This window comes from Motacilla alba, chromosome 1A (genome assembly GCF_015832195.1).
Source record: "Motacilla alba alba isolate MOTALB_02 chromosome 1A, Motacilla_alba_V1.0_pri, whole genome shotgun sequence".
In the NCBI taxonomy this organism is placed as follows: Eukaryota; Metazoa; Chordata; class Aves; order Passeriformes; family Motacillidae; genus Motacilla; species Motacilla alba.
Window position 1 is genome coordinate 729,621 of NC_052031.1, and position 277,045 is coordinate 1,006,665.

Consider the following 277,045-nt stretch of genomic DNA (forward strand, 5'->3'; position numbering starts at 1 on the left):
GGTGCCCAGCTCGTCCCCAGCCCCGGGGGGCACTGACCGCTGTCCGGGGTGGCTCTCCAGCCCGCGATGTAGCAGGTTTTCAGCTCGGGCACCGCCAGGGAGCCGTCGGGCACGCAGCCCAGCTGGATGTAGTCGCTGCACGCCACGGGCTGGTCCAGCTCCAGCAGCGCGATGTTGTTGCTCTCTGAGCCGTTGTCGTAGTCCTGGTGCTTCAGAACCCTCTTGATGTGGCGCTGCTTGGCCTCGGGGCCCGGGTGGCTCAGGTCGGTGGCCCCGATCACCACCGCCCACGCGGAGGTGTCGCTGGGGAGCAGGAGGTGGAGGGAGAACTGATGGAGCAGAGCCGGGGGCTGCAGCAGCACAATGCCCTGCCTGCTCGGGGCACCTCCCTGCGCTGCCGGGACATCCCTGACGCTCCTGTGGGGACATCCCTGACTCTCCTGTGGGGACATCCCTGACCCTCCTGTGGGAACGTTCCTGTCTCTCCCGTGGGGACACCCCCGTCCCTCCTGTGGGGACACCCCCGTCCCTGCTCTGGGGACATTCCTGCCCCTCCTGTCGAACAGCACTGACCCTCCTGTGGGAACATCCCTGTCCCTGCTGGGGGGACATCCCTGTTCCTGCTGTAGGGACATTCCTGCCTCTCCTGTGGGGACACTCCGGACCCTCCTGTGGGGACATTCCTGCCCCTCCTGTGGGAGCACCCCCGTCCCTGCTGTGGGGACACCCCTGTCCCTGCTCTGGGGACATTCCGGACCCTCCTGTGGGAACAGCCCTGACGCTCCTGTGGGGACACCCACTTCGTGCTGTGGGGACATTCCTGCTTATCCTTTGGGGACACCGCTGTTCCTACTGTGGGGACACCTCTGCCCCTCCTTTGGGGACACCCCTGTCCCTGCCCCTCCTTACCCGGCCCTGGCGAAGCACTGGGCCACCGTGAGCACCCAGCGGGGGTGGATGAGTGCCCCCGAGCACATGTGCCACGTGCCGTTCTCCCAGGTGGCCTGCACACTGACGATGCCGGGCCAGGCCCCCAAGGGGACACCGGGGCTGTCCTTGTTGAGGGCAGTGCCATCGGAAGATGCCAAGGTTGTGTAGTCACCCTCTGTGGGGTCGTAGTCCCGAACCAGTGAGCTGTGGTCGAAGGCCAAGGGCCGGAGCCCGCAGGTGCCCCTGCAAGCACGAAGCCATCAGCGCCCTGCTCGGGGACAGCAGGGACAGGGACCCCGAGGGGCTCCCCGAGGAACCCCCCGAGCGTCCCCGAGCCCCCCGGGGCCACCGACCTGCAGGTGTCCCAGGTGCCCCCCACGGGCCCGGCCAGGGCCAGCAGCACGAGCAGCCACAGCAAAGCCATCGGTGCCAGCGCAGGTGGCAGGGCCGGAGCGCAGCTGTCACCTCTGGGGACACCCAGGGCCCTGGCGGTGCCCGCGGAGCCACCGGGCCGGGGTGATGTCACAGAGGGGCGGGTTCCATGCGCGGGGCACGGTGGCCTCGGGAGGGGGCAGGGGCAGCGCAGAGCTGTGACCCCGGGCATGGCTTGGGCTGAAGGGACCTTGGGGACCCCTCTGGAGCAGAGGGAATGTCCCAGATCCAGGGATCCCAGCTGGGACCGAGGGCACAGCGGGATGGGAGCCCAGAGACACCAGCTGGTGACAGAGGGGACACCCCTGGGTGGCAGCAGCAGCTCAGGGTGACCCTTCCAGCAGCTCCACAGGACCCCGAGATGGCAGCTCCAGCTGTCCCCATGGCTGTCCCTCTCAGGGATGTTCCTGGGGCTCTGGGATGGCAGCTCCAGCTGTCCCCATGGCTGTCCCTCTCAAGGACCTGTCCCAGCACTGGCACACCTGAGGCTCTGCTGGGGAGCCTGGGCTGCAGAAGTTTCTCCCTCTCCCCATCCTCCCCTCCCTGGCTCCCCCTCGTCCCCCCCAAACCAGGCCCAGCCCCGCCTTTCCCCCCGGTTTGTCCCACCCTTGTTTTCCCCGGGAGACTGAAGGACACGGTGGCTAGCTGGGAACTGGAAGGACTCTAATTGAAGCACAAGCTGGATCCAGCAGCGGGGCGGGCGCGGGGGTCAGCGTGGGCAGGGCACAGCAGCGCCGGGCACGGGGCTGGGCTGGCCCCGCAGCCACGGCCCCGGCTGGGGCTGCTGGAGCTCCTCTGCAGCCAGAACTGGACCTGCCGCCCCTCCTGATCAGCGCAGTTTTTCCTTTAGGAGCTCCAGGAACTTCTGCAGGCTCCCGAAGACGGACAGCAGGACGGTTTTTGGGAATGACACCGTTAGGAAGGTCTCCGATTCCGGCTGTGTGGGCGCCTCGATGACAGTCAGGGTCAGGGACGGGGTCGGGGACATCACCGGGGTCGGGGCTGGGCTCGGGGCTGGCTCTGTCGCTGTGGGGGTTGCGTCTGCTTGGGCCTTTCCCATCTGGACTTGGATCCACGCGCGGAAGTGCTGGGTGGCGGTGAACACCCCGGGGCGCTTCTCTCCAACACAGCCCTTGCCCCAGCTGGCCAGGCCCACCAGCCAGAAGTAGTCACCGACGCGGTCCTTGCAGACCAGGGGGCCCCCGATGTCCCCCTGCGACAGGAGAGAGGGGTCAGGGGCTGCGCCGGGGCCACAGCCACACCTCGGGGTTGTGGGGACAGTGGGGACACTGGGACAGGGACACACGGATGGGGAGTGGCAGCGCTGGGACACGGGACAGGGATCCATGGATGGGAAAGGGAACAGGAGCCCCTGGACAGGGACAGGGACAGGGACACGGGGATGGGGACAGGCAGGGAGCAGTGGCAGGGGTGGCACAGGGGGTGGCCCTGCCTGAGCCGGGCCTGAGGGGATGCAATGGTGGAAGGGATAGGGAAGGGCAGCACGGAGGCACAAGAGAGGGATCAGGGGATTGGGGAAGGGCAGGACAGCCCTGGGACATGGGACAGGACAGGGACACGGGGATGGGCGAGGGACAGCCGCCAGTGGTGGGGACACGGGGCTGGGAGGGCACCGGGCCAGGCCCAGGCGGTGCCAGGCCATGGCTGGGCTCAGGGTCCCTGTGCTGGCTCTGGGGGTCCCACGGGGCCGTGTTGGGGCTCAGGGTCCCTGTGCTGGCTCTGGGGGTCCCACGGGGCCCTGTTGGGGCTCAGGGTCCCTGTGCTGGCTCTGGGGGTCCCACGGGGCCCTGTTGGGGCTCAGGGTCCCTGTGCCCAGCCCCGGGCCCAGCCCCACCTGGCAGGTGTCGATGCCGCCCCGCGGGTACCCCGCGCACAGGTCCTGGGGGTGCACGGCCCCCCCGTACCAGCGGCTGCTGTTGCACAGCTGGACGTCGATGAGCCGCACCTTGGCCTCCTGCAGCACCAGGCGAGGGCTGGGGGCTGCGGGCACAGAGGGCACTGAGCACCCGGCACCTCCCCGGGCTCAGCCCCTGTCCCTCCGTGTCCCTGCCCGGGGCTCCGTGCGCGGCCCGGACCCGGCTCTGCCGCTTTGGCCTCTGCCCTGCGCCGGCCCGGCCGCGTCCCCGCGGTGCCCAGCTCGTCCCCAGCCCCGGGGGGCACTGACCGCTGTCCGGGGTGGCTCTCCAGCCCGCGATGTAGCAGGTTTTCAGCTCGGGCACCGCCAGGGAGCCGTCGGGCACGCAGCCCAGCTGGATGTAGTCGCTGCACGCCACGGGCTGGTCCAGCTCCAGCAGGGCGATGTTGTTCGTGGCCGTGGCGGCCACGTAGTTCTGGTGCTTCAGGAGCCTCCGGATGCGTCTCACGGCAGCCTCGGGGCCCGGCTGGGCCACGTCCGGGGTCCCCATGACCACCTTGTAAACGGACAGGTCCCTGGGGAGCAGGAGACGGACAGAGGGGTGACAGGGAGCAGGGCCATGGGATGTGGCAGCCCAACAGCTGACCCTGCTGTGGGGACATTCCTGCCCCTCCTTTGGGGACACCTCTGTCCCTGCTCGTCCTTACCCGGCCCTGGTGAAGCACTGGGCCACCGTGAGCACCCAGCGGGGGTGGATGAGTGCCCCCGAGCACATGTGCCACGTGCCGTTCTCCAGGGTGGCCTGGACGCTGGCGATGCCGGGCCAGGTCCCCGAGGGGACACCGGGGCTGTCCGTGTGGAGGGAGGTGACATCGGAAGAGCCCAAGGTTGCGTAGTCACCGTCGGAGTGGTCGTAGTTGTCAGACGCGGAGCTGTGGTCGAAGGCCAAGGGCCGGAGCCCGCAGGTGCCTCTGCAAGCACAAAGCCATCAGCGCCCTGCTCGGGGACAGCGGGGACAGGGACCCCGAGGGGCTCCCCGAGGAACCCCCCGAGCGTCCCCGAGCCCCCCTGACCTGCAGGTGTCCCAGGTGCCCCCCACGGGCCCGGCCAGGGCCAGCAGCACGAGCAGCCGCAGCAAAGCCATCGGTGCCAGCGCAGGTGGCAGGGCCGGAGCGCAGCTGTCACCTCTGGGGACACCGGGCCGGGGTGATGTCACAGAGCGGCGGAACCTTGGAAGGGTTGGGGTGGCGGGGGCCGTGACGACGGCGCGGTGGCACCCGTGCCAGGGGCAGGGCCACCGTGCCGGTGGCGCCTCAAGATGGAGCACAGAGATCGATGCAGCCGTAAATAATTGATCGTTAGGGCTCTTGGTGCTTCGTTAGGTGTCATTCATAATGACTAATGATATTCCAAATCTCTTTACCTTGGTGCTAGCCGCGCTGGAGCATCACGGTGTTAATTGGCACTAATATTGCTGCAAATCTTTATTGATACATAAAATAATGCTCATTTATAATGGTATTAATACGTATGGTTTGTCATCATTTGTGGTAATTATACAATGTAAACATTTTTCTGTGTATTGTTACATTGATGGTACATTAATACATTGTTATATATCAATACAGTAATACATCATTATACACATACATTAATTATATATTAAACATTAATATATTAACATATCATTACATTATTAGTGTGTATTTATGGAAACAAAGGCACTAATCCTTGTGGTATGTGGAACGAGATTTCATAGTGGTTTTTCTATTTTAACACCATATTACATTATATTATATTATATTATATAACATTATATTATATTATATTATATTATATTATATTATATTATATTATATTATATCATAAATTATAATATATATTATATTATATATCATATCATATAAGATATATTATATATTATATCTTATATATCTTATATCTTATATTATATTATATTGTATTATATATAACATATAATATTATATATCATATATTATGTATAATATATTATGTATAATATATTATGTATAATATATTATATATTATATATTATATATTATATATTATATATTATATATTATATATTATATATTGTATTATATATTATATAATATATATTATATATTATATAAGGTATATTATATATTATTATATTATATATTATTATATTATAGATTACATTATAGTACAATATATTAAATTATATTACATTACATTATATTATTATATCCTATCACAATCCTGTTCATATTATTTTATTCTTTATTATTATTATCTCATGTTAAGATCCATTTTCTACATCACATAAATAGCCTATAATACAAAACCTGTAATTTCTCCGTATCCTTTGTACAATATAAATTTATTTGCATGTACGATAAAATCCTGCAGGCGCTTTTAATCCATCAAAACCTAAACTTTCAAAAACTTAAATATAAAAAAACTTAATAAAAAGTTTAAAAACGTAGTGAATGGTGTGGATATCTTGTGTGGAACATATTATCAAAAATGGGATCAGACCTTCTGCTGTATTTCCCGCTCTGGGCTGGGATGGGCACAGCTGGGTGGGCAGGGGACACATCTGGATGGGGCACAGCCGGGCAGGACCCATCTGGGCTTGGCAGTGGCACAGCTGCAGGGGCACATCTGGACGAGCGGGGCACATCTGGATGACTGAGGCACATCTGGACGAGCGGGGCACATCGGGATGAGCGGGGCACATCGGGATGACTGGGGCACATCTGGATGAGCGGGGCACATCTGGATGACTGGGGCACATCGGGACGAGCGGGGCACATCTGGACGAGCGGGGCACATTGGGATGACTGGGGCACATCTGGATGAGCGGGGCACATCTGGACGAGCGGGGCACATCGGGATGAGCGGGGCACATCGGGACGAGCGGGGCACATCGGGATGAGCGGGGCACATCGGGATGAGCGGGGCACATCTGGATGACTGGGGCACATCTGGATGAGCGGGGCACATCGGGATGAGCGGGGCACATCAGGACGAGCGGGGCACATCTGGCGGGGCGGGGCACATCTGGCGGGGCGGGGCCGGGGCGGGGCCGGGCGGTGGCGCCGGGGCGGGGCCGGGGCTGAGCGCGGCTCGGGCGGGCGGCAGCGGAGCCACGGTGAGGGACCGGGGCCGGAACCGGGGCTGCCCCTCTCCCCGGGCGGGGCCGGGGCGGGCCGGGGGCGGCCGGGGCTCCGACCATCCCGGGGGCCGGGGGCTGCTGCCCACCGCGCTGCCCTACACCCACACCCACCTCCGCCCCCTGCCCAGCCCGCAGCCCCATAATCCCCTCGGCCATGCTCTGTGACCGCCCAGCCCCCAGACCCATAATCGCCTCGCCCCCCGCCCTACAACTGCCCAGCCCCCAGCCCCATAAACCCCCGCCCCCAGCCCCATAACCCCCCGCTCCCTGCCCTATAACTACCCAGCCCCCAGCCCCATAAACCCCCGCCCCCAGCCCCATAACCCCCCGCTCCCTGCCCTATAACTGCCCAGCCCCCAGCCCCATAACCCCCTTGTTCACAGCGGGTGGGGGGGGTTGGATACCCCCGGGGTCCCTCCCTCGCCATGGGGGGCGGTGTTTGGGGTGCCCCCAGGGTTTTGGGGTGCCCCGCTGTTGAGGCTGCCGTGCCCCCAGGAGCTGCCCGGGTCCGGATGCCGGCAGGATGGCGCTGGTCCCCGTCGTGGCGCTCTTGGCTCTGTGCCCCCTCCTCGCCCGGGCAGGTACCCACGGGCAGCGGGGTGGGGGGTCCGGGCAGAGCCCCCGCTCCCCGGGGACCCCCTTCCCACCCCCCCTTTCCTCTCCTGCGCGGAGACCGCGGCGGGGACCCCGAGGGGAGGGCGGGGGAGCCGTTCCCGGCAGGGCGGTGACTCACGGGGCGGCTGCTTGGCACCACCGAGCCCTGGATGCTGGCACCAGGACCTGGCACCACTGAGCCCTCGGTCCTGGCACCAGGTCCTGGCTCCACCGAGCCCCCGGTTCTGGCTCCCACGAGTCCTCGGTTCTGGCTCCACCAAGCCCCCGGTCCTGGTTCCACCGAGACCTGGATGCTGGCACCAGGACCTGGCTCCTCCGAGCCCTCGGTCCTGGCACCACGTCCTGGCACCACTGAGCCCCTCGGTCCTGACTCCACCGAGACACCGATCCTGGCTCCCCCGAGCCCTCGGTCCTGGCTCCACCGAGCCCTCGGTCCTGGCTCCCCCGAGCCCTCGGTGCAGGCACCAGGACCTGGCACCACTGAGCCCTCGGTCCTGGCTCCACCAAGCCCCAGGTCCTGGCTCATCCAAGCCCTCCGTTCTGGCTCCTCTGAGCCCTCGGTGCTGGCACCAGGACCTGGCACCACCAAGCCCTCGGTCCTGGGCTTCTCTGAGCCCTCGGTCCTGGCATCACCAAGCCCCTGGTCCTGGCTCTTCCGAGCCCCCGGTTCTGGCTCCTCCGAGCCCTCGGTCCTGGCTCCCCCGAGTCCTCGGTTCTGGCACCACCAAGCTCCCGGTTCTGGCTCCTCCGAGCCCCCGGTCCTGGCTCCCCCGAGTCCTCGGTTCTGGCACCACCAAGCCCCCGGCTGTGGCACCTGTGAGCCCTCGGCTCCACCGCCACCTCCGGCCGCGTCCCCACAGATGTCCCCTGTCCCCTTCAGAGCCCCCTTGTCCCGGAGTGGCCCCTCTCTCCCGCTGGACCCCGTCCCCGGTGTCACCGCGCGCTGACCCCGCTGCGTCCCCTCCCAGACCATCCTCCTGTCACCGTCACGGTGACAGCGGCCATCGGCGAGGACGCCTGCCTGCCCTGCGGCACGCAGCCCTGGGGTGACCTGCGCGGGGTCACCCTCAGCTGCACCCACCAGGCTGGCGGCCACCACGCCGTCCCCGTCCTGAGCCACCGCCTGGGCTGGCAGCCGCCGCCCCCCGAGCCGGGCTGGCAGCCGCCCGTGCAGCCCGACAGCCGCTTCAGGGGCAGGGTGGCCTTCTGCGCCGCGGGGACGGGCGACAGCGGCGTGTCCCTGCTGCTGAGGAACCTCAGCGACCCCGATTTCGGGAATTATTCCTGCTACGCCGCCCACGCCGCGGCCCCGCAGCTCCTCTGCTCGCTGGTGCTGCAGCCCGCGGTGGCAGGTGAGTGGCGCGGGGGTGGCACTGTCCCTTCTGGGGTCCCTCAGTTCCCTGCTGAGTCCAGCCCCGTCCCCATTTGGGTGGTGCCAGAATTTGGGGGTGTCCCCAGTCCGGTCCCCATCTAGGTGCTGCCAGAATTCGGGTGAGGCCCCATTCCCTGCTGTGTTTGCCACCTGCCTTGTCCCCTGGCCCATCCCTGTCCCCATCTGGGTGGTGCCCCACACTCTTCACCCCAATTTGAGGTCCCCCTGTTCCCTGACGCATCTGTCACTTCCTCCATCCCTGTCCCCATCTGGATGGTGCCAGAATTTGGCGGTGTCCCCAATTCCCTGGCGCACCTGTCACCTCCTCCAGCTCTGTCTCCATCTGGGGGATGCCAGCTGTCCCTGCCCTGTTCCCCTGCCCTGTTTGGGGTCCCCACAAGCCCTGACGTGTCCCTTGTCCCACCCGAGCTGTGCCAGGTGTCCCTGCCCTGTTCCCCTGCCCTGTTTGGGGTCCCCACAAGGTGTCTGTCCCTTGTCCCACCCGAGCAGTGCCAGGTGTCCCTGTCCTGTCCCCCTGCCCTGTTTGGGGTCCCCACCTGAGCAGTGCCAGGTGTCCCTGCCCTGTTCCCCTGCCCTGTTTGGGGTCCCCACATGCCCTGACGTGTCCCTTGTCCCCGGTGTGTCTGTCCCTTGTCCCCGGTGTGTCTGTCTGTCCCTGGCTGCTCCCCCGGGGCAGTTTGGGGTTCCCCCAGCCTGGCGCGGCACAGGGAGCAGCGGGTGGCCCGGCTGGTGTCCCCACGTGCCGGTGTCACCCCACAGAGGTCCCCAAGGCCGCAGAGCCGGACATGCTCATGGTGGTTTGTGTCCTCACGGCCGCCTTCACCGCGGTGGCCATCGGGGTGCTGGTGTGTGCCCGCTGCCAGGGCCACTGCTGGGGGCGCGCAGGTGGGCCTGGGGGCACACAGGGGGTGTGGGGGGCACACAGGGGGGTGCTGGGGGGCACAGGGGGTGTTTGGGGGTGCTGGGGGCACAGGAGAGGCTGGGGAGCACAGGGGGGAGCTGGGGGCACTGGGGGCACAGGGGAGTGCTGGGGGAGCTGGAGGCACAGGGGTGTTTGGGGGGTGCTGGGGAGTACAGGGGGATGTTGGGGGCACAGGGGGTGTTTGGGGGTGCTGGGGGGCACGGGGGGTGTTGGGGGTACAGGGGGTGGGGGCACTGGGGGGCACAGGGGGGGTGTTTTGGGGTGCTGGGGGCACGGGGGGTGTTTGGGGGTGCTGGGGGCACGGGGGGTGTTTGGGGGTGCTGGGGGGCACAGGGGGTATTTGGGGGGCACAGGGGGTGTTTGGGGGCACAGGGGGTGTTTGGGGGGCACGGAGGTGTTTGGGGGCGCTGGGGGGCACAGGGGGTGTTTGGGGGGCACAGGGGGTGTTTGGGGGTGCTGGGGGCATGGGGGGTGTTTGGGGGCGCTGGGGGGCACAGGGGTGTTTGGGGGGCACAAGGGGTGTTTGGGGGGCACAAGGGGTGTTTGGGGGTGTTTGGGGCACAGGGGGTGTTTGGGGGGCACAGGGGGTGTTTGGGGGCGCTGGGGGGCACAGGGGGTGTTTGGGGGCGCTGGGGGGCACACAGGGGGTGTTTGGGGGGCACAGGGGGTGTTTGGGGGTGCTGGGGGGCACAGGGGGGGTGTTGTGGGATGGGGGAAGTTGGAGACCCCCTGGTTCACTGGGGATGGGATTCTGTGTGGGGAGGGGATTTCCAGTTCCCGTGTGGTGATGGGACGGGATCCATGGGGTGGGATCCATGGGATGGGGTGGGATCCATGGGATGGGATGGGATGGGATCCAGGGGATGGGATGGGATGGGATGGGATCCATGGGATGAGACTGGATGGGATGGGATCCAGGGGATGGGATCCATGGGATGGAATGGCATGGGATGGGATCCATGGGATGAGACTGGATGGGATGGGATCCATGGGATGGGATGGGATCCATGGGATGGGATGGGATCCATGGGATGGGATGGGATCCATGGGATGGGATGGGATCCATGGGATGGGATGGGATCCATGGGATGGGGTGGGACAGGATCCATGGGATGGGACGGGATCCATGGGATGGGACGGGATCCATGGGATGGGACAGGATCCATGGGATCCATGGAATGGGATGGGATGGGATGGGATGGGATGGGATAGGATGAGATCCATGGGATGAGACTGGATGAGATGGGATCCATGGGATGGGACGAGATCCATGGGATGGGATGGAATGGGGTGGGATGGGATCCATGGGATGAGACTGGATGGAATGGGATCCAGGGGATGGGATGGGATCCATGGGGTGGGATGGGATGGAATGGGGTGGGATGGGATCCATGGGATGAGACTGGATGAGATGGCATCCATGGGGTGGGATCCAAGGGATGGGATGGGAAGGGGATGAGGATGGGATGGGGAAGGGGATGAGGGCGGGGATGAAGACAGGTCAGGGATGAGGACAAGGGTGCAGATGGTGACGGGACAGGGATGGGCACAGGGACAGCTCTGTGTGGGGCCGGCTTGTCCCGTGTCCCCACTCACTGTCCCCTCAGCGCGGGGCCCAGCCCAGGAGCCCGCAGCCGTGGCTGCAGGGGACGACGGAGAGGTGGCCTTGGGTGACCTCAAGAGCCCCAGCCCCTGAGGCCACCCCCAGCTGGACAGGTCCTCGTGTGACACCGGGGCAGGACACGGCCCCGACTGCCCCAAGGGGGGCACAGGGTGGGGTGATGCTCTGGGAGGGGTTCCGGATGGGTTTGGGGGGGCATGATGGTTTGGGGTGGGGGGCTCTGCCCGGGGGATGGGCAGGGGACAGCTCGGGGTCCCCCCACCCTCAAGGGGACACCCAAACTCCGGGGGGACAAAGCCTGAGACCCCAAATAAAGAGCGTTGCTCCAGAGTGGGGGTGACCCCTCCTTCCCACCCACGAGGGCTCGGGGGCTTGGGGGGGATGTGGGTATGGGGGGGCCTTTTAGGGCTGGGGCGTGGGGTCCCGGGGTGTCCCCATTTAGGGACAGGCTGTGGGGTGCCGGGGTGTCCCCATTTAGGGACAGGCTGTGGGGTCATGGGGTGTCCCCATTTAGGGACAGGCTGTGGGGTGCCGGGGTGTCCCCATTTAGGGACAGGCTGTGGTGTCCCGGGGTGGCCCCATTTAGGGACAGGCTGTGGGGTGCCGGGGTGTCCCCATTTAGGGACAGGCTGTGGGGTCACGGGGTGTCCCCATTTAGGGACAGGCTGTGGGGTGCTGGGGTGTCCCCATTTAGGGACAGGCTGTGGGGTCACGGGGTGTCCCCATTTAGGGACAGGCTGTGGGGTCCCGGGGTGTCCCCATTTAGGGACAGGCTGTGGGGTGCCGGGGTGTCCCCATTTAGGGACAGGCTGTGGGGTGCCGGGGTGTCCCCATTTAGGGACAGGCTGTGGGGTCACGGGGTGTCCCCATTTAGGGACAGGCTGTGGGGTTCCGGGGGTCCCCATTTAGGGACAGGCTGTGGGGTCCCGGGGTGTCCCCATTTAGGGACAGGCTGTGGGGTGCCGGGGTGTCCCCGTTCCGGGCTGGCTGTGGGGTCCCGGGGGTCCCCAAGCGCTCTCGTTCCCTCAACGGCCACGCCCCTTTGCCTACGGCCACGCCCATTTGTCCCGCCCCTGTTCCCGAAGGCGCCGAGAGGGAAATTTGGGATGTTTGGGATCCCGCAGCATCCCGGGGGCTCCGCGGGGCTCCTCGGGCTGCTGCTCCCCCTCCTCCTCTCCCTGTGGCCGCTGCTGCGGCTCAGGGGGCCACCAGAGCCTCCCTTCTCCTCCCCTGTGCCCTCCTCTTCATCCTGCCCCATCCCATGGATCCCATCGATCCCATCCCATGGATCCCATCCCATGGATCCCATGGATCCCATCCCATGGATCCCATCCCATGGATCCCATCGATCCCACCCCATAGATCCCATCCCACCCCATGGATCTGATCCCATCCCAGAGATTCCATCCCATCCCATGGATCCCATCCCATGGATCCTGTCCCATCGATCCCTGCCCTGTCCCGTCCCGTCCCCCCCAGTGTTTTGGGCACACGTGGATTTTTTGGGGACACACCGACCTGAGGGGTGCACACGTGGATTTTTTGGGGAACACGTGGATTTTTTGGGGACACACAGACGTGAGGGGTGCACACGTGGATTTTTTGGGGAACACGTGGATTTTTTGGGGGGACAACCAGCCTGAGGGGGGCACCCGTGGATTTTTTGGGGAACTCGTGGATTTTTTGGGGGGACACACAGACCTGGTGGGGGCACACATGGATTTTCTGGGGGACACGTGGATTTTTTGGGGACACACAGACCTGAGAGGGGCACACGTGGATTTTTTGGGGGGACACACAGACCTGAGAGGGGCACACGTGGATTTTTTTGGGGGACACACCAGCCTGAGGGGGGCACCCGTGGATTTTTTGGGGCACACGTGTGTTTTTTGGGGGCACACAGACCTGGTGGGGGCACACATGTGGATTTTTGGGGGACACACAGACCTGAGGGGGGCACACGTCAATTTTCTGGGGGACACGTGGATTTTTTTGGGGGACACACCAACCTGAGAGGGGCACACGTGGATTTTTGGGGGACACACCAACCTGAGGTCTCTCCCAGCAGCACCCCAAGGCAAGGGCTGTCCTGGGGGTGGGACAGGCTCCTCTGTGACCCCAAAAGCACAAAGGGGGTTTTTGGTTTTGCTTCCTCTGTCTGAAGCTCTCGTGTTCCTCCGGAAAGGGCAGTGCCGGCATCCGCTCCCGGGGGGTTTCCAGCCGGGGCGTAGGAGAGAAATGATGAAAAATAGAATTATAACAAATTAAATTGTAGCTGTGAGGCGGCGCTCCCTCCGAGAGAAGGGCGATGGGACAAGGCGACAGCTCTTCTCTCTGGGGGCACCCGCCAAGAAAACGGGAATGTGAGGCAACAGAAATGGGGCAAAATCCATCCCGAAAGTGGGGTTTGAGGGTTGGCTCCTGTTGGGGAAGGGACCCTTCGCTTCCTGCGTCCCGGGAGCCACCGGAGGGTCCCGGGTTTGGCAGCAGAGGGGAACGGATGCGCTTTGGGCTCCCTCCTGCCGGGGCTGGAGAGGTCACCGGGAGCACAGAGGGTTGATTTCAGGGAATTGGGGTCAGACACTCAGCCCGTCCTTCCAGGGCAACGCCGCATCCCCGCAGCTGGAGCTGGCCACGTTTCAGGCACGAGAGCTCCCGGTGTCCCCGTGTCCCCGGGGCAGAAATCAATGCCGAATTCGGGCCATAATTATAAAACTCATCGATCCCGCCGAGCCGCGGGGTTCTCCGGGGCACGGCTCGGGACGGCCCAGGCGGGATCCGGGCCCCGCTCGGGACGAGCGCCGGGTGCGCTGGCCCTTTAAATCACGGACAGGTGCGGGGGCGGGACCCGCGGGGCTGAGTGACGGGGGTGCTGTCCAATGGGAAGGCAGAGTGAGGAGGGTTCAGCCAATGAGCGGGCGGGAGCGGGGGCGGGGCTCAGTGGCGCTCGCCGCGCGGCGAAGCGAGCACCGGTCCGGTTCGGCTCCGCTCGGCTCCATTCGGCTCCGTTCGGCTCCGGTTCGGCTCCGCTCGGCTCCGCTCGGCCATGGCGAAGCGGGGACCGGTCCCCGCCGGGCCCCTCGGGGACGATTTCTCCTTCGTGAGCCCGGTGGCCAAGTACGTGCTCTTCTTCTTCAACCTGCTCTTCTGGGTGAGTGCGGGACACCGGGACACCCCGCTCCCGAAGGACGTCCGGACCCCGGGGCTGTCCCCGTCCCTGCGCCCCGCTGGGACACCGCCATCCCCGGCATCCCCGGGACCCCCGTGCCTGAGATCCCACCGGGACCCCCAGCCCCCGGGAATGTCTCCATCCCTGAACCCTTTTGGGATCCCCCATCCCCAGGGATCCCCAGCCCCTGGGAATATCTCCATCCCTGAACCCTTTTGGGATCCCCCATCCCACCGGGACCCCCAGCCCCCGGGAATGTCTCCATCCCTGAACCCTTTTGGGATCCCCCATCCCCAGGGACCCCCAGCCCCTGGGAATGTCTCCATCCCTGAACCCTTTTGGGATCCCCCATCCCAGAGATCCCATCGGGACTCCCAGCCCCTGGGAATGTCTCCGTCCCTGAACCCTTTTGGGATCCCCCATCCCAGAGATCCCATCGGGACTCCCAGCCCCTGGGAATGTCTCCGTCCCTGAACCCTTTTGGGATCCCCCATCCCAGAGATTCCATCAGGACCCCCAGCCCTTGGGATGTCTCCATCCCTGAACCCTTTTGGGATCCCCCATCTCCAGGGAATACCCCCATCCCCAGAGACCCCCAGCCCTTGGGAATATTTCCATCCCTGAACCCTTTTGGGATCCCCCATCTCCAGGGACCCCCAGCCCCTGGGAATGTCTCCATCCCTGAACCCTTTTGGGATCCCCCATTTCCAGGACCCCCAGCCCTTGGGAATGTCTCCATCCCTGAACCCTTTTGGGATCCCCCATCCCAGAGATCCCATCGGGACCCCCAGCCCTTGGGAATGTCTCCATCCCGGAACCCTTTTGGGATCCCCCATCCCCAGGGATCCCAGGCCCTTTCTCCAGCCCTGGACCTCTCTGGGACCCTGCATTCCCCCAGCCCACCTCCATCCCCAGGATCCCACCGGGAACCCCTTGGCTTTGGAGCTGTCCCCACCCCTGGTCCCCACTGGAATTTGCTCTCCTCGGGATCCCTGGAGCCCCCAACTCCAGTACCCCACCGTGTCCCCCCATTCCTGAGGGACTCCTGGCCCCTGGGAGTGTCCCCATCCCTGGACCCCACTGGGATCCCCCTTTCCAGAACCTACAGAAGGGGTTGCCCCATTCCCCGAGGGTTTTTGGGGTCCTTTGGGTCCCCACCAGGACCCTTCCTGGCCCCACACAGGTGACAACCCCCCAGAGAGGGGGACAGAGGCCCCTCTTGTCCCCAGCCCACCCCAGGGACATCTCCTGCAGGGAAGCCACAGTTTTCCATGTCTGAGGGCCTTTTTGATGATTTTTTTTTAATGTTTTGAGGGATTTTTATGTTTTGGGAAGTTTTATATTTTGAATTTTTTTTTATTTTCAGGGACTTTTTAAAAACGTTTTGGCGACTTTTGTACTGCTTGGAAAGTCTGGGGTTTTTTTATATTTGGAGATTTTTTACTGCTTTTGTGGGTTCGGGTTTTTTTTTTGGTGGGTTATTTCCGTGTTTGCAATCCTATTTTTGAGGAAGTTCTCACTTCCCATAAACCACATCCCTGTGTCCAGCCACCCGCAGAGGAACAGCATTGGCTGGCGAGTGACCTCCAGGGAGGTGGGGACAGGTGTGACCTCCCGGGAGGTGGGGACAGATGCGACCTCCCAGTAGGAGGGGACACGGCGGTCGCCGTGTGACGAGGGGAAACTGAGGCAGCGGCTGCAGCTCTGGTGCATCCCTGGCTTTGGGGGGGCTGCAGGCGGGGCGGTGGGTGTGGCACGGGGGTGGTGACACCCGCGGGGCCACCTGTGTCCCTCTGCAGATGATCTCCATGGTGATGGTGGCCGTGGGGGTGTACGCGCGGCTGCTGAAGCACGCAGGTGAGCTCGGGGGGGCTCCCCAGCCCTGCTGGTTCCGAGCCACCAGCACGCTGGGGGTGGCACGTGGGGGTGCTGGCAGCGTGGTGACAGCTCGCCCGTGGTGACAGAGGCGGCCATGGCGTGCCTGGCAGTGGACCCTGCCATCCTCCTGGTCGTGGTGGGCGTCCTCACCTTCCTCATCACCTTCTGCGGCTGCGTCGGCTCCCTGCGGGAGAACATCTGCCTGCTGCAGACGGTGAGTCCTGCCCCAGGGGCTGGGGACCCTGCTGGGGACCCTGGTGGCATCTCGGTGCTCCCCTCACCGTCACCTTCCTCTTCCCCTCACCGTCGCCTTCCTCTTCCCGCAGTTCTCCGTCTGCCTGACCATCATCTTCCTCCTGCAGCTGGCGGCCGGCGCGCTGGGCTTTGTGTTCTCTGATAAGGTACTGATAAGGGAGGGCGGCGGGGGTGCTGGGTGACCCCAGCCCTGTCCTGCTGGGTGACAGCCTGGCTGCCGTGGCCCCGTTTGTCCCCCAGGCCCGCGGGAAGGTCAGCGAGATCATCAACGGGGCCATCGTGCATTACCGGGATGACCTGGACCTGCAGAACCTCATCGATTTCGGGCAGAAGGAGGTGACCGGGGGGGCCTGCAGGGTCGGGGTGTCCCTCCAGCGGATGAGGACATGTCCCCATGTCCCTGTCAGGCTTACGTCTGTGGGGTAGCACGGGCTGGGGACGTTGGATGGCTCTTCCAAGATGTTCATGGTGATGTCCTGCCCGGGCAAGGGGAGGTTGGGGAGGGCTGGGGGCACAAAGAGCCCCGAGTGTCCTGTCCCCCTGCCGTGGGCTGGGGTCCCCTCCCCGCTGAGCCCCGTGCCCTGCCCGCAGTTCAGCTGCTGCGGGGGCGTCTCCTACAAGGACTGGTCCCAGAACATGTACTTCAACTGCACGGCCACCAACCCCAGCCGCGAGCGCTGCTCCGTGCCCTTCTCCTGCTGCCTGCACGACGCCGACCAGGTCTGTCCTGGGGTGGCCTCAGGGGACCCTGCCCCGTGCCTGTCCTCCCTTCCCCGGGGGCTGCGCTGGGCCTGGAGCCCTGCCCAAGGGGAGGGAAGACAAATGGACCCCATCCCCCCCTCTGGGTTTGTGTCCCCAGTTCCACACTCTGGGTTTGTGTCCCCAGTTCCATCCTCTGGGTTTGTGTCCCCAGTTCCACACTCTGGGTTTGTGTCCCCAGTTCCAAACTCTGGGTTTGTGTCCCCAGTTCCATCCTCTGGGTTTGTGTCCCCATCCCCCCCTCTGGGTTTGTGTCCCCAGTTCCACACTCTGGGTTTGTGTCCCCAGTTCCAAACTCTGGGTTTGTGTCCCCAGTTCCACCCTCTGGGTTTGTGTCCCCAGTTCCAAACTCTGGGTTTGTGTCCCCAGTTCCACACTCTGGGTTTGGGTCCCCAGTTCCAAACTCTGGGTTTGTGTCCCCAGTTCCAAACTCTGGGTTTGTGTCCCCATCCCACCCTCTGGGTTTGGGTTCCCCATCCCTCACTCTGGGTTTGTGTCCCCAGTTCCACCCTCTGGGTTTGGGTTCCCCATCCCTCACTCTGCGTTTGTGTCCCCAGTTCCACCTTCTGGGTTTGGGTTCCCCATCCCAGCCTCTGGGTTTGGGTTCCCCATCCCACTCTCTGGGTTTGTGTTCCCATCCCACCCTCTGGGTTTTTGTCCCCATCCCCACCCTCTGGGTTTGGGTCCCCAGTTCCACCCTCTGGGTTTGTGTTCCCCATCCCACACTCTGGGTTTGTGTTCCCATCCCACACTCTTGGTTTGTGTCCCCATTTCACCCTCTGGGTTTGTGTTCCCCATCCCCACCCTCTGGGTTTGTGTCCCCAGTTCCACCCTCTGGGTTTGGGTTCCCCATCCCACCCTCTGGGTTTGTGTTCCCCATCCCACCCTCTGGGTTTGTGTCCCCATCCCACACTCTGGGTTTGTGTTCCCCATCCCACACTCTGGGTTTGTGTCCCCAGTTCCACCCTCTGGGTTTGTGTCCCCATCCCACACTCTGGGTTTGTGTCCCCATCCCACCCTCTGGGTTTGGGTTCCCCATCCCACACTCTGGGTTTGTGTCCCCAGTTCCACCCTCTGGGTTTGTGTCCCCATCCCACACTCTGGGTTTGTGTCCCCATCCCACCCTCTGGGTTTGGGTTCCCCATCCCACACTCTGGGTTTGTGTCCCCAGTTCCAAACTCTGGGTTTGTGTCCCCATCCCACCCTCTGGGTTTGGGTTCCCCATCCCACCCTGTGGGTTTGTGTCCCCATTTCACCCTCTGGGTTTGTGTTCCCCATCCCACCCTCTGGGTTTGTGTCCCCATTTCACCCTCTGGGTTTGTGTTCCCCATCCCACCCTGTGGGTTTGGGTTCCCCCATCCCAGCCATTGGGTTTGGGACTCCTGTGTGGAAGTGCTGTGGTGAGGTGGGGAGGATTCTCCCTCTCCAGAGCTGGAATTGGCTCTTTGGGGGCAGGTGGCTCTGGAGGGCTGGCGTGGGCACACTGAGGAAGGGACACCCCGCCAAGGCAGGGGCCTGGTCACTGCACAGATGTCCCCCAAGAGCAGGGAGCCCAGTGTGTTCTGTCCCCAGCCCCTCTGTGCTCTGTCCCCTCTGGCAGGCTGTCATCAACACCATGTGTGGCCACGGGATGCAGGCCAGGGGCTACCTGGAGGCCAGCGCCTTCATCCACACCAACGGCTGCATCGACAAGCTGGTCAACTGGACCCACAGCAACCTCTTCCTGCTGGGGGGCATCACCCTGGGGCTGGCCCTGCCCCAGGTACGGGGCTGGGGCACCGCGGGGACAGAGCTCCGCTTTGTGGGGATTTTTTGGGAGCTGCCTTAATGGTGGCTGGTTGTGAGATGGTGGAGTCGGGACAGGATTTGGGGTGAGGGAGTGACACAAATGTCAGGCGCGGGGGGCATGGGGTGACACTGCCTGGTGTCACTCAGTACCTCCCTCTGCCCTTCCTCTTCTTCCCTCTCCCCCGTCCCTCTTGCTCTTTCTTTCTCTCGCTTTTCTCTCCTTCCTCTTCCTCTCCCACTTCCCTCTTTCCCTCTCCCCTCCCTTTCCCTCCCCACTTACTCTTCCCTTTCCCCTTCCTGTCATTTCCTTCCCTGTTCCCCTTCCTCTTCCTTTTCCCTCCTCCTCCTTCTTCCTCTTCCTCCTCCCTTCTCCTTCCCCATTGCCTTCCCTTTATCTCACTTCCCCTTTCCTCTCCCTCTCCTCCATCTCCCCCTTCCTCCTCTCCCCTCCCTCTCCTTATCTCTCCCCCTTTCCTCTCCCCATCCCTCTCCTTTTCCCACTCCCTCCCTCTCTCGTTTCCCTCCCGGTCCCTCTCCCCTCCAGCTGGTGGGCATCGTCCTGGCACGGCTCCTCATCAACCAGATCCGCGACCAGGTCAAGCTGCAGCTCTACAACCAGCAGCACCGGGCAGACCCCTGGTCCTGAGCCCGCACCCTCCCCGCGGCACGGCGGCGCTCCCGGGCCATTCCCGAGCCCCGGATCGGCGGGGACAGCCGCTGGAGGAGAGGGAATGCGGCTCCGCGGCGGCCGCGCAGGAGCCTCCGTGCCTTCGGCAGCCGCTGCTGGGCTCGGCCTGGAGGCGCTGAGCTGAAGCAGCGCCGGGGAGCCGCTGGCTGTCTGTCCGTCCGTCCTGCGGGCGCACAAAGCTTCGCGTTGGGATGTGCTTCCCCTCCCCGCGTGCGCTGGAGAAGGACGTTTTCCTGTCTGTCTGTCTGTCTGTGTGTCCGTGCACCGAGCTGCCTTCGCCCAGGCCGGGCTGTGGGGCCGGGGACATTCCCCCCCGTGGCCGGGTGTCCGTCTCGGTGTCGCTGGCCGCGGGGACAGCCGAGGGCACAGCAGGGCTGAGCCCGGGCCAGCCGAGCGGGCCGAGGCCGTGCCGGGCTGTGCCCGTTCCTTGGCTTTCCCGGACAATAAAGACACAAAACCGCTCCGAGCTCTGCCAGGCTGCGCGGGGCACACCGCGGTGGCCCTGGGGACACACGGAGGCCACCCCAGGCCCCGTGCTGCTGTGAGACCCCAAAACGAGGGGGGAAAGCGGCTGCAGGGCCTGGCCCGGCCCCTCGGCGCTGTGGGTGGAGTTTTTTGGGGCTGGGTTTATTTTTTTTTGTTTTAATTTTCCCTTCAGCTCGGGCTGGGTGGTCCCTGGCGCGGAGGGAGCCGGGATGCGGCCCAGCGCCCGGCTCTTTGTGTGCGGCCGGGAGGCTTCTCTCCCATTTAAAAAAAAAAAACAAACCTTTTTTTGGCTTTTTTCCCCCCTCAAAATCCGCCTCATCCCCCCGCCGAAATGTGATTTCTTCCCCCAAAGTGATTGCTTCTCCGAGCAATGGCGCCTCCCCGCAAAAAAAAAAGTGATTTTTTTCCCCCTCCAAAACTCTTTTTTTCCCCCAAAACTTCCCCTCCGAAGAGCTACTTCTCGCCCCAAAAAAGCAAGTTTACTCTGAGAAGTAGCTGCTCTCCAAAAAAATTACTTTTCCCCCTCAAAAATCCCGTCTTTTCTCCCCCCAAAGCAACTTTTCTTCCCCCAAGAGGGACTTGTCCCCAAAAAGCGAATTTTCTTTACCCAAAAGTGTCTTTTGTCCCCCCTAAACTGATTTTCCCCCTCCAAAAAAAGCAACTTACCCCTAGAAAAGGAACTTTCCTCCACAAAAATCAAGTTTTCTCCCTCAAAATTGATTTTTTCCCCCTAAAAGAGTACTCCCTCCTGGAAAAAGTAACTTTTTTTCCCTAGAAAAAAGTGTATTTTGTCCCACAAAAGTAACTTTTACTCCCCAAAAAGTAACTTTTCCCTTTAAAATTAACTTTTCTTCTGCCAAAAGTGGCTTCTTTCCCCCCAAAGGCAACTTTTCGCCTCCAAAAAGTAACTTTTTACTCACAAAGGCCTTTTCATCAGAAGGATATTTTATTTCACAGAAACAAAAAAAGGATCTTTTCCTCAGAAGAAGGAACTTTTCTCTCACAAAATCGATATTTTCCTCATATAAAGTGATGGTTTTGTCACAAAAGTGACTTTTTCATTCCAAAACTGGACCTTTTCTTCATAAGAATGAACTTTTCCCTCACTAATAGTGACTTTTTCCTCACAAAAAAGGGAACTTTTTCCTCCCAAAAGTGACTTTTTCCTCCCAAAAGAGACATTTGCTTCACAGAAAGCGACTTCTTCCTCACAGGAGTGACTTTTTCCTCCAAAGAAGGAACTTTTTCTTCAGAAAAGAGAAACTTTCCCTCACAAAAAGTTACTTTTTTCCTCATGCGGGAGTTTTTATGCACAAAAAGGAAGTTTTCCCCTCAGAAAAAGGAATATTTTCCCCACAAAATGTGACTTTTTCCTCACAAAGGCCTTTTGTGAGGGGGGACTTTTTCCTCCCCAAAAAAAGAGTTTTCCCCCACTTTTTAGTGACTTTTTCCCTCACAAAAAGCGACTTTTTCCTCAGAAAAATGAACTTTTCCTCAGAAAAAAAGAAACTTTTCCTGACAAAAAGTGACTCTTTCCTCACGAGAGGAACTTTTTCCTCACAAAGGGAGACTCTTTCCTCCCAAAAACATAATTTTCCTTCACTTTTTAGAGACTTTTCCCTCACAAAAAGGAACTTTTCCTCAGAAAAAGAGTACTTTTCCTCAGAAAAATGAACTTTCCCTCAGAAAAAGAGAAACTTTTCCTGACCAAAAGTGACTCTTTCCTCATGAGAGGAACTTTTTCCTCACAAAAGGAGACTCTTTCCTCTAAAAAAATTTATTTTCCCTCACTTTTTGGCGACTTTTTCCTCAGAAAAAGGAACTTTTCCTCAGAAAAAGGAACTTTCCCTCAGAAAAGGGGAACTTTTCCTCAGAAAAATGAACTTTTCCTCAGAAAAAAAGAAACTTTTCCTGACAAAAAGTGACTTTCCTCACGAGAGGAACTTTTTCCTCACAAAAGGAGACTCTTTCCTCCCCCCCCAAAAAATCATTTTCCTTCACTTTTTAGCGACTTTTTCCTCAGAAAAAGGAACTTTCCCTCAGAAAAAGGAAACTTTTCCTGACCAAAAGTGACTCTTTCCTCACGAGAGGAACTTTTTCCTTACAAAGGGAGACTCTTTCCTCCCAAAAAAAAAAATCATTTTCCTTCACTTTTTAGCGACTTTTTCCTCAGAAAAAGGAACTTTCCTTCAGAAAAAGGAACTTTTCCTCAGAAAAAGGGTACTTTTCCTCAGAAAAATGAACTTTCCCTCAGAAAAAGAGAAACTTTTCCTGACCAAAAGCACTCTTTCCTCACAAGAGGAACTTTTTCCTCACAAAAGGAGACTCCTTCCTCCCAAAAAAAAATCATTTTCCTTCACTTCTTAGCGACTTTTTCCTCAGAAAAAGGAATTTTTCCTCAGAAAAAGGAACTTTCCCTCAGAAAAAGGAACTTTCCCTCAGAAAAATGAACTTTCCCTCAGAAAAAGGAAACTTCCTCAGAAAAAGGAAACTTTTCCTGGCCGAAAGTGACTCCTCACGAGAGGAACTTTTTCCTCACAGAAGGGCACTCTTTCCTCCCCCCAAAAAGACACTTTCCCCTCAGTTTCCAGCGGCTTTTCCCCTCACAAATCGCGTTCTTACCCTCCGCAGCGCTTCCCCCGCGGTCCCTCCCTCAGCCCGCCCCGGCGGGGGGCGCGGGCCGGGCCGGGCCGCGGGCGGCGGCGGCGGCGGAGGAGGAGGAGCAGCAGCGGGGCCGCTCCGCTCGCTCCCGGCGAGCCCAACAAAGGCGGCGGGGCCATGGCGGGCCCCTCGCCCCGCTGCGAGCCGCCCTAAGCCCGCCGAGCACCGCCGCGATGTGGCCGGGCCGCGGCGGGCGGCGCTGGGCGCTGGCGCTGGCCCTGGCGCTGGCTCTGGGCGGCCGCTGCCCCGCCGCCCACAACGCCTCGGCCGGGCCCCCGCGCTGCCGCCGGCCCGCGCCCTGCGAGCGGCTCCGCTTCGGCGCCTGCCTGGGCTCCGCGCTGCCCTACGCCGCCACCTCCACGCTGCTGGCCACCGACTCCGCCTCGCAGGAGGAGGCGCACGGCAAGCTGCTGCTCTGGTCCGGTACGGACGGGACGGCACCGGGAGCGGGGAGAGTGCGGGAGAGGCCCGGGATGGGGCTGGAGGGGGATGGGGAGCGGGGGAGAGCGGTGAGGGGAGAGCTTGGAGGGGGGTTTGGGTGTGGTGTGGGGGGGCTGGGGGTGGGTAAAGTATGGAAAACTTTATAGAGGGGAGCTGGGGATGGGTAGAGTATAGAAAACTTCATAGAGGGGAGCTGGGGGGGGATACAGTATAAAAAGTTTATAGAGGAGCGCTGGAGATAGGTAGAGTATAGAAAACTTTATAGAGGGGGCTGGGGGTGGGTAGAGTATAGAAAACTTCATAGAGGAGGGCGGGAGACGGGTAGAGTATAGAAAACTTCATAGAGGGGGCTGGGGGTGGGTAGAGTATAGAAAACTTCATAGAGGGGGAATGGGGATGGGCACAGTATAGAAAACTTTATAGAGGAGGAATGGGGGTGGTTATAGTATAGAAAAGTGTATAGAGGGGGGCTGGGGATGGATACAGTATAGAAAAGTGTATAGAGGGAGAATTGGGATGGGTAGAGTATAGAAAACTTCATAGAGGAGGAGCTGGGGGTGGATACAGTATAGAAAACTTTATAGAGGAGGAATGGGGATGGGTAGAGTATAGAAAACTTTATAGAGGGGGCCAGAGGTGGGCAGAGTATAGATAAGTGCCTAGCAGGGGGCTGGGGATGGGTAGAGTATAGAAAAGTGTATAGAGGGAGAATTGGGATGGGTAGAGTATAGAAAACTTCATAGAGGGGGAATGGGGATGGGCACAGTATAGAAAACTTTCTAGAGGGGAGCTGGGGATGGGCACAGTATAGAAAACTTCATAGAGGAGGGCTGGAGATGGGTAGAGTATAGAAAACTTCATAGAGGGGGCTGGGGGTGGGTGGATTATAGAAAAGTGCCTAGCAGGGGGCTGGGGATGGGTAGAGTATAGAAACTTCATAGAGGGGTAGTGGGGATGGATGCAGTGTAGAAAAGTGTATAGAGGGGGGCTGGGGATGGGTACAGTATAGAAATCTTCACAGAGGGGGACTGGAGGTGGATACAGTATAGAAAACTTTATAGAGGAGGAATGGGGATGGTTATAGTATAGAAAAGTGTATAGGGGGGGGCTGGGGATGGGTAAAGTACAAAAAACTGTATAGCAAAGGGTTGGGGATGGGTAGAGTATAGAAAACTATTCATAGAGGGGGCTGGGGATGGGCACAGTATAGAGAACTTCATAGAGGGGGGATGGGGATGGGCACAGTGCAGAAAACTTTATAGAGGGGGGCTGGGGGTGGGTAGAGTATAGAAAAGTGCCCATCAGGGGACTGGAGATGGGTACAGTATAGAAAAGTGCCTAGCAGGGGACTGGGGATGGGTAGAGTACAGAAAACTTTATAGAGGGGGCTGGAGATGGGCACAGTACACAAAACTGCATCCAGAGGGCCTGGGGATGGGTACAGTCTAGAACAGTGTGTAACAAAACATTGTGGATGGGTGCAGTACAGAGGGCAGCAGCAGATTGGGGTACAGGGGGTGGATATGGGATAGCACAGGCCCAGGGGTGGGTGCAGTGTAGAAAACTCTACAGTGGGTGCAGGGGATGGGTGCAGCATACACAGGAGCTGGAGGCTGGGCCCAGATGGGCACAGTGCAGAAAACTGGTTAAAAAGGGACTGGAGAGGGGCACAGTGCAGAAAACTGGTTAAAAAGGGACTGGAGAGGGGCACAGTGCAGAAAACTGGTTAAAAAGGGACTGGAGAGGGGCACAGTGCAGAAAACTGGTTAAAAAGGGACTGGAGAGGGGCACAGTGAAGAAAACTGATTGAAAAGGGACTGGAGATGGGCACAGTGCAGAAAACTGGTTAAAAAGGGACTGGAGAGGGGCACAGTATAAAAAATGGATTAAAAAGGGACTGGAGATGGGCACAGTGCAGAAAACTGGTTAAAAAGGGACTGGAGATGGGCACAGTGCAGAAAACTGGTTTAAAATTGGACTGGAGATGGGCACAGTGTAGAAAACTGATTGAAATGGAACTGGAGATGGGCACAGTGCAGAAAACTGGTTTAAAATTGGACTGGAGATGGGCACAGTGTAGAAAACTGGTTAAAAAGGGACTGGAGATGGGCACAGTGCAGAAAACTGATTGAAAAGGGACTGGAGATGGGCACAGTGTAGAAAATTGGTTAAAAAGGGACTGGAGATGGGCACAGTGCAGAAAACTGATTGAAAAGGGACTGGAGATGGGCACAGTGTAGAAAACTGGTTAAAAAGGGACTGGAGATGGGCACAGTGCAGAAAACTGATTGAAAAGGGACTGGAGATGGGCACAGTGTAGAAAATTGGTTAAAAAGGGACTGGAGAGGGGCACAGTATAAAAAATGGATTACAAAGGGACTGGAGAGGGGCACAGTGTAGAAAACTGGTTAAAAATTGGACTGGAGAGGGGCACAGTGCAGAAAACTGATTGAAAAGGGACTGGAGAGGGGCACAGTGTGGAAAACTGGTTAAAAAGGGACTGGAGATGGGCACAGTGTGGAAAACTGGTTAAAAAGAGACTGGAGATGGGCACAGTATAAAAAAATGGATTAAAAAGGGACTGGAGATAGGAGCAGCGTGGAGGGGAGCAGTATAGTGGGCGTCTGGGGATGGGCACAGTGCAGAAAACTGTACAGCAGAGGAGTGGAGGTGATGTACTGTGGGGAGGAGCAGGAGATTGGGGTGCAGGGAGGGTGTAGGGGGGAACAGGAGAGGATGGGTACAGCAGGAGTCTGGGGATGGGTTCAGTACAGAAAATGGTTCATCAGGGGCTGGGCACAGTGTGGAGGGGCAGCCCTGGTGAAGGGCACAGTGCCCCAGAGGCCCCACAGAGGGGCCCCAGTGCTGTGGGGAGAGCAGGATGGCCCCACAGAGGGGTCCCAGTGCTGTGGGGACAGCAGGAGAGCCCCACAGAGGGGTACCAGTGCTGTGTGTGTGCTGTGGGGACAGCAGGAGAGCCCTGCAGGGGGGTCCCAGAGCTGTGTGGGTGCTGTGGGGACAGCAGGATGGCCCCACAGAAGGGTCCTGGTGCTGTGGGGACAGCAGGAGGCGGCCGTGCCGGGGGTGGTGACGGTGCCGTCCCCTCCTCGCAGGCCTGCGCAATGCCCCGCGCTGCTGGGATGTCATCCAGCCCCTGCTCTGCGCTGTCTACATGCCCAAGTGCGAGGACGGGCAGGTGGAGCTGCCCAGCCAGACCCTGTGCCAGGCCACCCGCGCGCCCTGCACCATCGTGGAGCGCGAGCGCGGCTGGCCCGACTTCCTCAAGTGCACCACGGACCGCTTCCCCGAGGGCTGCCCGGTACGGCGCGGGCACGGCGTGGGGAGGGAAAGGCACTCTGGAGGAGAGGAGGGTTGGTGTTGGTCAGCCTGGAGAAGGGGAGGATCCAGGGAGAGCTTCCAGCACATTGCAGGGCCTGCAGGGGCTCCAGGAGAGCTGCAGAGGGACTGGGGACAAGGCCTGCAGGGACAGCACACAGGCAATGGCTGCCAGTGCCAGAGGGCAGCCATGGATGGGATCTTGGCCATGAGGAATTCCTGGCTGGGCTGGAATTGCCAGAGCAGCTGGGGCTGCCCCTGCATCCCTGGCAGTGCCCCAGGCCAGGCTGGACACTGGGGCTGGAGCAGCCTGGGACACTGGCAGGTGGCCCTGCCATGGCAGGGTGGCACTGCAGGGACTCTGAGGTCCCTTCCCGCCCAACCATTCCATGATTCCATGGTGATCCTATGGAACCCAGCTGTCCCCTGCCCTCCACAGGGGACTGATGTCCATCTTGGCCAGGGGGGTGTCTCCTCCTCCTCCTCCTCCTCCTCCTCCTCCTCCTCCTCCTCCTCCTCCTCCTCCTCCTCCTCCTCCTCCTCCTCCTCACGGCCTGGTTTCCCGTCTGGCAGAACGAGGTGCAGAACATCAAGTTCAACAGCTCGGGGCAGTGCGAGGCGCCGCTGGTGAGGACGGACAACCCCAAGAGCTGGTACGAGGACGTGGAGGGCTGTGGCATCCAGTGCCAGAACCCGCTGTTCACCGAGAAGGAGCACCGCGAGATGCACGTCTACATCGCCGCCTTCAGCTCCGTCACCATCTTCTGCACCTTCTTCACCCTGGTGAGACGCGGGCTCCTTGTGGGGGAGCTGTCCCCAGAAGGGGACGGGCGCCGAGCTGTCGCTTTCTCCGCCCCCGCAGGCCACGTTTGTTGCTGACTGGAGGAACTCCAACCGCTACCCCGCCGTCATCCTGTTCTACGTCAATGCCTGCTTCTTCGTGGGCAGCATTGGCTGGCTGGCGCAGTTCATGGACGGCGCCCGCGACGAGATCGTGTGCCGGGCCGACGGCACCATGCGGCTGGGCGAGCCCACGTAGGTGTCACCTCCGTCCCCAGCCGCCGCCAGGGCTGTCCCCAGCACCGAGGAGGGCTCTGGGGTCCGCTGGCCTCTGGGAGCACGGAGGGCGAGACCCCCGTGTCCCCTCACGGGGGTGGGTGACGCTCTCGCCTCGCCTCTCCGCAGCTCCAACGAGACGCTGTCGTGCGTCATCATCTTCGTCATCGTGTACTACTCGCTGATGTCGGGCGTCATCTGGTTTGTCATGCTCACCTACGCCTGGCACACGTCCTTCAAGGCCCTGGGCACCACCTACCAGCCGCTGCTGGGCAAGACCTCCTACTTCCACCTCATCACCTGGTCCATCCCCTTCGTGCTCACCGTGGCCATCCTGGCCGTGGCGCAGGTAACGGGGCCACCGTCACGGGATGATGTGACAGTGACACCCGCAGCCAGCTGACCCTCCTGTCCCCGTCCCTGTCGCCGCCAGGTGGACGGTGACTCTGTCAGCGGCATCTGCTTCGTGGGCTACAAGAACTACCGCTACCGAGCCGGCTTCGTGCTGGCCCCCATCGGGCTCGTGCTCATCGTGGGGGGCTACTTCCTCATCCGGGGTAGGTGTGGCTCTGCTCTGGGAAGGGACGGGGTCACCGTGGGTGTCCCCACGCCCTGACCCCGTCGTCTCCCCGCAGGGGTCATGACGCTCTTCTCCATCAAGAGCAACCACCCCGGGCTGCTGAGCGAGAAGGCGGCCAGCAAGATCAACGAGACCATGCTGCGCCTGGGTGAGGCTTCAGCGGCACCGTTCCCCAGGGAATCCGGCTGGGAACGGGGACGTTCTGTCCCCTGGAGTCACACAGCCCCTTCGCGGGGTGGCAGCAGCCGGGGACAAAGCTCTGGTGGTGGTGGTGGCGCGGTCCCAATGCGGTGCCTTTGTCTCGGTGTCACCGGAGCTTGGCTGGATGTCCCTCTTCTCTTCCAGGCATTTTTGGCTTCTTGGCCTTCGGCTTCGTCTTCATCACCTTTGGCTGCCACTTCTATGACTTCTTCAACCAGGCCGAGTGGGAGCGCAGCTTCCGGGAATACGTCCTGTGAGTGGGACAGGGGCGGCGTGACGGGGACACGGTGGCACCGCGGTGGAGAGCCCCGTGTCCCCCACCAGCGGTGCCACCGCGTCTCCGCCCTGCAGGGCTGTGGGGGCCGTGGGCTGTCCCCGCTCCTTACGGCCCCTGTCCCCCGCGCGTCCCCGCAGGTGCGAGGCCAACGTGACCATCGCCACGCAGACCAACAAGCCCATCCCCGACTGCGAGATCAAGAACCGGCCGAGCCTGCTGGTGGAGAAGATCAACCTCTTCGCCATGTTCGGCACCGGCGTCTCCATGAGCACCTGGGTCTGGACCAAGGCCACCCTGCTCATCTGGAAGCGCACCTGGTGCAGGTGGGACCCCGAGGGTGTCGCCCCAGCTCCCTGGAGCCCCTCCTGCCCCATCCAGTGGGATGTTGGAGGACATTCCCAGATGTTTGTCCCTCACCTCGCAGCAGCTCAGGAACGGGGGGTGGCCTCTCCCATGTGGCATTTGCGGGACACCTCCAACCCCAAGGGACCCATTCCCCACTCTGCTGTCCCCACGTGCAGGAGGGGGAGCTGGGGAGGGTCCCTGTGTCCCCAGCTGTGACAGCTGTGCCCCCTGTCCCTCTGTGCCCTCCGTGTCCCCAGGCTGACGGGGCAGAGCGATGACCAGCCCAAGAGGATCAAGAAGAGCAAGATGATCGCCAAGGCCTTCTCCAAGCGCAAGGAGCTGCTGCGCGACCCGGGCCAGGAGCTGTCCTTCAGCATGCACACCGTGTCCCACGACGGCCCCGTGGGTACGTGCCCGGGGCAGGGGATGTCCCCAGCAGCCCCCTGGAGTCCCCAAAGTCCCCTCTTAACCAGATCCCCCGTCCCCACAGCCGGCTTGGCGTTCAACATCAACGAGCCGTCGGCCGACGTGTCCTCGGCGTGGGCCCAGCACGTCACCAAGATGGTGGCCAGGAGAGGGGCCATCCTGCCCCAGGACATCTCCGTGACACCCGTGGCGACACCTGGCAAGTCCTTGGGGACCTCGTGGGGAATGTCTGGGGGACGAGCCGGGCCGGGGGTGCGCGGGGAGGGTGTACTCAGGGAGATGGAATATTTGGGATGGATCCCCGTGGGATCAGGCGGGTGGCGGGGGCTGTTGGGAGGTGGCGGAGGGCACAGGTGGGACGTGGCCACTTACAGCCACCTCACCCCACGTCCCCCAGTGCCACCAGAGGAGAGGGCCAACCTGTGGGTGGTGGAGGCCGACGTGTCCCCGGAGCTGCAGAAGCGCAGCGGCCGCAAGAAGAAGCGGAGGAAGAAGAAGAAGGAGGTGACCCCGGACCCCGAGCGCTGCCCGGGGCTCTCCGCCGTCCCCAGCGCCGTCCCTCGCCTGCCCCGCCTGCCCCCCCAGCCCTGCCTGGTGGCCTTCGCCCCCGACGTCCTGCCCGATGCCACCTTCCCCGGGGGCCCGTGGGACGGGCGCGGCCGCAGGGCCAACGTCCTGCACGTCATCAGCAACCCCTTCTGCCCCGAGAGCGGCGCCGCCGAGCCCGAGAGCCCCGGTGCCGGGCACTGGCACCGCAACGGGGGCCCCCTGTGGCCCCCCCAGCCCGGCCCCCTGCCCCGGCCCGGGGCAAGCAGGACTCAGGGCTGCCGGGCAGCGCTGGCCCCCATCCACTCTCGGACCAACCTGGTGGACGCCGAGCTGCTGGAGCCCGACTCGGACTTCTGACCCCGGAGGGACGTGGGGAGGCCGTGGGGACACCGGAAGCCACCTGATGCCACAGGGATCCGTCCCGAACGTTCCATCCACCCGAGCGCATCCCGTTCCTCCCCTTGGAGGATTTGTCTCCGCGCACTTCCCGGCCTAGAGAGGTTTTGGGATTCCCTCCGGCGTCGCCGGGAGAAGGGAGCTGTCAGTGGGACAAGCCCCAGCTCCCACAGGGATTTAGGGACCAGGGGGACGCCTGGGGACAGCCTAGATCAGGGTAGATTGGGGGCAGCTCTGCCCCAGCCACAGCTAGAGGTACGTAGAGCTCACCCCCACTTGTGCCAATAGCGAATTTTTTTAAATTCCCGATTTTTTTAATGTTTGTATCGTGGTGCCTCTGCTCGGGGTGAGCCAGCAGCAGCAGCGGTAGCAGCACCCCTGGTGTGCACCCCTATTTTGGGTTCACCCCAATTCCTTCCGAGACCCCAAAGTGCCTTCCGGCTCCCCAGGGAGCTGAGCCAGACCCAAATCAGGATTAGTGGGGTGGCAGCACCAGGGAGAGGGGACAGGAAGCACCTCGGGCTGCCTGGGTGCTCCTGAGCAAAAACAAAAAACCCCAAAAACCTCGGGGTGCTCGAGGTGAATCAGGGTCAGCCACCCCCAGAGCAAAGCTTTTTTTTATTATTTTTTTAGGATTAAAAAAAAATGAAAATCAAGTCACAGCAAACCCAGTGGAGCCCTGAGGCAGGAGGGCTCCAGTCCCTGCTGGTGTTTGGATTTTCCCTGTTTTTATTAAGTCCTGGTAGGCTCCTGGCTTTTTTTTTTTTCTTTTTTTTTTTTTTCTTTTTTTTTTGCTATCCCAGTGACCTCCACGGGTTCATTTTTGCTGTGTAAAGGAAAAACCCTCCTGTATCAGTATTAAATTTACAGATTTTCAATCCCAGTGGCTGCTCTGGGCTCTTTTGGGGAGGGATCCGTGTGGGAAAACATTGTTTGTCCTTTCTCCTAAAAACCCTCTTCCTCTAAAAACTGCTTTCAAGTGTTTCAAACTGCTTTAAAGCACCTTAAAATCTGCTTTAAAGTGCTTTGAGCCCCCTGTTCCACCTGCAGGAGGGAGCTCTGAGGGGCTGGAAATGCCCTCGGGGGCTGTGGGGACACTTTTGGGGACAGCTGGGCAGCTTTGGGGACAGCTGGGGCCTTTGCCAGCAGGTGGCACCACGGGCTAAAATATCCCCCAAATTTTGGGGTGCTCCTGCGTAGGGTCCCACTGAAGCATCTGTGGTTTCCCACGGTGCTGGTGCTTTTTTTGGGGAAAAAAATGCTGCTTTTGGAAAAGATCCTTTTTTTATTGTGCCTGAGAGCCGTGCAGCTGCAGGCTTTGGTTATCCTGCAAACCAGACCCTGACATTTAGTTGGAATTGGTCAGTGAAAATTGCATTTTTCCAGGCTTTGGTATTTTTTTTTTTGGGCTGACTGTGCTACGGAGTCAAAGCTGGATTGTCAGGGATGAAACAAAATATTTCTCTTTATCTCCCTTTTTTAGGCTTTTTCTTTTTGTTTTTCTTTATATTATTTTGTGGCTTTCTCGTTAAAAAAACTCTGACAAAACTATTCCTAAAAGATTTGCCATTTTGAAACGAAAAAAACCCCAAAATATTTTCATTTTGGAAGCAGCAGGGGATGTGCTGACAACGTCACATCCCCTCCCAAAAAAACCCCGCCTTGATTTGGTGCAGGGGGAGAAAATTTGGAAGGAATGAAACACCCCCAGTTTGCCAAAATCCAGCAAATTCCCCTGAAATATCCCTAGGGAAAAGCTCCAATGGGAGGGGCAGGAGGGTGAAGCACAGAGGGTCAGACATCTCCCAACACCCCCAGGGGTTTCACTGGGGAAAAACGGGGAAATATCAGGAAATTTGGGGAATATTCCCCGTGGATTCACCGAACCACCGATCCCCGGGGAGAAACTGGAATTTTCCACCCACCTGGTGGAATTAAAAGGATGAAATCTCCGTTGGACCAGGAAACAACCTGGGGAAGTGCAGGTTTTTACTCCCGTTCTGCCTCAGTTCTCTTTGTGGGAAAACCCAAACTCTGCTGCGGATCTACACCCGGCCGCGCCTCGCACGGAGAGGAACTCTGCTTTTCCAAAGCTGTTTTCTCCCAAACTTCCAGGCAAAGCCATCCCAGGCTGGTGCCGGGGAGCGAGGGAAGGAGCCAGCCCCGAGCTTCCTGCTTCTCACAGAGCCCCAATTGTTGGAGCCTCCCTCCCCAGGAGCCTCTCCCTGCTCTGCTGGTGCCCGTTGTTTTCCCAGATAAATCACCAGGCACGGCCCGGATCCCTGGCACAGCCTCGCTGTGCTCTCCAGGCTGCCTCAGGTTTGGCTTTCCTGTGTTTCCCATTCTGTGCTGATCCAGCGTGTGGGGCTGGGTTCATATTATGGGATGGTGAGCTCTCTGCACAGAGCAGGGAGACAAAACAATTCCTGCTCCAGCTGGGACCAAGGACCAATGAGCCAAAGCTCAGCCAGGAGCACAAACAGCGTGGGCTGCAGAGAGACAAACAAGCAGGGTGGGAGTGCCTGGGCTAAAGCTGGAACGGGACAATGAACTGCAAGGTGCCAATGGAGCAGAGCTGAGCCAAGGCAGAGACCCCGGGAGCGCTCGTGCATTTTGGGACCATTTGGGTTCATCTTGGGTTCATTTTGGGACCATTCTGGTTCATTTTGGTTCCTCTGGGGTTCATTTTGGGACCATTTTGGTTCATTTTGTGTTCATTTTGGGACCATTTTGGTTCCTCTTGGCTGCAGCCCTGGCTGGGCTCTTGTGCTGCCCAAGGTGGATCCATGGAGGAGATCCTTGCAATAAATCCCCAATTTATTCTGGAACTCTGCCCAGCCTCTGCTCCAGCTCAGCCTTCACAGGGAAAACCAGGAGTTTTGGGGGTGCTGGCAGCAGCACAGGGTGTTTTTTCCAGGAAAACACCATCCCTGCCAGTCCCCTGATTTTGGGAATATCCTTTAAAAGGTGAGGAAGATCCCACGCTGAGCCAGGTGGGCTCAGGCTCAGGAATTTGCCCTGGTGAAGGATGTGCAAAGCAACCTGGGATCTTTTTGTGGGATCTGAGATGATGAATTCTGGAGATTTCTCCATCTCCAGGGCAGCACAAGCTCCTCTTAGCAGAAGAGGAGGATCAGGGTGATGATTTTGCCTTGGTCAAGGGCATGCAAAACAACCTGGTGGGTTTTTTTGTGGGATCTGTGGGATCTGAGATGATAAATTCTGGAGGATTTCTTTATTTCCAGATCAGCACAAGCTCCTCTCCTCAGCAGAGGAGGATCAGGATCGGGATTTAGAATTTGTCAGGGGTTTGCAAAACAGCCTGGTGGGTTTTTTGTGGGATCTGTGGTACCAGGAAATGATAAATTCTGGAGGGTTTCTGTATTTCCAGGGCAGCACAAGCTCCTCTTAGCAGAAGAGGATCAGGGTCAGAATTTTACCTTGGCCAATAAAACCTGGTGGGGTTTTTTGTGGGATCTGTGGCACCAGGAGATGATAAATTTTAAAGGATTTCTCCATCTCCAGGGCAGCACAAGCTCCTCTCCTCAGCAGAGGAGGATCAGGGTCGGGATTTTGAATTTGCCAGGGGTTTGCAAAACAGCCTGGTGGGTTTTTTGTGGGATCTGTGGTACCAGGAAATGATAAATTCTGGAGGGTTTCTGTATTTCCAGGGCAGCACAAGCTCCTCTTAGCAGAAGAGGATCAGGGTCAGAATTTTACCTTGGCCAATAAAACCTGGTGTTTTTTGGGGGTTTTTTGTGGGATCTGTGGCACCAGGAGATGATAAATTTTAAAGGATTTCTCCATCTCCAGGGCAGCACAAGCTCCTCTCCTCAAGAGAGGAGGATCAGGATCGGGATTTAGAATTTGTCAGGGGTTTGCAAAACAGCCTGGTGGGTTTTTTGTGGGATCTGTGGTACCAGGAAATGATAAATTCTGGAGGGTTCCTCTATTTCCAGGGCAGCACAAGCTCCTCTCCTCGGCAGAGGAGGATCAGGGTCGGGATTTTGCCTTGGCCCAGACACCCAGGTGGGTTTTTTTGTGGGATCTGAGATGATAAATCGCGGAGGATTTCCCCATCCCAGGTCAGCACCACCTCCCACCGCTGCGGCAGCCGCGACCTTTCCAGCTCTCCATGGAAGGGGAGGGATTTCCCTGCAGCTTCAAATCCCTCCCACGGCGGCTCCCAAGGATTCCGCGTTCCAAAGGGCGGCTCTGCGCTGGGATTTTGTGATCCCGGAGAGAGGCAGGGACGGGCTGCGGGCTCAGATCCCGCTGCTGGAAACAGCTTCAGCTTCTGAGATGGGGAATTGTGCTCAGCACGCAGGGATGCGCTGCTTCTCCTGTAACTCCCATCCCCTCTGGAATTCCTGCCCCTCTCCCATGCCTCTTCCCTGAAATCCTTCAGCCTCTCCGCTGCTTCCATCTCTGCCCTCCCTCCTGGTTTTTGGGGAGGTCTCTGTGGATTCCTTCTCTCTCTCCTCTCCTCCAGCTCATCCCAAACACCGAGCTCACCCGGGCTTTGAGAATTGGGCACTCGAGGATGGGAATTGACACTTGAGAATTGAGAATTGAGAATTAATTGAGCTCTCACCCACCAGCAGCTCCAAGTTCTTCTCTCGGGGCTGATCTCAATAAATAGCAATAATAAAAGGATGGGTTTGCAGTCCGGAAGAGGCACATTCCCAAAGAACCGGATTTAGAAAAGGTGGTAAAACTTAAATCATTAAATGTAAATCACGAATGTGGTGCTTTATTACTGATGTGTGCCTGTAGGCTGAGCTCTGTGCCTGGCAGCACAGCAAGTCCCAGGATCTGGATGGCACATTCCCCATTCCAGGACGTTGTGGCTCCTCATTCCCATGGGTTTTCCTGCTGTTGGTTGGGATTGATGGTCAGGAGGGCTTTTCCAACCCCTTTGGCTCTGAAATTCCACCGTTTTGACCCAATTTTCTCACTGGGACAGCTTTGGTGGGACATCCACCCTTGCTGGTGGCACTTGGGGACATGAATCAGTGGTGACCTTGCAATGGCTGGATTTCATTGTCTCTGAGGGCTTTTCCAACCCTTTTGGCTCCGAAATTCCATAATTTTGGTCCAGGCCTGGGGGGCTGCCTGGCCAGGCCATGGCACTGCAGGGACACCAAGGCCTGTGACAGATTGAGTCCAGACAGGGGACAAAGGAGCTGGGGAAGGGAATGGAGCCCCAGCAGGGCTGGGGGAGCTGGGCAGGGGCTGAGCCGGGAGCAGAGGAGGCTCAGGTGGACCTTGTGGCTCTGCACGAGTCCCTGCCAGGAGGGGACAGCCGGGGGGGTCTCAGGGAACAGGGACAGGAGGAGAGGGAGCGGCCTCAGGCTGGGCCAGGGGAGGGTCAGGGTGGAATCAGCAGCAATTTCCCCATGGAGAGGGGGTCAGGCCTTGGCAGGGGCTGCCCAGGGGGGTTTGGAGCCCCCATCCCTGGACATGTCCAAGGAATTCCTGGATGTGTCACTCAGAGCTCTGGGCTGGTAACGTAAAGTGAGGATCGGGCACACTTTGGTCTCGATGGTCTCGAAGGTCTTGTACAACCTCAGTCCTTCTACGATTCCGTGCCCGGCGGCCGAAACACCGAAAATTCACCAAAACGCGGAAAGAAGAACCAAATGCCCTCACGGGGGCGCGGACTACAACTCCCAGCAGCCCCCGCGCGGCCCCGCGAGCAGGCGGGGCGCGGTACGGCGCTGCAGGGCATGCCGGGAGCTGTAGTCGCGGCGGGGCGGAGCCGGGGCGGGAGGACTGCGTGTCCCGGCAGGCAGCGCGGCGGCGCGGCCGGCGGGGCGGGGCGAGGCGGGGCCGGCGGCCCTGAGGGAGCCGGAGCGCAGCCGGGGCGCAGCCGGAGCGGTCGCCGGCGATGTCGGTGCAGGTGGCGGTGGCCGCGCCCGCCGTGGAGCTGAAGGAGCTCGGCGGCCCCATGGACAAGGCGGCGGGGCCGCCGTGCGAGCCTGTGGGCGCTCACGCAGCGGGGCACGGCGTGGCGGCGGCGCCCGCCTGCCCCGTGCCGGGCGCCGAGCGTGAGGCGGCCCCGGCCCCCTCCGCCGAGCGGCCTCCGGGGGGCGGCTGCCCCGGGCTGTCCTCGGCCGCCGGCATGTCCTCGGCCGCCGGCGTGTCCTCGGCCGCCGCCAAGGCGCCGCAGGCTTCGGCCATGAAGAGGAGCGACCCGCACCACCCCCAGCACCGGCACCGCGACGGCAGCGACAGCAGCGGCGGCGCGGCCGAGGCGCTCGTGAGCCCCGACGGCACCGTCACCGAGGCGCCGCGCACCGTCAAGAAGGTAACGGGGGCGACAGCGGCACGGAGCCCTCCCGGCCGGGCCGTGCGGGCCAGCCCCCGGGCACAGCCCCGCAGCGGGGACCGGCACCGGTCCGGGGCTCGGTGACGCGGCGCTGCCTCGGCCACCGGGCAGGGTCCCCGGTGCTCGGCGGGTGTCGGTGACCCCGAGGGGCTGCCGTGGCCGCGGGGGCGCTCCAGGGCTGTGGCTGCGTTTAGGGACGTGTTCTGCCGTGCCTGGGGGGGTCTGTCTGTGCCTTGTCCCCCCCATGTCTGTGCAGGGGGAACATGTGGGGTGACACTGAGTGCATGTACACCCCGCTCCTGCACCCCCAGGTGACACTGAGTGCGTTTACACCCCGCTCCTGCACCCCCAGGTGACACTGAGTGCGTTTACACCCCACTCCTGCACCCCCAGGTGACACTGAGTGCGTTTACACCCCACTCCTGCACCCCCAGGTGACACTGAGTGCGTTTACACCCCCCTATTTCTGCACCCCCAAGTGACACTGGGTGCCTTTCCACCCTGTTCCTGCACCCCAAGGTGTCCCTGGGTGTCTTTACACCCCATTTTCACACCCCCAGGTGACACTGGGTGCCTTTACACCCCGTTTCTACACCCCCATGTGTCCCTTTCCACCCCCTCACCTGCACCCCGAGGTGTCCCTGGGTGCCTTTACACCCCTCACCTGCACCCCAAGGTGACACTGTGTGCCTTTACACCCAATTCTCACACCCTCAGGTGACACTGTGTGCCTTTACACCCCGTTTCTGCACCCCAGGTGTCCCTGGGTGCCTTTCCACCCCTCACCTCGCCCCAGGTGTGTGAGCTGCCGGGTGTGTGGGTTCACATCGGGTTCACGTTCCCAGCCTTATCTGGGGAATGTGGATAAGATAAAAACGTCCCCGCTGCCGCCGGTGACATTGCCACCTGGGGCAGGGCCGGGTGTGCCCGTAGCTGGCTGTGGGGTGTGGCAGGGGGGTTTTGGGGGTGCCCCTCTCCCCGGGGTGCTGTGAGCTGGCAGCTGCCCCCCAGGAGCGTGTGGAGCCGTGAATCCTGGTGGGTCCGTCCGTGTGTCTCCAGCTCCTGAGCAGGACACGGGTGCTCCCTGCAGCAGGGGCTGAGTGTGTCCTGCCGTGCGTGCAGGGAAACGCACGTTTTTTCCTTTTTTTGGCATCATTCCCGTTGGAAATCCCAGGAGAGGGAGTTGTCCCCTGTGAACCTTCTGGGGACGTAGGGAAACAAGTGTCCCTGTCCTAAGGGAGCCTCTCACCTCATCAGACTTTGGGGTGAAGACCTCACCTCCTCTGCTGAGGGACTTCCACCCTCTTTTGGGGCTGCTCTAAAATTTCCTGTCCCTTTGGAGGGCCCAGGGAGAGGGGGCTTGTCTCCATAACTGAGCTTTCCCCCTGGCTGGCTTCGCTCAAATTCCAGTTTCTCCTTGGAGGGAGCACATCCCTGCAGGGCAGGGTCTGGATCTTGGTTTCTTCCTCCCCTAAAATCCCTTTTTTTTTTGGGGTTAGGGGGCGTTCAGCTGCTCAGCAAAGGACGTTTTCCCTCTGAGATCCTGACTCCCGCCCCAGTGTTTGGAGTCCTTTCTGTTTGCCATCCTAATCCCATCTCTGTGTTTAGAGACCCTCAAACGTGCTTAAACTCTTCACCCACCCCTCTCCATTCGTTCCTGGTTTCTCCCTTTTTCCAGAGGGTGGCAGGGATCCTGAACCAGCCTCAGAGCTGCACCACCCCCTGGCTGCTCCTGATGCCAGGAGCAGAGCCCAGATCCAGGAGGAGCCTGCAATTCCAGCTGCCCCTGCCTCCCTCTGCTTGGGCTGTGCTGCTGGAGGGGACCTGGCACCACAAACTGTCCCTTCTCCTCCTTTTCTCAGCCAATTCAGCAGTTCCAGCCCCTCAAACCAGGCTTTCCATTCGTGCAGCTCCTCTCCTCCTCAGGAGGAGTTAGTGAAATAAATAATACTCAATATCCTGGTGTTATGGGAATAAAAGCAGATTTGGGAGCCATCCAATTGTCCCCAGGCCCGGGGCTGTACAATTGGGCACGTGGAGCTGAAGCATCTGCTGAAAGGAGGTTTAGAACAAAAATAAGATCATTTCTTTTTACTCAGACCCAGCAGAACTTTGCTGCTGTAGAGGTAAAAGTCTAATTAAAAGAGATGAAATTTGTAGTGGAGCTGTGATCCTTAGGAGTGATTGATAGAAACAAAACCTCAGTATTTTTTTCTTGGCTGCTTTATAGAAATGTGTTTTTCTGGGGTTTTTTTTTTCCTTTCCTTGGAATCCTAACACCCATCCTTGAGATATTGTGCCGCTAAATTGTGATTTTGCAATTGTGAGGCAAAAAGAGTTCCCAGAAAATGGCAGTGACTCTTTTCCTCTTTTCACTCTCATTTTAAATCTCTTCTGTCAGTTCAGCATTTTATTGATCTGCCTTCAGATGTTCAGATTTGTATTTTACCTTGATAGGGTGTAAAATAAGATGGAGTAGATGATATTTTATATATGTTTAGAAGCAGACATTATAGATGGTGCTGGGCTTTTCTCTGCCAGCTTTAGAGATCAAATCTTGGAGAAGATCCCTGGAATTGTTGTTCCCTTCGGGCTCTTGCTGGAAATGCTGGAATTCCTCATTCCTGAGGTGGAATTTTGCAGGTGAATGCCCATCCAGTTCTGACCCCTGCCACAAGAAAAGTTAAATTTAATCAGATTCAGGTCTTGATTGAATGGTTGTGAGGTGACAACTCCATGTACTTTTTTTTTCTTCATCTGGGAGAAGAATGCTGGAATCATGGGATGGGTTGGAAGGGACTTTAAAGCCCATCCAGTTCTGACCCTCAGCCACAAGAGAAGTTAACTTTAAGTAATTTCAGTCCTTGATTTAATGGTTATGAAGTGACAACTCCATGTACCTTTTTTCAGCTGGGAGAAGAATCACGAGGTGGGATGGGTTGGGTTGGAAGGGACCTCAAAGCCTGTCCAGTTCTGACCCTCAGCCACAAGAGAAGTTAACTTTAATGAGATTCAGGTGTTGATGAGTGGCTGTGAGCTGCTCGGGGCTCTGGAGTTCCTGCACCCCGCCCTGGGAAGGTGAGGGATGAAGGCTGCAGCCCCTCTCCTCACCCTGTCTCCGTGCCCTCCTCCCGTGGCTCCAGGCTGAGGATTGCTCCCCTTAGGCTGAGTGAATTTCCTGTGGGGTGAATCTCCCGAGTGTGGGGTCCTGGAGGAGCTGGGAATGGGGAGGGAGCTGGAAAAGCCCCTCGGGAGCAGCCCTGGCTGGGTGTGGGGTGGGTTTGGGGTCAGTTCGGCCCCGTCCCTGCTGTGGGGTGAGCCCAGGGGCTGGGGAACAGCTCCAGGTGTTCCCAGCTGTGAGTCAGGCCCTGAGTCACCTGCATTGGCTCCATTTGGGGTTTTAGTGCTGTTTTGGTGAAGAGGTGATTGCTCAGCAGCTTTAGAGGGTGGTGGCTGCTGCTTTGGGGGTTTTGGTGATGAGATGGTCGCTCAGCAGCTTTGGGGGGTGGTGGTGCTGCTTTGGGGTTTTTAGTGGTGTTTTAGTGATGAGATGGTCACTCATCAGCTTTGGGGGGTGGTGGCTGCTGCTTTGGGGGTTTTAGTGGTGTTTTGGTGATGAGATGGTCGCTCAGCAGCTTTGGGGGGTGGTGGTGCTGGTTGGGGGTTTTAGTGCTGTTTTGGTGATGAGATGGTCGCTCAGCAGCTTTAGGGTGTGCTGGTGCTGCTTTGGGGGTTTTAGTGGTGTTTGGTGATGAGATGGTCGCTCAGCAGCTTTAGGGTGTGCTGGTGCTGCTTTGGGGGTTTTAGTGGTGTTTGGTGATGAGATGGTCGCTCAGCAGCTTTAGGGTGTGCTGGTGCTGCTTTGGGGGTTTTAGTGGTGTTTTGGTGATGAGGTGATTGCTCAGCAGCTTTAGGGAGTGGTGGTGCTGCTTTGGGGTTTTAGTGGTGTTTTGGTGAACAGATAGTCACTCAGCAGCTTTAGGGGGTGCTGGCTGCTGCTTTGGGGTTTTTAGTGGTGTTTGGTGATGAGGTGATTGCTCAGCAGCTTTAGGGGGTGCTGGCTGCTGCTTTGGGGTATTAGTGGTGTTTTGGTGGTGAGATGGTCGCTCAGCAGCTCTGGCAGTGCTGGTGGCTGCTGGTGGTCTGTGAATCCTTAAAGCATTCCCCGATCCAAACAGCTGAGAGTCACAGAGCTTCGAGGAATCTTGTTATTAGTGAGGGAGGAGCCTTAATTAACACCCCCAAACTGATTAACTGGGCAGTCTCAGCCTTGTCATGACCCCTCCGTGCCCCGTTCTTCAGCTGGGGGAGGAATGGTGGAGTCATGGGATGGGTTGGGTTGGAAGGGACCTTAGAGCCCGTCCGGTTCTGACTCCTGCCACAAGAAAAAAATTAAATTTAATCAGATTCACATTGATTGAATGGTTGTGAAGTCACAACTCCATGTCCCTTTCTTCAGCTGGGAGAGGAATCATGGGGTGGGGTGGATTTGAAGGGACATTAAAGCCCATCCAGTTCTGACCCTCAGCCACATGAAAAACTTCAATTTAGTCAGATTCAGGTCTCGATTGAATGATTGTGAAGTGACAGCTCCATGTCCCTTTCTTCAGCTGAGAGAGGAATCACAGAGTGGGTTGCAAGGGACCTTAAAGCCCGTCCAGTTCTGACCCTCAGCCACAAGACAAGTGAAATTTAAACAGGTTCAGGCCTTGATTGAATGATTGTGAAGTGACAGCTCTGTGGAGAACGCTGGAATCAGGGGCTGGGTTGGAAGGGACCTCAAAGCCTGTCCAGTTCTGACCCTCAGCCACAAGAAAAACTTCAATTTAAGCAATTTCAGTCCTTGATTGAATGATTGTGAAGTGACAATTCTGTGCCCTTTTCCTCAGCTCGAGAAGAATGGTGGAATCAGGGGATGGGTTGGGTTGGAAGGGACCTTAGAGCCTGTCCAGTTCTGACCCCTACCAATTGAAGAAAAACTTCAATCTAATCAGATTCGTGTCTTGACTGAATGCTGGTGAGGCGCTCGGCGCCCGGGGCAGGTTGAACCGCAGCCAGGGGTGAGTTTTCCATTAAGCCCAGCTCCAGAGCAGAAGGGGATTGTTTTCCCTGTCCCTCGCTCCGCTGCCCGCTGGGGTTCCAGCCCCGCTGCCCGGCTCCAGGGCTGGTTCCAGCCGCGGCTTTGTGCTGCCGGGGATGGCTCCCCGGGGCTCTTGATTCATCCCGTGGGCTCCGTTCTCTCCGTGCCGCCGCCTCCGCAGCGCCGGGGGCTGCGGGGAGCGCTGCCTTTTGTCGCCGTGTCGCCGCGCTCCGCTGACGAGGCGCCACATCCTCGCGTCACGGCCCTGCTCGGGTGTCGCCCTCCTGGGAGCCCCGCTCCCGGCCGGAGGGAGTTCCGTCCCCAGAAATGCCTGCTGCTCACTGGGCTGGCACGTCGGCTCTGCTCCGGCTGCAAATGACTCTCATGTGGCTCCTCTGAACGATCTCTGACCTCGCTCCCCAGCAGATCTCGCTGGCAGCGAAGCCTGCCCGCTCCCATGGAAATTCCCACTTCTTCTGAGGCTCAGCAGTGAGGGGTTTCAGCTCCATTGGGGATTTCTTTTCCTCTTCTGTTTTCCCCTTCCGACCCCCAGGCATCGCTTGTGCCAGGTGCTAAATGCTGCTTCCCCCGGGGCTGGCTTCCTGGGAAGTGCAGGGAATGAGCGCCTGGGATGCTCCTCAGGAGAACCTTCCCTTAAATTTGGTGTGATGATCTGGAAGATTCCGGGTTCCTTGGAGCGGGTGCCTGCGTGCAGCCGAGTGCAAGGATCGATCCGTGGGGCTGAGGAGCCAGGGGCAAAAAAAAGAGGGAAATAACAACGGGATGAGGAGAGAACCTGGGAACCGGGAGTGGTCAAGCTGCCCTTTGCCAGGGGCTGGGGCACCGGGACAGGTCCTGTGCTGGGGCAGAATTCCAGAACCACTCCAAGATCTCAGTGCTGGAGTATCACCGTGTTTGGGGTCACCATTTATTGCCGTGGGTCTTCAGGGCAGGCAGGACTTGGTGAAGGGAAGGAGAGATCCTGACTCCATTTCAGAAGGCTGGTTTATTGTATCATGAGATATATTATATAAAAAAACCACACTATAACTGTACTGCAAAGAACAGAGAGAAAGATTCATCAGAAGGTGAGACAGGAATGGAAAGGAACGAATAACAAAGTTCTGTGAGTCCAGAGAGTCCGAAAAGGAACGAATAACAAAGTTCTGTGAGTCCAGAGAGTCCCAAAAGGAACGAATAACAAAGTTCTGTGAGTCCCAGAGTCCCAGAGCTGCTGCCCCCTGGATTGGCCACCAAGCAGAAACATCCCACACAGACCAATGGAGGAAGCACCTGCTGCATCCCACAGCAGCAGATCACAAATTGTTCACACTTGAAGCTGAGGCCCTTCAGCTTCTCAGGAGAAGAAAATCCTAGCAAAGGGATTTTCACAAAATATCACAACCACACTGGAGCTTTTCTTCTTGGCCGTTTTTACATCTTGGGGTACACTAAACGAAGCAGAAGCTTGTAAAAGTGTTGGCAAGTGCAGTGGTTTTGGTTTGTTAATTTAAGATTTTTTTTTGAATTTTAAGATTTTTTTGGTTAGTGCATTAAAGAGTGTGGTGGGTTTTGGTGTTGGTTAATTATTAATGTATTTCTTTTTTGTTGTGAGATCGGTAAAGTAGGTTTAAAATTTTAAAAGGGTATAAAGAAAATTTTATGAATAGTTTCCAGGTTTGTTTTCTCTTTTAACATGTGTTTTTCACAGAGGCATGTCCATTTTTTAAATGGTTGCAAGCTTTGTATCACTTCTTTGAATCTCTCATGTAAAACTGTGACAGCAAGTATGATTGATTGTTTGCCCTGTGAGTGCAGAACTCAAAACTGTGCTTGAAAAATTATCTACAGACACGTGAATATTTAAACATTTTCTAAAAGATGGGTATTTGGTGATATCTGTTGGCCATAGCTGTAAACTTTGCAACCCTCGAGGGCTGACAGCTCCTGTGGAAACAGGAGGTTGTACAAGCTGGCAGGGTGAGCAGCAATAATGGCTTTTGTGTGACCTGCACAGAATTCCCAGAATTCCCAGAATCACACAATCCCTGGGCTGGGAGAGACCTGCAAGGCCATCGAGTGCAGCCCAGCCAGACCCTGGCCCCCAGTGCCACACCCAGGCTTTGGTGACACAGCCAGGGATGGTGGCTGCAGCACCTCCCCGGGCAGCCATCCCAGAGCTTTCTCCCCTTTCTGGAAAAGCTTTTCCCTGCTCTCCAGCCTGAGTTTGCCTTGGCCCAGCTCGAGGCTGTGTGCTCTGGCTGTGTCAGTGCTGCCTGGAGCCAGAGCCCAGCCCAGCTGAGCACAGGCACCTTTCAGGAGCTGGGAGAGCGATGAGGGCAGCCCTGAGTCTCCTTTCTGCAGGCTGAGCACCCCCAGCTCCCTCAGGGCTCCTCTCAGGGTTTGTGTCCCAGCCCCTCTCCAGCCTCGCCGTCCCCTCTGGATGTGCTCGGTGTCCCGAGGTCCTTCCAGGCTGAGGGCCAGAGCTGGCACAGCCCTGGAGCCGTGCCCTCAGCAGTGCCCCGGGCAGGGCACGGTGCCCTCCCTGCTCCTGCTGGCCGCACCGTTCCTGGCACAGGCTGGGTGTCACCGGCCTTCCTGTCACCAGGGCACACTGCTGGCTGTGTCCAGCCTGCCTGGCCCTTCCTGCCCTGCTGCTCCTCCCTGAGCCTCCCCTGGCTGCTCCCTCTCCTCGTGTGGCTCGGAACTCCTGTAAAAACCACCTGAGAGAGCTTCAACATCCCAGCCGCCATCCCTTGAACATCCCAACCAACATCCCTTCAACATCCCAGCTGACATCCCTTGAACATCCCAACCAACATCCCTTTAACATCCCTTGCAAGCCGAGCCATTCCCTGATTTTATAATGGTTCCGTGATTCACGGAGGAATAACGGGGGAGAAATCCTTAAATGTCACAGCTGGGTGGAAGAATTTGTCATGCAAATTTTTAGGAAAACCTTGGGAGTATCAAAGCTCTTGCCGTGCTGCGGGGCATTTTTCAAACCCAAAGCTTATTTCCTAATTTAGTTTTAATTTAACCTGCTGTTTACGTGCATCTCGTGTTATTTTTGAGTGAAAAAATACCGGATTCTGTGCATTCAGCAGCTCTGTTTTTACCTGCTCGTTCTTCCTTGGTTTTTTTTGTCTGATTTTCCTGGCAGGTGAATTTTGAAATGTCCTTCCATGTGTGGAACAGCTGCTTTGCAGATGATTTTTAAACGGATCAATTGTTTTGGTCAACATCTAGAGAAAAAGAAAAAAAAAGGAGAAAAAAGGGAAGAGGGAAAAATAATTGGGGTGTTTTTTGTGTTTCTCTTGGAATTGCTGTTCCTGGGGGACACAGAGAATCCATAAGGACAGGGTAACCAAACCTCCACCCCTGGGAAAGGCTTCACACCCTTTATTTTGTAAATACCTTTCCCGCAGACTGGAGCCCAGAATGTTTAAGCTGAACCTGCTCCAAACTGATACCAAGTAGGAGGAAAAAGAAAATGAGAGAGAAAAAAATTAAAAATCAGAACTAGCTTCATGTCTGGCTTGAAATTCTGATGTTGAGCATCCACAGGAGGTAGAGGAGAGGTTCAGGGAAGGCATCTGGGAAGGGAAGGCTGTTCCCAGAGTGCTTTTGGGGTTGTGGGATGAGGAAGGGGTTTGGGATGGAGCCCTCAGCAGCGAGGATCTGGAACAGAGCACAGCCAGGGTGTCTTGTAGGTGGATGTGTTTGTTTTATACAGCCGGGGGATGGTTTGGGCTGGAGGGCACCTTAAAGATCTCTGATTCCAGCCCCTGCTGTCGCCAGGAGTGCCACCCGTGGTGCCAGGCCTTGTCACCGGGGTGCCACCCGTGGTGCCAGGCTTTGTCCCCGCTGTCAGTGCCGTGGTGCCAGCAGAGCTGAGTCTCAGGGGTTACAGCGGAGCAGAAATCTCCGTGCCGCCATTCCCAGCATTTCCCACGGCAGTGTGACACCCCGGTGGCCTCTGGCCAGCAAGTCCTGGCAGACAGGGTGAGCTGTGCCCGAGTGGCACCAGAGAGGGGCTGGGCAGCGCTGCCCTTGGAGCCGGGCACTGCAAGGAACAGGAGAAGGATGTGGAGAGGGCAGCACATCCCTCACTGCAGCAGCCAGTGAGGGCAGCCAAAAGGCTCCTGGGAAATGCAAACAGAGCCCGGAGCTTCCAGGAACTTCCAGGAGCTGCCAGAGCTTCCAGGAGCTTCCAGGGCTGAGTGTCCACTGCCGGCTTTGGGTGATGCCTTGAGAGGCTGCCTGGAGCAGAGGCTGGCCAGAGGTGGAGCAGTAAAATAGGGATTTATTGAAGGCCTCCATGGACACACCTGGTGCCTTGAGAGGCTGCCTGGAGCAGAGGCTGGCCAGAGGTGGGGCAGTAAAGTCGGGGTTCATTGAAGGCCTCCATGGACACACCTTGGGCAGTGCAGGAGCCCAGCCGTGGCTCCACCCCAGATGGACTCTGAGTCACGAGTGTTCACACTTTTAGGAGTGTTGCTCCAGTTCCATCTTGGGGTTCATTGTCCAGTTCCAGCTCCAGGTTGTGCAGTCCCATCCTCCCAGACTGCTCCCCTCAGTTCCCTGTTGTTTTGGGCCTGAGGCTGCCCAGAAGCCGAGGGGCTGGGGAAGGATTGCTGGGTCTGGCTGAGCCGTGAGGAGAGCTTGCTGACACTTTGTATGAAGCTCAGAGTTCCACACTAATGCTGCACAGAATCTGAAAATATGGAATATAAAACATCATGGGGAGCTGTGTGTGCTATGGGGTTTGGGGAGCCATGTGTGCTCTGGGTTTGGTGGAGCTGTGTCTGGGTTTGGGGAGCTGTGTCTGCTCTGGTTTTGGGGAGCTGTGTCTGGTTTTGGGGAGCTGTGTCTGTTCTGGTTTTGGGGAGCTGTGTCTGTTCTGGTTTTGGGGAGCTGTGTCTGGGGTTTGGGGAGCTGTGTCTGGGGTTTGGGGAGCTGTGTCTGTTCTGGGTTTGGTGGAGCTGTGTCTTCTCTGGTTTTGGGGAGCTGTGTCTGTTCTGGTTTTGCGGAGCTGTGTTTGCTCTGGCTTTGGGGAGCTGTGTCTGTTCTGGATTTTGGGGAGCTGTGTCTGCTCTGGTTTTGGGGAGCTGTGTCTGCTCTGGCTTTGGGGAGCTGTGTCTGTTCTGGTTTTGGGGAGCTGTGTCTGCTCTGGCTTTGGGGAGCTGTGTCTGGTTTTGGGGAGCTGTGTCTGTTCTGGTTTTGGGGAGCTGTGTCTGCTCTGGCTTTGGGGAGCTGTGTCTGGTTTTGGGGAGCTGTGTCTGTTCTGGTTTTGGGGAGCTGTGTCTGGTTTTGGGGAGCTGTGTCTGTTCTGGCTTTGGGGAGCTGTGTCTGGCTTTGGGGAGCTGTGTCTGGTTTTGGGGAGCTGTGTCTGTTCTGGTTTTGGGGAGCTGTGTCTGGGGTTTGGGGAGCTGTGTCTGCTCTGGTTTTGGGGAGCTGTGTCTGCTCTGGTTTTGGGGAGCTGTGTCTGGTTTTGGGGAGCTGTGTCTGCTCTGGTTTTGGGGAGCTGTGTCTGTTCTGGGTTTTGGGGAGCTGTGTCTGCTCTGGCTTTGGGGAGCTGTGTCTGGTTTTGGGGAGCTGTGTCTGCTCTGGCTTTGGGGAGCTGCTCCTGTGGGTGCAGCACAAACAGGAGCAGACAAAGGCAGGACACGGGAGGGAGCCCCGAGGCATTTTGGGGAGAAGGCCCGGCTGCAGATCGGGGCTTGCACGGGCACACGGCTGTGGAGAGCTGCAGGGGCTCCAGATGGGCAGATAGGGGAGCGCTGGGAGCTGCAGCTGGCTGCTGATCCCAGGAGAAGCAGCAAACCCGAGCCGGCTGATGCCTGTGCGAGGGGAGGTGTCTGGGATGGTTCCTTCTCCATCAGCAGCAGGCACAGAAGGGCTGCGTGTCAGTTCCTGACAGAAGGAGAAAAACGCTTCAGTTCCTGCTTCCCTGGCCCGTTCCCGGGCCTCAAGCAAGCGCTGAAGGGTTTTTGTTGCCGTGTGTTTGGTGGACTCGTGGCAAGCTGCAGCTGTTGTGGTCTGGGCTTCACCACGGACGGGCCAGCCCAAATCTCAGCCAAACAGCCGAGGGAACACCCGGGAAGCACCAACTCTGATGGTTCAGGAAGGGTCTCAGATCCACTCCTCAGCATGGAACCCTCCCACGGGCTGGGCTCCCGGAGGGTTCTGGGCTCTGGCAGTGCCCAGGCCAGGCTGATCGGGGCTGGAGCAGCCTGGGACAGTGGCAGGTGTCCCTGTCGTGGCAGGGGTGGCACTGCAGGGGCTCTGAGGTCCCTTCCAACGCAGGGATCCACTCATCTGTGGGGTGGAAGAGACGTTAGAAGCAGGGAAATGAGGAACAGAAGATCCTCCCGTGCCCGGTGTGGCTTTAGGGTGAGCTTGGGCAAATGCCCCAGCTCTGCCTGTGCCCTCCTCATTGCCAAGCGCAGGCAGTGCTTGCACTGTGCTGTTTGAAGATCACTGCAGTTCCAGGAGAGATGAAATCACCATCCACCCCATGTTCCAGGAGAGCTTTTTGTCTGGCATCTCCCTCCTCACTCCCGAAACGCTCCCTGCTGGATTAGCCCCTGCTCCAGATTTGTTTCCTGCCTGGTTTCTGTGCCTGGACACCCGCCAGCCATTCCCACACCCAAACTCCTGCAGCATCCCCTGGAAGGCGGCTCCGGTGCGAGCCCGGGGATTCGCTTCCGCACATCTGAAGGGGGATGGATGCTGAGAGGATGGGAAGGAGGCTTGGGTGTGGAGGGAGCTTGCTCCCAGCTGTGCTCACACCATTCCAGGATATCTTCTGAGCTTTTCCCAGGGAGCAGCCCCCAGATGAAAAAAGGGATTTTAGTTCATCCTAAACCAGTTATTTTTTTGTCTCAAAATCGGCGATGACTCAAACACCCATAAAAGTGTCTGGCAGAATTCTGCCGCTCTGAAGTTCCGCAGTGCTTTGCTTGTAAATGTCATTTTTCTGGGAGCCTCTTCAAGTGGAGTCGGGTTCTCTGAGACAGGGCAGAGCCTCTGAGATGCACTTTGCAGCACTGACTGAAGAACTATTTTGGGTGATTTCAGGAAAGGATTCTGCACGAGGCTTGAGTTATCTGCTCACCACAGCAGAGAAGCTGTTGGGTAACTCCCAGTGCCAAGAACTTTCTGTGCTTTGCTTTTCGTTCTTTTTTTTTTTTTAATTTTTAATATAAATAAGCTGATACATTTTCTGGTTTCTCTGCAGCAGAATGACCACAGATGAGTCACGGGGCTGCCTGAACATGTAAAGCATTTTCAGTGCTCCTTGTGAGACATTTTTGGGTGTCTCACCCGACTCTGATCTGCTGAGGCAGGGATTCCAGAGCGTGAGGAAACTGCTGCTTGGGTCAGGCCCCGTGAAAAGCCCGACCAGAAGCCGGTTTGGAGCTGGAGTTGGGATTGTGATGCTCTGCCAGATTCACGGAGTGATTTTGGGTGGGATTCTTACATTCCCTAGCTTGGGTTGCTTGAGGAAAACTGAGTAGGTGTGTGCAGAGACCTGCGGAGCTTCCTGGCCGAAACCCAGCCCAGACAAAGCTCTCCTTGTTCCTGGGGCCTCTGGGCTGCCTTTCCGGGTGTTTGTTTGTTCTCTGCGTCCTGCCCGCTGTTGTGTCTGTGCAGCAGCGGGGAATTCGTGCTGGGGCTGTGCTTAAAGGGACACTTCAGCCCCGGCGCTGGGCTGCGGCTCTGCCCCAGCCTCCGGCTGCTCCCCAGCGAGGTGGAAAATCCAGAACCTTTGGAAACACCGGGAATTTTGGCCTTTATCCAGCAGGTGGAAGGTGTTGGGGGTTGTGTCCACCACGGATCCTGGAATGGGTTGGGGTGGGAAGGGACCTCAGAGCCCCTCCAGTGCCACCCCTGCCGTGGCAGGGACACCTCCCACTGTCCCAGGCTGCTCCAGCCTGGCCTTGGGTATTCCAGGGATGCGGGGGCAGCCCCAGCTGCTCTAGCAATTCCAGCCCCACCCTCCCAGCCAGGAATTCCTCATTCCCAAAATCCCACCCGAATCTCCCCTTCCCTCCAGTCTGAAGCCCTTCCCTGTGTCCTGTCCCTCCATCCCTTACCCCAGCTCCCTCTGCTGGAATTATTCCGATTTGGCTTGGCTTTAATTGCACCTTAATTAAAAAATCTGCTCAACTTTTGGGTTTATTCAGAGCCTGTGGCATGGGATGAAGCCGTTGGATGGAGAATTCCTCTTTTTGTCTTGTCCCTGCTTGTTCCATCCACAATTCCCATTCTTTTATAGAGAAACACCAAGGAAAACGGGGATGGAATTTTGGGATCCTGGACTCCGGATCCTCCATTTCCCACCCTTAACAACAACAACAACAACTCCACATCAAAATCCTGGGAGCAATCTCATTCCTCGCTCAGTGATTCCTGTGTGGCTGGGTTGTTTTTTTTCCCTGTGTTTTTTTTTTTGATTCCTGGCCAATTTATGGCAAATATCAACCAAATCATTCTCCAGCAAATTAATCACCCTCGTCAAGCGCGTCCTCGTTTTCCCTCGCTGAGCACAGAGCAGCACAAGAGTCCCTCTTGCTTTTTAATTACTTTTTATTTCCTCTGCTTGGCCTCTTTCGTTTTGGCCTTGTCAGGGAGGGCCACAGAAGGGGAAGGTGGAAATTTGTGCTGGGAAATGGGATTTTGTCGTGGAGGATGGGGTTTTGTGGTGGGGAATGGGGTTTTGTCATGGAGGATGGGGTTTTGTGCTGGGAAATGGGGTTTTGTCGTGGAGGATGGGGTTTTGTGGTGGGAAATGGGATTTTGTCGTGGAGGATGGGGTTTTATGGTGGGAAATGGGATTTTTGTCGTGGAGGATGGGGTTTTGTGCTGGGAAATGGGATTTTGTCATGGAGGATGGGGTTTTGTGGTGGGAAATGGGATTTTGTCATGGAGGATGGGGTTTTGTGGTGGGGAATGGGATTTTGTGGTGGGAGAAGGAACTTTGCTGTGGAAGATGGGATTTTTGTGGTGGAGGATGTAGCTTTGTGGTGGAAGATGGAATTTCACAGTGGAAAGCGGAAATTTGCCGTGAGAAATGGAATTTTGTGGTGGAGGATGGAATTTTGCCGTGGAAGGTGGGACTTTGTCATGGGAAATGGGGTTTTGTGGTGGAAGATGGAATTTCATCGTGGAAAATGGAGTTTTGTTATGGGAGATGGAGTTTTGTCGTGAAGAATTGAATTTTGCCGTGGGATATGGAATTTTGCCGTGGAGGATGGAATTTCATCGTGGAAAAGGAAAATGGAAGTTTGTAGTGGGAAATGGAATTTTATGGTGGAGGATGGAATTTCATCATGGAAAATGAAAATGGAAGTTTGTAGGGAGAAATGGAGTTTTTTCATGGAAGGTGGAACTTTGTCACGGGAAATGGAATTTTGTGGTGGAAGATGGAATTTCATAATGGAAAATGAAAATGGAAATTTGTAGTGGGAAGTGGAATTTCGTGGTGGAGGACGGAATTTTGTCATGGAAAATGGAATTTTTTCATGGAAGGTGGAACTCCGTCATCAGAAATGGAATTTTGTGGTGGAAGATGGAATTTCATTGTGGAATTGGAGTTTTAGCATGGGAGATGGAGTTTTGTCATCAAGAATTGAATTTTTTGCCGTGGAAGATGGAATTTCGTGGTGGAAGATGGAGTTTCATCATGGAAAATGAAAATGGAAATTTGTAGCGGGAAGTGGAATTTTGTGGTGGAGGATGGAATTTTGTCGTGGAAAATGGAATTTTGTGGTGAAAGATGGAATTTCATAGTGGAAAATGGAAATTTGTCATGAGAAATGGAATTTTTTCATGGAAGGTGGGACTTTGTCATGGAAGGTGGGACTTTGTCACGGGAAATGGAATTTTGTGGTGGAAGATGGAATTCCATCGTGGAAAATGGAAATTTTTTGTGACAAACGGAATTTTGCGGTTGAAGACGGAAATTTGAGCTGGAAGACGGAATTTCATTGTGGAAGATGGAAATTCATCATGAGAAATGGAATTTATTCATGAAAAATGGAACTTTGCCGTGGGATATGGAATTTTGTGGTGAAAGATGGAATTTCATCGTGGAAAATGGAAATTTGTCATGAGAAATGGAATTTTTTCATGGAAGGTGGGACTTGGTCATGGAAGGTGGGACTTTGTCATGGGAATAGGAATTTTGTGGTGGAAGATGGAATTTCATTGTGGAAAACGGAGTTTTATCATGGGAGATGGAGTTCTGTCGAGGAGAATTGAATTTTTGTCGTGGAAGATGGAATTTTGTGATGGAAGATGGACTTTCATCGTGGAAAATGAAAATTTGTCATGAGAAATGGAATTTTTTCATGGAAGGTGGAACTTTGTCACGGGAAATGGAATTTTGTGGTGGAAGATGGAATTTCATTGTGGAAATGGAGTTTTATTGTGGGAGATGCAGTTTTGTCATGGAAAAATGGAGTTGTGTCATGGAAGATGGAATTGTGCCTGGGGAGGAGATGGAATTGTGCTCTGGGAGATGGAATTGTGCCTGGGGAGATGGAATTGTGCCTGGGGAGATGGAATTGTGCCTGGGGAGAGGGAATTGTGCTCTGGGAGATGGAATTGTGTCTGGGGAGATGGAATTGTGCCTCAGGAGGAGATGGAATTGTGCTCTGGGAGATGGAATTGTGCCTCGGGAGGAGATGGAATTGTGCCTGGGGAGATGGAATTGTGCTCTGGGAGATGGAATTGTGCCTCGGGAGGAGATGGAATTGTGCCTGGGGAGATGGAATTGTGCTCTGGGAGATGGAATTGTGCCTCGGGAGGAGATGGAATTGTGCCTCAGGAGGAGATGGAATTGTGCTCTGGGAGATGGAATTGTGCTCTGGGAGAGGGAATTGTGCTCGGGGAGATGGAATTGTGCTCTGGGAGATGGAATTGTGCTCTGGGAGATGGAATTGTGCCTGGGGAGATGGAATTGTGCCTCAGGAGGAGATGGAATTGTGCTCTGGGAGATGGAATTGTGCTCTGGGAGATGGAATTGTGCCTGGGGAGATGGAATTGTGCCTGGGGAGATGGAATTGTGCTCTGGGAGATGGAATTGTGCTCTGGGAGATGGAATTGTGCTTTGGGAGATGGAATTGTGCCTCGGGAGGAGATGGAATTGTGCTCTGGGAGATGGAATTGTGCCTGGGGAGATGGAATTGTGCTCTGGGAGATGGAATTGTGCTCGGGGAGAGGGAATTGTGCTCTGGGAGATGGAATTGTGCCTGGGGAGAGGGAATTGTGCCCCGGGAGGGGATGGAATTGTGCCTCGGGAGGAGATGGAATTGTGCTCTGGGAGATGGAATTGTGCTCTGGGAGATGGAATTGTGCCTGGGGAGATGGAATTGTGCTCTGGGAGATGGAATTGTGCCTCGGGGAGATGGAATTGTGCCTGGGGAGAGGGAATTGTGCCTCGGGAGGGGATGGAATTGTGCCTGGGGAGAGGGAATTGTGCCTCGGGAGGGGATGGAATTGTGCCCAGCTCCCTCATCCAGCGGCTCCCAGTGGGATTTGCCCCCGCTCTGGCCCAGCCCCTGCTCTGACCCTGCCTTTCCCCGTTTCCTGCCGTTCCCCCCTCATTGTCCCTCTCCTTTCCCTGCTCCATCCCTGCCCGGGTTTCCCGGCTCCTGCCGGGGTTCATTTGCCATTCCGGGTTCCTGCCATCCGTCAGTGCCGGATTGTGGCTGCGGGAGAGGCAGCAGTGGCTCTGCTTCCCCTCGCCGGGGCCCTAAATCATTTTCCAATTAGGGCCGGAGCCTGCCCGTGCATCCCACGGGATTTTCCAGGCCGAGGAGCGCTGCTGCCGCTCCGCGCTCGCGGATGATAACCCAGGAAAAACGCGGTTGCGGCAGGATTTTTGCCCAATTGGATCTTTTTAGGCTTAAAAAAAGTGCATCGAAAATGTGGTGTTGTGGTAACTGAAGCCGTCGAAACCTCCGGGGTAATTCAGATTTCATTAAAGCAACGAGGAGGAGCAAAGGGAATGTTTTATTCCGAAGGTCACACGGACTCCGCTCCCTCCTTTCTTTATTGTGTGTTTATCCCGGTTTGGAGTGGGGAATCCTGGAAATTCCAGGCTCTGGGAATACCCACATCGCCCCAGAAAAAAATCCAAAAAGCCAAAAAACCCACCTGAGGCCTGGTTTGTGCTGCTCGGGGAAGGGAAATGGGTTTTCCCCAGCTAAATTTGGGATAAAATCGTTGAGGGGATGGAGGGATGATGGCGTTGGAGGTGGCCCCTGAGAGGATGGGATTTGGGAAGGAATTCCTGGCTGGAATGGAGTTCCCGGAGCAGCTGGAACCCCTGGGAGTGTCCAAGGAAAAGCTGGGAAAGGTTTGGGGCAGCCTGGGATAGTGGGAGGTGTCCCTGGATGTGCTTTGAGGTCATTCCCACCCAAACCATTCCCAAAATTTCCCTCTTCAGGGAGCCCTCACACAGAAGTTGGGAACAGTCCCCTCAAACAGCCAAACCACCCCAAACCAGCCCATCCCGAGCTGGCAGTGAGGAAACCATGAAATCCCTGGAGAATTCCCTCCCAGCAGGCTGGATCCACCAGAAAAGCAGAATTTCCGAGGAATTGTTGAATTTTTAGGTGATAAAATCCAAGCAGAACAAAGCCTTGCCCTGGAGTTCAGATCTGTGAGCCTGGAGATTTCCTTTTCCTTTTTTCCTTTTTTCCTTTTTCCTTTTTTCCTTTTTCCCTTTTCCTTTTTCCTTTTTTCCTTTTCCCTTTTCCTTTTCCCTTTTCCTTTTCCTTTTTCCTTTTCCTTTTTCCTTTTCCTTTTCCCTTTCCCTTTTCCTTTTCCTTTTTCCTTTTCCTTTTCCCTTTTCCTTTTTCCTTTTCCCTTTTTCCTTTTCCTTTTCTCCTTTTTTCCTTTTTTCCTTTTCCCTTTTCCTTTTCCCTTTTCCCTTTTCCTTTTTCTTTTTCCTTTTTCCCTTTTCCTGTTTCCTTTTCCTCTTTTCCTTTTTCCTTTTCCTTTTCCTTTTCCTTTTCCTTTTCCTTTTCCTTTTCCTTTTCCTTTTCCTTTTCCTTTTCCTTTTCCTTTTCCTTTTCCTTTTCCTTTTCCTTTTCCTTTTCCTTTTCCTTTTCCTTTTCCTTTTCCTTTCCCTTTTCCCTTTTTCCTTTTCCCTTTTTCCTTTTTCCTTTTCCCTTTTTCCTTTTCCCTTTTTCCTTTTCCCTTTTTCCTTTTTCCTTTTCCCTTTTTCCTTTTTCTTTTTTCCTCTTCCTCTCCCTCTCCCTCTCCCTTTCCCTTTTCCCTTTCTCCTTTCCCACAACAAAGCTTTTTAAACAAATTTCCCCCTCCAGAACCAGCTGGGAAATGTGTTGTGGGCATCAGAAAGTTGCGCATGGAGCGTGTGGTTTGTGCTGGGCACCACGAGCAGAGTTAAAGACTGAAATTCATCCGAGGTGCAGCCCAAACCTCGGGTTAATTGGGCAGGAATCTGTGTTTTGATGGGATTTTGCCCTTTTCTTGTTCTTTTTTCCCTGAAAACATCGAAAGCCAAAATCCTTGGTCGTGCAGGGGAGTGAGGAGCCAGCGTGGGGTGAGACAGAAAGGTCAGGGAGGACTTTGGGTTGATTTTTGTTTTTACCCATCCTTTGAGGGACCGCTTCTCCCCAGGTCCATCTCGTGTGGAGCTCTGGGTGGTTTGCAGGTGTTCTTCTCCCTCCCCTGCATTCCCAGGAACCTTTTTGCCCAGGGGAGCTGTGGGTTCTCCATCCCTGGCAGTGCCCCAGGCCAGGTTGGAGCACCCTGGGGTAGGGGAAGATGTCCCTGCCTGTGACAGGAGTGGAAAAAAACCCAATTTTAAAGTCCCTTCCCACCCAAACCATTCCACGATTCTCTGATGCAACAAAAATTTTCTCTTGGAACGGGGAAAACACAGCAAAGGACAGAAATTTGTTGTTCTGTAGGGAGTTATTTGCCTACAGAGGAATGGCTGGACCCTGGAAGGACTCTGGGCTCTGCGAGGGAATTGAGGTGTCAGGGTCTTGCTGGAAGGGCTAAAAATGTCCAAGATTTGCTGGAAAAGCTCAGGAACGGGAGGATTGGCCTTCCACGGCAGGCAAATTTCAGCTGCAGAAATCAGGGGAGGAAAGGCTTAAGCTGTGTGAGAAAAGCTGGTGTTTGGAATCCCTTAAATAAACAGAATAATCCCTGAACACACACTGGCACCGTGGGCAGGGCTCAGCCTGCAGGAAATCCCCCCAGGACTCGGGGTCACCCTGAGCTGCGCCCCGGCGCTGTGCCTGCAGCAGGGGAGGGAAGAACCTTCAGGAGGAGCTTTGATTTTGATAAATTTGGGGCATTTTGAGATTTTTGGGTGTGTTTTAAAGGCTGTAATGTCGCTCATTGCGAGGCAGAGCTGCCGTGGGCAGGGGTGAGGGGCGAGGCCGCTGCAGGAGAGCAGGGAGAAGGTTTGGGAATGGTCTGGAGTTCCCAGAGTTCGGTGGGGGAAGAGATGACCTCAGGGAGGCTGGGAAAGGGCAAGGGATGGAGATCGAGAGATTGAGATTGTTATCCATCCTAACAGCAGCAGCATCTGGACATGGTGGAATTGTCGGGGTTGGAAAAGCCCTCGGAGCTCACAGTCCCACCATCCCCAGCTGCCAAGGCCACCACTGCCCGTGTCCCCAGGTGCCACATCCGGGTGACCCTGAGATGCCTCCAGGGGTGGGGACTCCAGCTCTGCAGCTGTGCCAGCCCTTTCCATGGAAAACCATCCCAAATCTGGGAGCTGGGCCTGCCCTGGCCCAGGCTGAGGCCGCTCCCTCTTATCCCAGGGTTCATTCCCTGGATAACCGAGATGTGCTGGGAATTCCCATGGGGGGTGTGAGCGCAGAATTCCCAGATTATTGAGGCTGGGAAAGAATTCCAAGGTCACCAATCCAAGCTGGGCCCGATCCCCACCAGAGCCCCGAGTGCCACCTCCAGGAATTCCTTGGATTCCTCCAGGGACGGCGACTCCAAAGCTCCCAGGGCAGCCCCTGCCAAGGCCTGAGCCCTTTCCATGGAAAACGATCCCAAATCTGGGAGCTGGGCCTGCCCTGGCCCAGGCTGAGGCCGCTGCCTCCTGTCCCGGGGCTCATTCCCTGGAGCAGATCCCGATCCCCGCTGGCTCCTGGCAGGAGCTGGGCAGAGCCAGAAGGACATTCCCGATCCCTGCCCCGATCCCAGCAGAGCTGCCCTGGCCCCAGCCCGGGGCACATCCCACTCTTCCCGGGCTCTCCCAAACGTGGCTGAATTATCCTGAATTCTCCAGGTGATGCCTCAAGGTTTGGCTTTTGTATTTTTCACATTCTGTGCTGCTTCAGCGTGTGGGGCTGGGTTCATATTATGGGATGCTGAGCTCTCTGCACAGAGCAGGGAGACAAAACAATTCCTGCTCCAGCTGGGACCAAGGACCAATGAGCCAAAGCTCAGCCAGGAGCACAAACAGCGTGGGCTGGAGAGAGACAAACAAGCAGGGTGGGAGTGCCTGGGCTAAAGCTGGAACGGGACAATGAACTGCAAGGGGCAAATGGAGCAGAGCTGAGCCAAGGCAGAGACCCCGGGAGCGCTCGTGCATTTTGGGACCATTTTGGTCCATCTTGGGTTCATTTTGGGACCATTCTGGTTCATTTTGGTTCATTTTGCATTCGTTTTGGGACCATTTTGGTTCCTCTTGGCTGCAGCCCTGGCTGGGCTCTTGTGCTGCCCAAGGTGGATCCATGGAGGAGATCCTTGCAATAAATCCCCAATTTATTCTGTGACTCTGCCCAGCCTCTGCTCCGGGGCAGATTCCCAAGGGATGCCCGCAGGGATGTGCTGCTGTGCGATCCTGGTGTCAGGAAATTGGGGACGCCCTTGTTGGGCTTTGTGCCGCCGTTCCAGCCCCGCTGCCGCACCCCACAATCCCAGAGCCGCTCTGGGAGCCTGCCCTGGTGCCAAAGGCAAAGTTCCTGTGCTTGGGAAGAGGATGGAGCCAGAGCTGGCATTCAGGGAAGCCCAGCCCTCGTTACCGGCACACCCCAAGCTCAGTTAATTAACGCTGAGCGATTCTGTGCGTTCTGAGGGCGTTAATTACCCACTGGAGGCCTCGGCTGCTCCGAGCCTGGCTCCAGGACATTCCCGAATTTGGGGAGAGCTGTGTTTGCTGCAGGGAATGGTGGCAGCGGCCCGTGGGGGTTTTCCTCTCACCAGGCATCACTGGAGAGGTTTTAGGGCTCGTCCCTGTGAGCCCCTGAGCAAATTCTGTGTTCCGTGGGATTGGCAGCTCCAGGGATTGCGTGGAAAGGTCCCAGGGCCATCAGTCCTTCCTCCTCCTGGGGGCTGGGCTGCCGTGGGTTGGACTGCAGCCTGGTTTTCCACTTCCTGCCCTGTATCCATCCACAACTTCACTCCCAGAACCCTTCATGGCCAGGCAGTCCAGGGAGAGCTCTGGGATGGAGAGAGAGCTTTGGGATGGACAGGGAGCTTTGGGATGGACAATGAGCTTTGGGATGCAGGGAGAGCTTTGGGATGGACAGGGAGATTTGGGATGGAGGGAGAGCTTTGGGATGCAGGGAGAGCTTTGGGATGCAGGGAGAGCTCTGGGATGCAGGGAGAGCTCTGGGATGCAGGGAGAGCTTTGGGATGGAGGGAGAGCTTTGGGATGCAGGGAGAGCTTTGGGATGCAGGGAGAGCTCTGGGATGGACAATGAGTTTTGGGATGCAGGGAGAGCTTTGGGATGCAGGGAGAGCTCTGGGATGGACAATGAGTTTTGGGATGCAGGGAGAGCTTTGGGATGCAGGGAGAGCTTTGGGATGCAGGGAGAGCTCTGGGATGGACAATGAGCTTTGGGATGCAGGGAGAGCTTTGGGATGCAGGGAGAGCTCTGGGATGGACAATGAGCTTTGGGATGCAGGGAGAGCTCTGGGATGGACAATGAGCTTTGGGATGCAGGGAGAGCTTTGGGATGCAGGGAGAGCTCTGGGATGGACAATGAGCTTTGGGATGCAGGGAGAGCTTTGGGATGCAGGGAGAGCTTTGGGATGCAGGGAGAGCTCTGGGATGGACAATGAGTTTTGGGATGCAGGGAGAGCTTTGGGATGCAGGGAGAGCTCTGGGATGGACAATGAGCTTTGGGATGCAGGGAGAGCTTTGGGATGCAGGGAGAGCTTTGGGATGCAGGGAGAGCTCTGGGATGCAGGGAGAGCTCTGGGATGCAGGGAGAGCTTTGGGATGCAGGGAGAGCTCTGGGATGCAAGGAGAGCTTTGGGATGCAGGGAGAGCTTTGGGATGCAGGGAGCTTTGGGATGCAGGGAGAGCTCTGGGATGCAGGGAGAGCTCTGGGATGCAGGGAGAGCTTTGGGATGCTTTCCCTCGTGGCATTCCCTGTTTTCTGTGTCCTGTTAAGAACATTTTGTTCAGTTCTCCTCAGTTCAGTACCTGCACAGCCCGTGTTTCACCAGTGCAGCCAATTTCTCTCTCTAAAAGCTGTTTGATTTTAGCTTTGCTGTTAATTTAATGAAATCCACGGCAGTGATTGGATTATTTCAGCTGCCCCAAACACGCGGGGCCCTTTCCAGATCTCACTCGGATTGAGGATGTTGGCAAAGGGGAGGAACAGGAATGAGTTGGGGCTGCTCTAATCTCATTAACTGAAATATTTTCTGACCTCCTAGTGACTCTCAGGGCATAAGGAAATCAAAAACCAAAGGCTCGGATGGCTGAGAATGAAAAAATTGCCATTAATGTGATTTTGTTGCTTTGACATTTCTCTCCCAGATTAATTTGGGAGCATGGATGCAAAGCCAACATCCTGCCTCTAAAGCAGGTTCCCACTTTTTGCCAGAAGGCTGAGGAATCTCCTTTTTCCTTGGCTCCCCCTCCTTTGTCTGAGGGTTTGTTGGAATTTCACATTTATTTATTTCAGTTGTGCATGGTGTAGGGATGCCTTGAAGGAAGTGCCCAGGGAAATAACCATAACTCTGTATACACTTCTGTAATTTAGATGCATTTAACAGCAAAAATTCTGCCTATAAAGGAGATTTTTATTGTTCCAAAAAAATTGCTTTTAGTCCCCAGAACCAAAACTGCCGGGGAATTTTGACCAAGCTCAGAATTCTCACTTTGCCCTTCTTGGCAGAGATCTCCCCGCTCCCGATGCTGCTGCCAGCGCGCAGCTGAGCCCCTGAGCGCATCGGGCTGGGGCGGGACGGGGGATCCCTGAGCCAGAACGAGGGATCCCTGAGCCAGAGCAGCTCCTGCTGGAGGGGAGCCACCTGCAGAGAGCCGCGAGTGCTGCTGAAATGACATTTCCTCCGGTACAAAACCTCAGCGTGTCCCTGGACGGGGCTTGGAGCAAGCTGGGGTGGTGGAGATTGTCCCCGTGTGTGGCACAGGGGTGGAGCTGGGTCCCTTTAGGGTCCTTTCCAACCCAAATTCCTGGCTGTGATTCCATAACAACTATAATTTCCTATTGTTTAATTATTTATTTACTATTTAAAATCCTTCACCCTCCGTTTGCACGTCGAGCCAGGCTGCAGGGCTTTGTGTCAGACGTGAGCATCCCTCAGGTGAACACACACCAGAGCTTTTCTGTTACAGACGTGCTTCATGGAAATCCTTTTGGTAGGATTTTCTTCTCCCGAGAAGCCGAGAGCCCTCAGGAACACAAAGTAAACAACAATTCTCTGCTGCTGTGGAATGTTAGAGGTGCTTCCTTGATTGGTCCACGTGAGGTGTTTTGACTTAATAACCAATCAAGGATGCAGCTGTTCGGGCTTTTTGGTTAGTTACAAGACTTTGTTATTAATTTTATTTTACTCTTGCTTCTCCTTTTGATTGTTTCTCTTTTTTTATATATATTTTTAAGTATAGTTTTACTTTAGCATTTTCTCGTCAGTGCCCTAAAAAGCCGCAGTTTTCCAGCTGCAAAGCTGTGCTGTGATCCCTCCTGGTTCAGCTTTTCCCTTGCTGCGCCTCCCTTCCCACGCCTCCCTCAGCCTGGCCTTTCCCCTTCCTTTGAAAGCCCCCACGCTTTGGATTTCTCAGCCTTTTGCTGCCATTATCTCCGTGGGTTCCCTCGAAACGCGAGGACGTTCTTCATTGAATCCGCCGCTCCTTACAAATCCGTGCCTCACAAATTGCTCCTTGCAGCCTTTCCTCCTGCCACACTCATTAAATCCCATTTTCCGAGCTCTGGGGAATGCTGCTGGGGACAGGCCCAGCTCTGGAGTGGAGCTGCAGCGCCTTTTGTCGAGGGCTCGGATGCTCCTGCAAATTCCAAAGGCTTTTGGCTTCCTTGGAAATGATTCTTTTATTGCCTCTGCGCGGGGAAGCCGGAATGAGGAGGAGAGGAGACCTGGAGGAGGCGATGCTGCCTGATGAGCCTCTGGGAGAAAGCAGTTAGGATTTCTGAGGAGAAAATCCACTCGAGTTGTTGAGAGGAGAGCTCTGAAAGCACCACAAACCCCGAATGAGAACGCGCTCGCGGCCGGGGAGGGGCGTCTGTGGAACCTGGCAGGATCAGCAGGGCCAGGGGAAAACAAATCCAGCCCCAGAGCCGGCTGGGATGGAGGGAGGGACGGGGAGAGCCCTGAGAGGCACCTGGAGCTGCTCCTCGGTTCCCAGGGAGCCAGCTGGGAGAGCTGGGAGTGTTCCCCTGGAGAGGAGGAGGATCCAGTGTCAGGCTGGGAGAGCTGGGAATGCTCCCCTGGAGAGGAGAAGGATCCATTGTCAGGGAGGTGGTGAGCTGGGAATGTTCCCCTGGAGAAGGGAAGGCTCCAGGGAGAGCTTCCAGCACATTGCAGGGCCTGCAGGGGCTCCAGGAGAGCTGCAGAGGGACTGGGGACAAGGCCTGCAGGGACAGCACACAGGGAATGGCTGCCAGTGCCAGAGGGCAGCCATGGGTGGGATCTTGGCAAGGAGGAATTCCTGGCTGGGCTGGAATTGCCAGAGCAGCTGGGGCTGCCCCTGCATCCCTGCAGTGCCCCAGGCCAGGCTGGGCACTGGGGCTGCAGCAGCCTGGGACAGTGGCAGGTGGCCCTACCCTGGCAGGGTGGCACTGAGGGGACTTTGAGGTCCCTTCCCACCCAGCCATTCCGAATCCCTCCCATCCCCGTTTATCCCCAGCAGAGCCTTTGAATTATTGTGCTGCTCCTGAGTCACCATTTAATGGATGACAAATCCCTGACTTCCAAAAAGCTGCAAATAAAGCAGGCTTGGGCCACGTGCGAGTCCAGAAAATCCTTTTATTTGTAGAGACAAGATCCCAGTCCAGAAAACCCTTTTCCTTTTAAAGCCAAGACCCCAGAGGATTCCCAGATAAAACAGCAGCTGGGATGGATTTTTCCATGATATTCCCTCTGTCAGCCCCTTCTCCAGCAGAATGTGACTAATGCTGTGTTAATTAATGCGTGTTAATTATCCGTGTTCATACGTGCCGTTCCCAACCCCTGCTTTTTATAACCCCTGCACATTCCAGCGGGGGCTGGCGTTGTCTCCCAGAACTCCTCAGGGATCTCGAGGCTCCTTCTGCCCCTGCTGGGACCTGCCTGGTCAGCGAGTAACGATTTCAGTTCATTTTGGCTGAATCAGATTGGGAGCACCCAAAAATTCTTCACTGGGCAGACTGGAGGAGCTGGGAATTTCCCCTGGAGGTGTCTGAGGTGCTGGCATCAGCACTTGGGGCTGTTTGCATCCCAAAATCTGCCCAAAAATGTCGATTTTAGCATCTTTTCCACAAATCCAAGGCAGTGATGGCAAGCTCAGCGTGTTGCAGTGCAGAAGTGCTGAATTTGGCTCTGAGCAGTGGTTTTTTGGTGGAGAGCTGAACGTGGAGCCCCTGCTTGGTTTCCAGAGCCATGTCCTTCCCTGGTTATTGCCGCACAAAGCGGGGAGGGGTGAGCGGAGCAGATGGGAGGGAAGCAGATTGGAGCGGGACCACGGGATCTGGGACAGCTGGAGAAGGACACCGAGTACTGCCGGGAACTCCGGGCGCGGAGTCGTTGGTGTTTATCCCTGCAATCCCTGCTCCGAAGCCGGGGACGCCTTCTGCCCCAAGGAATTCCGACATCATTCCAACAGAATTCCCAGGATCCGGCGCCTCCTTTGGCATCCTCAGTCCATGAAGAGCCAGTTTCACGTGTTCCACGCTCCTGTCACCCCCCTGGATCCCGTTCCCGGGCGTGGGAGGGAAGAGCTCAGCTTTTCCTTGGAGCTGTCAGAGCTTCCAGAGGGAGGCTCGTTAGTAATCCCTCATTAGTCTCATTTTCGGGCTCTCTCACGGATTTTAACGTCCTCCTTGATCTTTTAATACGCACGGAGAAGCCTTAATTGATTCACCTGCCTCTCTCATTCCTTTTGGGTTTATCGGGCTGCGTTTATTAATCCCTCCGGGATGGCTCCTGGATAATTCCAGGGATAATTCCGAGGAATTTGTCCTTTATCCTCGAGTTTCGGTTTGTCTCTGCCTGGCTTCGCTTAAAATCACTGTGGGTTGCTCCGTGTTTTCCCAACTCAGCAGGAGAGGGGGTCGGAATGGGAGCAAATCCCAGGCTTTGCTGCCCCAGGTGGGAAAGGGAACGAGGAAATGGGATGGAAAATCCCTATAAATCCCTGTAAATTTATGGGAATGTGCTGCAGGGTTCCTTTCCCAGACCAACGCAGCTGGCTCAAAAAGGAGAGGGGAATTGTGGATTTTCCATGCCTGGAAGTGCCCAGGGCCAGGCTGGAATGGGTTTGGAACAGCCTGGGATGGGGGAATTGTGGATTTTCCATGCCTGGAAGTGCCCAGGGTGTGGCTGGAGTGGCCTTGGAGCACCCTGGGATGGGGGAATTGTGGATTTTCCATGCCTGGAAGTGCCCAAGGCCAGGCTGGAATGGGTTTGGAGCACCCTGGGGTGGGGGAATTGTGGATTTGCCATCCCTGGAAGTGCCCAGGGCCAGGCTGGAGTGGGTTTGGAGCATCCTGGGATGGGGGAATTGTGGATTTGCCATGCCTGGAAGTGCCCAGGGTATGGCTGGAATGAACTTGGAGCACCCTGGGATGGGGGAATTGTGGATTTGCCATGCCTGGAAGTGCCCAGGGCCAGGCTGGAATGGGTTTGGAGCACCCTGGGATGGGGGAATTGTGGATTTGCCATCCCTGGAAGTGCCCAGGGCCTGGCTGGAGTGGGCTTGGAGCACCCTGGGATGGGGGAATTGTGGATTTGCCATCCCTGGAAGTGCCCAGGGCCTGGCTGGAGTGGGCTTGGAGCACCCTGGGGTGGGGGAATTTCCCCACCCATGGCAGGGGGGAGTGGGATGAGCTTTGGTCCCTTCCCACCCAAAGCATTTGGGGATTAAAATGGAAAATCCCTCCAAATCTGGGTGAAAGCTGGGGCAGATTTGTCTTCCAGAGCAATCTAGCTGTTTGACAATAAACCTGAATATTCAAATAATTCACTTTCCCCCAGAATGCTGTTTTGAGACAGTCAAGGAAACTCCGTTTTGGGCGGATTTGGGCATCACCAGGGCTCAGTGCCAGCACTTGGGATGGGGAGAGGAGGAAAGCAGGTGCACCATTCCTGACTTCGGGCATCCCTTGGAGCTCTGGAAAATGAACCTTCACAGCAGGGCCCAGCTTTCCATGGCTCTCCGTGCTCCCTGGAACCTTCTGGGCTCTCCCAGCTCCGGGGTCTGGCGCAGCCTCTGGGTGCTGAGTGATTAAACCCCAAATTAACGGCTCTTAATTGTGCTTGTCAGACTCCATTCCGCTCAGGAATTAACCTGGGGACAACACGGCATTTCCAGTAAATCCTCCCCTCCCTCTCTGTGCTGTGTTTTATTCCCCCTCAATAATTCCAAATTAATTACCAAGTTTATATTTCATATTTTTTTATCCCTGCTCCGTCCTTTTCCTCTTGGTGCAGGGGAAAGTCATGAGGATCTGTAAAATTCCATTATTCATTCCCAGGGCTGATTCCCAGGCTGGAATATTTTGTCCTTAAAGGCAGAAAGACATTCCCAGTGTAAAAAACGCCAGCCTAGGTGGGGTTTGAGCTTTGCCTCAGCACAGGAAGGGGCAGATAAATTGAATTATTTGTCATTTCTGCAAGCACCAAGTGGTTTGGATCTTAAAAACAGGGATTTGTGTAAGTCACAAGGAATGGGAAGGATCCAATCCTGATGTAAATTGGTTTAAGATACAAAAAGAAACTTTAAAACAGTGGAGACATTTCAGAGCAGTCCTGATTACAAGGCCTGCAGGGACAGGAGCCAGGGAATGGCTGCCAGTGCCAGAGGGCAGCCGTGGATGGGATCTTGGCCATGAGGAATTCCTGCCTGGGCTGGAATTGCCAGAGCAGCTGGGGCTGCCCCTGCATCCCTGCAGTGTCCAAGGAAGGACTGGAGCACCCTGGGACAGGGGAGGTGTCCCTGGAATGAGCTTTGAGGTCCCTTCCCACCCAAACTGCTCTGGGATTCTGGGATTTGGGACACTCAGAATCCATCCTGAGGGATTTTGATGGAAAATGGGGATGGAAAAGAGAGGAGAAGGGAAGGGAGACCCTTCATGGATTCCCGAGATTCCAAGTGAAGGCCCTGGGTCCAGGAATGTCTTGGAGAGGAGATGGATCCAATGTCAGGCTGGGAGAGCTGGGAATGTTCCCCTGGAGAAGGGAAGGCTCCAGGGAGAGCTTCCAGCACATTGCAGGGCCTGCAGGGGCTCCAGGGTCGCTGCAGAGGGACTGGGGACAAGGCCTGCAGGGACAGCACACAGGGAATGGCTGCCAGTGCCAGAGGGCAGCCACGGATGGGATCTTGGCCATGAGGAATTCCTGGCTGGGCTGGAATTGCCAGAGCAGCTGGGGCTGCCCCTGCATCCCTGCAGTGCCCCAGGCCAGGCTGGAGCAGTCTGGGATCATGGACTCCATGTCAGGGGTGAAACTTTTGAAATTTGGGGGTTAAAACCCAAAATAAGCCAGGGGATGACAGAACGGGGACTCACTGAGGATAAAAAGGGTTGAGCTTGTTCCAGTTTGGAGCTTTGACCTTGGGAAAGGAAAACCTCACATCCCTCAGCTGGCAGCATCCCTGGAAATCTCTGAGGGATTTGGGAACTCCTTGAAGGGTTGGGGAAGGAGCTGGGGTGGAATCTGTGAGGAATTTTTCCAGGATTTTCCTGGGAAAAGTGCTCTGAGAACTCCTGGATGCGCAGGGGCTGAACCCTTGGAATAAACTGGAGATGAACCCTTGGAATAAACTGGAGATGAACCCTTGGAATAAACTGGAGATGAACCCTTGGAATAAACTGGAGATGAACCCTTGGAATTTTGGGAGGGTTTGTTTTTATCCAGCACGCACTGGAATTAAACCTGGCTTAAGAAGGCCTGGCTTTGTGCAAATTCATGAGCAGTATTAATGAGAGAAGGGGTTTCTTCTCCTTTTCCAGCCGCTCTGATCCTTCCCTTGGATCTGCTCTGCTCCGGCCTTCCTGAATGGTGACAAACCCGAGGGCAAAGCTGGGTTTGTGTGCCCAGCCCTCAATCTGGGATTTGGAGGGTTTTTCCCCCCCTTAGAGACCCCATAACTTCATTCCCATGGGAAAGAGGCAGCTCAGGGAGCGCTGGGCTGTCATTCCCTGATCCAGGGGCTCCATCAAGCTCCGCTGATTACAGCTCCGCTCATTAACTCCATTTCCATTTAACTGGGAGCTGGAGCCACCCCCTGCCCTCTGGCTGTGGGGACAGTCCCCGGTGTCACCGAGCTGCTCGGGGAGAGCTTTGGTTTCCCGCAGTGACACCTGGAATCAGGAACTGGGAATTGATGGGATAGCTCCGAGCACGGGGTCTCAGGGAGGGTTTTCCATCCCAAACACCCGAATCCGGGTCGGTGGTGGAGCAGGGCAGGGTTTTCCCATCAGCTCTTGGGTTTCGCAGAGGTTCCCTGGGATGAGAGCTGTGGAGCCATGGAATGGTTTGGGTGGGAGGGGACCTTCAAGCCTGTCCCATTCCAGCTCCTGGTGACACCTTCCAGCTTCCAAACCCCGTCCTTGCCGTGGCAGGGGTGGCACTGGGTGGGCTTTGAGGTCCCTTCCCACTCGAACCATCCCAGGATTCCGTGGGCTTCCAGCAGAAATTCCACCTTCCAGCAGAAATTCCACCTCCCGCCAGGCCAGGCTGCTCAGCCACACTCGGTGAGCTCTGTGTGTCCATTGTTGTTTCCAAACGTGGAATTCACCATTTCTGGCCACAACCTCCTCCTCCTCCTCAGCCAGGGACACTTAACCCAAAAGTCTTGATTTATAATTGAATTTCATTTTTTACTTCTCTTCCTCTTCCCACCACACATCAAAGCCTGAAGAAAGCTCCCAGCTGTCTTCCAAACTTCCATATCTGGTTTTTGTCTCAGTGATCCAATTCCATGGCTCTCTCCAAAGTTCTCCAGACCCTTCTCCTGGTGCTCCAGCCCTGGCTCCATTCCCTGCCCTGGACACGCTCCAGCCCCTCCAGGTCTTGTGAAGGCTCCAGGATTTGAGATGGGGCCTCGCCAGTGCTGGATTTTCTGGAATTCCAAGGGAAGGGGAGAGCTGGAGAGCTCCCAGGTGAGCTGTGGCTGGAACCCTTGGTGGGGACGTGCAGCTCGGGAGCACCAGGACACCAAACAGTGACAGCCATGGATAAGCTCTGAATCCCTTCCCAATCTTCCATTCCCCAGCAGCCCATGGCATTTGCGGGTGGAAGAAATCCCTACAAATGCCCGATCATGGATTCTCCTCAAAGCCTCTCTGGTTTCCCTCCATCCTTGAAAAGGTTTGGATTGTCCTGCAGGCTCTTGCTCCCGATCCTGGCTGCTCCTCACAGCCTCTCTGGTTTCTGCTGTTTCCTCCATCCTTGAAAAGGTTGGGAATTTCCTGCAGGCTCTCGCTCCCATGGCTGCTCCTCACAGCCTCTCTGGTTTCCCTCCATCCTTGAAAAAGTTGGGAATTTCCTGCAGGCTCTCACTCTTGTGGCTGCTCCTCACAGCCTCTCTGGTTTCTGCCGTTTCCCTCCATCCTTGAAAAGGTTGGGATTTTCCCGCAGGCTCTCACTCCTGATCCTGGTTGCTCCTCACAGCCTCTCTGGTTTCTGCCATTTCCCTCCATCCATGCCAAGGTTGGGATTGTTCTGCAGGCTCTCACTCCTGATCCTGGTTGCTCCTCACAGCCTCTCTGGTTTCCCTCCATCCATGCAAACATTGGGATTGTCCCGCAGGCTCTCGCTCCCGTGGCTGCTCCTCACAGCCTCTCTGGTTTCCACCGTGTTCCTCCATCCATGCCAACGCTGGGATTTTCCCGCAGGCTCTCTCTCTGCTCCTCACAGCCTCTCTGGTTTCTGCTGTTTCCTCCATCCTTGAAAAGGTTGGGATTTTCCTGCAGGCTCTCGCTCCTGATCCTGGCTGCTCCTCACAGCCTCTCTGGTTTCTGCTGTTTCCTCCATCCTTGAAAAGGTTGGGATTGTTCTGCAGGCTCTCATTCCTGATCCTGGCTGCTCCTCACAGCCTCTCTGGTTTCCCTCCATCCATGCCAACGCTGGGATTTTCCCGCAGGCTCTCTCTCCCGTGGCTGCTCCTCACAGCCTCTCTGGTTTCCGCCGTGTTCCTCCATCCATGCCAACGTTGGGATTTTCCTGCAGGCTCTTGCTCCCAATCATGGATACTCCTCACAGCCTCTCTGGTTTCTGCCATTTCCCTCCATCCATGCCAACGCTGGGATTTTCCCGCAGGCTCTCTCTCTGCTCCTCACAGCCTCTCTGGTTTCTGTTCCTCCATCCATTCCAAGGTTGGGATTGTCCCGCAGGCTCTCGCTCCTGATCCTGGTTGCTCCTCGCAGCCTCTCTGGTTTCCGCCGTGTTCCTCCATCCATGCCAACGCTGGGATTTTCCCGCAGGCTCTCTCTCTGCTCCTCGCAGCCTCTCTGGTTTCCGCCGTGTTCCTCCATCCATGCCAACGCTGGGATTTTCCGCAGGCTCTCTCTCTGCTCCTCACAGCCTCTCTGGTTTCCGCCGTGTTCCTCCATCCATGCCAACGCTGGGATTTTCCCGCAGGCTCTCTCTCTGCTCCTCACAGCCTCTCTGGTTTCCGCCGTGTTCCTCCATCCATGCCAACGCTGGGATTTTCCGCAGGCTCTCGCTCCCCCTCGTGCCTGCGTGGAGCTCTTGCAGCCTCTGGGCTGGAATTCATCCCATCCCCTCCTTCCTCCAGCAGCCCGGCTGTGATCCATCCTTCTGTCCGGCTTTCAGCAGGGATAGCAATCCTTGTTCTTTTGAGCATTCGGGCAGGAATTCCTAATTCCTGTTCTCCTGTCAGGGCTTTAATCCCGTTCAGCCTCTGGATACTGGGAGTTTTATATTTACTGAGGTTTTGGATTGTTCTTTGCTCTGAAATTCAACTCTAAGTGATTTATTAATCAAAGCAGGGTAGAAAAACTTCTCCTAATTGTTCTCCCTCTTCCCGGAGCCGGGACTTGGAGCAGCTTTTCCGAGCAGATCCCTGCTGGTATTTCGTGAATTTTTGGATAATAAACCTTGGTTTGAGTCAGGGAGTTGGAAATCACCATCCACAGGGAGTTAAAGGTTGGGGAGCATCAGGGAGGTTTTGTTCCGGTGTTTTCAGGGATCATGGTAGGCAAGGAGGAAAATCCTGATTTCCTCATTCTGACCTAAAGCTGCATCTCATCTAAAACTCCAGAGGAGCTTTAATGCTCATCATCCACATTTTTTAGTTTGTTTTTTTTCCTAAAATAAGGTTGTAGGGCCCAGATGGGAAGCGATGGGAGCACGCCACTTGTGCTGAAATTCCTTTTCTGAGAGATTATCCCAAACTGGAAAGGTTTGCGGCGGAAAATGGAAACAACCTGGGGTTTATTGCATTGGAATGTTTTATTGGATCAAACTTCCCAGGAAGGTCTCAGGGGATCAAGTCCAGCAGGGCCACCTGGGGCAGGCTGGCCAGGCCCGGATTCCATCAGGTGTTGGATGGAGCCTCCACGGGGTGTCCCTGTGCCTGAGCAGTGTCACCCTCCCAGGAAAACCGGGAATTTCTTGTGTCCCTGTTTGTCCCTGCTGGCTCTGGGTCACCACTGAGGAGATCCTGGCTTTGTCCTCCCCTCTCCTCAGGTGTTGGAGGTCCTCGCTCCAGGCTGAGCGTTCCCAGCTTCTCCAGGGATGCTCCCCTCCCTTGGCCACCACCGTGGTCCTGCCCTGGGCTTGCTCCAGGCTCCTCTCCTGTCCTGGGGCGCCCGGCACTGGACGCAGAGATGGGGACGGGGACAGGGGACAGGGGTGGCTTCTGTGAGAAGCTTCCAGAAACTCCACGTTGGACCCACCACTGGCTGGGGCTGGATCCATCAGGGATGGTGGGAGCACCTCTGGGGTAAATTCAGGAGGGAAAAACGAGACCCTGGAGGTGGGACACCAGTGGGAGAGAGGATGAGAAGGATGTGAGAGGAGCAGCTCCCCAGGGGTGAAGGAGGGCAGGAGCTGCTCCAGGTGCTGGAGCTGAGATTCCCAGATTCCCAGCCCGTGGACAGGCAGCTGAGCCCTCCCCAGCAGCCCAGGGAGGTCCATGAGGAGCAGAGATCCCCCTGCAGCCCCGGGAGGAGCCCACACCGGAGCACGGGATGCCCGAGGAGGCTGTGTCCCATGGGAAGGCCCTGCTGGAGCAGGGGCCTGGCAGGAGCTGTGGATCCGTGGAGAGAGGAGCCCAGGCTGGAACAGATTCCTGGTGGGATTTGTGACCCCACAGGGACACCAGGCTGGAGCAGTGCCTGAAGGACTGAGCCCATGGATAAAGGGATCCAGGCTGGAGCAGATCCTGAAGGACTGAGCACATGGAAAAGGAGCAGTTCCTGAAGGACTGAGCCCATGGATAAAGGGAGCAGTTCCTGAAGGACTGAGCCCATGGAAAGGGAGCAGTTCCTGAAGGACTGAGCCCATGGATAAAGGGAGCAGTTCCTGAAGGACTGAGCCCATGGATAAAGGGAGCAGTTCCTGAGGGACTGAGCCCATGGATAAAGGGAGCAGTTCCTGAAGGACTGAGCACATGGATAAAAGGATCCAGGCTAGAGCAGTTCCTGAAGGACTGAGCCCATGGATAAAGGGAGCAGTTCCTGAAGGACTGAGCCCATGGAAAGGACACCGGAGAAGTTCCAGGGAAGGTTTAGGTTGGATATTGGGAAAATTCCTTCCTGGAAAGGGTTGTCCATCCCTGGCTCAGCTGCCCGGGGTGGGGCTGAGTCCCCATCCCTGCAGGAATTTCAAAGCCACCTGGATGTGGCACATCGGGACAGGGTCAGTGGTGGCCTTGGCAGTGCTGGGTTGGACTCTATGGTCTCCAAAGGCTTTTCCAACCTCAATGATTCCATGTTTTCCACGGAGGAAAGAATGCCCAGTGTGCAAGGACAGCGAGAGCTTTGGGAACCCTTTGGCTCCCTGGGAATATCCGTGCTGGGCAAATCCCACATTTCCTTTTTCCTGGCACAAGTTAAACTTGGTGTTCTTGGAGATGGGAATGGGACGGTCCCAAGGCAGCAGTGACCAGAAGCTTCTTCCCGTCTGGAAGAGGGAACTGCCAGCAGTGGGAAAATACCACCCCCAATATAACAAACTCCCAGACATTCCCAGCAGAGAACGGGAATTCCAAAGGAGAAAAAAAGGGGAAATGCTCCCTGCCCCACCTTCACCCTGGCACTGCCAACAATCCAGAGAGGGCTCAGAAAGCTTTCCCAGGGAAATGTGGAATTTTGAGTGAATTTCAGTTAAGCTGAAACCTCAACTCGAGCCTTCATCCCACAGAGGGGCAGGATTGCGTTTGTATCCGGGTCTGGATGTGGAATTTTGCCGGAGATCCCTTTCCAAATGTTCCTTCCTGTCCTGTCTGCTCAGCAGAGGGAGCTGCAGCCCTTCCAGCGGCTCCGTGTCCCTGTGCTTATCCTTTAAAAGCGTTCACCGTGGAATGTGGAGCTCATTCCGGACCGGATCCATCCTTTAGAAGAATTCCTCTTGGAATGTGGAGCTCATCCCGGACCGGATCGATCCTTTAGAAGAATTCCTCTTGGAATGTGGAGCTCATCCTGAACTGGATTGATCCTTTAGAAAAATTCCCCTTGGAATGTGGAGCTCATCCCGAACTGAATCCATCCTTTAGAAGAATTCCCCTTGGAATGTGGAGCTCATTCCGGACTGGATCGATCCTTTAGAAGAATTCCCCTTGGAATGCGGAGCTCATCCTGAACCGGATCAGTCCTTTAGAAGAATTCCTCTTGGAATGTGGATCTCATTCCAGACCGGATTGATCCTTTAGAAGAATTCCCCTTGGAATGTGGAGCTCATTCCGGACCGGATTGATCCTTTAGAAAAATTCCTCTTGGAAGGTGGAGCTCATCCTGAACTGGATCGGTCCTTTAGAAGAATTCCCCTTGGAATGTGGAGCTCATTCCAGACCAGATCGATCCTTTAGAAGAATTCCCCTTGGAATGTGGAGCTCATCCTGAACTGGATCGATCCTTTAGAAGAATTCCTCTTGGAATGTGGAGCTCATCCTGAACTGAATCCATCCTTTAGAAGAATTCCCCTTGGAATGTGGAGCTCATCCCGAACTGAATCCATCCTTTAGAGGAATTCCCCTTGGAATGTGGAGCTCATCCTGAACTGGATCGGTCCTTTAGAAGAATCCCCCTTGGAATGTGGAGCTCATCCCGGACCACATCCATCCTTTAGAGGAATCCCCCTTGGAATGTGGCGCTCATTCCCAACCGGTGGAGCTGGAGCTGAGCTCCGGTCAGGATTCCAGGCATCCCTGCTCTCTTTGGGTTGAGGCTGCAGGAATTTTGGTGGTGCCGAGTGAAATCCTCAGTGCTGGAAGGCTCCGGGTGTAAATCCCGGCGTGCCTGCGGGACATCGCCGGGGACACTGGAATTCTGGGGACGCCGGGCTGGGATGGTCAGCGGGTGATGGATGCACGCATCCTCCACGCCACAGCCAGGTTGTTACCGACTCAAGCGCTGAGCAGAGCCGGGGTCGGTGGGAAACGGGCTGGATCCGAGCCCTTCCAAATCCTTTGGGATTGGGAGCAGGAACGAGGAACCCATCGCTGCCCTGAGGGGACCTCTGGGGGACATCTGTCCCTGAGGGCCCTGTGAGCTGTGGGGCTGGGCTGGTGCATCCCAGTGCATCCCAGAGCATCCCAGAGCATCCCAGAGCATTCCCAGAGCATCCCAGAGCATCCCAGAGCATTCCCAGAGCATCCCAGAGCATCCCAGTGCATTCCAGTGCATCCCAGTGCATCTCAGAGCATTCCCAGAGCATCCCAGAGCATCTCAGTGCATCCCAGTGCATCCCAGTGCATCCCAGAGCATCCCAGAGCATCCCAGTGCATTCCCAGTGCATCCCAGTGCATCCCAGTGCATCCCAGTGCATTCCCAGATGTGAGCGTGGAGGGATTCGCCGTGGGAGATGTGGGACAGCGGCGGTGCCTTCCAGCTGCCCGAGTGGATGGTGAGTTACTGACCTGCTGCCTTTACCCAGCTGAATTCCCGGTGAGAACTTCAGGATATTTGTTTCCAGCGTTTAGCTGGAATGAGGCTCGTTAAGGTGGGAGATTAATGAGCATCGTTTGCATGAATGAATTGCCCTGGTCATCTCAAATCCGTTGTGTTCACGACCATTTTTTATAGGAATTTGGGACTGGTGGGGAGGAGGAGTGGGAGAACCCACAGCGTGTTCCAGGAGATTTGGAATTTCATCTCAGATCCACCTTTGCGGCTTCATTTTTACCAGAAATTTACATTCTGCTGTCGGAATAAAACCTCGGAAGCTCCCAGACGCCCTCCAGGGCATCAAGCACTCCTCCCCAAACCAGCATGGGTTTAGGAGGGGTAGGTCATGTTTAACCAACCTGGCACCTTTTCTGACCAGGTGACCCGCCTAGTGGATGCAGGGAAGGCTGCAGATGTTGTTTATTTGGATTTCAGCAGGGCCTTTGACACTGTGTCCCACAGCACACTCCTGGAGAGGCTGGCAGCCCCTGGCTGGGACAGCAGCACTGACACTGTGTCCCACAGCACACTGAGGAGCTGGGACAGCAGCACTGACACTGTGTCCCACAGCACACTGAGGAGCTGGCAGCCCCTGGCTGGGACAGCAGCACTGACACTGTGTCCCACAGCACACTGAGGAGCTGGGACAGCAGCACTGACACTGTGTCCCACAGCACACTGAGGAGCTGGCAGCCCGTGGCTGGGACAGCAGCACTGACACTGTGTCCCACAGCACACTGAGGAGCTGGCAGCCCGTGGCTGGGACAGGAGCTCTCTGTGCTGGGTTAGGAACTGGCTGCATGGCCGGGCCCAGAGTGCTGGTGAGCGGTGCTGCATCCAGCTGGGGACAGTCCCCAGTGGTGTCCTGGTGAGCGGTGCTGCATCCAGCTGGGGACAGTCCCCAGTGGTGTCCTGGTGAGCAGTGCTGCATCCAGCTGGGGACAGTCCCCAGTGGTGTCCCTCGGGGCTCAGTGCTGGGGCCAGTTGTGTTCAATGTTTTTATTGATGACGTGGATGAGGGTTTCGAGTCTGTCGTTAGTGAATTTGCAGGTGACACCAAGCTGGGAGCGTGTCCATCTGTCAGAGGGACGGGGGGCTCTGCAGAGGGACGTGGAGCGGTTGGATGGACGGGCAGCATCCAGTGGGATGGAGTTCAGGAACTCCAAGTGCCCAGTCCTGCACTTTGGCCACAATAACCCCTGCAGCGTCACAGCCTGGGGACGGGGTGGCTGGACAGTGCTCAGGTGGAAAGGGACCCGGGGGTGCTGGTGGCAGCCGGCTGAGCACGAGCCAGCAGCGTGCCCGGGTGGCCAGGAAGGCCAGTGGCATCCTGGCCAGGATCAGGAATGGTGTGGCCAGCAGGAGCAGGGAGGGCACTCTTCCTGGTGAGGCCACACCTCGAGTGCTGTGCCCAGCTCTGGCCCCTCAGTTCAGGAGGGACGTGGACAGGCTCGAGCGTGTCCACAGGAGAGCAGCGAGGCTGGAGAGGGGCTGGGAACACGAGCCGTGTGAGGAACGGCCGAGGGAGCTGGGGGTGCTCAGCCTGGAGAAAAGGAGACTCAGGGGTGACCTTGTCACTCTCTGCAGCTCCTGAAGGGGGGCTGTGCTCAGCTGGGGTCGCTCTCTTTCCCCGGGCAACCACAGACAGAACGAGAGGACGCGGTCTCCAGCTGTGCCAAGGGAGACCCAGGCTGGAATCGAGGAGGAAGTTTTTCACAGAAAGAGTGGGCAAACACTGGAATCATCTGCCCGGGGAGGTGGTGGAGTCACCATCCCTGGATGTGTTTAGAAAAAGCCTGGATGTGGCACTGGGTGCCATGATCTCGTTGAGGTGTTTGAACATGGGTTGGAGTCGATCTTAAAGGTCTCTTCCAACCTAGAAATTCTGATTCTGTGATTCATTTGAGTGCTTAAACAGTTTAGAATGGATCCCAAATATTAAATCTGCTTTTCCCTCCTTCTCCAGTGGAAAGAATTCCCAAAGCAGCTGAAAATAAAATCACATAGCTCCAAAAAACCGGCAGGGCTTGGAAGGCAGAATTCCCTGTCTGGGATTGGCTCTGTGCGTCCCCCGGGGTTTGTCAGTGTCCTGTGGCCCAAAAATGGACCAATATTTGTTATTTCTTCTTGTATTTCTGCTCACATCTCCAGTTTCTGCATTTGAAGTTGTCCTTCCTGGTAGTTCTTCTGCAAATACTTGGATCAATGTGATAAAAAGTGGGAATTCTGGTGCTCCTGCAAAGGAATTCGATTTTATTTACAAATATTGTCCATGCATTGGATTCAGACATCATTATTCCCCCCTATATCCAGCTTTATGTTCCCTGCTATCCCTTTTCTTAATTTTATGGATTTTATTGTAAAATTCCAGTTTATTCTGCCTCTCACTCATTTTTTTGCAGCACAGATCTTTCAGCCTTCCCCCAAATTGAACATACTTTTATCAACAACCGGGAAGGAATTTTGCATTTCAGGGTTGTCAGTGACAAACTTTACATCGTTCACAGCTTCATTTATAGTCTCAAATGTGGATTTTTCTTTGTAAAGATGTGGAGTTTTCCTTAAAAACAAAACCTCTCCCTGTGGCTTCTCCAATTTTTCCATTATGGATTCCTTGCTTCTGGCATCGGGGTCAGATGACAAAAACTTTATTTAAATTGACTTTTTTTCATTCCTATTGCTTTAATAATTCCCTTTTCCAGCGCGGTTTTATGATTTCATGGATGGTTTAAAGCTGCTGTGGCATCAAATCCATCTCCAAAGGGCTCCAAAGGGTCATGTCCTGCAGCGACGTTTTTAATCAGGACTTTAACTCGCCTCATTTGCATTTTATGTGGCTCCTCGGGTCAGCGTGGGAGGGAACAGCCACATCTCGAGCAATAATTAGCCCGAGCTCTAAATTGCTCATTATCTTTAAGGTCATTATTTCAAAGAGTCTTTTAGGTCTTAATGTTCTTGCTGAGTCCCTGTTTTTACGTCCACCTCTTATTATATTAACCAAATATTGGAGAATGGTATGAGTAGTGAATAACAGCAACATCAACAACAACAACAACAACAACAACAACAATAATATTAATAATAATAATAATAATAAATAATGATTCCTTTGGATTGCTTCTTGGGAAAGCAGCTTAAAATGTGGGTTCTCCCATATTTTGGGACTCTGATGGAATCACAGAATCCCTGAGGCTGGGAAATCCCTCTGAGCCCATGGAGTGCAGGCATTCCCAGCACTGCCAAGGCCACCACTGCCCCGTGTCCCCAAGTGCCACATCCACAGGGCTTTGAAATCCCCCAGGGGTGGGGACTCCAAGCCTCCCTGGGCAGCCTTTTCCATGCAGGAATTTTCCCCGGAATCCCAGCTGGGCCTCCTGAGCACCCTCAGCAGTCAGGGAAGGACTCTGTGAGTGGCTGTGGGAGGAGCTGTGGGATCCCAGGGATGTGGCTCGGGATGGGGTGTCCTGGCAGGCGGTGACTCCGCAGGGATTTTCCGGCTCTGGCTGCTGAGATCCCACATTTTCAAATTGCAAAACACCCAGGGCTGTTCATTGCGAGTTGGGGCGATGTGGAATTGCCAATTGCCTCTTTTTCCTGCCTTTTGTGGGATTGTGAGCTGGGGGTGGCTCAGGGGACCCATTGCACTGCTGAGGGAGGAGATGTCCCTCTTCCTTGTCCTTCCCCTTGTCCCCACTGGAAGTGCCTGCGTTAGGGGTTTGCTGTTTTCTCCTTTGAAGGATTTCTCCTCCCTGCTCCCACCAGTTCCAAGGGATTCTCTGTCAGAAGTCCTGGATCCCTGGAAGTGTCCAAGGCCAGGCTGGACATTGGAGTCCCCCGGGACACTGGGAGGTGTCCCTGCATTGGCAGAGGTGGCACTGGAGGGGCTTTGAGATCCCTTCCCAACCAGATTCCACCATTCCTTGATCCAGCACTGGGGTTGATGCCTGGTCAAGGCTGAGCTGGAGCAGAGGCTGGGCAGAGTTACAGAACAAATTGGGGATTTATTCCAAGGATCTCCCCCATGGATCCACCTTGGGCAGCACAAGAGCCCAGCCAGGGCTGCAGCCAAGAGGAACCCAAATGGTCCCAAAATGAACACAACATGAACCAGAATGAACCAGAATGGTCCCAAAATGAACCCAAGATGGACCAAAATGAATGCAAAATGAACCAAAATGAACCAGAATGGTCCCAAAATGAACCCAAGATGGACCAAAATGAATGCAAAATGAACCAAAATGAACCAGAATGGTCCCAAAATGACCCCAAGATGGCCCAAAATGGTCCCAAAATGCACGAGCGCTCCCGGGGTCTCTCCCTTGGCTCAGCTCTGCTCCATTTGCCCCTTGCAGTTCATTGTCCCGTTCCAGCTTTGGCCCAGGCACTCCCACCCTGCTTGTTTGTCTCTCTGCAGCCCACGCTGTTTGTGCTCCTGGCTGAGCTTTGGCTCATTGGTCCTTGGTCCCAGCTGGAGCAGGAATTGTTTTGTCTCCCTGCTCTGTGCAGAGAGCTCGCCATCCCATAATATGAACCCAGCCCCACACGCTAAAGCAGCACAGAATGTGAAAAATACAAAAGCTAAACCTTGAGGCATCACCTGGAGAATTCAGGAGAATTCAGCCACGTTTGGGAGAGCCCGGGAAGAGCGGGATGTGCCCCGGGCTGGGGCCAGGGCAGCTCTGCTGGGATCAGGGCAGGGATCGGGAATGTCCTTCTGGCTCTGCCCAGCTCCTGCCAGGAGCCAGCGGGGATCGGGATCTGCTCCAGGGAATGAGCCCCGGGACAGGAGGCAGCGGCCTCAGCCTGGGCCAGGGCAGGCCCAGCTCCCAGATTTGGGATCGTTTTCCGTGGAAAGGGCTCAGGCCTCACCATCCCCTCACACGAAGCTCAGCCCCACACGCTGGAGCAGCACAGAATGTGGAACACGGAAAAGCCAAACCTGAGGGATCAGGGCGATCCCTTCACGAATCAGTGGTTGGAATCCCCAGCGCCATGGAAAAGCGCTTTGGCCCAGGTGGGCGACTCCTCCTTCCCACCCTTTCTCAAACCCCCTGGCTCAAAGCAGCTCCAACCCCACGTTCCCTGCGTGCTTCCACTCCAGGGTTAAACCCGTGTGTGAGTCCTGGAGCCGGGCTCTGTGTGATGAGTCTGAGCACTTTGAGCTTCGCTGAAATGTTCGGCTCGGGGGGATCCCGCGTGGATTTAGGGGGTGCGGAACTCCGGAATGAGCGGGCTGAGACGAGCCCTCTCCAGGAATGACGCGATCCGGGCTCGGGAGGTGGGTGAGGAGAGGTGAGGCTGAGGGCTGGAGCTCATTCCCAGCATGGAGAGGGTTGGGAGCCAGGCTGCTGGTGACACCGGTGTCCCCAGCACTCTCAGGTGTCACCAGGAGCAGGAGGTGAAGGATCCACCCTGGAAGCTCCAGCACTGCTGGAAAACAACTTTTCCTTCAGGAACAGGGATGAGGTTTGGAGTGGCACATCAGGACAATCACCTTGGTCCCTCCCATGTCACAGCACAAAAAAATCATTTCTCACCCATCTTCACCCTCCTTTATTAAAAAAAAAAGTAAATTGATTTTATCTCTCTGCATCATCCATGGATGAGATGTTTTTCCACTGGGAAAAGACTTCCCAGGAACTTTGTCACCGAGCAGTGGCAGTTCTTCAAGGCCACCGCCTTGTCCTGCTGTTCCACCCATAAAATGATGGATTTTAACTCATTCCGTGCAGAAATTCAAATTCCCGAGTTCTTGGCAGGTGGGTTTGGAAGCTCCAGCGATGCTGAAGAGCTTGTGCTGCTTAATCCCTCAGAAAACTCTTGTTTTCTCCCTTTGTTCCCTAAAAAAAATAAATATCCACGGCCAAGAATCAATTAAAGACACTCAGAACAAAACAATTTACTGGGGTTGAGTGCAGCTCTCTCTGGTTTTATTTGACTGGCCCAGACTGACACAGAAATTACAGAAGATTCCTGAGCTCTGGGGTGGAGATGAAACAAAAGTTTTCATTTTGAGCATTTTTATTGAATATTGCTTCTTAATTTTCATGTGTTGGACTCAGCCTTCATTGAGGGGGAAAAAAAAGGGGCTGTTTTTGGATTTAAGTGACTTGGTGTGAAAACCTGCTGGAAAAGGAGTTTGTGCGTTGGTGTTACCATAAAATGAGTTTTTTACCCCCTTCAAAGGCTTGGGGTTGACTCACACTGAGCTGAAGTCATGTGTCCCTTGGGATTTTGCAGGAGAAGGTTCATGGATCATGTGGAAAATGAAAACTTTACCCGGAAAACACAACTTAGGCTGCAGGGTCAAGTGAGACAAACAGTGCTGATCCCAGGTTCTTATTCCCTGAGATATTTCCACACTGGAAATAATTCATATTTCCATTTTTCAGTCATTGTACAACTCAGGAATCCTGTGGGATTTTCCCTCCTTTTTTCCCCCATCCGTTCCTCCAGGAGCTGCATTCATATAGCTCAGGAGTTTTAGGAGTTTTTGCTCTTTGAGCGGCTTCCTTGAACTCTCCCCTGGAGATGGAAATGCCATGGGGGGAACATTCTGGGGAAGGAATTTTCCCTGGAAGCGTTTTCCATCCTTGGGACAACTGTTGAGGAGCAGGATCAGATCTGACTCGGGGTAAATCTGGTGTAAATCTGGTGTAAATCCGGTGTACAGAAAGAATCAGAGCTGGGGGAGCTTTTTGTTCCATGTTCAGTCAGAATTGGCGCTGAGGACCATCAGCGGTGCCCTGCTGCTTCCCAGATCCCTTTTCCTTGGGGTCACGGAATGGAACCACGGGATGGGTTGGGTTGGAGGAGACCTCAAAGCCCCACCAACCTCTGCCAGTGCCTCACCACCCTCGTTTTTCCCATTTTTTTCTTCCTTGGATCATCTCATCCCACCTAAAAGGCTGTGGAACGAGCAGACGCCGTGCCGGACGATAATTTTAATTCTCAGTTGGCAGCTGGCGTTGTCACCCAAGGAGTTTTATCCCTGATAATTTACTACCTGAGATGATTCCCATGAAAACCCCTCAACGTCCTGCCCAGAGAAGCTGTGGTGCTCCATCCCTGGAATTGTCCAAGGTTGGAGCAACCTGGGATGGTGGGAGATGTGGGGTGGAACCGGGTGGGATTTAAGGTCCCTTCCAACCCAAACCATTCCACGATTCCATCATTCCCAAAGGATTGGAACACAGGGATGGGTGTTGGAGTCTGGACCCTTCCAAGCACAAACTCTGCCCTGGTTGCCATGGGGGACGCAGCGAAGAGCGGGATAATTAAAATAATAATAATTAAAAACCACTTTGCCATCCAACAAACGCCCCCGTTGTTTTAGTTGCTCATTAGTTAATTTCCTTCTAACGAGGCTCCGTTAACGCAATCATCTGACATTGGGGGGAAAGAGAGAGAGCGGGGAGGGGAGGGCCCGAGTTAAAGGAGCTTAATTAGCGAGTTAATTATAGCGAGCAGGGAAATGTTCTGGTTACATAAATGAGGCATTGTTATGCACACACCAGCCGGGCCACGTTCAAAACTGCCGCGGAGCTCCACAGGTCAGGGAACGCTGTAATTCCACACTAAACACAGGCAGGAATTGTTTGTCGGGACGCCTCATTAAGTCCTGGGCTCTGCCAAAAAAAACAAAAACTAAAAAAAAATAAAAAGAGTCTGAAAATCCAACTGGTTCCCTTCGCTCCCGCCCTGGCTGCCTCCGCCTGCGGTGAAACCGGAGCGGGCAGGATCAGCGGGACGGGGATGGGCTGGAGGGTATAAATGGGGCATTCCCTGCTCCCGAGGGAGCCGCGCCCGGGGCAGCCCGCGAGGCCACCATGCCCAACAAGAAGAAATACAACGTCAACGGGGAGTCAACGGGCATGAAGGCCCAGGTGAGGGCATCTTCCGGACCATAATAATGGCTTTTCTACTCAAAAGAGCGATTGTTTCTGTTACCTCTCTCTTCTTCCTCCTCTCCTCGCTGTTTCCACCCAATCAATTATTCCTGGAGCTCCTCGGTTGGAGAGAATCCCACTCTCTGGAGAGCTTCCCTTAATTTTCTCTTGGGAGCGATGAAGACTCGAGGCAGACTTTGCTCCGGGGTCGTTCTTCTGTCTGGAGGAGTTGGTGGGGTCGGCACGGGGAAGTTTTCCAGGAAAACCTTGGATAAGGAGACCCTTTTTGCACGAAGGAGTAGCTCAAGGTGGCTTTTTGTGATGGAAACCCCAGGTCAGATGAGCAGTGGCTCGTTTGGAATGCAAAGGTGAAACCTCACCTGCATTAACCCCTTGTGCCCCTGCAGGTGAGGTTTTCCAGCGGGAATCGTTTGTTCCTGCTGGAAGTCCAAAGCAGCAGCTCTTGTGTCACTTCAGAGCAGCTTGGGCTCCTACATCCAAGGAACTGCAGCTCTCCAGGGCTCCACTGCTTCTCCTTGGAGCTGTTGCCTTCAGAGGTGTTTTGGTGGGAGCTGACCGAGCCAAATCTCTCTTCCCATCCCATCTGGAACGTTCCCGTCTTCCCAGCCCGGCTGGAACGCAGCTCTTGTGGGTTTGACAGGGCTTGGAGCAGCCTGGCACAGGGGAAGGTGTGCTGTGGCAGGGGTTGGAACTGGATGATCCTTTAGGTCCCTTCCAACCCAAACCATTCTGGGCGCCTGTGAAATTCCCTTTTTGCCCACTCTCTCTGTTCCCTAAAGGATTAAAGCCAAAGGACATTGCCGACGCAAGCCAAAAGCAGATCCGAGTCTTGACCTGGCCCCTTCCCAAATTCCCCTTTGCTGGTGCTTCTTTCCACCTCCTGGCTGTCCGAGCTAAAGCTGAACCCAGCTTGTGGCGGTGTTTCAGGGGTTTAAACCTTAAAGGGTTTATTTAAGTCTGGTTCTAATTCTGCTTGCGTCGGTTCAGGACTTCTTTTGCTTTGTCGTTTACTTGGGTTTGGATGTGTGAGGGTTCAGGGACCTCTGAATTACCAAGATCACAGCGTTGTGTGAAAAGTTGTGCTCGATGTCCTTGAAGAGGTGATGTGGGAAAGGAAAATGTGAATTTTACCCAAATTATTCCCCTTTTGTTAGAATCCCTGTGTGTCTCCAGCGCCACTTCACGCCAATAACCTCCTCCTGTGATGGAGCTGCTCAGCCGTGGAGGGATTTGTTCTAAATTAGGGGAAGAAAAAGGACAAAAAAAGGGAAGTTATTTCAGGCCAGCAGCTTCTTAGAGGAGGAATTAAACCCTGGTGTGTGTGCAAAGCCCCCGTCCCGCCGGGATCAGGGCGTTAATCCTGGCACAGCCCTGGCTGTAACTTGAGTTTGGTGAGGATTTTCCCTTCCCATGGGTGCTCCTGATCCGGTGTCGTTCTGTTGTGTACTAAAACTTGTGTTCTCCAGCCATCCGTGCTCCCAAAATTCAACAGCCTGGAGTGACATCTCTAACCTTGGCTGGAAGGACTGAAATTAAATGAAATGGGCAATTTACCATATCCAGTCCCCATTAAATAACAGGAATTGTGCTCTGGGCCATGACTGAGGTGGTGCCAGTGTCTGCTCAAGGCTTTGGGTTCTTGGGATTGATCTGCTGGGTTTTTCACAGAAAATCCCTGATTTCTCTCCACAGATCCAGTTTGCTGACCAAAAGCAGGAGTTCAACAAGCGCCCGACCAAGATCGGCCGCCGGTCGCTGTCGCGCTCCATCTCGCAGTCCTCGACAGACAGCTACAGCTCAGGTGTGTCCAGGCACCTCCCACGTCTGCTCTGGGCGCAGGGGGAAGCCATGGAAATAGGGTCTTGCTTCTTTCCTTGTCCTGTACAGCTGGATGGAAAATTCAATTATTCTGGTGCTCTTCTGCTCTCTCCTTATAACCCCAGTGTGCAGCTCCTGCTGCCCTTCCCGTCCGTTCCCTCCTCTCCTCCCTGTCCTGATCCTCCCAGGAAGACAGTGTTCGCACACGTTATTCCTGCTTGAGCATCATCTTCCCTCCTGTTCCCGAGCAAATCCACAGGGATCCCGCTGTAGGTTTGCTGCACATGAGGTCGGAGCCTTTGGGGACTTTGAAGGGCTCTTGGAAGGGGTTTCTCCTGCTGGAATCTTCCTGGATGGATTTTTGGGGTACTTGGCAGCTCATGGTGTACTTGGGGAGAATCTGGATGGTTTTAGGGACCTTAGAGCTCACCTCATTCCACCCCCTGCCGTGGTCAGGGATACCTTCCACTAATCCAGGTTGCTCCAAGCCTCATCCAGCCCAGCCTCAGAGGTTCAGAGCTCTGATTCAGCTCTGGCAAGTTTGGAAAACCTCAGGAAACTCCGGCTCCAGCTGCTCCTGATGGCCCATGGCTGGTGGCTGCACGCAGACCTGGGTGGTGGCCAGAAGTCCTCCTAGCCGGGAACTCTCCTTGGAGTTTCTGCACTCATTCCCACCGTGCCGAGGATGTCGGAACAGGGCTGGGCTGTGAGGAGCTCTTGGCATTCCTCAGCAGGTTTGGAAGAGCAGAGCTGGAAAAGCCGTGCATGTCTGGTCACTCAGCTCCTGGCAGAGGGGCTCCTCTCCGGAAGATGGAGGTTCTGATCTGATCCTGGACACCACAGTCCCACGGCTTCATCCTGGTTTTTGTGGGAAAGCTGGCTGTTCCTGGTCTCCTTTCCCAGCTCCTGGCTTGCTGCTTCCTTCGTGCTGCTTTGCAGGCTTGGAGCAACCTCCAAAGCCTCTTCCAGAGGTTGGGATGAACCTCCCAAAGGTTGGGCACCGCCTGGGTTACCCATCCTGGGGCCACTGACTGTGTTCCCGTGGAAAAGGGTGAAATTCAGGAATGCTCATGCCATGTTCTCTCCAGAGGCACCTCAGCCCAGGCTCTGTTTGGAATCCACAACTCCATCTGATTCCAGAGCACCTGGGAATGTTTTGGGACTATCTCTGCAGACTCTGAGCCTGCTTATCCTGGCTGATGTCACCGTGTTCGCTCCCCAGTCACAGCTGGAAGGACTTGGAGCAACTTTGGGAATTCTCCTCCTCTCCTTGCAATTAACATCAGAATTGCGGTTAATTATCTCACACAAATGTTCAATTTCCTGCTAATGAAGGGAGCAAGACTGGCATTCCTGGTGGAGGACTTCAGTTCCCGTGATGGCAGATGGATGGATGGATGATGGATGGATGGATGGATGGATGGATGATGGATGGATGGATGGATGGATGGATGGATGGATGGATGGATGGAGGGATGGATGGATGGATGGATGAATGGATGGGTGGATGGATGGATGGATGGATGGATGGATGGATGGATGGATGGATGGATGATGGATGGATGGATGGATGATGGATGGATGATGGATGGATGGATGATGGATGATGGATGGATGATGGATGATGGATGATGGATGGATGGATGGATGGATGAATGGATGGGTGGATGGATGGATGGATGGATGGATGGATGGATGGATGATGGATGGATGGATGATGGATGGATGATGGATGGATGATGGATGGATGGATGGATGGATGGATGGATGGATGGATGGATGGATGGATGGACACGCTCTGTGGGTGCTGGGGATTTCGGGAACGTTTCACCCCGTTCCTGACCCGCCCTGCTCCCCGCAGCTGCCTCCTACACGGACAGCTCCGACGACGAGACCTCCCCGAGGGACAAGCAGCAGAAGAACTCCAAGGGCAGCAGCGACTTCTGCGTGAAGAACATCAAACAGGCCGAGTTCGGGCGCCGCGAGATCGAGATCGCCGAGCAGGGTGAGGGGGCTCCTCCTTCCCCCGATCCCTCCTGGCGGGGCTCAGGGGCTGCTGCACCCCTGGGGCTTCCTGACCCCCTTCCTGGGGGATGGGGAAAATTCTGTGGGGTTTTGGGGCATGGGAAAGGCTCTGTGGGGTTTTGGGAGATGGGAAAGGCTCTGTGGGATTCTGGGGGATGGGAAAACATCTATGGGATTTTGGGGCATGGGAAAGCTTCTGTGGGGTTTTGGGGGATGGGAAAGGCTCTATGGGGTTTTAGGGCTTGGGAAAAGCTCTATGGGATTCTGGGATGGGAAAGGCTTTATGGGATTCTGGGATGGGAAAGGCTCTATGGGATTCTGGGATGGGAAAGGCTCTGTGGGATTCTGGGATGGGAAAGGCTCTATGGGATTCTGGGATGGGAAAGGTTCTATGGGATTTTGGGGCATGGGAAAACTTCTGTGGGGTTTTGGGGCATGGGAAAGTTTCTGTGAGATTCTGGGGGATGGGAAAGCTTCTGTGGGGTTTTGGGGCATGGGAAACGCTCTATGGGATTCTGGGGGATGGGAAAACCTCTATGGGATTCTGGGATGGGAAAGCTTCTGTGGGGTTTTGGGGGATGGGAAAGGCTCTATGGGATTCTGGGGGATGGGAAAGTTTCTGTGGGATTTTGGGGCATAGGAAAACTTCTGTGGGATTTTGGGGGATGGGAAAGCCTCTAAGGGATTCTGGGATGGGAAAGGCTCTGTGGGATTCTGGGGGATGGGAAAGCTTCTGTGGGGTTTTGGGGGATGGGAAAGCTTCTGTGGGATTCTGAGGGATGGGAAGGCTTCTGTGGGATTCTGAAGGATGGGAAGGCTTCTGTGGGGTTTTGGTTGATGGAAAAGCCTCTATGGGGTTTTGGGGGATGAGAAAGGCTCTGTGGGGTTTTGGGGGATGGGAAAGGAGTTACAGGGTTGTGCTGCGTGGTTCCAACCATTAAAGGACTGTTCTGTGGTTGAAGGTATTGTGTTGAATCAGTAGGAAAGATGAAACCCATCCCATAAACATCACAATTTGGGTTTAGCTTGTTTACCTCCAACAAATGAAAACAGCAAAGGCCAGGCAGGGTTTGGGTGTTGGAGGATATTGGAGACGTGGAGCTGCAGATCCCAAATCCTCAGCCCAAAGCAGATTTTCCTGCAGCCTCACCTGGGGGGAGAAATTTGAACATGACAGGGGAAACTCCAGAGGGATTTGGGATTTGATGTGTTTGGGATTTGGGATTTTGATGTGTTTGGAATTTGGGATTTTGGTGTGTTTGGGATTTGGGGATTTTGATGTGTTTGGGGTTTGGGATTTGGGATTTTGATGTGTTTGTTTGGGATTTGGGGATTTTGATGTGTTTGGGATTTGGGATTTAGATGTGTTTGGGATTTGGGATTTTGATGTGTTTGGGATTTGGGATTTAGATGTGTTTGGGATTTGGGATTTAGATGTGTTTGGGATTTGGGATTTTGATGTGTTTGCTCTGGAGGCTTTGGCTGGTTTGAAGCTGTGTGAGTTTATGGGAAGCCAGGTGGGGGGGGGCTGTTCCTCCTGAGCTCTTCCACCCCATTCCCATTTTCCTTTCCCCCTTTCCCTCGCAGAGATGCCGGCGCTGATGGCTCTGAGGAAGAGAGCTCAGGGGGAGAAGCCCCTGGCTGGGGCCAAGATCGTGGGGTGCACTCACATCACGGCACAGACAGCGGTGAGAGCTGGCCCCAAAGCCACACAGGGCATTCCCTCTGCTCATCCCCTAAACTGACCCCACACAGGGCATTCCCACTGCTCATCCCCTAAACTGACCCCACACAGGGCATTCCCACTGCTCATCCCCTAAACTGACCCCACACAGGGCATTCCCACTGCTCATCCCCTAAACTGACTCCAAACGGGGCACTCCCGGGGCTCATCCCCTAAACTGACCCCACACAGGGCATTCCCTCTGCTCATCCCCTAAACTGACCCCAATCTGGGCATTCCCACTGCTCATCCCCTAATCTGACCCCAATCTGGGCACTCCCACTGCTCATCCCCTAATCTGACCCCAATCTGGGCACTCCCACTGCTCATCCCCTAAACTGACCCCAAATGGGGCATTCCCTCTGCTCATCCCCTAAACTGACCCCACACAGGGCATTCCCACTGCTCATCCCCTAAACTGACCCCACACAGGGCATTCCCACTGCTCATCCCCTAAACTGACCCCACACAGGGCATTCCCACTGCTCATCCCCTAAACTGACCCCACACAGGGCATTCCCACTGCTCATCCCCTAATCTGACCCCACACAGGACATTCCCACTGCTCATCCCCTAATCTGACCCCACACAGGGCATTCCCTCTGCTCATCCCCTGAACTGACCCCACACAGGGCATTCCCTCTGCTCATCCCCTGAACTGACCCCAATCTGGGCATTCCCACTGCTCATCCCCTAAACTGACCCCACACAGGGCATTCCCACTGCTCATCCCCTAAACTGACCCCAAACAGGGCATTCCCACTGCTCATCCCCTAAACTGACCCCACACAGGGCATTCCCACTGCTCATCCCCTAAACTGACCCCACACAGGGCATTCCCACTGCTCATCCCCTAATCTGACCCCACACAGGACATTCCCACTGCTCATCCCCTAATCTGACCCCACACAGGGCATTCCCTCTGCTCATCCCCTGAACTGACCCCACACAGGGCATTCCCTCTGCTCATCCCCTGAACTGACCCCACACAGGGCATTCCCACTGCTCATCCCCTAAACTGACCCCACACGGGGCATTCCCACTGCTCATCCCCTAAACTGACCCCAAACAGGGAGAGGAGGGACTCCCTCAAACTGAGAGAGGAAGGATTCCCAAAAACTGACCCCAAAGACAGGAGAGATTCCCTAAACCCAACCCCACATAGAGAGAGGAGGGATTCCCTAAAATGGACCCCAGAGACAGGAGAGATTCCTTAAGCCAGACCCCAAACAAACAAAGAGAGGAGGGATTCCCTAAGCCAGACCCCAAAGAGGGAGAGGAGGGATTCCCTAAACCAGATCCCAGACAAACAGAGACTGGAGGGATTCCCTAAAACTGAGAGAGGAGGGATTCCCTAAACCAGATCCCAAACAAAGAAAGAGATGAGGGATTCCCTAAGCCAGACCCCAAACAAAAAGGGAGAGGAGGGATTCCCTAAGCCAGACCCCAAACAGAGACTGGAGAGATTCCCTAAAACTGACCCCAGAGAGGAACAGGAGGGATTCCCTAAGCCAGACCCCAAACAGGGACAGGAGGGATCCCCTAAGCCAGACCCCAAACAGGGAGAGGGGGGATTCCCTAAACCAGATCCCAGACAAACAGAGACAGGAGGGATTCCCTAAAACTGAGAGAGGAGGGATTCCCTAAACCAGACCCCAAACAAACAAAGAGATGAGGGATTCCCTAAGCCAGACCCCAAACAGGGAGAGGAGGGATTCCCTAAGCCAGACCCCAAACAGGGAGAGGAGGGATTCCCTAAGCCAGACCCCAAACAGGGAGAGGAGGTTTTCCCTAAGCCAGACCCCAAACAGGGACAGGAGGGATTCCCCAAGCCAGACCCCAAACAGGAGCAGGAGGGATTCCCCAAGCCAGACCCCCAACAGGGACAGGAGGGATTCCCCAAGCCAGACCCCCAACAGGGACAGGAGGGGCTGCCATTGTCCCCAAGCAGGACAGCAGTGATTGCTCCTGGATTTGGGACTTTCCCAAATGAACTCTTACCATATAAAAACAAACGTTGATTTCTGCATCCATTTCAAGGGTTTTCAAAGGGCTTTCATTTCAAAACGGTGCAGGTTTCTGGTGCTGCCTAAAACCAGATCCAGGCCCCCGGGAATCATCTGGCTCTGGGGTGGTTTGGGTTGGAAAAGTCCTTAAAAATTCCCAATTCCAGTGGGCAGGGCACCTTCCACTGCACCAGGTTACTGCAACGTGACCTTGAGGCTTAAACCAACACCAGAGACCCCACCAGGAGCTTAAACCCAACACCAGAGACCCCCCAGGAGCCTAAACCCAACACCAGAGACCCCCCAGGAGCTTAAACCCAACACCAGAGACCCCACCAGGAGCTTAAACCCAACACCAGAGACCCCCCAGGAGCTTAAACCCAACACCAGAGACCCCACCAGGAGCTTAAACCCAACACCAGAGACCCTTAAAAAACTTAAACTCAACACCAGAGACCCCCCAGGAGCTTAAACCCAACACCAGAGACCCACCAGGAGCTTAAACCCAACACCAGAGACCCCACCAGGAGCTTAAACCCAGCTTCAGAGACCCTTAAAGAACTTAAACCCAGCTTCAGAGACCCTTAAAAAACTTAAACCCAGCCTCAAAGACCCTTAAAGAACTTAAACTCAGCTTCAGAGACCCTTCAGAAACTGAAGCCCAACTTCAGACACCCTTCAGAAAGTTAAACACGACCTCAGAGACCCCTCCAGAGCCTCAAACCCGACTTAAGACACCCTTTCAGAAAGCTAAACCCAACTTCAGAGATCCCCCAGAAGCTTCAAACAACTTCAGAGACCCTTCAGAAAGTTAAACCCAGCTTAAGAGATCCCTTGAAAATCTTAAACCCAACGTCAGAGAGGAGCTGTCCCACAAACAGCAAATCAAACCCCCAATTTTGTGTCATTGAGCTGATTTTCCTGGTGATTTTACAAACAAACCCCTGATTTTGCTGATTTCCATGGTGTTTTTGCAGATAAAACCCCCAATTTGCTGATTTTCCCAATGTTTTTGCAAATAAAACCCTGATTTTGCTGATTTTTGTGGTGATTTTTGTGCTGATTTTTGATTTTTTGTAGATAAACCCCGACTGTGCTGATTTTCCTGATATTTTTGCAAACAAAACCCAAATTTTGCTGATTTTCCTGCTGTTTTTATAAATAAAATCCCAATTTTGCTGATTTTAATGGCATTTTTGGAGACAAAACCCCTGATTGTGCTGATTTCCTGGTGTTTCTGCAGATAAACCCCAATTTTCTGATTTCCTGGTGTTTCTATAAATAACCCCCAATTTTCTGATTTCCTCATCTTTCTATAAATTAACCCCAGTTTTCTGATTTCCGGGTGTTTTTTCAGATAAAATCCCAATTTCCTGATTTCCTGATGTTTCTGTAAATTAACCGAGTTTTCTGATTTCCTGGTGTTTCTGTAAATTAACCCAATTTTGCTGATTTCCTGGTGTTTTTTCAGATAAACCCCAATTTGCTGATTTCCTGGTGTTTCTGCAGATTAACCCATTGAGCTGATTTCCTGGTGTTTCTGTAAATTAACCCTTTTGCTGATTTCCTGGTGTTTCTATAAATAACCCCCAATTTTGCTGATTTCCTGGTGTTTCTGTAAATAAACCCCAATTTTCCGATTTTCTGGTATTTCTGTAAATTAACCCAATTTGCTGATTTCCTGGTGTTTCTGCAGATAATCCCCATTGTGCTGATTTCCCGGTGTTTCTATAAATTAACCCATTTTCTGATTTCCTGGTGTTTCTGTAAATTAACCCGTTTTTCTGATTTCCTGGTTTCTATAAATCACCCCATTTCTGATTCCCTGTGTTGGTGCAGGTGCTGATGGAGACGCTGGGCGCGCTGGGGGCTCAGTGCCGCTGGGCCGCCTGCAACATCTACTCCACGCTCAACGAGGTGGCTGCAGCCCTGGCCGAGAGCGGTAACGCCTGCCTGCCCTGATGGGGATCCCTCCGGGCTCTGTAGGGGATTCCTCCGGGTTCTATAGGGGATTCCTCCTGGGATCTATAGGGGATTCCCCCTGGGTTCTATAGGGGGTTCCTCCTGGGTTCTATAGGGGGTTCCTCCTGGGTTCTATAGGGGATTCCCTCTGGGTTCTATAGGGAATTCCTCCTGGGTTCTATAGGGAATTCCTCCTGGGTTTTCTAGGGGATTCCTCCTGGGATCTATAGGGAATTCCTCCTGGGTTTCATAGGGGATTCCTCCTGGGTTCTATAGGGGATTCCTCCTGGGTTCTATAGGGGATTCCCCCTGGGTTCTATAGGGGATTCCCTCTGGGTTCTATAGGGAATTCCTCCTGGGATCTATAGGGAATTCCCCCTGGGTTCTATAGGGGATTCCCCCTGGGTTCTATAGGGGATTCCTCCGGGTTCTATAGGGGATTCCTCCTGGGTTCTATAGGGGATTCCCCCTGGGTTCTATAGGGGATTCCTCCTGGGATCTATAGGGGATTCCTCCTGGGTTCTATAGGGGATTCCTCCTGGGTTCTATAGGGAATTCCTCCTGGGTTTTGTAGGGAATTCCTCCTGCTTTTATAGGGAATTGCTCCTGAGATTTATAGGTAATTCCTCCTCCATTTACAGGGAATTCCTCCTGGGTTTTATTGGGGAGTTCCTCCTGGGTTTTATGGGGAGTTCCTCCTGCTTTTATAGGGAATTGCTCCTGGGATTTATAGGGAGTTCCTCCTCCATTTACAGGGGATTCCTCCTGGGTTCTATAAGAAATTCCTCCTGGGTTTCATAGGGGATTCCTCCTGGGTTCTACAGGGGATTCCTCCTGGGTTTTATAGGGGATTCCTCCTGCGTTTTATAGGGAATTCCTCCTGCGTTTTATAGGGAATTCCTCCTCCATTTACAGGGAATTCCTCCTGAGTTTTATAGGGAATTCCTTCATTTTATAGGGAATTCCTCCTTGGTTTTACAGGGAATTCCTCCTGAGTTTTATAGGGAATTCCTCCTACATTTACAGGGAATTCCTCCTGGGTTTCATAGGGGATTCCTCCTGGGTTTTATGGGGAATTTTTCCTGCATTTACAGGGGATTCCTCCTGGGTTTTACAGGGAATTCCTCCTGGGTTTCATAGGGGATTCCTCCTGAGTTTCATAGGGGAATTTTTCCTGCATTTACAGGGGATTCCTCCTGGGTTTTACAGGGGATTCCTCCTGGGTTTTGTAGGGGATTCCTCCTGGGTTTTGTAGGGGATTCCTCCTGGGTTTTATAGGGAATTCCTCCTGGGTTTTATAGGGAATTCCTCCTGGGTTTTACAGGGGATTCCTTCATTTTATAGGGAATTCCTCCTGGATTTTATGGGGAATTTTTCCTGCATTTACAGGGAATTCCTCCTGGGTTTTATGGGACATTCCTCCTGGGGTTTATGGGGCATTCCTCCTGAGTTTATAGGGAATTTTTTTTCTGCATTTTATAAGGAATTCCTCCTGCACTTTATAGGAATTTTTGCTGCCCCATCATTTTTAGCTCATTAATCACTCCTTGGGGCTTTTTTCCTTGCATTCTCTTCAGTTTAGAATAAACCTGCAGCACAAAATCCCCCCTTTTCAAAGCTCTGGAACTCTTGGAATGTTGGTTTTTTTCCTACTTATCCGAGTAAAACCCCTGGACTTATCCAGGTAAAATCTTTGGTCTTGCCCAGGTAAAATCCTTGGTGAAAATGTCATTTATGAGCTGAAGCTGGAAGTTGTTTTGCTCAGAGAAACAAAACTAAATTGGGTTTAAATTCTATCATTTGGGGCACAACTCAGGTGACAGAGAGAACCTGGGGGGAATGTGACTCACGGAGCAGAAACCGAGCATGGGGGGTGACCTGGGAAGTCCTGGGTGTGTCCAGGGCCTTTTCCTGGCTAAACCCAATCCCCAAAACCAGGATCTTACCTGGGTGAGGCCAGGGATTTACCTGGATAAATCCAATCCCTAAAGCCAGGGATTTTACCTGGGTAAAGCCAGGGATTTTACATGAGAAAGACATGGGGTTTTACCTGGGTGAGGCCAGGGATTTTACCTGGGTAAATACATGGGTTTTACCTGGGTAATGCCAATAAATTTACCTGGATAAATCCAGGGGTTTTACCTGGATAAAGCCAGAGATTTTACCTGGGCAGGTCCAGGGGTTTTACCTGGGTAAATCCAGGGATTATACCTGGGTAAATCCAGGGATTTTATCTGGATAAATCCAGGGATTTTACCTGGGTAATGACAGTGGCTTTACCTGAGCAAAACCAGGGATTTTACATGGAAAAGACCAAGAGTTTCACCTGGATAAGACCAGGGGTTTTACCTGGGTAATGTCAATGATTTTACCTGGATAAATCCACGGATTTTACCTGGATAAATCCACGGATTATACCTGGATAAATCCAGGGGTTTTACCTGGGCAGGTCCAGGGATTTTACCTGGGTAAATCCAGGGGTTTTACCTGGATGAAACCAAAGATTTTACCTGGGTAAAGCCAAGGATTATACCTAGATGAGGCCAAGGATTTTACCTGGAAAAGACCAGGGATTTTACCTGAGTGAGACCAAGGATTTTACCTGGGTAAGTCCAGGGATTTCACGTGGGTGAATCGAGGAATTTTACCTGGGCAGGTCCAGGGGTTTTACCTGGATAAGTCCAAAGGTTTTACCTGGATAAGACCAAAGAATTTACCTGGATAAAGCCAAGGATTGTACCTGGATGAGGCCAAGGATTTTATCTGGGTAAGACCAAAGAATTTACCTGGATAATTCCAGGGATTTTACCTGGATAATTCCAGGGGTTTTACCTGGATAATTCCAGGGATTTTACCTGGATAATTCCAGGGGTTTTACCTGGATAAGTCCAGGGATTTTACCTGAGCTAGCCCAAGGATTTTACCTGGTTAAAGTCAGGGAATTCACCTGGCTGCAGCCACAGGTTTGGCCCCGAGCTCTGGGACACGCAGAAGAAGCCAAACCCACCGTGGGTCTCTCTGGCTGAAGCTGAGTAATAATTGAATCTATTCAAATAACACCTGAATGAATAAATCAGTGTCCCAGGGCTGATTCCCACGGGATTTTCCTGCCTTAACCCCCTCTCCCTCCCTGGCCAGGGTTCCCTGTGTTTGCCTGGAAGGGCGAATCCGAGGACGATTTCTGGTGGTGCATCGACCGCTGCGTCAACGTCGAGGGCTGGCAGCCCAACATGGTGAGTGGGGAAAGCCCTGGAAAACTCCCACCTGGAAAAATCCCACCTGGAGAGGGAAGGGAAAAAATCTCCTGGATCTCACCAGGCGAGGTTTGGTTTCGGTGCTTCCAAAATAAGCTGCGTTAGTGCAGTTTTTTGGGTGTTTTGTTTGATTTCAGAGCATCTTGCTGCAGTTTAAGCTGCTAGAAATGGCTCCAAGGCAGTATTTTTGAGAAGAGTTTTTCACCCTTTTCACCCTTAAATTCTCACCTTTGGCTGAGGTGATTTTTGGGAGCAAAGCCCAGATTTTTCCATTATTTCCACACTTCAAACCACGCAAACCTCAGGTACTCAACTCCCTTTTTATCCTGCCCTTGTTTCCAGGGAAAACAGGAACCTGGAATTGGGTGAGCAGCATAATTTTCAGCTGTCAGATGTGCTGTTTTCATCACATTTCCCCAAGGATTTTGAGCCCTGGAGCTCCTGATCTAAATATGAGAAGTGATCAAAGGTGGAAACGTGGATCTGCGTTGGGTTTTTGCCAATATTGGCTCGTTTGAGGTGGGATTTTTGTCCCTTCCAGTCGCTGTCACCTTTAAAAAGAACCAGGAATGTCAGAAAAATCCACCCCCGAGGTATCAGACTGAGTCTAGACCTGAGAGCAGCTTTGTTCTGCTCTCTGAGGAATCATTTCCCACCCAAAATGTCACTTTTGGAGCGAGTCAGTGTCCCAGAAAAGGCAGATTTTGCTTTCCCAGGATCTCTTCATTCTGGAACCGTTTTCAGACCTGCTCCCGGAGCATGGGAATGATGGAGGGAGCACCAGGATCTTGGAGCTGCTCCCAGAGATGTTGCTGGGCTTTGGAGATCCGGGGTTTTAGAGATAAGAAATGATTAGAAATGGTTTTAGAGATAAGAAATGATTAGAAATGGTTTTAGAGATAAGAAAGAGGACGCTGGGTGAGGAGCAGGGTGTGAGAAGGATCCTAAAGTCCTGGAATTATGGAATGGTTTGGGTTCCACAGGGACACCTCCCACCATCCCAGGCTGCTCCAAGCCCCATCCAGCCTGGCCCTGGGCATTCCAGGGATGCAGGGGCAGCCCCAGCTGCTCTGGGAATTCTGTGCCACCCTCACTTTTCCCATCCTTGCTCCCTGTTCCTTGGACACGGGGCCAGTTCGTGGCCAGCCCATTCTGGGACTCCTTCGTGGGAGGCTCTGGGAATTCTGACCTCCAGGGGAAGGCTCCTTCTGGACAGGAATGGTTCAGAAAAGGGTTTGTTTTTTTTTTTTCCTGGGAAATGTGGAATCTGCGAGGTTTCCTTCATGGAAGAGCCTCTCCAGGGATTTTCTGCGGGATGGAAGGCCTGAGGGAGGGAGCTGGAGAGAAGCTCCAGGGCTGCCAGGCTGCTTTTCTCCAGGAAAAACAATTTCCATCTCAAACAAAGTGGTTTTTCCCCCAAAAATAAACCAACCCAAACCTGCTTAGAAGAACAGGAACGAGGCCAAAGCTGCAGAAAGCTGGGAAAACTGCAGGAATGTGGGATGGGCTGGTGGATGTTGGGGTGCCACACCGAGGTCACCTCCCAGCCCCTCCAGGGATCTCCTCTGTGGGGTTTGCGTGCCCTGCTCTCCCGGGACAGGGGAACCTGCCGAGGGCTGGATTCCCTCTTGGAAGAGGATTAAACATTAAACAGGGATTAATGGGATGAAGAGTCCTGGGAGCCAGGGAATTCCAAATCCTGAATTCCACATTCCCCCCTGGCTGGCCCAGGAGAGCTCCCAGTTCCACTTAACCCTTCCCAGCCCGTGGACGGGACTCGGAGCCAGGGATGGATTCCCTGCAGACTCCTGGAGGACACGCTGTGCTTCCAGGAGCTCTGGAGGAGCAGCTGCTCCCCGGCGCGCGCGGTTCCGGCATTCCGGAGAAGAACGGAACGTGGTGCTCCCAAGGAGCTCTGTGTCCCTGGGTGGCGGCGTGGTGGCCCCACAAAGCCACCAGCAGAGCTGGGCAATGCCACCGCTGTGCCGGGAGAGTTCCTTTTTCCTGGAAGGCTCCAGAGGGTCCCTGCTGAGCTCCAGCTGAAGCCATTGGGCAGGGACGCTTCCCCCCAGGGCTGGGATTTTGGGACACCCAAAATTGGGACGCTTCCCCCCAGGGCTGGGATTTTGGGACACCCAAAATTCCCCAGATCCCTGCAGGCCACGTCCTTGAACTCCTGGCTGCTGTGGGATGGGAGATGCCTCAAGGCACGGCCCCTTTCCTGGCCTCAGGACAGAGCTGTGAGTGCAGGGAATCCCTGAACCCTCCCTGGCATCCCTTGGGAAGGGATCGAGCAGCCTCTGGCCAGGCATGATGAGGATGATGATGATGATGATGATGATGAGGAGGAGGATGATGATGAGGATGATGATGAGGATGAAATGAGAAATCTTGGAGGAGGAGAAGGAGGGTGAGGAGGACAATGATGCAGTGAGAAGTCTTTGACATCAGTGTATGGAATATGCAAGGATGAGGATGATGATGCAGTCAGAATTCCTTGCATTGGAGTAGGGAACATGCAAAGAAGAAGAGGAGGATGGTGATGATGATGATGGTGATGATGAAGTGAGAAGTCTTTGATCTCAGTATATGGAATATGGAAAGAGGAGGAGGAGGAGGAGGAGAAGGATGCAGTAAGAAATCTTTGACTTTGGTGTAGGGAATGTGCAAAGAGTGGGATGAGGATGATGATGATGATGATGCAGTGAAAAGTCTCTGACATCAGTGTGTGGGATATGCAAGGATGATGATGATGATGATGATGATGATGATGATGATGATGATGATGATGATGCAGTGAAAAGTCTGACATCAGTGTGTGGGATGTGCATGGATGAGGTGCCATTCCAGGCGTCCCCATGCACGTGAGGCTGGCCAAGCTCTTGGAGCTCTCTTTTCCCTGGAATTCTGAGGTTTCTGGGGCTGAGTTGTTTTTCTGCCTGCCCTTCCCAAGGCAGCTCTCCGGAGTTTTCCTCTCCTCGCTCACCTCCAAGGCTTTAATTCCAGCCGTGGCTCCCTGGCTTCCTGGCCAGCCCCAGGTGACTCCGTGGCTGTTTTTGTTCCAGATCCTGGATGATGGGGGCGATCTCACCCACTGGATCTACAAGAAATACCCCAACATGTTCAAGAAGATCAAGGGCATCGTGGAGGAGAGCGTCACCGGCGTCCACAGGTTTGGGACAAGCTCAGTCCCCACAGCTGAGCTCCGTGCTGAGCCTGCAGCAGCTGGGCCCTGCTTTTCCCTCCATGGAAGCTGCTTTAATCCCAGCAGGACACCTGGAACTCCCACCAGGAGCCCCTCCTGAGGGTGGGAGGGTGTCCGGGGTGGGCTGGGAGGAGAGGCTCTCACCTGGAGTGGAGATGGAACAGGAGGGCTGAGGAGCACAGCCCTGCCCTAAATCCGTGGGAAGAAGTGAGATTTGGGAAGAGGAACTGAGTTGTTTTTGGGGAAGGGAGAAGCTGAGGGATGAGGGAGTGAAATCCTCAATCCCTGGCAGGAGCAGAGCTGGGCTGGGAGCAGCTCTGGGGGTTGGGAGGTGTCACAGGAGCTGTTCCACGGAATTCGTGCTGTCGCAGGAGCCAGGGAGCAGGGGACGGAGGAGAGGGAAAAGCTTGGCTGCGGCTCCGAGCTGGATCACAGCTTGGCCAGAGGCTCAGGCAGCTCCCAAAGCAGGGAGATGGAATGTGTGACACAGGGAGGTGGCTCCAGCTCCGCGCCAGTGGGGTCAGGAGAAGGACTGGGGGTATTTTTAAGATCTGAAATCCCAGTGTGGGAAGAAGAGATTTCCCAAAGGCAGGTTCTCTTCCCAAGGCCGGGAGCAGGGATGGGATTTTCAGACTCTCTGGAAAGAAGAGCCACAGGGAGGTGTTTAATTCATATTTAGTGATTTTCCTGCTGTGGGGAGTTGAGTGTGCCCGGAGCTGAGAGCAGGGGGATGCTGGAGAAGGGAAGGCTCCAGGGAGAGCTTCCAGCACATTGCAGGGCCTGCAGGGGCTCCAGGGTCGCTGCAGAGGGACTGGGGACAAGGCCTGCAGGGACAGCACACAGGGAATGGCTGCCAGTGCCAGAGGGCAGCCATGGATGGGATCTTGGCCATGAGGAATTCCTGGCTGGGCTGGAATTGCCAGAGCAGCTGGGGCTGCCCCTGCATCCCTGCAGTGCCCCAGGCCAGGCTGGACGCTGGGGCAGTGCCCGGGGCCCCTGCCCTGCCAGGAGGATCTTTAAGGCCTTCCCGTCCCGAGCCCCCCGAGCGCAGGGGTGAGTTCCCGGGTAATCCCCGGCTCCGTGCCCGTGCCAGGCTGTACCAGCTCTCCAAGGCGGGGAAGCTCTGCGTGCCAGCCATGAACGTCAACGACTCGGTCACCAAGCAGAAGTTCGACAACCTCTACTGCTGCCGGGAGTCCATCCTGGACGGGTGAGGGGATCCCAGGGGAATGGGGAGGGATCCCCACGGGGAACGGGGAGGGATCCCCATGGGGAATGGGGAGGAATTCCTGTGCAGAACAGGGAAGAATTCCCACGGGGAACAGGGAGGAATTCCCACAGGGAACGGGGAGGAATCCCCACAGGGAACAGGAAGGAATTCCTGTGCAGAACAGGGAGGAATCCCCACGGGGAACGGGGAGGAATCCCCACAGGGAACGGGGAGGAATCCCCACAGGGAACAGGAAGGAATCCCCACAGGGAACAGGGAGGAATTCCTGTGCAGAACAGGGAAGAATTCCCACGGGGAACGGGAAGGAATCCCCACAGGGAACAGGGAGGAATTCCTGTGCAGAACAGGGAAGAATTCCCACGGGGAACGGGAAGGAATTCCCACGGGGAACGGGGAGGAATTCCCACAGGGCTCTGCTCTGCTGCCATTTGGATCGTCTCGGCTCAGTTTGTGTGTCAGAGGAGAATAAATTCCTTCCCTGCCTCTGGTGCACACCAGAATTCCTGTTGTGTCTCTCTCCCCTTTGGACAGACTCTGCCTGTGTCCCGTGTGTGTCCCTCTATCCCCTCTCCAGCTCTTTATTCCCTTTCTTTTCCTGGAATTGGGTCTCCGTGTCCCTCCCGCCCCAAATTCGGTCACAGCGCAGTGAGGCTGTGACAGGTTTTGTCCTTGTTGTGACGTCGTTTGTGGCACAATCCACGAGCAATCCCTGAATTGTTCCCAAGGAACAGGGAATGGGAATAACGAGGGGGTGAAATATGGGAACAGAATCCCAGAGCAGCTGGGGCTGCCCTGGATCCCTGGCAGTGCCCCAGGCCAGGCTGGACACTGGGGCTGGAGCAGCCTGGGATGGGATATGGGATATGGGATATGGGATATGGGATGGGATATGGGATAGGGGATATGGGATATGGGATAGGGGATATGGGATATGGGATGGGATATGGGATATGGGATGGGATGGGATATGGGATATGGGACGGGATATGGGATATGAGATACGGGATATGGGATGGGATATGGGATATGGGATGGGATATGGGATATGGGATGAGATGGGATGTGATATGGGATGTGGGATGGGATATGGGATATGGGATGGGATATGGGATGAGATGGGATGTGATATGGGATGTGGGATGGGATGGGATTTAAGGTCCTTTCCACCCCAAAAAGTCCTGGGATTCCATGCAAGCCCCCTGGGGGTGCATTGGGGTCGGGGTTCAGCCTGGCGCAGAACTGAAGACGGGCTCAGGGCAGATGAGAGCAGAGGTGCCTCAAAGCTGCTGGGGGTTTTAGCTGAATTTCCCTGGAATAGGGAGGGAATTTCACCTTCCCTGCACTGCTAACCTATTTACTCCAGAGCTAAAAATAGCCTGGAATGTAGGACACGCTCAGGGAGGGAGCAGAAGGAAACCAGAGGAAGGGGGAGCTTCATTTGGGAAAAGCTCTGGGATTCTGGCGAGGAGCTCCCACTGCCCTGCTGCTCCTGGGGCTCTTCCTTGGGGGCACTCGGGGTTGGCAGTAAAAACTCAGATTAAAGGATTTTTGGAGAGGATTTTCAATATTTTGGGAGTGTCAAAACAAAGGGCAAACGAATAAAAGTCAACACAAAAAGGGCTCCAAACCCAAATCCCATCCTCTTTGTTGGAAGAACAAAAGAACCCCCACCCTTCCCAAAGGAAAGGGGAATTTTCAGGTACTTTTGGGGTTTTCTCTTGCCCTGGAATTTCAGGGATGCAGGATCCGGCCGTGGCTCCATCCTTGGAGCAGCTCTTGGTGCTGGGCTGGAATTCTGACCTTTAATTGGTTTTTTTTCCCTTTTTCCTCAGCCTGAAGAGGACAACGGACATGATGTTTGGAGGGAAGCAGGTGGTGGTTTGTGGCTATGGGGAGGTAAGGGGCTCCCTTTTCCCAATTTTCCCCCTTTTCCCACTGGGAATTCCATGTGTACAATCAGCACAGCTTCCTCCACCCTCAGGTCTTTGCTCTGCACCTGCAGGACCCTCCAAACCTCAGGAGTTGGCCAAAACCAGAAAGTTTTCTTCGTTTCTTTATTATGAAAGAGATGCCAAAGCTGAATGGTTTTTTAAAAACCCATTAAATACTCTGAATATCTTTAATATCTGGATATTGGCATGCCCACATATTGGAACAACACATGTTTCTATCATTTTAATATTATATTTAATTTGATTTTACTAAAATCAGAGGTCCTGCAGATGTTCTGGGCATTCCAGCATGATCAGGAGAGAGTTGATTGTGATTTATCCCTTCACCCACCCTCTCTCCACATGGCAATATTCCTCTTTTCCCAGTTTTTCTCAGGACCAGTTCACACCAGTTGCAGTGGGTGCTCTACTGGAATTTTTTTAATGCCCAAGCAGCTGGAATGGGTCCATTTTTCCTGCTGTAATCACATTTTTTGGGAACATTTTAACCTGGATTCCCTGCACTGCCCGTGCTGGGCAAAGCTTAAAGCTCATTAACCCTCCAGGGTTAATTACCCCTAAAGCTTCCTGAGTGCAGCAAAGGCTGCAGGAGGCTCTGGAACCTCACTGGGATCCTGGAATCTCCAGACCTCGGGATGTTCTGGGGGAAGAGAATCCCTGGGAGCAGAACCAGGGGGGGTTTTGGTGCCTCTCTTGGAGGCTCGGGCTGCTCCAGGATGCCCAGGAGCAGTGTCCCTGAGCAGTGTCCCTTTGCAGGTGGGCAAGGGCTGCTGTGCTGCCCTCAAGGCCATGGGCTCCATCGTCTACGTCACCGAGATCGACCCCATCTGCGCCCTGCAGGCCTGGTAGGGCTGCACCCCACCTTCCCTGGGGTCCTTCCAGGGGGTTCCTGCAGCCCCCCCTCTGCCCTGGGGCCCTCCCTGAAGCAGCTCCTGGTTTATCCTGCCCTAAAACATCTCCCAGTTTATCCCATCCCATGAAACAGGCCCTGCCCTAAAACATCTCCAATTTATCCTGTCCCAGGAAAGCACCCTGCCCTAAAATATCTCCAGTTTATCCCATCCCAGGAAACAGCCCCTGCCCTAAAACATCTCCTGATTTGTCCCATCCCATGAAACAGGCCCTGCCCTAAAATATCTCCCACTTTATCCTGTCCCATGAAACAGCCCCTGCCCTAAAGCATCTCCTGGTTTATCCCATCTGCCCTAAAACATCCCCCAGTTTATCCTGTCCCAGGAAAAGGACCCTGCCCTGAAGGAGCTCCTGGTTTATCCCATCCCATGAAACAGCCCCTGCCCTAAAACATCTCCTGGTTTATCCCATCTGCCCTAAAGCAGCTCCTGGTTTATCCTGTCCCACTGAAGGGGCCCTGTCCTAAAACAGCTCCTGGTTTATCCCATCTGCCCTAAAGAAGCTCCAGTTTATCCTGTCCCAGGAAAAGGACCCTGCCCTAAAGCATCTCCTGATTTGTCCCATCCCATGAAACAGCCCCTGCTCTAAAACATCTCCATTTTATCCCATTTGCCCTAAAACAGTCCCTGGTTTATCCCATCCCAGGAAAGCACCCTGCTCTAAAACATCTCCTGATTTGTCCCATCCCAGGAAAAGGACCCTGCCCTAAAACATCTCCAGTTTATCCCATCCCATAAAACAGCCCCTGCCCTAAAACATCTCCAGTGTATCCCATCCCACAGCAGCCAGCAGTTTGGGATGTGGCTTGCAGGGATGTTGGGAATGAGCTGCTCCCAGCTCTCCAGGGCTGTGCCCACTCCTCACCCTGGGGGCGTTTGGGGTCCTGTGACCCCCCCCCAGCCCCTCCCCAGACACAGCTGGGTGTGGATCCTCCTCGTGGGACCCCAAAAACACCCAGAGCCCCCCTAAACCCTCAGCCTGCTCCTCACCAGCTTGTTGTGGCGAGGGGCCTAACGAGTTCTAATTAGCAGAGCTGATGAGCTTTCGGGCTGCTCTGTGACCTCCATCCATCCTCAGCGGGGGATTTCCAGCGATCCCTTCCCCGGCCCTGCCCCAGGCAGCAGCAGCAGCAGCTCATGGCCCCTCTCAGGAGGAGCCTGCAGTGGGGAAAAGCTCAGGAAATGGGGACATTGGGGACATGCAGCAGAAAAAAATTACTTTTTTTTTTTTTTAGTAACTACAATTTTGCAGCTTGTGAGTGGCACAGGAAGGAGCCCTGGGGAGGATTGTCAACAAATCCCAAAAAAAAACCCAGCCTGCCCTTGTTATCCCTGAGCTCACCTTGCTGGGGAGGGCGGGGCAGGCTGCCGCGGCTCGGCGCTCCGAGGGCTCTGCGGGTGCCTAAATAAGGATTTCGGGGGGTGAGAGGCACCCACAGCTTTGGGGTGTTTTTTAGGATGCTCTAAATCCATCCCAGCCTGGATTCGGAGCGGCTCCACAGCTCCTGGGTGTTCCCTGCAGGAGGAGCTGCTCTAAAAACCCCTCAGGGTCGAGAATTGAGGCTTGCAGATGAGAAGGCCTTGACAGGACATGGGAAAGCCCCCAAATCCCTTCTCACTTCTCCTCACAAATGTCCCCAGAGCCCCCAGGATGACCCCAGGAACTCCCAATGGCCCAGCAGGGGGTTAAAATTGGGGTCTGGGGTCACTTGGTCGCCCTTTTCCCTCTCAGCATGGACGGCTTCCGGCTGGTGAAGCTCAACGAAGTCATCAGACAGGTGGACATCGTCATCACCTGCACGGGTACGGGGCCAGCAGGGGGGACATGGGGGTTCCCACCCCAAAAGGGCCCAGCCTGGGCCTGAGGGAAAGCCCCAAAGCGGGGCGGGACCGGGGATTCATCCGGGCTCGTGCTGCTGGCAGGGAACAAGAACGTGGTGACCAGGGAACATCTGGACAGGATGAAGAACAGCTGCATCGTCTGCAACATGGGCCACTCCAACACCGAGATCGACGTGGTGAGCGCGGGCAGGGGCTGGGGCACGGCTGGGGACGGGGTTTGCAGGGACGGCGCCTGGGGGGACTGTCACACACTGCTGCTGGCTTGAGGTAATGGTGTGTGGGGTGGCGGTGCCTTGGGGTTACCCTGGTTTGGGATGGTGGTGCTTTTGGGCAGTGGTGCTTGGGGTGATGATGGATTGGGGTGGTGGTGCTTTTGGGGTGGTGGTGCTTTTGGGCGGTGGTGTTTGGGGTGGTGGTGCTTTTGGGCAGTGGTGTTTGGGGTAGTTGTGTTTGGGGTGATGGTGCTTTTGGGCAGTGGTGTTTGGGGTGATGATGTATTGGGGCGGTGGTGCTTTGGGGCAGTGGTGTTTGGGGTGGTTGTGTTTGGGGTGGTGGTGCTTTGAGTGACTGTTTTGGGGGGATGGTGGTTTACGGTGATGGTGTTTTGGGGTGACAGTGTTTGGGGTAATGGTATTTTAAGATAACGATGTTTTGGGCTGAACAGTGTTTGGGATGACTTTCAGGGTGATGGTGTTTGGGGTCATTGTGCTTTGGGGAAACTCAGGGTCAGAGTGCTTTGGGGTAATGGTGTTTTGGGCTGACAGTGCTTTAGGATAATGATCTTTTGAGGTGATGGTGCTTTAGGGCAATGGTGTTTGGGGTGGTTGTGCTTTGAGTGGCACTGTTTGGGGTGGTGGTGTTTTGGGGTGATGGAGTTTTGGGCTAACAGTGATTGCACTGGTGGTATTTTGGGGAGATGGTGTTTGGGGTGACTGTTTTGGGGTGATGGTGTTTTGGACTGATGGCATTTTGGGCTGCCGGTGTTCTGGGTGATGGTGCTTTGAGATCATGGTGTTTTAAGGTGATGGTGCTTTGGGGTTACAGTGTTTTAGGATGATGGTTCTGTGGGGCAATGGTGTTTGGGGTGGCTGTGCTTTGGGGCAGTGGTGTTTGGGGTGATGGTGGATGCTCCTCACCAGCTCTTGGACAATCATTGGTGGAGCTCTGATGTGCTGAGCTCACAAAAACAGTTCAGGCTGTGAATCACAGAGGTGTCGCTAGTCTGGGGTGGGATCCAAGGGGACGACAATCCCAGGACACTGGCAGGGGGTGCTGCCTCTTTCCCTCCATTTCTGAGGCTCTGGGGCTGCTCTGGCCCTGCTGTGACGTTTCTGAGGCTCTGGCCCTGCTCTGGCCCTGCTGTGATGTTTCTGAGGCTCTGGCCCTGCTCTGGCCCTGCTGTGATGTTTCTGAGGCTCTGGCCCTGCTCTGGCCCTGCCGTGACGTTTCCCCTTTTCCAGGCCAGCCTGCGCACGCCCGAGCTCACGTGGGAGCGCGTGAGGTCCCAGGTGGATCACGTCATCTGGCCCGACGGCAAGAGGATCGTGCTGCTGGCAGAGGTGAGGGACAGCAGTGGCAGCTGAGGGCCCTGTGGATCGTGGGATTTGGCTCGGGGAATTGTGATTGTGGAATCACAGAATCGTTTAGGTTGGAAAACACCTCTGAGTCCATCGAGTCCAACCATTCCCAGCGCTGCCAAGGCCACCACGTCCCCAAGTGCCACATCCACGGGGCTTTAAATCCCTCCAGGGTTGGGGACTGCACCCCGCCTTGGGCAGCTCATTCCAGTGCCTGACCACCCTTTCCATGGAGGAATTTTCCCAAAGTCCAATCCAAACCTCCCCTGGCCCAGCCTGAGGCCGTTCCCTCTCCTCCTGTCCCTGTTCCCTGGGCACAGCCCGACCCCCCCAGCTGTCCCCTCCTGGCAGGGACTCGTGCAGAGCCACAAGGTCACCCTGAGTTCCTGGGATGAGGAAAAGCTCCCCTGTTTTAATTCATCCCACTCCAGGGTATTCCCACAGGGAGATTTCCACTTCCTAAGGGCAGCCGCACCCTGGGGCTGGGTGCAGGTGACACAGCAGGGACACGTTGCTCCAGTGGTCCCTGTCCCTCCTGTGGGGTTACAGACTGGCTTGGGTGCCCTGTTAACAGCCGGGTTCTGCCTCCCAGGGCCGCCTGCTGAACCTGAGCTGCTCCACCGTGCCCACCTTCGTCCTGTCCATCACGGCCACCACCCAGGTGAGGGGGGCCTGGGCTGGGCCGGGAGCGGGCCCCGCTCGGAGGGACACGGCCCCTGACCCCGGTGTCCTCTCCGCAGGCCCTGGCTCTGATCGAGCTCTACAACGCTCCCGAGGGCCGCTACAAGCAGGACGTGTACTTGCTGCCTAAAAAAATGGGTAACACTGCTCCCACTGCCTTCTGCTCATGGCTGGAGCGGCTGGGAGGTGGCACTGGGCTGGGCACTGTCACAGCTGGGAAGTGGCCCTGGGCCAGGCTGGGCACTGTCACAGCTGGGAGGTGGCACTGGGCCAAGCTGGGCACTGTCACAGCTGGGAGGTGGCACTGGATCAGGCTGGGCACTGTCACAGCTGGGAGGTGGCACTGGGCCGGGCTGGGCACTGTCACAGCTGGGAGGTGGCACTGGGCCTGGCTCAGGAGCTTCCAGCAGCTCGTTCCCTCCAGCCCTGGGCTCTTGCTGCTCCTGTCCCACCTGTGGAGAGCAGGGGGTGCCTCCCAGTGCAGGGGGTGTCCCGTGGGGCCTCTGCAGGGATGGGGCTCACCCTGGCAGCAGCTCCCCCAGCAGTGTCCCCTCCTGAGCACACGGCCACCCCGGGCACACTTTGGGCAGAATAGCCTTTCGGGTGGGAATTGGGGTTTTTGAGGCAGGGCTGGCTTACCCTGACCGTGGGGTGGGGTGTCACCCAGCAGAGGTGCCGGGTGGGCTGTGCCTCAGCCCGGGGCACTCGCTGTGGCCTCCCCTCCCTGTCGTGACGAGGCCTGGCCTCCTTTCCCCTGCCCAGACGAGTACGTGGCCAGCCTGCACCTGCCCACCTTCGACGCGCACCTGACCGAGCTGACGGACGAGCAGGCCAAGTACCTGGGGCTCAACAAGAACGGACCCTTCAAACCCAACTACTACAGGTGCCCTCCAGCCCTGTCCCTTCCCGGTGCCCTCCAGCCCTGTCCCTTCCCGGTGCCCTCCGGGTGCCCTGCCAGCCCTGTCCCTTCCCGGTGCCCTCCCAGACCTGTCCCTTCTCAGTGCCCTCTGTGTGCCCTCCCAGTCCTCGGCTCCTCCCGGTGCTCTCCCAGGCCTGTCCCCTCCCTGTCCCCTCCCGGTGCCCTCCCAGCCTTGTCCCTCCCCAATCCCCTCCTGCTGTCCTCCAGCCCCGTCCCTTCCCGGTGCCCTCTGTGTGCCCTCCCAGTCCTCAGGTCCTCCCTGTCCCCTCCCGGCCCTGTCCCCTCCCGGCCCTGTCCCCTCCCAGCCCTCTGCTCCTCCCTATCCCCTCCCAGCCCTGACCCTTCCCAGTGCCCTCCCGGCCCTGTCCCCTCCCGGCCCTGACCCTTCCCAGTGCCCTCCCAGCCCTGTCCCCTCCCTGTCCCCTCCCAGCCCTCTGCTCCTGCCCGGTGTGGGGCAGCCTGTGGTGGCAGAGGGGACGGGGTTTATCCCCACCTGTCCCCTGAGGTGACTCCGAGGGCTCTCTGCTCAGTCCCGGTGCAGGCAGCAGGAAGGGGATGGGGCACTTGGAGCCGTGACGGGAGCTCTTGGCAGGACAGGAGCCCTTTGTGCGTGGCAGCAGCTGTCACCCAGACGTGGCAGATGCCAGCGCAATGCCACCGGCTCGGTGGCAGCTTTATTTTTAAAGTTTGACGGAGGATGAGGTGGCACAGAGCGGCCTCGGGCCCGGGGCTGCTCCCACGGGCTCAGCTCCACGGCTCCTTCCTGAGCATGGGCTGGGCACGTCCCCAGAATAATAACAATTTTCAGTAGGAGCCCTGGATCGCTTCCCTTTCCACATTTTTAGCCAGCACTGCCATGAATTTCCACTGTGAAAATGAAATGGCTTTGCACTAAAGTGGATCTGCTTGGGAGGGTGAAGCCCAGATCCTTTTCCTGCAGGAAGAGGGATTTTCTTGGCAGGCAGAGAGCACCAGAACACTCCCTGTTTGGGGAATTCTGGGTTTTCCCAGATCCTGAGCTTTTTTCCTTGCAAAATCCTGGTGCTTCCCTGTGGCTGTGGAGGAATTCCCTCTGGTTCAACTCTCTGTGCCTGGTTTTGGTGTCTGGCATGGCCTGGCCTTGTGGGGAGCGAGGTTTGTCCCTGGTTTTGGTGTCTGGCATGGCCTGGCCTTGTTGGGAGCGAGGTTTGTCCCTGGTTTTGGTGTCTGGCATGGCCTTGTTGAGATTGAGGTTTGTCCCTGGTTTTGGTGTCTGGCCCGGCCTTGCTGGGAGCGAGGTTTGTCCTGGAGAGGTTGGGATCCATTGAGGGTGTCGGGGAATTCCCTGCCCTGAGGGGGAGCCACGGCCCCTCCAGCTTCCCATGGGCACCTCGGAGGCAGCGAGGACCGAGTCCCTTCCTCAGCCCTTTCTGTCCTTGGCGTCTCCCCCTCCCGAACTCCACCGTGGTGATGCCGGGGCAGCTTCTCATCTCTTCCCCCCTCACCAAGCTCCATTTTTCCTTCTTTTCCCAGATACTGAGTTCCTGCCGCCGCGTCCGGGAGAATCGCGAGGAACCGCAACAACCACCCGAGTCTTTCTCAACTACTGTACAGGATGAAACCGCGCAAGCTTCCCACGCTAGAGCCGGGCTTGCTGCCATAGTCGACAGTGTGTTTTAGGTTATTTATTTATTAAATTAGAATACTGTTCACGTGGCCTCCGCCACTGGTGTTCGTCCTGCCGCGGGACTGGGAGACGCTGGATTTTCTTTCCGTTCCTTTCATTCTTCTCTTTGGGTTCGTTCTTTTTCGGGGCTGGGAGGACGGGGAAGGCGAGGAGGAAGCTGCTGGAATCGAGCCGTGGAATATTCCCTTATCCCTGCTCACGCCGCGCACGGCGGGACGCGGCCTGGGAGTCGCTTTTGCTTTCCTCCACGCCCCAGCGCTTCTCCGGCGGTTTGACAACAGAGCCGAGATCCTCCTCGGCTCCCGCGCTGCCACCCAGCCGGGAGCCGCCTCGGGAATCTGGCTGGAGAAGCCTCTCCGAGCGCCCTGGGAGTGCCCGGGGCCGTGCCCAGCCGGGGAACCTCGCCTTAGCACCGCCCGGAGCTGTGCCCGGGGGTCAGCGCCGGCCCGGGGAGAGCCCCGAGCGCGCGGAGGAGCCGGCGCCGCTCCCCTGGCCGCGGCCCCGCGGCGTTTTCCTGCTGCTGTCGTTCCGAGTGCCAACCTCTCTGGATCAACCAAAGTCGTGTTCCCGGCGGGGCCGAGGCAGCCCCGCCCGCCCGCACTGCTGGAAGGGCCTCGCCCGCCGATGCTGCTCACGCGCCCGGCGGCTCTCGCCGCGCCAAGCAGAGCTCGCCGGCCGCCCGGCTGGGAGGACCCAGGTCCTTCTCCAGCTGAGTTTCAGTCCTCATTGGAAACGTTCGGAGTTTTATTTTCTGGTCCCATTTGTATGAATCTGGAATTCCCCTTTGGAATGTATGAGACGTCCGCCGGAGCGACCCCCACGGATTCTGTGCGAGGGGAGAGTTGAGCATCACTAAAACCCTTCGGTCACCTCGACGTGTCGGAGCTGATGGAGAATAAATTTGCCAGAGTTCCCTGTTTTATCCCGGGATGTCCCACCTGAGCACGGGACAGCGTGACCCTTAGCAAGGTGACTTCCCAAGTGCCGATGTCTGAGCGGAGTCACCTCTGTCCCTCGCGTGGAGAACGTGATCCTTCTGAAATCAAACTGCCCAGCCCCATGAGCACAGAAGCCTCTGTCCTCCCCGTTGGCTCTCTCGTCGGCTGCAGATCCGTGTTTTGTCCTCCTGGGCTTCTTTGCCATCGTGGAGAACCTTTTTGTGGCAGCTCGTTCACGCACAAGGAAGGGGAAACGGAGGAATTACGGCCTCGAGTCCTTCCCACGGCTCTCGGGAGATTTGGAGGCAGGTCGGCCACAAGTCGCTCGTCTCCAGAGCAAACGTTCCCGTGTGCCGGCTCATTCCAGGTTTCTCTTTGAAATCTCTCAAAATCAGGAAGGAAAACCTTGAGAAGAGCTTGAAGAGACCTTGGGAAGGCGTCAGGGCTTTGCGAAGGCCTTGAGGAGACCGTCAGGCTTTGAGAAGCTTCCAGTAGGCTGATGGCTAACCACAGACTTGAAATGATCTCCGCTCGTTCATTTTACCCAGATCCTGAGATTTTTTGGGAAGAATCCCCTGAGCTGTTGGAAGCATCACACCCAGCTCTTTCTGCCCGAGCTGGATCCTGGTCAGCCCCTGCCGTTTCCTGGGAGCGCGGGAGCTGCTCCCGGCCCAGGTGAGACGCGGCCGTGGGGTCCCTGGGGCACAGCAGCTTTGGGAAGAACGGGAATCCCAACCCAAGCACAGCCACTTCCCCCTGGAAAAGCCCCTTTCATCCCGAATCCCGACCCCTCTCGTCCCCAGAGCCGCGTCCTGCCCCGTGCCTGCTCTGCACAGCCCCAGATCCCTTCGTGCCCAGTTTTAACCCCCTTTTATCTTCCAGGTAGATAGGAAGGGAAAAAAAAATATATATATTAATACTGAAATCCCAACTGGCTTTTCCCACCTCGATTTTTAAAGCTCTTCTCCATGTTCTGCTTCTCCTGTAAAAGCTTTTTGGCTCGCTTGGCTTTTTTCCTAATCAACCTGGAATCATATCCTATGATCATCTCTAAATTAAACGTGTAATGGGGTTTGGTTTCTTTCATCTTTTTTTTTTTTTTTAATGTAACACATTTTTCAAGACTTAGGAAAAAGGAGATTTTAGGTAACACCAGCAAAATCGCATTAAGGAATTAATTCTGTTCTGAACTTTAGAGATAATAATAAGACAAAACTCGTCAGCAGCAGCGAGGAAACGAAAACGTCGCAACCGTAACATTTCAGAAGGGTGTTTTAAATATTAATGTCTGAGTGATTGTATTAGATCAGCAATAAAGACTCTGTAATCTCAAAACACAAATAAAACATTGGAAAACTCAGCCCCTCCCGAGCATCCCTGGGGTCAGGCGGGGGCAGGCCGGGATTTTGGGATGGGGGGACAAGGCGGGATCGGGGATGGTGGTGGGATTGGGGGGGATCCCCAAAGCCGGAGCCTCGAGCTGCTGCTGCTTCCAGCCAGTTCCAGCTGGGGAAGCGGCCCCGGGGCCGCGTCCTTGGGGCAGCCGGAGCTGTTTGGGCTGCCGGGCTGGCGTGTCCTTGGGAAGCGGTGCAGGAGCGGTCCCGGCCCCGTTATCTCCCCCGGAACGATCCCGTTATCTGCTCCGCTCCCGCCCTGGCGGCCCCGCTGCAGAGCCGCGCACCCGCGGCAGCCAAGGAACTGCGACCCAAACCCTTGGGGTGTCCAGCCGTCCAGGGGCTCTGAAGGGATGTGGGACGTGAGGGACACCGAGGTCGGGCACCCAGTACCCCCCCGGCCACAAACCTGCACAGTCACCCCAAAAACAACCCACCCCCGTTACTGGGTGTGGGAATGGGAACCCTGCCCCAGGGCCCCGGGAGCTGCTGGGGCCGAAATGGGGACGCTGCGGTTTGACAGCCCGGCTGGCCGGCTGCTTCTGGGGCTGCCTCGGGCACGGGGACCTGCGGCGCTGCCCGTGCCGGGGCGGCTGCAGCCCCACAGGTGCCCCCCGGCCCCCCACGGCCACCTCTGACACCCCCGGCTCCCACCCTGCTGCCCCAGTTCATTGCTGCAGGGACACCCCATAACCCCCATGGCAGCATTCTGAACTCCCAGCACCCCAGGGACACCCCATAACCCCCATGGCAGCATTCTGTACCCCCAGCACCCCAGGGACACCCCATAACCCCCATGGCAGCATCCTGTACCCCCAGCACCCCAGGGACACCCCATAACCCCCATGGCAGCATTCTGTACTCCCAGCACCCCAGGGACACCCCATAACCCCCATGGCAGCATTCTGAACTCCCAGCACCCCAGGGACACCCCATAACCCCCATGGCAGCATTCTGTACTCCCAGCACCCCAGGGACACCCCATAACCCCCATGGCAGCATTCTGTACTCCCAGCACCCCAGGGACACCCCATAACCCCCATGGCAGCATTCTGTACTCCCAGCACCCCAGGGACCCCCATAACTCCCCAGCGTTCCCTGCTCCCAGCACCCCAGGTGCCCCCCGTAACTCCCCAGCATTCCCTGCTCCCAGCACCTCAGGGATCCCCATAACTCGCCAGCATTCCCTGCTCCCAGCACCTCAGAGACCCCCATAACTCCCCAGCATCCCCAGCACCTCAGGGACCCCCATAACTCCCCAGCACCCCAGGGAGCCCACATAACTCCCCAGCATTCCCAGCACCCCAGGAACACCCCTGTCCCCCCAAGCCCGTCCCCCCAGTGTCCCCAGCCCCCCACCCCGAGGGACCCCCGTGTCCCCCCGACTCCCTCCACCGTTACCCCGGGCCCCGCCCCATCCCGCTCCGGACCAATGGCGAGGCGGGGGTGTTCCCTGAGGCCACGCCCCCGGTCCCGGCGGACCAATGGGCGGGGCGGGGCGGGGCCCGTGCCGTCCCCCACGTGCTGGCGGCGGCCGCGGGATGGAGGCGGCCGGAGGCGGCGGAGCCCCGGGCCCGGGCAGGGCCCGCCCGGGACAGCCCCAGACACAGCCACAGCCACAGCCCCAGCCCCAGCCCCAGCCCCAGACACAGCCACAGCCGCAGCCCAAGGGCCGGGAGCTCTTCCGGAGCCAGCGCAAGGAGTCCGAGGTAAGAGCGCGGAGCTCGGTGCCGGCGCCCCCCGGGCTCCGCCGGGACCTGCTGCGGCTTGGGGGGGTCCCTGCTCCGGGACTGGGGCTCCTGCGGAAGGAGCCTTATCCAGGACTGGGGGAGCTCACGGCCTTGGGGGTGCTCCCTACCCCAAACCGGGCGCGTTAGGGGAGTTCTTCAGCGTGCTGCCCAGCCCGGAGCAGGAAGCCCCAGGGGCGCTCCGCAGCACTGCCGGACCCAGCTGCAGAGTTTTGGGGTGCTGCCTCAGCCCCAGCACTGGCACCTCCCAGCCCCACGCCCAGAGCCGGCAGCAGGGTTTTGGGGGCCCACCTGGGCCCTGGGCTCCCCCGCACTCTGCAGGCTCCCCTTTGCTCCTCACCAAGGTCCGGGTGCCGCTGTGCCCTCCGCCCCCTTCACCCCTCCTGCCCCGATGACCGCGGGGCGCGGGGGAAGCGCCAGACCCCGCTGGGCTGTTCTGCCCCAGCTGCGCCCGCGCGGCTTCGTGAGCGCCCGGCCGGGAGAGCAGGACCGGGATCGGGTCACCGGGATCCCGCTGGGATCTGATGTCCCCGGCCACCGTAAAGCCACCTTTGGGGCTCCCTAACCCCAAAAGCGTCCCTGGGAACGGTGTCCGGGTCGTGCCCCCCACTCTGAATTTGGGGTTTGCTTTGCTCCCCTGGCTCGGTCTCTCGAAGCGGATTAGGGCTGCACGCGCTTCGCCGAATTCCTGCCCGGCTTTAACGGCCCGAGCCGCCCCACGGCTGGGCTGCGGAAACGGGGCGAGAAAGCGGAGCCAGCCGCGCTCCCGAGCCAGCCGGGCTCGGCCGGGGCCGCGCATCCTCCCGGCTCATCAATATTAATCGCCGCGACGCGCATCAGTTCCAGCCCGGCTGCCGAGGAGGGATGGAGACTCGGCATGGGGAATTATGTTAATTTCGGTGATTACCCGTTCGTGTGTTCCCTTAGCCGGGGCAGGGCGGCGCGGTGCCGGCCTTGGGCCGTCTGGCTGCGGCTGCCCGCTCGCTGCCCCGCCGGAATCCTCCGGCGAAGTTTCATGCTCCAGTTCCTCATCCGCAGGGGAGGAGGGGGAGATGAGGAAGGCAAAGCGCGGCCCCGGGAGCTGAGGACCGAGCTCAGGGATCCGCAGCATCCTCCCGCGGGCTTTTGCTTTGAACCAGCCCCGGGGTTTGTATTTAGGGCTTGCAGGGCTCTGAAATGCATCGAACATTCCCCGGCATTTTGTGTCGCGCCTTTGCTTTCCCTGGGATTTGAGAAACGCTGTTTTTACGCGCGGCTTCCACATCTCCGCCGTGTTTTAAGCGGCCCCGCACGGACTCCCCGCTCCATCCCTGCGAGTCGCCGCTCCGGCGGCTGGAGCGGCTTTGGCGCAAAGGCTGCGAGCGCTGGCAGCCATCCCGCATCCCAAAATATCCCCAGGGATGTGCCGGCCCCCTCCTAACCCCATCCCGCTCTCCGCAGGGCTCCGTGGATTGTCCCAACCTGGAATTCGAGTACGGGGATGCCGACGGCCACGGCGCTGAGCTGGCAGGTGAAGCAGGTTTCGAGCGCTGCGTTGTTATTTACAGGTGCCCGGCAGGCAGGGAAAATGAAAATCCCGCCGGGATGGGGGATGGATGCCGAGTGGCGCAGTAACGGAGCCAGCGGGGTGTATTATTAGAGAGCCGCTCACTCCCTGGGGACGCAGAAGGGACGCGTGGGGACACGGGGATTACCGCACTCCCCATTACCAGGGCACAGCGCCGGGGGTGGCAGGAGAGCGGAGTGTCCGGCGACAGAGCCCAGGCGGGAGGTGTCACCCTTTATCGGGCGGGTCTGTCCTTGTCCCCTGTGTCCCTGCCGTGTGGCGGCTCCAGCTGCCTCTGCTCCGTAACCCCCGGTCCCGAGCGCGTCCGGAGAAATTGGGGATATTTTTAGCTCGGTGTATCTCAGCTGCACACGCTGGCCTGGCAAAAACACATTTCCTCCGCAAGGGATCCTTCCTCCTTCCCTGCAGGATCACTTCAGTCCTCCGTGGTGCTGCTCAGCCCCTCAGGACTGTAGGGATTCTGTGGGGACAGGCAGGAATTCTGTGGGAGCAGGCAGGAATTACAAAGAGCAGGTGCAACATCCAGTCCAAGTCCAGCCCCTATTTGCAGGACCCAAAATGTCCGAGCTGCTGGGTGGGGGATCAGTGCAGGTCCTGGCGGGGTGTTCCTGCATTCCCTTCATTCCCAAACTGCTTGAGACTCAGAATGTCCCCTCAAAAACCCCAATGAAACTGCAAGTGCAGCTGGAGCAGGAGCTGGGAACAGCCCAGCCAGGGCATGAAGGGGATGAGTTTGGGGGCATTGGGTGGCCACGAGGTGCCCTTGGAGCTGCAGGAGGGCTCAGGGACCGGTTTGGGTCTGTGTCCCATGTCTGCCTGGGTGCACAGGGATGCTTCCCAAGGAATCTGGGAATGAGGAGGAGGGTGAAGCCCCTCCATGGCCCTGCTGATCCCTGTCTCCATCAGAGCTGTACAGCTACACCGAGGAGCCTGAGCTGAGCCACAACAGGAGATGCTTCGAGGAGGATTTTCACACTCAAGGTACCAGCCCTGGGCTCAGCACCCCGGGCTTGGGGCGAGAGCAGCCCCTCAGAGAAGCAGCTGGCTGGACTCGTGTCCCTGTTCCAGTGCCGGACAGGAGGTGGCTGGAGCTGGACAGGGCTCAGCAGAAGGCCTACGTCATGCGCCTGCTGGATGGGCTGGAGGTGGTCAACAGGGACAAGAGGCTCAGGGTAGCACGGGCCATCCTGTACCTGGCACAGGGTAAGGACACGTCCCCCGTGGCCGGAGGTGGCCTCGGATCTGCTGCCGTGGGGTTTTGGGAGAAGCCTTCCTCAGGGCTGTGCCAGGCTGGCGCAGTGAAGCTCCTGCCTGGGGTGGTCCTGTGGACTCCAGGGGTTCAAAGGCAGATCCTCCCTCACCAGTGTTTCTCTCTGCGGCCTCTCCAGGTGTCTTTGGGGACTGTGATAATGAAGGGGATGTCCTGCACTGGTCTCGGCACAACAGCTTCCTCCTGTACCAGCTGGGAACCTTCTCTGCCTTCCTGGAGCTTCTCAACATGGAGATTGAGTGAGAGGACTGCGCTGCCCTCGCCCACCTCTCCCTCCTTGTCCTCTTCTTCACGTCATTCTTTCTTCTCACCCCTCTGCTTCTTGGACTTGATGATCCCAACCAAAATGATTCTGTGATTCTCTGATCTGCTTTCTCTCCTTTTCTTCCATTCAATTTACTCTCTTCGACTTCTTCCTCCCCATTTTCCTCACCTTCTTCTTCCATCCTCCTCTTTCTCTTCTACCTCCACTTTCTCCTCATCCTCTCACCTTCCTCCTTTTCATCTTCTTTCTCCTCATCTTTCTCACCCTTTTTCCTCTTCATTTTCTTTCTTCACATCTCCTGCTCCTCCTCTTCATCTTCCTCCTCATCCTTCTCACCTCCCTCCTTTTCATCTTCCTTCTCCCTATCTTCCTCACCCTTTTCTCCTCACTCTTCTCCTCTCCATCTTATTTCCCGCCATCCTCCTCACACTCTTCTCCAGTCCTCCTCACCCTCCTCTTCATCTTCTTTCTCCCCATCCCCATCCTCCTCCTGGGAGGTGCCCCAGCCGTGTCACATGCCCCGGTGTGGCATTCCCGGCGCTGCAGAGTTGGCTGGGTGGGGATGAGGGGGCTGGCACTGAGCTCGGCCCTGTCCTGCAGGAACAGCCAGGCCTGCAGCAGCGCCCTGCGGAAGCCGGCCATCTCCCTGGCCGACAGCACTGAGCTCAGGTACCCCTCGCTGCTGGGAGGGCTGTGGGACAGCCTCTGGGGACAGAGTGGCCTCACACCTGCCTGCTGTGCTGTCCTGGCAGGGTCCTGCTCAGTGTCATGTACCTGATGGTGGAGAACATCCGCGTGGAGCAGGAGACGGATCCCCCCGAGTGGAAAACCTGCCGGGAGACCTTCAGGACGGAGCTGAGTGAGCCCCAAAGTTCACTGTGCCCCGTGGAGATCCCTTCGTCGCGCTGGACCAGCGGAGAGAGCTCAGGGATGGGGGATCAGCTCTGACCCCAGTCCTGGTCCCTTCTCCACAGGTTTCCCTGTGCACACCGAGGAGCCGTTTGCTCTGCTGCTCTTCACCATGGTGACCAAGTTCTGCAGCGGCCACGCTCCACACTTCCCCATGAAGAAGGTGCTGCTGCTGCTCTGGAAGGTGCTCCTGGTGAGTGCAAACCCTTCCTTGCTGCAGGAACTTTTATTGTGGAACAGCGCTGCTGCAGCCCGGATGTTCCCCACCGTTCAACCCAACCATGACAGGGTTATTTAGGATGGCACCGGGAGCTGACACAAGGAATCTTCCTTCTGGGATCAGGGTGGGCTGAGGACGTGGGGTGGGGAAGGAAGGAGTGCCGTGGTGCCTTCCCCTCGGCTCTCCCCGCTGATGGCGCCCAGCTGGAGCTGCCCGGGAGGGCTGTGCGCTCCGTGGGTGCTCCGTGTGTGCTCCGTGCTCTCCCCTCTCTGTCCCCAGTTCACGCTGGGCGGGTTCGAGGCGCTGCAGGCCATGAAGGTGCGGCGGCGGGAGGAGCTGGGGCTGCCGCCCCTGCCCGAGGACAGCATCCAGGTGGTGCGGGGGATGCGTGCGGCCTCCCCGCCCACCTACACCATCGAGCTCGTGGAGCAGCAGCAGCAGCAGCAGCCGCAGAAGCGGGGCCACCGCGGCCGCAGGGTGAGAGCGGGAGCGTCCTCCCGGGCCGGGAGGGGTTTCCAGCAGGCACCGGCAGGAGGAGCCAGGAGTGCTCGTGGTTATGGTTCCCTTTTCCCCCCCCCGAGTGCTCCGGTGTTTTCCAGTTCTAGGCTCACGGAATTGTTTGGGTTGGAAGGGACCTTGAGGACCATCCCGTTCCACATGACATCTTCCATTAGATCAGGTTTCTCACAGCTCCAGCCAAGCTGGCCTTGGACGCTGCCAGGGATCCAGGGACGGCTACAGCTGCTCTGGGAATTCCAGCCCAGCCCCTCCCAGCCAGGAATTCCTCATTGCCAAGATCCCATCCATGGCTGCCCTCTGGCACTGGCAGCCATTCCCTGGGTGCTGTCCCTGCAGGCCTTGTTCCCAGTCCCTCTGCAGCTCTCCTGGAGCCCCTGCAGGCCCTGCCAGGGGCTCGGAGCTCTCCCTGGAGCATTTCCCTCTCCAGGTGAGCACCTCCAGCTCTCCCAGCCTGGATCCCTGGGAACTGAGGGGCTCCAGCCCTGGAGCAGCTCCGGAGCCTCCTCTGGGCTCCCTCCAGCTGCTCCAGGTCCTGCTGCTGTGTCCCCAGGGCTGGGGCAGCTCTGCAGGTGGGGTCTCACCTAGGCACAGGGGCAGAATCCCCCGTGCCCTGCTGCCCATGCTGGGGGACCAGCCCAGGGCTGGGGGGATTTTGGGCTCTCAGTACACGTGGTCGGAGCATGTTCAGTTTTTCATCCACCAGTTTCAACTGCAGCAAATCAGCCCCATGGGGTGTTTGGTCCAGAGGAAGCCAGAGGACATCCTGACCTTATGGCAGAGGGCTGATAAGCACCAGGGAGCAAAGTGCTCACAGCAAGTTCTTTTTTTAGCTCTGCTCTTGGAGTTGCTGTGTTGTGTTCTGAGGATGGAAATGCCTTTTGCTAAGGAAGAGATGTCAGATGGAAGCCCCAAAAGTTAAGGTGGAAAACAGGGTCGCACCTCCTAGAGCAGCAAGGTTAGAGGTACAGAAGGAATTATTCTTGTGCAGGCTTTGGTGGCAACAGCTAGGAGGGAAATCCTTACCTGAGGAACATCTGAGAGCGTGATCCTTTCAGGATGGAGAGATCTGGTGCCAGCACCTGAGAGGGAAATAAAATCCTTGAAGCGACTTGAATATTTCCTTCCCCTTGTGCTGCAGCCCCTGATGAAGCAGGACAGTTTGGATATCTACAACGAGAGAGATCCCTTCAAGAGCGACGAAGGAGGGGTTGATGAAGAGGAGAGCGACGACGTGGACAGCGGGATCGAGGGGGAGCTGGACCTGATGGAGCGGGACGCGATGGTGCCCGCCATGCCGGCTCAGCGCCTGCCCATCGAGAGGGTGTCCTTCCCCAAGGGGCTCCCCTGGGCTCCCAAAGTCAGGTAAAGCCACCTGGTGTCACCGCCCTCCTCCCCAGACCTACCTGTCCTGGAGTTCATTGCAGTTTTTTGGGAAGTTTTTTGGCCTCTGGCGGGTTGAACTGAAGTGACTCCACTCCTCTTTTTGTCAGGGTTGGTCCTTTCTGGGTTGGCCACTTGCCACGTTTGGTGTGTGAATTCTGGGGAAGAGCTCAGCTAAACCCAGCCCAGCCAATAAACGGGCAAACCAACTTACTGCCCGATAAATGGCAATCCAGCTTTGGATATCCCTGGCTGTACTGGGAAGGAGGCTGTGCTGGGGTGCTGTGGGAGCAGGGTCAGCTTTCCCAGCCAGGTCCCAGTGGATCTTGGTAGCACAAAGTCCTTGACTAATCATCCTGGGAGCGGGTCAATGGCACCTTGTTGGGTGAGTAGGGCCCCCCTGTGTTGCCCGGTGAAGCCTTTTTTAGTGACACAGAAAAACATCTAAGGATGAAGGTGCTTTTCCTTCTTAAGGCAGGTATCCACACATGAAATGAGGGAATGTTAGGAAAAGAGGGTGAAAACCTCTGCCCCTTTCCCTCTGATCCATGTGAGGGGTTTTTTGGCTGTTTATCCCAAGCCTGGATTTAATCCAGTATCTTTAAAACACAGGAGCAAATAGATATTTTTGAGATAGGAGCAGTGACAGGGTTGAGTCTGTCTGTCCAGAGCATTCCTAGCAGAAGCACAGCAGGAATTGGCTTCCCCACACGGATCTCCACGGTGGTGCTGTGGTGCTCCACGTCACTTAACACCGTCAGCTTTGAAATCCAATGGCTGCTGCTTTCCTTGGCTGCTGGCTGGAAATCCAGCTGGATTCCTTTCTGTCCAGGAGAGCCTTGGCTCACAGCTCGTGTCCTGCTTGTAGTGCAGAGCTGCCGAGCAGTTCCCATGAAAGATGCCCGAGGTGGACAAGATGTCAGCTTGCTGTCGGAGCAGCGTGTGCTCTGACAGACCGTGGAGACAACATTTGTTCTCTCAGAGCCAGCAGATGCTCCTTGGAGATGTGTGTGAGGAGCACAGGAGGTGGATACAAAGGTGCTGGTTGCAGAAAACTCCTCTCCATTTACTCGCGTGTTCCCATGGAGTTGCACAGCAAATACAAATGGTTTAGGTTTTCCCCAGCCAGCAAAGGTGACTTTTGCCCGCTGCTGTTGAGATCTCTAGAAATCAGTCTGAGGTTGTGATCTTGTACGTGGCTGTCTTCCAACCTTCTCCTTGTTTTTGTCTCTCCGCTGCTCCATCAGACAGAAAGACATCGAGCATTTCCTGGAAGCAAGCAGGAACAAATTCATCGGATTCACACTGGGGCAGTGAGTGTTCCATCCACAAAATCTGCCCTGCAGCCTCCATCAGTGGGGGTTAAGTGGTGGGAGGTGTGCACAAAGCTCAGGTTTTTTTCAGCTCAAGACCTGCTCAGGATGAGGCAGCGCTGGGTTCGCCAGAGCTGCAGCAATGAAAGCAGTGCTAGAAAAACACATTCCTAGAGACACTGCTCCCCAGGGACCTCTTTCTATTAAAAATCAGACCTAGCCCAGAATAACCAGACGCTGGCCCAAGGCAGGAACTGGTTTGATGTGGAAGGCAGCTGAGACAGTTTGGTATCCACAGCAAATTACTCAGTTTGTGAATAAATCAAGCTGTGGGTACGGGTCATCCTGGGACAGGCCCAGTGGGGCACACTCATTTTTAGGTGCAGTGCTGGGCTCAGACTGGCTCCACCCTATTTCTGATGTCATCTGATTTCACCCAAATTCTGATTCAATCTGATTTCACCCCAATTCTCCACCCCGATGTCTCTCCTGTCTTGTGCAGGCTTGATGGGGAGGAGGTGGGAGGGCAGCAGCTCAGGCCAACACCTCTCCCAGTTCCTGAGCCATCTGGGATGCATTCAGCAGACTCCAGGCTCCCTCTTTTACCTGTTATGACATGGAAATGTTTGAGCACGGATCTCCTTCCCAGTACTGACCTCCTTTCCTCTTCCCCAGGGACACCGAAACCCTGATAGGGCTCCCGCGGCCGATCCATGAAAGTGTGAAGACCCTGAAGCAGGTGAGATGGTGGCTCCATGCATGGCATGGGATATCCACCACGTGGATCCTCCTGGCCACCCTCCCTGAAACACTGTTACTGCCGGGAGTAAAAAGTTGGGTGCCACAGGAAAAGCTTTTGGAGCTTCTTGCAGGAATTGAGGCAAAAAATTAAAACCTGAGTCCTCAAGTAGCCTCTCCAGCATTTTTACTTTACTTTATCCAAGGTGTAGCACTCCTGTTTCCTGGTGAGTGCCTGCTGTGTGTTCTGAAGGTGACAGACTTTCGGAGCTGGGGTTGGACATACGTTCCCAAGCTGGTGCTGTTCCTAGGGGGAAGCACGGCCAGCCTCAGCTCCTGCAGTGCTCCATGGGGAATGAGACCCCTCCAGAGGCCACCTGACCCTATCCAAGGTCTGGGTTGTCTTTTGGGGGTGATTGTCCCTCTAATTCCTTACAGAGAGCTCCCAGAAGGAGCAGGTGGGAGTAACCAAAGGCAGGAGGTGTGAGGGGCTTCAGGGATGTCCCGCACAGGGATGAGCTGCCCGTGGCTGTGCTGTGACCTGCACGCCTCACTGGGGTACTGCTGTGACCGTCTTTGGCCGTGTTTCCTCCTTCAGCTGTGACACTGCTCTGCCTCTGTCTGTGTGTTTTGCCAGCACAAGTACGTTTCCATCTCGGACGTCCAGATCAAGAACGAGGAGGAGCTGGAGAAGTGCCCCATGTCTCTGGTAAGAAGGAAGTTGCTTCACCCCATCACCAGAGAAAAGATGGGAGGTTTCCAAGGTGTCAGTGTAAATCCATGGTTGTTTTTACTCCATTTTCCCTTGTTTTTGATGATTCTCTGCCCTAGGGGGAAGAGGAAGTGCAAGAAACCCCTTGTGAGGTGTTGTATCGAGCAATGTTGTACAATCTCCCCCAGTACATGGTAAGCCCCCTTCCTTAAAGGGAAGGAAGAGCTCTGGAGTAGGGAATGCTGCCAGTCTGGGAGCTGCAGAGCTCAGCACAGCAGCATGCTCAGGACCTGGACGGTGAGATTTTGGTGGGAATGCTGAGCAGAGCTGGGAGGAAAGTACAGTCCAAGAGGAGGGATTCAGAGGATTCTGAGATGCTGATTGGGTCATGTGGGCTCTGTAGGGAGAGACAGAGATTTAAGTGCATTTAACCTCCAGGTGTCCCTTGTGCTGTTTTACCCTCCCTACCAGAGCTCAGGCACATGTGATGCCTTAGGTTAAGGATAAAACAGAGCTGCTCAGCTCCCCACACTTGTCCTGTCTGTCAGAGGTTGAGTGTGGCCTGGTGAAACCCTGTAGAGTTGGCTTGGAGTTGTCCAGTTTTGGCAAGTGAAGGAGAAGGAAGGAACTCCCTTTCCTGGACCATGCCCCACACCTGCCCTCTCCTGCAGATCGCTTTGCTGAAGATCCTCCTGGCTGCTGCACCCACCTCCAAGGCCAAGACTGACTCCATCAACATCCTGGCAGACGTGTTGCCTGAAGAGATGCCGTAAGTCCCTCACCAGGGGGCCACCGGCCATCCCGGCCTTGCCACCAAGTCTTGGACCAAGCAGGAGAGCCAATAGGTTTGGGGGGCTCCAGATTTGGGGTGTCTGTTTGAGTAGGTGTGAATTACAGTTGGCACCAGGGCAGAGCTGTGAAAGCCAAGGAAGTGATGCTGCCATGATTCGAGTGCAGCCTCTCCAAGCTAAGTGGCACAAATGATAAAATCCTGCTAATTGACCCAAATCATAAAGATTTGTCAGCATATAGGAGGTGTCCTCCCTACTGCTCCACCAGCATTCCTGGTGGAGGACAATCCACATTTTTTTCCTCCTTTTTGAATGCATTTTGGCATCAGCAGGTGGGATGGGTGGAAATGGGAGTCCCGGGGGGAGGGAAGCTGCTTGGTTTCGTAGAGCTCATCCAGACGAAGGAGAGCTCCACAGTTCCTGGGGCTCCCTGCTGCCACAGCCACGGCGCTGTTTTCCCTCCACCCAGCATCACCGTCCTGCAGAGCATGAAGCTGGGCATCGACGTGAACAGACACAAGGAGATCATCGTGAAGAGCATCTCGGCGCTGCTGCTGCTGCTCCTCAAGCACTTCAAGCTGAACCACATCTACCAGGTGGGCCTAGAGGAAGGGATGGCCATTGCCCAGCTGGGCTTGAAGGTCCTGATAAACCCTGTCCTGGAAGACTTCCCATGAGGAGCTGTAATCACATTTCCATAGCTCCAGGATTTGAACAGGGTCGCTCTGGTTGGGATAACCCCGCTGTGCTTTGACAACACCTTTTCCACTCACGTGGCAGGAGCTTTTAGACTTCTGGGAATATCCATTCAGGTTAAATTTAGGAAATAGCACGAGCCTCCCTGGCAGGAGGGGGAAGAGGAAGGGGATTAGGCAAGACTCTCTTTTGCTCTGTCATCTCCAGTGCCCAGAAATAGTGCTGGGAAGGACCTCACGAGGTCACCTAATCTGGTTTTGGCAGGATCAGGTTCTTGGGGCTCCAGTTTCAACAGAGGAGGAGATCTGGGTCATCGTTGCAATCTGATTTTTGTTCCCAATGTCATTTTTGTTCCATCTGCATGGCACCAATCAAACTGCACCCACTCCAGGGCTTTCCTTGGTTAAAAAAACCCAAGGACTAATATGAGCTGTGGCCCAGTTCTCCACTCGTTCAGCAAGTCAAACAATTAATGTTTTCTAATTTTTTCTGTTAAAGCTTTCGGCACGCTACAAATCCCTCTGCGTTACAAAACCCACTGCTATTTAACTGAGGATAAATATAAATCCACGTACTGGATTGGGTAAAATGAAAACAACTCCCACATTTTTACAATCCTACATTTGTTCTGCTCCCCCCCGCCCCATCTCTTCATTAATTTTTCTCACTTCAAAGCAGCTCCTCTCCTTTCTTCCCCCCAGGCAGGAGGGCCATTGCAGCCTGCTGCTGAGCCTGGAGAAAGCTGCAGGGTTTCCTGAATCCCCCTGATTCTGCTTTTCTTTCTGTCTGTTCTGGGTGACTTTGTTCTTTCTGTGACAAAGGTGGTCTCAGGGAGCACCATGAGAACTCCAGCAGGTCTGAAATGAAGGAATCACTGAACCACGGAATGGTTTGGGTTGGAAGGGTCGATTACTCACCAGCACATCCCAGTGCTGTGTCATCTGTGGTGTTGTGTCATCTGTGGTGTGCCAATGCTGACAGCTGGCACCCGGCTGAGATGAGAACAAACTGTTCCTTCCCTCTCAAACTGGAGATCTGGATGGAGAGGCATGGGAAGGGCAGGATGGGATAGGACTGGGGTTTGCTGCAGTTTGTATCTTTAGAGGACAGGAGAGATTTGTTGTATTATTAAACTGTAGAGTGGTTTGGGTTGGAAGGGATCTTGAAGACCATTTAATGCTTTGAGGGAGAGAGGAATTAAAAGCAAGTAGGAAATTAGGGATATTATTTCAGTCAAAATTTCTGAGGGAACTGGGATTAGTGTGTGAGAGCAATAGGATTTATTGTATTTTCTCACGTAATAGCTACAACCCCTTCCCTCTTCCCTGCACACTGTTTTGCCAGATTTCATTTTGAAAAGCCATGAGGTGCAGCTATTCCCAAAGCACTGCCGTGAAGAGTGCGTGTCCTCTCCATGGCAAATGGAATTTTCCAGCTGCTGTGCATGACACAGACCTTACACAGCAAACTTCAGGGACAGAATGGTCTGTGAGGCGTCCGGGGCAAACCACGCCAAGTGCTTTGCTTTTGGCTGGGAAGAGGTTGCCATCCCCAGGTGATGCTCCCAGCTGTCCCAGCCAACACCGACCCATTTCCCTTCTCTCCCCAGTTTGAGTACGTGTCCCAACACCTGGTGTTTGCCAACTGCATCCCGCTGATCCTGAAATTCTTCAACCAGAACATCATGTCTTACATCACTGCCAAAAACAGGTACAGCCACTGGTGGGAGACAGACAGGTGCTGAGGCAGGAAAGCTTCGTGCCTGGGGAGCCCTGATGTCCTGGGGGACCCAGGTGACCTCACAAGGCTTTGGGGTGTCCTGTCCACTGCAGAAATATGTAGAGGGAGCGAATCCCTTTGGCGTGATGAGGATGACTGGATGCTGGGTTTCCAATCTCTGATTGGGCTGCTGAAATAGTACTAAAATAAAATAGGCTTCTTCTTTAAAATAAAGTAGTTTTCATCTTCACATGGGCTCCTGGGGAGCCATCCAGTGCTACCGGGCATCTCTGGGCCACAGCTTCATCAAGGCCAGACAGGGTAGGCTCTTCCAGGTCTTTCCCACTTTTTACAGCTGTAATTCAGCTTTCCTGACTCCTTCAGGTTTTCCATAGCTGTCACTGCCTTTTACTGCTGATCTGAGAGAGGCACCAGCCCTGTTTTGAGCACTGGCTGGACCACCACGGATCAGAGACCTGAGACAGCACAGATCTTCCACAGCTCACCAGGGCAGGATTTCTCTGCTTGGAGAGCAGCTCCCCAGGGATGTTGCAATGATAAAAAGATCCTTTTTCTTCCTTTTTGATGCTCTTTTTGTGGCTCTGCAGCTGCGTGTGTAGGCTGGTCTGTCTCCTGCATGGTATGGTTGTGTCTGTGCGAGGAGGCACGCATAGGAAAATAGGAAGTAATATGTTGATCCTCCTGCTGTAAATATTTCCACTTTTGGTCCTGTGTTTTAAGTGAGGAGGAAACGTATCCCAGGAGCACTCAGCCCCCTCCTCTGCTCTGGGATGGAGGTTTCACAGGCAGGATATGCACCTGCGAGTCAGGTGGGATGTGCAGCTGGATGCTCTGAGCCAGGGAGGTGTAAATTCCAGTTCTGGGTGTGTTTCATTGACTACTTTTACAAATTCCACAGGCCTGGAGGCCTTTGAAAAACGCGATACTCTAAATATTCACTCACCATCAATTTTCTTGCTGCCAACCAGATGCCTCCCTGTGAACCTCAGATCTATTTTGTTTACTTTTTTCTCCCTTTTTAAATATGCATATGAATAACTCATCTGTCCTGTCTTAATGGATCCAAATCCTTCGAGCCCTTACTAATGCACTCAGGATGGAGCTTTGGAGCCAGGAGGCATCGATGTGCTCCATTAAGCTGAGGGCCGAGGCAGTGCTGAGGCTGGGATCCCCTCTGGATGCTGTCTGTGCCAGAGGGAGGCCCATCAGCACGGCTGCTTGACGTGCTGGAGGTGGGATTGTTCCCCACCCAAAGCACTTGTTGCATTTCCAGGCACAGAGCAGGAAGAATGTTACAGATTCCTGGGCACGATCATACAGATCACCTTAAAAGTTTCTCTCGTGTTAATGGGTTGCTAACGAGCCCCTTCTTTCCTGTTTTCTGCAGCATCTCTGTCCTGGATTATCCGCATTGCACGGTCTGTGACTTGCCCGAGCTCACAGCAGAAAGTCTGGTAAGCAGCACAGAAAGGGTTTTTGTGGCCAGGACTGCTCTTTGTGACAGCGTGAGGAAGGATTTGGGTTTTCTGTTCTCGGTCTTCTTTTTCTGTAGCCCCCCAACCTTTCCAAAATTAGACTTATTTTTTTTTCCCCTCCAGGCTTGAAAATCCTCCCCATCACTATTCTGAGTCACTGTCAGCTGTGGGGAGGTGGGGAAGAGGCACTGCTGGTGCTGGGCACCCCATAGAAATAGCTGGGTTTAGGGTTTTCCCTTTGACAGAATAGAATCACTTTAATTCCATGATCGTTGTGGTTGGAAAAGACCTCCAAGATCATCAAGTCCAATCTTTGATCAAACACCACCTTGTCCCCAGCCCAGAGCCCTGAGTGCCACATCCAGGGATTCCTTGGACACCTCCAGGGATGGGAGCTCCAAACCTCCCTGCCAAGACCTGCCCACCCTTTCCCTAAGGAATTCTTCCTGATGTCCAACCTCAACTCCCCTGGCACAGTTTGAGGCTGTTTCCTCTTGTTCTGTCAGGACAAGACTCTTGTGCTTTGAAAGAGAATTTACCCAGAGGCTGTTGCCTCCCAGGTTTCAGTGCTCTGAGCACTCCTGTTCTATGAGATAGCAGTTTAAGGAATGAACCAAATTCCCCACGGAGAGGAGCCTTAAGTATTCCAGAGACTGGCCAGAGGATGGGCTGGGCAAATACACAGACTGCAGATGGGATAATAGTGCTGGCAGGTTCATAATTACAATAATTGAAGTGCAGAGGGGGTTGGACTTGGACAGCACAGGGGAAAGCTTTGGGGTTAACAGGGAATAATGGACAGGAAATGGAGAGCCTAAATCGTTGAGAAGGATCCTGAGCAAATCCAGCCCGGGCAGGGATGATCTCACGGTGCTGCTGCAATCTGAGGCCTGTGTTGCTTTCCTCAGGTGTGTAAAGGTCAAAATCATCCGAGAGAAGGATTTTCCCCAGGTCCACGGGCTGCTGAAGGCTGGGTGTCCCCATCCAGCCCTGCCAGGCTCCACCGTTTCCTGGACCGATGGGGACATCTAGTGACACTTCACTGAGGGTTTCATGGTCGTGCTAATGCTCACAATCAGCCTCAAGGCTGCAGGAGAAAATGGAACGTTTTTAGGGAAAATATTCCCCGTAGGGTCTGGGCAGTTTGAGAGCTGTCACATTCAAGGACAGCACCTCTCACTTTCCTCCAGCAGACACGGATGTTATCCTCAAGGGAGAGCAATTTAATTAGAAAATATGCAGAAACCAACTTGAATTTTACCATGAGGGTTCACCTTTGGGGGAATACCCATGGAAGTAAGGATTTAATAGGAATTAGACCCACCCTGCTACTCGAGGCACACATTTTTGCACATATTTATATTTCTTCAGCCAGCACTTCATGCGTTGTTTTAGCTTTTTTTTTTTTTTACCACTGATGAGTGATTTCAACATCCCAGTGCAACACATTTCTCAGAGGATGTCACAGATGACTCTGCTCTCAGTGGGTTGAGCACAGTGATGTGTGTTTGGTTATCCCAAGGAGAGCCAGGATGAGTCCAGCACTGCTGCCTCCCAAGGAGGGGCCTGTGGGGTAACTGCTGTCCCCACCCAGGGTAAATCAGGAGTGGCTGAGGTGCTGGGGATTCAAATCCTGGCCAGTCCCCATCTCCCCTCTCCCGTCACTCCACAGGGGTCAGCAAAGGGCTTAACCCACCCCTTAGAAGGGGTACTAAAGTCTGTGTAGCCTGTTCTCTCCTTCCACATATCTGATGGAAAGACCCTCCCTCCGTGAATCTGTAGAGACATCATCAGACTGGTGACAAACCCATCAGCCTAAGAAATGGATCCTGGCTTATTCCACTGGGATCTCTGGGAAAATTACTGGGTGCAGAGGGCACAAGTTAGGCCTGGGCACGATGTGACACTGCAGGGACACTGCAGTTTGGGACCCCCAAAGCACCAGACAGCATCCACGAGCGCCTCAGTGACATCCTGGTGACATTCCAGTGACATCCCACCTCTGGCTGCCTCTCGGGCATTGGCAGGGGCTGCCCAGAGAGGTTTGCAGTCCCCATCCCTGGAGGGGTCCAAGGAATCCCTGGATGTGGCACTCTGGGCTGGGGACAAGGTGGGAATCAGGCACAGCTGGGACTCGGTGGGCTGGGAGGTCTTTTCCGCCCTCAGCAATTCCTTGATTCTGTCTGGCACTTGCCTTTAAAAGCCAAGGGGTTGTGCTGGTGGGATTTTCTTGGGTAAATCTGCTTTCAAACCCCTCCCGAGGGTGCCCAGATCCTGGAACGAGTTTTTGCCCCAAGTTAAGAAGGCTGTAGCTGGCTGTGAGTGGTTTATAGATTCAGCAGCCCTTGTTTTGCACTAATCCCCAAACAGGATTTCTGTGGGACATTTCTCCTGTGCTTGGAGTTGTTCAAACATGGAGCAAGTTACTGCAGTGGTGGAATTAAATCTCAAAGTGCCACGGGCAGTATTTCCACAAGCTGGAGCTGGGGGTGTTTACAGTTACCTAATATTTAAAACAATGTCTCAGCAGCACTTAAGCTGGAGGGGGTTTTTGTTACAGAAAGGTCTCATGCTCTTGATACAAACGTTGCTATTTGTCATCCCGTGCTGATTTGTGATTTCCTTTTACTGGAAATGTGTGCCCTAAGCATGGATTAATTTATATAGTTACCAAAGGCAGTGGTGATCACCAGGCTGAAATTTGCTCTCTGGCTGTAAACAAAGAAGACAAATCTACCACAAAATATATTTCCCGTGACGGAATAATGTGATTTATCCCATTATTAGCTTCTACTCTAAATTAAAAGCAGATTAAAATTGGAGTGTTTCAAAATGGTTTTCCCCAGAATCTGCTGATGATAACCCAAGTGAGGAGGAAGCTCTGCTGCTTGTCCTCCCTCAGAAACAAGACTTGTGCAGACAATAAAAATAAAGATTTCTGCCTGAGGACACCTCTGTGGCGGTGCTGATGAACGCTGTGGTCAGCGTTGCACTTCTCCCCTTGCAGGAAGCTGGAGACAACAACCAGTTCTGCTGGAGGAATCTGTTCTCCTGCATTAACTTGCTGAGGATCCTCAACAAGCTGACCAAGTGGAAACACTCGAGGACAATGGTAAGGGTGTGTCCCCTCCCCCTGAGACCCTGCAGCGTTTCACCTGGAGCATCTCCCTGGCTCTACACAGCGTGATCAGCCCAGCCTTCTGCTCAGGGTTCCTTGTGGAAGTGCTGGGGCTTCTGCTCTTCATCATCTTCCCTTTTTTCTTTCACAGATTGAGCCTTAAATGCAGAAATACTTTTTCTCCTGCAAATAACATTGTTTCCATGACCCTCAAGCCCCGTGCAGAGAGTGCTGGTTGTGCTGACTGCTCCTGTTCTCCCTGCTGGGGGTTTGTGGTGGATGAGACCCAGGTGTTGGTGCCCAGACAGTGTTTGTTTGTGTGCCTCCCCAGCACTCTGCACTGATGGGTGTTGATTTCCTGGCAGATGCTGGTGGTGTTTAAATCAGCCCCGATCCTGAAGAGGGCTCTGAAGGTGAAGCAGGCCATGATGCAGCTCTACGTGCTCAAGCTGCTGAAAATCCAGACCAAGTACCTGGGGCGCCAGTGGAGGAAGAGCAACATGAAGACCATGTCTGCCATCTACCAGAAGGTGCGGCACCGCATGAACGATGACTGGGCCTACGGCAACGGTGAGTCCTGCCCGGCCTCGGCCCACTGCCCATGGCTCTGCAAGCTGCTCCCCCTGCTTTGGCCTCAGACCTCTAAACCTGCTGCCACTGCTGGGCATTTCTTCCAGAAGTTTGGCCCCAAACCTCTAAACCTGCTGTCACTGCTGGGCATTTCTTCCAGAAGTTTGGCCTCAAACCTCTAAAACTGCTGTCACTGCTGGGCATTTCTTCCAGAAGTTTCCTAGCACTGTTCTGCACCGTCAGATTTAGAGCTCGTGAAAATGCTGGGATTCTTTTCATATTGTAAGGTTATATAACATGACATAGTGTCATGGTTATTGCAGCTTTTCAATGTCATGTGGCTTTGCAATCTGCTTCACCTGCTTTGGCCTTAAACCTCTAAAATCGTTGTCACTGCTGGGCATTTCTTCTAGAAGTTTCCTAGCACCATTCTGCACTGTCAGATTTAGAGCTCGTGAAAGCCAGCTTTGAAAATACTGGGATTCTTTTCAAATTATAAGTTTATTTATATAAAATGACATAATGTCATGGTTATTGCAGCTTTTCAATATCATTCATAGCTACATTTGCCCAAATTTTGAAATATTTGTGCTCATAATAAGCTCACCAGGTTTTAAATGTTTTAAATCTTGATCCCTGCTTCAGTGGTCAGCGGAGGTTTTCAGTAAAAGTGGTGGGGTCTTTGTGAAAAAAGCAGGGCTGGGTAATTATAGAGAGTCCTTAATGCGTGGATAATTACATTTTTATGGGATATCTTAAATAGTCCTTAATGCAGGAGTAATTATATTTTTATGGGATACCTTAAACGAAAATGCACACATAATGGGATTTGGTCAGGAATAATAATAATTAGGAGTGACTCCGGTTAATTCGCGTGAAACCTTCAGCCTTTCTTTTGCTCAAACCTTGTCAGAGAGGTGTTTCCCACACTATTTGGGTGTTGTTCCTCCTGCCCTGCAGACATCGACGCCAGGCCGTGGGATTTCCAGGCTGAGGAATGCACGCTGAGGGCCAACATCGAAGCCTTCAACAGCCGCAGGTACGACAAGCCGCAGGACTCGGAGTTCGCCCCGGTGGACAACTGCCTGCAGAGCGTGCTGGGCCAGCGCCTGGAGCTGCCCGAGGACTTCCACTACTCCTACGAGCTCTGGCTGGAGCGGGAGGTGTTTTCGCAGCCCATTCGCTGGGAAGAGCTGCTGCACTGCCAGTGACAGCCGCGCCTCCGCCTGCCCCGCTCCCGCTGCCCTCGGGGCCGGGGTGGATCTGGGGGGTTTCGAGCGCAGCTGGGGGAAAAAACCAATTAAACTTTCCAAAGAGACCAGGTCTTTCTGTGCCCAGCAGACGCCTCTTTTTGGAGGTCATCCTGTGTCTTCTTGGAGACCATAAGGGGGCTCGGAGCCCAGGTGTGCCTCCGTGTAGGGATTCCCAGCTGGCAATTCCATCCCTCCCGCACGCTCCTCTGTTTGGGGCTGCTGGGTTCTGGCCGGCTGCTGATGTGCTCCTGCCCTGCCACCCCGGGGTGCCAGGAACACAGGGTGGCTTGGGATGGAGACAGCATTCCGTGTTGTGCCTGTCACTGCTGCTGCTGGGGTGACACAGCCCAGCTCAGAGTCCTGTGCCACCAGGGACAGCTCCTGCCTGTCCCCTGGTCACCCACCTTTGCTTTCCTCCACCTCCTCACCTTTATTGCACCACCCTTGTGCTGTGCAGTTTCCAGCTGTGCAGCTTGGAGATCCCTTTTCTCTCCTCCCGGAGTGTCACCGGGACCCCACATCCTCTTCAGCCCTGAGGGGACAACAAATCCCACCTTAAATAACCCGAGTTTTACACAGATTTTTGCTGGTTTGGGGGAATGTCTGTGCCGGGTCTCAGGGTGGGGAGGGAAGGTGCTTTGGTGAATAATTTATGAGGAAAAGAGAGGATTCTGTGGTCCATAACTTTCAGAACGAATAGGATATAGAGCTGTAAACTTTCTGTCCATTTCATAACTTAATACTTAAATTAAATAATGAACTCTACACTTGGGCAAAGCTGCGTTGCATGAGGGTGGCATTTGTCAAAGCATCGTGTGTTCATATAGGGCAGGGAAGCCCTAAATAAACAAGTGTTTGTTATGGCAGGATTTGTGCTAATTGCTCAAATAATTAATTCGCCTGGGAATGTTTCCTTCATGGGGTTTGTCCAAGGCCTTGTTCATGGAAACGGCATTAAGCCTTTTAAAGCCTTTTAAAATATGCTTTTGTTCAAAATAAACCAGCTTTTAAAGGACACCTCCTTATTTAAGCTTTTTCTTCCCATGTCTTAATTTAAATGCTTCTTTTTTAGTATTTTTTAAGGACAAAAACATCCCCCAAACTCAGCCCCCAGCCCTGCCCATCTCCACTCAAGGGGAAATTGAATGAATTACTAAAAAACTTAGGAAAACCCTTGGTATTTGGCTCAAATATTTTTTTTTCCCCAAAGTGTCTTTCTTCTGCATTTTTCTGTATTTTATATTTAAATTGTGCTTTTTCAGTGCCTGTTATTTTTACTGAGAGCGATCAGAAACACAAATTCTTACCTGAATGTCTGGGTGGTGGAGGATGGCACAAACTTATCCTGGATTACAATTTATTCACACCATCACCACCAAATTTCCTGCTTCCCAGAGAGAGATCTCCACAGAAAACCTGAACCTCTGCATAAAAAAAAAGTGACTTAGGGAGAGGCTCTGCCTTTATTTGAAATATTTCTGTCCCATCCTGGCAAGCAAGCAGCAGTTTCAATTTTTTTTTTTGCTTCACAATGAGGATTTCCTCCTGATTAAAAATTCTCAGAAGAGCTGGGGGCCTGCAATTAAGGAATAATCATTTTATTCCTTCAGCAAGGCAGTTTCAGAACGAAGTTTTGGGTGGTTTCTGCACAGCTGGAGGAACATCTGTTATCTCACCCCAGCAGGACTGTTGCTTCCAGGAACCTCCACTCTTCCCAGTTCCCGTTGTAATTGCAATAAAAAACTCTTTTTTTTTTGTTTTGTTTTTTACCTACAGGTGGCTGCTGAAAGTTTTGCTGTGGGTAAGACCTTTTCTTCAGCACCTCAGCACAGATTCTTCTGTTTTCTTATAGATCCTTGCTGTTTGCTGTTTCCTAGGGATGTAAAGCATACAGCATTGAGTTACTAATTTCTCAGTCCTCTCTAAGCGACTTTGGAGCTGTTTGAATTTAATGCAAATTTCAGTGAAGGATAGAAGGCTACAAACATACAAAGTTCCTTTCAGAGTGGAGAAAAGGAGATGGTAATAACAACAAAAAAAAAGGAGAGGGGATTTAGCCTTAAAAAAAAAAAAAATCCCTCCTTTTTCTGCTGTGAATATTTCCCTAAAAATAACAACACTGAGATGTCCTGGCTGCCTCTGTATTTCCTCTGTATTTATCCACTTGTAGCCACAGAAGTGACTGGATGAGGTCAGGCTCATTATACTCTGGAGTTTGAGAAGCTCCCCTCAATTATTTATCAAAGCCTTGCATGTGTAAACAGCAGCTTGTTCTGCAGCCAGGTCCAAGCTCTGCCACCAAACACCACATTTGACTGCACAGGATGATTTTTGTCTCCTTGATTGAACATTTCAGGGCTCTGTGCCTTCCTTTTTGTCTCAATAATTATAATGTGGCCTCCTGACGGTTGTCTGCGCTCAAATGAGATAATTAGTGTAATTATGATTGTTTCTTTTATGCTGTGTGGTTTGTTAATACAAATGACACAGAATTTCCCTGAATGGAGTGGAAATCAGTAATTTTTTCATTTTTTCTTTCATTATCCAAGGCTCGTTCAAGAGAATTTTACTCCCAAATCTGCAGATTTTTTCCCTGAGCTACGCTCCCAAGACGTTTTATTAGGCAAGAAGGAAGGAAACTTACTTATGCACCAGAGAGCATATTTAGAGAGGTTAATATTAAAGGTAAAAATAAATGATCTAGGCAGACTCGCTGATGTGTTTGTTGGAGTTTGGCAATACTGCAATTATGAGCTTTTTTTTTTTTCCTATAAGGGAATTCAGCCCCTACTGATATTTTTCACATGTGCCTATTTTTTTTAGTGCTTTCCAAGTGAAAATCTGGTGCTGAGGGATGCAGGAGAGACTCTTCTCTCCCGATTTTTTCCCCAAATTTAAAAATCACCTCACCTTTAGAAGCATTACTGCCCTCGGATAAAATTGTTGTGTCTAAAAAGGTGCGGAGAAGAAAATGAACCCTTCGTGCCCCTACCCCTCCCTCAGCCCCCTTCACCTCCATCGAATCCCCGTAACTCAGGCCTCAGTTTATGGGGATTTATTAGAAATATCCAACCTCAATTACACATCATTTTCAGGACTTGCTGTCTGGAGCTGTGGCTCTGCAAGAATGCAAAGCAGAGGTTGTTTTTTAAATATTTTTATGGTGAAGGAGGCTCAGCCAGGTATTTAAACAGAGACTCCCCCGTGTCACGCAGCAGTAACGTGAATATTCCACCAAACACCACTCTTTCCAAGACCTCTGGAAAGCACGACTCGCTCCTCTTCTCCTCTCAGGCCGGTGTGGTTGTGGTGGGGGTTTTCTTGTGACATTTGAGGCGTCCTTGTGACATTTCCGGGGTTTCGGCAGAGGGTGGGACAGGGGCAGGTGAGATGGCGGCGGCCGCCCCCCTCAGGCCCCTCATCCCCCTCACAGCTTTTCCCGCCCTTTTCCCCGGGACCACCGCAGTGGCGGGAAGCGCCCCCCGGCAGCTGATTGGGCGATGGGCGGGCACGTCAACAGCGGATTGGTCATGGGGCTGTCAATCAGCAGAAGACCCCGCCCCGGGGTCGCTATGGCAACGCGCCGCTGAGGGGAGGGCGGGGAGGCCATGGCGGCCGTGGGGGGAAGGGGGTCGGGGTCTCTGCAGGGCCGTGGTGATGCGGGGACAGCAAGGTGAGATTCTGCCTTTTCTACACGGGGCGGTGACGGAGGCAGGTGGGGCTGCGGCAGGGGGAGGAAAGGAGGTTCAGGAGGGAGCTGCTCGCTCGCTGCAACTCCCTGAGGGGAGGGCGCAGCCAAGTGGGGGTCGGGCTCTGCTCCCAGGAAACAGGGACAGGACAAGAGGAAACAGCCTCAGGTTGTGCCAGGGGTTTATACTGGCTATCCTGAAAATTCAGGGCTGGATGGAGTCCCCATCCCTGGAGGGGTGTCAAAGCCCCGTGGATGTGGCACTTGGGGACACCTGGGGACAGTGGTGGCCCTGGCAGCGCTGGGGATGGGCTGGGCTTGGTCTCGGAGGTCTTGTCATTGAAACCTCGAGGGCTTTGCTGAAAAGCTCCGAGTCCTGAATTTGACAATTAGCAGCTGATTTCACAGGTGAGTCTCAGCTTTTAGGGCTGCCCCTGGTTTTGCTTTTTCCCCCTTTTTCTCTTCAGAGTTTCGTGGGGACTGACACAGACGCAGGAGCTTTACACCGTGTAACTAACCGTGTAATTTTGTGTTGCAGGGTCCATCTCCAGGGATTGATGTGAAGTCCTGGCTGCTCAGTAAAAAGACTCAGCCATGGTAAAACACCTTTGATCCTTCAGAAGTGTTGATAACACCTCTTTAAAGAAAAGGGTTAATATCCAAAAGGCTCCTTCCCACAGCTGCAGGACAGAACTGACCTGCCCTAATTCACTTTGTGTGCAGGTGTAAACCTAATTCTGAGTTTTAGCTTTTCTTGTTCTTGGCTGCAGGCTGTAAAATTCTGTACATAGTATATATATAAAGCCTGTGAGTATCTTTTTTATCTGGAAAGATCAGCTACAGGCTGAATTCCCACCAGGAGCTGACAAGTGCTCACAAAATCCACCACAGACCCTGGGCAAACAAGGAATAGGACTCAGGTCCCTGGCTGGCTGCAGAATCGGGCACAAGCACGTCCCTGTGAAGGGGGCAGGCACATTCCAGCATGTGAACTACTCCACAAATTCTGTCCAGTTTCTGTCCTCTGTTAAGAGGCTTGTGCCACCTCAAACATATGTCTGAAAAAAAGTAGTTTCATTCTGCAAATTATCTGCCAACAGCTGCAGTTTACATTCTTATTTTCTCTCTTTTTTGCTTCAGTAATAGAGGGTCTGTGTGTTTTAGATGGAAGATTTGATTATTTTTAAAAACTTTTCTTTAGCTGTTCATATTCTTTCACTCTTGGTTCCAGCTGATTCTGAGGATTGTGCCCTTTGCTCTGTTCTACCCTGCAGAGCACAAATGTTTGTCTCTTTTGCACTGAGTAGTGCTGAGCTGTGAAAGGAGCTTTTGGAAATGACAATGTGGAAAATATGTTACCTTCGTGGGCTTGGATTTGTGTAACCAGCAGTGGTGGGAGAGCAGCTCCATCCCAGAGCCCTGGAAGCTGGAGGAGGGAGCACTGCTGTCCTGGGTTAAGATCCAAGCAGGCACACAGCAGTGGATCAACACAGGCCAAGTTCCCTCAGGACTGCACCCTCATGTAGTAATTAAAAAGCAATCAGTGGAAGAGAATGTTTGAGTTCCATTGGGCACAAACCCTTTTTAGCCATGGGAGCACAGGGGGACAGGGACCAGCTCAGTCTTTGATGGCTTTAGAGGTTCTCAGGGCCTGCAGAGCAAACGGGGACTGGGTGAAAGGTGTGGCAATGCTTGGAGTCCTCACATAAAACCACCACAAAGAACTGGGCTCTGGGTGAGGGGCTCTGCCAGGCAGGACTAAAAAGAACAAACCAGCTGCTCTGGGATGCCTTAGAATGGTTTGGGCTGGAAGGACCTTAAAGCTCATCTCATTCCAACCACCTGCCAGTGTCCCAGGCTGCTCCAGCCCCAGTGTCCAGCCTGGCCTGGGGCACTGCAGGGATGCAGGGGCAGCCCCAGCTGCTCTGGCAATTCCAGCCCAGCCAGGAATTCCTCATGGCCAAGATCCCATCCATGGCTGCCCTCTGGCACTGGCAGCCATTCCCTGTGTGCTGTCCCTGCAGACCTTGTCCCCAGTCCCTCTGCAGCTCTCCTGGAGCCCCTGCAGGCCCTGCAATGTGCTGGAAGCTCTCCCTGGAGCCTTCTCCAGGTGAGCACCTCCAGCTCTCTCAGTCTCTCAGCCTGGAGTCCTCTCCCCAAAAGTGAGACAGCCAAGACCCAGAACTGAGTGGGTCTGTGGTCGTTTTCTCTCTGCAGGCCCGCAAAGCTGCAAAACCCAAGGGTGGCAAAGGCAAAAGGTCCAAAAAGGGCACAAAGAAGGATGTGAAAGAAGTGGATCTCTTCAGCCCAGCTGCCATGCTCAACGCTTACTACATCTCTCACAACGCTGCTGCCTTCCTGGAATTCCGGGGCCATCCCTGGCCTGGCTCTCTCAAAAAGAAGGGGAAGAAAAAGAAGTGAGAACCAAACTCGCTGGTGAAGACTCTGCTGTGATTAAACCACCCTGCCCTCGGCAGTGCTCAGCTCAAATGCCAGTGTCCCCTGCCACTTTTCTCGGTCCCTGCTGTGTCTGTACAAAGACACTTTGATTGCAGCTCACGCACAGTGACAAGTGGCAGGGGACACTGTGCCATTGTCACTTCAGCCGTGGCCCTTCACCCTGCTGGTCTGCGTGGCGCGGAGCACTGTGCCTCCAGGGGCTGGGCTGTGCTGGGGCTGGATTCACCCACCCCGTGCCACTCCTTAGGGATGGGATGAGTCCCGAGACCTCCTTGAGCTCAGGAAGGACTGACAGAGCCAGTGGTGTGAGGAGAGGCTGAGGGAGCTGGGCAGGGGCTCAGCCTGGAGCAGAGGAGGCTCAGGGGGACCTTGTGGCTCTGCACAAGTCCCTGCCAGGAGGGGACTTGATGATAATTGTCCCCTGCAGCACAGCCGGGGGGGTCGGGCTGTGCCCCAGGGAACAGGGACAGGAGGAGAGGGAGCGGCCTCAGGCTGGGCCAGGGGAGCTCAGGGTGGAATCAGCAGGAATTTCCCCATGGAAAGGGGGTCAGGCCTTGGCTGGGGCTGCCCAGGGAGCTTTGGAGCTCTCATCCCTGGAGGTGTCTGAGGAACTCCTGCATGTGGCACTCAGAGCTCTGGGCTGGGGACAAGGTGGGCTCAGCCCCAGGTTGGACTGGATGATCCTGGAGGTGTTTTCCATCCCCAGTGATCCTGGGAATGTGACTTAGCCTTGTCAGGGATTCTGTTACACCCAGCAGAGGTGGTGATGGCCCCCCACCCCCAGGCAGTCACTCACTGTGACCATCCTCAGCCTGAACATCCTGGCTGGACACCACGAGCTCTGTGGCACATTCAGAGCCCTTGTGCTGCATCTCCTCCACGGGTGTTCACACAGCCCTGGGGAAAACATGAAGCACCACACTGAGAGGAGCTGTGCATCTCTGCCAGACCTTTCCACCCCTCTGATTCCAGGTAACAGTCAATTATCATCAACCCAAGCCAGTAAAGGCCTTGAAATCCTGCTGCTGTTTCTCCAGCCTGAAACATTCCCTCTCTGAGGAGGTTTTGACCAGGGAAAGTCATAATTGGTGGCACTGCTGCTCAGCCAGCTGCTGTCATTTGTGGCTTGCTGCCAACTCCACTGGGTTTCTGTCCTCTGTGTGGTACAACCCACCCTAGAAAGCCAAGGGTAAAACTGATGTTTGGGGAAAAAGAAAATATATATGTAGTGTTTAATAACTATATATGGAGGTAATATATGAAGGGTTTAATTTAGAGCAGTTTGGTTGCAGAGGAAAGCAGCCATGTAGCCATTTTGGCTGTTACTATCTACAGTAATATGACAATATGAAAACATAAAAATAACACTTAACAAAATGTGATATGAGGAAAGGGAGAGGGAAAGGATAACAGGAGGAAGATCTCACCACCCACAGGTCTCATGATGAGACTTGGTGGTGGAAATCTCAGTTTCTGTTGGTCCAGCTGGTGGTCACAGAGTGGATCCTCCGGGGGATGAGGGGAAATCTCGAATAAGTGGTGGGAGAAATGCACAGAACACAAAATCTGGGTTTGTGTTCACTCAGGCTCAGTGGGAACTCCCAGGTGCCTCCCCTGGAGTGGGGAGTTTCACCCTGGATGACAGAAAGCTGTGGGTCAGGGGACAGCTGGGGACTCTTTGACACCTTCAAAGATGCTGCAGCTGCCTTTGATTCCAGCACAGTTCAGTCCATTGTGAACACCTCGGGGCTGCCTGTGAGTGTCCCCATATTCCAGGGCAGGGGAGTTACCCCATGAGTTCCCTTGGGCAGGGACAAAGAGGCAGTGCCTGTTCAGAGCTGATAAAGGGTCCCTTATCAGCCTGTAGCCTGAGCTGGGCTGTGCTCCTCTGCACATGTAACTTGCCCCCTGAACGTGTGAGCTGGCAGCATCAGTGTCTCTGCCAATACCCCTGTGGATCCATCCTTCCTCCCAGACCTGGGATAACTGGACAAAAGTTCCACCTTCGGCTGATCCCAGATTCAAAACCCAACATTCCCGTAGGTGGAAGTGTTTGGGGAGGGGTGGCTCTGGTGGTCACAGATGGACAGCAGCTCCTTTGCAGTTTGCTACAGTGAGCAAAATGATTGATGATTGATTGATTGATTGATTGATGATTTTAGCAATGTCTAATCCACAAGCCACTTCAGTCTCTCACAACACCTCAAGAAAATAATCACAGGATGGAAAAGCTCCGAGCTGGAACAGATCACCAAGTCCAACCATCAACTCGTGTCCTCAGGAGGGACGGGCAGGCTGCTGCATTTCCTGTTTCTGCTCAGGAGCTGCAGCTGGCCTGCTCTGATGACGCAGGGATGTGGTTTGCAGCATCACTCTGTCCTGAGCTCTGCACCTACGTCTCCTCCTCAGCCTTCTCTGTGTTCTCCTTCCCCACCAGCCACCAGGAAGTCCCCGGTCACAGCAGCTCCTTCCTCCAGTCATCAGCCTGCTAAAGCCAGAGATCTCTTGCAACCTCTGTATTCAACATCTCCAGCTAAGAAATTAATTAAAACCCAAAATTATTAGATTTTTGTATGATATATTTACCACACAGGGCTTTTAGGGACAGATGTTTCTGAGCACTGAAGTAGGAACTGCTCAGCGTGCTTAAGGATGGTTGAAAGTGAGCAAGGCCATTTTTACATCTGTGGTAAACTGGAGCTACAGTGGTTTCAAAACTCCAAGTTCCAGTATCCAAAATTTACTGGAATATTTATTAAATAATAATTTTGTTCTCTCTTTAACAAAAAATTCTGATTTCAGCATGATGCCACTGAAGTGGGCAGATGGTGAGCAGTGAAGTGCAGAGGACAAAGACTCTGCTCTCCAGTGCATCTGAAAAGTTGCATTCACTTCTTTGACAGCAGATGAAAAAACCCTCCCAGCAACCCCAAACTGAGAAATGAAACACATTTATTTCCCCCCCTCCTTTTTCCTTTCACCTCTCAGTTGAATTTTGCATGTAATTCCATTTCCCTGGTGGTTAATAAAGACCAAATTACATCTCTAAAGAAAAGTTTGGACTTCAAATGGCTGGATTTGCTTCTCAGTGCTGCAGGCTGTGCCACGACTCCTGTGGATGTGACAGGGTGACAGCTGCAGCTATTCCTGCTCCATCCCAGCCTGTAAGAGTTTGGTTCCCAGATGGATTTTTCTGGGGTGCAGGATTTAAGCTGAGTTTAGGATGAATAAATTCTGCTCTGCCCAAACCCACACAGAGGTTTGTGAGGGGAATCTGCTGCCCTTTTTTACGGCACGGGGAACTTTGTGGTGTTCTGTGAGGCAGGCCTTGCAGGGAGTTCAGTTTTTGAAGTGTTGGGGTTTCCTGTGCTCTGCTGCCACTGTTTCCTGCAGGAAGTTGTGTACCAGAGCCCTGCTGGTAAAAACACAGGAGATCCTGGGGTGTGTGCTTGTGGGTGGGGAGAGTCACAGGGCTGCTCTGGGATGGGAGTGGTAGGCATAAATAAATACAAATATTAATATAAAAATTAATTTAAACATAAAGACAAATATAAATTATAACTATAATAAAAATAAATATAAATTACAACTATAAATAGAAATAAATTATAAATATAAATGATAACTATAAATATAATTTAATAAAATGTATTATTCACCACATTTGGACTGAGGGTGTTTCAAGCTGTGTGTGAGCAGCTTCCTCTCCTTTCCCTTCCCTCCAGCCAGCATTTCTGGGTTGCCAGGTTTCTCCTTCCACATTATTTCACCTGAGGAAAAGCACGGTGGATTTTTGGATGCGTAAGAAAGGCTTGAGAAGGGGCAGGGATCCTTTTGTCCCCGTTCTCATTTGACGAGCTGCCCTGGCTGTTTCTTCCCAGCTCCAGGGGAGGATGGAGAGCTGAGGACTCTTTTCCTCATGAAAGGTATCTCCATAATAAAGAGGCTCCCGTGGAGAATTTTTAAAGAAAAACTTCCTCGCAAGAGGCTTTTTCAATGCTGGCACTAAATAGTGTCAGCAGAGGGAAAGAAAATAAAGTTTTCAGTGGGTTAACTCCTTTCTCCTTTTATCTTTCACTGTCCTTGCCTGGTGCCATTTCAAGAACAAAAAGCTGAATTTTAGTCTTTTTATAAGGCTCTGTTTTGCAAACTCTCTGTATATTTATTTTTAAAATTACATAAGCTGTTTTTTCTCTCTTTTGGTCTTGTAGCTGTCGTACAAAGGAGAAAAGGAATGGAATTTGAGAGCTCACAGGAATGGTTGTTGGCAGGTACCAGGACACCTGCAGGGACCAACGCCTCCCAGGGGGAGCACTGGGATGGGTTGGTTACATCCCGGGGTGTTATCCACTGTAATCATGTGCTTTTCTGGGGGTGTTCAGGGAATTCAGGAGTCCTGCTCCTTTTGGTGTCCCCTCAGAGGAACCTTTTAGGGCCTTCCCACCTTAACAGCCTCAGACCATAAAAGGATCCTGGGGAGAAAACACCTTGTTCCTTTTTTTTTTTTCCCTCTCTTTTTTTGGTTTGTTTATTTAGGCTCCACAAAATTTAGTTTAAAAATATTTAATTACTTTAAAATAAAATAGAGGCTTCTAAAATTGCTGTGTTCCTTTTAGGTTATTGCCACGTGATTTCAGGAGAAACAATCAAAAGGAATTTTTTCATTTAAAGACTGATGCATTCACAACTAAGCTAAAGGAAACCAAGTGTGAAATCTTCTTTATGCAAAAAAAGTGTCAGCATTTGTCCTCCTTATTGAGCTGTAAGTGGCACTAAAAGAGAGAAATGTGTAAGAAAAATGAGGGAAATATTTAATGGAACCCATGGCTGCAGCAGAATCCTGTGCCATGAAAGGAACAATTTTCTCTTTGGTGGAAATTCTTGACGTTAATGTCCAAAAGTTCACCTGCATTTACTGCTGAATGTTGGAGTGTTTTTAATAGTGAAGATACAAGGATAGGCCAATGCTCCCACAGTCCTACAGGAAATGCCAGCAGGGAGACAGCAGCACACGGATAATGGAAGAAAACAAAAATGCTTAAAGCTGTTTAGTACAAGCCAAAAATTGTATTTAACTTCAGAATTTATACTCTTGTCTCAGGATGATTCAAGTCGGTCATGCCAATCTTGGGGGCACTTTTCCCACATCATTTAAGAGGAAGGTGCCTGCTCTGTGAAGGATGGAGATAATCAGCCTGGAATAAGAGTTTTCTGTGCAGGCTGAGATGTTAAATCAGAAGTTGCACCACCCATGTTTGAGTTAAAGTTGTATCAGCGATGCAATTAAATCACAATAATTATTGCCCTTGGGGTTTCCTGGAGTTTTCTCAGTGCACCTGAAAGGGGCTTTAAACGTGGGTTATCTCACAGCTGTGGGTGCTGAGCTGGTCATGCTGGGATCTCCCTAGGGATAAAAAGGAAATGGGAAACAGACACGTGAATTATGGCCACTTCCAAAAACCTCTGCTGTCCCTTTGTCACAATTGTGGCAAAATGCTCATTCCTTAAATTATGTCATTCCTGAAATGAGTTAATTTGTTTTTTAAGACTTTTTTTGGATTTCTTTTAGTCTGAAGAAGCAGGTTTGCAGAATAAATCTGCCCTCATGTGCTCAGCTGGATTGCTCCCGCAGTGCAGGACATGGCACTCCGTGTGCTGAAGGCACAGTGACAACAGTGACAGCGGCTTGGATCGCCCAGGGGACAGCAGGAATGATCTGGCTCCTTTGGTATTTACACAAAACCTGCTCCAGGACACTTCCTACACCTTTCTTAGGGCAGTTCAAAATGTTACAGAGCCAGACAGACCTTGTGGAGCTGTGACATTTCTGTCTGGAGGGAATTCCTGCTCTGTGATGTTTCCCAAACTGGGTTTGAGGTATCTCTAACATTTCTGTCTGGAGGGAATTCCTCCTCTGTAACATTTCCTTGTGGCGGCTCTGTGAGTTTCCCAAACTGGGTTTGAGGTATCTGTAACATTTCTGTCTGAGGGAATTCCTGCTCTGTGAGTTTCCCATCCTGGGTTTGAGGTATCCCTCACTAGGGATGCTTGGGGAGGAGCAACCAGGAGCATTTTGCTTGAATAAAATGGAATTCTTCTCGGCAGAGAAGGGCAGAGCCTGCTGAGGATGATGATTTCCTGTCTGTGGGGTTTGATTGGGTTCCCAGCTGATTTTCTCAAGCCACTAAGGCAGGGAACACCCAGGGAAACAGGTGTTTTCTGCTGGGTTGTACTGGAGCTTTCCAAGCTCTCGGTCTCACTCCAGTTGTAACCATTGAGTTTGGCATGGGGTCCAACCCCTCTCAAACGACACGGCCTGAGCTGGGTCCTTGAAAGCTTCTGTCACCTGTTGTTTTGGCTCCTGAGATAGTTCATCAGGAAGAACTTCCTGAAATCAGGTACAATATTGGAAGGAGTACCTCATAATTATAGCTTGTCCTTTGGGAACTGGCCCAGGAGAGGTTTCAGTTTTTCTGTAAGGCTGTTTTGCAAATTTCTGTATGTGCTGAGTCTCTGTATATATATGACAGTTTTCTTCTTAGAAATCTGCACACTTTTATCAACTCCTCATCCTTTTCCACTGCCTTCCTCACGTGCTTTGCACAGTTTCTGTTCCCACCACCAGAAAAGCCGACAGCAGAGCAGGAAACACTTCCAGCTCTTCCACTGGCAGCTGACCTTTTGCTTTTCTCCCCTAGAACCACAGCTGGGGTCTCAGAATGCTTCAGCAGGTCTTAAAAGTTCTCTTCTAGAAGCTTCTTCAGGGGAGAAGATGGAAGGAGGTGTCTGGTGGCCTCCTGGGAGTGCCTCTGGTGGTGTCCCTTGGCATGTCCCAGGCTCCTCCAGCTCTCAGGTGGCTCCCAGACTGCTCCGATTCCCGTGGAATTCATGTGGCAGAGCTCTGCTAATCCTCAGCTCCCCTGAACCCACTGATCTTCCGTGGAGTGAGTGTTGCTAAATCCCTGTTCCCTTAAACCCCCTCCTTTCATCTCTTCAGGGGAACAAAGCACCCTGCTGCCACCCTTTAATATTGTACCACGTTTCAAACCTGTCATTCTTGTTGCTTTCCTCCCTTCCCCACGCTCTGCCCTTTCATCAGCACAAGGTGACAATTATCACCTCCAACCCGCAGCTCTCCTTCCACACGCTGCCAAACCAGGACTCCCGGGACTGATCTCCCACTGTGAGATGCAAAGCTGTGTTTGGTGTCAGGTACATGCAGGCAGTGTGTGTGCCTGTGATTGGGATATGTGTGCAAACTGATCATGGGACAATTAAAGGATGAATTCTAATCAATAACTGAGGGAGTAAAGCATGGAAAGAAGGCCTTTGAACTTGTCCTTTGTTTGCAATTAACCTTTACAGCATCCTAATTAAAGCTTTAAGGATGCTGCTGCTGGACAGGAACTTTCTGCACATAGCTGAGCATTGAACAGCTTTGCAATAATGACCTTTTGAAGTATAATTTTAGAATATTGCTTGTAGGAAGGAGCTTTGAAAATATAAGTTTAGAATATATGTAAAGGAAACATGCTTATCTCAACACCTTAGCAAAACAGTAAAAAGCAGCTTGAGAAAGGAAGATGAACATCAACCCAAGGATTGATGGCTTTGACCAAGGGAAGCTGGACATCACTGCTATGAGATTTACAGTCTTTGATATTAAAAAGATGGGCCCACATCTGGAGTCTGGGCTGCACCAGCTGGAAGACCTCTTTCTTCTTTCGGAAGTCGGACCCCACCATCTGGGAATACTCCTTTCTGGGGTACATCCTGAGAACAACTAACTCACAATAGGGTATAGAATTGTGACGTGAAAATTTGGAATAGAAACTGCTGAGAAAAGCTTATGAGCACCCCTATAAATATCTGTACGCCCCAACAATCGGCATGCAGCTGGAGGGAAACCTTCCCCCACTGTACCCAGCGCTGCTTTGCTCATGCTTTACCACATTAATTAATAAATTGATTGCTGCTTGAACATTGGCCTAGTCAAGCTGGGACTGGTTGTCTTGATGAACACAGGAGAGCAGCTCGGGATGGATTCCTCTGATGAAACGTGTGCAGGGCCTTAGAGCAGCCCTGGCTGTCCTGTTTAGGTACAAGAACATTATAAATCTCCCATTTACAAGATTTTGCTGAGAAAGCAAACCGAAATGTAGCGTGGCTGCAGAAATGTGAGTTCCTCACAGGGGAAATCAGCACGGCCACGGCTTAGCCCTCAGGAATTTGGGATAAAGGCCACAGAAAGGGGTGAGAGAGAACTGGAAAAACTCTGTGACGGGGTAAATCTGTAAAATATTCTCAGTGAGAAGGAAAACCAGCCACCCTGGGCCTTTGGGGCACCTCAGAGGACAACCCCGCGGTGGCTGCGAGGGGCACAGCTGGCGATTCTCGGGGTTTATCTCTCCTGCCCAGGGGAGCTCACCCCGCCGCTCCCGCCGACAAACACCGGGGCAGGGCCGAGCAAGGAGCCGCCCAGCGGCGGGGACACCGCCACACCCAGCAGAACCAGGCAACAGCAGCCCGGACATCCCGCTCGGGGTGCCAGGGAATGATCTCCCCAAGGAAAGCGCTCTGGAGTGAGGCTGGATAATTTTTTTAAAAAAAATTTAAATTATTTTTTAAAAATCAGTTTTCTTTTTTTTTTTTTGGCATATTTTTGGCGACAAGATCCAGCTGAAAATGTAAATTCCTGGAAAATGCCTTTTTAAATAGAAATTTTGAAACATCTGTTTAAAATAGTTTTGGTGGTGGGTTTTTTTTTGCTATTTTTTTGTGAAAAAAATCATATTTAAAACGGATTTTTTCTTTCCTTGTTTTGGCGGGAAAATCCATTTTAAATAGAAATGGTGGGGGAAAGCCAGTTCAAAATGGAAATGTTTATCTTATTTTTTGGTGGAAAAAATACAGTTTAAAACATAATTTTTTAAAAAAAAAATAAAAATTAAAATTAAAAAATAAATTTAAATTTTGAAAATCTTTTTAAATTCCTAAATTTTTAAAAATTGAAATACAATAAAAAAGGAACATTATCAGGTGCTCCAGCAGCCATCAGCAGGGAAAGGAGTCAGGCAATGCTTGTTTTAAAAACCAATGGAAAAAAGGTGTGTGAACAAGTTTCCACCTCGTTTCTTGTTTCTTCGGTCTGATCTTTGTCTCCTCACTGATTGTACATGAGATGCTTTGAGTTCCCTTCCCACCCAAACCATTCTGTGGTGAACTTGACCAAAGTTTATCCACGTTTATATATATATATCTGAAAATAAGAAGTGAAAAGAAGCTGAAAATATCTGAGTGCCTGCAAAAGGGGAGAATTTAAGGATCTGAATTGGAGAGAGGGAAGATTCAGATGAAAGAGCAGAAATGTGCATTTGCAGAGCCCTGCCAGGGGCTGGGAGATGCTGCAGGAGCCCAAAATCCCCCCAGCAGCAGCTCCCCAGAACAATTCCAGATTTTGGGGAGCACAATCCCAGCGCAGGAACCATGCCCACGATCAGCCTTGGTTTTGGTTGGCTCCAGAGGAGCCGTGCAAGGCAGAGCCCGGCCGAGGCTGGGCTTAAACTTAAACCAAACCCACTGCAGCACCAAACTTCTCCCTGGGTGTCGGGAAAACCATCCTGGCTCTTGATGAGCCGTGCAAAGACAGCGCAGAGCGCGTTCCTGAGCGATCCCTGCTGCAAGGACGGACACCGAGGAAAGCACAGGATGCCATTTTCTTTTCAGGCTGGAAAAGAGGGAGAGAAGAAGAAGGCCAAGGAGCTGCGGCTGTGTTCTCTCCCCTCCCATCTGCATCGTGGATGTTTGAAAAATGCTCTTTGTGGCTCTCAGTGGTGTTTTCACTTTTTTCAGGTTGTCCCAGAGGTTGTGGACTCCGCATCCCTGGCAGCGTCCAAGGCCAGGCTGAGGAATCTGGGATGATGGGAAGTGTCTCTGCCCACGGCAGGGCATGGAGCTGGATGATCCCTGAATTCCCTTCCAAGCCCCTTCCATAATTCTGTGATTTTCCTGTGAGTTTTCCCTTCCCAGACCCAGGAATGGGGACATTCAAACCCTTCCCATCCTCCCAGGAATCTGGGATTATGGAAAATGTCTCTGCCCATGGCAGGGCGTGGAGCTGGATGATCCCTGAATTCCCTTCCAAGCCCCTTCCATAATTCTGTGATTTTCCTGTGGTTTTTCCCTTCCCAGACCTAGGAATGGGGACATTCAAACCCTTCCCCAAGGTTGTTCCTCCCCAGGCTTTCCCTGAGCACTGAATTTGGCATTTCCTGAGCAGCCTCCAGGATTCCCATGGCTCCCTTCCTTCTGCTGCCACATCTGCATTCCCAGCGAAGTTTTTTCCCAGCTTTTTCACGTGGGGTTATGGCCCAGCACAGCCTGGATTTCCAGGAGAACCCAGGGAGGTGTGTGCTGGTGCTCAGATTTCCAAAGAGAAAGGGTTGGTTTGTTCCCACTGGGAAATGACGCCTCTCTGGATCATCCATGAACATCCATGCTCTTCCTTTGCTCTTCACAGAGGTAGGAAACAAATAGAGGAAATTTCCCTTTTGTAATGTATCTTACCAAAAAAAAAATATTTTTTTTAAATTCTGGTTTAAACTGTATTTTTTTCCACCAAAAAATAATAAGGGAAACATTTCCATTTTGCACTGGCCTTTTCTCACAATTTCCACTTTAAAATGGATTTTTCCATCAAAACAAGGAAATAAAAATCCAAAGTAAATATGTTGGGCTTTTTTTTTGTTTGTTTGTTTTTGTTGTTTTGGTTTTGGTTGTTTTTTGTTTGTCTGTTTGGGTTTTTGTTTGTGTTTTGCTTTTTTGTTTGTTTTGGGGTTTTTTCCCCCAGAAAAAAGAGACCACACGTGCCAGCACTCAGCAGGCACAGACCCAGGGATTTTGGGCACTTTCACAATCCCCTGCCTGGACAAGCCCATTGCAGAGGCATCAGCAACACCCTGGAAATGTGCACCTGGACGGGACAGCCCCAGCCAGCCCTGCCCGAGGCGGCAGCAGCTGCACCTGCAGCATTCCCGAGCCTGCTCCCAAACATCAACCCGGCTGCGCGGTCACATCCTGCCCCTGGGGGCTCCCTGCTGCCTCACCCAAATCCACATTTCTCCAGGAGTTTCCTCATGCAGGGATCCCAGAATCCACAGAATCTCTATCTATATATCCACCCATAGATATATAAATACATAAGTAGATATATATTTTGTATATTATATTAGTTATTAGATTATATATTAGTTATTAGATTATATATAACTATATATATATAGGGTGATTAATTTAAATCCCAAGGAATTTATATATATATATATATATATAAATTATATATTTAAATTACCATTATATATATTTAATTATAAATGAATTATAATTATAAATCAATATAATTATTAATATTGTATATTATATATATATTTATATATATTTATATATATATATAAATTCCTTGGGATTTCAATTAATCACCATATATATTTTTATATACATATATATATATGTATATATATATATATGTATATACATATATATGTATACCTATATATGTACATATATGTATATACATATATATTATATACATATATACATATTTTATATCTATAATATATTTATATATAATATAATTCATATAATTTTAAAAATATATATCTCCTTATATATCTATGTATATCTACTTATATATACTTATTTATACTTTTTATATACTTATTTATATATCTATATATCTACTTATATATTTTTATATATAATTTTTATATATATCTATATATAACTATATATATAACTATATATACATATAACTATATATATAACTGTATATATATAACTACATATATGTATAAATATATATCAATATTTATATAAAACAATCTATATATGGGGGAGTGATTAATTTAAATCCCAAGGAATTTTTTGACCCCACAGACCTTGAGCAGAGAGCATGGAATAAACACAGATTCTCTCTTAATAAAGGGACATCTTTGAAAATATTTTGCTTTCCAGGCTGCTCTAAACAACTTCTGGGGGCTCTTCCTGCGCCTGTCCCCGTTGTGTTTTCCATGTCATTCCTAAGGACAAAAAAAATCAGTCAGCTTCAGAAAATCAGATATCAACTTCCACCTCAAGAGTCAAAAGCCCATGGATTTACACCCATTTTTATTATTTCCCTCAGCTCCTTCCCCCCCTGTTTCAAATCCTTATTTATTTTTCAGCTCGCTAAAGCAGGGAGTTGTTTACACTGGTCTTTAATATTATTAAGTCCCACTGAAAGTCCAGGTGAATTGTGAGTTCCATAGAAAATGGAAACAATTTGCATTTTTAACTGGGTTTTTCCACAGAAAATGGGGGGAAATAAATTTTAAAATGGATTTCTCCACAAAAATGGGAAAATTGGAGATTTAAAACATGGTTCTTCCACAAAAAAGGGGAAAATTCCTTTTTGTACTGTATTTTAAATAAAAATAAAAATATAAATAAATGGTTTTCAACTGTATTTTTTTTCCACCAAAAAAAAGTAAGGGAAGCATTTCCATTTTGAACTACCTTTTTTCCACAATTTCCATTTTAAAATGGATTTTCCCACCAAAACAATGAAAGAAAAATCCATTCTAAAGATGACTCTTTTTTTCACCAAAAAATAGCAAAAAAAACCCAAAACCAAAAAAACCCACCAAATTATTTTAGATAGATTTTTTTTCAAAATGTCTACTTTAAAAGGCATTTTCCAGGAATTTACATTTTAAACTAGATTTTCTCACCAAAAAAAAAAAAAAAAAAAGGGGGGAAAAAATCTATTTTCAATTTTCAACTGGTTTTTCCTCAGCTTCCATTTTAAACTGGATTTTTCCACCAAAAATATGACCAAAAAAAATCTATTTTAAACTGATTTTTTGTAACTTCCATTTTAAACTGGATTTGTCCACAAAAAAACATGCAAAAAATTATTTTAAACTGATTTTTCCACAATGGCCATTTTAATCTGATTTTCCACTCAATATATGGCCAAGAATAAAAATTTTATTGTAAACTGTTTTTCCCGACTTCTATTTTAAACTGGATTTTTCTACCAAAAATATGGGATGGAAAAATTCAATTTTGATCTGATTTTTCCCACCAAAAATATGGCAAAGAAAAAAAAAATCTATTTTAAACTGATTTTTCCGCAACTTCCATTTGAAACTGGATTTGTCCACCATAAACATGCCAAAAATTTTTTTATTTTAAATTGGTTTTTCCACAACTCCCATTTTAAACTGGACTTTCCCTCAAAAAGATGTCCCGAATAAATGGATTTCAGCCCGCCTTCCCCTGGCTTTGCCAAACCCGGTGACTGCGGCGCTCCCGCTCCGCCGAGGCCCCGCGCCCCTCAGCGCCCCTCAGGCGGGAACGGCCGCGACCTTCCCAAGATGGCGCCGGCCCCTCACGGCCTCAGCGCGGCCCCCGCGCCCTCCCCAACATGGCGCCGACCTCCCGCCTATGGCCGCCCCCGCCGCCCTCGCCCTCCCCAAGATGGCGGCGGCGCGGCGCTATGACGCCATACGTCCCGCTCCCCCCCCTCTCGCTGTCCCCGGCCTCCTCCGCCGCCGCCGCCGCCGCCGGTCCCCGCCTCCCGCGCTCGCCACCGCGGCGGCCGAGGGCGACTCGCGCCGCCGCCCCGCTCGCCCGCCGCCCGCCCTCCGCTCGCCCGCCGCGGCCCCGCGGCGCGGGCCCGCCGCAGCGCAGCCGCTCTGAGGTGAGCGTCCTACCGCGCAATCTCCTCCAGCCCCGGCGCAGCCGCACCAACGCGGGGCCCCCGCCGCCCGCACCCGCTCCCCCGGCGGCCGCGACCGCCCGGCCGCGCCGGGCCCGCGGGGCCGCCCCGGGGCCGGGGCAGCGCGGGGGCGCCGGGACGGGCGGCGCGGGGAGCGGCCAGGGCGGCGAGGGCCGGGGGGCGGCGGGTGCGGGGCGGCCTCGGAGCCCCGGCCCGGGCTGAGCCGGGCCCGGCCGGGCGGGGAAGTTGGGCCGCGGCCGCAGACATTGGCGGGGCTTTTGCTTCGCCCTTTTTCCTGCTATTCTCGGAGCCCCTTCTTTCCTGCTTTTGGCCCTCACCACCTATTTTTTTTTCCCCATTATCCCTCCTTTTTATCTCCCCTTCACCCTCCCCCTTTTTTTTCTTAACCCTCCCTTTTTTGCCTTCACCCACTTTTTTTGCCTTCACCCCCACTTTTTTGCTTTCACCACTATTTTTTACTCTTCACACCCCCCTTTTTTTTCCTTTACCCCCTCTTTTTTTTCCCTTCACCCTCCCATTTTTTTCCCATTTTCCCCTTCACCCCCATTTTTTTTCCCTTCATCTTCCCTTTCCCCCCATAATTAATTAGTTTGCAAAAGGCCTCAGAGCTTAATGAGTCCAACATGAAGTTCCTTTTCATGCCCCCCCTTTCCCCCCCCTTCACCTCTTGTTTTTTTGCCCCAGAATCACAGAACCAATTAGGTTGGAAAAGACCCCTGAGCTCATTGATGAAGTTCCCCTTCCTTCTCCCTTTTCCCCCCCTTTTTTTTTTCATGTCATCCTTTTTTTTTTTTTTCCCCTTTTATCCCCCTTCCTCCCTCTCCTTTATTTTTCTTTACATTTTGCACATGTAATAATTTTCCTCCCTCTGTACAGGAGGTTGAAATGTGTTAATCACTCACCTCCCCTCCATTTAATATACCCAAAAAAGGGCTGTAAATTGCCTATAAAAAGGGGTGTAACTGCCTATGGATTAAAATACCCCAAAAAGGGCTCTGAAACATCTAGCTGGGGACAGACCTGGCTGTGACTGAGGTGTGCTCAGGCCCTTTTTAGTGTAAATAATAATTAAGGGACAGAAATAATTCAGCTCAAGACTCTTCCTACATTTGAGGTTACCAAGTCTAAGCTTGCTTTCAGCTGCAGATGATTTTTGTTGCGTGGGGAGATGTTTTCTCTGTTTGAGTTTGGGAACTCTGCTTTATGTTTTTATTATTTTTTTCTCCTTCACTGGACTGTTATTTCCAGAATTTGGGATTTTTAATCCCTTAGGCAGGGCCTGGCTGTTGTGCTTTTGTTTCTAAGCCTCGCTGGTCTCTGAGCACAGTTTTAGCCCCTCTTCCCACATCCTGAGAGGATTCCCAGTGTGAGCTCATCCCTTCTTCTCCTTCCTCCACATCACAGTTGCTCCTTTCCAAACCCTCTCACAGTGAACTTTCAATTCCCAAATATTGAGGAAATAGGTGAGAGAGTTGTTCATATTTTTAATCGAAATTTCCGTGCTGGTGGTAAAACTGGGAGCAATGATTTATTTTTTCTCTGTCGAGGGGGAAAGAGGAAGTGCGTGATGATGATGATGATGATGATGGTACTTGTGGAAAGCTGAGGATTGTAACAACTGAATTTTTCAGGGTTTTAACCTTGCCCATCCATCCCTGGAAATGTCCAAGGCCAGGTTGGATGGGGCTTGGAGCAGCCTGGGATGGTGGGAAAATGGGCTGGGATTTAAGATCCTTTCCAACCCAAACCATTCCATGATTCCACCAAGTGTCTCAGTGCAGTGTTCGTTTCAATCCCCTCGCCTTCCTCTCCAGTTTCTGGATGTGTTGGTGTTTTGCAGAGCGTCTCAGCTGGTTTTTATGGAGTTTTGTTGCATCCTGGTTGTTTTCCGTGAGCCTCGCATCATTTTTGTGAGGTTCTGTGATGACCACAGCGAGCTGGGAGCCCTCAGCCTCATCCCCTGCGGGTTTTGTGCAGCTCTTGGGATATTTTAGGATTTAGGAAATGTGTGGTCTGACAGAGGTGACTCGGCCAGGACAGCGAACGCCCCATTGCAGAAGTTAAATTAAACCATCCTGGAAAAGCCAGCCCTGCCAGTGAGAGTCCTTGGTGTGGATGGGAGGTTGCACCTCTGTGCTGCTCCATCAGGAAAATGGCCAATTTGGGGGACTGAGCTCAGGGAAGTGGCGGAATCCCCATCCCTGGAATTGCTCGGTTTGGCACCTGAGGCTGTGGATTGGTGGTGAACGTGGCGGGGTTGAGTTGATGGTTGAATTGATGCTCTCAGAGGCCTTTCCTGACTTCACCAACTCCACGATTCCGTGAGCAAAGGCCGCTTTGCTGCCGAGGGAGCTTGGCCACCGCGGGGTTTCTCCTGCCATTAATTGTCTGGAATTCCCTGGACGGAAGCCCCGAGCCTGGTCAGCTGCTCCGATGTCCACCTGCGGCCCACGGGTGTCTTGGCGTGGGGAATTCTTCACGTGCTGGGATTCCATCACTTTTTTCAGCCTTAAACCAGGCAATGGAACTTCTGGCGAGCTCAGGCCTGGAATATTTCAGCCCTGAAAGGGGAAACCAAGGAACCCCAGGGGAGTGGAGGAGCCCAGACTGAGAGCACTGGGACCACTCTTGGTGTCCATCCCCCTTCTAGGCTGGTCGTGTCCAACTTCTGCCGTGTGCATGCCCAAGCTCTGGGAATATTTCCATTGCTTTTCCAGAGGAGGGAGGTTTCCACGCAGTTTCTCTCTCCTGAAGGATTTGGGAATTATTCTTTTTTATGCATTACCTTTCTCTGATCTGGGAAATTGTCTTCCAGGAAGGCAGCAGGGCACAGTGAACTCTGCTGTGCTCCTGAATCCCTTTTACCAAGAAAATTTAATCCACTCTTTTCCACATAAGAGCATTTTGTGCTGTCAGTAGGAGTGGTGGGGTTGTGTTGATGATTTTCAGTGCAGGGAGTTCTGTGAAATTCAGCCTTGGACTTTATCTTCCTTTGGCTGCTTCTGAAGTTGATCTGTGGGAAAAGAACACACAGTTCAGATATTCTGTGTTACCCGTTACCCAGTGCCCAAGATATTTAATAAAATCATTCTGAACCACTTTTTTGGGGGGTTTAAAATAACTTCTGCTGCGCAGTGGGGATTTTACTGGTCCTGTTGAATGCCCCACTACCCTCTGGGGGGAGAAGCTTTTCCAAAATCTGCCCTAAACCCCCTGACACAGCTCCAGCCGTTCCCTTGGATGAAGTGGAACCCTGTCCCTGTGCGTGTTTAGAGGGAATCCATTCCCTTAGGGTTTGGAGTTCAGCTTTTTGTTAGGTCATTTGAGTGCTTTCCCACTGTTGGGTGCAGATCCACAGCCCTGCCCTGATCCATTTCTCACTTATTTTAGTGATGAAATGCGTGTGTCTGCTCTCATGAATCTCTTCATCAGCTCATTGTGCCTGTGAATCCAAACCAGGTGAATAAATCCTGGCAAAACCCCTCTGGTTTCCAAATGCTGCAAATGATGGAACTGGGAACATCACTGGTGTCTTTTATCTCTTCAAACTAAAGCTCCCACCAGAAGCCCTCACCACTTCCCAGCCTAAAGGCTGCAGTGGAGCGTGAGAAAAGTTTTAAGGTCCAGAATTGTGCGGGGCTTTGTGCCAGGGATGAGGAGCCTCTCACCTGTCCAGGTAAACCTGGAGCGTGCAGGACCTTCCAGCTTTGGGGAAATTCAGATTTGTTCTGTGCCCGCTGCAGCAATTGCACTGGGGGTTCAATATTTGTGACTTCCCCAGTTCTGGTCCCTCTACTTCTGCTTTTTTTCCCCAAAACTGGTGGGGCTGGTCCAGTTGCCAGGTGGACAGTCCCACTGGGAGGGCTGGCTGGGGTTTGTCCAGTTTCTGGGAAACCTCAGAGCCCCTTATCCTTTGGGAATATCACAGCTACAGCCTGGAGCTGTCCCGGTGTTTCACCAGAGTATGAGAGGTGTTCCCCAGGTTTTTGGAGCTCAGGCTGCTCCAGTTTTTTGGGAAGGACTCTGAGGCTGCTCTGGGTTTGTTGTGGATGAGTTGCTTGCCAGACTCCGAGAAGGAATCCAAGAAGAAGTCCAAGAGGGAATCCCTTGCGCTGCCAGATGGAACCGGGGAGCTGCAGGCTGGGTGTGGTGGAGCTCGCAGCTTGTCCTGATCCACGCTGACATTTTGATGTCAATGAAATTCCATCTTGGCTTTTCCCTGCTGGAAAAAAAGATGTCGCTGCACAAAAACCCTTAGGATGCTGTGGATGGCAGGTGGATTCCATCTGAGTAGGATTGGGAATTCCAGTCTCCCCTTCCTGTTTTCCACCCTTTCTCGGGGGCCGTGCTGCTTTTGCCGGGGAGTGGAGCCTGGTTTTGTGCTGGAGGATGGAAGCAGGAGTCTCCTTGGTTTAGAGCAATTATTTTTGTTGTTATTTTTGTTTGGCAGGTGTGTGAATTGTTTGTGTGGTGCCTATAAATAATAAATGGGTTGCTCACATCCTGCAGCGACTCGGAGGGAAACTCAACTTTTTCAGTCCTACGAAATTCACCTGACCTCAAACACAGAAGGGAAAACCCATGAAAGTGTATTTTCACTCAGAGACCACGTTTGCTTGTGATCAGTGTGACCAAGGAAGCCAACCCAGAAGGAACTGAGTCCCTCCCACTGCTCATTACATAACCATCTAATTAAAGGAATCAAACAGGGATGACTTGGAAAACTTCATACTCTGGGTCAAAAATACTTGCAGAACCACAGCCCAGAGTGCCCATGTTTTATTTATGCTGAGGAATGCTGTGTAAATGAAGAAGTTTATTCCTGGTGTCAGCCTTTAGAGGCTCTTGCTGCTTCTGCAGCCGCTTCCTTGGGCACCAGGAAAATCCTTTAACTCCTGATTTCCCTTTGGAAGGAGAAAGGACTTCGTAGTGCTGCTCCCTTCCTCCCTAGAAGGAGCTGGTGGTTGGGTTGAAAGTTGTGTTATTTTCAGGCTTGTGAATTCTGCATCACGAGCATTCCCGTGGATTTAGGGGTAAATCGGTGAATTTGGTCCCTTGCTCCAGAAGGAAACGGTGAATTTCCCTGGGAATGGTTGGAATATTTCAGCCCTGATAATCAGAAGCATATGTAGATGGAGGTGGTGGTGGAGAGACGTGAAAGACATCCGAGGAACAAAATGCGGCAGCAAATAAAAATCCATGGTCCGTTTTCAGCAGATGGAACGCGGGGTTGTGGCAGGAGCTGTGGAAGCCTGGAATTCCCTCAGGATTTGCACGCCGTGTGCTCAAAGCGGGAAAAGCAGAGAGTGAGGGTGGCTCAGGGCTGGAATTCCGGGGTGGCTCAGTTCTGGGTGCTCTCCGTGGGGCTGCAGAGTCCCCTCTGCCCGTGTGGGAGGCAGCCGGGGACCGAGGGGACGCGGGGAGCGCAACGCCCGGCCTGTTCAACAGGCTGTGTCAGTGTGGAGAGGCAAATGTGGGATCAGCATTTAAACCCAGCTTGGAGGTGCTTTAGACCTGAAAGACTGGCAGGCAGATCTCTCTGGTGGAGTTGGGCTGGAAATGCAATTTTTTTCCCTCCAGAAAACACAAATGTTGGTGGTGCAGAACGTGAGGCTGCGAGCGTGACGCGGGATTTTCTCACGTACCCGCTGTGTTTGCACAGGGTCAGTTTCCCTTTCTGGGGTTGTGGAGTCATCTTGGAATTGTGGAATGGTTTGGGCTGGAAGGACCTTAAAGCTCTTCTCGTGCCACGGCAGGGCCACCTGCCAGTATCCCAGGCTGCTGCAGTTCCAGGGTCCAGCCTGGCCTGGGGCACTGCAGGGATGCAGGGGCAGCCCCAGCTGCTCTGGCAATTCCAGCCCAGCCAGGAATTCCTCCTTGCCAAGATCCCATCCATGGCTGCCCTCTGGCACTGGCAGCCATTCCCTGTGTGCTGTCCCTGCAGGCCTTGTCCCCAGTCCCTCTGCAGCGACCCTGGAGCCCCTGCAGGCCCTGCAATGTGCTGGAAGCTCTCCCTGCAGCCTTCCCTTCTCCAGGTGAGCAGCCCCAGCTCTCCCAGCCTGTATCCCTGGGAACTGAGGGGCTCCTGCCCTGGAGCAGCTCCGGGGCCTCCTGTGGATTTGCTCCAGCAGCTCCAGGTCCTTATGTTCATTAGTTCCCAGTGAGTTTTCTGGGGAGTTTTTCCTCCTCAAGTGCATATGTTGCAGGGCAGCCAAGCAGACGCGTTCTTGAACCACTTGAACTTCAAGAAGGGGTGGCCAGGCTGCCATGGTGGAAGTTTGATAATTAAACGTGGTTAGGACTGTCCTGTCTGTCCTCACCATGTGCTGATCGTGAGTTAATGCCACGTGAGGACCGAGTCCTCAAGATGATCCATCCTAATTTTGGGCCCCACCATAGATAAAAGGTACAAAGGTATTAAAGTGCCCAAAGGAGGGCACAGGGATGAGGAAGGGGCTGGAGGAGCAGCTGAGGGGACTTGGATTGTCCAGCCTGGAGGAGAGGAGGCTGAGGGAGACTCACTGGGGGCTGCAGCTTCCTCAGGAGGGGCAGCTCTGATCTCTGCTCTGTGTGACCAGGGACAGGATCTGAGGAAATGGCATTAAACTGTGTCGGGGAAGGGTCAGGTTGGATATCAGGTTGGATATCAGGGAAAGGTTCTTTCCCAGAGGTGCTGGCACTGCCCAGGCTCCCCAGGGAATGGGCACAGCCCCGAGGCTGCCAGAGCTCCAGGAGCATTCGGGCAGCTCTGCCAGGGACAGAGCGGGATTGTTGGGGTGTCTGTGCAGGATCAGGAGTTGGATTGATGATCCTGTGGATCCTTTCCAGCTGAGGATATTCCCAGATGGAGCCAAGGCTGGACAGAGCTCGTCCATGCTGGACACGAGGTGATGCTTCCCACCCCGGAGCCTCGACAAGGCTGTGGCATTTCTGTCCCCACCCTCCTGCTCCAACCTTTCTGTGTCACCCACTGCCATTCTCCTTTCCTGTGGTAGTCCAGCATAACCACTAATCCTCTCTCTCCATAAAAGAGGATTAAAACTGGGAACATTTGCACCTTTCAGCAGCCAGCCAGGGCCGTGCTCTGTCTTTTCCAGCACTAATCCCAAGGGCTGCACCTCTGCGTCCAGCCAGGAGTGCTTCAGCCAGCACCGAACAGCAGCCTGTGCTTGGGTTAGCAGTTCTTAAAAGACCACTTCTGCCTGTTAATTAAAAAAGCTGAATTGACTAAAGATGAGTAACTCACGCTGCTAGAACGACTCCTGGGTTCTGCAGCTCTGAGGAAAATAGGTTAAAATTGGGATCTCTGTGTGGCTCTTTGAATAAAATGCAAGAGCAACAAAGTATTACCTCAGAGAATGGCATTTATCGTGTCCTGGTTCCTAAACCTGTGGCACACCGCACATCCTGCAAAAAGATTTTAGGGAAAAAGGTGCTGCTGGTGGATACTGGTGAGGGGGAGTCACCCCAAATGCTGCCTGTGAAACCTGCAGAGCCTGGGGCAGGCACGGGAATGCTAAATGAGAATTCCATCCTGTGGGTCACAGCTCTGGGTGCAGTTTCACTGCCAGTTTTGGGTTACACTCGGCTGCCCAGGCTGGGATGTGGTGGTGCCCTTCCTATGGGTTTCCAAATGGGAAATATGCTCTTTTCTTTCTTGGGGTCTTCCTTGAAGTCTTCCCTTCCCTCTTGGCGAGGGCTGATTCCGCTGGGATTTTATTTCTTCGTGCCAGAGCTCGAGAAGAATCTTCAAGAGGAATCCACCTCATCCTTGTGTTTACCTGTGGCTTCCTGCTGGTGTTTGGTGCTAAATATATGAAATTTAGCTGCGAAAAGGACCCACTGCAAGTCGCGTTGTCCCTGATGTGTCCTATCCCATCACCCAATGGCAGCTCTCAGCAGCAAGTAGGAGGAATTGTCCTAATAAATACCTGTGAAATCCTGCTTGTTCCTTTCCCAGACCTGACGTTTTTCCTGCAGGGGGATTTCTTTGCTCTTTGATGTGAGATTGTGACAAAGAGAGCGCGTTAACAGAAGGAATTTTGGCTTTGCTTGCTAGAATCCGTTTGATTTCAGGGCTTTTCACGCTGAAACCAGGAGCATTGGGATTTTTTTGCACCCCACGCTAATTAAAAGGATCATTTTACTAATGTTATGCCACAGGAGGACGCTGTGGAACGAGAGCTGGTTCCTGTTGTTGCTCGAGTCACCGTATCTGTGCCAAGCACGTAAATGAGATGTTCACTTCAGTCTTGATAGGAAGGGAATAAACTGGAGTGTCTTATCTTGCTTTGTGCCTGGTATCAGCTGCGCTGCTGCCAGGAGTCAGTGTCTCCAGTCCTGGAAAGTCGTTCCCATCCAAAACCTTGAGCAGCTTCTGGAGGGGCAAGTGCTCCCCTGGAAAAAAAACAAAAAAACCCACCTGTTTTTTATCAGGTTGTGGTGTTGGCTTCAAAGTTCTCCTCATGAGCAAGGGAGCTTTTTTTTTTTTTTTCTTTCGGTGGAAAATGGGATTTTGATATTTAAATGTGCATTTTCAATGAATTGTGGTAATTAGTGAGATATGAATCAAGCTTATCCTGGCGAATGGTGCTGTTTGCTTATCAGGCCCTCGGGGGGTGATTCCCTCTAGGCACAGCTTTATACAGGGCTGGCGTCAAATTCACCCTAAACAGGAATTACTGAACGATATTCACCCAGTGAGAGATGCCAGTGCAGTGTGGAAAGCACAGGAGGAGCTGCATCTCTGTGACTGGGAGTCTGGGATCACCTGCTGGGGACACCTGGGCATCCTCTTCCTCCTGTCCCCGTGGAGAAAAGAGCAGGAGAAGGTCTGGGACTGCTGAGTGAAGGGACTGGGGGCTGTTCCTGGGCTTTCCCAGAAGCTGGTGCTGTTGGAATTGGCTGGCACAGAGCTCCTGGCAGCTCTGATTTCTCCTGGCAGTGCTTTCTTAACCGGCGTGCTCAGGAAATGCCGCGAGGGAGCTCCGCGCCCCGGCTGGGAGGTGCATGAGATGCCAGGTTGGCCCAGATGGAGGAGAAACAGAGCCAGGACAACACCAGGAGTGGCCATTCCTCCTTTTTAAAGGTTGCCCTCTAATCCTCCCCTCAGCTGGAGCAGCTCCTCTGACCCAGACCATCCCAGGAGCCACCAAAACCAGCTCGTTTCTGGCCATTCTCATGGAGGGAAGACATAAATCCCTCAAGACTAACGAGGCTGACCACTGATTTCAGTCTCAGCTCCTGGTGAAAATCATGGAATACATCCCTGGATTTGTGTTTGTTCCCAGAGGGAGTTGGCTCTCCGTGGTTGTGACCATCCAAATGTGATGTATCAGAAATCTGCAGGTGACAAACCAGGATGTACCCACTCTCCTGAAAAACTGCATAGAGGGTCTTGTGCCACAACAGGAACAGCAGGACTGGACAATTTCAAAGGTCTAATTCCACTCAAACAGGATTTGATTTTATTAGTAAATGGCCGGTGATTGATTTCTTGCTAAGATCAGTTTTCACTTAGGAATCATCCCAGGCTGCCTCTGCAGGGAAATTGGAGTTTATGGAGACACGCAGCCAGAAGGCTGGAGCAGCTTTTTAAAGAACGCATTCCTGAGCACTAAGTGCAGAGGAAGTGCTTTTCAATCTGATTGAATCCACCAAGTGTGACCCAGTTGAAAAATCTCCTTCACATCAGCAGCCCAGATCATCAAAGGTGCTTTTGATCCCTCCCCATCACGAGCTGCCAGCGGTGCCTGTGGCAGGGAGGAGGAGGAGGAGGAGCTGGCAGATCTTGAAATAAATGGAAGTGAGATCTTCCTTACCCTCCTGGGAGTGAGGAAGCAGCTCAGCAGGAGTGGGTGGGAAGTCCTGGGTGCCACCAGCAGCATTTGGAAAGATGGAAACTGCTCCAGCCTTGCTCTGTGGCTCACGGAGATGAAGCAGCACTTAGTGAGGAATCTCCCTCCCAGCGAGGGGAAGAGGAGCAGCAAACAGTGGCCAGAACCTGATTGAGAGGATGATTTCCTACAGAGAAGGAAAGGGTGACCTTCCCCAAGGTCCCTTTCATGGCTGGATCCTAGGAGGGATCCTCTCATGAGCGTGCGTGAGAGGACAGAGCCAGCAGGTCTCTCAAAATTTCCATGGAATTCCTATTTTGCTTCCTTTCCAAAGAAGCGAGATCCAGCGATTCTTTTTATTTATTGCTGATCTGTGCAGGGTTTCAAATTAATGAGGTGTGGGCTGAGTTGGTAAAAATGGCACCATGATTGAACATTGCAGAGGATAAATGCTCATCTCCGGGTTCAGTCTGTCTCAGTCGTGCCTCCTGCAGCATCTGAAGCAAAACCTCTTCAGTGGGATAAAGGTTTAAAATGATTCCAGGCCCTGCCTGTGTAAGGGAGTTTTTCCATCGTGCTGCTGTTCCTCGTGATTTTTTCCAGTGTGGAATTTTTATTTTGGACTCAGTTTTAAGCACCCTTTAAGCTGGATGGTGATGGTGGAGGATGTGGGGTGTGTCTGTGGGGTTTTTATGGGCTGAGTTGTGACTTGTTACAGTCACACCACAGAGACCTCCATTTCAATCCACGTGGGTTTAAATTTGGTGTAGGATTTATGGGGTTTGCAACCAGTTCCTGGTGTTTTCTGGTGGCTTGAGTGCTGCAGCTCTGCTGTCTCCTCCTGCTTCTGGTGTCAACAGCCACTGGTCAGGGCTGACAGGACATCAAGGGAACCTCTGACACCTCATGAAGCAGCTGCACTGTGTGATGAGAGGGACTTCATCCTCATATTTTTTATTAGCATTTCAAATGACTTTAAAACTACTCCTGGCTGTCATCCAAACCTTCTGGACTGAGCCACGGCCACCAGGAAATGTCCTTGCAGTCCCCACTGTGTCATTAGGCTTTCCCTCCTCCTGAACCTGCTCTGGTTTTGGGAGAAAACCAGGGATCAGTGTTCCTTTCTGGAGTGGGGAATGCTCCTCTCTGAAGGATGAAGGGAACAGCTTTCCTTTCATCCCTGTGCCCAGATCCCTGCTCAAATCCAAGCCCCACCCTTTGGATGTGTCACAGGGATGCTTGGCTGGCCCAGCTTGGTGACACCTTCACCTGCCAGTCAAGGTGCTGGCCCACAAAGCCTGGCTCGTGTCAGGAATCCTTTGGGAATAATTTGAGTGTGGGAATGGCTTCCCAAGGTTTCGGTGTTGGTGGCATTAGGTGTAGGTTGCCTTTGAGTGCAAGGTTTGCTTCCAGGGGTTTCATCCACTGTCTTGGGGTCTTGTCTCCTGACTTTAAAGTCACTGTGCTCTAGCAATCATATTCTGATCACGTTTTCCCATGGGTTTTTTAAATTTTAATAGTAAGAAAATAGCAAAGTCCCCTTTCAGGAAAAGCTCGGTGTCTTGGGAAATCTGTTCAGCTGGTCCATAAGGATTTACTCGAAAGATTTTTTTCTGTGGTGACGGCAGCGTGAGTTTCGTGGAAGGAGGTTTGGGCTGATTGTTTCTCCCCCAGAAGTTTTCAGTTTGTCTCAGTTTGTACCTCAGCGTCTCAGTCCCTTCCTCCCTGGCACTGTTTGAACCCCTGCTATTTTTGGAGGGTTCTAATATTACAGCCCAAGTTGTAAACAGGGTTGGACAACAGCAACATCAGACTCCAGCAGCTTTTTTGGGAGGATTGGGAGTCTGAAGCTGGTTTGGCTTTAGCTGTAGCCTCAGTAGGTTTGTGACAGTCTCACAACAACAATTCTGCTGTCCCTCAGGCTGGAATATTCCAACCCTTCCCCAGCACTGCCAATCCCACCACTAACCATGTCCCCAGGGTCTGTTAAATCCCTTCAGGGATGGGGGCTCCAGCACTTCCCTGTCCCACTGACAACCCCTTTGGAGAAGAAATGTTCCCTAAAATCCCACCTAAACCTCCCCAGCACAACTTGAACCCATTTCCTCTTGTCCTGTGGCTTGGGAGAAGAGACCAACCCCACCTGGCTGCAACCTCCTTTTTGTTTGGTCAAAATAACCCTCTAGACAAAATGGTTTGGGTTCCTGTGCCTCACTGACCCCCATGGCATTCTGTGATGTAATTCCATGACTGCACTTGCCTGGTCAGAACCTTTTTTTGTTTCTTTTCTTGTTCCCTGCAGCTGGTCACATCTTTCTGCTCTTTGCCCTGAGCAGGGACAGATTCCCTTTGGGGAACCTGTTTTTGAGGGTTGAGGTTCTAATTCTCCTGTTGGAAAGTCTCTTAGGGATGTGCCTTTTCTTTTCCACAAACGTACAGCAGGCACAGACGGAAAATATCCCTGCACCTCCCATCCTGTCCCTCCTGCACAGACCTGGGCTCCCAGTGTGTGGTCCAGGGCCCTGCTGACTCTGTGAGCTGCTGCTCTGCTCAGTGCTTTACCACTGCTGTAATAAATCAGCTTTCTGTGGTTTTTGTGCTTGGGTTGTGATGGCTTCGCCTCTTTCTGGACTCTGACTCCGGGTCTGGGTCCCTCCTGAGCAGAAAGATCTGGAGGGGCTGGAGTGTGTCCAGGGAATGGAGCTGGGAAGGGGCTGGAGAGCCAGGAGAGGCTGAGGGAGCTGGGCAGGGGCTGAGCCTGGAGCAGAGGAGGCTCAGGGGGACCTTGTGGCTCTGCACGAGTCCCTGCCAGGAGGGGACAGCTGGTGGGGTCAGGGACAGGAGGAGAGGGAACGGCCTCAGGCTGGGCCAGGGGAGGGGCAGGGTGGGCACCAGCAGGAATTTCCCCATGGAAAGGGGGTCAGGCCTTGGCAGGGGCTGCCCAAGGGGGTGGTGGACTCACTGTCCCTGAGGGTGTCCAAGGAATTCCTGGATGCGGCACTCGGTGCTCTGCTCTGGGGAGGGGGCATAGGTTGGACTCGATGGTCTCAGAGGTCTTTTCCATCCTCAGTGCTCCTGGGATTCTGTACTGGCATCCTCGTTTGTGTCCCGAGCTACTGAGGTCAGAGGAGACTGTGTCACCCTCAGGCCTCTTCCCTGAAAGCTGAACTTGATGTGGCAAAGCCCAGTCCCAGCTTTGACCCTTCAACGTGAGCGTGAGGGACAATCTCAGGGCTGCAGGGTCCTTGGGGACCTTGCCTCCAGCAGAGATAACGATGTCTGGGTGCTGTGCTTGGTTTGGAAGTGTGGATTTTTCCAAACTCTTTAACCTCAAGTTCCTCTCCCAGCAGAGTAATTTCCCTCTTGTAGACATCCACTGTCCCTGAGGGAGGTGATCTCTGTCCCTCATGCTCACAGCCCGTCAGCTCTGTGTCCCAGCTCTGTGTCCCAGCTCCGTGTCACAGCTCTGTGTCCCCTCTGGCAGTGACTCTTGATGGAAGAACACGGAGTGACGCAGGCAGAGCACATGGCTACCATCGAGGCGCACGCCGTGGCCCAGCAGGTGCAGCAGGTGCACGTGGCCACCTACACGGAGCACAGCATGCTGAGCGCCGACGAGGACTCGCCCTCCTCGCCCGAGGACACCTCCTACGACGACTCCGACATCCTCAACTCCACCGCTGCCGACGAGGTCACCGCTCACCTGGCGGCTGCAGGTAAGGCCCGGGGGCCGCTCCTTCATCATCATCATCATCATCATCATCATCATCTGCAGGAGGGCTGAGCCACCGTGCAATGGCACTGCTGCCACCACCCTGAGCCACAGGGCTCAGCTCCTGCTCTCACTCTGGCAGGGGTTTGGTTTGTGTTGCTGCATTGTTTATTTTATTTTTTATTTTCTTCCCTAGTACAGAACTGTTATTCCCATTCCCATATCTTTGCCTCAGAGCCTCTTAATTGCAAATTCATAACAATTCAGAGGGAGGGGGTTTGCATTTTCCATTTCAGGGGAGGCTCCTGCCTGCCTTAGCAGACACCTGGCTTTCCAAACCAAGACACAGGGCATAAGGCAGTCAGGTGTCCTTGAGTTTCAGCCCTAGAGAGGAATTGTTTTATCTGAATAAAATGGGAGAACAGCAGCTGACGGGCTAAGGAGTTTTAGAGTTATGCACTAAAGCAGTACAGGATCTGAAAAATAGAAAAGCTAAATCTTAAGGCATCACTATTCCATCCCACCCACAGGAATATTGCACAGGAAATTCTCCCTGCTGGCCACTTGAATCCCACATCATTTCTGTGTGCATCACAGACCTGCTGGGAATTGCTGCTCTATACAAAGGTCCCTGCTAAAATGCTGCCTCAAGTAACCGAATTAAAATTCCGAATATGTCAAAGAGCAAAGATTGCTTCAGGCCCCACATAAACAACAGCAAAAAATAACCCAGGAGCTCAGCCTTGCTGAGTCAGGGAGCTCACCTGTCAGGCCTCTCCCAGGGAGATCCTGACACATCTGGCTGGGAAAGTGCTTCAGAATCACACATTCCTCCCAGTGAGCCAAATGTCCTCCAGACTGGCCCTGCAGTGGGTCTGCACTGGCAGAAAAATGGGGTGATAATTAAGCACTGAGTCTGTCCTGACTCTGTGTCAGACTTGAGACCAATCCTGTGAGCTTCCACCACCCCCTGAGCACCCCGTGCCTCTTGCTTAGGAACTTTCCAGCCTTCCATCCTGCAGGAATTTTTCTTTCCCCTTCCCCTTGAGCACACAGGGTTTTTAGGCCTGGGTGGTCTTCAGAACACTCCAGTAGGGCACTGCTGGAAACTGGATTTTACATTTCATTCCCTGGTAGGGCACTGCTGGGAACTCTGGATTTTACAGTTCTGTCCCTGGTAGGACACTGGTGAGAACTCTGGATTTTGCATTTATTTCCCTGGTAGGGCACTGCTGGGAGCTCTGGATTTTGCTGCTGAGAACTCTGGATTTTGCATTTATTTCCCTGGTAGGACACTGGTGAGAACTCTGGATTTTACATTTCTTTCCCTGGTAGGACACTGCTGAGAACTCTGGATTTTACATTTCTTTCCCTGGTAGGACACTGGTGAGAACTCTGGATTTTGCATTTCTTTCCCTGGTAGGACACTGCTGGGAACTCTGGATTTTACATTTCTTTCCCTTGGAACAGGTCCTTAATCCCTCAGGAAAGCCTCAGACTCCTGACGCTGTAGTTGAGGTGTCCAAGCAGGACTTGTGGAGCTGTACCTGGTTTCCTCTTCCCGGCCACCAGGATCTCCTCAGTTATTCAAATCTTGGGGGTTTTTCAATGTGTTTGGAAGATGAAACACAGGATTCTGGGAGTGTAAGGAGAACTTCAGGCTGAAATAAGTGACTTCCACCCAGGACTGAGCTGGGATCTGCCAGCCTGGGGGACGGAGCTTTCACTGCAGCGCTGCAGAGCAGAGCTCAGGGGGGGATTTGTGTCACTTGGCTCTGCTGGGGACACCCTGGGCACCCATTCCTGGCTGGGGGGCACGGTGACAACGTCCCTGCTGAGCTGCTGGAGCTGACTGACCCCTCTGTGATTTGCAGGCCCTGTGGGGATGGCAGCAGCTGCTGCTGTGGCAACGGGGAAGAAACGGAAGCGGCCTCACGTCTTTGAGTCCAACCCCTCCATCCGGAAGAGGCAGCAGACACGTTTGCTCAGGTGAGCACTCGCCTGTCCCTGCCACCTCAGTGTCCTCCAGCCAGCTCTGGTGGCCTGTGTGGTCACACCAAGTGCTGCCCAGAAGTCACCCAGCTCGGGGATTTTTTGGGAGCGTCTTTCTGCAAGCCAGGAGTTGTGTTTTAGTTTGCATTTAAAGGGTTAATGAGGCTCATCTCTGATTTTATGATCACCAGGACTGACACTCTGGTGGATCCATTGTTGTGTTTTAAGCCCAACTGGTCACCAGTTACCTGTCACAGTGACATTGCAGGATGTCCACAGTGGCTTTAGCAGAAGTTTAAGCTCCATCCATACCCCAGCTCTGCACGGGATTTATCTGCTGACAGAAAAAGTAATTTCTGCTTGATCAAACCATTCTGGGGATAAATTCAGTGTGCGTATGTCCAAATCTCCTTTGCCATTGGACAAACCCCACAGTGAAAACTGCGGGGTTTAGAGCACAGTTAGAAAGAATAATCCAGGGGAGATTCCTGCCTGAGTTGAAACACTTTTATTGGCTTTAGAAACTTCCTGTGGAGACAGCAGAGCTCCAGAGCCCTCCAGGTGTTGCATTCCAGGTGCTCTGAGGCTGTTTGCCCAGCTGATGGCCCCCGAGCCACACCAGAGCCGATGGGACTGCACAGCCCTCAGACACCACCTGAAGTTCCATGCTCTGGAAACACTTGTGGACATTGGCTGCTACTGTTCCCTGGCTTTTGCAGCAAAGCAATTCTTGCTTTTTCTGCTGTTTGGGATCTCACTGGGCGGTTAATGTTAAATTATTGGGCAGAGTTACTGCTAAATATTAATCCTTGGGAGTGAGCTCCCTGCCTTTTACAGCTCCATTCTGGTTTGCCCTCCTTCCCCCAGCTCAGCTGTTTATTGCAGTGTTTCTGTGTTTATTGCAGTGTTTCTGAAGAACAAATCCTTTTCTTCCTTGAAATATGAACAATATATTTTTAAAGAGACTGCTCAGTGAAGGAATTATTTCTTCTCCTTTCACGCAGCTACTTCATTTTACTACGTTGAGATAATGACAAAACATCCTTGTTTTTCTACTCTGACCAGCTGAACACATGTTTGTGCTTGATTTTCACCCCACTGGGAATCAGGTGGTGATTTCAAACCCCTGACTGTGGGATCTGTGTGTAGCTGGTGGTGCTTTTTGGCAACATCAGGTTCTGAAATGACCAGGACAGGGGCTGAGCTGTCACCTCACGGAGTGCTCAGGTTTTCTGGGGAAAAAACTACTTCTCTCTTGCTTTTGGAGTTTCTGCCATCATTTCTGACTCTTGCACTGCTTAAAAGGGAATAAGAGGCAGAAAATATCCAGTGGAACGTTTTAATTCCAAAGGGAGTTGCTGATGGGGCAGGTGTTGGGACACCTGGGTTTCCTGTGCTGAGCTGTTGCAATATTTCCAGTTCTTGCCTATCCTGGAGCTTGAATTCCTACAGATCTGGTTTGAGCAGGACTCTGGTGCTGGAGAATTGCACTGCTATGATCTGGATGTAAAACAGCCTCTGTCTGCAGGACTCTTTTGATGAATCATTCAGGTGCTTCAACAAAACACGAGTTTTGTGTTGCTAAGACAGAGTGGAAGTGCGGCCTCTCGCTGCCCCAGCTTTGCTGCTCTGGTGATTTCTCTTTTTACATCGATGAGAAAAGGAGAGAGGGGAGAATAATTGACATTTGAGCTGCTGGGTGACTGCAGGGAGCACAGCAGGCCTGTGGAACACAGGAATAAACTCAATATGTGGCCAAGCTGAGCAGCTGGGGCTCCGTTTCTCACCTGCCTTGTGAAAGGGAGCTGCAGTCAGAGGGGTTGTGTTTCTGCAGGGCTTTCAGCTGATGCCCATTCTCTGGTTTTGCCCTGTTTCAGGAAGCTCCGGGCCACGCTGGATGAGTACACCACCAGAGTGGGGCAGCAGGCCATCGTGCTGTGCATCTCACCCTCCAAACCCAACCCTGTCTTCAAAGTATTCGGTGCTGCACCCCTGGAGAATGTGGTAGGTGTCCCTAGGAAAGTGAGGGAAGAAATTCCTCACCTTCTCTGCAGATTTCATTCTGCTCAGGGCGGCCTTGGAAGCCTGGTATGGATCTGAAGGTCATGTTAAAAACCCTGGAAAACAGAGTTTAGGTTTTATGGAATGCAGTGCTGGACCTGGTTGAGTCAGTGATTTCAGAGATCTTTTCCAGCTTTAATGTTCCTGTGATTCCCTGGCATGATGGCAGCACTGAGGTCCTCTCCTCTCTGCAAGAATGGCTGCCTGGCACATCTCACCAGGGGGGAATATCCTGGATTAAAAATCAGAGGGAACAGGTCACGATCAAAGAATCCCAGAACCCCTGAGGCTGGAAAAGATCTCCAGCATCATTGAGTCCAAGCTGTGACACATCCTCACCTTGTCCCCAGCCCAGAGCTCTGAGTGCCACATGCAGGAGTTCCTCAGACACCTCCAGGGATGGGAGCTCCAAAGCTCCCTGGGCAGCCCCTGCCAAGGCCTGACCCCTTTCCATGGGGAAATTCCTGCTGATTCCACCCTGAGCTCCCCTGGCCCAGCCTGAGGCCATTCCCTCTCCTCCTGTCCCTGTTCCCTGGGCACAGCCCGACCCCCCCGGCTGTGCTGCAGGGGACAATTATCATCAAGTCCCCTCCTGGCAGGGATTTGTGCAGAGCCACAAGGTCCCCCTGAGCCTCTTCTCCAGACTAAACCCTAAAAAATGACATGTTTAAGCTCAGCTCTGCTGTCTGCACCTTATTGCAGACCATGCCCAGGACAAGTTCTACCTTCAGAACTTTTCCTTTCATCCCCCAAATTCTCCCCTTGCCAGTGTTACTGCAAGTTTCATCAGCAGCTCTTCCGGAGTCTCGGGGGGCTGCTGGCTGTTTCCTGCCAGCTGTGCCACTGTTTGCTCCTCCTGCTCTGCAGCACCTTGGGGAAGCTGCCTGGGCCTGCACCCTGCTCCTCTCCTGGTGCTGCTCACCTTGTTTACCTGAGCCTAACAACTCCCCGCAGGTACGCAAGTACAAGAGCACAATCCTGGAAGACCTGGAGTCGGCGCTGGCCGAGCACGCCCCGGCCCCTCAGGAGGTCAACTCGGAGCTGCCACCCCTCACCATCGATGGCATCCCCGTCTCCGTGGACAAGATGACCCAGGTGAGTGGACAAATGGCCCAGGTGAGTGGACAGATGACCCAGGTGAGTGGACAGATGACCCAGGTGAGCAGCCAGCCATGGCAGAGGCAGGGGAACAGAGGGATGTTTGGCATCTTGCAGTCACATCCTGTTGTTTTGTGTGGCTGCCTCTCCAGGGGATGCTGAGATCTCTGATCTCCTTGTTCCCCTGGGGCTGTAACAGCTCAGGTCGTGGTTGGATGTGGAGCTTTGTTAGTGGTGCTGATTCTCTCTGTGACAAAATCTTCTAGGGAGAGCTCAGGCTGCTGGGAGCAATCCCTTTGGAGCTGTTTTGGCACCTCAGAAAGTGGGAACAGGGAAATTTCCCCTGTTTGTTCCCTGTTCCATGTTTGTTCCATTCTTTGCCACAATCTTTAGGCACCAAGATTGGGAAAGTGATTGTGGACACCTTTCTGTGTCCTGTAATTCATTCCCTCCTCTGTTTCTTGCTGTGGCTTGGAGCAGAGGGGAGTTTAACCCCAGATCAGACCCTGAGGGAGATACTTTTGTTGGAGCTTTGTTAGTGTGGCTGGTTTTCTCTGTGAAAAAAAAAAAATGGTGGGGAGAGCTCAGGCTGCTGGGAGCACTCTCTTTGGAGCTGGTTTTGGCACCTCAGAAAGTGGGAACAGAGAAAATTTCTCTGTTCCATGTTTGTTCCATTCTTTGCCACAATCTTTAGGCACCAAGGTTGGGAAGGTCACTTGTGGACACCTTTCTGTGTCCTGTAGCTCGTTCTCTCCTCCATTTCTTGCTGTGGCTTGGAGCAGAGGGGAGTTTAACCCCACATCAGACCATGAGGGGGATATTTTTGTTGGAGACAGGGAATTATCTGCCCTGGGCATGTGGGAGATTCCCTTTCTCTCCAGGTCCAGCCTGACCTCCCTGCCGGAAGAAAGTGGAGGGGACTCCTCAGGGAAGCTTCACCTGGAGGGAAATCTCCTTCCCAGGGATGCAGGACCTGAATTTGGGCAGCTGTGTCCTGCAGGAGGCTCTGGGTACACCCAGTCTGAGGCACCACATCAAGTTTTAAATGCTGAAAAGCCGTTTTTTCCCAAGGGAGTAGCAAGATGGAAAGGGCAGCACACAAAGAGGTCAGAGCAGGGCAAAGATGTGCAGATTTTTCTGTGCTCTGCAGAGGTCACACCCTGCTCAAAACACCATTTCCATTTCTTAGTGGAGTCAGACAAGCTCACACTCATCATAAAATTATATCAAGCTTACTGTGCTTTGGCTGGTACAGATCATTTCCCCAGTCCCTGACAAACAAGACAGAAATAATTTGTTGGATTTTTGAACTCCTGTGAAATTTGGCCCTGCAGGAGCTGCTCATGGCAGCTTTTGTTGTGTACCAGGAGCAGTTCCCCATGGAAATGTTTTTCTCCTCCTGGTCCTGCGGGGCCTTTGCTCAGCCAGCCCAAAGTGCTGATGTGGAACCTCTTCTTTCACATCCCCTCCTGCTGCTCTGTGGTAGGAAAACAAGGATCTTTTTAGGAATGGCCCTCATTGTTCCAGCACAGTGAGGCAGCTCAGGAGAGCTTTGTGGAAAGGTTTCTCCTGAGCTGGGCACACAGGTGCCTTCATTTATTGTGGGAATCTTGATTCCCAGAGCTTCCAGTATAATTATTTGTATTTTCAGGTAAAAAAACAGCTTTTTTTTTTTTTTCAGCTAAGTTGCACAGAACCCTATGGAAAACTGGAACAAAAATAAATATAAATGTAATTAGGGTGGCAGGGAGTGGAAAAATGAGGCCTCTGCTTTCAGCAGGTGCCAGCAGGCAGGTGTAGAGGTGTCATCAGTGAGGAGGTGAAAATAATTCTCCTTTTAATTGCTCTGCTTCCCCAGTGGTCTGGAGGGAAATAAAGCCTTTATTTGCCTGGGCAAAGATGTTTCTCCAGCCTTGGGAATGGAGAGTATCACCCTCCTGGGCTGGGCAGGAAAACCTGTGTTGCACTGGGATTTTCAGCTTTCACAGAGGGGGATCTTGGTGCTTTCTGGACTTTGGTGACAGCTGAGTTTGCCCCTCAGCTTGTTCTCAGCTGCTCGTTGATGTGATTGAGGAGTAAAATTGGGTAATCTGAGCTTAACCAAGCTGAGCTCAGTGCTTCAGTCAGCTCTCACTGTTTTATGAGCAGGTGATTTGTCCTTTAAGCTGACTCTTTTTTTAAGCCCCTGCGATTTATAACCTGCTTGTAGGAGGCAGTAAAAGCTTTTCTGGCTCCTACGAGCCAGACAAAACTTTTAAAATTCTGTCAAAATCATCGTGGTGCCCGTTCACCTCCCGAGAGCTGCATTGCTGCTCTCCCAGCTGGTCCCTGGCAGGGGCAGAATCCTTGCTGGAATCAGCTCCATGCAGCTGAGCAATAGCCTGGATGGTTTTATGATTTCCCAGCTCTAGGAGGTGCAGCAGGGATGGATTCAGGGATGAGTGTTCCCTTCCAGCTCTGGGGCAGTTGCTGTTTTTCCCTCTCCCACTTCCAGGTCCTGCATGGACTTTGCTTTTCCCGCAGATCCCGAGGCTGAGCTGTGGGGATGTGTAGGAAATTGCCAGCCACAGGTTTTGCTCTGCTCTAGAAACACTTCCCTTGTTGCTTGCAGCTCTGGAGAGCGTTGGAATACAGCTGGCCGTGCTTTGGGCTGTTGCATTTGGGATTGGGATAGCTCAGTACCATTAATTCTTGGATTTAACGTTAAAAGTGAAAACACTGAGCCTGTGTGAAAGGGTGGCAAAGAAACACTTCCCGCAGTTTCTCCCAGACCCTCCATCCTGGGGCTTACCTGAGCCCTGTCCAAGGGCACAAAGTGGATTTTTCTCAGCAGAGGTTTGGTTTTCGGGTGTTTCCTGGATGGTGTCAGCAGAACCGTGGCTCCTGCAGGTGGATGTTCCCCCTGTGCCCCGAGGGCTTGGGGGACATTACCTGTGGCAGAGCCTGGCCTCGTTAGGGCACTAATTAGCCAAGTCCTCTCTGCTGCCAGAGCTGCTGATTGTCTCCCCGTGGATTAAAGACAAACCCTCCTTAACAAGTGCCTGGAGTAGCTCGAGCCCTGCACTGCCATGGAGCAGTAATTGATGGAGCTGGACACCAGGAGCCCTGCTCAGGGCAGGGCAGGGCAGCAGCTTGGAACCCTGAATGCTGAAAATGCCAAACCTTCTGTACTAAAAACCTCTAACCCCCAAAAGAACCCTACATTTAACCTAAAGCCATAAACTGAATTTTTAATGAGACTAAAATTACAAGTGTTAGTAGTTAACAAGTGAGTTACTTGATCACTACAAGTGTTAGTAAGTTTGTAGTCCCCCTACAAGTGTGTAGTTAATTAAAAGTGTGTAATGTCACAAAGTAAAAAAATTTAAGTTTAGAGTTTTAAAATATAATATATGCTATTTAAAATATATGTTATTTAAAATATATATTATATAAAATATAATCTACATATTCTGTAAAATATAATCTATATATAGATTATATATAATTTAAATATATATTATATATAATATATAATTATTATATATTAGTATATAATATATAATTAATATATAATATATAATTTTAAATATAATCTATATATTATTTAAAATATAATATACATATAATTTTAAATATAATCTATACATTATTTAAAATACAATATATAAAAAACAAAATAGAAGTTTTAAAACAAAAACTAATCCTTCTTCTTCCTTGTTCTCCATAAGTTTAAATAGTATTTTATAATTAAACAAAAAAACCGCCACATTGCAAAGTTCAAATAATTAATTATGGAGTTAAAAATAAAATTTTAAGTATAATTTCTTAATGTGTTTAACCTTAAAAAACCTTATACAAAAAATAGTTAACTGTTTTGTAACTTATTAATAGAATACTATAAATATAAATATATAAAAATAGATAATAAATATTAGAAAAATATATTATAAATAAATAAATAAATAAATATATATATATGTATATGTATAAAATTACAAGCATCTAAACCTAAACACAAAATCCCATCTTTAACACTTCAATCCCAACCTTAACAAAACCAAAAAAAAAAGCCCCAAAAATCAACAGCAACACCAGAATACCCTGCTGCTCCCAGGTTTATTTGACTAAATCATTGGGCAGAATTACTGCTAAATATTAATCCTTGGGAGTGAACTCTGTGCCTTTTACAGCTCCGTTCTGGTTTCCCCAGCTCTGCTCACTCTGCCCTGTTTGTTGCAGTGTTGGACAAATTCTTTTCTCTCTTGGGCTGTGAACGATGTATTTTAAAGAAACTGCTCAGTGAGGGAATTATTTCTTCTCCCCTGGCCAGGCTTCATCCAGGGGGCCTGGAGCATGTCAGGGCGGGTGTTGGCCCTGCAGTGGAAGGTGGGTCATGGACAGGCTGGGAAAAAGGTGCTTTAGGGCATGTGGGAGGTGGAAAAGGCAGCTGGAAATGAGTTCATGGACAGCCTGGAGCCAGTGGATGCAACATCCAGACAGGGGAACGGAGCTGGAGCACAAGGAGAAGGGTCTGGAGAGCTTCTGAGGGAGCTGGGCAGGGGCTGAGCCTGGAGCAGAGGAGGCTCGGGGGGACCTTGTGGCTCTGCACGAGTCCCTGCCAGGAGGGGACAGCCGGGGGGGTCGGGCTGTGCTGCAGGGAACAGGGACAGGAGGAGAGGGAGCGGCCTCAGGGGGGATTTGGGGAAATTCCTCCTGGAAAGGGCTGTCCAGCCCTGGCACAGCTGCCCAGGGGGGTTTGGAGTCCCCATCCCTGGAGGGATTTCAAAGCTGTGTGGATGTGGCCCCTTTCAAAGCCCAAGTGCCTCTGGATGTGGCACTTGGGGACATGGGACAGTGGTGGCCTTGGCAGTGCTGGGAAACTTAAAAGTCTCCTCCAACCAAAATGACTCCATGGCTCTATGAAATAATTTACTCTAAAAGCTCTGAATGATGCAGGGAGCTGCTCCTAAATGCAGTTTTTAAGCTCTGAATGTGGTTTCCTCTGACATAAGCAGAGCTCTCCCCTTCCTGCTCTGCTCTGCAGCCGAGCCAGCCTTTTCCTGGTGCTCCAAGGAGTCCCTGGTGCAAAACCAATCTCGTCACAAAACCCCGTGTGAGTTTTTCATTCATTTTGGCAGGACAGGGCTGGAGAAGTGTGAGATCCTGGTTTCCACATTTCAGCAGTCACTGAAGCTCCATCCCCTCGCAGCATCTCTGTAAATGATACATCAGCTCATGCCTGAGCTCCCACCACTGTAGGGACACTGAGTGTGGGGTTTTTAATAGGTTATTGTGATTTTTTTTTTGTTTTTTCTTCCATTTCAGGTTGGCTCGTTCTCTTCCTGGTAGTGTTTGATTTGTGAAGTGTCAATACCATGGCTGGGCCTTGGTGTTGTCATTTTGTTTGGGCTGATTGAATTTTGTTTCTTCTCTTCCACTCGCTGCCAAGCTGAGTCTTGGGAGAAGATGGCAAAATACTCTCCACCTTCCTTGGGCTTTGAGGCCTCTTCCAGTTGATGGCTCCAACAGGATGGAAGTTGAACCCAGTAATTCTGTACAACGCCCCTCAAAACCACCCGAGATGTGAAGCCCTAAACACCTCTCAACCTTTTGTTTGTTCCAGGCACAGCTGAGAGCCTTCATCCCCGAGATGCTGAAGTATTCCACGGGTCGTGGGAAGCCAGGCTGGGGCAAGGAGAGCTGCAAGCCCATCTGGTGGCCCGAGGACATTCCGTGGGCCAACGTCCGCAGCGACGTGCGCACGGAGGAGCAGAAGCAGCGGGTGGGTGTCTCCCTGTCTGCCTCCAAATGGAGCACGGGGGCTGCAGGCTGGGTTTGGGCAGTGGGTTTTGTCTTGAGGGACAGAAGAAAGCATCTGTGTCATGGCCTCCTGAAGGAGGGAAGGGATGCTGGCCTGTTCAGAGCAGCAGGGATCTTTGGGCTTAAAGGAAGGAGGTGTGGATGTGCAGTGGAGCCAGGGAAAATGAGAGAACTGGGTGAAAAAGTAAAGTTTCTACCAACGTGTCACAGAGATAACCAAAGGAAGCCACCGTGGTGGGGAGGCAGCAGGACCTGTGCAGGCTGGTTCAGGGCTGGTTGGGTGGGGAGGCTGGCAATGGTGCTGTGGCAGCATTTTGGTGCTTTCCCAAATCACCGTGGTTTGGAGTCACAGAATGGTTTGGGTTTCAAGGGCCCTTTTAAAGGTGTTCTCATCCAGCCCCTGCACTGAGCAGGGACATCTTCGCTGGATCAGGAGGCTCTCCAGGGTGATTCCTTGGGGAAAGGAGGGGATGAGCAGAGGGAGATTAAACATTGGGGTTGTTTGTGAATCCTTGCAAAGCCCAGTGAAGACACATGTGCAAACCCCAGCGCTGAGCTGGTTCAGAACACTTCCCTGGGCTGACTGTCCCCTGTTCCCTCCTGCTGGCAGGTGTCCTGGACCCAGGCCCTGAGGACCATCGTGAAGAACTGCTACAAGCAGCACGGGCGCGAGGACCTGCTCTACGCCTTCGAGGACCAGCAGACCCCGCAGACCACGACCACGCACAGCATCGCCCACCTGGTGCCCTCCCAGACCGTGGTGCAAACCTTCAGCAACCCCGACGGCACCGTGTCCCTCATCCAGGTGAGAGCAGCCCCCTGGATTCTCCGTTTCCAGCGCCGTTTAAACCACCAGCAGGTGGTTTGAGGAAACTCAGGAGCTAAACTTGTCCTTGGGGAATTTTGCCTTTATCACGTCTTACCCCGCAGCAAAGATCCATCCTCATCCTCTCTTCCCAGCTCCCACCCCTTGTTCTCCAGTGCAAGGATTTCTGTGATGTGGGCAAACAAAAATGAGTTTGGTGAACCTACTTAGAACAAATGCAGTCCCTGGTGCCACCACACAACACCTGGGGTGGCAGTGGGAGGAGAGGTGGTGGAACTGCCTTCCTTTAATGGTATGAAAAGTAGTTTACTCAGCTACATTTCAGGTATTATATATAATATATCTATCTATGTATCTATCTATAATATGCTTATTATATATATTAAACATAAAATATACAGATTATATATAGAAAAAATATATATGTATACGTGTGTGTGTGTATGTGTGTATATATATATATATATATATATCTCAGGTATTTCTGTGCCCCAGGTCTTCATCTGAGACCTGAAGTTTATTATATTCATTACAAACACCAAATACTTATATAGATATATTTTAAATATATATAAAAATATATCTATCTATCTATATAGATATATAAATTTCTTATATATATATATATCTCAGGTATTTCTGTGCCCCAGATCTTCATCTGACACCTGGAGTGTATTATATTTATTACAAACTCCAAATACATATATATGCTTTTTAATACATATAAATATATAGATCTATATCTATTTTAATATATATCCATATATATAAAATATATATCTCTATCTATATATAGATCAGGTATTTCTGTGCCCGAGGTCTTCATCTGACACCTGAAGTATCTTATATTTATTACACTTGTTATTTGGTGTTATTACAAACACCAAATACCTATATATGTTTTTAATACATATTAAAAATATATCTATTTTTATATACCTATATATATAAATATATATCTATATATATAAATATAAAAATGTTATATATATATATATTCATATATATTCATATATATACATATACATATCTATATATCTCAGGTATTTCTGTGCCCCAGGTCTTCATCTGACACCTGAAGTGTCTTATATTTATTGCACTTGTTATTTGGTGTTATTACAAACACCAAATGCAGATTTGTCCTCATGGAGTAAGGATTCCTCCCACACTATTCTTAGCTCAATGCTGCTCCTGTTTTCCCTGTGTTCCCCGTGTGGGAAGGCAGATTCTGGCAGCTCAGGATGTCAAAAAAATTTGGTTTTTCTCTTGAAACTTCCCACAAACTCCTTGTGGGAGTGAGATTTGAATCTCAGCTTCCCCGTGCCTCCACACCACCACTGGTGGTGGTTCCTAGCCAGGCCCAGCACTTTGTCCCTCTTGAGCGTGACATTTTTAGTGGAGTCTCAGACATGCTTGTCTCAGACGTCATGCAGATAAATCTGGGTGTTTGAGTGGGCTTTTTTCCCAAATGAAGCTTTTCAGTGGCTGTCAGGGTTTTCTGTGCCCCACCAAGGCCCAGCAGACTTGCCAGGCTGGTTCTCTTTGCTCACCTGTCCATACAATCTCCCTTTGACTGGTGTCCTTTCAGCTGCAGGACACCTGAGATGCCATTGGCTTCCTGGCATTTATTTTTAATTCTCCTCAGAGACAAAGCTGCCCATCTCCTGCCTTTGTCCTTCCCCAGCTGCTAAACGGGGAGAAGATCATTTCCATTGAGGAGGAGCTCACGTTTGCCAGGGTGGCTGGAGATGAGACCCAGGGAATGGGGAGCAAGGAGGGTGTGCAGGGAATTCTGAGCCAGTGCTGGGTGCGCGGGAGAAGGGACTTGACTCCACCATGCTCCCACAGCTGCTCTTCCTGAGCCTGGCAGACTGCTGAGGCCTTCATGGACATTGGGACAGCACGTGGGACTTGGTTCCAGTCTGGAAGCTGCCATGGATTACCGTGGAATTGCTGTGGGTTTTCTGGGTAGTTAGGACTTGGTGAAGTGAAGGAGAGATTTTGACTCTATTTTAGAAGGTTGGTTTATTATATTATGATATATATTATATAAAAAAGACTATAATTATATTATAAAGAATAGAGAGAAAAGAATTATTAGAAGGTGAGATAGGAATAGAAAGGAATTAGTAACAAAGTTTTGTGTTTCTTAGAGAATTTGAGAGCTGCTGCCTTCTTGATTGGCCACCAAGTAGAAACATCTCATATTGATTAATTGAGGAAACACCTGCTGCATTTTATAGTAGTAGATAACAAATTGTTCACACTTGAAGCTGAGGCCCTCTCAGCTTCTCAGGAGAAGAAAATCCTAGCAAGGGGATTTTCATAAAATATCACAACCACACCGTGGCTCCAGCTTGGGCTTTCCTCCCCCTTGGGGACAGCCCCGTGTTTTCTGGGAGCTCTGCAACTGCAATTAGCCACAGCATCATGGAAGTTGAGGGGGTTGGAATGGACCTTAAAGATCCTGTCACTGCCATGGCCAGGGACACCTTCCACCATCCCAGGCTGCTCCAAGCCCTGTCCAGCCTGGCCTTGGGCACTGCCAGGGATCCAGGGACATCCACAACCTCCCTGCACCACCCTCACAGTAATTCCATTATTCTTTTGACTCTGACAGCGTGTGAGCCCCCTTGGCCTGAGAGCTGTGGACATTCCTGCACTAACAGATGCATTGTTTTGTTTTCTGCCGTGGACATTGCTGCACTAACAGATGCACTCTTTTGTTTTCTGCTGTGGACATTGCTGCACTAACAGATGGACTGTTTTGTTTTCTGCTGTGGACAGTTCCTGCACTAACAGATGCACTGTTTTGTTTTCTGCTCTGGACATTGCTGCACTAACAGATGCATTGTTTTGTTTTCTGCTGTGGACATTGCTGCACTAACAGATGCACTGTTTTGTTTTCTGCTCTGGACATTGCTGCACTAACAGATGCACTGTTTTGTTTTCTGCTCTGGACATTGCTGCACTAACAGATGCACTGTTTTGTTTTCTGCTCTGGACATTGCTGCACTAACAGATGCACTGTTTTGTTTTCTGCTGTGGACATTGCTGCACTAACAGATGCACTGTTTTGTTTTCTGCTCTGGACATTGCTGCACTAACAGATGCACTGTTTTGTTTTCTGCTGTGGACATTGCTGCACTAACAGATGCACTGTTTTGTTTTCTCCTGCTCAGGTTGGCACGGGTGCCACGGTGGCCACGCTGGCCGACGCCTCGGAGCTGCCCACCACGGTGACGGTGGCACAGGTCAATTACTCGGCGGTGGCAGACGGAGAGGTGAGCAGCTGCCTCCTGCTGGGGCACCTGGGCCTCACAAACACCTCAGGGCTCACAGCAAACAGCAGCCTGGCACATCAGGGCTGGCACCAACTGCAGATGGGGCTGGATACAGAAAGGCATGAGCTGCTGTTGCAGCTCAGCACTCTGCAAACACATTTATATAGATATTTATTTATTTATTTATACATTTATAGTCCTCTATTTTTATATTTTATCTATTTTATATTTTTATAATTCTATATTTTATATATTTACATATTTATAAATTTTATATATTTACATATATATTTTTATATATTAATATAATTTAATATTTATATATGCATACGTTTTAATATTTATATATCTATTTTTATATATTCATATATTCTAATATATATTAATATATTTAATATAAATATAGATAATATATAATTAATATATTTATATATAAATATAGACAATATCTATAAAATTTTGAAAATTATATATGTTTTATATATAATTATAAATAATCTATATAATATATCATAAATATTATATCTATAATTGTGTATATGTATAATTTTGGCTAGGACTCTGCAAACACATAAAATATACAATATAATATAATATATTTATAAAATATAATATATTTAAAATTATATAGTATATTTTATATATAATGATATATAATATACATATAATCTAAATAATATAATATTATATATATAATTGTGTATAATTTTGGCTCAGGACTCTGCAAAAATACAAAATATAAAATATAATATAAATGTTATATATAATATAACATATAATATATATATATAATTATATTAAATATAATATTATGTGTATAATTATAAATGTAATATATGTATATATATAAAGTTGTGTTTGCAGAATCCTGAGCCAAAATAACAATTCAGCATTTTCTGTATAAAAAATATAAAAGAAATTTTAAATATAAATATTAATTATAAATTATATTTATATATATATATATTTAATTCCACAATTATCATGGAAGCCTTAGGTCTGAATTTTGGTGTGGTTTTTTTTTATATATATACCTCCTATAGATTATTTATTTAGGGTTTTTTTGGCATGGAAATGCCTAAACCTGAACGCTCAAACTTGCAAACATTTATTTTTCCCCTTTTTTAACATCAAATCGTACATTAAAAAATAGAATTCTTTCTCCAGGTTTAAGAAACATTCCCTTAAAATTATAGAGATTTTTTTTTGTTACCCTTTTGGCTTCAAGCCCCACCTTTAACTGAGGCTGTGTGTCCCTCGCTGTCCCTCTCTGTCCCTCGCTGTCCCCGCCGGGGTGTCACGGCGAGAGGTGGCAGCACAGAACAGCTTTGCCACAGCCCTGCTCCCATGCCAGGCCCGACTGGAGCAGCCTGCAGTGACCTTGAAGCCCTTTGCAGCTGCCTTGGGCTTTTCAAGAGCCACTTTGGTCCCCTGAGAGCTGCAGGGAATCCTTCAAAGGCACCAGCGAGGCTGAGTGGGGCTCACCTGGGTTAGGGAAGCATCCCTGCCCTGGATCTGGTTGGTTTAAGGTCCTTTTACACCCTCTCAGCTGCAGAATCTCAGCAGCTCCACCTTTCTGGAGACTGTCCCAGCTTCTTTTCCTTCTTTCCTGCTCTGGAACTCTTTGGGCACCTTTGCTGGGCATCACTGGGCTCTCCCCCCCCACAATTTCAGGTTCTTCCTCCCTCCCTCTCCATCCTGGGTTGGAATTACCCTTTGCTCAAAGGCAGCAAAGTTTCCTCATGCAAAATTTTCCCTCGATCACCTCTGCTTTTATGGGTTTTTTAACCATCTCCATCCCAGCAAATTGGGATTTTTTTTTCATCACCCCCTACAGCATTTTAATTTGTGTTTCAGAATTTAGGGAGTGTCCTAAAATGTTTATGGGGATGGGAGGTGGAGGGAGATCTCCACCTTGCAAAGCAGCCAGTAGGATTTGTCAGCAGATCCTCTGATTTTTTGGTCCAAAGTATGTTTTGAGTTCTCATCCTGGTGGATTTTGTGGCCATATAATCATTATCTCACCAGCTGGGAAGCTCCACATGAAATTACGGGGGAAAATGAGCAACGGGGTGAACTTCAGGAAATATGAAAATTTTCTATGGGAATGTCTGGAGTTAGGGAATTTCAAATATCTGGGATAAATGAACATTTCCAGCCACCATCATCTTTTATTAAGCAATATGGCTCAATCCCATCCGAGGTCACAGGTGATGTCCAGACAAATCCTGCAGGGGAACATGGACCAATCCCCAAAATGTGCAAATAGAAACAGGGAGGAAACCACAGCTCATTTCCCTGAGGGATGTGATCTGTGCTGGGGCTCCAGCACTGCAGAAACACAGAATTCCAGAGCAGCTGGGGTTGGAAGGGACCTTGGGGAATCATCCAGTCGAAGGTAGGGTCACCCAGAGCAGGTGACACAGGGACACATCCAGGTGGCTTTGGGATGTCTCCAGACAGAGAGACTCCACAGCTTCCCTGGGCAGCTGCTGCAGAGCTTCCTTCTCCATGGAAGGAGAGAAGGAAGGAAGGAAGTTCTTCCTCATGGTGAGGTGGAACTTGTGTTTTAATTGATGGCTGTTAATCACAGGTAATTAACAAACAGCCCAGGCTGGCAGGCAGCGATCCAGGTACAAGAACAACACCACTGCTCTGTTTTGTTGAGGATTTGGAAGGGCTGGGACACAAACCCTGAGAGGAGCCCTGAGGGAGCTGGGGGTGCTCAGCCTGCAGAAAGGAGACTCAGGGCTGCCCTCATCGCTCTCCCAGCTCCTGAAAGGTGCCTGTGCTCAGCTGGGCTGGGCTCTGGCTCCAGGCAGCACTGACACAGCCAGAGCACACAGCCTCGAGCTGGGCCAAGGCAAACTCAGGCTGGAGAGCAGGAAAAAGCTTTTCCAGAAAGGGGAGAAAGCTCTGGGATGGCTGCCCGGGGAGGTGCTGCAGCCACCATCCCTGGCTGTGTCACCAAAGCCTGCGTGTGGCACTGGGGGCCAGGGTCTGGCTGGGCTGCACTCGATGGGCTTGAAGGTCTCTCCCAACCTGGTCATTCTGTGAATTCTGTGGTTTCTGGGTTTTTGAGGACCTTTCTGGATCTTTATGCACTCATGGCTGATGGAGGGTGCAGTGTCCAGCCCCAGCCTCCCTCCCCTTTCCCCGCTCTCAGAGCCGGACACAGCTAGACTCTACGAAAACCAATCCATTGTTGTTTTTGGGAAGCTGCCACCCCTGGAGGGGGTGCTCCTGATCCCACAGCCTCTGCCCGTGTTCCCTGGCAGGTGGAGCAGAACTGGGCGACGCTACAGGGCGGGGAGATGACCATCCAGACGACGCAGGCCTCGGAGGCCACGCAGGCGGTGGCCTCGTTAGCCGAGGCGGCGGTGGCGGCGTCGCAGGAGATGCAGCAGGGAGCCACTGTCACCATGGCGCTCAACAGGTACCTGGAGAGGGCACAGCTGACACCTGAGCCTGCCATCTCCTGCCACGGCTTCCTTCTGTTGAGGCAGAGCTCACCCTGTTCAGCTCACCCTTTTCCTCAGCGGATTCATGCGGCGGGTGGTGTGTGCAGGACAGCTCCTGACTCCTGCTCTGGTCAGAATCAGAATTTCCTCCACAGCTCACCGGTTTGGGTTTTTTTTTTTGCCCCCAATCTTTCTGAAGTGGGAGCTGCAGTGGTTATCAGGGTTTTTGGCTGCACTCAGGTTAGCAAGATCTGAGGTGTAGCTCCACAGGTCCATCCAGCAGGATGAAATATCTTTGCTCAGCTCTGCTGAGCTGCTTAAACTCATCCTGCTGTTCCTAAAACCTGGAAATGGCTGTGGCCCTCCCTGAGGGATGGGAAATCACAGCACAGCAGTGGAGGAGGTTTCCCACTTCAGTGCTGTGGACAAGAATTTCCCTCATCCAAACCAGGATCCTGCTTAGAGGCTGTTGGCTAGCAGCCAGCGGGTGGGACAGGACATAGATCACACTGCTGGTAGCTGGAATAAAGCTCCAAGACCTTGTTCCATCCAGAAACTGCTGAAGGAATCACTTTGATCCCTGTTTGCTCCCAAATCTCTGTTGGGATTGAATCCCAAACACACCTAGAACTGTTTCTGCTCTTTATGATGCAGATTTGGGTCCTTCAGATATTTCTTGTCTGCTACCTGAGGTTGCTCAAATAGGCTTTTTTTACTGATATTTCCCTGTAAAACTCCCTTTTAAAACCAAATGATCTTTTCAGGACACCGGAGTTACAGGAACAAGCCCCATCTCCCCAAATCCAACTTGCAGCATTTTATCCTGCACTTTTCCAGGACTCCAGATTTCCCTACATGGATTTTTTTTTTTAGAAGTGGGAAGGCTGGGCATGGGGTTACACCTGATGCCAGGTTTGCTGAGCTGCCCTGGGCCTTCCTGCAGGGAAAATGCCTTCCCAGAGCTCCTGAAGGAGAAGGATGTGCCAAGGGGAGCAGGGAAGCCAGGCAAGAAAATATTCTGGTTCTCTGTGAGTGTTTGAGAGCTGCTCAGACACAGAGGGGCTGCTGAGAACTGAAAATCCACCCTGAGTGGATGGGAAAGTGTTTGACATCTAAGCAGGAAGTGAGGGAAGAGAAGGAAAAAATGTGGGAAAACAGTTGGAAAACAATTGAGTCAATTGGTCAAGCAGAGAATGAGCAGAGGGAGAGCATCCATGGGGAAACTAAAGGAAATCCCTCCTTTTTTTTGCTTAATTGAGGTAGGAATTGGTAGGAAGTCTGACTTCAGGAATGTTCCACCACTGCTGAGCAGATACTGTCAAAATAAGCTGAATATTAGGAATTATCAGGAAAGGCATTAAGGGCAAGCCAGGATTTGGAATAACTGACTCACATCTTGGACAGTGTGGGAAGTGCTCACCACTCAAACAGAAAAGAGGGATCAAACCCCAGGAATGATCCCACAGTGGGCTGTGGGAAGGAGATCACTGGAAATGCGGGAAACCATGAGGAAAACAAGAAAGGAGAAGTTTTCTTTTCTGTTTCTCACAACACCAGACTAAAGGGCTGCCCAGCCAGGAGGTTTTGAAGCACCATAATGCAATTTTTCCTTCTAATTCAGTGTGGAACTCTTCGCTCCAGGATGCTGGGGAAGCAAAAAGTGTAGATGGGTTTCAGAGGGAATTAGAGGCAGATCAGAGCTGATGGTCCAGGTGCTGACTCTGGGAAGCTGGGAGGGTGTAGGAGGGGAAGGATTGGGTGCATCCCTTCCTCAATATCTGCCACGGCAGTTCTCAGAGCAGGGCTGCTGTGAGACACCACAGAGCAGCTTTGCTGGCCACAAACCCTGTTCCCATCTCACACCTGACTGGAACAGCCTGGGGTGACCTTGTGTGGGAAATGAATTTGTAGAGGATTCTTGAAGTTGGACAGAAGACTCCCATGGTGTGTGTGTGTATGTAAACCTTGAGATAAGAAATGTTGGCTTAGAAATGCTAGGGAATAGGATAAACATTGTTAGGAGAGAAATGGAATTAAAAATAAGCTCTAAAGGGTGGTTTTGTAAATAAGACTAGGTATTTTAGAAAAAGATAACTATGAAAAGTGTATTGCAGTAAGATCTGTTAGAAATAATTTTAGATGATTAGCTTTAGAGCATTTACAGCATGGTGTAGTGAAAGCTGATAGGCTGAGAAACACTTATAATGTATTGTAATTAAGAAATTATTCGTTTCTGATTGTAATAGTGTGAATTGTAACATCTGTATTGTCTCACCCACAAAACCACCCCATATATACCTTATATATATAATTATATATGTGCATATGAAATAGAATTTATTATTGTTATTGTTATATATAATTATAACATCTGTGTTGCCTCACCACAAACCCCTCCCATCTCTGGGTCAAAAAAAGGCTTAATCCAACAACCTTGAAGCCCTTTGCAGCTGCTTTGGGCTTTTCAAGAGCCACTTTTATCCCCTGAGAGCTGCAGGGAATCTTTCAAAGGCACCAATGAGGCTGGCTGGGGCTCACCTGGGTTAGGGAAGGTGTCCCTGCCCTGGATCTGGTTGGGTTTAAGTTCCTTTTACACCCTCAGCTGTAGAATCTCAGCAGCTCCACCTTGGTGGAGACAGTCCCAGCTTCTTTTCCTTCTTTCCTTACCCTATCCCTGTTCTGGAGCTCCTTGAGCACCTTTGCAGGGCTTTTGGGCCTGGCTTAATTTGTGTGAAGAAATTTAACAGCACCCTGCTGGAAAATAATGCTCATTAAACAGAATTATTAAGCCACCTGGCTGGGGGGAGTTGAAGCCAGGACTGGTGATGCTGGTCATGGCAGCAGGGCGAGGTGGAGGGGCAGAAGGGAGAGCTCTGAAATCTGCAGAGCCCCAGGATGTGCCAGTGCCTAAGGGCTGATACCTGAATGCAGAGGCAGGAAGGAATTGTCCCAAAGTTTTACCCAAGTCCCAGGTGAAAGGGAGAGCACAGGGCTGTTCTGAGACCTGAAAAAATCCACCAGGGGCAGCTTCTTCCCATCCATTCCTCCTGCAGTGCTGATTTCCTGCTGTGCATCACTTCAGCCAGGCCAGACAGGAATCCCTCTGCTCTGGGCTGCCCTCCTGGTGTGTGTTTGCTGCTTAAAATGGAGTTATTTGTTTCTCTGGTGTTCCTAACCCTTGTCTCCCCTCCGCAGTGAAGCCGCTGCCCACGCCGTAGCCACGCTGGCCGAGGCCACCCTTCAAGGAGGGGGACAGATTGTCCTGTCTGGGGAAACTGCAGCAGCAGTGGGGGCGCTCACAGGAGTCCAGGATGCCAATGGTAAGGCCTCTGCAAAGGTTTTGTTGTGGCTTTTTTTATTTAGGCTCTTAAAAACATCCTTTTGCTCTCTTTTTATTGAAATGGCACGGTTTGGGTGGTAAAATACTCCTCCCTCACTCCGGGGGACACTGACCAGTTGTGAGTTTTCATCTCAGGGTGGAATGGGAGGACAAACTCCTTGTTGGAGTGCTGGTGGCTCTGCTCTTTCCCCTCCTCTACAGCTGGTTCTACATCCTTAGTGTTTTTTGGGAAAACTGCTCCGTGATGTGTCTGTGCCCAGCACAGGAAGGACCAGCCTTGATCAATTAACACAGTTAGTTGGTGCCATAATAAACTCATCTCCAGAACTCTTAAACCAACATTTCATTACTTATTTCCTGCCCTTCTCAAGGCTTTATTTCTGTGCTTGGTGGCTGTTCTTGAGTCAGCCTCAGGTTGTTTTCCTCCTGCTTCATGTTCCATCTTCCCACCACAGTCGATCTCTTGATGCCAGGATTCTCTGTAGCATTTCTCACCTGTTCTATGCCTTCTGCCAGCTCTGGTGACTTTTGCAGCTCTTCAAACTAGAAATAAAACTGTAAATCCATAAAACCCAGTTCAGGAGATGAATGGAATATGAAAATGTGCCTCGTTGGGGCTCATCCACTGCCTCCAGTTGTCCTGTGCTTCTGCCTGACCCTGGAGGTGTTTAAGGAGCACCTGGAAGTGGCACTGCATGCCTTGCTGTTGGGTCATGGGTTGGATTCATTGATCCCAGGGGTCTTTTCCAGCCTGACTTTGGGATCATTTCCAAGCTCAGACTGGTTGTTATGGAATTACCCAAGAAACCCAGTGGTTGTTTGGGTTAGGTGGAAGGAGGCGTGTCAAAATCAGCCGGGAAAGGGCGCAAAGGGTGAAGGTGTAAAGAAACCTCACCTCGAGGGTTGGGCTGTTTGGACAGGAATTGTCAAACAGAGGCCAAGCACTGTGGCTGGGTGACAGAACTGTCACTTTGCATGAAAGCAGACACCTGCTCAGGTGAGAGCTGCCTTCCATCAGAATCCTCCTCCAGCGGGGAGCGCGCTCCGCTCCGTGTGGAACGTCGATGTTCAGTTTGAAGCAGAGGAGGGAAGAGGAATTTGACTCGGAGCTGGTTTGCTTCACTTGCTGTGGAGTCAGCCAGCCTGAAGAGGGAGCAGAAATGAAGGGAAATCCCTGTCCCCGGAGCTGGGGATGCATCTGGCACCGAGGGAAGAGCAGGATTGTGTTTGTTGTGCCGGCAGCCTGGCGTGAGGGCGATAAGTGCTGTGTGTTTATCAGAGGCAGGATCTGACCCTGGATGCTCAAAACCAGCAACTAATCAGATTTGGAAAAGCAGATCCGCACCCCTGGCTCCCTCTGCTCTGCTTCCAAAATGCTTTCACAGTCTGGATTCCTCTGGATGCTTCCCCTAAAACTCCCCTTCTCCCCACCCTCCCTGAGTCACTCCACCTCACTCTCCCAGCATTGACATCATTTCAATACAAGCTGGGCTTTTTTTTTTTGTTCCTTTTTTTTCTCCTTTTTTTTTTTTTTTTTTTCCTAGCAGCCGAGGTGGAAATCAGATGGGATTTAGAGTGCATTAAGAGGAGAGACTGCAGCATTTTCCTGTGAGCACAACCTCGCCCACAGCCCCTCGCCTGGTTTCCACTCTCCTTCGATTTGCTCTAATCTCCGGTGGCATTAAGGGGAAGGGCTTTGGAGTCCTTGGAAGCTCCATGCTGTTGGTTCCTTACGTAACCAGCTAATATATCTCCCTCAGGGATGGAGGAGATGTTGGTATCCATTGCTGCTGTCTGGCTGGGGAGGCAGAGCAGATGGATTTCACTGCTGGCAGGATTTATCTGCGTAGCTGGGGTGGGAGTGGGAGCATCCTCCTGGACACCATTTGATGGATGCAGCAGGAAAAATCCACTCTGTGCCCTCCTGTCCAGAGGAGGTGGAATTGGGAGTGATTTGGGGAAAACTGCCAGAGCCAGAATGGTCCTAACCAGCAATTTTCCCCTTCTCTCTGTTGCTTGCAAGGTCTTAATTGGCTGATATTCCCAATAAATGCTTCTTTCTGGGAATGCTCTGACCCTTCTGCAGGACTTTTCTGAGGAAAAAACCTATCTGGACGGGCAGGATAGAAATTTATCTCCATCTTACTGATAAGGTAAAGGAGATAGTTTGACACCTCCCCATCCCTGGGAGTGTCCAAGGCCAGGCTGGACAGGTTTGGAACAACTTGGGATAGTGGAAGGTGTCCCCATGGCAAGAACGAGATGATCTTTAACTCACTTCCAGCCCAAACCATTCCATGATTTCTGTGAAAATGTCTGGAGGTCAGGCAAGGTGTTCCATCCTCATCTTAGCCATTTAGTGTAATTAGTCTCTTTTAAAAATTTTTTTGTTGTTTCTCTCTCACTGTGGCATTTTCCCATCCCTTCTCTGGAATTATCTGAATAATAATAACAACAATACAAGACCACCGAGATGGCTAAAAAGAGGAGCCCTCTGAATATTCATGGAAATGTTGCACTCCAGGGCTGGATATCTTGCAGGGAGCCCAGGAACGTGGCTGCACTGCGAAAGGGCTCTGGATAATCTTGTGATCTGTTCCATTCCCAGCTGAAGGAAACAAGATCTCCTGCTCCCGTGCAGTGTCAAACCAGCTAAGTGCATTATTATGGTTTTCCTGCTCCCCAGGAGCATCTGCTCCGGGTGGGGACGCAGGAACCGGTGACCCCGCACTTGGAGCCTCAGATGCTTTTGCTCCTAAGTGGTTGGTATTGAACTGAGGAATATGGAGAGCAAGTGGAGGGGAGTGTGGCAGCAGCAGCCCCTGAAAATGCTGGGAAATGCTCTGCTGAGAAGAACTCTGTGCCCCGGAGCTGCTTTTGGAGCGACAGGAGCTCGGTGGGGTTGGAAGGAGCGGTGCTGGAGCAGCCTCCTCCCATGCTGGAGCAGCCTCCTCCCGCTGCCTTTTGTTTGCCATTGATCCTGGGGCCCTGAGAGCTGCCAGGGCTTCCCGGCTGCATCCTGAAATATTGATGAGCTCCTGGCGGGGCCGTGCCTGCAGCTGCCCGGGAGGGGCAGGGCAGCTCTGCCCGGGGAGGGTGGAACGGCCTCTGCTCAGCACCAGGCCGGGCTTGGTGTGCAAGGTGAGAGGAGCGGAACGCTCCAGCTCCTGCTGGGATCAAACCATGCAATGAGGAGCACTGGGAAGAGTTGGGATAGAAGAAGAAGCTGTAGAGGATGTGGGATCAGCCAGGGAATTGATTTCACAGAGATCCAGTGGCTCCTGCTTGTCCCCCTTGGCTGCTCTTTTCCTGTCCCCAAAGCAGATTTTCCTGCTGGATCTCCTCCCTGTGCTGCTGGAAATGCTCCTGGGAGCACAGAGGGGGCACTGAGGGGAGCCCACCACGAGTCCTGCCCTTCTCCACCCCGAAAATCCAAGCCCCGCTCTCCACACGAGCAGAGGGGGCTGTGTTCAGGGCAGGGCTGAGCCAGGATCTGTGAGGAGCATTAGGGTCTGACGTGGGCAGGGCGGATTAGAGAGCTCCCTGCTTTCACAAGCCCAGGAAGGAGGCATCAGAGCTGTTGGTTTTTGGCTTCTTTTTCCTGCTTCTCTCAAGGCTGAGATTGAAGCTCTGGAGATGATATTTTGTGTTCAGATTTACGTGTTTATTATTTCTTATTTATATCACAAGTGGTGAGCTCTACAGCATTCTACTAACAAGCTACAGAATGGCCAACTATCTTTTTATACAAGGTCTTTTAGGGCTAAACTATCTGATTAAGAAATGACACCTAAATTATTTTCACTTTTAACTTAATAACTAATCACTCAAAGTCCACAATGCAGACTTTTCTAATTACAAAATACTACTTAAGAAGAAGAAGGTGAAGAGGAACAACTAGCCACTGCCCTAAAACCTCTATCTTGCCCCATATATATTGTTATATTTTAAAACCTTAAACTCTATGTTTTCTACTCTGTGCTATTACACACTTCTAATCAAACTCCACACCCGTAATCTCAGTGCTATCAATCAATTTTGGAAGCTTTCTCCACGGCCTCAGGTCCAATATAGTATTTTCTTGTGGCTCTGTGCCCTTCAGCACAGCAAGTTTAAAGTTCTCAGCGTGCAGGACTCCAACATTCACGGGATAAAGGATCCTCAGTGGCGTTTGGGGTGACAGTGCCACACAGAACTGCTGCTCCAGGTGGTGATTTCCATGTGGGAAGAGGTTTAAATGCTGGAAAAGCTGCCGAGCTCCCCACCCAAAGTCAGCAGGTGGGAAGCTGTGCCCAGCCTGGCCATGCAGATGGGAAATGGGAACGCTCTGGCAGCTCCAGCCTGGAGCTCTCTGCCTGCCAGTCCTGGCTGCTTGCAGATGGAAACACCTCCAGGAGGGAGAGGCAGGACTGGGATCCTGTTCCCTGTGCTGTGTGTGCCTCCCAGAGAGCAGCAACACGGGTGGGAAAACCCAGCAGGGGTTTGGGATCCCTGTCCTTGCTTTGGGATTCCTCGGGATGGGGAGGTGCAACACGGAGCCGCTGGGAGCTGGTGGCTTTTTCACACGAGAAAAACATTTCTGCATTTGGTGGGGGGAGGATTAGGGGCTGCAAATGTCACTTTTTTAAAAGGAGTATTTTATGTTTTTCCTGTTGGATCTCCTTTTTAGGGAAGATGGACCCAAATGAGTCGCTAGCAGCTTGGCAAAGTGCAGATCAGCATGTTTGCATCCAGGAGGACAGGAAGGAAAGAGTCAAGCTTTTTGTAGGGCCTCCCTGGTGGGAACAGAATTTTTTTATGAAGGTTTTCCCTGAAACAGGTAGGATTTAATCCCAACCTGAAGGAAAGGTGAGGAAAATCATTTTTGCAGGTGTATTTCAGATGAGAAAGGGTAGAAGAGAAGCCAGTGGCAGCCAGCAAGGAGAGCAGAAGAGTGAATTCCTGGGTTTGCTGAGCAGCTCCAGGGACAGGGAGAGCTGTTTCCTAGAGGACAAATTGCTGTGTATCAAGGAATAATTAGCAGCAACAGAGCTGTTGGGCTCTGAGTGAAATCCCTTGGCATAACCCTCAGTTAAAAGGAGCTTCACCTGTGTGGGGTCGGGATCTCTTCTCCCAGGGAACAAGGGACAGGACCAGAGGAAAGGGCCTCAAATCACATCAGGGAGGTTTAGGATATTAGGATGAATATTCCTCACTGAAAGGCACTGGAATTCCTCTCTTGTCAGGCATTGGAACAGGGCAGGGGTAGAGTCCCCATCGCTGGGGGGACTTCAAAGCCCTGTGGATGTGGCACTTGGGGACATGGGGTCTGCTCCCAGGGAACAGGGACAGGAGGAGAGGGAACGGCCTCAGGCTGGGCCAGGGGAGTCTCAGGGGGGATTTTGGGGAAAATTCCTTCATGGAAAGGGCTGTGCATCCCTGGCACAGCTGCCCAGGCAGGGGTGCAGTCCCCATTCCTGGGGGATTTCAAAGCCCTGTGGATGTGGCACTTGGGGACACGTGGGGCAGTGGTGGCCTTGGCAGTGCTGGGGGATGGTGGGACTCAGTCTGGGAAGTGTTTTCCATCCTTAACGATTCCATGGTTCCAAGGACACTCACTCCCCTGTGTGTGCCCTGTAGAGAGGGGTTCCTGACTGCATCCTGTGCCTACCCCCCTTCCCTGTTGTTGGATTTTTTAGTTTTTGTAGAAATGGGGTAATACAACGTGGTTGGTGTTAGAAGCAACAGCAGCATTGTGTGGCAAAAGGCTGAAAAGCATTCACAAAGTATTGTAACCAAAAACCAGGTTCACTTCTGATGGAATAGCAGTGAGTTTTACATCTCTTGTGTCTCACCATTCATCAAAACTGATAACAGAATAAAATCTCTGCAAACACCTCTCAGCTGCCCCATCTCTATAAAAGCTGGGAAAACCAACACTGTCAGCCTCTGGCTCTGCCGGCAGTGAGCAGAACTTCCCTGCTGGCATTTCGGGGCACCAACCCCAGCTGCCATGCCAGCACCAGGAGAGCCACAGCATCCCCCGGCCCCAAAGAGCTGCTGTGTGCCACCCTGGCACACCCTGCCCTGCCCTCTGAAGCCACCCCTGGTGGCGTTTGCCGGCGCTAATCCCGCTGTCCCTGTGACGCGGGGCTGGCACGGCCACCGGGGCCGGCTTTGCTGTGACATGCTGGCCCTGCTGATGAGGCGGCTGCCGCTGGCGATTAGGATTTGTCTGCCCACCAGCCGGGGTTAAAAATAGCCCCTCCTGTCCCACATCCGTGGCCGGAGCTTCCTCCTGCCCCGGGTCCATTCCAGGTGTGGGGTGGAACCAGCCCCGCTCAGCCCAGCAGGGGCTGGAGGAGAATTCCTCTGGGCTTCCTCGATGGGAACACAGAATGGTCATTTCTGGAGGCAGTTTGCCTTTTGGGGGAGAAAAACCTCATTTTGTTGTCTTTATTTGGCCTGGAGAAGAGAAGGCTCCAGGGAGACCTTAGAGCAGCCTTCCAGTGTGGAATGGGGAGTTACAGGAGTGAGGCTTACAGGAATGGCTTCCCACTGTCAGGGGCAGGGTCAGATGGGATTTTGGGAAGGAATTCCAGGCTGGGAGCAGGGGCTGGCTCTGGCACAGGGTGCCCAGAGCAGCTGTGGCTGGCCTGGATCCCTGGAATGTCCAGGGCCAGGCTGGACACTGGGGCTTGGAGCAGCCTGGGACAGTGGAAGGTGTCCCTGCCATGGCAGGGGCTTGGAGCTGGATCTTTAAGATCCCTTCCAGCCCAAACCATTCTGTGACTCTTACGGAAAAATATTTTGATATGACGAGCGCTCGGGATGTCCCAAGGCCTCTCTCCTCTTCACAAGGTGCCTGAGGAGCACAAGGAGCCTCCTGGGTGGATTTGTGCCCCTGTTCTGTATCCAGATCTTTTTGGAAGTCTCCAGGCTGCTCTGTGAGAGTGCAGAGGGAGGAGGCAGCACCCTGAGGAGGCTCCAGGAGTGACTCAGTTCCTGGTGTTGTCCCTAAAAGCCAGTGGCTGTTCCTGCTCAGCGTGTCCATGCCAGAGTCCCCAGTATCCCAAAGGGAGCCCCTTCCCTGGGGCAGGGAGGGGTTTATCCGAGGCCTTTCCCTGGACACCTCCATCCCTTCCCTCACTCCTGCTGCTCTCGGGGAGCCCCTGAATGAGCCATGCCCTGTCTGGCCTTGTCTCCTGGCTTCTCCCTGACCTCACAGCATCTCCAGCACCTTCCCTGCCCTCCCCGTGTCCCCTCCCCTGGTGAGTTTTGACATCCATTGCTGTGATCAGGCAGTTGAGCCTCACAGGCTGCCCAGCTGTCACAGCCCAGGCTGGCCCTCTTTAAGCACAGGCCATTTACCTTCCACGTGTCCTGAATTAGGGGAAATGGACAGGAGGGCTGGGTCTGTTTAAAAATTAAAGCTGATTACAGGGCATTAACATTACATTTAAAGCAATAGACAGCAGCCCTCCTCTCTCTCAGCATAGTTGCAATATGTTCCCTTTTGTTCTGGCCTGCGAGAGGGAAGGGAGCAGCACTGCTAGCGACTCCAGGCTGGGCAGGATTTCTTCTTTAGCCATAAATTTTGAAAGAGGAGCTGCCTATTGGCTGGTGCAAGAATTTAAAGCCGGTCTGACTACCTAAAGCAGCTCCCATCTTTGCTGTGCTAACAGGAAGCTGAAGTTTTTTTGGCTGATCCTGAATTTCCCTTGGAAAATTGAGACGATCTGACACTGTCTTCTGAGTTGTCATGTTGGGAAGTTTCATATTTGATGGATCCTGGTTATTTTTTGTTAAATCCCACAATTTTCATGGTGACTCTTCATCCCAAAGCCAGGAATTGGTCAGTCTGGCTGGGAACACTCTGAATGTGATGCTTGACTGGGACTCCCTGTGGGTTTGGGTTGGAGTTGAAGCCCATTTGTTGGGTGGATTTCTCTGATGTCTTTCCAGGCTTCTGCACCTTCATCTCACAGCCCCTCAGGAATTCAGGTGGCTTCAGCAGGAGCTGCTCAGTGCTGAAAAGAGGCCTTTGGGCAGGTGAAGGGATGTGTTGGTATTCCCTGGATCCTGCTTTTCTCTGTCTTCAAGAAACCAAAGCTCCAGGGAGGGCTCCAAGCCCCTGGCAGGGCCTGCAGGGACTCCAGGAGAGCTGCAGAGGGACTGGGGACAAGGCCTGCAGGGACAGCACACAGGGAATGGCTGCCAGTGCCAGAGGGCAGCCATGGATGGGATCTTGGCAATGAGGAATTCCTGCCTGGGCTGGAATTGCCAGAGCAGCTGGGGCTGCCCCTGCATCCCTGCAGTGCCCCAGGCCAGGCTGGACACTGGGGCTGCAGCAGCCTGGGACACTGGGAGGTGGCCCTGCCATGGCAGGGGGTGGCACTGGGTGACCTTGAAAGGTCCCTTCCCACCCGAAACCACTCCATGGTTCTGTGATCTCTTAGTGACTTTTCATTTGACTTTCCCACCACCAACATTCACGTTAAATTCCAGGGGTTTTTTTGTTTATTGTGTGAAAATCCCCAACAACTTGGCTTTGAGAGCCACACCCTGAGCTTTCCTGGTCCCCTCTGGGTGGCTGGAGCTTTCAGGGCCCCTGGCTCTGTGGTCACAGCAAGATTTTTGGGGTGTCTGCCGTAGATGGGAATTTTAATCCTTGGACAAGCTCCTGACTAAAAGAGATGTGGTTGAACCCAGGCAGGACAGGAATGGCAGCCACTAGAGTTGGCATCTTCTCCTAAATACATCTGGAGGCACAAGGAAACATTTCCTTGTTTGCCACTGTTTCCAGTCCAGGAATGGGGATGGAAAGGGCCGAGGTGTTTTTGGAGGGTGTCTGCAGGCAGATCTCAGCAGAGCCACCCTCTGGGATCGGTGTTTTGGCTCCAGGATAGGGAATTGCTCTCCTGACAAGCTGCACCTCTCCAGCCTGGTGCTGTTTTATTCACAGCCCTTGGCTTAGGGAGCAGGGCACAGGTGGGGGCAGAAATCCAGCTCTGCCCAGCCCTGCATCTCTCCTGACCCATCAGAGATGCTGCCGAGTCCTTTTTCCAGGTCTTCTCCTCCTCCTCCATGCTTAACCTAATCTGGATCAGAGGCTTGGCAGAGCTTGAGCAGCAGAGCTTCTTCAGGGGGTCCAGACAGGGTTGTGGTGCTCCTGGCAGGGCCACAGGCACCACCAGCCTGGAGAAAACCCAGCTGGGTGGACATCGATGAAGCCAAAATGGAGACCAGCTCTGCTTTGCTGCTCCTTTCTCCAGGATAAAATTCCCATGTGGTGGATTCTGCCTGCAGTAACAACTCATTCCAAACTATCTGGAGTGTGTGGCAGCCCCACCTCGGCTTTTTGAGCCCACCTCTGGCAGATCTTCCAGCTTAACAGCAGAGATCCCAGGGCAGTTTCGTGCTGCTGGCACCATCCCTGCTCATCCTGCTCCTCCAGAAACCCCAAAGACAGGTCCCAGCTCTCCCTCCTTGTGAGCCGCTGCCCAGAGCAGGGCTAAATTTGTGCCTGGACTTGGGGGCAGTTCCTCCAGCTGATCCCAGCTGACCCCAGGGCTGAGGATGGGCAGTGCCCCCCACAGCCGGAGCAGCTGCAGCATCGCCCAGTGCAAATTTTGGCAGATTTTGGCAGATTTTGCCTTGCAAGGCCTCCTGCCTCATCCCCATCCCTGGTGAGAAGGGACAGTGCCGCACCAGGGGCAAGGCTGGGGATGTCACTGCTGTTTGCACCTGCGCTGTGCCACTCCTGCCTCGTGCAGCACTCAAGGAATTAATTACCTGTGATTCCCCTGGGCGGGTGGAGAGGGGCTCCCTGATCCCCCTGCACCCCCATGGCACACCCTGCTGCAGTCTGCCGGTGGGTGACAGCAGGGCACAGCTCCTGCCATCATCAGCGTGCCCTGGTGGCTGCGGGCCGGGCTGGGTCAGGCCACCCTCTGCAGTGCAGAGCTGAAAATGTGAAAACGTCTCTGCTGGGAATGGAAGGAGCTGGTCTGACCCGAGGGCACTCTGTGAGCTGCGGGCCCTTAATGGCTGTCAGTGGGTGCAGGGTGCAATCTGATCCAAATGGGAAGCTGGCTGAAATCCCAGCAAGCTGTCGCTGCTGCGGGAGGCATCTTAGGAAATGAGATGGGCTTTGGGAGCTCTCCCCCCCTGCCCCGGCAGCCCCGGGGAAGGAGAAATGCCCTGCCTGCTCCTTGGGGCTGCTCCCTGCTCTGAGGTTTGCTGGCTCTTCATTTACCGAGCTCGTGGCCTTTTGTTTTACACCAAAGTTTCCTCCCCGCGGGCCACTTGTGGTTTCTGTTCTCCCTCTCTCCCTGCTCCTCTCTGGAATGTGTGTTCCCCACTTCCTGGATGGACTTCTCCAAACTCCAGGTGGCTGCTGGCTTTCTTTGCCTTGAAAAGTGCTCGGCCCCTCTTTCCTGAGAGCCTCAGCTGCTTCCCTAGCAGGCTCTGACCTCCCAAGTTCCTCTTGCTTTTTTCCTGAGCACATCCAGAGGCTCACTCGGGGCCTGGATTTATCCTCCTCATTGGATCTCCGGAACAGGGTCTGATTTTAAAGCCTAAAAGCACAGCCCCATCTGTCTTATGCCTCTGGGGCATAGTAAAGAGCCCTGTCCTGCAGCCCCCGAGCCTGTGAGCTCAGTTTGAGAAAAAACAAGAAAGGTTTTCCTTTTGCACCAGCCCTGCCCTGGCAGAGCGAGGAAGATGGGAGGTTTTAGTGAATTTTCCCAAGTGGCTGCACTGAGCTTTCAGATTTCTGTTTTCCCAAGTGGAACTCTTTCCTCCTCCTTGATGTTCAGCCATTAGATTTGGGGTTGAGGAGGACATGTCCTGCTCTGGGATTCACTGGGGTGTTATTTGAGGCATCAGCAGGTTACACAAGAGCCTGAGAAGATGCAGCTGCACCTTGGTGTCCCTCGGCTGGTGACCATTGGGTGGCTTTGTCCCAAACATTGGTGGGCACCCAAGGAAGAGAAGGCAAATCTGTCACCGTAAGGACTCTTGCAGCTTCCAGTGCTTTTCTTGGAGCCTGGTCACTGGCCAGCAGAGGCTCAGTGCTGGGATATCCCTCCTGTGGTGTAGAGTCCAGCTGAGCAGAGGGGAGGAGGTAAAACCACCTTGCCTTGCCCTCTGACCATCGGGAACGCCCTTCCCACAGCCTGGTGTCCCTGTGGGAAGGCAGAGCAGGGTGATGTGTCTGTCCCTGCAGGGCCCTGTCTCCCAGTGACCTTCTCAGCTCATGGAGACAGCTTGGCTTTGCTGTAAAGCAGCTCATGTGACAGCAGTAATCCGCAGTGGGTAAACAGCTGTGCAGGAAGATTCCAGGGAATCGCCCTATTTTCCCTGCTCCGCGCACCGGGCAGGAGCCTGGGAGAGGCTGCACAAGCCCAGCCCCGCTGGATGGCTCTGGAGCCATCCCTGAAAAGCCAGGCCAGGAGCCCTCACTTCCAGGATTCCTCCTGGGAGCCCTCGTGGAGCTGCAGAACAGGTTCCAAGAATTTTAAGAAAGCCATTTCTCCCCAGGTGGTTTCCTCTGAATATTTTCCAAAACCATGAGTGGCATTTTTAAGCCTGAATTTGACTTCTGCCTCCCACCCTCCACATCTTTTGGCATAATTTATTCCCTCACAGTTACAGAAATTCCCCTCTCTGGGTGACACTTTCTCATGGCTCGTGTGGACCCTCTTCTGCTCCTGGGATACTCAGTGGACTTTTTGCCATCTGCCCGTGGGAAGTTCAGTTCTGCCCTGGAGAAGATCCAGACTGAGGGAGCACTAGCTTGGAATTGGTTTGAAATTAATCATGGGTTTATTATTCCCATCCCCAGCTTACAGACTGTAGCAAACTTCCTTTCCCTGTGGGTTTGCCCCCTTGTTGCCACAGATCCCTGAACTTCCCCATCCCCGTTTTCCCCATGATTTTCACCTTGCAAACCTCCCAGGGGAAGTTCAGTGACTGTGTGCTGGTGCTGACGAGTCCAAGGAGCTGATGACAGGTGGATTTAGCCTGAAATCCAGGTTCCTGCAGCTCACAGGCAGCAATTCCCCTCAGTTCCCTGCAGGAATGAGGTGCCTGGGATCAGGTAGGCAGCAGTTGCTTCACAGCTGTGGAATCCCTGGGTTTCTTGAGCAGAAACCACCAGCAGGGTGTTTGTGGCTGCAGTAAATTGTCCACCAGTGGCCTGAGACAATCCTTTATTCCATGTAAGCCACAGCCCAGCCCTCGGGAGGGACCATCTGTTCCTCTGGCCTAGGACAGATTTGAGCAGGAGCCCTCGCAGTGAAAGGCTCTCTGCTATTCCCCTGAGCCGCCTGATCTCTTCCCTTCCACCTCTTCCCATCGGGGGGAAAAAAAACCAAAAACCCCAAAGCTTTGTACTGCCAAGCATTAGGGCAGCTCTAATTGGTGTGGAAATTGGGACTGCTGCCTTTAAGTGGTGGACATGGAGCTAATGGAAGTGGAATTTTATTGCTGCCATCCACGGGGGATGTTCAGCTCCTTTGAAGTCGCAGGGATCAGCAGCCAGGGGGGTTTCTGTTCGCTCAGATCCAGCAGTGAGTTTGGTCCCTGTTATTTCCCGTTGCTCTGACCCATGGATGAGTTATGATGTCCTTCTCAGAGGTTCCTGGTGCATTCTCTCAAAAAAAAAAAAAACAGTTTGAGTTGTACTTCCAAATAGGAATTACATAGGAAGAGATTTGAAGTCCAGCAGAAAATGAAGACTTGGGCTCGGCCGGGTTTTAGGGTTTCTGTGTGTTTGCTGCTGTTGGAGATGTGCTTCCTCACCTGTGGGCCTCCCCTCTGAGCCAGAGCTGTGGGAATTTGGGCCTGAATCATCCCAGCAAATAAAAACCAGAATTCTCCAGCCGCCTCCACCACAGCTCTCTCATTTTCCAGCCTGGGATGGGACAGGGCAGGCTCTTGCGCTGCTTGATTCTCCTCACAGATTTTGTCTGTGCAGGTCCATGGGCCACAAATCTCCACTTTGCACATCCAGGGTGACACCCACAGGGACAAAACAGCTGGAAATCTCCTTTTTGGCAGAACAAACTTGTCCCTCTCCCTGCACCCATCGTTGCTTTCTCTTGGTGTGCAAAGGATGCTTCCAAACCCCCAGGCCTGTGTGGTTGGGGCACAAAAGTTCTGTGCCTTCAGTCGCCAGGCCAGAGCCCACACTTTGTGTTTGTAGCACCAGATGTGCAGAGTTTAAAAGGGAGGAATCTGCCAGAGGCAGCAGCATTCCAAGGATAAATACTCTCAGGAGAGCGAGGTGGGAACCCATCTCACCTGCCGGGCAGCGGGAGACGGTGGTGTGCAGAAAAGGAGGAATGTGGACTGTAAAAACTTGCTCTTCACATGAAAAGTTCCACATCTGAGCCGTGTTTTCGCTGTGATTTATTGCTCACCTCGTTGAGGATGGGTCAGGTCCTACCTGGGGGGGAAACTGTGCCAAATGTGTCCCTTGTCCTGTAAGGACAGGCTGCGGACACCAAAGCCCAGGATGCTGCTGCAGGAGGGGATGTGCTGGTTTGGAGCAGGGATGCTTTTCTAGCTGGATTTGGAGGCTGTGCTTTGAGGAAAGGGGAAAAAGGAGCTTCAGGTGCATTTCCAGCCCCTTTTCCCCTGAGGAAAAAAGCCAAACTTACCTCCTGGTAGCTGGGCAGGGCCTAGTGCGAGGCGAGGCTCCAGCAGATCACCACAGCTGCAGCTTTCCATATCAAGGTAAAGCTTTAAATGCCTTCCCAAGGAATTATCCTCCTCCAAAGGCTCTGCTGGGGGGCTCATGCCACCTCTGTTGGGTTAAGAGCTCAGAATTCCCTGGCACAGAGGCACTGATGGGGGGAGAGCCCGTGGCGTTGGACCCGCCGGTTGGCCGTGAGTGTGCGCCCTGTTGTGGCAGGGAAGGCTCCTGGGGAGCAAATCAGCAAAAATGCTGGGAAAATGGCTTTTAGATGGAGCCAGGGCCTATCTGGTTACAGGTTGCCTTGCTGCCAGCACAATGGCTGCTTTATGTCCCCGTGTGCTCCGCGCTCTGTAGGATGTGCCCGCGTCCGTGCTCGCATGCGATCCGTCGGCAGCGGCCCCGCTGAAACCTGCCGGGCCCTGCGAGCCTTCAAATCACATGGAGCTCCTCCCAGGCCCCAAGGAATGCCTGGGTTTCATGAACCTCCCAGCCCTGTGCTCCTGGGATATGTAGAAATTCCACTTTGGCAGCCATTTCTGCTCCTCATTTGTCTCTCACGGTGGGAATTGTGGAGGGCTTTGTTGGAGGTGGCCTGAGCTTCTCCTTGATGGATTTCACTGCTTCGGGGCAGACTTTCCTCAGTGGGCCTCTCTGGGCCAATTAAACATCTAAATGTTGGTAAAATATCTGGCAGTGCCCTATTCTTACCCCCCACTTACACACTCAATGTTCTGCACGGAATTAGAAATATTTCAGTTGTTCTGTCTAATATTGGGGTGCTACTTCTATGGGGGCACTGAATTTTTGCACTCACCCAGTAAGCCAAAGGATGCATTTCCTATGAATACATGAATCACCCCACTAAATCCCCCTCTCCAGCTCTAGTATCTCCCCTTTCACACTTGCATTTCATTGTCAGGCCTCCTAGCAGCAGACTATTCATGTTGCAAGTGGAACGTGGCAGAGGGTTCATCAGGTGAGTGGATTTTTGTGGTGGTAGTTTGGAATGTTGGGATTTAGCTGGTTTTGCCCTTGGACCTTGTGGTCCCTCCTGGTGTTTCTTGGGGTTAAAGGGGCTCTGTCTGTCTGGTTTTTGTGCCTGGACACCGTTTGGGGTCGAAATGCCTTTGGGATGTGGGGATATCACTCAGGTAATAAAATGGTTTTGTAATTTTAGGTGGTGCCCTGCCAAGCTTCACACAGTAGCCATTAATAAAAACCTGTGGGAAATGCAGGACACTAAAAGCTGTTTAAAAAAGCAGGATAAGAATCCATCTCTTCCTCTGGGAGAGCCCCTGGGGATGTTAAAAGCATAGCAGGGCAGTCAGCAAAGTATTTTTGGCAAAATCTACCAGGGATCCCTTTGAGGTGATTGTTCAGAATCTCGTTCATGGGTTTAACACCTGATTCCTGAGAGGAGGAACAGGCTGATTTATCCGGAGCTGTTTCCTCTCCCTGCTTCCTGAGAAGCTTGGCACAGATAACCTGTCTGCCCCCTGTTTTGTACCAACACCCAGCAGATCGTGGGGAAGCAGAGCCCAGCTGGAGCAGACCTTTGGGGTTTGGACTTTCTCTATTTTTATCTGTGTTTTGTGTAGGGATGATTGACCACGATAGACTTCTAATCTTCTCAGGTGTGTCCACGCCAAAGCCAGCTCATCACGGAGGCTTACACAGGTTATTCTCTAAGCTTCCAGCCCTGGAGCCCAGGAAAAACCTTCCTTCCCACGGGCAGACACATTCCCTGGCTTTGTCACCTCCTCCAAGTGACAAATCGACTCCAGTTTAAGGTGCCACGCCCTGGACACCCAGCACTAGAGGGGCAGGTCTAGGTGAGACTGAGTTTAAGCAGGGACAGCTTAATTCTGCCTCAGGTGATGCCCAGGGCCTGTTCTCCAGCTCCAAATTCACCCCATGAAGGGGAGAGGAGGGGACGGATGGCCTCAGGTAAGGCAAAGCAAACAGTGTGGAGCAAATCTACCCCCAGGAGAACAAACTGCTGTTCTGCTTTTCCCAAGCACCCTTTTTCCATCAAAAAAAAGGAAAAGCTGGGATTTCAGGTTGTTTCCCATGTTAAACATCACTGCAAGTTTTTTTTTTCCTCCTGGGACTGTCCTTGCTGCAAAGACAGGTCCATGGCACTGGTGCCACCAGTGAAGGACACGTTTGTCACCACTGCTTCAGACTGTGAGTCTTTGCTGTGCCAGAGAAGAGTCAGGTTGGCTCACTGGGATTTTCCTCTTTCCATGGAAGTGCTGAGGCTCCAGAGGAGATAATTCCTGTAAATCAGGAGTTGCAGCCCTGTGGTTTTTGTCTCAAAAGTGCCGCGATCTTAAAAGAAGTCCAGAAGCTCCCTAAACATCCAAAACAAACCCCAAAAACTCAAAGCCCCCACAAAAGATCTGGAAGAAATAAGGGAGATGAAGCCAAAGACGTTTCAGATCTTGGCTAGGCCGTGGCCCTTCCCTCCTCACAGGGAGGAAGAAAACAGCAATGTCCCAAAGACACTGGTGCTCCCAGCTAGGGAAGGAAGGTTGGTCCCCGACAGAGATTTGGAGATAAACCTCAAGTTTGGAGGTTTGGATTTTATTTAAAACACCACCTTGTTGCGAAATACCAACATTCTGCTGAAGCTGAGTGGGTGGGAGGAAGATTGAGCTGTGTAAATGTGGTGTTGCCTCCTGACCAGTCCCACTGGGGTTGGGCAGGAGGTCCTGGATCAACCAGTGGCTTTGTGGGTCACTGAGACAGCAACTCCTGCTGCCCTGAGTGAGCAGAGAAGGAAAACTCCCTGCAGCAGACCCAGAGGAACCAGAATCCCACACTGGATCAGTTAGGTTGGAGAAGATCTCCAAGGTCACCGAGTCCCAGCTGTGCCCAATCCCCACTCTGTTCCCCAGCCCAGAGCCCTGAGTGCCAGATCCAGGCATTCCTTGAAAAGCTCAGGAAAGAACGGGTCACTGGCTATGTTAAGCAGGCGGGTGACCCCCAGGGACAGTCTGAGAGATGAGATGTGGCCCTGGAGGTGTGGTGGACGCAGGGAAGGAGGCAGTGGCTGCAGGGCTGCATCCCGTGCAGCTGTGGATGGGAATGTTGGAGCTCATCTCCTGCATTTATCTTCTGTTCTAAGGAAAAGTCAGGGCTATGATGTAACTCGATTCAACTTTGATATCAAAGGCTCAGGTGCCTCCTTAAATTGTTCTTTATTGGGGTTTTGACCAGGGCAGCTCCTGGAAAGACAGATGGAGGAGGATCTTGAATGAGGACCTCAGCTTCTTGCAGATAATTTGGTGGAGAAACCTTCATGTTTTGACCCGGCTGGCACAGAGGTTCCAAAGGGAAGAGCTGTGACTTGTGAGCCTGGAAAGTTCTCAGAGCTTACATCACTGCACGGGGGTTTTGTGCTTTGTCAAGATCACAGAATCCAGGCCAGCCTGGGTTGGAAGGGACCAAAGATGATCCCGTTCTAGCCACGCCTTCCACTATCCCAGGCTGCCCCAAAACCCATCCAACCTGGCCTTGGACACTTCCAGAGATGGGGCACTGAGCCATTTCTGATGGGAAAAATCCATCCTAAAAGATGCCAGAGTCAATCACTGATGCTCTTGCAGCTGAGGTGGTAAAAGACGGAGGGCTGAGCTTTCAGTTCGTCTTATCTTAAACCAAGTGTCCGTGTTGAGAGATGTCTTCTGCTCCTGTGTCACTGCTGAGTGTGCTGGGATTCCTGAAATGCTTTATTTCTGAGGCTGGCTTCGGGTGACGTCCCTTCTGTGGTGTCATGTCAGCACCTCGTGCCTTAAGGGACACCTTTGGTTTGGCACTTCAGGATTTGTCAGGGTAACACCTGACTTTGAGAGCTCTCATTTCATCTGCTGGGGCTGGACCTTGTTAGAAACTGGTTTATCTCCCTGAAAATACAGCCTCGTGCCCACTGATGGTCCCCCTCCTCCACCTCTTGGAGGCCTCCCCAGTCAGTTCCCCAGAAGGGAGGTGCTCAAGAGGATATTTTGATGAAATCTTCACAAATCAAGCTCCCAGTCAAAGGAAACATCTAATAAAAATCAACTGTGGGACATTCTAATGCTTGTGCTGAGCAGTGTGGGCAGTAACACTCCAGGTGGTGTCCCAAAGTGCAGTTGGTGAGGACAGAAATGGGTTTTGCTCCAGGATTCTGTAGGACCAGCCCCTTTCCCGAGCCAGCCTCGGTCTTACTTCCTCTAAAACACCTCCAGTGATGGAGACTTTGCTCCAGAGCTTCACCAACCTTATGTTCAGCTGTCATCTGGGATTTTTTCCTCCTCCTAAGTGCAGGTTTCCATGCTGCACTTCAAGCTCGTGTCTTACTGGGGGAAAGACAGTCAGAAAAGATGATTATTCCCTGCTTACCTGCATCAGCCTTGATGCTTTTACACCTGGCAATGCAGACCAAAGCATGTCCTTTTGTTGTGCTGCCCACCAAGGGCAAACATTTCATTTTTTGGAGGTCCTCTGGCTTGATTCTTTTTTTTTTTTTTTTTTGTGTGTGTGTATTAAAATCTGCTCTTTCTGAATCATTCCATCACGTCTTCAAAAGTCACCCTTGGCTCTGCAAGGAGCTGATGAGGTGGTATCTGCTGCCCTGTGAGCTAGGGCCCTGTGGTGCATTCCTGAGCACGGGAATTTCAGCTGGATTCCTCAGCCCTGCCTCCAGAGGAGGGGAAGGAGAAGGTGCAGGAGCATCTGCCACGAAAGGCTTCATCAGGATGGTGCCCAGCACAGTTTGCTCTGCTTTCCCCCAGTGCTGATGGAGACAAACTCCTCTGAAGGAGCTGGACGTCAACAGCCAAGAAATTCCAGTGGAAAATTCCCACTCTTTTGAGCCTTTTCCATGTGGTGCTGAAACAGGGGGCTGAGGGACTGGTGAGGTCACTCACTGCTGACTCTGCTCACAGCTTGCAGCACTCGGGCCTTTGGTGTCCAAGAAACCAGAGCACGAAGCGTCAGCCTTGGCCTCTGCAGCCAAGGATCCCCAACAGCAGCACCAGGTTCTGGGTTTCCATCAGGTGATGTTGCCTGGCTCCAAACCAGACAATGTCCTGTGCTCTCCAAGGGGATCGCTCAAGTCCTTGTGCATTTTCCATTTTGTCCCGTAGAAGAACTCCCAAGAGCAATAGTTCTGTGCTGCTTCATCACCCCAGACTTGTGTCCCTACTCCTCCTCCATGCCCAGCAGTGTTCCTTGTGTCATCACAGAATCCCAGACTCACAGGATAATGAGGTTGGAAGAGACCTCTAAGATCATCCAACCCGTGCCCCAACACCTCAACTGGACCACAGCACCAAGTGCCATGTCCAGTCTTTTTTTAAACACACCCAGAGATGGTGATCCTTCCACCTCCCTGGGAAGACAATTCCAGTATTTTATTATTCTTGCAGTGAAAATTTTTTTCCTTATATCCAATCTGTACCTTCCCTGACGTAGCTGAGACTGTGTCCTCTTGTTCTGTCAGTGCTGCCTGGTGGAAGAGACCGACCCCCCCTGTCCACACCTTCCCTTCAGGAAGTTGTAGAGAGCAATAAGGTCACCTCTCAGCCTCCTCCAGGCATCTTCTCTTCTCCTCACAACCTGTGGAGCCATCAACTCCCCTCAGGGAACAGCTCCACTCTTGGATTCTTCCCTTGAGCTCGAGGGTGCTGAGAAGGTTCCCACCACCTCCCCAGCTGCCTGGAGCTGGCTCCTCACCCCTGCCCAGGACAGGAGGGGCATTTTGGGCAGGGAAGCAAGGGCACAGCCTGGCTGCATCCTCCCGGGAGCCCGTGGCCACGGTTTGTGCTGCTGTGTGTGTGATCCACCGCCTCTGCTGCTGTCCCTGCCAGGCAGGAGCTGGTCAGAGCAGCCCCAGGTTCCAGAGGGATCCCATCTCCCTGCCTGCCCCGTTCCTCGCAGCGCTCCCCGGCCCCGCTCCACTTTCTTTGCAGAAATGTATTTCCCAAAGACTCGAGAAGTTGGTTCGGGGCTGGTCGGGTGGGGTATTTTTTTTTGTCTAATGGATTTCCTGGTTTTAATACAATTGAAAGGGTCTGAATCCATGCTTTAGATTAACATATGCCAGCTAGATTAGGGCTAATCAGGGCGCAGGTCTGAGCAGATGCAGCGCGGGGCCAATCCCAGACCTGATTACAGCATCTCAGTGCTTTAATCGTCTCTCTCCAAGGGCGATCAGCTCTGCTCTAATGCACAGCAGACTTTGCAGCCCTCTCCTCCTTTGGTTTGTTACCACCCCTGGCAGGAAGGGCCGCCACGTCATCTGCTGAGGCGATTTGCGTTAATCCCACGCGGAACGGGATCTGCGCCGCGCCGCCTCTCACGGAGGGAGACCTCCCCATCTCCCGGAGCTGCCCGGGCTCGGCCAAGCCCTGCCTGAACCAACTCACCCTTCCCAAATACCCCCTTGGGTGCCCGGGGCTCGCCAGTGCCCGTTTTTGGCACCTTTGGGCAGCACGGAGGGTCAGTGGCTCGAGCGTTGCCCGGCACGGCGGTGGTGGTGGCTCTGCTCCTCGGGCTGCCCATGTGTCGTTTGATCTCCTCTGGGTTAACAACCCAAGTAACCCAAAGGGCTTAGTTGGCTTGTTGGTCTGGAGCAGGGATTTGAGGTGCATCCCAGGCCAGAGCTCCAGCTCTTGCCTGAACTGGGATGTGCTGTGTTCCCCCGAGGGGTCTGCTCGGAGATTTCCTTCAGCAGGGCTGAGCCTGAGCTCTGTTCTCTCATTTCTTCTGTGGCCTGAAATTCCCACTGACCAGAGATCACCCTGGGAGCTGGGAACCTCCTCCTGACTCTGTGCCTCTCGTGGCAGCCGGTGCTGAACAACCAAGCAGGGAAGCTGTTGGAACCCAGGACACCCCTCTGGATGGCCCAGCGGAACCAATTCCTTCTCAGGGCCTGGGGAGTGTGGCCACGACCCCTCAGGGTGGGGGATCAGGAAACCTCCCAGCCCCCGGAGCACGTTGGGACCCCGAGGGGAGGGAGCTGGAGGAGCTCTGGGGTCACCCACCTGGTCAGCACGATTAACTCCTAAGCTTTCCTGTCTGCACACGGAGTTATCCGAGGACACGGCGCCGCCTCCGTTACCAAAGCGGTGCCCTTGGTGGGGCAGAGCTCTGCTCCCTGCTGTCCCGGCAGGCTGGCCATCCATCCCTGCTGCTGCTGCTGCTGCTGGAAGCATTTGTTGGCCTCAAAAAGCTGGTTTTTCCCCCAGCAGAGGTGTGGGTAGCTTCTGAAATGATCTCGCTTGTCCAAATCCCCCTTGGCCAAGCCAAAGGCGGAGCTGGGCCCAGGGATAACACCGGAGTAGAACGATGGAGTTTCTCCTCCCAGCCTGCAGGATTTGCCATCCCCCTCCCCTGCCCAGCTCTGCGAGTGCTCCTTGCTGTTTTTCGCACCTCTTTCCACCGTTCACATCGCGGTGACCCTCAGGGGCCCCGTTGTTTTGTTGTCACCTTGGCTGGTGTTTCCTGGCTCACCAGGACTCGCCTTTGGCACTGCGGCGTTTTCCTCCCAGCCCGAAGCTTTGCCAGCTCCATCCTGAGCCCGGAGGCGCCTGATCCATTCCTGCAGCCTTGGGAAGAGCTGTTTCCACTTTGCTGGACCCATCCATGACTGGGCAAGGGCTGAGAGAGGGGGATTGCTTTCCTTTCTCAGTTCTGTGTGTCACAAATGCGTGTGAGAGCCCGGGGCCAGTGCCAGGAGCAGGTTTGGCTTGGCCAGGGCTGCTTGGTCCCACACTGCCCTTTCCCTGTGAGGGGAGAAGGACCTGGCTGGGATGGAGAGGAAGCAGGAGGAAGGGAATTGTGTTGGAGAGGGGTTGGAATGGGGTTCGTGGATGCACAGCAATGGGATCCTCTCACAACACCACAGTGGGGAGGTGTTGGGGTGACCTGCAGAGTTACAGGGGATGGGAGAAGCCAAATTTATCCCTTCCTCAGCCCCACAGTTCCCAGTTCTGGGCATATCAAGTGGAAAATGCATGTGGGGAGCGTGTTCCTCATCAGTGGGGGATCCCTGGTGGGCTGTGGGGTGCGTGGGAGCAACCCCAGCCTCCAGGAAAACTCGGCCTGATGGCTTTGGCTGAGCAGCTCCTTGCTGTGCCACCCCAAAACATGGCCGGGCTGGGTTCCTCCTCCAAAAATGATGTTATTTCTTTCCCCCTCATCCTTATTCCCTCCCTGGAGCTGCACAGCCCCGGGGTGCGGGCCCCAAGGTGCTACCACCCATCTCAGCCCCATCCCGTCCCCACTGCCGTCCCGTTGGCTCCAGGGAGGGCAGATCCAGCTCGGCGAGGCCACCGAGGCACAGATCATTCCCTCACCCAGCCTGGACACAGCTGGGTGGGGCCACGGCCCTTCCTGATCGCTGCTTTTCATGGACAGAGCCATGGAATGCTTTGGGTGGGAAGGAGCTTTAAGGATCATCCAGTTCCAACCCAAGCCGTGGGCAGGGACACCTCCCACTGTCCCAGGCTGCTCCAAACCCCCTCCAGCCTTGGGTCCACTGCAGGGATGCAGGGGCAGCCCCAGCTGCTCTGGCAATTCCAGCCCAGGCAGGAATTCCTCATGGCCAAGATCCCATCCATGGCTGCCCTCTGGCACTGGCAGCCATTTCCTGTGTGCTGTCCCTGCAGGCCTTGTCCCCAGTCCCTCTGCAGCGACCCTGGAGCCCCTGGAATGTGCTGGAAGCTCTCCCTGGAGCCTTCCCTTCTCCAGGGGAACATTCCCAGCTCTGCCAGCCTGGCTCCAGAGCAGAGGGGCTCCTGCCCTGGAGCAGCTCTGGAGCCTCCTCTGGATTCAGCCCAGCAGCTCCAGGTCCTCCCAGAGCTGGGGACCCTCCTCCAGGCGGGAGAGCTCCAAAGAGCAGCGCCAAGGCAGCGCCCACCCCCGGGGACCTGCCGTGGCTCCGTTCCCCGCTGACCCCGCCGGTGTCCCTTGTGTCCCCGCAGGGCTCGTGCAGATCCCCGTGAGCATGTACCAGACCGTGGTGACCAGCCTGGCCCAGGGCAACGGCCCCGTGCAGGTGGCGATGGCGCCGGTGACCACGCGGATAGCGGACACGGCCGTCACCATGGACGGGCAGGCGGTGGAGGTGGTGACCCTGGACCAGTGACCCCGGAGCAGCGGCATCCCGCCCGTTCTCCTCCACTGCAGTTTTTTTACGCCTCTCCAGAGATGCAATCAGGTGGCATTTGAGTCTCCCAGCTTTGGAAACGAAAGGTTTTGTTGACCTTTTTCCTTTTTTTGTTTTCCTTTTTTTTTTTTTCTCCTTTTTTTTTTTTTTTTTTTTTTAAATCGAGAAAAATAGAAAAAAACAAACAAACAAAAAAAACCACCCAACCAAATCCTGGCAGAGGATGTGTGTAAAGTGCATTTTTCTAGCGCCACTCTGCTCTCGGAGGAACGAGAAGCCAAATTGTGACGGGACTTTGATTCTGAGGAGGTTGAAAAGAAAATAAAAATAAAGCGACCCTTTACGCCCCGTTTTCCCCACGTGGGATCCAGCAGGAGGAGGCTGGGGGGCAGCACGGACGCCCTCAGCCAGCACCGACCTCGACAGCAAATTAGGTATCAAAGATTTTAATATGGACTTTTATATTCCAAAATAACCCGCCCCGGAAAAACAAACAAAACAAAAAAAAAAAAAACACCAAAAAAACCAACAAACCACAAAAGGAAAAAAAAAAAAAAAAAAGTTGGGGGGAAAAAAAAAAAAAGACTCCTCTCCTGGGAAGAAAAAAAAAAAACAAAAATTTAAAAAAAAAAATGAAATGCATGTGTGACTGCAGGGGGGTGGAGACCTCCCGAAGGGATGACGCTCTTCCAGGAGCCTGCCGGAGGATCCGCGCCCGCTCGGCTCCCCTTGGTGCACACTGGAGACCTGTTCCTACTTCTCTGCTCTCCTACCTGCCATTTTCCATCCTTGGGGTTGTTTTTTTTTTTTTCTTTATTATTATTATTATTGTTGTTGTTGTTGTTGTTATTATTATTATTTCGTGGCTCTAGACCGGAGCGGAAGCGCCTCTAAAGGGGCTCTGGCTGTGTCCCCCCCCCCTTTTCCCACCACATTCCCGGGATTTCCCTCAAAAAGGAGCCACCTCGGGCTCCTCCCGTTCCCTGCTGCCACCCCCGAGCTCTCCTCCTGCAATTCCTCCGGGAAAAGCTTTGCCTGCAGGGGGGATGGGAGCGAGACCCTTCCCTTTGGGGCCCCCAGCCCCATCCTGCTCCTGCCCTGTGCCTCTCCCAGCACGGTTTGAACCCCAAAATCCTTCCCAGGAGGGTTCCAAAAAGCCTTTGGGGTGGGCTGTGGGGTGTTTTTGGGGGGCAGGTTTTTACTCGGCATCCCCATGGGCCAAACCCTGGTGCCCAACAAACCCCCTCCCCCCCCCGCGAGCACTTCCCATGGGATTTCATTTTTGGGGTTATTTTGGGGGTTTTTTTATTATCATTTCCAAGCGGCCGTTCAAGTTCTCCGCGTCTCGCTCTGCCTTCGAGGAAGTTTTCAGATTCTTGTATTGACTTGTTTTATATGGGGGAAAAAAGAAAAAAACCCACAGAACCAAACCTATCGAACGTTCTTTGTACACAGTTCTTCGGTCCTTTTTCCGAGGGGAGGGAGATCTTCCCGTAGAAACAGTCCTGGTTCTCCAGCTCATGACGTTTTTTGGGTTTGGTTTCTTTTTCTAATGATTATTTTTTTATCGTCGTTGTGAAGATGTCGGTGGCTTTCCAAGTCAGTGTTTCTTTGGCGATGAAATGAGGTTCTTTTAGTCCCCCTTCCCCCCCCAAAAAAATGACAAAAACCAGGCAAATAGCAGAGCATGGACCCCCCTTGTTTTCCCAGTGTCTATTATTGCCTCATTCAATAAATTGTTACAAATGTGTCTACCCGGGTGTCCAACTCTCCTGCTTTGGGGGATTTGAGGGGACATTGGGGAATATTTGCCACCCCTCCCTTCCTGGTGGGTGTTTTGGGCTTGGGTCCTTCCCGTCTCCCATGCTATGCTGGGGCTGGAGAGGAGAAGCTGAGCATCCCCAGGATGGTTTTGGCGCTCAATCCTTTTTTTTGGTGCAGTTTATCTCATTTTCATCCTCCAGCACCAACCCTGGGGTGCTGGAGCGTCCCCCCCGTGCTCCCACCCAGGGGCTGAGCTGCCTTTTGGGGTGAATTCCTCCGTTTCCAGCCCCTTCTCACCCCCAGGGCCGATGTGGTTTTGGGATGCAAACCCAAGGAGGAGCCAGGAGACGCAGGGATGGGTTTCAGCAGCTTTATTGAAGGATGGTTGCTGGATCCAGGGAATCCTGCAGGGCTCCGGGGGTGAGGGGAAGAGCAGGAGAAGCTGGAAGGACAAAGAGAGGGAGGAAAGGAGCAGTGGGGCCGCTTCCCTCGGAACGCTCCCAGGAATTCCCGCCAGCTGGAGCGGATCCCTGGGACATCGAAGGTGCTGGGAGGGTGACCTGGGGGTTTGGGGACCTCTGGGCACCCCAGGACATCCCATGGCCGGGCTGGGGTGCCCCACGGGGGCCCCGGCTCTGGCAGCAGGGCTGGGGGAGGCGGCCGGGCCTGGCAGACGCTGCTGGGAGGTTTTAATCTTCGTTAATCGGCCTTAATCAGCAGCTCTGGGCCTCCTGCTGGGGCAGCTCCCGCAGCCCCCAGCACCAACAACCTCCACCCCGCACTGGGAGACACTGGGGGGCTGCACCCTGCACCAGTAACCTCCACCCTGTACTGGGAGACACTGGGGGGCTGCACCCTGCACCAGTAACCTCCAATCTGTACTGGGAGACACTGGGGGGCCGCACCCTGCACCAGTAACCTCCAGATTGTACTGGGAGACACTGGGGGGGCTGCACCCTGCACCAGTAACCTCCACCCCGTACTGGGAGACACTGGGGGGCTGCACCCTGCACCAGTAACCTCCAGATTGTACTGGGAGACACTGGGGGGCTGCACCCTGCACCAGTAACCTCCAGATTGTACTGGGAGACACTGGGGGGCTGCACCCTGCACCAGTAACCTCCAGATTGTACTGGGAGACACTGGGGGGCTGCACCCTGCACCAGTAACCTCCAGCTCATACTGGGAGACACTGGGGGGCTGCACCCTGCACCAGTAACCTCCAATCTGTACTGGGAGACACTGGGGGGCTGCACCCTGCACCAGTAACCTCCAGATTGTACTGGGAGACACTGGGGGGGCTGCACCCTGCACCAGTAACCTCCAATCTGTACTGGGAGACACTGGGGGGCTGCACCCTGCACCAGTAACCTCCAATCTGTACTGGGAGACACTGGGGGGGGCTGCACCCTGCACCAGTAACCTCCAGATTGTACTGGGAGACACTGGGGGGGCTGCACCCTGCACCAGTAACCTCCAGATTGTACTGGGAGACACTGGGGGGCTGCACCCTGCACCAGTAACCTCCACCCTGTACTGGGAGACACTGGGGGGCTGCACCCTGCACCAGTAACCTCCAATCTGTACTGGGAGACACTGGGGGGCTGCACCCTGCACCAGTAACCTCCAGATTGTACTGGGAGACACTGGGGGGGCTGCACCCTGCACCAGTAACCTCCAGCTCATACTGGGAGACACTGGGGGGGCTGCACCCTGCACCAGTAACCTCCAATCTGTACTGGGAGACACTGGGGGGCTGCACCCTGCACCAGTAACCTCCAGATTGTACTGGGAGACACTGGGGGGCTGCACCCTGCACCAATAACCTCCAATCTGTACTGGGAGACACTGGGGGGCTGCACCCTGCACCAATAACCTCCACCCTGTACTGGGAGACACTGGGGGGCTGCACCCTGCACCAGTAACCTCCAGCTCATACTGGGAGACACTGGGGGGCTGCACCCTGCACCAGTAACCTCCAGATTGTACTGGGAGACACTGGGGGGGCTGCGCCCATTCCCTCCCCCAGCCTGGGTGTTACACGGGGGTCCCCCAGGTATTGGGGGGGGTCTTGGTGTGGATTTTCTGCCTCTACCCCCCCATCCCAGCACTGCTGTGCCCAGGGAGGGCCCCGAACTGCAAAATGTGGCCCCAAATTGGAGGATTTGACCCCAAAAATGCAGGTGGGTGCTCAGGATGAGCCCGGCTGCTGCCGCGGGGAAGGGCCAGGAGGAGGGGGGGTCTTGGGGTGCTCCCCCACAGGGAGCTGATCCCAGGGATCACTGGGGCTGGGGGGCACCGGCTGCACTTTGGGGTGGAGCCTCTGGGGAGGGATGGAGCTCTGGGGGGTGTGGTCAGGGGTGGGGCTGGGGATGCTCCACCCCTGACCCCCCCAAATCCTCCCCCGGCTGCGGAGCGAGGGTGGGGTTAAATCCAGCACTGGGGGAGGGACGGACGGACAGACAGAGAGGTGGGTCAGGGGATGGACGGACAGACGGCTGGATGGACAGCTAGATGGAAAGGCTGGTGGAGAGATGGAGGGATGGATGGATGATGGAGGGATGGATGGATGATGGATGGATGATGGATGATGGATGGATGGACAGACGGATGGATGGATGGGGGATGGATGATGGATGGATGATGGATGGATGATGGATAATGGATGGATGGACAGACGGATGGATGATGGATGATGGATGGATGGACAGACGGATGGATGGATGGATGGATGGATGGATGGATGGATGGATGGATGATGGATGGATGATGGATGATGGATGGACGGACAGACGGATGGATGGATGGATGGATGGATGGATGGATGGATGGATGGATGGATGATGGATGGATGATGGATGGATGATGGATGGATGATGGATGGATGATGGATAATGGATGGATGGATGGACAGATGGATGGATGGATGGACAGATGGATGGAAGGAAGGAAAGGCAGTAGGATGGATAGGATGGATAGGTGATTCCATGCCTGGACAGACAGACAGACAGACAGGGGATGGGTGTCAGTACATCCAACGGATGTGCCTGCAGGAATGGACAGACGTTGGGCGTTTGTTACCTGGACGAGCAGACGGATGAACGACCAGACAGACACACGGACACCTGTGCCCCCGCAGCCCCCACCTGCCCCAGCAGGGCGACGGGGACCCCCATCCGTCCGTCTGTCCGTCCCTCCCTGCCCCCCGGCGCGGGGAGGATGATTGGAGCGTGCAGCCTAATCCAGCGTGATCCAATCTCCGCGGGCTTATGGCGAAAGCTCCGTAATCACCCAGCGCTGCCCTACATATCCCGGCACATCCCGGCACATCCCGGCACCCCCAGCCCGGGCTGCGGGGGGAAGGGGGCCTGCACAGCCCCCCACCCCCTGCACAGCCACAGCTGCCCCTCCCCTCACAATCCCTGTCCCCTAAAAGCTGGCACCGTCCCTGCTCCCGCACCTGGGGACAGGCAGGGGACCTGCGGCAGCTGCCACTGCCAGCTGCTTCATCCGTGCCTCAGTTTCCTCCCTGCACCGGGCTGGTGTGGGGTGGGATAGAGGAACAGGGGTTGGATCCGAGAGCAGGGGCTGGATCCAGTCAGGTCCAGGAGCAGTGGTTGGATCCGGGAGCAGGAGTCAGATCCAGGAACAGGGGTTGGATCCGGGAGCAGGGGTTGGATCCGGGAGCAGGGGTTGGATCCGGGAGCAGGGGTTGGATCCAGGGCTGGGGCAGGGGCTGGTGGCCTAATCCCATCCCACAGGGCCCTGCCCGGACCGCGGGGCCGGATCAGCCCTCGACGCCCAGAGTCACGCAGGGACACGTGGCCACGCTGCTCCAATGACCGGTATCCCGCAGATCCCGGTTCTCCCCCTGCCGTGGAGATGGGCTGGGATGCCAGAGCCCCCTCTCGGGCTGGGGGGCAGCCCAGCACTGCCATCCCCCCGTACCACGTGTGCAGGGCACCCACGGCATCCCCCAAATCCACACCGGATGGAGCGGGGCCCTCCCCGGACCCCGCGGGGCCCTCCCAGCCCGGCAGCAGAGCCCTGGGGGGCTGGGGGTGCCAGGGGGGTGCCAGGGGACACCGGGGGGACGCTCGTGTCCGCGGCGGTGCCCCGGGGCCGTAGTTGGCAAGTCTAGAACCACCGGATCCTGCTACCGCACCAGTGTGAGTTCTACCATTGCCAAAGGCAGCCCCGGGGGCAGCCAGGCCCAGCCTGGGGACAGCAAGGGACACGCGGCCGCAGTGCCGGGCCTGGGAAGCTGCAAAAAATAGGGAAAACGTGTGATTTCACCCAACGGAAAACCCCACACGTGGCTCCAGATCCGCCGTGGGGACGCTCGGCTCAAGCCCAGGGAGTCGCCGCCGCCGTGTCCGGCAGGGGACAAGAGGCGTGGGGTCCATCCTGCTGGTGGCGGCCACCACGAGGACACGGCCTGGCCGAGGCGTCCCCGTGGGCTGGGACACCACGCTGGGATGGACACCCCCTCAGTGTCACCCCGGCGTGGGTGCGATGGACGTTGCCCCCTCAGCCCAGCAATTCCAGAGGCGTTTCCACCCCTCCATGCCAGCATCCCCCCACCAAACCCCGGCGCTGCTCCGTGCCCGGCCCGGCGCTGCTCTCTCCGCCCTCTCCCATATTGGCACTACACATAATTGCTCAAAAGCTACAAATCAAAGCAAAAATGTGCTAGTGCCAAAACGGGCCAGGCGGCGTCGGCGACGGCCCCGCGGGGCTCGCGGGTCTTTCTCTGCTCTGTTTATGGCCCTATGGTAATTCACTGACCGCGGGGTTGCACAGTGAATTCTACCAGTGCCATACACAGAACAGGAGTAGCGAGCTCGCACCTGCCTTTTTTCCCCTGGATTTCCACCCAAACCCTCCACCAGCAGCAGCCCGACGCCCCCGGCCCGGCCTCCGGCCTCGGAACGGCGACAGGAAAAACGGGAATCGATGACTATTGATTGGCAAAATGATTCGGGAACGGCCGAGCGAGGGGAGACGCTCACCCCAGTGCCGCCTCTCCGGGGAGGGTGGGGAGGATCCGCTCCCCAGCTCAGCTGGTGGATTTTTTGGGATGGGGATGCTGGAAGCCATTTCCCAGGCACTGCCTTTGCAGGGTTACCTGGGAATCCCAGCCCCAGGGCTGCCGTCCCCGGGATGGCTGCAAACCCCCTAAAATGGTCCCAGGCCCCCAAAATGTGGCAACCTCCCCCAAATGGCCACAAGCCCCCCAGAACAGTCCCAGATCTCAAAATGTTCCACGACCCCCAGAACGTCGCAGTCCCTCCAATCAATTCCAAACCGTCCAGACGGCCCCAGCCCCCACAAAATGTTTCAAGCCCCCAAAAGGTTGCAACCTGAAAGGCCCCCAAAATTTGCAACTCCTCTGGATGGCTGCAAGCCCGCAGAAGGTTAAAACCCCCCTGGATGGTCACAGACACCCCCAAAAGGTTTTAACCTCCCCTGGATGCTTTTGAAGCATGCAGATAACTTGAACTCCCCTCCAAAAAAAAAACTACCGCAACCCCGCTGCAAGGTTACAAACCCCTGAACGGCAGAGCCCCCAAAACATCTGAGAAGACTTTTGATGGCTTGGGACCCTCCAAAACTGCAACACCCCAAAAAGGATGCAGACCTCCTGGCTGGCTGCAAACCCCCAAATGGCTGCAAAGCCTCCAAAATGCTGAACCACCCCCCTAGATGGCTGCAAACCCCCCAGAACTTGCAAACCCCCTTTGCTGCTGAAGATCTTCCAAAAGCACGAGCCCACCCAAGAGGATGCAGATCCCCTCAAGCGGTTGAGACCCCCTGGATGGCCACAGGCCCCCAAAAACTTGCAACACCCCCCTTGGAGGATGGCAAAGCCCCCCTGGATGGCTGCCGACCCCCGGCTGGCAGTGACACCGTCCCCAGTGGCCACGGCGGCCGTGGCGGAGGAGGAGGAGGAGGAAGGCACAAAGTCTCCTTTGTGTGGGCAAAGCCGAGGCCCCAACGAGCCCAGAGGGCCCGGGATGAGCTCGGAGTCCCCCGGATCTGGCGCTGGGAGCTGACCCCCCCTCCAGGACACAGCCCCCGGCCCCTCACACCCCGTCCGGCCTCAAATTTGGGGACAAAGACGAGCAGCGGCGCTCGCTGGGCTCGGCCATGCCCGTGGCTTGGGAGCGTCACACATGGAGGGGTCAGCGCCAGCAGGGACAGACCCGTCCCCAGCCTGCACCCACCTTTGGGGCTCCAACAGCAACGCCCCCCAGGAAGCACCCAAAATTCTTGGAGAAGCCCCAAATCTCTGTGGCGCTCAGCCAAGCGACCCAAAAGGAAGAGAAGCCCCCCGTGACCACAGCTCCGTCCTCACCTGGGGGACCCCGCCCTGGCGCCGCAGTGGCTTGGGGACAGCGGTCCCCGGGGGCCGTGGCGAGGCCGAGCCCGTCGCCATCCTTGGCGTGACTTTGAGCGCGACGGCTTCGCCCCGATCTCCGGCCGTGGTCGCCCGCGTGGCCCCGGCACCGCGCCAGGCGCGACCCCGGCCGCCACCACCAGCCTTGGGGTGCCCCTTTGTCCCCGTCCCCCGCCTCCGCCCGAGGCCACTGCGGCAGCCGGGCCCGGGCTGAGCCAGCCCCTCTGCGGAGCCGCCGCACCCCGGCTCGTGACGTTGGGAGCTGCCGCATTGCGGATGTTGCCCCCCCGGGGCCCCCCCGGCCCCAGCCCCTGCCGAGGGCTCCGAGACCTTCAGCACGGGGACATCGGGGTCCCCCGGCCACGCTCTGGGGGCCAGCGAGGCAAAAGGCCATCCCCAAAGCCAAAAGGCCGCCGGAGTCACCGCGACGCTCGCGGCACCGACCGCGCCAAGATGGTGCTCGGGCGCTGCCGCTGCCGCGGCGAGGGACGGGGACGGGGACCTGGTGGTGGCTCCTGGATGTGGCCACGGCCGGTGGCTCCCCTGCCATGGGGGGCAGGGGGGGTGGGCGCCCGGCCGGCCTCGACACCTGACACGTGTGGCTGCATCCATGGGAATGGCCAGGTGGGGATGGGATGGGATGGGATGGGATGGGATGGGATGGGATGGGATGGGATGGGATGGGATGGGATGGGATGGGATGGGGACAAGGACAGGGACAGGGACAAGGTGGGGATGGGGACAGCGGCAGGGATGGGAACGGGGACTCGGATGGAGATGATGGGGATGGGGATGAGGTGTGGGACAAGGAGAAAGAGGAGAAGGAGAGGTGGAGGAGACAGGGATGGGCATGGGGACAGGGACAGAGATGGGGACAGATAAAGATGGGCATGGAAACGGGACAGAGGCAGAGACAGAAATTTGGTCAGGGATAGAGACGAGGATGGGGATGCGGCTTGAGCTGGGGACAGGGATGGAGACAGAGAGGAGGGCAGGGACAGGGACAGGGACGGAGCTGCCGCGAGCTCCATTTCAGGGCTAGACCGGGCGGATTTGTGCCGCAGTGCCCGAGACACCGGCCATGCCCCCCCGCCCAGCGCCCGGGGACGCCTCCTCACCCCACAGCAGCCCCCAGCCCGGGGCAGGACCCCACCCTGCCGCCCCGACTGAGGTTTGGTGTCCCCAGACAGGAGTGGGGACACGCCTGAGCCCCCCAGGGTGGCTCCACGCTCCGCAGCAGCGGGCGGGGCAGGGGGGGCGCGCCCCGGGGGTTGGGGGGCTTGGACAGCCCCCCAGAGCAGCCCCCCCGGGCTCCGGGGTCCCCTCAGCCGGGCTTTCGTTACCGGCACAATTTGTGACAGCGGAGCCGCCATCGGGGCTGCAGAGCGGCCGCGGACCGCAGCCGGGGGGCGGAGGAGGCACCCCTGGACCCCCAAAGAGCCCCCCCGGGGCCGGGGGGCGCGGGCGATGGGGCAGCGCCGCGATTTCGTTGTCACCCGCATCGCCCCGGCGGGATGCGACCGCTGCGACAGCGCCCCGACGGGAGAGGTTTGGGGGACCCCGGGCAGGATGGGGGGCGCTGGGAGGGGGGGGGGAGGCACGGGGGGCTCAGCCCGAAGGGGTTTGGGGACCCTCACGTCGAGGAAAAGCGGGGAGAGGGGGGAACGCACCGCCCCGGGCTCGGGTCCCGGCGGGAGCGGGTGCGGGGGGAAGGGAGCGTTCAAAGGGGGGGTCCCCGAGCCCCGGGGGGGTCCCGGCAGGACCCGACCCCCCCCGGGACCCAGGGCCGCACTTACCTCCGCTCCGGGCGCTGCCTCGGCTCCGGGCGGCCGCACCGGGGCCCGACGGGGGGGGTCACCGTGGGGCTGGGGGGAGACGGACGGACACGGGACCCCCTCCCCCGCCACCCCTCATCCCCCGGGGGGGGTCCCCGCCGCCGCCCGCAGCCCCGGCGCTCGCCCAAGTGGCGGGGAGCGGCGGCGGCGGCGGCCTTAGCCCGGCCGGGGGACCCCCCCTGCGGCTCCCAATTGGCCCAGGTGCCCCGGAAGGTGGAGCCGGGCCCGGGGCGGGGAGGGGGGGGACGGGCTCACCTTGGGCCACCCCCCCTCCCACGCACCCCACCCCCGGGGCCGCCCCGCCGGGGCCGGCGCCGCGCCCCGTGCCCCCCGCTCCCCCTCCGGGCAGCCCCAGGGGTGATGGCGGGACCCCCCGAGGGCTGAGGACGGAGCGGGGGCTCCTAAACGGGCGGAGAAGCCCCCCCGCTCCATCCCTGCCTGCGCTCCGTGGGGTGGGAGGCGGTGCCCGCCCATCCCCGCGGCCTCGGGGCGGCTCCGTCCCGGCGGCGGCGGCGGGCAGGGCCCGGGGAAGGCTGAGCCCCGACCGGCGGTTCCTTCCCCTTGGGGGGGCATTTTTATAGCCGGTGCCGTCCCGCCCCGGGGCCGCCGTCGGGGCCGCTCACCGGCTGTCGGACACCGGAGCCGCGCACCTGAGCCGCCCCGCCGCCGCCGATCCGGTTTCCCGCTCCCTAAACTCCCCCCACATCCCCCCTCGGGGCCGGGGGGGGGCGAAGGAAACCGATCCCGAGCCCCCCCGCACCCCCTGGCACCGCAACTCGAGAGGCGCAGCTGCCGCCGCCCGCCCCGAGGGGCCGGGGATGGGCGGGGGGCTCGGGGGGGCTCGACCCCCGCGTGTGGGTGCGGGGGGGCGGCTCTGTGATGGATCCCGGGGGGGGGGGAAGCGCTCCCGGCTGTCCCGGGGCTCCGGAGGGGTCCCCTCCTTGTCCCGGCGCTGCAGCTACGGGGATGGTCCGCACCGGACCCCCCATCCTGCTAAAATGATCTCCCACCCCCCCAAAATTCCGTTTCTTGCCCCCAGATTAAACCCCCGGATCGCCCCCGGACTCCCCCAGCGCAATACCGCGGGTTCAGACCGTGCGTACAAACACAAACATGCAAATAAATAAAGAGAGAAATCGGTGAGAATGAAACTCTGCCGGGGTCAGCGGCGCCCCCCGGCCCCGGGTGCGAGCGCGGCGCGGAGCGGCAGCGCCGCAAACCAGCCCGACCAGTTTGGGGCCAGCTGCCCGCGGGACCGGGATCGGGTTGCCGCCGGCCGGGACGGAGGGTGGGAGAAGCCGTCGGTGCTTCCCGGGGTTTTTGGTGCGGGTGAAACCCCCCGGGCGTGGGGCGGGGGGCTGGGGTGGGGGTAGCCCCCCGGGAGAGGGGAGGAAGAGAGGCTGGGACGGGTGAGGGTGGTGGATCCTGGGGATGGGGATGTGCCTGGGATGATGCTCTGTGGGACCCCCGGGGTGGTGATGGAGAAAGGAGGGTCCTGGGATGGTCCCCAAAGCCAGGGAGCCCAGGGTGGTCCTGGAGCCTGGGGGCACCTCTGGTGGTCCCCAAGACCTGGCGTGGTCCCCACGAGCCAGGGGTGGTCCCCAAGGGTGGTTGCCGTGCAGGGAAGCACCTGGGATGGCCCCTACATCCCATCAGATGCTTCCCAGGATTCCAGGAGGTCCAGGGAGGCAGCTGGGATGGTCCTCAGGTACCAGGATGGTCCCCAAGAGGGTCCTGGAGACCTCCAGACACTTCTGGAGCCTCCAAGATTATCCCCAAGGAAAGAACAACCCCAGGTGGTCCCCAGAAGTCGGGATGATCCTCAGGTCCCCGGGATGGTGTCCAAGAGCCTGGGATGGTCCCTGAGACCCCAGCATGGTTCCTGACACTCCAAAACTGTCCCCAAGATGGAAAGCATCCCAGATGATCCCCAGAAACCAGGATGATCCCTCCCCAAGGCCCTTGGATGGTCTCCAAGCAGGAAAGAACTTGGAATGATCCCCAAGAGCCTGGGGTGGTCCCTGAGTTCCCAGGATGGCCCCAGCTAAGGACGGTCCCCGAGCAAGGAGGCTCCTGGGGTGGTGCCCGTGCCAAGGGATGACCCCAAAGCTGGGCTGGGACATCCCGATGGGGATGGGAATGGGGAAAAGCAGGGAATGGGGCCCTCGGCTCCAGGCTCATCCCTCTCCTGGCATCACCAATATTTTGTCCCCGCCGAGGCGCGGCCCCAGTTCCGCGGGGGCCTCGTCCCGCGTAAGCCGAGCGGAGCAAACGGCCCTGTTTAAAAATTTACAGCTCCTTCTTCGGTTCCTGCGCCCAGCCTTGGGTGGATGGACCTGGAGCAGCCTCTGGGAAGGTGGAGGGGGCCGGGCGCTCGGGGGGGCTCTGCGGGGCCGGGCTCGGGGGATGGAAGGATGATGCAATATTGATGCGCAGGGATCGGGGAGCAGCCGAGGCGCATTAGCCGGGAACCCTCCCGGCGCGTTCGATGGCCAAATCCTCCCCGTTCCGTGAGATCCCGGCTCCAAAATGGGGTGGGAGCTCAGGGACAGGGAGAGGGGAGCCTGGGTCACCCCGGTGGGCGTCACCCCGAGCTGGGATGAGCAGAGATGAGCATCCCGTTCCAGTGGGCTGGGGGTTTTGGGGGGGTTTTTGGTCTGGAGCTGTTGGATTCGGCATCGCCGAGCTCAGGTGGGGAGAGGAAAAATGGGGTGAAGGGAGGAGCTGGGGGGAAAGAGCTAAAAACTGGGAAGGAGAAAAGCAGGGAGGGAGGAACGCCGGCCCCGGGAGGCTCAGGATCTGGTTATGGGGAAAACGGGGACATTTGTCACCAAACGCGCCCCGAGCTGGGAGCGCTCTCTGCAGGAGGTCTCCCGGGGTGTGACAGGGGCGGTGGGATCCATCTGGGAAGGTCCATTCTGGCTCCAGCCCCACCATTCCAGCCGGGAACACACGCGTCCCGTCCCACAGGCCTTGGCTCGGCCCGTTGGGGTTGGACAGGCACATCCTGAGCATTCGGGGTCGGGATGGAGGAGGAGGGAGCCGAACCCTTCCCCACACCCATCCTGCCCCTCCTGCCCTTCCCCGGGGGCGCGGGGGGCTCGGGGGGGTGGGACAGGGCCGTGTCCCTCGGGAGCGTCATGCATTAGTAATGGCCACCGATCGCCGGCGCTGACGGCATTTCTTCCAGCCGGAGGAACAATCCGGCCGTAACCGGAGCCGGCGCGGGGCCGCCGAGAGGCTCAGGTGTCCCCCGGGGACAGCGGGGTCACCACAAGTGGCCCGTCTCGTCTGGGTGCCCGCCTGGGGCTCGGGGCGCATCCGGAGGGACGCGGCACCGTCCGGCAGGGCGGGATCCCGGGAGATCCTCCGGCTCTGCTCGAGGATGGGCAGCGGCTCCCAAGGTGGAAGGTCCTGGGGTCTGGCACGGGGACAAAGCCGGGAGGGCTGGGAATGCCACACTCCCACCAGGAGCAGACCCAGGAGCAGAGCCCTGAGCACCTGCCAGCGCTGGGGTGTCCCCATCTGTCACAGGGGCTGTGGGGTCCTTGGGGTGGCACCAGCCAGAGCCTGACAGGTGGCACCCACAGACCCTTGGGGTGGCACCCAGAGACACTTGAGGATGTCACCAGCCAGAGCCTGATGGTGATGGCACCCAAACCCCTCCGGGATGGCACCCAAAACCCCACAGGGAGAGCACCCAGATCTCTGGGGAGTCCTCAGCTTCCATGGGGATGTCACCCAAAGCCCTGTGGAAACCCAGAGACCCACGGGGATGGCACCCAAAACTCCAAGAGCTGGCAGCCAGAACCTCGTGGGGCTGGCACCTGCAATCCCTTGGGGATGGCACCCAGTGGAAATGGCCCCAGAGCCCCTTTGGGGTGGCACCCAGAGCCCAATGGGAGTGACACCAAAAGTCCCATGGGAACGGCACCCAAAGCTCCTTGGGGACAACACCCAAAGCCCTGCGGTGGCAACAGCCAGAGTCCCATGGGAATGTCACCCGGGGTCCTACGGGAATGTCACCCAGAGTCCCATGGGAATGTCACCCGGGGTCCCATGGGAATGCCACCCAGAGCCCCACAGTGATGGCTCCCTCTGAGGTGCCACCCACATCCCAGGGAGCCCCAGGCTCAGGGCTTTGCCCTTTGACCCCGTCACAGACCGGGCAGGGTGACACCTCCGCGTGTCCCCAGGGCAGGGTGACACCTCCGGGAGCAGGAGCAGCACCTGCCATCAGCTCAGTGTCCCTGTCCCCCCTGTCACCCTAACACTGACCCCCCCAAACCACAGCCACGCTCCGATGGGGGACAGCGTTGGCACTTGGCACGCAGGGGACAGTGGGGACAGAGCAGCCCTGGGGGCACTGCCAGGGGACAGGGAGGGGACCCAGAGCTCTGCCGGGACTGGGCGGAGCGGGAGGCACTGCTGGGGCACGGGGGCCACCTGCCGGGCAGCGGGGACAGCGCCACCCCCCCGGCCCTGGACCCCCCGAGGGAGGGGACACAGCGAGGGGACACAGCGGGACTGTCCCCCCAGCCCGGCCCCCTCCGCAGGGCAAGGGCAGAGCCCGGAGCGCTGGTGGCCTCAGAGGTGGCCCGGGGACAGGGTCGCAGCCCCGCAGCCAGCCGCGCGCAGGGCGCTGGCAGCAGGTGGCACTGGCGTGGCGCAGAGCCGCCAGCGTGTCCCCAGGCTGGGGACAAACAGCCCCGAGCCGGGGAGGAGGAGGATGGAGAGGAAGGTCGGGCTCAGCTCCAGCTGTGGGGCGGCAGCTGCAGAAGTCAGAGGTGACAGGGGACAGGCAGGTGCCAGCCGTTGTCACCTCCCCTGGCCCCTCCACAGCCGCAAACACCCCCTGGGGGTCCCTGAACTGCTCCCACCACTCCCTGCGCACCGAATCCCGATCCTTCCCCGACTCGGAGCCAAATTAGGAGCGATTATGCAGAAATCCGCCTAATTAGCACCCATTAATTACACGGGGAACCCCGGGCAGCCTCACCTGGGACAGCTCCGGCTGCGAGGGGACCGCGGGACCGCCGTGAAGGAATGGCAGCAGTGGAGGCCTCGTGGTCCCTCACCCAGCCCCAAAATCCTCAACATCAGCTCGGGGCCGTGGCTGAGGTGACAGGGATGTCACCTAAGGAGCTGGAAAAGGAATTGGTGAGGTTGGGCAAGACCTCCGAGATCATCGGCCTCGCCACCATCACCTGCAGCTCGTGGCTCCCCGGGGAAAAGGGCCCGGGGAAGGGTTTGGAGCTGAGCCCTGGGCTGCAGAGCTGAGCCCTGTGGGTGCAGAGCTGAGCCCTGCAGAGCTGAGCCCTGGGGTGCAGAGCTGATCCCTGGGGATGCAGAGGTGATCCCTGGGGATACAGAGCTGATCCCTGGGGGTGCAGAGGTGATCTCTGGGTGCAGAGGTGATCCCTGGGATGCAAAACTGATCCCTGCAGAGCTGATCCCAGGGGGTGCAGCATTGATCCCAGGGGTGCAGAGCTGATCCCTGGGGTGCAGAGCTGATCCCTGCAGAGCTGATCCCAGGGGTGCAGAGCTGATCCCTGGGATGCAGAGCTCATCCCTGGGATGCAGAGTTGATCCCTGAGGGGAGACACAGAGCTGATCCCTGGGGATGCAGAGCTGATCCCTGGGGTGCAGAGCTGATCCCTGCAGAGCTGATCCCTGGGATGCAGAGCTGATCCCTGGGAATGCAGAGCTGATCCCTGGGGTGCAGAGCTGATCCCTGGGGTGCAGAGCCCACAGATGCAGCATGGCCCAGGGCCTGCCCTGCAAGCCCAAACACCAGGCAGATTTCAAGGTATATACAGATTTTATTTAAAAAAAAAAAAGAAAAAAAGAAAAAAAAAGAAGAATTGTACAGTTCTTGAGTTATACACAACTAGTGGAGAGTTACACCCAGAGGAGAGGCAGCTGTGCCACTCTACCAACAACGCCAGGCAGAGAGGAGAAAAAGGAAAAATAACAAAAAGCCAACTCAGCCAGAGGGCACAAGCACCCCGAGGTCTCTGCTCTCACCTGACAGGAACCCAGCTCAGGTGGGGGAATCGGGGCTGTTGCAAAGGGGCAGCAGGATGTGGAGGAGGGGGAAAAAATGGGGAAAAAATAAGAAAAAAAGAAATTGTCAAACATATCCCAGGTGCAGGGAGGAGGGAAGGGGAGCCCCGGCCCTGGGCACAGCTCTGCCCCCTGTGCCAGCTGCCAGACCCATCCCCGGCTGGGGACAGCTCGGGCAGAGGGACGTGGGCTGTGCCCACCCAGCTTCCCCTGCCACGGAAAACCTCCAGGGGAAAGGGGGAACGACGGGGGGAGAAGGCAAAGGCTGCTCCCAAAGCAGCTCCGAGGGCTGTGGCAGTCCGGCAGGGGGGAGCTCATCCCAGGGTCCCCAAGGGGACGCCACCACGGCTGGGTGAAGAAGAAAATCACCCTGAAGATGGGAAAAGGAAGGCGGAGGTGATCCAAAAAAGCTCTGGTGCTCCAACACGGCCCCACCTTCTCATCCAGATCAGGTTGGTGATGTTTTAGGTATTTTTTTGTGCGGGGGGAAAAGATTCTCTGGGGAGAAAAAGGGAGATTTGGGGTGGAAAGGAACGAGGTGGGAAATGCAGGAGGGGAAGAAGCGGCGGGGTCTGAGGGGGGACAGGAGCAGAGGCAGCTCTCCCTGGAGCACCTTCAGCCAGCCCAGCTCTCCAAGCAGCGTTTGGCAGCTGGTGTTTGCTCCCGGGACAAATGCTGGGATGGTCACAGCCTGGGCAGTGCTGGCAAGGTGCATTTTTGTGGCTGAGCCTGGACAAGCTCCATGAATCCATCCCGCTGTGTCTCACACGGCCAGCTGTGCTTTCCCGATTTTTGGGGTGGTTTTTTTTTTTTGGGAATTCCAGCTCAGTGTTTCCCATCCAGCAGTTGGATGCCCTAAATCCACAGGAGGGGAATGATGGAGACAAAAAACCCTGCAAGGGAAGGGGGCGAGGGAATTAGAACACTATTTTTATACAATATTGAAAAAATACAAATTTTTATTGTGATTTCTTTTGGTTGCCTTTTTTTTTTGTTGTTTGTTTTTTTTTTTTGTTCTGCTTTTTTTTTTGTTTTTTCTCGTTTTTTTGAAGCTTTTTAAACTGAAATCACCACCCAGCACTTGACTCTACTCCTAAGTAGCACCTACAAGTAAAGGTTTATAGCACAAGCAAAACTGCCAGGGCAGCAGGAAAGCGAGTTAAACGTGGCCCCTCCCTCCCCAAATTAATGAGCAAACAACGTGCTAGATAAAGAGTTAATTACATCATTACATGTTAAATAATTAATATTTCACCCTCCAACAAGCCACAAATGCTAGATAGAGAACTTCAGCACAGTACTAGCCACAGCCCTACACCACTGCTGGAAAAGGATGGGGAGGAGGAGAGGGAGAACCTTTGCTTGGTGCCCGGAATTAACAGAAAGGAAATCCATGGTAGGTTTTTTATTAAGGAAATTCATGCCAAAGCCAAGTGGGACTTGACGGAGTTTTTGTTTTCTCCCCCAAAAAAAAGCAAGAGAAAGAAAAGAAACTGATTGTGCTTTATGAATCAGAGATGGGGTTGGAATGTCCCCAAGGAGAAGGAAACGAACCCAAGAATTGGGGGGAAATGACAAATGTGCCAGTCTGACATTCAAAACTCTGCTCCAGAGTCGCTCAGGGTGGGTTGATTTTTTCCTGCAGGTCACGTCACAAATGAAAAGATCTTGTCCAAACCCCTCCGAAAAATCCCCAAAAGAAAACAGCAGGTAACATTCAGCTTTAAAAATCCATCTCAGCGTCAATCTCCGATGCACAATTATCCCAATTCAAGTATCCCAAGGAGACATTTACTTATCAGATTTCTAGGAACAACAGCCAAAAAACCAATCAAATCTTAGTTTGCTGCACGACACCAGGAGAAATCCAACATTCCAATTCCCAAACATCCTGGAAAAAAACCCGAAAAACCAAAAGAAACCAAAAAAAAAACCCCAAACCAACCAACAAAAAAACCAAAGAGTGAATTCATTTGCTTCCTCAATTGGTGCTTTTTAGGCTTTTTTTTTTTTATTCAGCTCAAATTTTGTGGTTTTTTTTTTTTTTCTTTTCCTAGATAATTTTCTTTGTTAACTCTTAAGGAATTTTTATCCTGTTGTACACACACAAGCAGATGGGAACCAAGCTGGTGCAGAAGGGGGAGGAAAGAAAGATTTCAAAAGAAACAACAACAAAAAAAAAAAAAAAAAAAAAAAAAGGGGAAATCAAAGTCAGTGCCGACGGATTGGTGGACTTGGGCCAAGGGGCCAATTCCGTGGATCTGAAGCTCTGAAGCTCTGCAAGGCCAATCCATCTGGTCAGAGAGGAACTCCCAGGACACAGCCAGCGTTTCTCAGGTGTCTGAACCACACTTCCAGCAGAACAGGGAGGGGGCAAAAGAAAGAGAGGAAAAAAAAGCGGAACTGCCAAAGCCAAGTGGAGGCCGTCGAAGGGCAGCAGGTTCCCAAGGGGGCAGAGGAAGGGCTGGGCCTCCATCCCAGCTCCAGGAGCATCCTCAGCCGCGGTTCCAGGTGGTTCTTCCCTCCCAGGCAGGGCACAGCTCCTCCTGCAGACCAGGAACAGCATCCAGAGCTCCTCCAGAGGGTCACCGGGGCACTCAGCGCCTAGAGTTCGGGAGGGCAGGGAGGAGTCCTCGGCAAGCACGGCCTCAAGTCCCCAGCGAGTGTCCGCACGCTCTCGGGAGCTCCACGCCCTTGGGTTGGGGTTTGTTTGGAGTCAAATCTCTTTTTGATTTCCTAAACACGACCTGGAGGAGCCCCTTCCGTGCCTACAGCCCCAAGGTTTTAGGCTTGGAGGAAACACCAACGTCTCGGGCGGGAACCTCGATCCGACAGCAAATCCCTTCTTCTTGTTTTCTATCTTTTGTTTGGATTTTGGGGTTTTTTTTGCTGATTCCCTCCCTCCCAGGGCAGCTGCTTGGTAGCACACCGAAGCTGACTTGGCCAAATGGAAAATCTCAAGGCATGCATCCAGGCTGCATATTGCTACCAGAATGGAATGTTGGGAATGCTCTAATGCACCTCAGGAACCGGGAAATGACCGAGAAAATCAAGACCTAAAGGGTGATATATATATATTTATATATAAATATAGAGATATATATAAATATATATATATAGCTCAATGCTATAATTCATAAAAACCTTGTTTAGTAATAAAAAAAATTGCTTTGTTTAAATATGAATATTATAGTCTGCTTCTCATGGTTAGGAAATTAGAGTCTCTCTGAAAAGCAGGTGCCTCCTCTACTACAACTCCATGTCCTGAGCCTCATCTTCCGAGAAGTCAGACATGGAGCTCTCGGATGAGCTGTCCCCAGTGCCTTCTTCCTGCTCCTTTAGTGCTTCTTCTGTTGCATATTTCTGGATGTATTCTGAAGGGAGAGAGAAAAACCAAAAGAAAAGATATTGAGGGAGAGGTAATCAACAGCCGGGGGAGGTGGGGTCATGGTATGGTTGATAAATCAGATTAGTGATGTGTTACAGGATTGGGAGTGTAAAAGATAATGGTGAATAATGATAAAAATTATCATGAAATAGGATAAATTACCATAAATTATCACAAAAATTAATACTGATAAATTGTATAAGTTATATGTATTATATATTATTATATATTGTAGATATTATATATAATTATATTATATACAATATTATAATTATATTTAATATATATAATTATATAATATATAATATATAATAATTATATATAATATAGAATGTATAATAATATATAGAATATATTATCCAGTATATATTATTATACATAATATATTACATTATTACATAATATATAATATATTGTACATTATTATATAATATATATATTTTACATTACATATTATTATATATTACATATTATTATACATAATATGTATAATATATATTCTATATAAAATATTATTATATAATATGTATAACATATTATATAATATATAATTATATATTATATAAATATACTTAAATATATTATATATGTTTAATGTAAGTATATTTATATATAAGTATATTTGATATAAATCCTATTAAATTCTATTATAAATGATTAAATTCACTATTAAACTAATAATAAACTAAATGAACTGTTAAACTAACTATTAACTAATAACCATTAAATTATTCTAGACATTATAAATTATAAATTCTATTGTCCAGAGAAGCTGCGGCTGCCTCATCCTCGGGAATGTTCCAGGCCAGGGCTTGGAGCAGATTCCCTGTGGAATTCGGATGCTCTCCAAGGTCCCTTCTGCCCCAAACCACTCCACGATTCTGGGGCACATCCTTGAGGTGGCTGCTCCCTCCCCAGAGCTTCCCCAGACCTCATGTCCCTCTGGCAATCAGGAAAATCCCCCGGAAGCTGTCCCTCCTTGCACACTCCCCTTCGTGGGAACCTCTGGAATTCCCTGGGGATTATTCCAAATGCACCTGAACTCTGCCTCGGGAGCTGCAGACACACAGACACCAGGCAGGACAGGAGGACACCAGCTCCTCCCGGGGCCATTCCCACGTGGAAGCTGCTGCCTCCTCCAGCCTAAGCTGGAACTCAAAGGCTTCAAGCTTTCAATGCCATTTTTTTATCCAGGAAAGCTCCTGGGCTGGGTTTTTTGGGAAGGTTTAACCCAGGAAAAGTGAGATTTCCAGGGAGTTTCCGTGCTGAATGTCCCATTGATTGGGATTTGTATTGGGGAAAAAAACCCCAAAATATCCAAATAGTGACAGAGCATCTCCCACAGAAGGGTGCTGAGGAAGGGGAGCCCTCGTGGCACCAATTCCTGCCAGGAAAGCACCCCTGGATTCACCTGGCACAGAGCCTGGAGCAGCAGGAACCAGCTGTGGTCACAGCCCTACAATTCCAGACCTGCGGGGTGGCAACAAAAACAGCCTGGAGATCCTCCAGCTGCTCCTCAGCTTCCCAAAGGAAGATTCCCTGAGAAATCTCCCAGAGGGGAAGGGGAGAAGAGGAGGAATGATGAATTTTGGGGCGCACCTCTGGTGCCACAGCACCAGGAGCGTTCCCGTGCCGCCAAGGAGGAAAACCCCAGGAGCAGCAGGGATCCATAAAACTCTGGATTTGCACTGCCGAGTCTCCCAGGGCACGGGAGCTGCCGGGATCCTCTGCAGCACATTTAACACGCCCGAGGTTGTTTTGTAAAACAGGGACGGCAGACTCGTTCAGCTCCATCCCATCCTTGTCACGCCATCCCGCTGCACGCAGGGCTCTGGGATTTCTGGAACGTTCCAGGCACTTCCAGCTCATCTGAACCCGGCTGGAAGGGTGGCAGTGAGGGAGCAGGGTATCCCTTCATCCCAAGGGATGGCCTCAGAGCCTCCTTTGGCTGCCATCAGTTTTTCTGGCTTTTTTCCAAGGGTATTTTTGGGTTCCAGGCCGTTTTCATGAGAGCCCAGAGGACTCTCAGTGGAGATTTTATCTGACAAATTTTATCTTTTATTTATTTTTTGCCTGCAAGGGATGAAATTTTTTGCCTTTCCCTGGTATGAAAAAGCAGGGAATGGACTTTGGGACACTGAGCAGGGCAGACCTGCAGGAAGTCCCCACAATCCTGTCAGAGGAATCGGCCAAGGGAGGCTGAATAATTCACTATTTAAATCTAACTTTTGATAGTTCTACCCTCAAAAATCAGGCATTTCCCACCAGAACAGTGACCCCAGCTTTAACCACTCCTGGGTGATGTGACAGAGCTGATCCCAGCTTTTGGGACACCTGAGCTTTCCCAGTTTCCAACCCAGCAGCACCTCACCCCTCCCTCCTTCACATCATCCCATTTGAAGCTGGAAGGGGAAAAACCAGGCAAAACCTGCAGCAAAGAGCCACCACTGCCTCGGGGTGGAATCCCAATTAACTGTGCTAATTAGGGCTCACCTTTAATTTTCTGTTTGTACTCTTCTGGTCGGTGGAGGTACATGGCTGCAGCGTCCCCATTGAGAGGATCTATGGGATTGGGGTAAGCCAGCAGCTGGGGCAGGAACGACTCAAAAATGTTGGTGAGATCTGCAAGGCAAACACAACGTTGGTGTCCCTGTCCCCAAGGCAGAGCCGTCCCAAAAATCCATCCTGGAACGGGCAGAGAGCAACACAAGCTCTGAGGGAAACGCTCTGGGAATGAGGTGAAATAAAAGGAAATAAAAATGAAAATGAAACTCCTCACCCCTACACACACATGCTGAATTCCATGGGTGAAGCAAGGAAGGGGATGGAATTTTCCTGGTTTTTAATCCTGGCTTGAAAAATTAGGAGAAACTCCAAGCAAACAGTGCTGAGCTTTGCCCTCCCCTGAATCCTCCACCTCTTCCAATCCCTGTTTAAATGAAGTTCTCTGCCCGTGGAGCAGGGCTGGAGCTCAGCCTCTGAGCTCCTTCCAACCCCAAGCACTGCATGGTGGCGTGCAAAGCACAACGCTCTTCCAGAGCTTTCCATGAGCTGGTTGACAGCAACCCCCACTAAAATGAAGCAGCTCAGGGAATGTGCAGAGCTCCCAGGAACACCTCGGGGCCCGCAGGAATTGTCACCAAACAATCCCCAGCAGGGAACTGCCCAGGGGTCACTGGGGATCCACAAACCCTCCTGGGAAGCACCAACTCCTCATTCCAGAGGTGGGGATGCTCAGGAACCAGCCCTGGGCCATCATTCCTCCTTGGGAAGGTTCCTGGTGTGGGGGATTCCCGTGGGAATGTTCCAGAAATCTTTTCTCTGTCTCTGTTTCATTGTGGCAGGGAGATCCTGTGGGTGAGCACCATCAGTGTCCTCCTGCCTGGCTCAGAACCAGGGACTCCCAGCAGAGCCACCACAGGAGCAGTGTGGCCACCTCAACCTGTCCTTGCTCCTGGAAAGAAGCTGGATCCCACTCCTGAGTCATCACAGAGCTGCTGAATCCAATTCCAGAGCCCTCAGCTTCCCAAAACATTCCCCAGAAAGGGGAGGGAGATCTCCAGGTGCTCCCCCTGTGCCAAGAGCTCCTCCAGCTCTGGGATGCAGGCACAGAGCTCCAGGCTCCAGCTCTGGGATGCAGGCACAGAGCTCCTCCAGCTCTGGGATGCAGGCACAGAGCTCCTCCAGCTCTGGGATGCAGGCACAGAGCTCCAGGCTCCAGCTCTGGGATGCAGGCACAGAGCTCCAGGCTCCAGCTCTGGGATGCAGGCACAGAGCTCCTCCAGCTCTGCGATGCAGGCACAGAGCTCCTCCAGCTCTGGGATGCAGGCACAGAGCTCCAGGCTCCAGCTCGGGAGGTGGTGGCCAGGCTTGGCACAGAGCTCCTGGGATGGAGCACGGCAGCACCTGGAGAAAGGATCTGAGTCCCAAAAAGGATCCCAGGAAAGAGCAGGAGTGCTCTGAGGGGACACTCCCTGCCATGGCACTGCCTGGCCCTTGGCTGGAATTCCCAGGGACCGGATTCGGGCCCTGGCAGCAAGAAGTTGATTGGAATTTGTAAAATCTGGGCCAGGTGTCTCCCCTTGGCTCAGGAGCCTCTTTGTGCCGCCTGGCCACCGAGGAGCAGAGCCCTGGCATTCCCCTGAGGCTCACAGCACACCAGGAAAATGATTTTTGCTGGAAGGACCCTTCTCTCAAACGCCCCAAATGTGGTTTCCAGCCTCACAACGTCCCAGCAGAAGGTGCCCCACACTGGAATCAAAGATAGATTTTGTTTTCCAGGTGCAGGAATTTCACCCACGGCACTGAGGAGCTGCTGCTCCCCCAGGAATGAGCAGGACCTGAACCACGAGGTGCTCAGGAATTTTTTGCTGGATGTTCCAGGTTTCTCCCACCTTGGCTGCAGCTGGAATTATCTCACCCAGATCCTCTGCCAGCTCTGCTTTAAAGGGATTGAAAAATTGCTTTTTTAAGCCCAAAAAGGAAAGGAATGATTGCCCCTGTTCCATTTCTTTGTGAGGTGGTGTTGGAATCTTGGATTGGTGACTTTAGAGGGAATTCCAGTGTCCCCCTGCAGCTCCAAGGCAGCGCCTGGAATGCTGGAGCACAAAACCTCTGGAATGATTCCTTTTTATCCTTTTCGTGGAGAAGCTGATCTCCCACAACAAATCCATGCTGGGATCCTCATCCCTGCAGCACACTGGCAATCCCAGAATTCCAGCTAAAATCAGTTTTCCAGGGAAGAACCTGAAGGATTTGACGTCCACATCCCCCTGGATTTCTTCCACAAAGTGCACCTGGAATATCTGAAATTCCCATTTTTAAACACAGGCTCAGCTGTGCTCCTTCTAGCAATTCCAATCTTCTTTTTCTCGAGATTTTGGCTCAGGGAGGAGTTTCAAATTCAGTTAAAAAAACCCCCAAAATCAAGGGAAAAAAACCTCCAAAAAGTGGCCTGAGATCATCAGTGACAGAGGAAAATGCCCAACTCACCGTAGAGAGCTGTCCAAGTTTGATTGATTACATCTAGACATACAGTTCCTGACCTGGAACACATGGAAAAAATGGAATTAACACTGCAAAACACTCTGGGAATTGAAAAAACTCCTCCCCAGCCCCTTCCATAAATCAGGGATAAACCCTGATTTATTCCCATTTATGGTCTTTAACCACCTCAATCTTCCCACTCTGGCCAAGAGGAAATTAATTGGAATTTTATGCCAGGGAAGCTCCACACAACCAAAAATGAGGGGAAAAGATTTGAAATTTTGGGGGATTTACGAACACGGAGGAAGGATTTACTCACGCTTCATCAATGTTGGGATGGAAGATTTTATTCATGAATCCTGCAAGGAGAAACAGAGGGAAATCAGCAGAAACACCCCAAGGAATGGATTTATTTACATGAAAAGTCTGGAATTTATGGAATAAGGACCCAAGGCTATCCCTGCCATAAATAACCTTGAAAATAAGCAGGCACCATTCCCACCCCGGGGTCCATTCCCTCAAATTCCAGGGGATGCTGGGGGCAGGAAATTCAGGAAAATTCTGTGGTGCAATCCTGCAAATCCCTGAGCTCAGTGGAGCTCCCCCATCTGATCCAGTGGGTTAAGAAGAACCAATCTGAACACAAATTTAAGCTCAACATTTGATTTTTAAAATATATTTTATATATATAATATAGATATTTTTATATATGTGTAATATTAATATATTTTGCCCAACAGAGATTTTCTATGAGCTTGGTATCACAACATTCATCTACACCTGTGAGCCAGGGAGGCAATAACTGAAATTTTCCATCAATACAATCAATTATTAATTAACAGCAATTAATTAAAAGCAATTAATTCTCCTCTTGGTGCCTCTGCTCTCCTAAAAAGCAGGTTTAGGAGGAGGGAGCTCGATGTGGCTTTGTCCACATTTCAGATTTCTGGATTTGAGAGGGGTTTGTTTTTTTTTTTTTGTTCTGAGTTGCAAATTAAATTTGGAAAGAAAAAATAAATACATTTATTTAAAGTAATTTTTTAATTAAAAAAAACTATTTAGAATAAATTTGGAAATGGTTTCAAGCCTCACAATGTCCCAGCAGAAGGTGCCCCACACTTTATTAAAAAGATAAATTTTGTTTTCCAGCTGCCAACTTCAACCCCAAGTTCAAGGCAGCTGGAAGCTCCCAACACTCTTTTTTATCCCATAAATAACGATAAAATAAAATACATGAATGGAATTATGCACCATCCTCAGCCTGGGGGGAAGCAAAGCACATCCATCCCAAAAAAAATGTTTGCAGGGATGGCTGAGAATGGATACACAGGCCAGGATCCCAAAGTTCCCAACAGGAGGAACCCAAATACCTGAGCACAAACTAACCATGGAGCAGGGATGGAATTCATTCCTACATTCCTAGCTTGGATAAATCATTTGGGATCTGCCCAGAGGGGTGGCTGCCACCAGGAAAAGCTGCCTCCAAACCTTGGACTTGCTTTTTGTGTTGAGAATTTGCCACAAATCCTCCTTTTCCCAGTTGTGCCACCTTTTTTATGGAGAATTTGCCAAAAATCCTCCTTTTCCCTGTAGTGCCACCATCCCACAAATCCCACCAAACACAGCCCAGGTGGGAATTTCCCCGAATTCTGCAGGAATCCTTTTAAACCAACAGCAACTCTTGCTTCTGACAGGGATAAAAGCAGGCAAGGAATTCAGCTCTGGGGTATTGACTCAATCCATGGAAAAAAGCTCCTTCAAGGACTCAAAACCATGGAAGTTTTCTTTCCAAAGCAGGCCAAAAAGCCTAAAAAAAATCCATATTTAACCATTTCAAAAGCTGCCAACCTCCCCCACCTTCAGGCGAGGCACTGGAGGGTCAGCCCTGCCCCAGGAAGGAGCAGCCCCAGGGTGAGTGCCAGCACGGAGCCCAGCCGGGACTGAAATCCCCTCCTTGCCAGGGATTGGGATACAAATTCAGCCCAGCTGGGACTGAAATCCCCTCCTTGCCAGGGATTGGGGCACAAATTCAGCCCAGCTGGGACTGAAATCCCCTCCTTGCCAGGGACTGGGGCACAAATTCAGCCCAGCTGGGACTGAAATCCCTTCCTTGCCAGGGATTGGGGCACAAATTCAGCCCAGCCGGGACTGAAATCCCCTCCTTGCCAGGGATTGGGACACAAATTCCAGCTTTGCTCGGGCTGGGGGATTTTGCACAAACCCAACCCCAGGCTCAGACAACGCCCCAAGCTGGAACAACCTCCAAGAGAAAGGAGAAAGCAGAACATCCCCACGCTACCAAGAGAATTTCAGGAGCAGCCTGGCAGGGTTCAGCTGGAAAAGCTGGAGCAGATTCACCAAGGGAAGCTGTTCCATCAAATATTTACATTCTGCAGCTCCCACAGGTTTAAATCGGGTCATGGATCCTTTTTGCTGGAGCTGAGCTGCAGCGAGCGCCGATCCCACCCCAAATCCCGCCTGGCTCTTTGGGGGAAACCAAACAAAAGCCAGAGAGGGTGGGTGGGATGTTTTATCCCACACTGGGAATAAAACATCCCTTCCTTCACACTGGCTCGGGTTCCTTCCCAAATGGAAGAGTTGTTCTGCAGGGAAGGACAGGAACATCCTCTCCTGCATTCCTTTCCAAGGATTCATCCCCCAGCCTCATTCCATGGACACAAAGTGCTCAGGCCAAGAGCAGCTCCACGGGAATCCTTCTTTTTTCCTGATCAGGAATAACACAATTCTCTCCTCCTTAATTCGAAGAGTAAATTCCCCTGTGCCAACGTTGTTCCCAGAAACCTGGCTGGCTCTGTATTTATTTTTATGGATAAAAAGGACACGGTGCCCACAAACATCCAGGTAAAAATGAAATTCCAAGTTCTACAGGAAGCCAGAATGGAGGGAAAAAAAATTCCCAGCACTGGGGCAGGTTTATTGTCACACAGCTCATCCCAGTTAATGCACTGTGCAGAATTCCAAGTGAGCATTCCATCAGACAGGATTGGGATTTGGGGTTCTTCCCATGACATGGAGCCAAGGTCACACCTGTGATTCCAGGTGCTGGATTGGTTGCAAACATCTAATTTAATATTTTAAACCAAAATTCCCACTGAACTCCTGGAGAAGCCAGTGCTTGGGAAGGATGTGAGCAGCACAATCCACCCTTTCCATATGGAGACACTGAAGCCCAGGATTGCCTTTGGAATAAAAGCATAAAATCCATGTGGATCAAAGGTTTTGGATGATAACAGGAAACCCCTGGACATCCCTAAGGAATTCCACAGCAGGAAGGGATGCAGATGTTCCCACCCTGGAAAACCAGCCTTGGAAGGCACTGGTGCTGCACCTACAGCCCTGGAGAATTCCCTGGATTGCCAAAAACCCTCGAGGAGAAGGGCTGGGAAACTGGAACCTCAGCTCACTAAAGGCTGGCAATTCCTCAGGGCTGGAAACTTGGGAATGGGGGAGATTCCCACCCTAATACGTGGGAAACATGGAAGATTCCTACCCTAACAGCTGGATAATTGGGAAATGTGGAAGATTCCCACCATAATAACTTGGGAATGTGAAGATTCCCACCCTAATACCTGGGAAACATGGAAGACTCCCACCCTAACAGCTGGATAACTGGGAAATGTGGAAGATACCCATCCTAATAGCTGGATAACTGGGGAATGTGGAAGATTCCCATGGAATCCCAGAACGGTTTGGGTTGGAAGGGCTCATAAAGCTCATCCAGGTTCCACCCCCTGCCATGGGGACATTTTCCACATTTTCCTGGTTGGTTGTCCACCATCCAGGCAGAACTCAAAATCTGGGAGCTAAGAAGGAAGAGCGAGATTCCCAAAGGGCGACATTCCCAAAGAGAGGGACATTCCCAAAGGGCGACATTCCCAAAGGGCGACATTCCCAAAGGGCGACATTCCCAAAGAGGGACAATCCCAAAGAGGGACATCCCCAAAGAGGGACATTCCCAAAGAGAGCGACATTCCCAAAGAGGGACAATCCCAAAGAGGGACAATCCCAAAGAGGGACAATCCCAAAGAGGGACATCCCCGAAGAGGGACATCCCCGAAGAGGGACATTCCCGAAGAGGGACATTCCCGAAGAGGGACATTCCCGAAGAGGGACATCCCCAAAGAGGGGCATCCCCAAAGAGGGGCATCCCCAAAGGGCGACAATCCCAAAGGGCGACATTCCCAAAGAATGGCATTCCCAAAGGCACATCCCAATCTCCCAGCCCTGCCCAGGAGAGCCCGATGACACCGACGCTCTCCGTGTTCCCCTTGAGGAATAAAAGGGACAAACTGAGCACGAACATCCCTGAGAAACGATTCCAGGTGCAGTTTGGGATCAGATCAGGAGGATTTCCCGCTGGGTGCAGGCTCACATCCACCTCCCCATCCCAAATCCCCCACTCATGGATTGAGGCCAGCTGGACGCTCCTCCCTCCCCAGACACCCCAGGGCCTGCAAGGGAAGGGGATTTCATTTGCAATTTGGAATTTTTAACCCCACCTCACACCGACTCCTGCTCGAGAAGGAGCCGTGGCAGGAGGGCACAAGGACAAACCCCCTGTCCCAGTCCCAGCTGCTTTTGGGGCTCTGGAGGTTCCCGTTCCCCAGGGATGTGCCCACCTTGGAGCTCCCTCCCTGTCAGGTCAGGAGCAAAGGCACAAACTGATTTTTGATGAATTTGGAGTGAGGAGCCCTCCAAGAGCACTGACAACGCAAGGGGTTTTTATCCCTCAAATCCCAGCAGCTTCCCAAAACAAGACATGGAGCACAAGGCAGGAGAAATCCGTGAAATCCTGGCTGGAATTCAATGAAATTAAAAAAAAAATGGAATTAAATCCAGCTGCATTCGTGCACCAGCTGCCACGATGCCTCGCTGTACACATAAATATATATATTTATACATGTATTCCATATGTTCTGGGCACACACCAGGTGCTTCCTTTGGGAAAACAATTGGAAAAAAGGGAAAATAGAAATGCAAGGGAAAATAGAAATATCTGCACCTGCAGGTAACTGGGACAGAGATGGAGGAAAATCAGAGCTGGGTGTGAAGATACAGAAAAAATAATAATATAATGATAAATAAATAAATAAAAAATAAATAAATTATAATATAATAATAAAGAAAATATAAATATTATAATAGGTAAAGTATTTAAGTAATATTATAATAAATACACTAATTTAAATATTATAATAAATATAATAATATAGTAATGCAGATAATATAATATAGAAATAAAATATTGAATTTATAAATAGATATAATTTATAAATATAGAGAAAATGTATAAATATATACTAAATTTTTCTAGAATATGTAGCATATATAGAATTTATTTGAGAAATTGAGGCTCTGGGGCATTTTGAATGTAAATTTTCCAGTTGTGGTATTTGATTATTAACAAACCCCATGCTGGCCTAATATTCCTGCAGATTTTAAAATTAATAGTAATTAAATAGTAAATAAATAGTAAATAAAGAGTAAATAAAGAGTAAATAAAGAGTAAATAAAGAGTAAATAAAGAGTAAATAAAGAGTAAATTAATAGTAAATAAAGAGTAAATAAATTCCCGGCTCCCAGGTTGCTCCTGCTGCTCGTGTCTCCAGGCCAGGCAGGACATTCCCAGCCTGGATTTCCTCTGAATTTCCTCCTCTCAGAATGTTTGTGGCATTAAAGGGAATTCAGCTCCAGGCAGGAGCAGGGAGGGATTAAAAAGCAAATTCCCACAAATTCCTGTGCCCTGGGAGCTCCAAGGAGCCCTTCCAGACCCAGCTCCTGCCTGGGAAAGAGGAAAGGCAGGGATTTCCCTGAAGAGTTTAATCCCAGGGAAAGGAGAGAAGGAAAATCCCAAACAGGGAAAATGAGAGAATCCCAAACAGGGAAAGGAAAATCCTAAACAGGGAAAAGAGAATCCTAAACAGGGAAAAGAGAATCCTAAACAGGGAAAGGAAAATCCCAAACAGGGAAAAGGAGAATCCTAAACAGGGAAAAGAGAATCCTAAACAGGGAAAGGAAAATCCCAAACAGGGAAAGGAGAATCCTAAACAGGGAAATGGAGAATCTCAAACAGGGAAAATGAGAGAATCCCAAACTGGGAAAATGAGAGAATCCTAAACAGGGAAAATGAGAGAATCCCAAACAGGGAAAGGAGAATCCTAAACACAGAAAAGAGAATCCTAAACAGGGAAAAGGAGAATCCCAAACAGGGAAAGGAAAATCCCAAACAGGGAAAAGAAGAGAAGCAAAATCCTAAATACTCTGGAAATGGAAGTAGACATGGACAGGGAAGTGCTTCCTGATAAATGCAGGAATATTCCCAATAACTGGCTGAAACACCAGGAGCAGCAGGAGTTGGGGTTTTTTGGAGCAACTGCTCAGTTAAACCCTGAAAATTGGGATCTTGAGGGATTTATTTACCCTGAAGGGAGCCCTCAGGCCCAGAGCCAAGCTGCCAGCCCTGCACCAGGCTCTGCTGGAATTCCTGGTTTTCCTGGGATGTGCATTTCCCTTCTGGGCATTTTTCCTGTTGGGAAAAACCATCCTGCAAAATCCAGGATCTGCCAGATCCAGCACATGCAGGCAGTGCCAGGGACACTGCAGGATGGGAGGGAGCTGTCCCAGCAATCTCCACCCCAAAATTCAGGGGGTTTGGGTGCTCAGGACAGAATATCCCCAAAATATCCCTGAAATATCCCCAGAATATCCCTGAAATATCCCCAGAATATCCCTGAAATATCCCCAGAATACCCCTGAAAAAAATCCCAGAATACCCCTGAAAAAAATCCCAAAATATCTCTGAAAAAATCCCAAAATATCTCTGAAATATCCCTGAAATGTCCCTGAAATGTCCCCAGAAAACCCCTGAAAAATCCCAAAATATCCCTGAAATAGCTCTGAAATATCCCTGAAAAAATCCCAAAATATCCCTGAAAAAATCCCAAAATATCCCTGAAATAGCTCTGGAATATCCCTGAAATATCCCTGAAATGTCCCTGAAACATCCCCAGAATACCCCTGAAAAAAATCCCAAAATATCCCTGAAATAGCTCTGGAATACCCCTGAAAAATTCCCCAAATATCCCTGAAAAAATCCCAAAATACCCCTGAAATAGCTCTGGAATATCCCTGAAAAATTCCCCAAATATCCCTGAAATATCCCTGAAAAATTTCTGGGGGACACCCAGAAATTGCCAGGGCAGTTTTTAGGGAACAGCAACAACGACCCACGTGAAGAACAGGGGATAAATGCCACGGGGGGCTGAGGGTGGGAGAATTCCCATTGCCAGGCAGGGTCAGGATGGGAGAATTCCCATTGCCAGGGGTTAGGATGGGAGAATTCCCATTGCCAGGCAGGGTCAGGATGGGAGAATTCCCATTGCCAGGCAGGGTCAGGATGGGAGAATTCCCATTGCCAGGCATTAGGATGGGAGAATTCCCATTGCCAGGGGTTAGGAATGGGAGAATTCCCATTGCCAGGGGTTAGGAATGGGAGAATTCCCATTTCCAGGCATTAGGAATGGGAGAATTCCCATTGCCAGGCAGGGTTAGGATGGGAGAATTCCCATTCCCAGGGGTTAGGAATGGGAGAATTCCCATTTCCAGGGGTTAGGAATGGGAGAATTCCCATTTCCAGGGGTTAGGATGGGAGAATTCCCATTGCCAGGGGTTAGGAATGGGAGAAATCCCATTTCCAGGGGTTAGGAATGGGAGAATTCCCATTTCCAGGGGTTAGGAATGGGAGAAATCCCATTTCCAGGCATTAGGAATGGGAGAATTCCCATTTCCAGGCGTTAGGAATGGGAAAATTCCCATTTCTAGGTGTTAGGAATGGGGAAATTCCCATTCCCAGGCGTTAAATTCCCATTCCCAGGCAGGGTTAGGATGGGAGAATTCCCATTCCCGGGGTTAGCATGGGACAATTCCCATTCCTAGGCGTTAGGAATTGGAGAGTTCCCATTTCCCTCTCTCCCAGTGCTCCCAGTTGAGCTGTTTGGGTTTTTTCCAGAAGGTTTTATCAGCAGTGCCCAAAGCAGAGATAATCAGGATCCCCCAGGAGGCTTCCCCCAGGCCTGGCTCCCCGGATAAGCTGGGCTGGGGCAGCAAAAATGGGGAAAAAAGGAAAATAAACCCTTCCCTGCGGCCTCCCGGGAGCTTCCCTGAGTTCCAGAACTTTCCTTGGGGCTTCCCAGCTCAGCTCCAGCAGGGATTTCACCCGCCTCAACTCCCGTTTCCAGCAAGAGGCAGAGTTTTAGGGAGAAAAATGGGGTTTTCAGCAAGGGCTTGAGGAGAAAAAAGGGGTTTTTTGGGAAGAGGAAGATTTTGGGAAGGAAAAAAGGGGCTTTTCAGCAAGAAGCAGTTTTTTGGGAAGGAAAAAATGGATTTTTCAGCAAGAGGAAGACTTTGGGAAGATAAAAAAGGAGGGTTCAGCAAGAGCTCGAGGAGAAAAAAGGAGTTTTTCAGCAAGAGGAAGTTTTTTTGGGAAAGAAAGAAAGGAGGTTTCAGCAAGATCTTGAGGAGAAAAAAGGGGTTTTTCTATAAGAGGAAGATTTTGAGAAGGGAAAAGGGGTTTTTCAGCAAGAAGCAGTTTTTTGGGAAGGAAAAAAGGGATTTTTCAGCATGAGGGAGACTTTGGGAAGAAAAAAATAGGAGGTTTCAGCAAGAGCTCGAGGAGAAAATTGAGTTTTTCTATAAGAGGAATATTTTGGGAAGGAAATAGGATATTTTCCAGCAACAGGCATTTTTTCAGGAAGGAAAAAAGGGTTTCTCCAGCAGGAGGCAGTTTTTTGGGAGGGAAAAAAATGGATTTTTCATTAAGAGGAAGTTTTTTGGGAAGATAAAGAAGGAGGTTTCAGCAAGATCTTGAGGAGAAAAAAGGGGTTTTTCTATAAGAGGAAGATTCTGAGAAGGGAAAAAGGGTTTTCCAGCAAGAAGCAGCTTTTTTGGGAAGGAAAAAAGGGATTTTTCAGCACGAGGAAGACTTTGGGAAGAAAAAAATAGGAGGTTTCAGCAAGAGCTCGAGGAGAAAAAAAGGAGTTTTTCTATAAGAGGAAGATTTTGGGAAGGAAAGAGGATATTTTCTAGCAAGAGGCAGTTTTTTGGGAAGGAAAAAAGGGTTTCTCCAGCAGGAGGCAGTTTTTTTGGGGAAGGAAAAAATGGATTTTTCAGCAAGAGGAGGTTTTTTGGGAAGATAAAAAAGGAGGGTTCAGCAAGAGCTTGGAGAAAAAAAGGGGGTTTTTTATAAGAGGAAGATTTTGAGAAGGGAAAAGGGGTTTTCCAGCAAGAGGAAGTTTTTTTTGGGAAGAAAAAAAGGGGTTCCTCAGCAAGAAGCAGTTTTTTTGGGAAGGAAAAAATGGATTTTCCATCAAGAGGAAGTTGTTTGGAAAGATAAAAAAGGAGGGTTCAGCAAGAGGAAGACTCTGGGAAGGAAAAAATGGATTTTTCAGCAATAAGCAGTTTTTTGGGAAGATAAAAAAGGAGGATTCAGCAAGAGCTTGAGGAGAAAAAAAGGGGTTTTTCTATAAGAGGAAGATTTTGGGCAGGAAAAAAGGGATTTTCCAGCAAGAGGAAGTTTTTTGGGGAAGAAAGAAAGGAGGTTTCAGCAAGATCTTGAGGAGAAAAAAGGGGTTTTTCTATAAGAGGAAGATTTTGGGAAGGAAATAGGATATTTTCCAGCAAGAGGCAGTTTTTTGGGAAGGAAAAAAGGGTTTCTCCAGCAGGAGGCAGTTTTTTTGGGGAAGGAAAAAATGGATTTTTCAGCAAGAGGAAGTTTTTTTGGAAGACAAAAAAGGAGGGTTCAGCAAGAGCTTGAGGAGAAAAAAGGGGTTTTTCTATAAGAGGAAGATTTTGAGAAGGAAAGAGGATATTTTCCAGCAAGAGGCAGATTTTTTTGGGAAGGAAAAGATGGATTTTTCAGCAAGAAGCAGTTTTTTGGGAAGGAAAAAAGGGATTTTTCAGCAAGAGGAAGACTTTGGGAAGAAAAAAATAGGAGGTTTCAGCAAGAGCTTGAGGAGAAAAAAGGGGTTTTTCTGTAAGAGGAAGATTTTGGGTAGGAAAAAAGGGGTTTTCCAGCAAGAAGAAGTTTTTTGGGAAGAAATGAAGGGATTTTCCAGCAAGAGGAAGATTTAAGAAAGAAAGGAGGTTTCAGCAAGATGTTGAGGAGAAAAAGGGGGTTTTCTGTAAGAGGAGGATTTTGAGAAGGGAAAAAGGGTTTTCCAGCAAGAGGAAGATTTTGGGTAGGAAAAAAGGGTATTTTCCAGCAAGAGGCAGTTTTTTGGGGAAAGAAAAAAAGGGGTTTTTCAGAAATAAGCAGTTTTTTGGGAAGGAAAAAAATGGATTTTTCAGCAAGAGGCAGGTTTTTGGGAAGGAAAAATGGGATTTTTCAGCCACTTGAACAGAGACTCCTAGGGTGAAGGAAGCTCCTCACGAGGTCTGGGATAAACCAGTGGAAACACAACAGATTGAAACAAGAGAGGGATGGAAAACTGAGAGCAAAGCAGCAAAATCAGCATTAGAAGGGCCAAAAGAGCTCCGAGGTGAGAGCAGGAACAGCTCCTGCACATGGCCCGGATCCCTGGAAGGTCCAGGCCAGGCTGGGCTGGGGCAGCCTGGGACAGGGGAAGGGGTTGTTGGATGAGGTTTAGGATCCATTCCATGATTCCAGACTGCCCTGACCTGCACTGCTTTGGGAAGCGGGGAAGGACAAAGGACAGGCAGCAAACAGTGGGAATTCCCATTTGGAATGTGCCTCTCCAAGAGGGATTTCCAGAGCTGGCTCAGGAGGGAGGAAAGGCTCCTCAGAGCTGCAGAGTCCTGTGCTGTTCCTCAGAAATGTTTGTACATTCCTGGGGTTCACAGGTTTCAAAAGAAAACAAAACCCACAAAAAAAACCACCCAAAACAAAAAAAAAAAAAAAAAAAAAAAAAAAAAAAAAAAAAAAAAAAAAAAAACCAAACCAAAACAAAAAAAAAACCAAAAAACCCCCACAAAACAAAACAAAAAACCCCACAAAAAAACCAAACAAAAAAAAACCAAATAAAAAACAAACAAACAAAAAATCCAGACAAAAACCAAAAACAAACCAAACAAAAAAAATTTAAAAAAGCTGATGGATGGTGTATGAACAGCAGCACCCTGTCCCAAAAGGACAATTCCCACTTGGAACAGATGATTCCTCACCCCACAGAGCTCCCAAATAAAATCTGAGCCTAAGGGGGTATTTGAAGGAAGCAGCCAAGAGCTGTCAGCTCCAAAGGAGGATTGGTGATGTTGGAAAGGGCTTCAGCCACTGGAATGGGCACCTCAAGACACCCAAGGTGGTTCCCTGCTCCCCAGGGATGGATCCAAGCTAAAACCATTTCCTAATGGAATTTCCTGTTGCTCTCCAAGGTGAAGCAAGCCTGAGCAGCCAAGCCAGCAGGTTTTTTTGGTGATAAATCCCTGCTTTTCAGCTCTTCCACATATATATTCCCTGCTCCAAAAGGATGGAGGCTTCGGTGGAAGAATTTCCACCCACTTTTGGACAGAAGACCCCAAAAGCTGGGCTCACCCCAAAACCAGAACTGTGGTCTTTGCTCCAGCACTCCACAACAAATGGAGTTATTATTAAAAAAACCCACTGGAATAGAGATTGAATTATCAACACACAAATTCGCAGCCACATCCCACTCCCAGCTCCTCCTCCTTCCAAAGCCCAACGTTCCTCTCTTCTCGGCATCTGAAATCCCAGAAAAGCATTCTGCAGACTTCAAGTCCTTCTACTGCACTGGAACCACTCCAGCTGCAAACTTCAGGCCCAAATCACAGGGTTTGGATGGAAAATGAGGATTTGTTACCTATAGATGGGGATTTGAAGGGGTATTTGTCAGGAAGGTCGACTCTAACTTTCCATACTCCACCTTCATAGGGTGCTGCAAGGGAGGAAAAGCAGGAATTAGAATTCCACAGTTGGGGAAAGACAAATAGGAGCAGAGCACTGAGGAAAACACATCTCTGGGACAACCCACGGCTCCACTGGGGGCAGAGTTCAAAGCCCTTTTCCTGCTCTGCCTCACACAATTGGAGCAGATCCTGGAGAAGATCTCAGCACGAAGACACCAGAGCCCAACCAACAACAGGCACTGTGGGATCATCCCCTTCCTGTGGTTATGGCATTTGATGGAAATCCTTCTGTCAGGACCTTCTTTTCTGGAGAGGCTGAGGGTCTCAGCTCCAAGATGTAAACAGTTATTACCTGTTAGTGTGGAATGCAACAGGAGTTCCTTTGACTGGTCAGTGTGAGGGGTTTCTACTTAATAACCAATCAAGGAGGCAGCCGGTTGAGACTCTTTGGGAGTCACAAGTTTTTGTTATTTATTTATTTTTTATTTTTGTTTCGCTTTCTGATGTATCTTTCTCTGTTTTTTAATATAGTTTTAGTGTGGTAATTTTAATATAATATATATTATAATATAATAAACCAGCCTTCTGAAACATGGAGTCAAAATTTCTCCGTCTCTCACCCCATGAAAACCACACCTCACCTCTGGAGATGGTGCTAAATTGAGGTGGAAAAGCCATTTGAATTACAAACTCCATGGAAATTCCCATCAGTGAGGGAAGGTTGGCCAGGCCCAGGAAAACTCAGGGGTGCTGAAGGAGCTTTCCAGAGCTCCAAGGGATGGCTCTATCCATGACCACGCTCCCAGCTGGATCGTCCCCACCCTCAGAAGATGGATTTCTCTCCATCCCCCTTAGGTTTGCTCATCTGTTCCCCTCTGGAATGTCATTTCCCTATTCCCCAAGGCAGTGGATTGTGGATTGAACTTACTTCCTTGTGGTCCATAAAACTTCACGACAAATTCGTTGAGTCCTCCTAAGATTGTGACTTCGTGTTTGCTCTCGATCCTGATGCAGCAGTCAAGGAAAAACATCCCAATGCAGGAAACAAAAGCCATTTCCTCACACCCAAGGAATTCACTCAGAGCCCGCTGACCCAAATATCCAATATTCCCGAGCCCCACGTGGAATCTGAGTGTCCTGACACATCTAAGTGACCACAGCACCACTGTGACGCTGGCAAAGCCAAAATTCCCCGCCCTCCCCTGCCCTGAGGAACCCTGGGATGAATCCTCTGAGTTTTCCATCCCCTCCTGCACAAAGCTCAGATTTGGGAGAGCACTGGGACGTGTCTGAAATAAATCCACTGCTCCCGTGGGTTCCGCTCTCCCCTCGCACAGCTCCCAGGCAAATCCTGGCAATCTCATGTCAACGGGACTTGAAAGACCAAAAAATACCAACTTGGGGGTCTTGGGAGAGATGGAGCGAAAAGAACAACAGGAAAAATCAAAGTGCTTTGGGAAGGAGGGAACACCAAGGGAAAGGAAAGTGGGAAGAAGGGAATAGAGAGGGAAGGGCAAGGGGGAAAGAAGGAAACACAAAGGGAAAGAAAAGTGGGAAAGAAGGGATTATAAAGGGAAAGACAAGTGGGAAGAAGGGAATACAAAGGGGAAATCAAGGGGGAAAGAAGGGAATAGAAAGGGAAAATCAAGTGGGAAAGAAGGGAACACAAAGGGAAAGGCAAGGGGGAAAGAAGGGAACAGGAAAGGGAAAATCAAGTGGGAAAGAAAGGATTATAAAGGGAAAGACAAGTGGGAAGAAGGGAACACAAAGGGAAAGGCAAGGGGGAAAGAAGGGAACAGGAAAAGGAAAGGCAATTGGGAAGACGGGAATAGAAAGAAAAAGTCAAGTGGGAAAGAATGGGAAGAGCAAGGGGGAAAGAAGGGAACACAAAGGGAAGGGCAAGTGGGAAAGAAGGGAATGCAAAGGAAAGGCAAGTGGGAAAGAAGGGAACAAAAAGGGGAAATCAAGTGGGAAAGAAGGAAACAGAAAGGGGAAATCAAGTGGGAAAGAAGGAAACAGAAAGGGGAGATCAAGTGGGAAAGAAGGGATTATAAAGGGAAAGGCAAGTGGGGAAGAAGGGAACAGGAAAGGGAAAATCAAGTGGGAAAGAAAGGATTATAAAGGGAAAGACAAGTGGGAATAAGGGAATACAAAGGGGAAATCAAGTGGGAAGAAGGGAACACAAAGGGAAAGGCAAGGGGGAAAGAAGGGAACAGGAAAAGGAAAGGCAATTGGGAAGACGGGAATAGAAAGAAAAAGTCAAGTGGGAAAGAATGGGAAGAGCAAGGGGGAAAGAAGGGAACACAAAGGGAAGGGCAAGTGGGAAAGAAGGGAATAGAAAGGGAAGGGCAAGGGGGAAAGAAGGGAATCAAGTGGGAAAGAAGGGAACACAAAAGGAAAGGAAAGTGGGAAGAAGGGAACAGAAAGGGAAAATCAAGTGGGAAGAAGGGAATAGAAAGGGAAAGGCAAGGGGAAGAGAACAGGAAAGGGAAAATCAAGTGGGAAAGAAAGGATTATACAGGGAAAGAGAAGTGGGAAGAAGGGAACACAAAGGGGAAATCAAGTGGGAAGAAGGGAACACAAAGGGAAAGGCGGGAGATCTTTACTCCCAGCCAGGCTCAGTTGAGACAATTAGTGGTGGTGGTGTTTCAGCACTGAAGCTTGATTAGGAATTCTGCTGCAAATCAGGGTTAATGGATTGGCAATAATGTCCTACAGCAATTACCTTTCACCCGTGGTCTGGGTAAGAGCTACAAGGGAAGCAGGAGAAAATCAAAGGTTTGCTCCCACCTGAACTTTGGCTCTGCAGCACCAAGGCTGCTCCGTTTGAGGGAAGGGACTTGGAATGTTTCATATAAAGATCCTTCACATCACAGCAGGGCTTGGCCGGAATGTTCCAGCCACAGGGAATTAAAGGCAGATTCCTCTTTTTCCCCCCTCGGATGGAAAAGGTTTCCTGCTTTCATGGCACCAAGACTGCCCAGGATTGCAGGAATTCCACAGACCCCGATGACACCTGGGCACAGCTGGGTGTTCCTAACCCACCAGGAATTCCCAGTCACCAGGAACAAAGAATTCCCACCTCAGAGCCCTGATCTTAACCGACAGCCTATGAAACCTGCTGGATGTCAGCAGGGGCTGTGTGAGGCTCCTGCATCCCAAAGTGCCAACTCCACACTGGCACCTTTTGTGAGGAGATCCCAGTCCCATCTGTGGGGTTCCTCAGGATTCACTGCAATTCCTCAAGGACAGTAACTCCCAGACTGGACAGACTTTTCCCACAGTGTCAGCTCCAAAAGGGTTTGGACACAACAACCTCCTTCCCCTCGTTCTCACGGGGAGAGGGAAAAGTTTGCAGCCGTTTGTTTTGGCTCTGGAATTCTCTTGGTTCAGCATGAGCTGCTCTGCCCTAAAACTCCACAGCAAGGAGCTCACCCAGGAGCAGCTCCCAAAGGAAGATGGGAACAGAAACGCCCTCAGTGCAAGGGATTTTCCTGCTGAAATCCAATGGGAATCTCTGGGAACAGCGGCATCGCTCCGGGTTTGGGGTGAGGAGCCTCCCAAGGAGGCGTCGTGGCCGAGGGACATTTGTCACCAGATCTTTTCATGGCACTCAAACTTTAAAACCTCCTTAAAACCTCCTACATTCCTTAGGAAATGTATCCCTGGATGACTGTTCCAGGTTCCCAAAGTCCTGCACGGCCCCGCTGTGGGCAATGATGGCCCAGAAAATGTTTCATTGTCTGGATTTTCACACTCACAGAAGCTTCATGGATCAGGTTAAACACAAATGGTTTTACTTTGGACTAAATCAAGCCCTGCTTAATAAAAACCAGCTCTCCCAGGCTGATCCTGAGCAGCTCCAGCCTGGATGCTCCTCAGCTCCCTGAGTTAATGCCAGCTGTAAATTAAAGCTGAGTTTCCCACACTCAGACTCAATCCTGGTGCTGCCAAATTCAAAAAATCTTCATGAGCCACACAGGGCCACATCTGAATATTGTCCTTGTTGTGGCAAAGACCTAAAATTCCTACCAAAAAATCAGAGAGTGAATTAGGTTCACGAAAGGGAGAAATACTGGGATGAAAGGTTTGGGAGCAAGCACGTTGTTTATCGACACAATACCAGAAAGTCTTCCCTGTGAGGGTGGTGAGACCCTGGCACAAATTCCCAGAGCAGCTGGGGCTGCCCCTGGATCCCAAGGCCAGGCTGGACACTGGGGCTGGGAGCAGCCTGGGACAGTGGGAGGTGTCCCTGCCCACCCAACCCATTCCCTGAGTCCCTAACTGAGGACAAACTGAAAATAAAGGGGATTTCAGCAACAAAGCCCTTGAATCATCACAGGGGGAATCTCTGGAAGCGCACCAGCAGAAATGAAGCTGGGAAAGGTCTCCTTGCCTGAAATGAGGTGGATTCCAGTTGCTAACACAGCTGGGGTGAACCATCTGCCCTCGCCCTCATCCACCAAGGAAAAACTGCCCAGAAATGTGAAATCTTGGAATCCCACCAACAAAAGAGCTGAGAGCACTCCTGGGAGAACTGCACGGAGCTGGAACAGAGAACATTTCCACCCTACAAGCTTCTTCCATCTCCAGAAAGTCTTCAGGAAAGGAAACAGTCATTGCAGAAGCTGGGACTCTGGGAAATCCAGACCTGCAGGCTCCTCCATCCCACAAACTGTCCCAGCAGCACAGGGGACCAGCAGAAGGGACCTTTGGAGCAGTGTCCAGACCCCATTCCCAGAGAAAGCTCCACCATCACTCCTGGTGATGTATCTGGGAGTGGATCCAGGCTCTGACCCAAATGTTCTCTCAGCTCATGCTGAATTTTTTCCATAAGGAGAAAATCTTACAACCCAATCCCAGCTGAATTCTGTCCCAAAGATGCCAGGAATTCATCAGCAGGCTCAGCTCCAGGACCTGTCTGGAGACCCATCATCCTGAAGGAACCCAGCTGTGCTGAGGGGCCATGGGATGTCCTCTCCTGCATCCAGGCTCTGGTGATGGATCCTGCAGTGATTCCAAGGAATTCCCAGGAACGAGAAACGCTCCAGGTCTGCAGCACAGTGAGCACAGCTTCAGGAAACGCCAGGAAAGGAGCACCAAGAACTTGGAGCAAGATTCCCACAATTAAGGTGCTCTCCACAGGTTTCTCCTGGAATTGTTACATTTGTGTCCAGAATTGCCAGGCATCCTTTCACTGGATACTGATGTGTATCCCTGCAGAAAGCCCCAGGAATCCAACCACACATCCAGCATTTTTTGGGAAGACCATTTTGGAAGACCATTTTTTTGACCTTTGAGTCCACCCTGTCCAGGCCAACCTCTCTGCACCCATGTTCTCTCCCAGCACACTTCTCATCAGTCACATTTACAAAAAACCAAGCAATTAATGGATAAAGACTTTAAACTCTTTAAACTCTATTCCTGACTGCAGGGGGTCACCCTGGAGGGAGCCCTTGTCCCCACAGCAGGACACAGAGCCAAGCTCACAGCTACAAACCCAGCCTGTAACACATCCCACGCCCTAAAATGTTTAAAAACCATCACCCAAACCCCTCCCAAGACTTCTGGCCCTGCTGCTTTTATCTCCTCATCACCTCAGGATGCCAACTGGACCTGGTGCCAAAAAAAAAACCAGCAGAAAAGTCAAGGGAAAAGAGAAAAATCTGGACACGAGTCAGATCTCTAAGTTCAAAAGCCACAGAAAAGAGGAGTGAGTCCTGAGGAGCTGAAGATAAATTATCTTAGTCCCAGGATGATGAAGAGAATTTTAACACCAGCCAACATTGGGAACACTGAGATGATGCTATGGAAGCTTGTTTTCAAATATCAGCTGGGAAGGGCTGCTGGGAAAGAGCCAAGGGAATTCTTCAGGCTCCCCATCCAGGGCCTGAAACGTGCCAGGAGCTCCAAGGAGGACACAGCCACGGATTTGCACAACAGGAACAGCCCAGCTCCTGTGACAGGAACAGCCCAGCTCCCTGGGACAGTGTGACAGGAACAGCCCAAACTCCCTGGGACAGGAACAGCCCAGCTCCCTGGGACAGTGTGACAGGAACAGCCCAGCTCCTGTGATAGGAACAGCCCAGCTCCCTGGGACAGGAACAGCCCAGCTCCTGTGACAGGAACAGCCCAGCTCCCTGGGACAGTGTGACGGGAACAGCCCAGCTCCTGTGACAGTGTGACAGGAACAGCCCAGCTCCTGTGACAGTGTGACGGGAACAGCCCAGCTCCTGTGACAGGAACAGCCCAGCTCCCTGGGACAGTGTGACAGGAACAGCCCAGCTCCTGTGACAGGAACAGCCCAGCTCCCTGGGACAGTGTGACAGGAACAGCCCAGCTCCCTGGGACAGTGTGACGGGAACAGCCCAGCTCCCTGGGACAGTGTGACAGGAACAGCCCAGCTCCTGTGACAGGAACAGCCCAGCTCCCTGGGACAGTGTGACAGGAACAGCCCAGCTCCCTGGGACAGTGTGACGGGAACAGCCCAGCTCCCTGGGACAGTGTGACAGGAACAGCCCAGCTCCTGTGACAGTGTGACAGGAACAGCCCAGCTCCTGCGACAGTGTGACAGGAACAGCCCAGCTCCCTGGGACAGTGTGACAGCCCAGTTCCCTGTGACAGTGTGACAGGAACAGCCCAGTTCCCTGTGAGAGGAACAGCCCAGCTCCTGTGACAGGAACAGCCCAGCACCCTGGGACAGTGTGACAGGAACAGCCCAGCACCCTGGGACAGTGTGACAGGAACAGCCCAGCTCCTGTGACAGGAACAGCCCAGCACCCTGGGACAGTGTGACAGGAACAGCCCAGCTCCTGTGACAGGAACAGCCCAAACTCCCTGTGACAGTGTGACAGGAACAGCCCAGCTCCCTGGGGCAGTGTTTCAGGAACAGCCCTGTCCCTGTGACAGGGTGACAGTAACAGCCCAAACTCCCTGTGACAGTGTGACAGGAACAGCCCAGCTCCCTGGGACAGGAACAGCCCAGCACCCTGGGACAGGAACACCCCTGTCCCTGTGACAGTGTGACAGGAACACCCCTGTCCCTGTGACAGTGTGACAGGAACACCCCTGTCCCTGTGACAGGAACAGCCCAAACTCCCTGTGACAGTGTGACAGGAACAGCCCAGCTCCTGTGACAGGGTGACAGGAACAGCCCAGCTCCCTGGGACAGGAACAGCCCAAACTCCCTGTGACAGGGTGACAGGAACACCCCTGTCCCTGTGACAGGAATACCCTAAACTCCCTGTGACAGTGTGACAGGAACAGCCCTGTCCCTGGGACAGTGTGACAGGAACAGCCCTGTCCCTGGGACAGTGTGACAGGAACAGCCCTGTCCCTGGGACAGGGTGACAGGAACAGCCCAAACTCCCCGTAGGGATCAAGGCTCTGCTTTCAGGGCTGAGCTCACTGAGGAAACTGGAACTGGAATTGTTTCCTCACTCAGAATAAAAAGCCGTTTAAAGCATTTTGGGGTTTCTATGTCAGGACAAAATCCCCACAAAACCTTTCCAATCTGGACTGCCAGGACCTGTCCATCAGTCAGGGAAAAGGGGCCACTGTGGATTTGCCTGTTCCAGGGTCAAATTCCCATCTCCTCATCCTCATGCAGGGCCACCCACCACTGCAGGGCTGGATTCCCCCTGCAGCCATCAAATAAAAATTTGTTAGGATTTGACTTCACAGCCAGACCTCCTCAAATCCCAGCTGAACATCACGGCCTTCAGCTGGTCTGTCTGCTCACAGGGTTCAGTGGCTTTTCCTGGCAAACATTTCACTCCAAAAAAAAAAAAAAAGAATGTTTTCATTAAGTTTCTTTAAAATTAACATTAGTTACAAGCTTGGGAAAATGAGTTTTCCAGCTAAAAATATTCAGCAAGCAACACAAATGGCAAAGAGGAGCAGAAAGTTGGAATATTCTGTAGAAAAATAAAGTTGTGGATTTATCTGAGGGTTACAACTGAAGTGAGAGATGGGCTGAGGGTCGTGATGAGGAATTTAGAATTTTTAAGGCTCTCTGTCATATCCTCTCTTATTTAGACACTTGTGTGCAGGTGAATTACATACCAGAGAAATCATCCTGAATTTGAAGGGAAACCAAACAGCACACCTGAATATATTCAAAAGTTAAAAAAGAAATCATCCAGCTCTGCCACCTAAGCAGAGAAGCTTAGGTATTTTGTGATAAAAGGTGATTTTAAAATGAGATTACCACTCACCAGCTGACTTTCCCACTGTGAAGAGCTCTGGAGCACCTGCCCTGTGGAAACGGGAGGTGGCCGAGGTGTGAATTCTCCCGGAGCTCTGCAGGCAGCAGTTGTGCAACACCAATTACCTGCACTGCTGCAGCTGATGGTTATTCGTGTTTGTTTTCTCACAAAGGCAGATGAGCTCCAGGATTTACCTGCGTGGGCAGCGAAGGGCAAGTTCAGCTCAGTCCCTCCCTGCCTCCAAGCCTCTGGAAGCTGCTTTGCCTCCTCCAAAGTCCCTCCTTTTCCTGATCCAACATCCCCGGGTGCTGCACGGGAAACCACAGCCAGCTCTTGATGCTTTCAGGGATATTTACCCCTATTTCCCTTTATCCCTGTTTTTCCCAACTCCCTGCCCGTTATTCACACTTAACTTCCCTCCTCCAGCCCTGCAGGGCACCAGAAAAAAGGACTTGTAGAAGGCAAAAAGGTTAGAGAGGCCACAAAAAGCTGTGGTTTTTGGAGCAGCGAGGGGTGGATTTTTAGCACCTGATTTGCTGCAAACTTCTTGAGAACTCCAGGCTAAAATTATTCCCATATTAAAATCCGTGGGTTTCCCTCAAGCCAGGGATCCTGATTGCCACAGGGCACCCTCAGAGTTTCTGCCTGTAAGCAAAGGGGTGTTCTAGAACCAAACCCAGCTTTGCTATTTGCCAAGGATGTTCTGTTGAACAGTTCCTAGGGTTTTATCCTCACATTCCTGGGGCAAATCCCAACTTTCCTTCCTCTGCATTCTCCCTCTACTCCACCTTCATGAGATGCCACCTGCAGAGCTGGGGTCACCAGCAGCAGGACCTGGAGCTGAACCAGAGGGGACCCCAGAGCTGCTCCAAGGGCTCCCCCCTGCCCTGGAGCCAGGCTGGGAGAGCTGGGAACGTTCCCATGGAGAGGAGAAGGCTCCAGGGAGAGCTTCCAGCACATTGCAGGGCCTGCAGGGGCTCCAGGGTCGCTGCAGAGGGACTGGGGCCAAGGCCTGCAGGGACAGCACCCAGGGAATGGCTGCCAGTGCCAGAGGGCAGCCATGGATGGGATCTTGGCCATGAGGAATTCCTGGCTGGGCTGGAATTGCCAGAGCAGCTGGGGCTGCCCCTGCATCCCTGCAGTGTCCCAGGCCAGGCTGGACCCTGGGGCTGGAGCAGCCTGGGACACTGGCAGGTGGCCCTGCCCAGGATGTTTAAGGTCCCTTCCAATCTGGGGTTCCATGAGTCTGACCTGGACTTTTCCAGGAATGCCAGAGCTCTGAAAGGCACCAATCTGATTTGAATCCTACAGAACACAGACAAAGCACAGCAGAGCACTCCTGGAGAGCTCAGAGGACAAAGAGCTTTCCCTTGGCTCTCCTGATCCCTGTGACAAGGGAACCAGGGACACCTCAGCACAGAGGGGGTTCACTCCTTGTAAGACAACACCAGCTCTGTCTGCTGCCAAAAACGCCCTGGAAGGGCAGGAATTGTGAATTCATCACGGAACAGCAACCTGTGCCTGACTGCTGAGTTTTCATTTTACTGCACACAAGAGTTTCCCTGTTGGAAATGCAGCTTTGCTTTGAAAAAATCCCTTCCTGGCCACTTCTCCACCTGGTTTTACCTGCCCGAGGGAAGAAATCACACACACAAAAAAGAATTCTTTGATTATTCCACAGGCATCCCTCCCAAATTCACATAAGGATGGAAACTTTCCCCCAGACAAAGCCCTCGGTCGCCAGTGACCCCATCAACTTTCCTGGGAAGCAAAAGGCACCTTCTGGATAAAAGCAGGGATTTGGGGAGAAGGAAATGCTGCTGCAGCAAAGCCTCCAGCCTGCCCTGCTTGCTTTGGAGCTCCTGGTGATTTACATCTGGCTGATTTCCACCCAGCTTTGTGCCAAGAAACTGGAGTAATAAAGAAAAGGTAGAAGGAAAAGTCAGCTTTTCCCTGGAGACACCCTGCAGCCGAGCTGGCTGCTCTGAACCCTGCACAAACCAAGTCAGCATTTTCCTCCAAAGCTGCTTTTCCTTCCCCAGAAGAGAAGATGCATCCCATTCCATGCTGGATGGAGCAGCACCACCCTTCTCCGACAGAAATAAATCCATTTACTGCCCTCCCCAGCCCCCTGCTGCTCCCTTCAAAAGTTTCAGCTGGAGAAAAAAAGAAGGCAGGTACATGTTGGATCTTTTATCCACGGGAGGGAAAGGAGCTGGGAAGGGAATGGAGAGGCTGAGGGAGCTGGGAAGGGGCTGAGCCTGGAGCAGAGGAGGCTCAGGGGGGACCTTGTGGCTCTGCACGAGTCCCTGCCAGGAGGGGATGTTGGTTTTCTTAGTTTTTGTAGAGATGGGGTCATTGATAAGTGTTTTACAATTATCTATTATCAATCTCAATAAACAGTAAAACACATTTTAATTCTCTAAAATATCAATTCTTTTTACAAAACCCTATTTTAAAACCCATTTCTAATTCAATCTTTCTCTCAACATCATATCTATTCTCTAACCTTCCTAAATCAACACACCTTATCTCAATGTTTATATACAAATATACCAAATTATATCAACTTTCTATCAAATCTTACAAATTCTTCACAAATCCATTTCCCACAAGGGGACAGCCGGGGGGGTCGGGCTGTGCCCCAGGGAACAGGGACAGGAGGAGAGGGAACGGCCTCAGGCTGGGCCAGGGGAGGTTTGGATTGGACTTTAGGGAAAATTCCTCCATGGAAAGGGTGGTCAGGCACTGGAATGAGCTGCCATTGGTGCAGTCCCCATCCCTGAGGGATTTAAAGCCCTGTGGATGTGGCACTTGGGGACGTGGTGGCCTTGGCAGTGCTGGGAATGGTTGGATTTGATGAGCTCAGAGGACTTTTCCAACTAAAATGATTCCATGACCCTGTTATGTTATTTTACGTTTTTGCATTAGAGAAATCAGATGGGAACAGAGCTGTCCAGAGCTGTGCTCAGCTCCCACGGGATGGGTGCTGAGGGAGGAATCCCCTCCCTCCATCCCATAACCAGCACAGCCCCTTTAAACCACACCTCCACGGTCCTGGCAGGGAGAAGCTTCAGCCAAGGTGAGAAGAGGCTGGCACGGGAATTTCCGAGGGGGTTGGATGCGATGGAAGGGAGCTGCACTGAAGCTGGGATCAGTAAAGCTGAGGGGATGTCCCCGTGTGTGACCACAGTGACAGAGCCACCTCCACAAGCACGAGATTTCCTTCAATCTCAGGAAAAGGGACCCAAGAGGGGCAATTAACACCTAATTAAAGGTAACCGGCGATGAGCAAACTCCTTAAACGGATCCTACAGAGTGGGAACTGCAGGGAGGATTTCTGCGGGATCACCGGAGAGGCAAAACCATCCCCAGGATTCCACTCTGAGCTGAGAGCTTCCCAGAACTCCCCGAGAGCTGGAAACAATCTGGAACCAGAGGAATTCCCCACTCCGAGTCTCGGGGGGAGCCAGAGCTGGATGCAGGAGCACTGAGGGTGGAACTGGAGTCGTTCTGGTGGCCACACATCTGTCCCTGAGCTGATTTAGTGTTGGCATCGCCGCAAGCTCCCCGGAGAAGCTGGTTTCCATGGAGATGGGACACACTGCTGGAATCGAGCGGTTCTCCTACAAACCATCAACTTCTCAAAGCAGCCAGAAATTTCAAGTGTGTTTTCAGAGAAATATCAGAAGGGGGAAAACACAACCTTTGCTTTTTTTCCAGGTGTGCTGGCAACGGCTCATTTCCTCTTTGGGAGGGTTCAGGAAGCGCTGAAGCTCTTGTGAAAGAGAAACCCTGGCTGTGAAACCACAGCACTGAGTGTGACCCCAAACCTGTGCTAGACCTGACACCAAGCCCGAGCTTTAACTCTACCCTGGGCCTCAGCACGTGATTTACAAGAACGCAGCGGGTCTGTCAAAAGCAGCTTGCTCTGACATATTCAAATACTTCCCCAATTCAGTCTTCACAAGAAAAAAAAAAGCATTATTTTAAGACGTGGCCTTTTCCCTCAAGGGGAGTTTGGGTTTGTAGGTGTTAGTGAAATGTTTTTGCACTTGCAGAAACCTCCAGAGTCATTCAGAAAGTGCCTCAAAGCACCTCAGCAAGGGTGACATGAAGCCCCCAAGGGACAAACATCCATCTCCCGCTGCTGCAAAACTCTCGGGATGAGATGTTTGCACTCAAAGCAGATGCAGAGGAGGCCAAGAGCTGAGCTTTGGCACGGGCTTAGTCAGGGAAATAAAAAATCTAGAATTATGTCAAGGTCTTGATTTTAAACAAGATAAAAGAGTTTCGTGGCAGGAAGGAGAAAGTGTCAAAGGAAATATCTCAAGCTTAAAATAAATGAAGCTTAAATTTAGCTTTGGCATGGAGCAGGTCCAGTTCTGGAGGCAGATTCCACATCCTCTCTGCTGCCCATTGCCAGCACCTCCCCTTGCCTGCAAAAGAAGCTGAGTGGACCACAGGGACTGAGGAGGAAGATGCTGATCCCAGCTCAAACTCCAGCCTAACACCGACTGCAGGAGGTGTGAAACACAACTGCTTTAACAAACACCCCGTGCTGGGATGCTCCAAGAAAAATCAGGCCTGCGAGAGGCTTCCCATGAACAAACTGAACCTTGAGCTGCTGAAACATCCCAAGGGGGAGGAAACACCTCCAAAATCCTGCTCAGGATCCCAACAGGACCCTGCCTGGAGCAGAATGCAGTGAGATTTTTGCTGTCCTGCTCCCCAGGCCTCTCCAACAAACTGAACTTTGAGCTACTGAAACATCCCAAGGGGGAGGAAAACACCTCCAAAGTCCTGCTCAGGATCCCAACAGGATCCATCCTGCAGCAGAATGCAGTGAGATTTTTGCTGTCCTGCTCCCCAGGCCTCTCCAACACCAAGGAGTAATGAGTTCTCTCCAGTGTGGGGTTGTTTGGCAGAGCTCCTTCCACCCCACCAGAAACGCTCCGGGATGCATTTCCTGATCCCACTTGCACCAGGTTTTTTAACCCATGGTTTTCAGAGCTGAGCCAGCACCAACTGCTTGAAATTCCAGCCTGGGCAAGCTGGGCTTGAACTCTAACCCAGAGCCAGAGGCACAGAAAGGGACAGTGCCACTGAAAATGAGGCAGCTCTGTGCTCACAAAGCTGCTTCAGCTTTAATTCCTCAAGAATTGGCTTTTGTGCTTCAAATCCAAGCTCCCAGCAGGAACTGCCTCCCACACAGGTGTTTTCTGCTCCAACCACAACGGCAAGAAGTTCTCCCAAAGATATTCTGGGGGTGATTTGTCCCCTGCTATCTCACAGAACCATCAAATTTGGGTGGGAAGGGATCTCAAAACCATCCAGTGCCACCCCTGCCATGGCAGGGACACCTCCCACTGTCCCAGGCTGCTCCAAGCCCCAGCGTCCAACCTGGTCTTAAATAATTCCAGGGGCAGCCACAGCCAAGCTGTGCCAAGGCTTCACCACCCTCACAGGGAGGAATTTCTTCCTAACATTTAATCTCAACTTATCCTCTCCAGTTTTAGGCCGTTCCCCTGTTGTTTGTTCCAGAATTCTTTGCTGTTTGAGCCAGAAGCTCCAGCAGTTCTGAGCCTTCCTGGTTCTTATCTGCCAATCCTCAAAGAAAAGAGCTTGAAAAGCAATCTCCAAACCCACTGGGATTTCTCCAGCACAGGTGGAGGAAATAAAAGCCAACTGAATGTGGAAATTAAGCTTGAGATTAGTGCAATTCCTTTAACCTAAAGCAACACAGAGGAAAATCTTGCTTTGCCTTCAGTGCAGATTTCCCACCACGCAATCTGAAGGAATCCACCAGGTGGTTTTTTCAGGGGGGATCATTCCTGAGGCACCTGGGGATTTCTGTTCCTTTCAAAACACTATTCAAAATACACTTTCTTTTTCAAGAACAAGTGAAATTCAGCTGTTCTGCTTCTCAGGTGCAGCAGAGAAGGCACAGAGCAGCTCACAAGCAGTGCAAAAGCAGGATGAGCATCAAGCCTGTGCAAGGGGCTTGCACCCAAAACTCTTCCTTAAGGGCTGAGGCAACACCCACCCCTTGGAAAGGTTAATTTAAGCCCATGTGCAGTCCTGGTCAGGATCCTGCTCCTTTGGTCTCTCCATGGCTGCCAGGAACAGAATCCTGTGGGATTTTTCCTTTCCTGCTCCCCAAGCCCCTCTAAACTCCATTTTCCTGGGTGCCTCTCCACAGTGGGGTTGTTGGGTAGAGATCCTTCCAATCCCACATGGAAATATTCTGGAGCTGGGGACCTGAGGGTGCTGTGCCTTTCACAGATCCCTCCCAAACCCCAGAGGATGGGATTTGTTTCCTTCTCTCCCTGCCAGAACTTCCAGAGGGATCAGATTTGCTTCCCCCCTCCTTGGCTTTGTTCAAAGTGTTTTAAAGGAGCAGCTCAGGCAGGATTTACACACCATTTCCTTGGGTTTTCAGCACAAATTCCAAACCTGAATCACAGACCTGCTGAAGTTACAACAGCCACAACTGCCCTTTTTTTTTCTCTCACACCAAAGCAGAAAAACCCCAAGTGATTTAGGAACCAGCACCCCGGTTACACACAGCTGAAGTTCATAAAATTCTCCTTCTTTCCAGGTCACCTGCCACATAAAACCACCACAAAGCCACACACCAGGAAACTGCAGCCCAGTGCTGCCACAGGAAAAGGTGCAGGAGTTTCCTGCACGCCAGGGGTTTGCACAGCAATTCCTCCAGCAAGCCAAGGTGCCACTGTCACAGCCATTAAACCAATTATCCTCTTCATCCTCCCAATGGAATGAGGGCAATGGGGCACTGTGGCTCCTCCATAAACACATCCAACAGCCCAGGGCTGCCTGGCAACAGCCAAGCTGCACAAGTGGCTTTGTCCCTCATTTCTGTCCAGTGCACGTGGCCACTTCTATTTGAAGAGTTCATTAATAAATCTGAGTTCAACACTCAGCTTTCTGCCCAGTCAGGTGGGATTGCACGGCACGGATCGGCCCTGAGAGAATACAAATACACAACTTCCAAGGCAGGGTCAGTACAAGTAGCTCCCACCAAGCCATTAACCCTGGAAAAGTGGAATCACAGGCTGATTTGGCTTGGAATGGACCTTCAAAGCATCCAGTTCCACCTGCAGGGACACCTTCCACTCCTCCAGGCTGCTCCAAGTTCAACCCAGCCTGGCCAGTTCTGCTCAGAATGTAAATTAAAGACTGACACGGGGGCAGTTAATCACCAAACCACCTGCAAACAGCTCATTTATGAGCCCAGGAAGTTCAGGAAATCAGGCTGGTGCTCCCTTCAATCCCAGCAGTTCCTCCTGATCCAGCTCCCACCATCTTTGCACCAAGAACCACACTCGCTCAGAAAAAACCATTTCAGGCTTGAGCTCCCCAGGGGTTTTTGGCCCTTCCCGAGGGATTCCCTGCACAGGATTTTCCTGCAAGCTGAAGGTCTAAAGATACATTGTGTTCCAGAGGGAGACATGAGAGAGCCAGGCTGGAAGGAACAAGGATCCCCACAGGAGCTTCCCGAGCAGGGGAAAGGAGGGAGCCAGCGAAGCCCGGGGAGCTCTGTTTGCATCTGGGACTGGCTGAGCTGGCCAGCACCAACAAACCCACAGCCACAGGGCTGGGGCAACCCCGAGCCAGGACTGGAGGGTGCCCAGGTGCCAGGAGAGCTGCCATGCTGAAGGCAGCCATGGCAAACACCTGGTTTTGACTTCTTTTTAATGGTTTGCAGGCTTTGGAGATCCTCTTGGCTCAGCAGCTGCACCAGAAGGAGGAGGAAGAGGTCCAGGCTGCTCTCAAGCACTGGGGATTTCTCTGACTGTGGGAAGCCTCTGGGGACAGCAAGGAAGGGATTGAAATCATGGAATGGTTTGGGTGGAAAGGGACCTTAAAGATCACCCACATCCACTGCCTGCCACGGCAGGGACACCTTCCACCATCCCAGGCTGCTCCAGCCCCGTCCAGCCTGGCCTTGGACACTGCAGAGATCCAGGGGCAGCCCCAGCTGCTCTGGCAATTCCTGTCCAGGGCATCCCCAGGAATTCCATCCCAATATCTGACCTCAAACTCCTCTCTCTCAGCTTTTCCCCTCATCCTGTCCCTCCAGGCCATTCCAAATCCCTCTCCCTTCCTTTTATAAGCCCCCTCATTAAAGCCACTTTGGCACAGGTGACACCAGCACAACCAGAGGAAAGGAAAAAGGGATTTTTTTTGTACCAGCAGCAGAGGAGCAGAGGGTGTTGGTGGAACACAGAACACAAAGTCCTGGTCACTGTGGCCAAAATTCCTTCAAAACAACCTCCAAGATGTGGAGTGGGAGGGCTGAGAAAGACTGGGATGTTTCCCTGGGAGAGTTTGGAAGGTGCTCTCACTGCTGGAAGCTCCTGGGAGTAAATTCCCTACACAGAAGCACCAAATTCACTTGGAGAGGGAAAGCAGGACACGGGGGTGAGTTTGCACTGCTGGGATCAGGAGCAGCTCATCCACACTCCTGATCCAGATCTTGCTCCAGCACATCTGCTCGGGCTTCATTATCCCACTTGGCTCTCAACTCCCTGAACTCCTGAGGAAGGCAGAGCCCAGGGGAGCCTCACAAATCAGCCATCCCTAAATTTATGTCCTCGTATTTCACAGAGCTGCGGGAAGAAAAACTCACCTGGAGGTTTCCCCACAGGAATAACAACACCTGGGGTTTGTCGTGTGGATCAAAAAGAAAGAATACCAGCAGTCAGTTTGAAATGGAAGCTGAGCTTTGGAATACACCCCACGCTGCCAGGATAAATGGTGCTGTCGGGACACTGCAATTCCCAGCTCTTAGGCTGTTTGGAGTGAAGGCAGAGCTTTCTCATAATGAGTTAAATGCAGCTGAAACAGAAGATTCCTTGACATCCTCTCTTTGAATCACCATTATAGACCAGACAAAGGAACACCGCTGCAACTGCGCTAAAAACTAATTAACAGTTTAGTCGTTAGCAGGTGCAGCTGCCTGAAAAGTGGGATTTTGTCACCAAGTTTGAAGTGTCTCCTCCTTCAGAGAGGAGCTGATAAAAACCCCCCGAGTTTTCCCCAGCACAGAACAAAAAGCCTGGAGCCGACCTCTGCCAGATGCTCTGAATTCCAGGTGACCTCGGCAGAGCCAGGCAGCCTTTCAAAGGCACACATTTATCACAGCCTTCTTCAAAAAAATCAGAATTAAGCAGCCTTGACACACTTGAAGCCGTTTGGAGGACAATATTACTAATCATTACTAAATGAAGAAAATCCCAATTAAGCGGCGTGCTGCTGCAAAGAGCCAGGATGCTGCAACAACCCAGGAAGTTCAAATCAAGACAGCTTGGAATTACAGAACCAGCACACTGCTCCCAGCAATTTTCCCTTGTGCTGCCACAGTGACTTATTTCCCTCCCCTTTACTCATCTCTGCCATTTGACAGTTTTAGCAGAGATGTGGGGCTTGGAGGGAAAAAAAAAATAGTGGGAACATTGCTTCCTTGAGAGAAATTTCAAGGGTATAAAAGTGGTTTCCTCTCTTTACCCCAAGCTGCTCCCACCCTAAACCTACACAAAACTCCAGAGCTCAGCAAGCCACAGTTTTTTGGGATCTGGAGCTGCTCCACACACAAAAATGGGCCAGGATTCCCCTCTTGGCCACACTGGCAGCCCCAGATGGGACTCACAGCCCCGATCCACACAGCAGCTCCAGGTCCTGTTGCTCTTCCCTGCAATTCCACCTGCACCTTCAGGAGCTTCCCAAGCCAAGCTCAGCCTTGTCCCTGCCCAGGGGGATTAAACCCCAGGGATTTCAGCAGAGGCAGGGCTGGCTGCAGGGCACAGCCCAGAAACAGGGATGGGGCAGCAATTTGGATCCAAAACCTCTCTCTTCTGGCTCACAGGCTAAATTTAGCCCAGTCTGGTAATGACCTAAAAAGCAGCTGATGTGGGTTTCTGTGACGCCTGTGGCTGCTCCAGCCACTTCCTGAGAGAGGGACGAGCACGTGGCAAAGTCCTGCTGCCTGCTGGGTGACTCCAGGAGAGCCAAAATGGGAAATGTGGGCATCACTGCACACCTGCACCCGAAGGATCTGCTTGAGCCAAGCGGTTCCTGCTTCTGATCCATCCTATATCCTAAAAGAATTAGGGGAAAGTTCCCCTTTCCGGGTTTTTTGGCTATTTGAAGCACTTTGTAAAAGAATATCAAAGCCTTCAGCAGCACAGCTCCATCCAGCTTTTGCTGGGATGCTCAGCAGCACATTCCCAGCTGCCCCTGGAAATAAAACACAATCTGCAGAGGATTATGGAGTTCACCTACCCCAGGTTTCACCTTCGGGGCTTTCCAAGTCTGGAGAAACCTGGCGAGAGAAATTCACCCACAGAATATCCTGAAATGCCTTAATGACACTGAACTTCGGGTGGCACCAGAGAAATCTGTGACTCTGGAAGCCACCAAGAGCCACGGAGGAGAATTTAAAGGACTCAGTGGCTACTGAGCTGAAAAAAACCCCTCAAAAACTCTTTAAAAAAACCATAAATGCATCCCCTGAGCCTGGAGAATCCTGCTGTGTCCCAGCCACACTGAGCAGGAAGCCCCTGCAAAGCCCAAAAAGAAGCAAACTACAGCAAAGTCAACATTTATCAGCACAGGACTGAAATGTGCCTCTACCAAGCCAGAGACGCTGGGTCACACCCAAAGCAGCCAGTTCATATGGAATTTTGGGGTGGAAAGGACCTTAAAGATCATCTGATTCCCACACCTTCCCTAGAGCAGGTTTGTTGTGCTGTAACACAAACCCTCCTCACACACAATTCCCACTTATCCAACCGACTCCAGAAAAAATGAATAGAAAAAAAAAAGCCCCAAAGCCACGTTGAGAAGAGGCAGCAGCAGCAGCAGGGCTCTCTCAAGGCACTCTGCCACAACAGAATCCCTGCACAAACCCCACAAACCCGTCTCTGGCTAATTTAAACAGGTGGAACGGGCACATCTTTGCTCACTCCTCAGTCTTTCCCAATAAATGCTGCTGAAGTGAGGAAAATTTCTGATTTTTTCCACAGAACTGACATTTAAAGAGCTCTGGCAGTTTGGGACCACGCCTGAGGAGCTGCAGGGATTGTTGTGAGGGACAGCAGCTCAAAATCCCAGCAGGATCTGACCCTCTGGGACACACCAGAAGAGCCAAACACACCCCTGTCCTCCACAAGCTATTCCCTAAATGTGTAAAATTGAGTTCAGCCCCAGGAAGTGCAGGTGCTTTAAACACAGGCCAGCGAATTTGCTGATCTCAGAGCAAAAGCAAAGTTGTGGCAAACCTTGAAATGCAAAATGGGGCCCTCCCAGGATGACAGGGATCCATCAGGGGCACGTCACTGCTCATCAGCTCACTTTTAGGGGATCTTTTGTTTCTTCTGGCAAGGCTCAAGTCTCGATTTTACTTCAAGCAGTGACCGGTGACTCCGGGTTCACAGTTTAACTGTGAATTTACTAAAATCCTGTGGGAATATTTCTTCAGTCCTGCCAAACTGGGGGTCTGAGGCACTTGCCACCCCTGTCACTGGTGTTTGGGTTTTCCCCACACTGGTTTTGCCTCCTGCCCACTTTGCAGAAGGTGGGGATTTTCTGGGCAAGCATTTAACAGATAATTAAAATTACCTTTTCATGGCAACACCAAACAAACCATGAAGCAATAAAACCGGTGGACTCTGAGCAACCTGCAGCTTTCTCAGCAGTTGTGAGCATGACAAAATGTGTTTAAATCCAAGACCCTGGAGCTTTCCAGGAGGCCCAGGAGTTGAAAAAAGCGTGGAGCAGCTCCAGTGGGAGCAGGGTGAGTTAACACCTCCTCACATACCTTCCCTTTCAAGGAACACGGGCTCTGCCTCAGACTTACCGGGATCTGATTTCTGACATCCCAACTTTTCAACCCAGCCCCGTGTCCCCCCTCCTCAGAGCACATTCTCCTGCTGGGATCAGAGCTTTCTCCAATATCCAGGCACGGATTCCTCCCCTGAGCCAGGAGTATTAAGTTACCAACGATGTTAAACAAAGCACTGATCATTCAGCTTCCTTATTTCCACTGCTGCCCTCAACTCAACACTGACACAGCCTCAGAAGAAAAAAATATAAACAGTGGCAAACAAAAAGCAGGAGGTGGCTTCAGGAGCAGCAAGGAATAAATCAGTGTAACCACACTGAGTCACCTCAGAGATGTGACATTCCCAGGACAACTGCTGCACTCCTGGAAGGATTGTTCCTTCATCTCAGCCCCCTTGACTTCGGAATTGAGGATTCCCAGGCAAAGCCATTCCCAAAACTAGAGAAAATCAGTCTCTGACTGTGTTCTTATCCAAACACAGCCCCTGCAGAGATGTGACATTCCCAGGACAACTGCTGCACTCCTGACTGTTCCTTCATTTCAGCCCTGCAGACTCTGGAATTGAGGATTCCCAAGCAAAGCCATTTCCAAAACTAGAGAAAATCAGTCCCTGACTGTCTTCTTATCCAAACAGAGCCCGTGCAGAGATGTGACATTCCCAGGATAACTGCTGCACTCCTGGAAGGACTGTTCATTTCAGCCTTGTAGACTCTGGAATTGAGGATTCCTGAGCAAGGCCATTCCCAAAACTAGCAAAAATCAGCCCCTGACTGTCTTCTTATCCAAACACAGCCCCTGCAGAGATGTGACATTCCCAGGACAACTGCTGCACTCCTGATTGTTCCTTCATTTCAGCCCCCTTGACTTTGGAATTGAGGATTCCCAGGCAAAGCCATTCCCAAAACTAGAGAAAATCAGTCTCTGTCTTCTTATCCAAACAGAGCCCCTGCAGAGATGTGACATTCCCAGGATAAATGCTGCACTCCTGAAGGGATTGTTCCTTCATTTCAGCCCTGCAGACTCTGGAATTGAGGATTCTCAAGCAAGGCCATTCCCAAAACTAGCAAAATTCAGCCCCTGTCTTCTTATCCACACAGAGCCCCTGCTGGTTCCAAAGCTGGCTCTGTGCTCAGAGAGTCCCTAGAGCTCAGCAGCACAGCCAAGGGGATGTGGGTGCCTTGGGAAAGGATCCCAGTGCTGCTGAGCCACGGGCACATGAGCTCAGCTCCAAAGCAGCCGGGGCATTGTGAGGTTTAAAACCTGCCTGGCTGCCATGTGAGAGCGGGTCCAGCCCTCCCGGCTTTGGGGATCTGAGGGGGAAGGTCACCGAGTGTGAATTAATGGCATCAGACAGAAGAAAAACAAAAGCAGTTCCAGTTGCCTTCAGCAGAAAGGAGAGGGTGAGGGAGTGGTGCCTTCCCCTGACGGAGCAGCTTTCACCCGATTCAGCAGCAGGGAGAAACCTCCCCCCAGCCCCAAAAAGGAAGAAAAGCCAGGGAAATAAAAGGAGAATTTAAACAAAAGATCCATTAGAAAAGGGTTTTCCCTGAACAAATCAGTCTGGGAACAGCCAGGAACCAAAGGCACCTTTGGGCTTCATCTCTCACCTATCCCATGTCATGTTCTTGCTGTCCAGGCAAGTGGGGGATCCCAGTCCTGGAAGTGCCCAAGGCCAGGCGGGATGGGTGTGTGGAACACCCTGGGAGAGTTCCACACCTGGATGGGTGTGTGGAACACCCTGGGAGAGTTCCACACCTGGATGGGTGTGTGGAACACCCTGGGAGAGTTCCACACCTGGATGGGTGTGTGGAACACCCTGGGAGAGTGGAAGGTGTCCCTGCCCCTGGTTTGGCTGGGCACTGGATGATCTTTGAGGTCCTTCCCACCCAAACACCCCATGGTTTCACGTTCTGCTCCTCCAGGCTCCTCTCAATGCAGATCTCCCAGCTTTATGATTTAAAAAGCCAACAACTCCCCTCCCCAAATGCATCTGAAAGCTAAACCTGACCCTTTTCAAACCAAAAAGAGAACTGGCTTCACACCCTCACACTCCTGAGCAAGGCTCAAAGGAGCAGCTTCAGTTCATAAAACCAAGAGGAGCCTTAGCTCTTCAACCACGGCCACGCCGGTGATCCAAGACTTCAGAGCCCAGTTTGAAAAGAGCATTTGGATTTAGAAACTCCTTGAAGAGCAAAACCACTTTCAGTGTCTGCTCAGACAAGCCAGGGCTGTGCTCTCGTGCAGCTTTCCTGCTGCAGAAGTGGGGTGTCTCCTCGGACACGGGCTCGGAGCAGGCCTGGACCTGCCAGCACCAAGACAAAACAAAGCACACAGCCCACAAAAAAAAAAAAAAAAAAATTGCCAGCGTGGTTAAGTTAATAATTTATCAATCTTTTCAACTTTGCATCCATTAATCTACCACGGTGGAGGTTAATCCAGGACACTCAGGCTCAGTATCACACACTGGTTTTTACTTCTTCAGGGGTTACACTTGGTGAATTGTGGGAAGAGCTGATCCTACCCTAAAATCTGTTTTGTTTCATCAAAATCCCAGATTTTACAGCCAGCCAGCATCTGCCCTGCTGCAAACATTCTCAAGCTCACCTCCCCATGCCATTCCTGGCTCTGGGCTGGGAGCAGGGAGCCTGGGCTGCTCCTCCCCCAGTCCCGTTCCTTCACCTCAGCCCTGTCCTTCCCTCCCACCCCATGTCCCAAAGCAGCCTTCAGGGAAGATCCCCACAGCAGCAGCCAGAAACTGTGCTGTGACACAGCTGTGACACCGAGGAGGCAGCAAGGATCTGCACAGCTCTCATCTCCACACCAGGATCCCCCTGCCACTGCTCAAAGCCAGGTAAAAGCCCCCTGGAATAGGGCAAATAATGCAGAATTTATTGAATAATTAACTGTCAGCTTTTAACCTCAACCATCCACAGGGAATGACACAAAGCCTCCGGGGTGAAGCCCCTCTAAAAGGCAGCAACTGTCATAAATACAGACTTTTCCCAAAGAAAACATTCACAAATTCAAAACATTCATATTTAAGGAAGTAACACCAAAAAAACCCCAAACAATTAAGGCCAGAGATTGCAAAACCTTTCAGAATGATCCACCCAGACGCTCCATTTGTACAATCCTTAATAAAAAACTATTTGATGCTGTTTTCTTGTAGTGGTTCCAAGGAAAGCAGGCACAGGGAAATGCAGCAATTTCTGGAAAGCAGCATTTGACCCTCAGCAAAAACAATCCAAAATGGCTCTACCCCTTCCTCAGGCTGAGTCAGGAATATCTGGGAGTCTCCCTCACCCCCTGGATGTGGATCATGCAGGATGCCCAGCCCTGCTGTGTAATTCCCAATTTAAAGGGATTAAAGGCCACAGCCCACCAGCTCAGTTTCCAGCTGATCCACCCCTCCGCTGATCTGCAACACCTCACGCCAAGCGATTTGGGAGTGATTTGGCTTCTCCTGGAAGGCTGCAGCAATTTGCTCCAGGGAATCAGTGAAGTGATTTAAGATTAAAAGATGGTTCTTGGAAGCTGCAAAATAAAACAGTGGCCAAGTCCTGAATCCAGAACCAACCCTATCATTACCGGATACACAAGAAGCAGCAAAATCACTGTTTTCCAAGAGAATAAATCCACCCTCCAGCTCAGACAGATCTTTAGGGAGGCTGAGGAGCTGGGAAGAGATGGAGAGTGAAGATGAGGAGGCAGCAGCTGGAGGCGAGGGGTCGTAAAGGCGATGGGATGAGGGGGGACAGCAGATGGAAATCCTGGGAAGACACCACCTTGGTGATGGGAGGGTGAATCCTGGCACTCCTCTCCAACAACCAGCACTCCAGAGTACCCACACCAAGGCACAGGCAGCTCTGAGCATCCCAAGGAGGCGAACAAAAGGAGAGAAAGAAGCAGGGGAAAAGCAAAGCGAGAGCCGCACGGCTCTGCCAGCAACACGACCAAGTCAGGCCACTTCCCTGGGATGTGCTGGGATCCATCCCATCCAGAGAATCCTGCTGGAACCCACACGGGCTGCACGAGCCAGGGGAAAGCAGAGATGCCAAGGTCGGGTGATCCTTCAGTCACGCGAGCTCTGTTCTGGTGAGGAGAAACAAAGAGCGGGGCTCTGTGCTCACGGTTCCAGAAATACAGGGACAAAACCCACAGGGAAACGGAGGGGCTGAAAGGAGGGGAGCTGAATGCACACAGCAAGACACACAATGAGCCGCAGCTCTGCCACACACACCCACATCTATCATTCACAGCTCATATTTAGGGACAAAAAAAAATGTTATTCAGCATTTTTGCAGCCGGAATAAAGTCCAGGACAGCAGGAAAATTCAGGCACTTCTGCCTCGGCGTGGGATCACCTCTGACTTAAGCAGACAGTGAAAGCAGGAGGGATTTGGCTGGGAACCTGCTCCATATGGGAGCCTGTCACTTTAACTGTGGGCTCTCTCCTTCCTTCCCAACAAGCTGTTCTGTGTTTATCCCGGAGTGGCTCCGATTAAATGTGGTTTCAGAAGGGCACCGAGCACCAACAGGTGCTGAGGACGTTTGGTGACACTGCACCCAGCTCTGGGTGCTCCCAGAGGCACCTTCCCCTCCCAGCTGGCCCGTTCCTGCTGCTCCGCCTGGATGGAAGGGGGAAAATCCCAAAAAAATCAACAGGGGAAAATCTGCCAAGGCTTTCAGTATGGGAATAAAACCCCAGGAAACAAAGAGGGGAGAAGTCTATCAGGAGTTGAAATTTAGGGGGAAAGAGAATAAAATAAAGAGGGGGAAAAGTCTATCAGGAGTTGAAATTTAGGAGAAAACAAAGAGGGGGAAAAGTCTATCAAGAGTTGAAATTTAGGGGAAAACAAACAGGGGTGAAATTCTATCAAGACTTGAAATTTAGGGGAAAAAAAAGAAGAAAACAAAGAGGGGGGAAGTCTATCAAGACTTGCAGTTTAGGAATAAAACCCAAGGAAACAAAGAGGGGAAAAGTCTATCAGGACTTGAAATTTAGGGGAAGAAAAAGAAAACAAAGAGGGAAAAAGTCTATCAAGGCTTAAAATTTAGGAATAAAACTCAAGGAAACAAAGAGGGAAAATGTTTATCAAGAGCTGAAATTTAGGGGAAAAAAAGGAGAAAACAAAGAGGAGAAAAGTCTATCAGGACTTTCAGTTGAGGAAGAAAAAAATCCAAGGGAACAAAAAGGAAAAAAAATCCATCAAAACTTTCAGTTTCAGCACTGCTTTGCTCTCGCTTCCCCCAGGACACAGGGCAGGGATCCTGCCCAAGATGAGCAGCTGTGCAGGGAGCTGTCCCTTTGGGAATCACCTCCCTGCTCAGGTGTCTGCCCCCTGTGCTGGCATTGCCAGGGAGGCAGCAAAGCCTCCTCAATTCCTGCTCGAAATTCCAAATTCCTCCTCAAAATGAATGATCTCCTGCAGCGATCCAGCTGTGAGCTCCCAAGGAGGCACTCCAGGATTTACTCCCTCAGCTTCCACACCGTCTGCTCCTCCAGGAACAGGGCAGGACAGGAATTAAGGGTGAGTTTGAAGGAGAAATGAATTTAAAAAACCCCCAAAACATTAAAAAGAAAACCAATCATCATTTCACGCCGGCGCACGACGATGAGCAGAACCAGGACGGAACACTCCTGTGAAGATTAAACGCAATTTTCCCCTGGCAAATGAAACAATGCAGGGCCTCGTGGAGGGGCATCTCCTGCTTCTTCCAAAACGCCGGGAGCTGGCAGGCTCTGCAGGACGGGGAGCTCAGCTCCCAGCTCCATCATCAGCTCCCGCTGCCCAGCACGTGGGAGCCGCTCCGGGAGGTGTTTCCAAAAGCTCCCCAGGATTGTAAAACCCTGCTGGTGCCACTTCAAAACAATCCCCGACTACAAATCCAAGCGCAGCTTCCCGAGGAAAGCCAGGAAAAGCAGCTGGCACAACCCCCTGGACCCAGGGGAAGGGAGAGCAAGGAGACCATTTCACAGGGAATGTTTGTTTTCCTGGAATCCTGTGCTCACTTTTGGGGTTTTTTTTAAACTGTTACAACAAAGAAAAGGCCTCTAGAATTTGTTTAATCAGCATTTAGTGCTCTAATGCCACTTCAGAACTGGGAATCTGGGAAGCATCATCCTGCCAGACAGACTGCTCAGTATCCCAAAAACTCTGCTCTGAGTCTAGGGAATGAGAAGGGGAAAGAATTAAAATTACCCCTATTTTTTATTCTTTTAAGCAGGGCTGGGATGTCAGGCTCCCACAGGCTCTCTGCTCCAAGCAGCCCTACCCAAATCCCTATTTCCCAGCTTGAACTCCGTGACTGTGGCAATTCCATGATTAAACAGGTGCACCCTGGCTTTCAGGCCTGCTCGAGGAGCCCCAGCTCCCAAATCCTCGCCATTCCAACCGACAGAGCAACAAAGGGAGACTGAACTTCCAGCCCCAGCCAATTTTTGGGGAAAAAAAACCATCCAGCCACCAGCAAAGCTCCAAATTCTGCTCTGAAAGCAGCAAGATGATAGCCTCGCAAGCTGTCATTTAGGCAACAAAGATTATTTATTTTCCTCCAGTTGGTTTGGTTTGGGCAGAGATTTATGGATTTTGAGTTCTCTAAAGACAAGCACCACCTCCCAAGCCACGTTCACCTGATCTGATTTATAAACCACCACCTGTGACAGCATTTCTGGGAAAAAGAGAGGCTCTCCCAGTCCTGGGAAGGGGCTGCTGCCACGTCTTTGTGCATTCTGAAGCATCACCACACGATTCCCCTCATCCCCAGAGACCTCATTAAAACAGAGCCCCAGAAGCGGAGCAGAAAGAAGCGTAGCGTGACATTCGAAAATGTACGTTCAAAGTTTCCAGAAATATCCGTCCTTTAAAACAAAACAAAACAAAAAAGAAAACAAAAAAAAACCCCCAACGAAACAACAAAGCCCCACCAAACCCTACCAAAACAAGACATTCCAGTGCACACGCTCTTCCCTGGGGACAGGCCAAAGAGAACAGAGGCACGTGACCCCGCGATTGCTCAACGCCGCTCTTGGAAGGTGTTCAAGTGGGATGAGAAGTGCGGCGTGAGCCCAGAATGACCAGAAAAAGGAATTTATCCCGAATGTAAACTCCCTGCTACCCTTTGCCTCCACGGAGCAAACACGGCTGGGGGAGTTTGGAGATTACAAAACGCTCCGCAGGTAAACTAAGGAGCTTTGTGCCTTTATTCTCCTTGACTCAGGACGAGCCTAAAATTAGCAGGGAGCGCAACGCTCGGTGAATTACGCTCGCGAAGCCCCGGCTCCGCAAACCGGGCGGCACGGGGAGATTCAAACAAAGCTGCCCACTATTTATAATTCCTTTCAGGCACAAAACAGGGTGACACTTCCCTTTTCCAGCTCTGACGCTTAAAAATAGAGCTCGGGGACTACAAGGCGGCCAGCAGCAGCGTTTCTCCACAAAAGGAGGAAAATAAAACAGCACTAAATAAACTCCCGGCCGAGGGGAAGCCGCGAGCGCGGCGACCGCGGAACAATAAACCCCGGGGCTGGGACGGGAAACGGCCCCGGGGTTTGGGGGGGATGGGGGTGCCGGGGTGGGTCCCCCCATGGGTGTAAACACCCTGGCAGGGGCACCCCATCAGCTGCAGCCTCGCTCCGCCCCGGGCCCGGTTTCCGGGTAGTAACAGAGCAGCCAATCCGCGGAGTTGCGAGAGCTCGAGGCCTTTTCCCAGCAAACGGGGCTCCGAGGCTGGAGCTCGCCCCGAAACTGCGGGGAACCACAAAGGGGAGCCCCCGTTCTGCCATCCCCAGGGTGGGAGCTACCTGGAGAGGCCTGGCCTGCAGCCCGGGGGCTTCCCAGGGGGAGAACCCTACACTGCCAGGCCACTGGTGAGCGGGCCCGGAGGCGTTTTGGGGAGCACGGAGCCTTCCTGCAAAACCCCTGCTCTGAAGGGTCACAGGTCACCCCGGAAACTTTGCCTGGAGACCCCCAAAAAGGGGAGGAGGCATTCTGGCTCTCCTTTCCCAGCCTCAGCACCACAAACCCGGTCTGGAGGGAGACAATGAGCGCCGGGGAGTTGGAGCACATCCTGGTCCGGGAGATTATTAAACATCAGCTCCGCACATTCCCGCGGAGCTCTGCCCTTCCCGCAGCCCCGTGGAGAGGAGAGCAGCCACCTCTCCCCTTCCCTCCTCACAAAGAGGCATCCACAAAAGGACACGGACGTGGCAGGATTGAAAATGGGAACCATAAAAAGACCTCGCTCGGCTCCTAAACCTGTCAGAGCAGGAGGAGGCAGGAGTGTTATTCACCCCGCTCGGTGCCCCCTCCCTGCTGGGAAAGGTAGCCCTTGGCAGGCCATAAATCCACACTATTATTCTCCGCTGGAGACGCGGGAAGGGGATGAAAAGGCAAACTGTAAGGAAAATGGCAGCAAAAAGGGGGGTTAAAAAACCCCGAGCAAAAACCCTCCACAGCAACAAAACCCTGAAAGCCCCAGGAGGAGATGCCCTCAAGCACATTCCTTCAGTCCCTTCCCTGGCCAGCACCGAGAGCCTCCTGGCTGCCGTGCCTCAAAGGAGAGCCTGATTTCAGAGCAGCTTCCAGAGGGGGAGATTCCCCAGGGAAGCGTCTCGGGAGCCGGGGCCTAGCGAGCTGCTCACCCCGGGCGAGTCAGGCAGACAAACAAAAAGGGCTGGGGAGGGAGGGAGGGAGCGAGCGAGGGAGGGAGGGAGGAGTGCTGAGGAGTCATCTGACACATCCAACTTCCTAAGTTTGTTGTCCGCAGGAGACCGACTGCTCTAACCCTCACCCCTTGGAAAACAAGGAAAGCAGAGCCGACAACAAGAGCTTTGCTTTGGGAAAAGCCATCGGGGTTCCTTTTGTCAGGGGGAAGAAAGAGCAGGGCAGAAACCGAGAGGAATCCCAGATCCTCGCGGCTTTCTACCTACCCAGCTCCCAGAAACACACAGCAGAGCCACCTCGCAGGGAAAACCTGCTCTTTGTCCTCCGAAATGCTGCGACCGCTGGAGAAGCCGGCAAGGAACCGAACAAAAAGGGGAAAAAAATAAAAGGAAAAGAGAGGGGGAGGGGAAAGGGAAACAGAGCGGCAGCCGAGCAGGTCGGGCCTCGGCCCCTCTCCGGCCCAGAGCCCTTTCCAGGGTATCCCTAAGAAAGGTTTCCCCCCTGGCTGAACAGCTGGAATTCCCGACCCTCCTCCCGGTGCGATTAAGCATCGATCGCAATTGGCGGAGTCTGACATGTGTGTAACTTTAAACCCCCGGATAAAAATAGCTCCGATTCGAGCACCATCGGGACTCATTTCCTATTTGTTAAAAACAGGGCGAAAAATACACCGAGAGCAGCTTTGTGGGGAGAAAGGCGCTGCGCGAACGTCAGACAAGTTTCCTTCGATAAGCCACAAACAGGAGCGCCGCTGCTGCTCCTCCCTCCCCCCCTTTCCAAAAAAACACCACCAGATCCAGATAAGTTTGTTTATCTCTCTCTGGGAACTAAATCAGACCCGTTTCTCGACCCCTCGGCAGCAGCAGGGCAGAGCCACCAGCCCCGAGTCCTGCTCAGGGAGGTCGGGGCACGTTCAGGAGACGGATCCGAGAAACATTTCATCCACTCTTGTCACTGCTACCCTTTCCCGGCTCACACCGCCACCTTGTAAACAAAAACTATTAATAAAACAATCCCAGAACCGAATTCCCAATGGTATTTTTCAACGCCACCCACTCTCCAGACAGAGAGAAAAAAAAAAGGGATTCGCCGCCCCGTAAAAAGGCCAGGAATAAAAACAAGGAGGAAAAATATAAACAGATCTATGTAGGAAGAAGGGGAAAAATAAAAAGTAATAAAGCCGAACCAAACCTGGAGGGTTACATAAACCTCTTGGGAGACGGGCTCGGGCCCTGACGCCCTTCACCCACCCCTGGGTCTGCTGAGCCAGACCCCGAGGGACCCCCCCCGTCCTCCCCAAAAAATCAAACCCCTAAGCCGGCAGCAGAAGCTTCGTGAACTGCGGGGTGAAACGGGGGAATAAATAATAATAATAAACCCCACAAAAGCCTTTCTTTGGGCTGTGGCTGCTGGAACTGCTCTCCCCTTCCTCGCCCTCCCCAGGGCAGGCAAGGGGGGGGTGCGGGGCACCCGGATTGGGGGGCACCACCGAGGGGGGTCTGCAGAGACACCCCCAGGGCCGCCCGTCCAGCCACAGAGGGGGATAAACCCCCAAAATACGGCAGAAGGGGGGGTGAGGCCTCCCCTGGTGAGAGGGGGAAGGCAGATCCGAGCCCCAGCTCCGGGGAGAGGCCGCGGAGTGCGGACGGGGGGGTTCGGGGGGCGCCCCCGCCGGGGGTCCCCGGTGCCCCCCGCCCTCCCACCCCTCTGCAGGCCCGGCCGTGGGGGGGGGGGGAGGGGGGGGGGAAATCCTCGTCCCCCGTGGGCCCGTGGGGGGGCACGGCAAGGATACAGCTTGACCACGTCGGTGTCCATCCGCCTCTTGCCCGGGCTGGGGGACGACATGGTGGCCGCGGCCGCCCCCGGGGCTCCGGGCGGGCTGTCAGCGCCGCCGCCGCGGGCCGGGGCCGCCCGGCGCCGAGAGGAGCGGGGTAACGCCGGGCCGCGAGGCGCTGGGAGCCGCCGCTGTCGCTGTCGCCGCCGCTGTCGCCGCTGTCGCCGACAGGGCCCCCCCGCGCCGCTCGCGCTCCCTCAGCCGCTCCGGCCGCCTCTGCCCCAGCCTCTCTCTGGACCCCTGACGTCACCCGCGGTGACGTCACCGCCCCGCGGCGCCACCATTGGCCGCGCCCTCGACGCTCCGCCAGCCCCGAGGCACGCCGGGAGGTGTAGTTCTGAGCGGGGAGGGGGAAAGGATGGCTGGGCCGCGGGTTCGAGGCCGCGCTGGGGCCGCGAGCTCCAGTTCCTTCCTTTCCAACCTTTCCCGCAATTCCCCGCGGCTCCCCGCGCTCTCCCCGGTCCCCGTGGATTCTCACACTACTCTTATTCCCCCGTTTCCATTTTGCCCGTTCCCACCACGGCCAGGGAACCACCTCATAAAATACGGGGTGCTCTGATGTCAGGGCCTCGCAATTCCCCACGGCTCCCCCCTTTCCACTGCTTTTCCACGATTCCCCGTGGCTCCCCCCATTCCCAGTATCTCCCTTGTTCCCCATGGATTCTGACACCCCCTTATTCCCCTACTTCCCATCCCCAAGAGGGTCAGGGAACCACCCCACAGAACATGGGGTTTGCCCATATGGGGTTTGCCCATACAGCATATGGGGTTTGCTCATACAGAATATGGGGTTCCCCATATAGCATATGGGGTTTGCCCATACAGAGTATGGGGTTCCCCATACAGCATATGCGATTTCCCATACAGGGTTTGCACATAGAGCATATAGGGTTTGCCCACACAGGATTTGCCCATACAACATATGGGGTTTTCCATACAGAACATGGGGTTTGCCCATACAGCATACAGGTTTGTCCATGCAGCATATGGGGTTTGCCCATTCAGGGTTTCCCATACAGAATATGGGGTTTGCCCATATGGGGTTTGCCCATACAGGGTTTGCCCATACAGAATATGGAGTTTGCCCATATGGGGTTTGCCCATACAGAATATGGAGTTTGCCCACATAGGGTTTGCCCATACAGAATATGGGGTTCCCCATACAGCATATGGGGTTTGCCCATACAGAATATGGGGTTCCCCATACAGCATATGGGGTTCCCCATACAGAATATGGGATTTCCCATACAGGGTTTGCACATAGAGCATATGGGGTTTGCCCATACAGAATATGGGGTTCCCCATACAGCATATGGGGTTCCCCATACAGCATATGGGGTTTGTCCATACAGAATATGGGGTTTGCCCACTGCAATCCCGTTCAGTCCAGGCAGGAATGTGGCAGCTGGCCAGGCCCCACAGCAGAGTCACCAGTCC

General features: G+C 53.0%; 10 protein-coding genes and 2 long non-coding RNA genes across 19 annotated transcripts in view; 7 read left to right on the forward strand and 5 right to left on the reverse strand.

Moving 5' to 3' along the window:
* LOC119707928 (acrosin-like) overlaps window positions 1–1,354 on the reverse strand; it is a 2,531-nt gene extending 1,177 nt beyond the window's left edge. The window contains exons 1-3 of the mRNA XM_038153592.1: window positions 1,284–1,354; window positions 910–1,173; window positions 38–303 (exon numbers count right to left, since the gene is read on the reverse strand). Of these exons, the coding sequence (XP_038009520.1) occupies window positions 38–303; window positions 910–1,173; window positions 1,284–1,354 (601 nt within the window). The remainder of the gene's footprint in view (window positions 1–37; window positions 304–909; window positions 1,174–1,283) is intronic.
* Window positions 1,355–2,191: 837 nt separating this feature from the next.
* Window positions 2,192–4,382, reverse strand: LOC119707930 (acrosin-like). The gene is made up of 5 exons (XM_038153593.1): window positions 4,312–4,382; window positions 3,946–4,209; window positions 3,544–3,813; window positions 3,218–3,356; window positions 2,192–2,575 (listed from the first exon to the last, which is right to left on the reverse strand). Exons 1-5 carry the CDS (start codon window positions 4,380–4,382, stop codon window positions 2,192–2,194), a joined length of 1,128 nt encoding a protein of 375 aa, XP_038009521.1.
* Window positions 4,383–13,974: 9,592 nt separating this feature from the next.
* Window positions 13,975–19,955, forward strand: LOC119708189 (tetraspanin-33-like). 2 transcript variants are annotated; one of them, XM_038154277.1, is made up of 8 exons: window positions 13,975–14,103; window positions 15,921–15,978; window positions 16,086–16,213; window positions 16,326–16,400; window positions 16,495–16,590; window positions 16,851–16,974; window positions 18,614–18,775; window positions 19,346–19,955. In XM_038154277.1, the coding sequence occupies exons 1-8, from the start codon at window positions 13,999–14,001 to the stop codon at window positions 19,606–19,608; spliced, it is 1,011 nt and encodes a 336-aa protein (XP_038010205.1). In that variant the 5' UTR covers window positions 13,975–13,998; the 3' UTR covers window positions 19,609–19,955. The 2 variants fall into 2 exon arrangements, with proteins under 2 accessions (XP_038010205.1, XP_038010206.1); XM_038154278.1 differs by having other exon boundaries at window positions 16,846–16,974; window positions 19,346–19,582.
* Window positions 19,956–22,548: 2,593 nt separating this feature from the next.
* On the forward strand, window positions 22,549–31,120 carry SMO (smoothened, frizzled class receptor). The gene is made up of 12 exons (XM_038154081.1): window positions 22,549–23,059; window positions 26,191–26,396; window positions 26,987–27,196; window positions 27,276–27,448; window positions 27,599–27,818; window positions 27,903–28,026; window positions 28,105–28,197; window positions 28,395–28,503; window positions 28,665–28,850; window positions 29,130–29,278; window positions 29,363–29,497; window positions 29,696–31,120. Exons 1-12 carry the CDS (start codon window positions 22,810–22,812, stop codon window positions 30,202–30,204), a joined length of 2,364 nt encoding a protein of 787 aa, XP_038010009.1. The 5' UTR covers window positions 22,549–22,809; the 3' UTR covers window positions 30,205–31,120.
* Window positions 31,121–36,133: 5,013 nt separating this feature from the next.
* On the forward strand, window positions 36,134–110,193 carry AHCYL2 (adenosylhomocysteinase like 2). 3 transcript variants are annotated; one of them, XM_038154194.1, is made up of 17 exons: window positions 36,134–36,553; window positions 82,816–82,924; window positions 84,803–84,946; window positions 86,554–86,654; window positions 90,535–90,637; window positions 93,796–93,890; window positions 96,977–97,083; window positions 98,210–98,326; window positions 100,180–100,243; window positions 101,056–101,144; window positions 102,943–103,013; window positions 103,134–103,228; window positions 104,513–104,611; window positions 105,222–105,290; window positions 105,370–105,448; window positions 106,073–106,193; window positions 107,742–110,193. In XM_038154194.1, exons 1-17 carry the CDS (start codon window positions 36,134–36,136, stop codon window positions 107,746–107,748), a joined length of 1,890 nt encoding a protein of 629 aa, XP_038010122.1. In that variant the 3' UTR covers window positions 107,749–110,193. The 3 variants fall into 3 exon arrangements, with proteins under 3 accessions (XP_038010122.1, XP_038010124.1, XP_038010123.1); XM_038154196.1 differs by lacking the exon at window positions 36,134–36,553 and adding an exon at window positions 73,116–73,172; XM_038154195.1 differs by lacking the exon at window positions 36,134–36,553 and adding an exon at window positions 80,944–81,099.
* Window positions 110,194–111,693: 1,500 nt separating this feature from the next.
* STRIP2 (striatin interacting protein 2) lies at window positions 111,694–131,526 on the forward strand. Of its 2 annotated transcripts, none has more exons than XM_038155028.1 (21): window positions 111,694–111,936; window positions 113,416–113,485; window positions 114,449–114,523; window positions 114,611–114,745; window positions 114,931–115,051; window positions 115,678–115,746; window positions 115,830–115,936; window positions 116,052–116,179; window positions 116,486–116,683; window positions 117,864–118,087; window positions 119,353–119,418; window positions 120,094–120,157; window positions 120,794–120,865; window positions 120,988–121,062; window positions 121,540–121,637; window positions 122,129–122,255; window positions 123,965–124,065; window positions 125,483–125,549; window positions 128,578–128,682; window positions 129,054–129,258; window positions 130,219–131,526. In XM_038155028.1, exons 1-21 carry the CDS (start codon window positions 111,712–111,714, stop codon window positions 130,467–130,469), a joined length of 2,583 nt encoding a protein of 860 aa, XP_038010956.1. In that variant the 5' UTR covers window positions 111,694–111,711; the 3' UTR covers window positions 130,470–131,526. The 2 variants fall into 2 exon arrangements, with proteins under 2 accessions (XP_038010956.1, XP_038010957.1); XM_038155029.1 differs by lacking the exon at window positions 111,694–111,936 and adding an exon at window positions 112,714–112,874.
* Window positions 131,527–134,169: 2,643 nt separating this feature from the next.
* Window positions 134,170–135,793, forward strand: LOC119708173. Its single transcript, XR_005258983.1, has 3 exons — window positions 134,170–134,184; window positions 134,738–134,796; window positions 135,431–135,793. It is a non-coding gene; the product is annotated as an uncharacterized LOC119708173 (long non-coding RNA).
* A 34-nt stretch (window positions 135,794–135,827) lies between these two features.
* SMKR1 (small lysine rich protein 1) lies at window positions 135,828–137,057 on the forward strand. Its single transcript, XM_038153594.1, has 3 exons — window positions 135,828–135,879; window positions 136,260–136,309; window positions 136,417–137,057. Exons 1-3 carry the CDS (start codon window positions 135,828–135,830, stop codon window positions 136,618–136,620), a joined length of 306 nt encoding a protein of 101 aa, XP_038009522.1. The 3' UTR covers window positions 136,621–137,057.
* A 7,480-nt stretch (window positions 137,058–144,537) lies between these two features.
* Window positions 144,538–150,526, reverse strand: LOC119708172. Its single transcript, XR_005258982.1, has 3 exons — window positions 150,414–150,526; window positions 148,596–148,736; window positions 144,538–144,750 (listed from the first exon to the last, which is right to left on the reverse strand). It is a non-coding gene; the product is annotated as an uncharacterized LOC119708172 (long non-coding RNA).
* Window positions 150,283–210,446, forward strand: NRF1 (nuclear respiratory factor 1). 4 transcript variants are annotated; one of them, XM_038154249.1, is made up of 12 exons: window positions 150,283–150,400; window positions 163,760–163,991; window positions 165,862–165,976; window positions 167,857–167,983; window positions 168,995–169,135; window positions 174,744–174,902; window positions 175,551–175,745; window positions 178,949–179,050; window positions 182,329–182,486; window positions 185,707–185,831; window positions 200,455–200,511; window positions 208,508–210,446. In XM_038154249.1, exons 2-12 carry the CDS (start codon window positions 163,769–163,771, stop codon window positions 208,669–208,671), a joined length of 1,566 nt encoding a protein of 521 aa, XP_038010177.1. In that variant the 5' UTR covers window positions 150,283–150,400; window positions 163,760–163,768; the 3' UTR covers window positions 208,672–210,446. The 4 variants fall into 4 exon arrangements, with proteins under 4 accessions (XP_038010177.1, XP_038010173.1, XP_038010176.1 ...); XM_038154245.1 differs by lacking the exon at window positions 200,455–200,511; XM_038154248.1 differs by lacking the exons at window positions 200,455–200,511; window positions 208,508–210,446 and adding an exon at window positions 187,396–190,049.
* A 365-nt stretch (window positions 210,447–210,811) lies between these two features.
* On the reverse strand, window positions 210,812–217,127 carry LOC119707932. Its single transcript, XM_038153595.1, has 5 exons — window positions 216,815–217,127; window positions 214,637–214,720; window positions 213,522–213,537; window positions 211,778–212,369; window positions 210,812–211,576 (listed from the first exon to the last, which is right to left on the reverse strand). The coding sequence occupies exons 1-5, from the start codon at window positions 217,125–217,127 to the stop codon at window positions 211,166–211,168; spliced, it is 1,416 nt and encodes a 471-aa protein (XP_038009523.1). The 3' UTR covers window positions 210,812–211,165.
* An 8,631-nt stretch (window positions 217,128–225,758) lies between these two features.
* Window positions 225,759–275,859, reverse strand: UBE2H (ubiquitin conjugating enzyme E2 H). The gene is made up of 7 exons (XM_038153715.1): window positions 275,567–275,859; window positions 245,961–246,037; window positions 244,987–245,061; window positions 233,451–233,490; window positions 233,138–233,190; window positions 230,639–230,767; window positions 225,759–228,131 (listed from the first exon to the last, which is right to left on the reverse strand). Exons 1-7 carry the CDS (start codon window positions 275,617–275,619, stop codon window positions 228,007–228,009), a joined length of 552 nt encoding a protein of 183 aa, XP_038009643.1. The 5' UTR covers window positions 275,620–275,859; the 3' UTR covers window positions 225,759–228,006.
* Window positions 275,860–277,045: the final 1,186 nt, after the last annotated feature.

Bases quoted from the DNA above. Each gene is read 5' to 3' on its own strand.
- LOC119707930 (XM_038153593.1), bottom strand. From the start codon at position 4,382: ATGGCTTTGCTGCGGCTGCTCGTGCTGCTGGCCCTGGCCGGGCCCGTG. The intron at 4,210-4,311 runs GTCAGGGGGGCT...TTGTGCTTGCAG, and splicing joins GGCACCTGGGACACCTGCAG to AGGCACCTGCGGGCTCCGGC. The intron at 2,576-3,217 runs GTGGGGCTGGGC...CTCCTGTCGCAG, and splicing joins GCGGCATCGACACCTGCCAG to GGGGACATCGGGGGCCCCCT.
- LOC119708189 (XM_038154277.1), top strand. From the start codon at position 13,999: ATGGCGAAGCGGGGACCGGTCCCCGCCGGGCCCCTCGGGGACGATTTC. The intron at 16,214-16,325 runs GTGAGTCCTGCC...CTCTTCCCGCAG, and splicing joins ACATCTGCCTGCTGCAGACG to TTCTCCGTCTGCCTGACCAT. The intron at 18,776-19,345 runs GTACGGGGCTGG...TCTCCCCTCCAG, and splicing joins TGGGGCTGGCCCTGCCCCAG to CTGGTGGGCATCGTCCTGGC.
- SMO (XM_038154081.1), top strand. From the start codon at position 22,810: ATGTGGCCGGGCCGCGGCGGGCGGCGCTGGGCGCTGGCGCTGGCCCTG. The intron at 27,449-27,598 runs GTAGGTGTCACC...GCCTCTCCGCAG, and splicing joins ATGCGGCTGGGCGAGCCCAC to CTCCAACGAGACGCTGTCGT. The intron at 29,279-29,362 runs GTACGTGCCCGG...CCGTCCCCACAG, and splicing joins GTCCCACGACGGCCCCGTGG to CCGGCTTGGCGTTCAACATC.
- AHCYL2 (XM_038154194.1), top strand. From the start codon at position 36,134: ATGTCGGTGCAGGTGGCGGTGGCCGCGCCCGCCGTGGAGCTGAAGGAG. The intron at 103,014-103,133 runs GTACGGGGCCAG...TGCTGCTGGCAG, and splicing joins CATCGTCATCACCTGCACGG to GGAACAAGAACGTGGTGACC. The intron at 105,291-105,369 runs GTGAGGGGGGCC...TCCTCTCCGCAG, and splicing joins CCATCACGGCCACCACCCAG to GCCCTGGCTCTGATCGAGCT.
- STRIP2 (XM_038155028.1), top strand. From the start codon at position 111,712: ATGGGCGGGGCGGGGCGGGGCCCGTGCCGTCCCCCACGTGCTGGCGGC. The intron at 115,052-115,677 runs GTGAGAGGACTG...CCTGTCCTGCAG, and splicing joins CTTCTCAACATGGAGATTGA to GAACAGCCAGGCCTGCAGCA. The intron at 128,683-129,053 runs GTAAGGGTGTGT...ATTTCCTGGCAG, and splicing joins GGAAACACTCGAGGACAATG to ATGCTGGTGGTGTTTAAATC.
- SMKR1 (XM_038153594.1), top strand. From the start codon at position 135,828: ATGGCTTTAGAGGTTCTCAGGGCCTGCAGAGCAAACGGGGACTGGGTG. The intron at 135,880-136,259 runs GTGTGGCAATGC...CTCTCCTGGAGC, and splicing joins AAACGGGGACTGGGTGAAAG to CCCTGCAGGCCCTGCAATGT. The intron at 136,310-136,416 runs GTGAGCACCTCC...TTCTCTCTGCAG, and splicing joins CTCCCTGGAGCCTTCTCCAG to GCCCGCAAAGCTGCAAAACC.
- NRF1 (XM_038154249.1), top strand. From the start codon at position 163,769: ATGGAAGAACACGGAGTGACGCAGGCAGAGCACATGGCTACCATCGAG. The intron at 169,136-174,743 runs GTGAGTGGACAA...TGTTTGTTCCAG, and splicing joins CCGTGGACAAGATGACCCAG to GCACAGCTGAGAGCCTTCAT. The intron at 185,832-200,454 runs GTAAGGCCTCTG...TTTCATTGTCAG, and splicing joins AGGAGTCCAGGATGCCAATG to GCCTCCTAGCAGCAGACTAT.
- LOC119707932 (XM_038153595.1), bottom strand. From the start codon at position 217,127: ATGCGGCAGCTCCCAACGTCACGAGCCGGGGTGCGGCGGCTCCGCAGA. The intron at 214,721-216,814 runs GTGAGGACGGAG...TATTTTTTGCAG, and splicing joins GCCAGGGCGGGGTCCCCCAG to CTTCCCAGGCCCGGCACTGC. The intron at 211,577-211,777 runs GTTACTGGTGCA...TACAATCTGGAG, and splicing joins TCTCCCAGTACAGATTGGAG to GTTACTGGTGCAGGGTGCAG.
- UBE2H (XM_038153715.1), bottom strand. From the start codon at position 275,619: ATGTCGTCCCCCAGCCCGGGCAAGAGGCGGATGGACACCGACGTGGTC. The intron at 233,491-244,986 runs GTAACAAATCCT...TTCTCCTTGCAG, and splicing joins CTTCAAATCCCCATCTATAG to GATTCATGAATAAAATCTTC. The intron at 230,768-233,137 runs GTGAGTTGGGCA...TTTGCCTTGCAG, and splicing joins AACTTGGACAGCTCTCTACG to ATCTCACCAACATTTTTGAG.